This window comes from Musa acuminata, chromosome BXJ2-9 (assembly GCF_036884655.1).
Source record: "Musa acuminata AAA Group cultivar baxijiao chromosome BXJ2-9, Cavendish_Baxijiao_AAA, whole genome shotgun sequence".
NCBI lineage: Eukaryota > Viridiplantae > Streptophyta > Magnoliopsida > Zingiberales > Musaceae > Musa > Musa acuminata.
In genome coordinates this window covers 12,513,495-12,759,203 of record NC_088346.1, presented here as the reverse complement: position 1 = coordinate 12,759,203, position 245,709 = coordinate 12,513,495, and the positions used below count along the sequence as shown (strand labels likewise).

Genomic DNA, 245,709 nt, shown 5'->3' with positions numbered 1-245,709 from the left:
CTACTAGGGAGAAATACTAATATGTTTAATATCAATTGTTTCTTATTTTTGTATAAATTTAAAATTACTAATTTTAAAATAATATATTTTTGGGTTGAATATGCGGTGGATGATAACTCTTTAATTTTTTTATCAAACCTATCTAAATTTCTTTACAACTACTTAAAAGTGAGTATCATTTTTTATTTTTGTATGAATTTAGGATGATTAATTTTTAAAATAGGATATTTTGTGTTGAATATGTGATCGAATGTAACTAGTCCAAACTAATTACAAAACTACTAACACATATTCTAAGATATATAACATCATTTTTTTTCTAATTTCTTATAAATTTATGATGATTAAGCTTTTAAATATAATTTTTTTGGGTTGAATATGCAATTAAATGTAACTTGAATTAATTTCTAACAAATCAAGCCAATCTTCTCCAAAACTACTAGCATATTATTATAAGATATTTAATAATATTTTTAATAAATTTAGGATGATTAAAATTTTCAAATAGGGCATTAGCCCCTATTACTTGTTTTGCAAGTCTAGGAGGTACTATCACTCCTAAGCAATAATACATTATTGGATGCATGATAGTAAAGTTTCTTAGGCAATGTCATTATTTGTTTAAGAAATTATTTTTATTAAATCGGTGGATCGACTCAAGTTAATTTTTATCAAATCAATCCAAAATTCTCTATAACTACTAATACATATATTCTAATATATGATGAATTATAAATATTTTATATAAAATTTAATATATTTGTTTAATATGTTCATTATAAATCAAGCATAATAGCTAATCTAAGTAAATTGTAAGAAAGATGACGTGGAGGAGGAAGAAGGAATATGAGGAGTCATAAAAGAGTTCAAGAAAACGGTTGAAAAGGAAGGGGTGAAGGAGGTAGATGAGGGAGAAGGGGAGGAAGCGAGGTGGGGGAGAAGAAGGCGACGGTATAAGATGGGGAGGAGGAGGAAACAGGGGGAGGGAGAGGAAGAGGAAGTCGGTGGTATTGGGTTGGCAACTCACAAATTCAGTCCATAGTGGGCTTGGGCAACCCATAACACATACCCTCTCTTAACTTAATTCTAATTAACATTAGGAGGGATGTGGTGGCTACATTTTGGAGACAAAAAAAGGTATAAATAGGACAACAACGTGGGAGAAGAAAACAGCTACGAGATTCCAAAGAAAATGAGGAAAACAAGGCAGAAAATGAAGAGAAAGAAAGGGAAGAAAACAATGACAACACAGAGAGGCTGTTCTCAATCATCTAATAGTGTTCTCATCTCATGTTAGATCAAATCTATAGACTCTTGCTATAATTACTTAGGGAGGTTTTAGATATTGTAGGCAGTGACGTGATCCTTGTATCCCAGTTATTTTCTTGTGATTATTGTTAGGGTTTAGGGCAAGAGATTGAGATTTGTATATTCATTATTCTCATAGTGGATTATCTCTAGTTTATCCCGTGGTTTTTATCCTTCACATTGAATGGGTTTTCCACATATATCTTGGTGTTCTATTTGATTGTGGTTTCATTTAATTTCGCTACAATGGTCTTCTAGTATTTGTTCATATACAAAGGTTATTCCTGTTTATATCCCTAGACGACGAGTAAAGTCTCGAGAAGGAAAATGAGGTATTGGAGTAGGAAGAGGAAGAGAAAAAGTGAGGTAACTTGATAAAATCAAGGAATAATTAAATCTCACTTGTCTATTATATGATATCAAGGAATGTTAGCCGCTTTAATCTTAAGCTCACTCTATCGTTGGCATTGCTTCGAATCAAAATGACATATAAAGAATAAGCTATATGGTATCTCCTCACAAATGCATCGTAATTCTGTTAGACACCTTCAGCACTTGTCTCCATTTAAGATGGAGCATGATGGAGCATCCTATATATCTATACGCTCTATACGCTCTATTCGAGGAATATATTTTTTAGGTTAAGCTTAATCTCCAGTTTCATGGCATGATGGGTTATTCTTAAAATTATTTTATATATGATTGCAGCTATGGTGGACAAAAAGAGTTAGTTTATCGGCTTCATTCATTCGACTTGAATGAACAACCTATATATCTGACAGATATCTGAGATGGTTCTATTGGTTTATTTAGAATATCGATTGAATCATTATAATCGAGAGAGAAAAACTCTCTCATTATTATTTTTTTCTTTACTTTTCTTTCACCTTTCCATTGTTGTGTTGATCTTTTTTTTTATGGGTTCAATATTTTGTTTTTCTTACTTTTATTATGGTTGTGTTAATGTGTATGGATTTTGGTCATTAAGGACCAAAAGTAGTCAGCTCCATTAGAAACTCTTTTTTTTTTTGTTTTCTTATTGTTACTTATTTACTTGTTTTCTATTAATATAAATTTATCTTTGTATTTCAAATATTATATTTATTAGATTTGTTTACTATATCCGATCTAATTTAATTTATGCACTAACCATCGAAGGAAAAAGTCTATATATTATCATATCAAAACTAAGAATCTAACATGAAGCTAAAAACCTCTCAGACAAAGTTGATTGCAAATATTATCATTATGCCTTACTGATTAGCTGATTAATTAATCGGGATTAGCTTCTAATGAAAATTTTCCTTCGTTTTATAGTTATTTATTTTCTAATTAAATATATAATTATTAATATTTTGAATTACTATAATTCAAAATTGAATTATTCATATATATATATATATATATATATAAGACTGTTTCCATTGTTAAAAAAATGAAAAATTATTATTATTATTATTATTATTTATAATAATTCAATTATTATTATTATATAATGTAGATAGTTCACGTGGTGGGTCCACAAACAGTGTGGATCCTACATCACCCTAAACAATTGGGTTAGAGGACGCTTATCTAAATCCGAATCCTAATCTACCCGATATCTTTCCTCTAATCCTTCGTCAGATTTCAACCCTTTCTATAAATGGACTCCTGATCTCCTCGATTTCTCTTCTGAGTGTCCTCCTCTTCGACTCGTGTTACAATGGAGCTCGTTGGCTGGTCTTCCCGCCTTCCCTCCCACCTCCTTTCCTCCGTCTTCCGTCTCCTCGGCCTCCGCGACTGTCTGCAGGACCTAGAACTCCGTCGCCAAAGCCGCCGCCGCCGACGACGAAGACACCATCAAGCGCCTGCAGACCCAGTGGCTGATGATTCCCGGATCCCGATCCGGTGACGCTGACGAAGACGAAGACGCCTTCTCCTCCTGCAGAGTCTACGACCTCGCCCACGACATCTAGTTCACGATCTCCCTTCCGCCGGGAACCTTCCGCTGCGTGGGCTTTGACGACGGCTGGATCTTCATCATCAACGACCTCGGCGAGTTCTCCATGTTCAACCCGCTAGCCGGCGCCAGGATCCTGCTCCCCCCAGTCACCACCTTCCCGGGCGTCGACGCCGTCCTCGACCCCTCCTCCGGCCGCATCCACCACTACGTCCTCCACGATACCGACAACGACGTGGACTTCGAGGCGGAGCATTTCTTCCCCTGCTACTTCTACAAGACGGTCGTCGCCTGGACCTCTCCCTCCTCCTACACCGTGGTGGTGCTTCACACCTCCGCTCAGCAGCTAGTGGCATCCCGTGGCGACCTATCGGCTCAACTTCCTACATGCCATGCATCACAAAGGCCTTTTTTACGCCGCTACAGAAGAAGGTATCGTAGAAGCTTTCGAGTCTCCTTCTGGAGTCGACGCAGTCGTCATGGGCTTCAGCACCCAAAGATGGTTCGACAACTCGTATTTGATCCAACTTTCCGGCGATCTCATCCAAGTGCCGAGACATGCCGAATACATCAAGGATCACGAAGATTATACTTACAGGACAGTGGATCTCCGGCGGAAATGGGAGAGCATAAAGAGCATAGGGGAGCATGCATTGTTCGTCGGCAGTAATGAGAGTGTCGCTCATTCCCACCAAGGATGTGCCTTCTCTCAAGGCCAATTGCATTTATTTTACTGACGATTTCTGGGACGTGGCTTCTGAGGAAAAGAAGCACCCCTGTGATTTGGGTGTTTTTAGCTTGGAGGAACGCAGTGTTACCGCCTATTTACCGTCGGAGCTCGGAGATAACTTGGTTTGGTTTGTGCCTAAGCTATCATGAAATGTAAATGTGAGTATTATTTCATGTTAAACTACTTCAAGACAGTGATTTGTAATTTCATAAACCCCATTAGCACAATGATTTGTAATTTCTATAAGACACGTCTGATTTTGAACAAATTGTAACAGTAGCACAACAATGTTACATTCATATTTAGTGTCGGATTTCGATCGGTCTATCTATAATGTTAATTAAACAACTTGGTTTGTGGATGTGTTTTAACAATTTCGGGTTGAACGTATTTGATCCGTTATGACATACATTCTTAGGGTCTTGAGACATTATCGAAATCTGTTGTGGGTTTGGACGATCTGACGGACCCAACCCGTTACCTGCCTTCGGAAACCTAATCGCGGCGACGGCGTCTTTCTCCGAGAGGCTCTTCCCCTCTCTCTCTCTCTCTCTCCTCCTTCAGTGTCGCCCCCTCACGCAGCCTCCGGCCAGCGGCTTCCGTGCGCAAGGCAGACCTCCATGGTGTCTTCTTCTCACGGTAACTCTTATCTGTTTCTCTTTCCCCTCCCCGCTGTCCTCTCCTCCGCCGCCGCCCCTTGCCTTCTCCACGACAGCTCCCTTATCCCTCCTCCTCCTCCCGCGCCGCCCGTCGCTGTCCTCACCTTGTCCTCCTCCGTCGCCCCCCGCCGACCCCGATAGCCATCCTCGCCGTCCTCTGACTCGTCCTTCGATCTCGACAGTCCCCCTCTCCACCATCCTACTCCGACCCCGACGGGCCCCGATAGTTTCACCCCTCTTCGCCTTCTCTCTGCATCTTCCTCTCCCCTCCCAACCAACGGTCAACAGCATGCTTCCTTTTTCTCCTCCTCTCTGCTTCTTGCTCTCCTTCCCTCTGTTTCTTTCCTTTTTCTCTTTCTCTCTCTTGTTAATCATTATCAATAATAGTCTATACGGATTTGATGATCATTGTCTTTCTTGAGAGAATTTGTTGGATTTTTAATGGTAATCTTCTCTTATTTTGTCATTTTTATTATTAGATTTGGACAATATAGTACTTTGGTATTTTAAATGAATGTAATTTTAATATTTTGGTGATGATATTTGAAATATAAAGTGGTATAGAACTCATGTAATTTCTCAATTTTATTTTATTGATCATATTGCTCCTTAATCATTTATTTTTAAAAATTATAATATTTGTGAGCGGCTGGCGACTCTGTTTCGGCACCTTGGCACCTTTTAGCGCTTAGCTCCCAGCCCTACCAAGTTCATTTAGCCAACATTGCTACTTGATTAGTATTTAATTGCCCATAACGTTATGTAACTGATACAAATTAGTTGTTCGACATTGGAGTATAACCTATTTAAAATTGCTTCAGTTGATGATAATTTAATGATCATTGGAGCTTGGTTTCATGGCACACCAGATGGCTGTAGAAGTCATGTCAGTCCAAGCTTTAGGTTGATGAGATAAATAATAGTGTCTTTGTGCACCACAGTATGCTTTTGTTGCTAGATACTGAGACTCCTATCTTCCAACCAATTGAAAGAGAAGATGATCAATTTATGTTTCATGTTGCTAGAACCCCACAATTTAAGACTCCATTTACATTAGAACTCAATATGGTTCAAACACCTCATTTCATATAGCATCGGAGGCCCCAAAATATCAAATTCAGAACAGCATCGACAAAAAAAATAAATTAATAGAAATTTTATAACTTTAATTTTTTCCTCCACATCCTGTGAATCCATCCTTGGGGGAGATATGCACCCATGTATGCACTCGTACACTGGCAGCACAATGTCAATGTCTTAACACATCAAATCCTAGTGCAAAACGTTAATCTTCTAAAAATATACCAAACCGGCAACTACTGCAAGGTGATGCAGCATTACAATTCTTTTTCACTGGCTTTTTTGTTTCTCTTGGACTTTGTGCAGTGCATATTTTACTTGTCATTTAAATAATTGGGTTCACTATTGATTGAAGAGATCCAAAAATATAAAGATAGATGCCAATTAGAAGCTTGTATCGTTACTTTGTTAGTATCATCTACTTTAGAGATTGATATTTTAATTTTGTAATATATTCTTTGTATTGTAGATCAAGCCAATAGACTGGATACCCATATGGTTCTACTTGCATATGTGATACCTACCTATGCCTAGAAGCTTATGTTTTTCGATGAACATAGACAATATTTTTTTCTGGCCTTCAAATGTACCAGGTGGTGAATAGAATAAAACATCTTAAATAAGGTGTTGATTAAATGATCATGAGGCCTAAGTTTGCTAGATTTTCACTATAAAATTAAAATTGAAGGGCAATAGTCCTCCCTGCAAAGCCAATAAACTTTTGCATATAGGTCTCTGTTGAAGTTTAAAGCCTTGTAATTGTTGTAAGCTATCTATATGGCTTTCCTAGGCATCAGCTGCTTCTGGGGAGACCCAAGTTTGATCCTCTCTGTCACAAAGAATGGTCTGCAGTGTGCTAAGGGATTTCATTTTTGGAACAAACACTAGCAGTATTTTGCTGATGCCACAAATCAGTGCAGGTTGAGAAATTGGCTAACCGAAGCAAACAAGATCCTGTATACTTCATGTTGCAAAGTATAATTCAGCATCGATGCTTAGAAAACATGGTGTTGGTTCTGCCCATTTTTGGCACTACACTGAAAAAAGAAAATGTCTCCTTAGCAATTTCTCTTATATCTAGGTTGCAGGAAGAGTATGTGAGCTTCTTTCTAAATACTTTGCTTCCTCCCTCATCAGTCATCCTTCTTTTTTGTTTTCCCACATTTTATTATAATATATTAGTTCTTTAAAGTTGTCTTGTTTATTCTTCTAACATTAGCTTAAATTTTTACAGTTTCTTATTGCATTACCTTTTTACCACGAATGCAAAAAAGGTTCTTACAGGCTTCAGTTAGTTCTTACCTCTCGGTACATAATAATGGTTATTTATTTTCCTACACAGTAAACTTAAGAGCACTAAATGCTCATTGATTTTCTAGTGAGATCACTTCCAATGGGTTTATTCCAATATACCAGAAAATTATCTAGATTACTTGTCATTTTGTGTATCCAAGTACTTCTTGTTTATTCACAATTATATTATATGTTGCCACTCATTTTCATTGATGAGATGAACTATTTTGCAGATGTATGCAAGAGTCTGAGGACCTGAGATCAGCATAGGTCTTTCAATCCTTGCAGATCTGAGAATAATATATGCTCGATATTGTTGAACATTACATTTGTTTTCTATTTCAACTAAAGATACACCATATGAGACTACAGAGGAGCCTCGAGGCCTGTAAGTTTGGAATTATTAATTATTTCGATGCACTTAAGCTCCAAGAAAGGCTTGCTTCTGATAGAAAATCCGGTAAAATTCTGGATACTATCCTATCCCTTCAGCATCCACCAACATATACACTTGGAAAAAGGCGAACAGATCATAATTTATTGGTGTCTGGGGCTGATCTTAAAACCATGGGTGCTGAGCTTCACTACACAGAAAGAGGTGGTGACATCACATTTCACGGACCAAGGCAAGCTATTCTTTATCCCATTGTTTCTCTGAGAGATGTTGGATGTGGTGCAAGGAATTATGTTGAAGGGCTGGAGTCAGTGATGATAGAAGTAGCTTCTTTCTATGGTGTCAACGCCCATGCGGGGAAAACAGGTGAGACAGGGGTGTGGGTTGGTGACCGAAAAATTGGTGCAATTGGTGTTCGAATAAGTTCAGGCATCACTTCACATGGATTGGCCTTCAATATTGATCCTGATCTGAGCTACTTCAAGCATATTGTGCCTTGTGGAATTCCGGACAAAGGTGTTACATCCTTAAAAAGAGAGACAGAGATGGAATTACCTCCTGATGAAGTGATCCATGAGCAGCTGATTCACTGCTTTGCGAAGGTATTTAGATTCAGTGACATCCAATGGAAAACACAATGATGAGCTCAAGTGGCGGTTACATAATTCATGGCAATGATAACTTGAATGATGCATAAATTCATCTACTTCTAACCTGTTCATCGAAGTGCTTTTTATGTGAGCCTTCTCAATAATGGAAGTGGGTTTTATTGTGTCGGGTGGATCAATGAAAATTAGGTTGCTGAAATGTTCCATTTCCCATCCTTCGTGATCTGTGTGAAGAACAAGAAATTTTCATTTGCCTTGGAAACAGATATTTGGATGGAGTCTTCAGACTACACAGATTTTACTGAAGGATGATTACTTACAATCGAGCACTCCTGTATGTGAAAGACTGCACCTCAAATCATAGCACTAAAAGAGTTGCAGCTTTCTAACATGTACAATCTCACTAAATTTAAGGTATCAAGATTAAATCGAATTGAGTCTAAGCATACCAGGATATTAGTAGGATGGGAATATTTAATAGTGTCATAAATATATATACATAATACAATATAATATATAACAAAAAGAGACAAGTTCTCTTTCTTGATTTTTCTCTTTTTTTTATATGTCTTCTTTTTAATTGTTTTTCCTGTTTCCTTTGATCTTTTTTGCCCTGCTCACCTTCTTCCATTTCTGTTAATACAACAAAGGATACTACTCTTCAACTTATAAGGAGACAAAAATGTTATTGGATGTGCAAAGTTTTTTTTTTTTTTTGTTTACCATTATAACATTGTTTTGGGGCACTTTATATGACTAATTTTAAAGTAAAGAACCAGACCTGTTTAAATCAATTTTATAACTTAATTTGAGGTTATTTACTTTACGATCATTTTATTTTGAATGAATTTACATATAAATTTCTATCTCATCAATTTTTATATGCCAAATGTTAGTTCCTTTTACTAGTTCAATTAGACACCTTCAAGTCATTTATTAGACTATATATTAACCTAACCAATTATTAACCTCTATAACAGCAAGTATCCAACAAAATACCAACTATACATATCATGTTAGGATGATATCCAAGGTATTTCATCTTTCATAATCGATAACATTGACTCACAACTGATACAAAACACATGCCATAGAAAGGTATTTTTCTTGGAGTACATTCTCATTTTGAGCTCTTGAATCTCATTTAAAATCTCAAACATAAAAAGGATTTTATTAGGTATACCTTGTATTGTAAGTTTTACCTCCTACCAAGTCACATTATGAGTTTGGAAGAAGACTCCCTAAGGAGGGAGATATATTCCTTGGTTAATCTTCCATATCACAATTCACTTTCAAACAAATTTCTTGTCAATTCTAAATACAGTAAGATCTATTAAAAATGTTTGAGTTAATGTTGTCACATTGAGTTGATGACCAAATTGTCATTAACATCCATCAAGAAAATAGTTACCTCTAATGTAAAAGTACATATGATTATTGGAAATAAATATTTTTGTTAAATTATTTTATTCTTCTGATTTATTTGGCAAATAATGACAATATAATTTTGTCAAAAATATATAAATGGGTAAAAAAAACTAAATTTAGTTTTTAGTTACACTTCATTGTCACATGATGTCGAATTGTAAATAATGATAAATTAAAGACTAATATGTAATGAGTCCAAAATATTATGATAGATAGGTTAATAATCCTTGAATCTTAATTTGAACTTAATAATTATTTTTGATGTGATAAATATAGAAAGCACTTGTCCATTCTAACTTGTGTTAGAGGGACATGTTCCTCGGTATAATTGTATGCACTGGACTTTTCCTACCATTTTATGAGAAAATACTAGAAATGATACACTCATCTTTTTTTCTACCTCCATCTGGTCCTTTGGATAATTGACAAATGAGTCTAAGCTCTGCTTCATCAAAATCGAAAAAATTGCTTGACCCATAAAATTGTTTGATTTACTTTGTTGAGCAAAACATGCCTGATATACTACCCTCAAGCAAAAAAAAAAGAAGACCTTTTATTGGATAAAAAAAATATTATATTTATCCTTATGAGATGAAAAAAATGTTTAATTCACTCTCATATTCTTATTTGATATAAATATTGGACCCGAGTAAGTGGCAACATGATGCATACTAACAAAGGTTGCAACCTTTCGAATATAAATATCAAAATATTTAATTTAATGATGTAAAGTATCAAGGCAAAGTATTTCACTCGATGCATCATCACATTTGAATTATCCTTTGTCTAATTTTGATATTATAAAACCCCGATCAAAATTGACACTATAACTTGTCACGAAAACATATGATTATTTAAAAAATCCATGACTTTTGAGAGCAACTTTTTGCTAAATTGTTTTTTATTTTACCCATTTATTTGGTGAAAAACGATAATATAATTTGTTGTCAAAATATAAAATTGGGTGAAAAAGTAAAGAAGAATTATAAATTTAGTGTTTTGTGTAATTCATTATCTCACGATGTCAAATTGAAAATAGTGATCAGTTGAAGACTAATATTATGATTAATAATCTTTGAATCTTAATTTGAACTTAATAATTATTTTTGATGTGAGAAACGTAGAAGAAAGCACACATCCATTCTAACCATGACAATATGTGTGATGGCTGTGCTGCTAATGCCCCACCCATGCAATAGTAGCATGATTTAAGCCAAATCTGGTGGTACGCATCAAATTTGCTCGACTTGGGTTCAGCAGATTAGACGTCTATTAGCCAATTCGACCGCTAATTCGGATCCTCCCGAAACCGACACAAATGCGATTAGAGATCCAACAGTTACTAATAGACAGTCTATTCGTCTATTTGCTCTACCCGAAACGAGAGTTAACGCACTACCCGAACCCGTTCCAATTTCCGATGAAACCCGATCCGATTTAAACGGGTCGGATATACGGTTTCCAAGCGCAAAGAGGCACGACGAAGCAAGATTTGGCGAAGTGATCGACGGAGGGTCGTTTCCGGCTCCGCCCCCTCTCGGTCGCTCCGTGGGATGCGGGAAAGTTCACGCTTTCTGGTGCCCCCTTCCCTCCGCTCTTCAATCTCCAACGGTGCTCTTCGGCTCCGTCTCGTCGCTGTTGGATCGCCGAAACCCTCGCCAAGGGTTTCCGGCCTTTGATCGCACCAAGAACAACGAGTCCTTGTATACTGCCATCTTCCCGTCTGTTCCTCTCTTGGAACCGAAGTTCTGGGATCTTTTGCTCTAGACAAGCACCAGAGAGCGATGACCGAGGAGCCCAAGGCAAGTTCCTGATTTTCTAGGTTATTTTGCTACCGGCGTTTAGGGTTAAGTTATTTGGGCGTCTTTTGTCTACCTGGGTTTTGTGTACGATTTTGTACCCTGATTCTTGTTTCTTGAGTAGAAAGGCGATGATAACGCCGCTACCGACATATACAATGTCGAAGCTGCTGAAATTCTTGTGAATGAGGCCCAGGTGAGCTTTCACGTCCATTTCTATGTTAGATAATTTACCTCAGAGTTGTAACTTCTTTGCTACTATTATTATTAAGAGAGGATTTTCTTCTGTCACTCGAGTGATGCGTGAGTGAGATTTGGTTGCTTGTGTTTATCTGATTTACACTTGTTGTTTCTGAAGGCTCTTCCTATCACCGAGGCGGCTCCAATCTATGAGCAGCTCCTTTGTACATTTCCCACGGCTGTAAGTGGTTTATATTTTATTTCTATGTTGCTTTTCCTTTTCCCAGATTGACGTGCTTGAAAACAATTCCATGAAAAGGAAGAAAAGATGCATTGTGTCACTAGAGGTTAATATGGAGTTGTAAAATAATTTTTCATGGTCGGAGGAAGGCGTAATGCAGAGATTGTCGTGATTCTCAGGCTCTCGCCAACTTGAATAAACTTCTTGCCTACTGGTAGCTATTGAAATAATCACTTTAAGAGCTGTTTCCTTCTTATTTGGATTCCTCCTGCATCTGCAGGCAAAATACTGGAAGCAATATGTGGAGGCATACATGGCTATCAACAATGATGAAGTTACGAAACAAATTTTCAGTCGGTGTTTATTGAATTGTCTTCAAATATCTCTTTGGTAGGCTTTGTTTATTGTTTAATATATTTAAGGGAGTGATTCTTTTAGTAACAAATATTATAGTTTTTCTTAATCTTTTAAAGTGAGCAACGTACATTAGTTTTTTTTATTTACACTGGTTTTAATGCCATTTCAATAATTTCTTTTGATGAAAATTTAAAATCCTACGTCAGTTAAGAAGTTAGATCCTGAGTATTATTGTTGTTTCTATATATTGGACTCCAGTTTCACTTTGATAGCTTTGGCATATTATAAACTTTGCTCATTATTCTTTAAGATTTAATTTTGACCTTTTGTTGCCCCAAATGTTTAGTCATCCCTTTAACAATTCAATTTTATGAAATTGAGACCACAGAGTTGTTTGATGCTATTTCCTGCATATAACTATTGTAATTATTCATGGGCATATAGTTTCCATTTCTATTCAATATTTTGTAAACCGTTCTCATGGTTTGAAATGATATGAAATTTTTGAATATGAAGTCCTCAATAAATGGGGATGAACACACAATTTTTGAATAAACCCACAGCTGAGGTGAGGGATTGCAATATGACACAGACATATTGTGCTAATTGTCTTTTGGTGGAATTATGATTTTTTTAATTAAAATATGGACCCCAAAAATAGTGGTTCCTGCTTTTGTTTCTTGCACTCTGATTTCATCAAAATGCTAGAATATTCAGAGCATGAAAGAAAACTGATGTAGGATGAGACTTAGGGTTAATTGAGTCAAATCTGTGTTATTCAGCGTTTACTTTTTATCGTTTTTATGTTATTTTTTTAAAACTACTTTTGGTGATCGTTCTTGTGTTTTTCTTTTGTTTTGTATTGATGCTGGGAGTTCTGTGCATTTAGTTGAATGTAGTATGGCTTAGAGAAGTTACTAAGCATCAGAACTCAAGTTTGGATAACTTAAGATGTCTATATGGAACTTTGTGGGAATATGAATATTCCTAAAAAGTAGTATTGTATATTTATGTTTATTCTAGAGCGATAATTTAGATTGGTCAGGTTGGAAAAAAGTGGATTAATTTTGAGATATGGTGAATTGTGAGTTGGAAGAAACTTAATATCCTTAGTAGTTAGTACTATGACCTGCCTTCCTTGTGCTCTCCTTTGCTGCCTGCCTTTTATATTCTTTTATTTTGGCGCTCCAATTCATAGAAAGCATATCTTACATTACTCCTCCAATAACTATTCATTGAAATGAATTTTTGTTATAATTAAATTTCTTAATATCTGACATTATCTTTCATTTAATGTTTGACTACTAAAATGAATAACTTTTGTAATTTGATTGACATTGTGGAGATATATTAGATGTGCTGATTTTTCAGGTCTACAAAAGACCTTTTTTTATACTCCCATCTCTAAACTGTCTATCCAGAGGATCTGTTAAGTGCTTTCGACATGATTCCTAGGATATCTACCTCTTAAGGCATGCCTTATCATTTAGAACACATTATGGTGGTGACATCTATACTGCAAGCAGCACTTACGTGCTGAATCAATAGCAAATTGTAAAGAGAGCTGGACAAGTTATAATTAAGCAAAGTTAAGTTCTATATTTTATTTGCTCATATAGCATCAAAACTCCTAGCTCTTTACATCATCGAGATAAAGTCATGAAGCATCTGCTTTTGCTGAATCTGGCTCTTTTCTGGGGTGTTTGGATAAGGTCTTGAAGGAAATATCCAAAAGATTCATTACATTTCCTTGTATCTATATATTGTTGATGGATTTATTTTTAGTAGGATCGCCATATGTTTTTTTTTCTTTCCTTTTTGTGTATTTGAAGGTATTCCTTTTTAGGTTGTGCACTTGTAGCGTTAAATGCCTTTGTTTACTATTATGTGAAAGCCACTAACTAATGGAAGGAAAAAGGTATTTGAATCAGTAAGGTCAATTTCAAATTTTTTCAGTATGAAGGCAAAACTGATGTTAAAAATGAACAAAGATGGAAACTCAAGGATCTCATGATGACATCCTTATTTTATAGCTTTTAGCACTCTTGAATTTCCAGTATGGACCACCCAATATATACCGGTCCGTCAAAACAGTGGGTTTGCAGAATAGTGAACCATGAGTATTTCCATCTGACATTTTGCCTATATGGCCTTGACCGATATGTTCTCATTTTCCTTTGTTTTGAGGTTCCAAACTTGGTTGACAGCCAAACTTATGCTCTCTTTGGGTCTTTACTCTTGTGTATGCTAATGAAATCTAAAATGTTAATATTTTACCTGACTTACCTAGGAAGGGTAAACACTTCTTCGGGTGATTGAGTAAGACTTGGTCAGGTTTTAATTGTCAGTGCTAATACATTATTATCAATAATGTCATTTGCCATTTAGTTTATTTTAATGATTTTCACATATCCAAATTCAAAGAGAGTAAATAATTAAATTTCGAGGCATGGAATCCACAGTAGCAATGAAGACTGTTTTATTACCATCTTGAGCATTCTTGTCATCTCAAACAACTTGTAAAAGTATTTTTGTTGCTTTTTTTTCATTTTGTCGTCCCATAATTACCCTTGATCAAATAAAAAAAAGATACTCTTATAAACAGTGCTACAATTGGTAAACATATTTTCCTTTTTCAAGCTAAATTATTGGTTGTTCTAATCAAGGTTTCCCGTATCGGACTGTACCGCCCGGTACGGGCGGTACGTACCGGTCCGACAGGCCAGCGGTACGCGGACCGCCCCGTACCGTATCGAGCACTGTAGCAGTGTACAGTAGCAGTGTAGCAGTGTACAGTGCTCGGTACACGTGAGTGTACCGCTCGGTACACCTGGGTGTACCGAGCGGTATACCGTACCGTACCGGTACCGAGCCCGGGTCGAAACGCCGGTACGGTACGGTACGGCGAACCTTGGTTCTAATATGCCTGTAGAAGCACAGTAGGCTATTGACGTAACAAATCATGATAGGCTATGTGATTGCCACTGTAACATGTAGATGGTAATAGTTACATTTGGTGTAAATCTTGTTCTTCATCCTTGTATTTCTTTTGATTACAGCTTTTTGTTAAAACAATCTGAGGCACAGTTATGGGTGATAAAATGATATCAGGAAATACGAAGGGTGGTACACAAAAAATTATTGAGGTGATCGTGTATCCAAAACTTTCTGTTGGATGCACTAAATACTTTAAGCCATAATTTTGGCAGGCCTAAAGAAACAAAGATTTTGTGGTACCTTTTAATAATCGTGTATGCATTGTAGATTTTACTTTTGTATAATTTCAGCTGGAGGAATAAATCTGAACCAGGGTGAGAGGGTTTGTCTAAAACCATTAGCACTTAATATTTGTGACTTTTCAGTTGCATAAGAACTTGATTGACAGGTGGATGGATCTAGCTTCACCTCTATATTAATCCACTGTCAGCAAAATGTCTTTCTTTTGTCTTGAACCGTGGTAGACTTTTCAAAATTTAGTTGGAATATTATTGTTTAAGTCCTGTATGAAAAATTTATAAGTAGCTGGAGTTAATCTTAGTAACAATCTAATTATTTAAGTATTTTCGGATTCTCCTAATGCAACATTCATTTTTGGAAAGTTATCATTGTAGAATTCAGCTTGAGGTTTAGATACTGGCACTGATACGATAGTCTATAACACTATTGGACTGAGACATACTGATTAGTATGATATCATACTGTCTGGTACACCCAAAACATATTAAAAATATTTAATATTGATATTTGGTCAGTATATTGTGTTTCTGACATACCAATGTGTACTGTATGATATGTCAAAATACTGTGAAATCTCATAACCTGGTACTGCTTGTTAAATCTTATAGTCATGGGAAAAAATTCATATGTTAACAAGTTATTGCTTTTTATTCTTTTGGATGCTTATTGACATTGCTTATTTTCAATGTGTAGGCGGTGTTACATTAGCTTTATAAAGAAAGTAAATGAGAAGAAGGGACTTGAGGGTGTAGAGGAAACCAAGAAAGCTTTTGATTTCATGCTGAACTATGTTGGTATAGTCAAGCACCTCTGCTGTTTGGAGTTTCTTTTTAAAGTTTTTCATCTTGGAAGTCCTGTGTCGCATGTGATGTACAGTTGTTTCAAAGACCTTTTCTTTTAATTCAACAAATTAAGCTATTATACATCTCTGTAAATGTCTTATCAGGTCCATAACTATAAATGTTAACAAAAAGAAGATGAATAGAATTAAGAGTTCAATAATTATATATTTGATTTTGTGGAAATTTATTTCAAGGTGTTCAAGCAAATGCCTTTTATAAGAAGGCAACCATTATGCAAATGTTCTTAATTTCTTCCTGCAACATTTACATGCCAATATAGACTCTGGAGTTTAAAGATATTTGCATATTAGAAAAAGCTTTTTATCTCTTTTATCTTATGAACCATGTCAACATGGTTTGGTGCTCATTTTCCTCATGGCCATCACTTCCTTTTTGTCAAGACAAATAACCTCTTAACAGTTGAGGCTGTCTTAGGATACAACTTAATTAATCATAAACAGCATGTGGAGTTTTTGGTCATATCTGGCATTTTTGTTCATTTTTCCTTTCTGTTTTGTTTTAGGTGATACTTGAATTTGTCCAACTTTCATATTTGCTAATGCTAGCACAAGTTTTTGGCTTCATTGTTGAGCGTTTAGTAATCTGACTCTATTCATACTTAAACAGGATACGATATTGCTTCTGGACCTGTATGGTTGGAGTACATTGCTTTCTTGAAGTCATTGCCAGTCGGTGCAGTCCATTTCAGTCTCTATTCCTTGTGTTTTGCTAAGATTACTTATAGCATTTTGTATGAAAATGATAGCATGACTTTTACACTTGTTCAATTAGGCTAAGACAACTCAAGAAGAATCACATCACATGACTTCTGTAAGGAAAGCCTACCAAAGAGCAATTGTAACTCCAACTCATAATGTAGAACAGCTCTGGAAAGACTATGAAAACTTTGAGAACTCTGTTAGTCGCACGTTGGTAAGAACTTAAAGGTTTACGAATCTGAATATTAAATGCAATACAAGTTTGGAACTTATATGAGAGATCCTTGTGAAAAATTATTTGTTATGCAAGTTTAAATGATTTCTTTCAGGTTGTTCATTTTCTTAATGCATGATACTTTTATTTTTTTACTCAATTCTATAGGCAAAAGGGCTTTTATCTGAATATCAACCAAAGTTTAATAGTGCCAAGGCTGTATACAGAGAGCGGAAAAAGTATGTTGATGAAATTGACTGGAATATGCTTGCTGTGCCTCCAACCGGCTCTTACAAGGTTTACTTCAGTTTTTACTTTAGGTTTGATACTTCAACTTGTCTAAATATTGAAGTAACTTATGCATATCAATGTTGTTAGATGTCATTGTTACTTTATCCCAAATTTTGCTGAGAAACGTGGAGTTTTCTTCAATTAAAAGCAAAACAATGTTAGTGCCTATACTTCTGCAAGGGCAACTGCCAAGCTATATAGCAGAATAGTGTAATCATCTAGTTATTCTTACTATCTCCTTAGTTTATATGTTTATTGTTATTGGTTTATCTTATTGTTACTCAGGAACAGAAAATGATAATGATGGTAGCAAAAATAAAAATAGATAACAACTAAGTAATATAGTCCAAAAAAAATTTAAGATCAAAAGAAGGGAAAATGATGACCCCTTCATCTAGCGGTTGGAATTCTTAGAAAGAACTGCTCAATGATGGGTCAAGCATATTATGTCTTTTGCGCTCCCCTGGTCTAGCGAAACGTGCTTTAGATTCTGAAGAACCTCACCAGGAAGAAACTTATAATTATCACAATAATATAATTCTCAGATCATTTATATATCAGGTAGCTGTATTCTCTTGGTCATTACACTAATAGCCAATGAGTTAGACATGCAATTGGATACTGGATACTTCAAAAGGAAGAAATAGTAAACTAAGTTAGACATGCCCACTTGGATACTGAATACTTCAAAAAGGAAGAAATAGAAAACTACTGAAGCACATTAATATTATTGGTTCATCTTAGATGATATAGAGGTATGTTCAATTTAGTTATCATTCGAGATATCAACTTTACTAGACATTTCACTTCCAAATTGTTCTAAAGAAAAGTTATATTAAATTATTAATTGCAAAAAAATATGCTTCTAAATTGCTACTTAAGCATTTAGATATTGGCCCTTTGAACTGCTAAGTTGATCAAGTGGCTGCTAAACATTTAACTAGGTAAATGTTTAAGCTTTTGTTTGAAGCTATTTTAGCAGCATATTAGGTGCTCAATTAGCTACTATGAACCAAACTGGGATCTACACTCGTTTACTGTCTGATCCAAATTTCTCTATCATCCTTATTCTGAGAACAATCTATTTATCTTCATGTATTTAATATATATTATCAACAGTATAATTGTTGTCATTTGGTTGTTACTATCTTTGCATTGATGATCCTATGTAAAGATCTTACTTTCTCCAGATCTTGCTTTGATTTTATTTGAAAACAAGAGTCTTAAGAGGCAAATTAACTTTTACCTTTGAATTTATATTTTCCCTTATGAATTAGTATACATGATTTGAAGAAGGTAAACAAAAGGAAAGCACAGGCAGATATAAAAAACATGAAGCCATGAGTTTTCCAAATTTAGCAGCATCAACCACACTGGTGACATAGTGATATATATGTGCCCAGCTGAGATGCAAGAGTTTTATGCATAGTGACATGACATCTGTGTCAGGTTGTCAGCCCAATGTTGTGTTGTCACATCCTTATAATGGCATGTGATGGGCATTAACACTACCAGCAAAATAGGTGCCAGAATGGTGCAAGTCATTGAGACTGTAGTGTGCAATACAAGGTTGTACCTCACTACCTTGTAAGAACATATGGTAGGATTAATTTATAATCTTTTTTTTTTGTTGAGAAAACTAATATATATGTCTTCATGTTCCCAGTATTACTGAGAAGTATTACTTTTTCCATTAATTTGGACAGCTAGTAAATTTTGTAATTCCTCGACCTCCCCACTTTATCAAATGAGTTTTTCAGTTGTGCATCCAATCTCATCTTCATCCTTTTGGCTTCAGATCTCTCTCTCTCGATCTGTATCTATCTCTTCTACTTCTCTCCCCTATGTTAATTATTAACTTGTAAGAATTTCTACTTGCAGGAAGAGCAACAATGCATGGCTTGGAAAAGATTTCTGATTTTTGAGAAGTAAGCCAGTAACTTTATTTTTCTTCGTACACTAATTGTACATCTGACCTGATAGCTGTTTAGGTTAAAGTTAAATGTTAAATGAAGTCAAACTTTTCCAGCATTAGTTTCAGTTTTTTGATTCTAAATTTTAAACCAATAAACTTAACTTTGAAACTGAAACAGCCAAAAAATAAGTTGCACAGCTCCTTATTGGTAGCAGATCAGTGACATTTTTTAGGTTACACATTCTTACATGCTTTAAGATCTATGCATACGTCAAACATGGATCGAAAATTAAATTTTGATCCTATGGTCCAAATAGAGAAAAAAGTTGAGAATCCTATTACTTTATTCTCCTGAAGTTGACAGAAATGTCATTGAGATGCAATTGCATTGGTTTAGGTATCTAGGTCAAATCTTCAATATAGTTGAATGGGACATGAATCAGTTTCTAGGTTATCACGACTGCATCTTAATTTTTTTCCCCTAAAAACTTGGATCAGCTTAAGATTGGTCCAAATCGGATTCATTTACAGGCTAATATTTGGGAGTCAGCTTCATGAACAAAATAGTTTTTTTGAATGGTTTTGTGGTGGAGTTAAGAAGATGTCTGTTGTGATGTAGGACAAGTGCTCTGGTACCAAATCAGATGTTGGACAAATTGCTCTGTTATCAATATGATGTATGACAAGTGATTAATATCAAATCTGATGTAGGACAAAAGCATGAATGAGTAAAGAACTAAAATTTTATAGGTTTTGTAGTTGTAGAATAGAAAAGAACAGATATTAGATGAGATGAAAGGAAAAAAAGATCCCACTTATTCTGGCTCGAGCATTAAATCTCAGGTCACGCATGGACGATGTGATCACACGATCTAGAAAAGAATGTGACCTCACACCACAAAAACACAATATAGAAAAGACTTCATTCATTCAGTGATTTTGTAAGTATCTCAGAATATTCCTTCCTCCTTTATAAAACCCTAGGTACTAAAAGAAAAAAAGAAAAAAAATATAAACGAGGAAACAAAGTAATCAAGAAGATTACATCTCCTAAGTGAATGCACATCAATCATTTTTCTTTCCTTCTTTGCATGATATATATTTCTAGATTTGTTTTTGGCAAATAATCATCCTTTTTATAATATATTTAATTTATAGGTTTTTTCTTTATTAAGCCTTCAATTATTATCATACTAATTTTCTTGTATGGATGGAATCTTTAATCAAGAATCAAAATATCCAATCAAGCCTAAGATTTGTCTGTCTCTTTTCTCTATTTGTTTGGCTTCCCTTTTTTCCTTCTCTTTATGCAATCTTGGTAACTAATATAAAATTTAAAATATGTCATGTGATAACTTGTGGCATTTGAAAAGATCACATATACTTGCAGAATCAATACAAAACCAAAATGTTTGCTATAGCATGGTTCGTCTTATCTGTCCGTACCAGTGTATCGATCAGTTGTCGGTATGACATGGTTCGCATCATACTGGTGTATTGACCAGCTATTAGTATGGTACGTATCGAGCTGTGCTGAGCATACCAACACGGTACATTGGAGTGTATCGATATATTGCCCGTACTGGTCCTCTGTCGGATCGGTACATATCGCCTGTACCGAGCAGTATGCTTGGGTACATCAAACCTTATGGTACGATACGTATCGAGCTGTATCGAGTGTACTGACATATGGTACATGGGGGCATACTGATGTACCGCCATACTGGTTCCCTGTTGGACCAGTATGTACCATCCGTACTAAGCGGTATGTTACGGTATAACGAACCTTGTGCTATAGTATTTTCGTGTTGGAACTTCCAAAGCTACACAAATATAGATTTTGGAGAATACATTGCACAACATACTCAATCCATTGAACAGAGTTTTTTCTGATTCTCATTTGGTAATTTGGTACTTCTGTGTTTCTTTGTATTCTTTCTTAAAACATTGGACTTGGAATGAAACTTTTGAAACAATGTGAACTGAAACCAAAGCTCTATGGTTCCAACCAAAAACAAAGTGGAGCTTTGAGGTCTCGACAGGCAGTTAGATTCTGCAATATATTTACTTCTTAGAAGAGCAGGAGTTACCATATATATCACTCTTGATGTTTAAGACCTTCAAACTTGAAAATCGAAGCTGGCATTAACTTGTTAATGTTATCGTTTTACTTTGATAGGGGCATATAAGATTATATGTCAATTCATGGCTTGCATTAGGACAAATATTTCAGCTCAAGAATTGAAATATGGCCTATAGTGCTTTTTCCCAATTGGCATTACCATTGTGTTTGTGCCATTTCCTGCCAAGTTAAGCTGACATAGATCATGACATGCTAATGTTACATGTCCACATCCTTGGATTCAAAATTTGTGGTATGCCACGTATACAAACCATAAAAAACTAATAACCATGTACTAGTGGACAATATTTTATTATTTTATTATATTCAGGTGTTACCAAAAACTAATATTTTATTAATTTTAGTAAATACTGAAGTATACTTTACTAACATATCATACCAATATAAGAGGGGACTGATATGGTCCGATATCAAAGATGAATTTGTTGCCTCTGTCCACCTTTAAATGCACAAGTATAACCTGAACTTTATGTTGGTTCATATTTTGGAAGCAGTCGTACTTAGCTTTGCAGAAGAACATCTTTTGTGCTAGTATGCGGTGTTGAATCTCGGATTTTGATGATGAAATCAATTGATGGGTTAATTGATCGAATCCATATTATTGAAGTTTAGTGTGTAGGATTTACTACGTCAGTCTAAAAACATAAAGCAAGGATACCGAAGTCAAGTTCGATGGACGTTTGAGAGTCCGAAGATTCGTCGGAGATGCTGTCGGAACCAACCAAGAGAGATCGGAGACTTGTCGGAACTTTCGGAGGTCTGCCGAAGAGATCGTTGGAGGTTCGCAGAGATCACCAAGAAGTCTTGGCTACTCGTTGAACTCGTCACAAGATCGGGAGCCTGCTAGGAGTTCGCTGGAAGAAACCAGAGTGTAACGGACAAACTTCTTAACAAGATGTTGGATGTAATGCTTATGTCTGTCCGTTGTCTTTTGGCTTGTTCATGCCTTGTATAGCAGGTAGAGGGGCGGCCGAAGGCTTATAAGTCCCATTTTAGTTGGGTTGGTGGCCTCTTTAGGCTTGTAAATAAAGGTTGTGTCATGTGGACACGTTCGAGAGCTTTTCGGTCTGTAATGGACCATTTTACCCTTTGTTGTGCAACTATTCAGAGCTTGTAAAGTCTGTTTGTAATTTGCATTGTCTATGAAGTGTTTTTCGGACATGTTTGCTTGTGGATCCCGATTGAGGCGTTCTTTTTAACCCGTTCTCTCTTTTGTTGGTCCTAAGGGACAATGGGAGGCTTCGGGGAGGCTGACCTTTGCGGACGGACGCGCGAGGGTGCCGCACGCCTTAGGCAAAATCAGCTAAGGTCGTGACATTATGGTATCAGAGCGGGACAAGCACTCATAGAAACACTTGACATGCAAACGTGGGGGACCTAGCGGGGCTGCGTTGAGGGCAGGCAGCACACGCGCGACCGTTTGAGGGAAAACGGGCATGGAGATGTAGGGAAAAGAGTCGCTCAGAGGAGCGGGCATCTAACATTGGCATTCAGTGGAATGGCCAACCCTTCGCGCAAGAGGCACCACGAGAACAGGCAAGCTTGGAAGAATTCGGAGCGCACAAAGGTTGGGATGGCTGAGTTTGAGCTACGGCTCAACGTTGACAACTATACTTGATGGTGCTCTAGGCAAGCGAGGCGCTTGGCAAGAATGAGACCATCCAAGGTGGAATGAGTTGCTCAACGACCAAAAGAGTTATGCAAAGCTCACAGAGGTGAGGGGAATTGCTAACTCGAAGAATTTGGTACTCATGCATGGGCTTGTATGCGGACGATGGAATGTTCGTGGCCATCCCAAGGCGACCGAGACTCGGCGCAATGGAGCATTGAAACTTTCTCTTCGGCAGGCGAAGGATACGTCCGGAGGAGGCTGAAATGTGCAACGAGTTCAGCATGTTGCTAGGCCTTGAGGGGTGCAGCGGTGGTTGTATTGACGTGGAGGCGCAATCTAGCAAGTGCGTCTGCAGGAGGCAAAACAATGCACAGTTTGTTCAGCAGATCAGAGTAGTCCAAGGGGATGGTGGTCTCCGAAACGAAGAGAGATGTTGCTCCAACGGGACAGTTATCCAGGAGGGATAAGTCTCGGCACTCCAGAGGGAGAATCATGTGAGACAGACTTCACATGTTGAGGAGGAGTACCTCACAAACAACAACTTCACGAAGCTCGATGGACCGAGCAAGCGGCGAGGAGTTGTCGCTTGATCTCGCTCGAGAGAATGCATTGGTGGATGCATTGCGAGATCAAGTGGGGGAGCAACCTGAAGCAACTTAAATGAAGGCACACTTAGAGTCGATATGGAGATCGGACTCAAGGGAGGGCTGACCCGTGGAATGGAGGGCGCGAGGGCCACCATCGACTCAATGCAAAAACGAGGAGCGGAGCAACTTGGGTGTAACTTGGCGAAGTACCCAAGCCGCATGAAGGGAGCCAACAGAGAAGTTGGAACATGGAGCAGAAGCACAGTGCTTTCCTTAGACAGAGGTCAAAGACTTGAACTCTTGCAGAGGCAAGGGTAGGATCATGTTGTTCCATGGGTCCTTCATTCTGACGGAGCAGACTCATCTTGCATGGTGCCAAAGACGAAGGGAGCTTCTGGGCACATGCACCTTATCTCGGAGGAGCATTTGATGGAGGAACTAAGGCGACTCAATTTGCGGAGGCGAAGTTGGGTTCAGAAGGCCTTAGCACGGGGCAAGAGGACGCAGAGGCGGGTACTCTTGAAGAATATGCCACAGTGTTGCCATTTGAGTTGCTGTGAAGGAAGCAGTGCGCAGCGGAGATTGTGCTGGTAGGGGCAGAGGCCCAGGATCCAGACAATGGTGCACAGATTACAGTGAAGTCGGTGGACTTCGAGAGCTACTAGGCGACGGATTGTCCTAGAGCAGTGCTTCATCTAGGTGTGACCCAGGAGTGGGTGGATGAAGGTCGATTGCCAAAGGAGCGAACAAAATCGAAGGTGGAAGAGACCCTGCGATGCATTGGCAGAGGCCATACATGGAGGGTTCACAATTCGAGTTTATTCCGCAAGGATCAGAATGCAATGGAGATGTCACCAGGAGGCGACATGGTGCAGCGGATCGTGGTGGAACAGTTCGTGGCAATGCGATACACACGGAGTCCCGTGAGGGATGAGATCGTATGGAGGTATGATCGGGAGCTACTGGAAGCTCCACTTCGGTGAACAACACGACGGCAAGAAGGGCTATGGATTCAAGGAGTGAAGGTCATGGTACCGCAGAGGCGGGTCTTCCGGGCGTGCATCGAATTTTGCATCGGATGAAAGCCTTGGTCATCAGCATATGGGGGCTGTGTTCCACCAAGGGAAAAGTTCGAATGCAAGTACCAGTGAGTTCCATGGGAGGGACTTGATCATACAGAGGTATGATCGAAGCAGCTGGAGAGTTGGACTGCTCCAGAGCTCATATTCGCTTAAGGGAGCCCGACAAGTCAGAGGACAAGGTCGAGTAAGCGAACGTTGCTACCAAGGAAGCTAAGGAGAACAGAATCGGTGCAAACTCTACAACGTGATGGCAGAGGCCATGCATGGGAGTTGCAGTCTGTCTTTCCATCGACCAAACAGACTGCTTGGAGAACACAGAGGTGTTGAAGCAGGGGGTCGAAAGGGGCGAGGAAGCGACGACGAGTCCAGAGGGACTTAGCTACCCAAAATCAAGCATCAGTTAGAATGGAGGTGGACTCAGAGGAGTGCCACGGAGACATCTCTACTGATTGTGAAGAAAAGGGATACAGAGGCGAGGCGACGGATAGTAGGGCCATGGGCATGCCAGCGCCATGGTACCGCAGAGGCGGGACTTCCGTGCAAGTCATTGATCCCTTGCTCTCATGGAGGGAGAGCGCTTGGTCGTAAAAGGGGCCGAGGAGGTGGAGCATGCAGAGGCAATCTCCAAGTACCGAGACAAGGCTGAAGGGCAAAGGCCAAGAAACTTCGTAAGACCGGTGTCAACAAGTTTCTCATCAAGATAACCGTAAGTGAAGGACTTCGGGTCATGCAAGAGTGCACGACCAAGGAACGAAGCAGGCAGTACGCGGTGCTGTACCTTTGCTACTCGGTGGAGTAGGCGGCAGGGTTGATGGAGAAGACGGTACAATCCCAAAGGCGACCTCATCTATCAGAGAATTACTCCACGTTGGGGTGAAAACTTCCCGCATTCCAGAAGTTCGATGGCATTGAGAAGGTGAATCACAGTAGCCAACTCAACGCAAGGAGTGCAAACACTTCAAGTGCTTCAGAAGTGTGAGCAAAGAGCAGGCGAAGACTAGTAACCAGCTCGATGCATGAAGTACAACCTCGAGGAGGCGGGCGAAGTCAAAGTAACCTTTGCCTTCTCAACTCTTAAGAGAATGGGCGAAACCGAGTACCCCAATTCTCTTATCTATCCAGCAGAGGAGCTCTGCACAAGTTCAAAGACCCTTCGAAGATAATGGAAGACAATAGTTGTCAAATCCTCACCAATGGTGATCAGTGCTACTGAGAGTAGATCGTCCGCTTCATTTCCCAACGAAATGCCAATCGAAAGCGGAAGTGATGCGAACCTACTTGGATGTGACAACTAACTGAAAGAAGAGTCAATGAGCAAATTTTGTGGAGGAAGGACCCAAAACTTCAGAAGTTTGCGAGGCGATGCTCGTTAAAGCTCCAACAAGCATCCACCCAGTTCAAGCAGCATGTGGAAATTTTGAGAGACTGGCGCAGAAAAGATGGTCTTTTCCTTCATTTGGTGGATCCGCAAGAATCGACAATGATCAACACAACTCAGCCAACCCCCCCAACAGAGTCAGAGTCATTGGTGAGTTGTAGCAGCATGGCGGATTAAAGGGTCGACTACTCAAAAACAGCAGCGTAGAGCAGCTGGGAGCCAGGAGGCGCATTGCAGCTGGAGCGGAAGATTGAAGACTCAGCAAAGGCGAAGAGTTGCAGTGTTCACAAAGGCTTCGACGAGGATGTCGAAGGGATAAGTGGGGGAGAATGTAACGGACAAACTTCTTAACAAAATGTTGGATGTAATGCTTATGTCTGTCCGTTGTCTTTTGGCTTGTTCATGCCTTGTATAGCAGGTAGAGGGGCGGCCGAAGGCTTATAAGTCCCATTTTAGTTGGGTTGGTGGCCTCTTTAGGCTTGTAAATAAAGGTTGTGTCATGTGGACACGTTCGAGAGCTTTTCGGTCTGTAATGGACCATTTTACCCTTTGTTGTGCAACTATTCAGAGCTTGTAAAGTCTGTTTGTAATTTGCATTGTCTATGAAGTGTTTTTCGGACATGTTTGCTTGTGGATCCCGATTGAGGCGTTCTTTTTAACCCGTTCTCTCTTTTGTTGGTCCTAAGGGACAATGGGAGGCTTCGGGGAGGCTGACCTTTGCGGACGGACGCGCGAGGGTGCCGCACGCCTTAGGCAAAATCAGCTAAGGTCGTGACAAGAGGGCGAATCGGAAGTCCACTGGAAGAACACAGGAAAGCTCGCCGAAACAAAACTTGACGTTGGCGGTTAAATACTTGCTTAGGATTATGTTTTTAGGTATGTCGTTCACATGTAATTAAGGTTAGGATTAAGGGATAATTCTATACCTTGGTTAGGGGCCAACTGGGCCCAAAAGTATCTTAGTTTGGGTTGGACGTAAAGCCCAACCAGAAACTTAGAAGGACGGGCGGTAGCACCGCCAGACTAGGCGGTGGCACCGCCCAGCACCCGAGACCAGGCGGTGGCACAGCCACCAACAGGCGGTGGCACCGCCAGTACATCTGCCTGACAAGACTTTGACAGGCGGTGGCACCACCAGTCTCGGAAACCCAAAAGGAATTCAAAATTGGAGCCCAAATTTTGAATCCTCTTGGGGCCTATAAATACCCCTCAATTCTCAACTGAGAAAACACCTTTTTTAAAAGCAATAGTTTGGGTTAAGAGCTTTAGAATAGTCTTAGCAAGTCTTGCTTTTCATATTGCTTAAGTGTTCACCTCCTCCCATCTTGTTGAAAAGAATTGTAAGAGTGTGAACCACTTGTAAAGGTTGTAAGAGGGGTATTAGTCCTTCCCCTACAAGAGATTTGCTAGTGGAAGTTGGGAGCCTCTTCGAAGAAGGCTTCGCAAGTGGATGTAGATCATTTTGACCGAACCACTTTAAAAACTGCTGCGTTATCTGGTTTGCATCCTATTCTTGCCACTTACATACTGCAAATTTCGTTACTTAGTCATTACGCTTCTATACGTCTCTAAGTTATCAAGCTTCCAAATCGGTTCTCATTGATATTGTTTGTTATCGTGCGAAAGATTTTTCCGAAACCGAAGTTTTAATCCGCTGCACTAATTCACCCCCCCCTCTTAGTGCCGCTCCGATCCTAATATGCGGTAGCACACCAATAAACTTCCAGTATGGCATGTAGCTTGGTATCCAATATACACTAACACTTCCAGTATCTTGCCTTATCAAACTACAGTTAATTGGTACTGTAGTTCCAGATTCCTTACGTAGAGGGTTAAAGGAGCTCTTGAAATATGGTAGTTTCTTATTTAGCTTCTGAATAGTGCTCTTTTCGATTCCTGTTCTTGTCGAATTGAAAGCAAACACAATGTTTTCCTGTTACCTTAGGTTCCTGACAGAGAGCATTCTCCATGTATATTAATATAGATCTTGGGCAAGTGCATTATACTCTTCCAACTAATTCTCTGTTGGTTGTTGTCCAGAGGGAACCCACAAAGGATTGACACTGCATCTGCCAATAGACGGATTACCTTCACGTATGAGCAGGTACTCTAGAGTAAGGGTTTCATTTTTCAGTGATGGAACAGAGGTGTGCCCATAATAGTAACATTCCAAAAACCAAATAGATGGTTGGTTTTACATGCATTGTGCCTTGTGCTGGTACCCTTGTGGCATGCTGGGCACAGCTGGCTAGTTGGCTCTGTTAGCAGATGCAATACATTTGCAAGAGTTGAGTATATGTTGTTTCTCTTTTCCTTGATCATATTCGGTGTTTAAGTATATGAAATAAGATAAAGGATTCAGTTTATTGTAATGTTATTATGTAATTATGAACTCTTATTTAGCATATCAGCTTGTAATTATGATATCTTCTAAGTTATCCATTCTTAGTGTTTTTTGGATACACTTTAATATATGTTCTTCCATAGTTCTAGGAATTTTTTTTTATAGTCTCATGAATTATATCTAAATATCTTTTACTAATATCCAGAGTCTCATGTATCTCTATCATTATCCTGATCTGTGGTATGATTATGCTACATGGCATGCAAATAGTGGTTCTGTGGATTCTGCAATTAAAATTTTTCAGCGGGCTTTGAAGGCTGTTCCTGGTAATCTATTACTATCTTTCTCTGCTTAGCAGTTAGTGTGATCCAGTTGCATATTTCTGTCACCTGTCAAAACAGATACATACTTATTACTAACGCCTTTTTTTCTTTGCATTTTCCTAAGAGCTCATAGATGTGGGAAATACCAATTAATTAGTTTTTCTTCTTTGTAGATATCATTTTTAAGCCTTTGATAATTTAGTAAGCTTTTTGAGGAGGTTATCTTTCACATTTTTAGCCAAGGTTTCATATACCGATCAGATGGTACAAAGAATATACCTCAGTATCGGTTCATATTTACTACTTTTCTATTTATTAGAGGTACTGGGTGGTTCTGGTCACTACACCTTACCACACTGGCCCAAAAGGTTATTGAAACCAATACTGGGTCGATCTTTAAATCCTTCATTTTGGCATTGTGATTTTAAATATAGAATTTAGGGCACTGTATAAGCACCTAAATGCTCACAAAAGATGATAGTGCACATAGTAAATAATATAAGATATATGATACAGTGTCATTTGACAAGGGTCCATTGGGCATAGTCATGGAAACTTGTGGAGCCATATACTTCAGCAATAATAACTTTTACTAACCTAACTATTTGGAGTTAGCTACAAACCTTTTCCCTCTATTGAGCTCTTTGTGAGATGATATCTGTGGTTCGATCAGGAACAAACAAATATCTTTTATTGCTTATTAACTTGGGACATTATTGTTTGTTTATTGTTATCACTGTTGTTGTAAGGATTACATTTAATAGAAGTTCCACATTAATGTTTCTACCTCAAAATCATAAGAATAACAACTACGTTTAATTTTTGCATTCAAAGCTCAAGTGCAATAACTTTTTGGTTTTGTACATCTGAAAATGAAGCAAACCAACATGGCAGCTCTGTAGATGCATTATCTTTTGGCACCATTTGAGAGTGCACAGAACAATAACTATTTGGGTCAATATGTGCAGTAATATTGTTCTTGCAAGAAATAATGCATTAGGTATTGCAATTTGGATCCATGCAAATCTAGGTAGATTCAAATAGATTTAGGTTGATTTACATAGATCTAATTTAAATTTGCACAGATCTACTTCGGTGCATATGGATCTAGGTTGGGTCCACCCAGAGTTAGGCCAGATCTACATGGATTCGTCCTGAATTTACGAATATCTAGGCTTGATTAGTGAGGATCTAGGCTAGGTTGGTGCAAATCTAGGCCAGATCCATTAGAATTGTGTCCGAGTTCACCCTTGAACTTGACAAGAAAAAACTAAAATATATGTTTAAATCCATGTAATCATGACTTCAAAATGAAATAATTGTGAAAATACAACTTCATTCAAGAGAAAGTGATTAATTTCAAATTCGAGGTTTGGATTTACCTGTTATCAGTGAGAAATAAGAGGATTTCTTGAGAATGAACCTTCAATTGTTTGAGACTAGCTTCGGATTTGAGGGAAATCAAGTTTGGAGAGTCAGATTGAGAGTGCTTGGTGAAGAATTGGGGAAAGAATGGGTTGAAATTGAGAGAGGAGTAAATAAATTAGGGTAGGGCTTTGAAAGGGGCTTAATGCAACTTTTTTGAATCATGAAATTGGGTAGTATGCTTATTGCTGGGTAAGACGGCTGCAACGGGCAAAGAACGGTATTCTTGGTTTCAGGACATTCTGGGCAATATCACTTGGTCTGCATATCAGTTCCTTGTCAGAGCAGTAAAAACCAGACCTTATTACGTGGTACTGTTGGTTTTGGGTTCCTTGGCCATATTATCACCCCTTGACAAGGTCCATAGAACATTCTAGTAAATGTAAGTTCAATATTTAATTGGAGTTAATAATTTTTTAGATTTCATTGATTTATCTAACCTTGAATATGAGCAACTCTTCTGAGTTACATGGTTCAAGAACGTTAGGTGCCAAGCATCTATACCTTCCGAACCAAAACTAAAGAATAAGGCCAATTGCTTAATTTTGTATGTTTAGGCCTTGGTAATGGTTAAATGTTCAATTATTTTTTTAGATCATCTGTTGCTGGTAACTCTAGTAACTTGTTTATAGTAACCATTTCTGTCATGTGTATTGGTTGTACTTTATGTCATTTCTGCCTTTAGGGCTATCAAGTTATGCAGATTGATATTGATTTGAGAACTTGTTTAAGAATTTTGGATTTGCAAGTATTTTGTTTTCAAATTTGTTTATTTGCTGAAAGCTATAGCCTTTACATGAATTATACTAGAAACACTGGTTTATAAAGATGATTTTATGCTTTATATTGAGGACATACACATGGTTTAATTTATGTTTTTCTAGATTCTGAGTTACTGAAATATGCATATGCGGAAATAGAAGAATCTCGGGGTGCAATGCAGGTCAGGATATAGTCCTATTTAATTGTTTCTCACCAGTTTTACAGTTCATTGAAGACTGTATTCTTTCCATGCAGCCTGCCAAGAAAATATATGAGAGTCTTCTTGCTAGCAGTTCTAATTCAATGTCTCTAGCTCACATTCAGGTGAAGTATCCTCATTTCTCCTTTTTTTTGTTTGTATTACATAAGTCCACTAATGATATTCCATGTGCATTTTCAACTTGATTTTTCCTGTTTCTGATGCAGTTTATTCGATTCTTAAGGAGAACCGAAGGTGTTGAAGCAGCTCGGAAGTACTTCTTGGATGCTAGAAAATCACCAAGCTGTACATATCATGTCTTTGTTGCTTATGCTACGATGGTCTTTTGTGTCGACAAGGACCCAAAGGTTTATGATAGACAAATGATTTTGGTTTTCATATCATTTTGTAGTGCTTCCAAGCTGTGGATTTTACACCTTACATTAAATCATGGAGTTATTGAAACAACTGCATTTTTGTTTAGTTCAGTTATGAGCATAACTTATTAATGCTGGCCAATTGTTAGGTTACCATGTGCTATCTTGATTGATTAACGACGATTAGTTGTTATTCTATAAAAAGGAAATTTGACAGGCAAGACGTAAAAGCTTGTGTGGGTGTATTAGATAATAATATTTTTCCTAAAACTTTATAATCTTCTGGCGCAAATAGATTCAATAGATTTAGTACAAACTACATGAAACCTTTCCTCCCTTCTGCACAACAAAGAGCCACAACATCAGATTCCAACTATTTGTATGTGATAGTTCTTCTGTTATCTTAATAAGTCTGTATTTTGTAGGCTGCACACAACATCTTTGAAGCTGGATTAAAGAAATTTATGAATGAACCTGGTTACATTCTTGAGTAAGTTCTTCCATTTCTTCGTTCATGGTAAATGCAAAAGTTGTTATTTATTTATTCTTTCTCCTCCAAGGGCTTGTAAAATGTTAATAATACTTTTTGAACTGTTTATATCTGACCACCCAGTGTGTCCCTAGAAAAACCCTAGGAGAACAGTTGTTACTGGGGATCTTAGTTTCTCACTTTCTCTTGTGTTTGCTTTTCACGAGTGTTTGTTATCAATAAAGAACTTTATTTTAAGGAAACTCCAGGTTAGATATTCTCTTTGTGCTAAAAGAATTATCTTCCTTTTTTTCATTGCAAAATACTAGCAAGTAAGGCCTTTCTTGTTTCTGCTGAAACAAACATCAATATTAGTACTTTTATGTCACCATGAAATTTGATTTACATATGAAAATAGAAAGTAGTGCCTTTTTGCAGCCTTACACACTTCAGTAATTGCATTAGAGAATTCTAAAAGTGTGATGTTTTCTTGCAGATATGCGGATTTTTTATGTCGTTTAAATGATGATAGAAATGTACGTGCTCTATTTGAGCGGGCTTTGAGTTCACTTCCTCCAGAGAAGTCTGTGGAGGTATTCAGGTTTTTACTTTCAAGATTTATCAAATGAGTCTCATCTTTGTGCACTTTGATAGCACCCTGAAATGTTGTATGGCTGATTATAATTGGTGGTGTTGACGTTCTAACAGACAATATGATTGCAACTAGCATGAGAGTGTTGATGTTTGGCAGCTAGGATCTTTATTTAGTTGCCCTGTGTCTGACTGATTCCACCAGTTCAAGTAGACTTATTTTTATCCAAGCCATAAGTGTGTTCAGGGTCATGGTTTGCGCAATCTTGACCCATTAGCTGGTTGGCCTAGATTTGGATCGGTCCTGTTTTGGCATCCAACCTGAACATTCAAGCTGCATATTAGACATTCTTAATTTTCTCTCAGCAGAGCTGTGGCTGAAAATTTTTATTTGGTTTTCAAGAAAGTACACATGTGCAGTCTCATGTACTCTTTTACAATTCTCAATCCCAAAAGGGTCCTAGTTTCATCATACAAGTATCTGTCTCTATGGAGAATTCTTTTTTTTTCGCTGTTCTGTGGACTAAATTTATGTACCTGAATTATAATGCCATAAGAAACTGATCCCTGGAACAATGGTAGTAAATAGTATGTTCGCTAACCCAAGTTGTAATCAAACTTGCTTCTAAATTTTACCTTCTTCAGAAATGAAGCAACAATAACTACTTATTAGTTATCATTAATTATTTAAAATTATTATTTATCCATAAATCTTTTTCACTACAGTCTCAATGCTTGAGTTAATTCTGAAAAGGAGTCTTTTCACTGGATTGGACAACTAATTGTTCTTATCATAAAAAAAACTGAGCTGAGTAAGATTTTCCATAATAAAGTCACCAGCAATTGGACTAGACATAAACCTTTCAATCACTATGCTTTGTTAATTTCTCAGTGTTTTACTGGATCTGGTCCTCTTTATCATTTGCTTGATACAATTTATTGTACTAGTTCTCATGTAAACTCCTCGTGCAGATATGGATACGATTTTGTCAATTTGAGCAAACATATGGAGATCTGACCAGCATGTTGAAGGCATGGCTTCATTTTTTACAATTTCTTATTAAGCAATACTCGTATTCCAATATGAATTGAATTGATTGCATCGGGCATTTTGAAAATAGTCAATGCATTTTCCTGCAAGTAGAACATGATAACTGATAACTCTTTATGCACCTTAAGTTCTTTCTTGATGAAGTTTCCAGCTTTGTTCCCTAATATTGAGTGACATGACAATTATGCATAAGGTTAGGTAACAATGTATTCTCGATCCTGATACTAGAAGCTGATGGATCATAGAGCTGTGAAGAATTCCATAATTGTTTAGAGCATCTTCTTTCTGGTAAATGACTAGGGTATTGTGTTTTAAGTTGCAAGTGACAAAATGTCTAGTAAAGCTCAGTAGACCTTTGTTTTATGTATTTTCTTCAAAATATTATGTTTCACTTAGTGCACTGCATAAACAATTTAGCTCTTCTTAATTTTTGTTCTTTTGCATGCCAATGGCATGATGAAATTAACAATTGTGATTGATTATTTGTAATTAATTTTCCAAACTTAGGGTGGAAATTTTGACTCGATGCAATTGGACATGAGAATGGTCAACTGATGTTATAGCTGCAATGGCATGATGAAATTAACAATTGTGATTGATTAATTGTAATTAGTTTTTACCAAACTTAGGGTGGAAATTTTGACTTGATGCAATTGGACACGAGAATGGTCAACCGATGTTATAGCTGATTCTTGTTAATTATTAATGAGGCTGATGGAGGATTAAAGCAGTTGATTTCAGTTAGGTGGGCCCTTATTGGGTACTAAGAATATGGAATAATCATAATTTGGGCTAGCTTGGATCATGAGGGTTGGAATCCTAGAAGGCCTATTTGATGAATAAGCACCAGCCAAAATTCCAAGAGAGACACGTTTAATTGATTCCAGAAGTGTATAGTAAATTCGGAGGATGCCAAAGAGTTTCTGGATAAATGGGGCTTCTGCATCTTGATTAAGTTAGAGAAGAATAGATTGATTCTGTGATAGCATTAGGAACATTAGGGTCAGCTAGCTTGAAATTCAATCTGATTGCATTTGTAAGAGCCAATAGAAGGTTTAGGTCAAGTCTTACTGGGTCTAGTTGGGCTATATCATGGTATACTTGTCATACATGAAGCACATCAACTTTGTTTTGAGCTCCAGTGTTGGTTTTAAAGATGATGTATGAATTTTTGCAAAAATATGGAGAAGCATATAAAATAGAGCAGAAATGCATTCACTATAATGTTTCCAGTCTTATTTATAACTATTTCTTTGCGCACAGTAGGTATCCTCTGAGGACTTAAAACATAGTAAAAATTGTTGCACATTGTTACTGATAATTCTATAGCAGAAGCCGATTAGGAAATACTTTAGAGGTTTTTTAGATTACAATCATTATTTCATAAAACAATTTTATAAAAAATGTTTAATTTCTTGAAATTGAGTATGAATAATGTTGTGTTCCAACAAAATTTAGTCTAATTTGTAAAATTTTTGCTTGAGTTAAATTTATATTTAACCACACACAAAAGTCAATTTATAATATATGTATTTCCTCACATTAGTGTGTTTGTTTGGAATTTTGTGTATGTATCTACATTGGCAAGTACTCAAATTAAAGCTTTTGGTCTCTTAGTGTTAGTTATTGATGAATATAACTAGTGTCTGCTTTACTGAACCTGGGAGATGATATTCTGAAAATGCATCAAGAACTCGGGTGCTTTTTCCATTTAAGGTCAAAGACAGTTTTTTTGCTTACTGTGCTTTTGTGTCTGGTATTTTTAATTTCACTCTTGCAACATTCATAGGTTCCCTAGATGCAAGGGATCTGAATAGAAGGGAGTTTGCTAGATCTGACCCAAAGAACTTAGAATATAGAAAACATGAACCAAAAATGTCCATCTGTGAATAAATCTTGGTATATTAAACTGTATTCTTGTTATTAGATTTATTGTTTACTTAAGGGCTATAATATTTCTCTTTGATTTTTTTTCTGGTGTCTTTTTCATCTAGAAGCTCGATTCAGCTCTCATTTCATAGATCTGGAGCTTCATACATATATGAGTTAGCAGAGAGAGCAATTGCTCAACCATCACTCTATATTTGGCTTGAGTAGGATATTTTACCTTCCTGTAATTAAAATTTGTGGATTTAGGCTTTGTGACTTGTTCTGTTAATACAGGTTGAACAAAGAAAGAAGGAGGCTTTAACTAGATCAGTTGAGGAAGGTTCCACAGTATTGGAGAATACTTTATATGATGTCATCTCACGTTATAGCTTCATGGATCTTTGGCCATGTTCGCCAAAAGATCTGGATCATTTGGCAAGACAGGAGGTAATCGTTTTGTTGGTTTTACTTGTATAACAATTATGCATTATGTAGTCAGCAAGCATTGTGTTCTGCTTTAAGATTCTTAAAAATCACATCTATATACCAAAATATATCGTCATTTTTTATTGAAATTGGAATCTTTTGATTATTATCTTTTTATATTTTCAGTCACTTTATTTCCTTTTTTGCTAAATTTAGGTAGCATAATGTATAACAACAAAGCTGTAAATATTCCAATTATTTGGTGTCGGCTACATCAATATTTTACCCATGAGCTATGTAAAAAGCCACATTCTTGGTTAAACGAAGGGCATTTAAATATTTATTTATAGTCTCCAATGAAATCTTTTTATACCCTCTCCCTCTCCTTGTACCACTTTTAGTAATTGTTTCAATTCTTCTAACTACGTCATCTATTTATCTCGTTAACACTTGTGTATACCATGTTAAACCATTAGCCCACATTTTATCTTGTATCTAAGTTACACCTCTTTGTTTACAAATGAAAATACTCTATACATCCATCTCAACATTTTCATTTCATTAATGCAAACCTTTTTATGTATTTAGGTAGTAGAGTGTAACTATTCAAAATATGAAATGCATCATTATAGAGACTTGGAGCTTATTTGTATATCAAAAGGATACAGATAATAAAATCCTTTGATTAATGAACTTATCCACATGATTTACCATTGTTTATTTCCTCCAAGATCCTTGGATGCAAAACCGGTTGAGAATTAGAGAGGAAATTGTTAAAGATTTCTCAAACACCCAATTATTTAACTTCAAGTGCATTGACTAATGGGATTCAGTTCAAATTAGAGGTGTCATGATAGGGAGATGACCAAAAAGAACTTGGTGAAATACCAAGAGAAAGCTTATGTATCCATGATGATCCTAGGATTTGCCGCTAATTGAGCTAAATATCAGAAGTATCTTAGTAGATGACCTTGGTTACATAGGGCTGGAGTCTTGGTTTTGCTCGATTCCTTGAATGTAGTTTGTACAAGCAGTACAACAAGAAAGAAAAAACGATAATGTACCAAATATCTGAGATTGCCTACAGACAACCTTTCCACTGTTGACGTTAAGCAATATGCCAATGAAATCAAGGGCATTCAATTATCCTTCTGTTGTTCTTATTAAGCCTTCTTAAATCTCACGCTCTCTCCTCATGCCACTAATTATAGTCAACTTGTCTTACCACAATGTCTATTTATCTTCTTTCATTATGTTCATGATATTTTATATTATTTTTTCTCACTTTATTAGTTATAGGGTCTAAGCCTAATTCTTCACAAATGAAATTATCTTTTACTTATCTTTTTTAGTAACTGCAAACATCCATCATAGCATTCTCATTTTGGCTACAGTACTTTTGGAACATGTTATTTCTTATCTATCCAATGTTTTTGATCAATAAAGCATGATTGGTTTTACAACATGTACAATGCTATATTTTCTATTATGTAGAAGAAGTATGAAATTAAATTATTTCTTGATGTGATAATATTGTGAACTTATGACTTTCTGTTGACAGATTATTACAGAATGTAGTGAATGTTTCTACTGACAAATAATACATCCATATTCTCAATTTAGTCGATTTGATGTGAGATACATGACAGTCAAATATTTATGCATTAGTTGAGAAGCAAATTTCTTGTTTTTCCTTGCTAGGAAGAATGTGTAAGAGGTTTATTTGAGCATAGTTTTAACTTTTAAGTGCTTTTTACATAATGATTCTTTTCAAATTAATCTTAGTAGGTTTTTCTTCTATTTATTTTTGTGTGCCCTTTATCGTGCCAACAGTGTGATGTTTCTTTAACAATTTCATGTTACTTTCAGTGGCTTGTAAAAAACATCAACAGAAGGGTTGACAAGTCAAATCTACTACATGGAGCTAATATCACCGGTATCAATTATTTGTCATTCTGCAAAAAAGTTCCCATTCATAATAATTTGATAATTATAAAATTATCATTATGTTATGGTGCAGAGAAAGGTTCTGTTGGATTAACAACAAATTCCAAGGTTTTGCCGCCTTCTGCAAAGGTTGTTTATCCGGATACTGCCAGAATGGTTATATATGATCCAAGGCAAACTTTAGGTAAAAGTCTTTGATATTGACAGTTTTTTTAACAGAAAGGGTGCAAATCTATGTAGTTGAATTGGGCATCCAATGATTCCCATATAAATATGGATTTCTTTTTTCACACCTTTCTGTTACCAACTTCTTCATCTTTAAGTCCTTTGTCAATATGTTCTAACCCTCACAAAAGGCATAGCAAACTAGGGCTTATCTTTGCAAGAAGATTGGTGAGATAAATGAGTCTATGGAGTCATTGCTTGTTGGGGTTTGCCTTGAGCTTCTCTGACCACTGTTAAGCTGGATCAACCAATCTGAGTCAGTGCCCGCAGCAGCTGTCCTGATTTCTGCCTGTATCTTGGCTAAACCATGAAATCACCATTAAAATTGTCAAAAATGACCAAAAGAGCAGGAAGAGGATATGCACTGGAAGAGTTTGGAACTATTAAGTAGGCAAGGCTCAAAATGTCACTGAGTTTCTTTTATAAAAGAAATGTATAATAAGATAACATTATGTCCAAAATCTACCCGACTTTTTTGCCCAGCTCAGTCAATCATGATTCTTGTTGCTCATCCAGTCCCACACAAGCTGATGTTTGGATAAATGCTGAAGGATAAATTGGTATATAAAAAATTCACTTATGCAATATGTATAGCAATTAATTGAAGATAGTGGACCATAATATAAATTAAGAAAACAATATAACAGAAATAGTTTTATATTACTTATGTATGTCTGATTTATTGGTATCCATTATCCTAGTAAATTGTTATACAGAACTCATCTTTAGTAAATTATCAAGCATTAAATACTTATAAAAACAAGTATACGTGTTATATGTTTATTTGTATACATAAAATTATTCTTAATAAGAGATTAACTTGTTGTTGAAGGAAATATTTCCATAAATTTTATAAAACATGTAAGAATAAACCTTTTGTATAGAAACTTCCATCCCTTCTTATATTTATATTTTTTATGTATTTCTTTATGTTATAAAATAATTTTATAAAAGGGCAACTTTCATATCTTTCTTAAATTTTATTTATCTTTTGAGTCATATGGTTTTTGTTCTTAATTACTTTTCAGCCAATCCCATCTATATTCTAACTCCGCAAGCTTTGCATTAAGCACCTTCGTTTGTTTGCTTTTTGATCGTATGTATTAGTGGATACCACTCTTGAAGAGAATAACCTTTACAGGGCTTTGGCTCCCACAACTACAAGAGGCATGGAAAATATTCCTACTAAATCAACAGCCAACTATCACCTTGATTTTGTTAACTAAAGTTTAAATTTTGAATTCTTTCTGGCAATATACTTGGAATGAAAAAATTAACATTCTAGTTATACTTCACCAAGTTGTAATGAACATGCTATGTGCTAATTATACAGAAATAACAAAGTCATAAAGTCTCAATTATTTGGGGTCAACTACATAGATTTCTTGTCACCATTGAGATTTATAAAAAGACATATCTTAGTTAAATTAAGAATATTTAAATCATTATTTAAATTAAGAGTTTTTTAGGTCTTTCTCCATCTGTCCTTGTACAACTAACAATAATCATTTTACCTCTTTTAACATATATGAATTTTTTGAGTACATGTCTATGTCATCTTAAACGTTTTTTCCTCATTTTATCTTTCATCAAAGTGATACCTAATTGTTCATGGGTAAAAATAATTTTTTCCTATCTTTCCTAATAACTTTACACTCCACCTCAACATTCTCATCTCAACGATGTAGACACTTTGTATATGATTTTTTAACTGAGCGACATTTGGATTCATAAAGCATTGCTGATTTAACAATTGTCTTTGATTAATTGTTCAGCTTTCTTATCTCTTCATCTCGTTGAACAATTGATCCAACGTACTAAAGCTTTTTATTTAATGAAACTTCTTGACTATTTAACTTTAACTATATCCTGGTGACTCTTCTTAGCATTACTAAATTGCATGTCATATATGACTTAATCTATAGCCTTTAATTTATAAGAATTACCTTGATAACTCAAAGTTTAAAATTAATTCTCTTTAGACTCTCATCCACTATGACAATAGCACATGTTATGTGCTAATTATAGAACATTGCAAAAGATTATGTTTGTGTGACATCAAGGTTTAAAATCTTGGTCCGGTGCTGATATTGGTTAGCTATTGGACCAATGGTACCTTTGCAATACTGACATACAAACACTCGCTTTGGGTCAGTACAACCCAGACTAAGAGAAAAGAGAGAAGGGAGGAGGAAACAAGAGAGGAGCAGAGGATGAAGGCAGCGGGAGGAGAAGAGAGAGTTGCAGAGGGAAGTGATGTATGTCGAAGGAGGTGGTGGCAACAGCAACATGAGGAACGGGTAGTGACAGGAGCAGGCACATGATGAGGTGGATGAGGCGGATGCTGAGATAGCAGTGATGGTTGTGGATGGTGGTGGGGGGCTTCGGTGGTGGTTGTTTCTGCAGCGGAGATAAAGAGGCAAAGGTTATCTACAGTTTTCAGCAAACAGTTCTTTGCAACCAGTTCTGCTTTAAAAATTAATACATCTAGCACATATTTGAGTATCAGTCATGTTTCGATGGATACATGAATAGTGTAATGTCTAGTATGCCCTGTTTCCAACCATATTGGGGTAATCACCCAGTCCATGTGCCTTCCCCTTGTCATATCAAAATGTACCAGATACTATGCCCAGTATTTAGAACATTGTGGTATATTATAAATTTTTTTCTTAATATTGGTCCATTTTGTGTATGAATAAAGGTATTAAATGCTGGTTTTGAGAACCATGAGATTGATGAGAATTAATCTCCAATTTTGATGTTCTAAATTATGTACGATGGTGATCTAGGATGTAAAAGTATTATGAAACACCACGAGGAATCTATATATTGTTGTTGAAGTGGGGTAGGAGTGAAGGACCAAGTAACTATTCCACTACAAGTAACACTTCAGTTTTCTTTTTCTATTTGTATATCAAGTACCTTGCAGATGTAGTATGATAGTTGGATTTCCAATTCAGACAGAAGCATGTGATTTCTGTAAAGGCATGTCACGCTCCATTTTCAAATGCCACAGGATCTGAAGCTGCTTCCACATCTGCATCTGGTTCAAGTCTCGTTGGTAGTGGTCTAAAATCATTTGATGACATCCTGAAAGTAATTTCACCGACCTTAATGGCTTTCATCACAAACATGCCTGCTGTTGAAGGTACCATTACTTTATCAATTAACCAGCTTATCTAGATTATTTGTTTGTGACACATCAAGTCATTTTTTTCTTCAAGTTAGCTGTATTCTGCTTTGTTACAAACAATGAAGATCACTGTGTCATTGGTAGAGACACCACCATGGTTGAATAATCGATGACCTTCCAGCTATGGATGATTAATCTTTGGAATGGGTATTTGTCCTGTCTTCCTTGAATTATTGGATCTCCACACCAATAAATCATATATTTGATAATTACTATATGTTAAGATGTCCTGAAGCATTATGATCCTGCATATCCAGAGGAAGCAATTTCTTGTTCTAAATTGTGGGGAAATTTTTGATGTTAATGTTTTAAACTTTTTTTTTTATGTGTGCTGCATTCACTCTGTTATCCACAATATTAGTCAAATATATTATATATATTTTAGCCCTTTTCTCATGGTTGTTGATACTTGAGATGCTCAAAACATTGTTTTTGTTCTGGTCTTCTCATGCGTATGTTGACACACATGCCTACACATTCACACCCTTATCATGCCAGGCTTAAAATATATACTGTCAAAGATATGTTTGGGAATTCATATTCACAAATTATCCATCTGAAATATGATTTGATTGAATTGAAATGGATTGAATCCCTCCTACTAAAGGGTCACAATAACTTTAGGTTATCTTTTGCATTTTGGAATGTTCACGAGCACTAAGATCCCTACTATTAAGTGTCAGCTACATGGAACTTGTCAAGTCATTAAGGAATACTGAGGGTAATATTACTAGTCAAACAAAAAGTTATCAAATGTCTCTGATGCCTTGAATAAAATTTTCTTAGACCGTTTCTCCTTTTCAGCAACATTCTAAGTTACCTCAACAATAATAACCAATGCATAAATATTCTTTATATATGTTTGACCATCTTAAATGGTTTTTCCTTGTTTTGTATTCAACTGAAACTACCCTATTTTTCCTAGATGTATTTATCTCTTCTATCTGTTCTTGCTGCCCACACAACCTTTGGGGTTTTTGTATGAACACTAGCTGGCCATCTACATGGTGCTACATGCAGTATTCCTCTCCTTGATGGCCGTTGCCGCCTCCTCCCATCTTCCTCCCCATCTCTCCCACCTTTTCTTTTGGACCTAGTACATACGATCGTACCATGTTGTCACAAACGGTCGTCGTGCACTCGCAACAACTTCGTTCAACGAACCGTTTGTCGCTTTTGCGTGCTTGAACAGAGATATGGCAGTCTGTTTTGCCTTGGTTTTGTGTGTTTTTGCTTGTAAAAATACATGTTCGAATAGGTTGCAGTGCACAGTGCGATCGCTCACCGCGCCGAGCCAAAAAGCATCAAAATGGCTCTGTTTTCACATGTCACGGGTTGTTTTCTTCAGCACACTGCAGCGTACGAAATGTCAGCCATCCTAGCACCCTGGAACCCCCCGGGTGGCATAGGGTTGGATGGGGTTTCGGTATATTGTCGGGCATTGAAAAATCTTCACAAGTTCGCACGTTGACTTGACGGGAACTTGCCTTCGCGCCCGGCACCCGGTGAGCAGTTGTTTGTGGACTTGTAACTGTTCGTTCTACCTTCTAAAGTCCTTGTTTTCCTTCTCTCTCTCTTTTCTCCTGTGCACACAAGGTGCTTGCTGAATTGCTTTTAAAGCTTCCCTCTTTACGAGACGTCGGGACTTGTTCGTCACTCGTTTTCAATCTAATCAACTTTCTGTTTTACAGGTCCTTCGAGACCTGTATGAGGTTGTAACTAGGTTGAACCTTTGCCGACGCATATGTCGCAAGGACGCCTCAAGACTTAAGCAATCCCAATTAAGTCCGTGAAGTTGGCGTAAGGGTGTGTCGCGACTTAGACAACTCAAGCTAAGTTCACGTCTTGACCGCAAGGGTGCCTCACGACTTAGGCAATTTCAGCTAAGTTCGTGACAATGTGTTGGTATATCAGCAAAGGCATGCACGTGTTTGGTATCTAAAATGGCAAACCTTGATGTGAAAAGCAATGTGAATTAATTTTGTAGATCAACTTATCCAGGAGATAAAGAGTCCCAAAAATTGCTCTTCCTGAAGTAATCATGAAGATGCTGAAGTTCATGAATCCACAATCTTGCTTTTGCAACAATCAGATTCCTCTTTTGTAGAAACTATTTGAACTTGGTAGCAAATAAACTCAGTGTTTATTTTTAACAGCCTTCACGATGTATCATATGCCATTAAATTTTTTGATTGTATGACACAATTTTGTACGAATGTTATCTTTAGTATATCCGTTTCTGAAGTCTGCTAGTATCTGAACCCTTACAGTCTTACTCATGATTGCAGTTGAAAGTTACATATTTTATTTGTGGTTGCACTATGTTCCTGTATCACATTTTGCTTAATAACTTGCATATTTGTTGGTTAAAGCAATGTTTTTGAGACATTTTTTATGATTTGACAGGACCATCTCCAGATATAGATGTGGTTTTATCTATTTTGCTACAGAGCTCTATACCAACAGGACAGTCTGGAAAACCAGCCACTTCTCTTCAGCAAATGCCTGGTGGTCCAGGACCTACCACAAGTGACCATTCGGGCTCTATCAAGACACGAATGAACAATGGACCACCTCACAGGCTTCCTAGAGATGGACATTCAGGCAAAAGAAAAGATCTTGACAGTATGTACCTTCAGCACCGCTGCCTTTTCTTATATCTAGCCACCAAGAAAAATCGACATTTATGTGCATGTGTCTCTTTTGTTCCATAAGCTCCCTAACATAGGTTAATTTAATGGTTTTGAAATCTGACCAGTTGATCAATCAAATGCATCAGTTTTCCTTGTTGAAATTAAATCCACTTGTCTAATTTGTCACATTAGTGATATATTATTTAGGGGAGAGGCTTTATGTGCCACGATAAATCCACTTGTCAAATTTGTCACATTAGTGATATATTTAGAGGAGAGGCTTTATGTACAAAGGAAAATCCACTTGTCAAATATGTCACATTAGTGATATATTTAGGGGAGAGGCTTTATGTACAAAGGTGTTAAGAATTCTTCCTCTGGTTTTGAGTTATTGAGCACTTCCTAATTATAGATACAGCAGTAGCAGTCTTCTTTATCCAACTAAGAGTGTGTCCAGCTGGTGCATTTCTCTGTATTTGAACTTTTCTGCTTAGGCTGCTGCACCTGCATCTTAATCGCATGTTGAGTTCTTTGTCTGTGACTTTTGTGAGAGCTTCATATCCAGTAGCGTCCTCTACTCTGGTCAGTGCAATTATGCTCCAGTCAGTTCCAGAAGAGTGGCCTTGAGCATCCAGTGTTTCAACATCATTTGTGATCGGGACTGAAAATAACACCCAGTTACTCTTTGAACAAATTCTCGGTTAGGGTTGGAGAAATTCTCATGTTGCATTTCACTATTTCTTGACTTGGCCATATGCACACAAAGGATACATTCTTGACATTTGTCAATGTCCATGCATGAATGCATGTTTTCATTAGAATATTTGAGTTCTTGATTTCTATAACTTGAACATTTCTAAAATAAGCTAATTTGCCAGACTATCCCTCGAGCTTTGTTTTGAATTTAAGTAGCTTCTCTATCAATATGCCTGATCAAATTACAGGTTTTGTTGCATATAGAATCATGTTCAAGTGCCCTTGTGCATCTATATTCCTAACATGAATGACATACTATGCCTCCAGGGCAAGAAGATGATGAATCGACGACCGTGCAGAGTCGGCCACTTCCGAGAGATGTGTTTAGACTCAGGCAAATGCACAGAAGCAGAGGTCGGAGCACTTCGCAGACGGGTTCAGCTGCATCCGGTGGAAGTGCATTCTCGGGCGACCAATCGGTTAGCACTGACTAACAAAATTTATTGAACATGCAGACGTTATCTTGACACCCTTCAATTGAGGAATCGTAATGGTTATTCTCTTTCTATATAACCCGAATTATGTTTCTTTTCTGGACAACATTTCCTTTTGGCCTGTAAGCATCAATTCATGTATATATCGTTGTAAGGTTTGGAAATGGCTTATTTGCCATTACAATTTTTAAACCTCTACATGTAGCGCATTAAATACTTTTGCATTTTTTCTTTGGTTACATACAAAAATTAATCTTGTATTCTATTAGTTAACAGAGATATACATCACCTCTAAAAACACATGATAAAAATAAATTTTATCATACAAAAAAGTAATTGTCAATTTCTCCAGAAAAATTCACTTTATGCCCTAGGTTTTAGAAATTATTAAGTATCTGGGGCACTTTGCCTATTATATGGGTGATACTATATCTTTACCCACCTGGGGTTCATTATGGGTTTAGAAGATTTCATCCTAAATCAGATGGGTCTTTGCCTATTGCTTCTTTTCCGTTGTCATGTCATCTTTTTCACACCTTCATGATAAAGATGGGGCCAAGAATTTTATAATAAACTGGTTAAATTGTTATCACACCTTCATGTTCTCTTTGCCCTGTCTGTGTATCTTCTTCCATTGTCCGTTGTCATCCTTTCTGTGCTAAGACTAACCAATATTAATATGTGCATAATACAAAAGTTTAGATGGAAATATATTTTAAGTTCATATTTGGAGAAATAAACACTAAAAGTTTATTTATGAAAAAAAAAAAAAATCACCAGGACAGCTACTCGCTGGCTAGCCATGCCATATGTCGGTTAGGTATCATCAGTTTAGCGTTCCACTAAATCTTCCTATTAACAGAATATTAACAGGTCGACAACCATCGACAGTAGCAATATGAGTTAAATCATCTTTGGGACAGTCTTACCAATGCCCGTCTCACCTTACCTGCCTGGTAATTGGATTCCTCCATTGTGATGCCACGAACGGGCTGTGAGCTCACGGGAAAAGCTATTGTCTATCCCTCGACGCTTGGAATGATGACGATGACATTCTCAGTTGCATACTGCACAATAACAAGAATCCCCCAAAAGAATACTGATGAGAGAACAAAATACGAATGTTCCACATTGGAACATTCGTACATGCAATAAAATAGATGGCACCGTCTCAGTGTAACAGCTGCTGCTACCCGCAAGAACAGAAAGGGGTCAAAATGATCAGAAGATCCCAAGTCCATCTGTTCTCAGACAAAAGGAGCAGAGAGAAGATGTGAAGAGGATGCCCTAGAATCAGAAAATAAGGGTGGGTACAACATAAAAGATGCTCCCTCAGGGCTGCAAACCCATGGTTGCAGATGTACTGGGCTCGTGACCGTGCACCCTGAAGCGATAGATGCAGGTCAGAGCAGCGCTCCCATGGTTGGAGGTGAAGTCGAGCCGAACCATGTTGACGACGTCGCCGGAGTCCCTCGCCTCTACATCGAACGTTTGTGTGTTGCTCTTCTCGAGGTCGTAGGAGAACTCAGTTAAGGCAAAAACCTTCTTCACACCACCAGATGGGTCTTCCTCGGAGGATTCAAACCAAGCAGAGACCTGGCAATCTTTGGGGGCACTCGATCTGTCGTAAGCCACACTCTGCATACCATACACGTTCCAAGAAGGGACATCAGGAGTCAGACTCATGATGCACGTTAGTGATCCATATGTGGAGATGAGCTCCAAGGAGAAGTAGCAAAGCAAAGAACAAGATAAGGTTTCACTAGAAATAATCATACCACACAAACATGAGAGGCCAACTAAGAATTGCAACTTCTAGAAACACAAGATTTGTTGCTGCGTATAAGATAAAAAGCATGAAGCCCTCCTAAAAATCATCCTTCTTCGGATATTAGAGGAACGTATTGTAGATTTTAGAAAAAACAAACGAATGATGATATGCAGGGTTCAACAAAAAAAAAAAGGTGATTTCTTTTAAGTTTGAGAACCTGAATGATCATATGAATCCATGTTCCTTCCAGCTTCTTCATGAGTGCTTTGTTTATTGGGATCCTTGATCCGCTCAGTTTCCAAGATCCAACCATTCAGTCTCATACTTCTATTTTAGCCAAGTTTCAGAGGAACTGCTTAAAAGGCTATGCAGTCATATTATTAGAAACTGCTTAAAAAGCAACACCAACTTTCAGATTCCTCCTCGCTACTTTATTCATGTTATGTCTATGTTATCGTTCTTCCTGATTGTTACAGACAAATTCACAGCAGCTACTGTACCACTCGATGGCACAGCGATTAATGCAATTTACTGTGAGAAACTCAATTGACATAAAGATGGCATCTTTCATAGTCCTAAATCATGTGTAACAAGAAAAAGTTGTAGCTTTGATCCTCAAACAGTATTAATTTAGTTAAGGTTCCTATATAAAACAAGTAGTATCTGAAAAGATCTTAAAGATTTCCAAACAACAATATTCATCATGGAACAATGTTTAATCCACCGCTTATCATTGGACGCCTGAGACACTTCCAGAAAAGGAAAATCAAACGGTCTTCTTAATTTTACCATAAGATCACAATTTTGTAAAAGTTAGATGACTGTTATAATCAAACCTACGATTAAGCACAGCTGTCTCACATCCTAGTAAGTTTTGATTTCCATATAAAACACGGTAGCTCTTAGCTTGTGCATTTCAACAAAATAGAAGTACATGATTTGTAATTATAAGCAAAAGGAATCTGATGTAGGAACCATGTGTTGCATTTTTTCAAATCTATGTTTAATTTATATAAGCTATCTCTCTTACCTTGAAATTATTTCAAATATTTTACCTTTAAGAAAGCTGATAAGAAATTTGAATTTCAAAATAGTCCTTATGCAAAAGGTTGACAAGCAACATATAGGAAGCGACCTACTCATTAAAAGATTTCAAGGTGTCCAGGGCTCCAAGCAAGCAAATGGGTAACAAGCTGCATATAAATGGCAGTTGTAATAAGAGAAGCACAGTATAACCTCAGTCAAAGCAACATAACTGAAAATGAAAACAGTTTAAGCGTTTCATTTTCTTGCATTGCCTCATAATTGACAAAAGGAATTACAAAATCAAGGCACTAGATCCCCATTCAGGACGTATAATTATTAGTCCCAAGTAAATCGACATTAGGTGGTTCCACCTGTACCACTCATGCTGATCATTCTAGGAAAGTGTAGGTTAAACGCAACACACCGACAAATAAAAAAATAGATAGAGACGCATAATAGAGGCTCAAACATTTTATGGCTGTATGAGAATCATCATTAATGTAAATGGAAAACTAGAATGCAGCAGGAGCAGAAAAAAAATTACCTTAGAGACATGCTCCAGCGTGACAGCCTCAGGTATGATCCCTGTTCTTAGCTTAATTTCAATAAATCCACTGCTTCCTTGAAGAGGAAAACACTGGCCAGGTTCTCCAAAGCTAGGCTCCAGCATCTTGTTTGCACTAGCATGAACTCTGTTACGACCTTTAGCAGTTGTGAACCAACCGTTACCTTTGCCAAAACCATAGGGTTCTGAATGCCTAACCACCTTGGCCCCACCAGAAGCTAAAGCATAATCAACCCTTCCAAGACCATCAGCTGCATGCTTTTCTATCTCTTTCCAAACAATATCCCTGGCAAACATCCTAATGTGATCCAAATCCAAATTCATATTACTATCGTCTACACCTTTACTGTTTTTTAACTCAGTCAGAAGAGTTTCAAATTCTTCCCTTGATAGCAGATCCTTGTCCTTGAATTCGCCCAAAGACTTGTCCAAAGAATCAGTTTTAGCTGCCAACTTCTTCAACTCCTCCTCAAACAATGTTCCTTTCTTTTCGACTTTCTCCAACAATTCTTTGGTCAAAATCCCTATCTCACTTCCAATTTTCTTATCTACTACATCTAGTTGTACCTGCAACATCTTAGCAGTCTTCTTTAAAGATATCTCAACTTCAGAAATCCTGCTTTCATAATCAAAAGCAGCAAGTGAAGAGTTCGCATTGTCTCCTATGCTGAAACTCCATCTCCAAATAGTCTGCCCCAACCATACGAGGACTGCAAGAAGCAAGCAGTTCTTGGTAAGGACACTAATGACAGTTTGCCACTTGGATTTCCCAGGTTTTGGTGCTGCTTTCTTGTGCCGTGGGGATCCTGTGGATGAAGCAATCAACCGCTTCTTCAACTGTGAATAATCTTTTCTTCTCTCAATCACAGATTCTCCCCTTATCGTATGGCTTAGATCCTTTCCATTAACAATCCCATTTATCGCCCCTTCAGCAAGCCCATCGGCACTCACCCTCTTCTCCACGACCACCATCGTTCTCCTCTTTGCATTCGATTTTGTGTCTGCATCTAAACTCAGAGATGCACCATTATTGGTGGCCGGCGATGCCGCGATTGCTGCAGCAGTGGAAGCAGACATCGCCGCGCTTTGGTACTCGCACGATGATTCGAAAGGAAAACCCGCCTATAGCTTAGAAACAACCTAAAACATTCAAAAGAAGTGACCCAGTCAACCCCCGATCGTACGAAAGCCAAGCAAACAAAATCAGAAAAAAAATCAAGCAGATGATCAAATCGCAAAATCTAAAGAATCTCACGTAAGCAAAAGATACTATGAAAAAAAGAAGAATTTTTTACTAAAATCACAAGAAAACAAAACGGAAAAATATTGTTTTCCAAAAAATCAATCAAATAAAGGGTAGCACGAAGCACTAACAAGAAACCCTAATCTCCATAAAACACAGAAAGAACGAATAGGTCAAAGAACCAAACAGATTGTGCTGAAACCCAAATGACTACTGAATTCCACGAAAAGCAGACGAATCCAGAGCAAGAATATGCAACGAAGCGAGAGAGGGAGACCGCTTGAGGTTAAGGCGGATCTCCAACAGCGGAGGCCAGAAATAGAGGAGGAAGAACACGACCGGAGTCGTACAACGGATCGGAGATGGGAATGGAGAGGGATGTGGGCGGAAAATTACCTAGAAGGTTCGATCCGCGTGCGTCGTCTCGTGCACTGCGAGAGGAAGTCTCGTCGATCGGGCGGGAAAACGACACAGGAATTGGGGGCGAGAGGAGGAAGGAGATTGGAATTATCTCGGCCCTCCTTTTGGGTTTGGCAGTACCGTTATTTGGTGATCGGTCGAAAGAGGGCCGAATAGAATCCAAAGAGAGAGAGAGAGAGAGTACCGCTACTCGTGTACTTACCCGCTCCATGATTGGTGAATACGGCCGCCTTAATTGGGTTCCACGTAAAGGTCTCGTCACGTCTGACGGCAGGTAGCTTCAGTTATTAACCACGTACGAGTACGAAAATGACTCGCGTTCTTCGGTCATTAACCACGTAAACGCCAACCCGCCATGTGGTTGGACAGAAGTGGTGGCCACGCCTGTGGAGCCCACCATGTGCAACGCATGAGTCGGTCCCACATAACGACGTCATCAATGGGACGCACTTTAAATGGGCTAACCACTTTCTAAAGGAAAGTAGATACGCGAATGACTCATAAACGGGTAAAGAATGTCTTGCTCTTCTTTTGATCCGAAAGCTTGCTGTTCGTAATCGGTTTACGGGTACCTCAGAATCTACCGCTCTTGCTGTCGTTGGCCACTGGTGGCTGCATGAGTGGGTCCCAAATTCATATTGCCATCGAATTGTTAGTACTGAGTTCATATTGCCATCGAATTTACATGATTCTTAACAGGCTTCATCTCTAACCTACAAGAGAGAGAGAGAGAGAGTCATCATTATCTTTCTCTTTGTTGTCTATTTGCCTTGAATAAGCTGTGTGATGAAATTATTTCTTAGCTTACAAGATGAGGATGCAAGTGCTGCTGTCTTCTCTTCAAAGATGCGTTGCACCTTTTCACTACAAATGGCTCATGGCACAATTTTGCCAAGATATCTTAAACTAGTTGATGCATCCATTAGTTTGAGAATAAATTGTTCCACCTCTCCTTAAATTTTAATTTTATTTCTTTCATTTTGTTTTTGTTCTTCGTTTTTTTTTTATTGTTCTACATAAATGTCACAGGTAATTGTTCAAAGATTAATTTACAAATTAATTTCATAAATCTTCAATAGAGGAAGGATGAATCTTAAAAATAATTTTAAAAATTAAATTTATAAGAAAATTACATTAGCCTTTTTTTTTTCAACCTTGGATGATAATCCCTTTTTCCACTATGCTTATACTTTTTTTATTGAGGCTTATATCTCGATCTAAGTATCGATAATTATGTCGTCGATCAAGATTTCTCATGAAAAACTCCATATTTTGATCTGAATGGAGTCCCATGTTTTTATAATTTATGCAAAGGACTCTCCATATTTTCATAATAGCCATCATATTTAGGTTGAATAATAAAAATATTATAATTCTATTTAAAAATACTATAATTTATCAATGGTCTTTTTCAGTCCCATTCTTCTACAACAAGAAAGAAAACACACATCACAATTAATGGGCATAACGTCTTAAAGTTAAGTGAAGAATGATGATTTATCATATTATTATTTTGACATATGCCAAATACCAAGTTAGCTATCATCCGAAATCATCGAAAAACTTTCAAATGTATTTTACGAAACCCGAAAACCTATAATTACATTGATAATTAAGGTTGATTTGATTTAAATTGGTTAAGACTCGGCGTAATATTTTTGAATATGGTTATAATAATTTTTGTCCAATAATATAATAACTAGTTTTATCGGTTCGATCGAGTTAGTTTTGGATAGAAATATGACAAATTAAAGGTGTATGTTGTCAATTAGGGCATTTGGGTGTTGGGAAAAGCAATGAGCTCGGTGAATTTTGGGATTGGAGGCACGATCTCAAAATTAAAGGTGTATATTTTTTATTATTATTTAATGATATTGATTGATATAAATCAAAATCCTATTTTTAGGTCTTAAATATCATAATAAATGTTATTTTCCTGATAAATACATCTCAACTAAGTCTTTTTTGTTTCTCCACTTGTGGGAACAGAAAAGAGATTGGACACGTAGTTAAGCCATCTTGTTCGACAAAATAACCACAGCAGTGATCACAACCTTACATACTTGTCTTCCCTACCCGTCTGTGTTTACCCACTGTGAGCAGGGTTGGTCCACAGGTGGCTCCCGCTGTCCTTGCCTTCACCGGGTAGGTAGCATCGCTGCTGCGTCATAATCACAATAATTTCGAGTGAAGATTACGATTCCGCTCGTTTTAGTTACACCACTCTCTACCTGATCCCATGGTAAGTCTTTTGTGGACCCCGTCGTGTATCTCCCAGTCCAAAGATAGGTGGGTCGAAGTAACGTAAACCGATAGCGTTAAGAAGAATCTCACGATCTCAACGGCCGATTCTTGGAGCACTCATCTCACGACTCATTCAGTCGGACATACAGGAGAGAGGTAAAAAATAAGTCGCACTCGGAGGAGACGCCCACCACGCCAACCACGACTCCCGTCGTCCTCTTCTTGGTTTCCGGTTTGGGGATTCCTCGCTACAATCCCTCGATCCAGCACACGCCCATCTGTTGTTCCTCCTCCTCCTCCTCCTCTCCGCTGCCGCCGAAGACTTCTCTCGAGCCAGCTCCGCTGCGAGGTACTTCCCATCCCGCTTGATGACACCATTTGTTGAAATATTGCTCTCTTTCGTTATCGCAATCGGTGGGTTAGATGTGTGGGGATTGGGCCGGGGATGCAGTCGCCGTGAGGAGCCCTCATGTCGGCTGGTTGAATGCCCCTCCGTTGTCTTGGTCTTTTGCTGTTTTGCCTGTGAACTTATTTGATTTGGTTTTGAGTGTTTTGACGGAGCTGAAGTTTCAAATTGCTAGAGCAGTATCAGTTCGTTCAAGGAATCTTACTTAGGGTTCGATACCTGAGAGTGATTACATAGAAGAATTGATTATGAATGCTTCTGGACAATTCTTTAGGTTCTTTGAGCTTCTGGAATCGAATGTAAACAGACTTGCATCATAATAATGCGTCCAATTCAGGTATCCTAGGTGCTTAGGATCATATGTGACCTTAATCGAGTGCGTTGATCTTCTTAGTTCTAGCTTCTTTGATTCTGCCTGTCCTTTTCTATTAAGTTGATGGTGTCAACACTTTTTTTGGTCCTTGTTTATCCTTTTTGGTGGTGTCCGTCGCAGTGACTGGACAGATAAGTCCCAGTGGCCATGGCCTGTATAACCGGTGGCCTCACTCTCATTTTGTGGACAGCTCGAAAGTGAATTGACTTCACTTCGAGACTGTGTGACACAGATTGATTCACTTGCATCGGGTCCCTTCTCCAACTTAATACTTTGGATGGGAGCTTTGTGTGGGTGGGATGCACTTGGTATGTGTGTTTGTTGTGCATGGTATTGCTTGCCTTTTGCTCTCTCTCTTATGCATGTGAATGTGGATTGCTTAACCTTGTGATTCTGCTGTATTTTTAGGGGACGGATGGAACGTGTGTTATAAAAGGTCCCAAGGAATCTCATTATACCAATTTTGCTTGCTTGGTGCACTGGAGATCTTTGGTTGCGGCCGTTCTCTTTCTTTCCCAAAGTTAGTTTGCTTTCAAATTTAGATTGGATGTCAAATAAAAGAACAGCGAGTCCAGCTGTTGTTTGACAACAGTTATTCTTGTTTCTATTGCTACACATTTCTTGGGCCCAGCTCAAAAGGAAGAACTAAAACCATTTTTTGTTGCGAAAATTTGATGACCCTCATGTCTAAAGACACTTCTTGAGGAGTTATGCTTCTGTTCACCATGGAGAGAGGCCTTATGCTTCTGAATCACTTTCTGGTAGGAAAGATAATATTGCTAATCCTATCTGTTGAGTATGATGACCACTGACCGATGCCAGATTTGGCTGGAACTATTCAGCTATAGTTGTACTCCCCTAGTGTTGCAGATGTCTTGTTCGATAGACTGTAGTAGTTGCAATAAGTCTGCAACTAGGTTATCCTGATCAGGATTTTGGTTTGTGGAGATCTGGCTGTTCTGTTCTTCTTTAGTTCCTATGGTTTCTAAGATCATGTTCTATAACTCTTTGTCTCGCTTCCACATTTCCCTCTTGTAGGAATTCACTAACGGGGTACTTGTTTGGCTGCAGATTTTCCAGAATCTGGTTATGGCACTAAAGTTCTACAGGTATCAGGCAGAGCTACTAGTCAAGAATTACTTGCTGGCAGATCCATACATTTCATATACTTCGGTGCTAGGTGGCATTTTTCTCTGCAAGATGGTAAGTACTGCTGCATGTTCATGATAGAAGTACCTTTTGTTTTTGGTTTGATAATGATTCTTATCATGAAGATAATGTTGCAAAATTCATTGATGATTCATAATTATCCACTTGGAATCTGGAAAAGTGGAAACATGTATACTATCTAATATCTATACATGTTCCACTTGCATACCTTTAAATCTAGCTTCTTTTGCTGTATGAGCACAGTTTATAGTACAACATGTAAAAGTGTTCCAAAATGTCTGAAAAGAGTTGTCAAAATTCAAGCAAAACTTGAAATAGTTAAATTCAATTAGTACATGTTTACTACCTTGAAACATAAGCAAATCCACGAGTAAAACTTGTGGAAAATGATAGCTTTTAAAACAGGTCGTGTCATGTCAAAATACTCAAATGTGCATGATAAGGATTGGAAAAGAGAGAGAGAAAAGTCATGCTTGCTGAGCCCACTCAAATACAAAATTTGGTGGACAGCTTCTTTCTTTATTTCTACTAAGACATTAATGCTTATCGCCAGCTAGGGGGCTTTTATGTTCTTTTTCACAAACATTATAACAGAGATTAAATATGTGATTTGCTGAAACTGTCTTCATCCATTCAAGTTAGTGTCGAGTACTTTTGTTATTCACTTCTGACTTTGTTGCAAATCCATGTCTTTGTTGGCTACATGGATCTTTTCCCACTATTGAGTTCTGTGTAGGGATCTTTATATGTGCTGATAAAAATCTGGTGCTTTTTCTTCTTTTTTATTGGAATCTAGTGAAGCATACACAATTCATAATGATGTCCATTTGTTCATTTTACAGGCATATGATTTTACCCAGTTCATCAGTTCTTTTTACTTCAAGGGTTACAGTTCCCTAACAAAGATCCAACGGATTGATTGGAATAATCGGTATTTTGTAGTTGACTTCTATGCAGATCTTTTTTGTTTGTCTCACTGTGATTATGAGTATCATATCAAAATTTACATGCAGGGGTATGTCTAGCATCCATGCTATCTTTGTAACAATAATGTCAATTTACTTGGTGTTCTGCTCCGATCTTTTCTCTGATAATACAATCAACCTACCCATTACATTCCGAAGTTCATCTCTCTCTACATTTGGGTTGGGGGTAATAACTTCAAATTTCATTATTTTATAAGAATCTGTATCTATCTTTTATTTCAGTCTGAGTAATCTGCTTGTTGTGAATTTACTGTCACATGCACAGGTCTCTGTTGGGTATTTTCTTGCAGACCTTGCTATGATAGCTTGGTCATACCCTTCACTCGGTGGAATGGAGTATGTAAGTCATGTTTTAAATTTTAAAGTGACATTTTCTCATTTCACTGAACATGATCCTGTCACATTTAGTTTGATCATGATCTTTTATTTTTCAGAAATATACGCTGCTCATGTTAGAAACTTACTGCTAAATTCTTATAATTGCCCCAATTTTAACCAAATTTGTAGTGATATCTTTGACTTTTCTAGTTCTCCATAAATGATGAAAGCTTTTTCAGGTTCTCCACCATACACTTTCAGTGATTGCTGTTGCTTACACCATGCTGTCTGGGGAAGGTCAGTTTTACACATATTTGGTCCTTATCTCTGAGATAACCACCCCGGGAATTAATTTGCGATGGTAAATGTTCCAAAATCAATAAAAAATTGCCTGTAACATATTTGGAAGTCCTAATTTCTAATTCTTAAGCTTCCTGCTTTGTCAAGGTTTCTTGACACTGCAGGAATGAAGAGGTCTCAAGCCTATCTTGTGAATGGCGCCATGGTGTTCTTGGCATGGCTGGTAAGTGAGAAGTCTGACTTGATTTGCTACACTAAATCATTAACAATTTTTTTTTAAGTTTTAAACCCAAAAGCAATCCTTTCTTGATTTATAGCTAGTTTTTGTTACATGACCTAATGGCAGTACCTGTTGCTTTTTCTTAAAGCCATCTCGTCACTGATTCCAGATTATGCAGCCACTATCGGATGTGTTTTCCCATTTAATATGAAGTACCATTTAGATTAGATATTGTTACTATTAACATGCAGTGCTTATGTACTCATTCTGTAACCATGGGACCATAACTGTTATATGAATTATGAACATGCTTTAACAATTATGTGCTTCTTCTTATCACTTTCATGAAGCATCACAAATTTAGATGAAATAACAAAATTTAAACTTAAAAACACATTACAGATAGAGAGCTATCTAAGTAAAACAAGGGAAAAGATTATAGCAGAACCAAGAGGTGCAATTATGTCCCAAGGTGCATTAGATTCTGGGAACAGGTGTGAGGCAAAGCATGCACCTTAAGGAGACAAGGAGCACTTAGTGTTGCTCATTTATGAAAAAAAGATTTTGGGCTTAAATTGCTATCAGACACTGTAAATGATGTTGAACATAAACAAGGATCTAATGCCGTTGCAGTGTTGGTACTACACCATCAGGGAAACTGTTAAAATATAAATAACCATAATGACACTGACGAATTGTTTTTGTTCACCAAATGCTGCATCACCTTGTACGTACTACCTCATTCCAAAACCCAGACATCAGGAGTCTGCCAAAACAAATATTTACGCAGTTTTATTTTAGCTGCATAACACATTTCTTTTAATTTTCATGTGAATCTTTTTCTTTTCTTCATGATGTGATCTTGCATTCTCAGTCCATTAAGTCGTTATGTCATGTCTATGTAACCTTGATGACAGTTCATCTTTTCTTTGTCATAGGTTGCAAGGATTTTATTGTTCATCTACTTGTTTTACCACATTTTTCTGCATTATGATCAGGTATGTGTTCTTTTGCTTTTATTGACTTAAATTTGGTGTAGCTTGATTTTTTTTGTTTTAAACCTCTGGCAGGTCAGGCAAATGCGTAGCTTTGGCTACCTCCTAATTTTTGTGGTACCATCAGCACTGGCCATCATGAACATAATATGGTTTGGGAAAATTTTAAAAGGGCTGTGGAAAGCCTTGAGCAAGGGAAAATAGATGATGTATCAGGTGTTTTCTTTTTTCCTGTATAAATTCTTGTTTTTCTTAGTTAGTTCCTTTTTATTGAAACTAAGAGAACGTGAAACTTAAAAGAACAAATCGCCGAAGCTAATGATCAGAAAGATATGATGTCAAAAAGTCCAGTTATCCTTTTTTAAAAAAATATTTATTTTTATGTATCTATTGTATTTTCTTTTGATATGGACATAGACCTGGCTTCACGTCTCTGTTAGTAACAATCTAGTGAACATATGGATTGCTGACTCCAAAATTTATATAAGAAACGACTGATGCAATTTAATTCATTCGACTGTGACACATTAATACTATTTGAGTTTGTTGTAGTATTATGTAAAAGAGATTGATGTATTTTGCATTATGTACCCCTGCTGCGGTATGATATTTTGATGTTTTTATCCACCCCTAGCATATGGATTTGATATTTCTTCCCTTGTCATATTGAACGCATAAGCATGCCAACGCTTCTCTTGGTAAAGATTAATGGCATAAATTAGAGACTGGTGTATGTTTAGCTTCCTGAATTTTTCACAGCTGCTCATGTTGATCAGCGTTGAAATTGTCTGATTTACTCTTATCGTAAGTGTTACTTCTTGTTCTTACACTTGCCTGATGCTTTAGTCTACCACTTTATTTATCATGATGCCTTCTATCTGAGAATGTTTAATTTTAAACCCTAATGATATGAGATATATATATATATTTTCTTAAATTTTCAGATTAAAGGTTTTTCGAACTCCCAATTGTTTGTAGTTAGTGGTTACTTTTACCCCTTATTATCGTGTCTGCACATCATTTGTTAAGCGGCTTGATCAACGAGATATATATATATATATATATATATATATGAGAGAGAGAGAGAGAGAGAGAGAGAGAGAGAGAGAGAGATGATGTGGTCGACATATCGACCACTTACGTTGATGTGGCGACACCTCAGTTGAAGGACACATCAACTAGCTACCCATCGTGATTGCCACTTGGACTTGAAACGGTCGATGAGTTAATGAGGCCTGCTTAAGTACACTAGATGAGTGCCACGCGGATGAAACCCAACAATCTCGGGTTCGACACAAGATGGAGATGGTGATAATTATGGTTATACTCCACGCCGTCCATTATTGTACGATCTATGTAATTGAGCGGATGTAATGATTGCAAATGACCAAGGAGCCCCCAAGTATATTTTGACACATTGATCCTTATTATCCAACCTGTCCGATTAGAATTTTAGAGGGCCATTTGTTGGGCATCCTTTGATGCAGTTTTGTAGGGTTTGGACATTATGACTCGATAAGGTTTCCACTTGAGGTTAGCCAGGAGAAGGATCAGGTTAGATCCAATTCGACCTCTAAGTTTGATAACCAAAATCTACTCTAACAAATTAGCGCTAGGAGGGCAAATCATATCTCTGGAAACATTCACAAGACCAAGTTGGCCAAACCTCGAGGAGTTAGAATCCTCCCATACATATGATATGATGTATATGAATTTTATATATGATGTTAATGTATATGAATAAGATGATTATCATGAGATAGTTCTAAGCATATTATGTTAATGTATGCATCGTATAAGAATAGATTTATATAAATTGAATTGAAATTGATTGAAATACATAAATCTATATCATAATGTGTGGTATGAGAGTACACATATATGTTATCACATGCATATGAGAGTGCATATATATATTATAACATGGATATGATTATGTGCGGTGTGAGAATGCATGGATATGATATGATGCGTGATACACGTATATATTATGACATACGGTACGATTGTGTATGTATATATTATAATATGTGATATAAGAGTGTACGTATATATCATGACGTGCGATACGAGAATATTTATATATGTTATAAAATGTGATGCTAAAGTTCATAAACTAATTATGATTCCTCATTACTTGCACTATGAATTTACTTATATGGGAACGTTATGATTTATTTGAAAGCAAAATTTTACCTCATTCTTATGTATCTATCATATTATGATACATATGTCAAAAAGTTTTATGCATTTGTATACATGACGTATAGGAGTGCATGTATCTATGATTAAATATAGTATAAAAGTCATGTATCTATGATTAAATATAGTATAAAAGTTCATTGATGTATTATGATTTTCTATATCATATTTTATAAACTATTCTTATATATGTGTATTCTAATTTACTTTAAATCAAAAGTTCACTTTTTATTATACATCGATCATGTTATGAAATACCTTATGCATTTGTATATTAGGCATGCGGTGTGAGAATACACGTATCGATATATGATATAGAAGGTCATGGACATATAATAATTTCATATTACATGTGCTATGACCTACGCATTATGACTTATTTTAAAATAAAGTTTTACCTTTTGTTTATTCATCTTTCATGTTGCAAGGTTACTTATTGCTAAAGAGGCTATAAAGAAAGTGCGTTCATAATGAACTATTTAATGCATGTAACTTTAAAATGTTATAAATATGATACGATATATATTCATCTTAATATATTAAATTAAAAATTTATATTTATTGAGTTATCGCTGATTTTGGACCCTATTTTATAGGTAAATACACTAGTAGTTCATTATTATGGTGTCTTTGGGAGGTGGAAAGATGCATACTGGGTAGATATAAATGATGACCTATGGATATATTTGGTGTATATAAATTTTAGACTTGATATGCATATGTAATGGTTTAGGTTTATGTGTTTACAACAATATACTGCATGGAAATATAGGGGTGACATCATATGCGTAGCGAAAGAACATAAAATAAAAATATCAAATTTCTCAAAAGGTGTTCATCGTCGTGCAAAAATTGGTATTCAAAAACTCACGAAACTGAAAACCAACTGTGAGATAGTTATGTTACCTAGGGAGATCATATATCCCTGAATTCTTATAGATATGTGGGAGAAGATGAATGAGGTCAAGCGTCATCCTCTCTAGCGGTGATCTACACGACAAGGGCTGTATAGATGCTCCTCAAATCACTACCCAAATCTCCACACCTATTGGCTGAGGAGGAGAAGGGGAGAGGAGAATGAGAGGTGGTAACCAAGAAGCCTAACCTATGACCTTTTGGCTCTCTCTTATTTATAGAGGCTCATTGTCAACTTAACCTTAATGGATCCTGCCCTATTGAGTATTGGATCTCTATCCAATTATCCAAGCCTATTAGGTTAGTGAGTTTCTATCCAATAATCTCTTATTAGCTCTTATTGGATCTCATCTATATGATCCAATAATTCAGGGGCTTAATAGATATTCAATAAGATAAGGGCTCCAACAGATACCTCATATCCGAATCTCTACTCATCGCAACACCTACCATATGTGTGTGACCCTCTAGGCCCAATATCGAACTAGCCATGAGTCATATATGTTAGAACTCCTTCTAGCTTATTGAATTCTTATCTTCATAATAATTCACTCGATTCATCAACTACGGACGTGCTAGGCGATACATGTGAATCCAACCCTTTGGACATATCCGTCCTCAGTTATCATGTACCTATAGTTCCTCATCCATCTAATATCCTAGAGATTGTACACCGGGCATGGTACTGTCAGGCCCATACGGTTTTTCCTCGAGTCTCGCTTTAATCGGATTCTCTCGGAGAACTCTTTCTCTCTCAATCCGAATGATCCTGATCAGTGATTTGTTTGAGCAAGAACACATGAGATATTTCTTTCATGATACCGAGAATGAATGATCCTCTATCGACACTCAATAGCCCTCATAAGGTTAGCTACCACTCTCAATGACCGGTTGTGCTAGATCTGGAACCTCCATACCTATAAGTCTGGTATCAAAGAGTGGAGTACTCATACAGGACATCCTTGGTGTCTCAGGTCTAAGGATCAGATACACCATTGAGATTACAGAAATCGTTATTTAATAATATAACATCATCAACCATCCATCATTCCGTGGGTGGATCAATTAGTGAACTCATTCTCCAATGAGCATATGCACTGTATCCCTAGTATCCCCACACGAGCAGCTATGAGACAAGTCGTTTCCATCATATGTATGGGTATACAGTACACTAGTATGTCCGGTTATCTCGATGTCCCTCTCGAGCAACCTATGACCGGGATTATTTAGGATATTTGTTTAAAGGCAAATCGGTCTTATTATCGTGATCTTATCACGATCCAATTCTCATTGCACAGATCCATGGACATCATAATATATTCATGCAATAAGCAATATAAAGTGATAAAATATTAAATAATATAATAAGAAAAAAGAATGCATATCATGTCACATGTATCATCACTCATGTGATTGGCTTGTAGGACACCTATGACTAGCACAAGGCTCATCTTCATTTTTAACGAAGTTGTAAGATTTGATCACCTCATAAAATCTTATGTTCCAACTTCGGTAAGCTTGCTTTAGTCCATAGATGGACATAAGCAACCTATATACCTTATTTAGACTATCCTTGGACACGAATCCCTTAGGCCGTATCATATAAACCTCATCGAGGTTGCCATTGTGAAACACGATTTTCACTTCATTTGTCAAATCTCATAATCATAGTGTGCTATAATAACCAACAGAATTCAGATGGATTTTAACATGACTACAGGTGGGAATGTTTCGTTATTGTCAACACCTTGCCTTTGACGATACCCCTTAGCCACTAGCTTTACTTTATAGGTCTCTATATTTTCATTTGCTCTGATATTCTTCTTGAAGATCCATTTATAACCAATGGGTACAATACTCTCAGGTGTATGAACTAGGTTCCAAACCCTATTGGAGTACATGAAATCCATCTTAGAATTCATGGCTTTTTACCACTTTCTGGAGTCTATACTTGTAATAGTCTCCTCATAGGTCTGAGTATCAATATCTTTAACATCATCTCCTCTGATATTTATCACATATCTTTCAAGAGAGGATAGGATACTCTACCAGACCTATGTAAGTTGAAACTTATGTGCTAGGTAACTGAACAAAATCTAGCTGTGGAATGGTGCTTGAGCTAGGTTCTCCAACCTCGCTTAACTCTATCACGCTCTCATTGTCTCCACCAAGAATGTATTCCTTCTCAAGAAACACTGTTCTCTTGGCTACAAAGACATTTTGATCCTTAGGATGATATATATAATACCCACAAGTTTTCTTGAGGTATCTTACGAACTTGCACCGCTCCATCCTAGATTCCAACTTATCGGAGTTATGTCTCTTAATGTGGGTAGGGCAGCCCCAAATCTTAACAACATTAAGATCAAGCTTCTTTCCTTTTCACATCTCATATGTAGATACTACCGACTTAGTTGGAACTCTGTTCAGAAGGTAAGCTACGGACTCTAGGGCGTATTTCTAAAATGAGACGGATAGGTCAGTGAAACTCATCATGGACTGCACTATGTCTAACAATATGTGATTCCTCATTTCAGATAGACCGTTGAATTGAGGTGTATAAGGAGGTGTCCATTGGATAGAATCTCATGGTCCTTGAGAAACTGGGTGAACTATGTAATCAAGTACTCACATCTTCGATATGATCAAAGAGTCTTGATACTCTTTCCAGTTTGATTCTCAACTTCATTCTTATACTTCATAAATTTCTCGAAGGCCTTAGACTTGTACTTCATTGAGTACACATGTCCATACTTTGAGAAATCGTTAGTAAAAGTAATGAAGTAGGAGTAACCACCTATGACATGAGTTGACATGAGACCACATACATCACTATGTATGAGTTCCAACATCTTAGTGGCTCTCTTTCTAGTTTCATTAAATGGAGGGTTGGTTAGTTTTTCACGAAGGCAAGACTCACAAATTGCATATGACTCATAGTTGAATGGATTTAGATATACATCCTTTAGCAACTTTTGAATCATTCCCTCATAGTTGAATGGATCTAAGTATCCATCGATTGCGAACGTATTAGTTAACTACGTCGTAGTCCCTAGACGATACAGAGGAATCTAATCCTTTGGACCTATATGTCCTCAGTTACCATGTACCTATAGTTCCTAATTCATCTTATATCCGAGAGACCGTATACCGCGCATGGTGCTGTCAGACCCATACGATTTCTCCTCGAGTCTCGCTCTATTTAGATTCTCCCAGAGAATTCTTTCTCTCTCAATCCGAATGACCTTGGCCAAAGATTTGTCTGAACAAGAACACATTAAATATTCCTCTCATGATATTGAGAGTGGATGATTCTCTATCAACACTCAATAGCTCTTGTAAGGTTGGCTACCACTCTCGATGACCGGTTATACTAGATTTGGAACTTCCAAATCTGTAAGTCTGGTATCAAAGAGTGAAGTACTCATATAAGACATCCTTAGTGTCTCAAGTCTAAGGACCAAGTATACCATTGAGATGACGTAATTCATGTCTAACAATGAGGTATCATCAACCATCGAACATTATATGAGCGGATCAATCAATAAACTCGTTCTCTAATAAGCACATGCAATGTAACCCTAGTGTCCTCACACGAGTAACTATGAGACCAATTGCCTCCATCATATGGACGAGTATACAACATACTAGTATGTCCGATTTTCTCGATATCCCTCTCGAATAACCTATAACCAGGATTATTTAGGGTCTATGTTTAAAGTTGAATCGGTCTCAATATCGTGATCTCATCACGATCCAATTTCCATTGTATTGATATATAAATATCATAATATATTTATGAATCAAGCAATATAAAGTGAAAAAATATCATAATAATAATAAGCAAAAAGACTACGTATTATATCACATGTGCCATTACTCATATGATTGGCTTGTAGGGCACCTATGACTAGTAGATCCTCTATCGATACTTAATAGCTTTCGTAAGATTGACTGACACTCCCGATGACCGGTTGCACTAGATCTGAAACTTTCAAACTTATAAGTTCGATATCAAAGAGTGGAGTACTCATACATCATTTGTGTCTCAAGTCTAAGGACCAAATACACCATTGAGATGATGAAATCGTTATTTGACAATAAGGTATCATTAACTATCTAGCTTTCCGTAAGAGAATCAATCAATAAACTTATTCTTTAACGAGCATCTGTGCGATATTTTTAATGTCATTATATGAGTAGTTATGAGATCAACCGTCTTCATTATAGTCAAACTTTGTTTCCCATTATTACATGAACTATGTAATGTGTAATGAGACTATCGTAAAAAAAAAAAAAAGAAAAAAAAAAAGAAAAAAAAAGCACATATGTATGTTTTAGGACATTGAATTTTATTATCCTACCTGTCTAACTAGTTTTTTGGCTTGAGTTTCCAAAGGATATTTCTTAGGAGTTCCTAACACAGTTTTATAGTATATGGATGTCGAACCTGATAAAATTTTCACCCGAAGTCAGTTCGAAAAAAGTATCAGGATCCGATTCAATTTCCAAGTCAAATAATAAAAAACTACTCTAACATATACACACACACACACACACACACACATATATATATATATATATATATATATATATATATATATATATATATATATATCTATATATATATATAATTTTATCTCTATATATATATAATTTTCTCAAAATAATTGTTATAAAATAGTAAAATAGGATAATAGATCGAATGTGGGAGAGATGAGTGAAAAATGAACATAATAGTGTTTTAATCTAAAAATACTTTGATATTCTTGGAAAAAAAATTGTAAACAAAGTCCACCAAAACCCTCTGATCGGTGACGACCTGATTTCATCGACACTGACACATTGGATGTCCATTTGATGTGATGACTTCCACAAACTATACCCCGGACGCACGCCACCACCACGGATCCGGCGACTAATTCGCATCATTACGAGTATCTGTATGCCAATGGCGTCGTCGTATCATTATAGAGTGTTTGAAATGTATTAATGTTATTTGCTTTTTGAGCTGTGCGGTGGTGCATACATTGCTGGCATAAAACATGGACCAGCTAAACCAACTCGGCATTAGGGTCAAATCTATTACTATTTTTCCGTGGGTGTGCATGACAATTCATCGCACGTCTGCTACAGTCAAAGAAATGTGTTCGCAAGCAACGTTTCCTACACCCGCCGCCTACGAAACCTGGCCGTCACAGCAGTGGTGGCACGAGATAAACTCCATCCTCTCTTTTGACCTCTCGATGTCTAGAGCTCGTGGCCGGGGCCCGGGCGCATCACATGATTTGACTTACAGGGCGCAGTCAGTCAGCGAGAGACTGACCGTTGATCTTGTGTTCGACGGTTCTGATCATTGCAGATGATTGGTGTTCCTTTATATATATATATATATATATATATCTCATTAAATCACACCATCACGAAACCCGTACATAAATTATTAGATTTCGAACAATAAAAATGATAATACTAGTGATAACTATAGATATAATAATAATAATGATAATAATAATAATAATGATAATAATAATAATAAAACCGATGAAATCTGCTGGTACAAGAAAACAGCCACAAGCCCTCGTGGAATTTACGCCATTTAAAATTCCTCCCCATCCTCCGACAAGGCTGTAAGATCTCCAAGGGATCAAATCATCGCCCGACCGACCCTGAGGAGTAGTGGACGGGCGAAGGCAGAGCCGGAGCTGCGAGGCGAAAAAGACGGCGAGTATTCCATCTCCTCGAAGCCCCATCTCTCCTTGTTTCTTTGTTGGTCATCGGTCTTCCCGATTCTTGATTCCAAGATCGGCTTTACCGCTGGATCTTGGATCCATGCGTCACCTCGTCTCCTCCGTCTTTCTTGGATCCGGTATCCGCGCCATGGTTCTGAAGGATGAATCGGGTCTTGGAACATGGCATGCTTTTGGGGTGGGTTCTTGCGGTGGTAATCGCGCTGGAAATAGCTGGTGATAGGGGGTTCTTGGCTTTGAAATGGCATGCTTTTGCGGTGCGTCTTGGATTTGGGGGGGGGGGGGGTGTGGGGGTTGGATTCCGAGTTTTTCTTGCCGGGAGTTTAAAGTGTGCGCGACTTTTGGTGTTCTTTGTAATGATTACTGTGAACAAGTTAGATTCATTGTCTAGGCTGGTTACGTCCTGATCTTGTGGGGCTGGAGAATCGATTCGTGATGGGAAATATAAACAAAGGGGAAAGGGAAGAGAAAATAAATAGTTAGGTTGATTCCTGCTATTATAGGCATAGTTCATCTGTGTTGACTGTGACACGAATCGGTTATTGCCGGTAAAGATTCCTTGTGCTCAATGCCATCTTCATATTAAGAAGATTAGGAAGATATGATACTTGTCTATGAAATCAAATTCAGAGGATGAGTTATATGATGTTTCAGAAGTACTGTTGTTGCTTGCTTGATGTTGCAAACTTTATTTGAGCAACAACATGATGGTTCACTAGGTTGGCAGGGGATTCAAGCTGTAATTTAAAAAATAAAAAACATGCCAACGAAGTATTTGTATTTTTTAGGATTTTGCCAAGTCATTCCAGTTTTCCTTGTAAAATCATAAAAGGAAACAGAAACTTGTAGTATGACAATGAATACAGAAATAGTTGCAGGTAATTTAAGTTGCTTAAGAGGTATCTTGTCAAATCCAACAACTTCCTCTGAACTTAGTTTTGAAATGTATAAGGAACCACCTCCAAGATTGTTATGTATTTTGGAGACATCAGGACCTAAGCACTGTTGTATGCTAATCGTGGCACGTCTTTCCTAAAGTTGCCATAATGGTTGAAAATTTGAACACTAAAATATGTTTGCATGGAGAATTCAATCCATAAGTTTAACCAGGGCTTTGGAATACTAAGGTGGAATATGTATGTTAATGTCTTAGTGATATGCTGATGATAGTGGAATGCATCAACTGTAAATGTTTATGATGCAAGCACTGGATTTTTTTTTATCTTTGTTTCTATATTAGTAATTCTGATAATTCTAGATTTTTAAAATTATTAGAAAAAAAAAATTGCATCCAACGACACTGTTAGATGGTAACATTAGTAGGAAGCCTGTCAAACATAACCTATTGACAGTTGACTGAACCTGCTTATATTATTTTTCTTTGTTATATTTTGGGTTTTCATAGGTGACCTATTGCTATGAAATGTCTGACAAAATAATTTGCCTGATTTTCCTAGAAGTTGCTTTTTCCTAGAATCACCAGTTTTGTAGTAGTTTCAGTTTAGAAGAACAAATTCTGTTTTCCAATTTGACATCTCCACCTTTAAGCCATTGTCTTAGTCAGAGTGGTAAACACACACATATATTCATGGTAAATGCAGTTCTTTCAGCTTGATCGAGTTTCTACTTTTGAAATTATCTAGAAAATTGAGAATGAAAATGCATGTCCTACAAGTCATTTAATATCAGCCATGTTGCATCAGCATGGCTGCTGAATCTGAGACACCCTTTACTTTGGTTGTTGTTTGGGTTCTTTGAAGTTTGATCTTTTTTTTGTATCTAATATATATTTATAATCTTTTTCAGGATCCATGTTTTCCTTTGGGCTGCAAATTTGGCAACTCTGCAGATGATCTACTTCGTTGGCCTTCTCTTGTGTGTCCCCTTTAGAATTTGATTTTTCTTTTGACCATTGTGTATCGAGACATTTTTATCTGAAACATATTCCTTGTTGTACATTTGTATATATTGTGACAATCTAGTGGTATATTATATATCCATTTCTCAACTTTGTTGGTGCTATAATCTCTTGCATGTGAGTATATATATATTATCTTTGACTTGCATAATTTCTGACTGGAACTGTTACAGCATTTGATGGAACTCGTAGATGTGATTTCATTTTACGTGGAAAGGAGAACCAACTTACACCATTAACCTTGGACTCTTGATCATCTGAAAACTTGGAAATTTTGCTTGTTTTCCATCCATGGAGAGCTTGGCGCAGCTGGAAACCTTATGTGAAACGCTGTACACTTCCCAGAATTCAGCTGAACGAGCACATGCAGAGATCACCCTTAAATGCTTTTCTCTGAATCCAGACTACATTCCACAGTGCCAGTACATTTTAGACAATGCATCGACTCCTTACGCTTTGGTGTTGGCTAGTTCCAGCTTGTTGAAGCAAATAACGGAACATAAACTGTCTTTGCAGATGCGGCTTGATATCCGTAATGTTCCTTTCTAGTTATATACATTAATTGTTATACACATCTTGTTCTTTATGAGCAGAGGGGATATATTTTTTTTCCTTATAATTTTTTTGCCATTATATTCCATGCCCAATTTATTTATTTCGTTTTTGTTCTTCTAATTAGGAGCATATATGTGACATTTTTTGACATTATAAATATAAACGGCTGCTAAAGCAGGTTGTGAAGCTTTGGAAATTAACCTTATTGTTGCTTTAACTTCTGCATAGTACTGTACCATCGAATTGGAATACTTTTTCATTTTTTGTTTGCAATTTACTGTACAGATAGAATGCCTAAAATTTATCCTTTTGCTTAGTCATGCCATTATGTTCTTGGCTTATTTTTCTGTAGTCTGAGCATAATGTGGTCTGAAGCTTTAGTCTTAAAAAGCTTTCTTTGGCTTTTTGTTATATATTGATAGTCTTGTCTTGCAATTAACGTATTTGTTTGACTTATCTTGCAATGTTCTAAATTGGCATGCAATATCTTTGAAGGAAATTATGTGATAAATTACCTTGCTACCAGAGGACCTGAATTGGAGAACTTTGTAATTGGATCTTTAATTCAACTTTTATGTCGAGTGACGAAATTTGGATGGTTTGATGATGATAAATTCAGGGAAGTTGTAAAGGAAGCGACAAACTTCTTGAATCAGGTAACTAATGCTTTCTTAGATCTTAAGTTTATTCTCATATATTCTCAGAACTTTGTTAAAGCTGGGGACCATGCCTGCGGTAAGGATAGATGTCACTAGCATTTGAAGTATTTACTCTTGGATGTGCTATTGAGACCAAAATAATGTTTCTCTCTTCTCTCTCTCTCTCTCTCTCTCTATATATATATATATATATATATATATATGTATATATTCTATCTCCTTCCCTTTTCTCTGTTTCTGCATAGTGAATTTGTTATGCTCTTCACATCTTAATGATCTTTGAGATCTTTGACTTAGACTGCATGCTTCCACTAGCTACATGCCATGCTTAAATTGGATGCAGTTGGGATGAATTGGTGCCTACAGAACAAATTAATCTAACTCGAACACCAGTTTTTAAACTAAAGAATAACAAAGATGTGTAGGTTCTTCTTTTACTACGTAAAGTTCATTTTATCCTTGAGTTCCATGCATAAATCTTATATTGATTATCCACTGTAGAATTTTGTCACCTTATTATGGCTATTGTCACTGGTTAACCTTGCTATATACGTAAGTGAGCACACAACCTGAAGTGACACAGATGATAAACACAGCCTAAAGTTTTGTAAAAACTAACTTTTACTTTTCATGGAATATCCTTTTCCTTGGAGGTAGAACTCAATCTAGTATTATTTTTCTGAGGCAAGGCCAGGGCTTATTCTGTTGTGCTGAAGGTACAAGTAATTGTTAGACATGATTCTGCATCTGCCTAGCTAGGTTCTACTTATACCTTTAAGTATAAATCTCAAACTCATTAATGACCAAGCAGCTGAATCCATCGTCATTTCATATGGAAGTCTTGTGATTTTGCTAACTACCAACTACCAAGTGATAGATAGTTCCTTTACTTGTTGAGTTTATGTATTTATTCAAAATTCATGAAAAACATTGGGTTTACGTGTTTCAGATAATTGTCAGACAGATATGTTGAGTTCAAGGTAAGGACCAAACTCTCATGTCCTGGCATGTCATATGCGTATGAGTTAGTTGTTAGCTTGGTTGACATACTTATGTTGCTCTGTGGTAGATAAAATATTGTGCCTCATTTGCAAAATAGAAGAATGGTGCAAAAGATGTCTAAGTTCTGTTTTATCTTTATAGGAGTAGAGACTAACTATCTTGTGTTTTTGATTTATAATCTTGAAAAGGATGATAAAGACTCCATTTTGGCAGATATGTGACATACAACTGAACTACGTGTTTACAACCTACTGGCAAGAGATATATTTTGTGCTGTATGAATTACCTTAAACTGAGATTCAAATTATAATCGATCCATTTTTTGTCTGTCAGTATTTCTTGGGCCTTGATAAAAGCCTTCTATGGAACTTTTGGATTTGTTATATTTGAGCTGAATGTCTCATTCAAATTTACCTCTTTGATGCTTACCTCTAACCTGAATATTTCAATGGCATGTCTATGCAGTTTGGCTGCACTGTATCAAATACTTGAGTTTTTAGAGAAGCCCTAATCATTGACATATTTTCATTCTCTATTTTGTTTAAGCTAGCTGTTTTTGTTCACTCTATGGTTTAGACATTGAAATCTGTTATATTTGTCAGATTTTGTTGTTGAGATCAAGGTTCCTGATTGTGGGGCACCTGAATTAGTTATAAATGGCTAGGAAATGATGGGGAAATTTTACAGTAACCTGAATGGGGTTTAAATTTCACTGTAGATGATGGAAATACTTGAAATGCTATGTTCAGCCAATTACCGAGCCATATTTGATATAATTAAATTTGTTGTTTGCTCATGTTTGAGCATACATTTTCTGTTGTGGATGCATCTGGTTCATTGAATTTTTGTTTTAATTGTCAGCCAGTTGTTCAAAAAACACCCTATAAGAAGAAAAGATCAATAAATAATACATATGTAGTAAAATTTTCAGATTCCTTGTCTCAAATGATTTCTGCCAATCTAAGGAATCACATAATTACTATCTAGAATGAACAATGGATGCTAAAATTGTGAAATAATGTGAATAAGAGATCAGTCCATCAAGATGGGTTTGTGACAATGATGGCGCTTCCTGTTTATTGTCCTCATTATCACAAAATTATGTGGTTTGTTGCCATATGAAGGACTAGATTGTTAGAATCTGAAATTTCGTATGCAAGATGTTTGGATCAGGGAACTCTATTTTATCCAATGTACCAGGCGATATTTATTGGTGAACCAGGACACTGATTGCTCATTTTTAGACAGTCCAATTGCAGTACAGAGCTTACTGTCTAGTACTCCTCTCCTCCTCTTCTTCTTGACTGCTGCACCTCTTGTTATCCTTCTCTTCTCTTCTCCTCCTTTTCCTGCTCCTCCTCTTCATCTTCTTCTTCTCCTTCTCCTCTCCCATTCATGTGTTGGTTTTGCTGGCACAGCATGGACTGGATCTGTGCTGGTTTGGCCATGGACTAGAATGGAGTTGGTAACCAAAATGTCAAACCATGGTTCAAATTATGTTGCTTCTTTCTGTATGCAAAGTTGCAATGATGAAATTTCATAGAAGACATCCAAATACATCTTCTTTCAGGCATCATTTGTTTGCTAAATTTAGCATCTGATTCACGTGGAGTTTGTACACTAGTTTTGAAGGTTTCATTTATTGCTTATTGTAAGATCCTTGATTTCTGTGTTTCAGGCATCATCAGGTCATTATTCTATAGGCTTGAAGATGCTCAATCAGCTTGTATCTGAGATGAACCAGGTTAGTCTTACCTTTGCAATTTAAAATCTTTATTTATATCTTTCTGCAAGTAAAGCAATATTAATTAACATTAGAAAGTGAAATATGTTAATCATACTACTAGATGTTCGGAAGTCTTACCATTTAATCCTTATTGTATGTAATTTCTATCCTGCAAATTCTGTTATCTTATATTTTTTAGTGGAAATTGTATGGCCTGATAAAATCAGAAGGGTTCCTTTTATGATCATGCCTGAATTTTTTGACTACTTCAGTGGTTAGGGTTGCTAATCAGGCAATGACCTTCCTAGATCACGTTATATTAAATTTCTTTCTTTCTGTTTTGTTTTTGCTTTACTATTCTTTCTGTCATAGCTTCAAGCCATGATACCTTTTAGTGCACACATCTTTTATACTGCTCATTTACCTCACTTTTCATGGTGATCAAACTATAAAATATAGTACAGAAGCAATGTTTAAAACTGGGTGTGCCAGAGAACGCTTTGGCTCATGATAAGTTTAAAATGCGTGAATAATGGAAAATGTAAATGCATGTTTGCTATATAGTAGACAATTGCATTGGTTATGGCAACTAGAAAATTGTCTTCATTTGCCCATGATATAATGAGCACAAATTATGTTGACTACTTTAGATTTGTCAAATAGAAAATTAGAAGATAAAACCTCAAAGAAATGTTCTCATGAACATTTGCCTTTTGATCTAGCTCAAACATTAATGAACTAGATTAAAATAGTTGTAGTCCAAATGATCTTGAGGTTCACTCAATCAAAACACTAAATCTCACTCTGTACTAGTGATTTAAATGGGCACTCGGGATCTTGAGGTTCACTCAATCAAAACACTAAATCTCACTCTGTACCAGTGATTTAAATGGGCGCTCGGGATCTCGGGTGTTCGCCTAAGCGTTCGGGCAAGGCGAGGCAAGGTGAGGTGAGGTTCGAGCGTCCCAACAGTGAACCAGGTGGCGCGCTTCAATGAGGCATCGCCTAGGCGCTCACTCGAACTCAGGCATCGGGTGCCTTAAGTGAGTGCTCGGTTCAAACAGTTGAACCGAACTAGACTTTTAAATTTGGTTTGATTGAACCAACTAGCCACTTCTTACCTGCAAAAGCCACTCCCGCATGCTCACACGACCTCGAGCGATCAACCCTAGCGAGCGCTCCTGCCTCTGCCGTTGACGTTTTCTGCCGCTACCTCTACCCCAGACGCAGTGGACCGAAGCATCCTCTGTTGCTGATGGACGGGTCCGACGGCTTAGCCTTTGTTCGTAGCTTTCTTCCGTCATTGCTAGCAGTTCCTTTTACCGTTGAGCGAGAGGACCGCAGCTTCCTCCATGACTGACGTACACTTCAAAAGCTTCCTCTGTCCATGATGTCGTCATCCGGAGCTTCCGTTGCTGTCGCTGTCACTGTCCACAACTTCAGCCATTGTCACAGTTGTCGTCCGCAACTTTCTCCGCTACCGCGACTATCATCCGCAGCTTCCTCCATCGCTGTTGCTATCGTCTACAGCTTCCTCCGTCATTGTTGCCTTCTCCTTCCTCATTGTCAACCATCGGTGACACTTTTCTCTAGCTTGTTTTTTTCTCCCCCTCTGCTAGTGTTAACGATTTTTTTTTCCCCTCTAACTACTGTTAACAATAAGTAATATATTGTTAACAGTAGATTTTTAGAACTAACGACAAGTGTACAAAGTAGTTTAATTCTAATATAGGTCTTCATAAACATGTTTAGCATATTTCTATTTAGTTGTATATTATTTTAATTATAATATTCATGAGTGCCTCATTTCGCTCGGGCGGGCGTCTAGTGCCTCGGGCGTTGTGGGACTTTGGCGGCTTTTGGTGCCTAGAACTTTTTAAATTACTGCTCTGTACCAATATTATTTGCTAATTGTCTTGCTAAACTTAGTTTATAATATTTTTTATGTCAAAAATGAATTGAAATGTTTTTATGAACCATTGTAAACCATATGCAAAGAATACATTTTAAGAACTTTTAAAAATGTATCAAGTAAATACATGGTACGTATATTACAATTGAAAAACTTGTAAATATGTGAATTTATTATTAGTGTCTACTACTATCGAAAGGATCACTATGTTGTTGCTGGAGGTAGTTGGAGATCAATACTAGAATTTTGAAGAACCCATGAATGATACTACTTCCATGAAATTTGATACCGATGTATCAAACTAGACTCATTGTTGAATCAAACTAGAAAGTCTTGGCATCTTGTTCATTAAATCTAACTTGGGTAGTAGCTGTTGTGTTGGTATAGTTGGATGAGTATGATTGCTAACGACTATTCATGAATAGTACAGAGTCATGCAATGATGGCGATTGAGATTCAAGAGTAGAATTGCCATCACAATAGTGGTGTTGTGAGCCATATGAAACCTCATATTGGCAATTTGGAATCAAGTATTGACATTGTAGTGGCCTACAAGATCCATATTGGTAAGAAGGTTGTGACCGTGAAGGACTCTTGTTTGATTCAATTGTAGTGGCCTTCCTTCTTCCTCCTCCCTCCTTTTCCTCCACCACCTCTGCTTCTTCTTTCCTCTTCATTTCTCTTCGTCCATTGCTGCCTCTTCTTCCTTTCTCCTCACTATCATCTGTTCCTTTCTCTTATCCTTCTTCTTCCTCTTCGAGTCTTCGTTACACACGTATACCATATGCCAATATTGTCAGTCCAGCTAGGGACTGATACGGTAGTCGTTATGAAATGACAGTCTTTGGAATTAACGACAGATGATCTTAATTGTCAGGTCTTACTTGTAATAGAACTAGGCCCAGTTTCTGCTTGTTCAATTTTACAACAATTTCAATATATTTCTTTTGTGATTTTATTGACTATTTGGTTTTGTTGGGAGTCTTATAAAGGCCAAGCTTTTTCTTTTTTGTTTGTTTTCTTTGATGTGACAAAAGGCATGTTAAGCCATTATGCAAACATACTAAGTTTCTTTATGTCCCATACGCATGTAATCAGATTGATTTTTGAAATAAATTTTCACTGTTGTTATTTCTTTGGATAATCAAGGAAGAAAATTTTATTAAGTGTTCCTAGAAAGACATACATTGTTTCTTAATGTAGAATACCATAAATTCGTAAAGTGTATAATTACACCTGCTAATGTATCACTAGAGGCTGCTGGAAAAAGAAATTGAAGGATGTGAGGGTAGCTGACCAAGAAAATCTTGTTATCTTTATGCAAAAGAAAAAAAAATCAAAGTCTTTCTTCACAAAACAGATTGATTTTTGAAATAAAATTTCACAATTGTTATTTCTTTTGATGGTCAAGGAAGAAGATTTTATTGAGTGGACCTAGAAAGACATACGTTGTTTCTTGATCTAGAACACCACAAATTAATATAGTGTAAAATTACAGGCAGCTACTTATTGAATCACTAGAGGCAGTTGGAAAAAGAAACAACCAAGAAAATCTTGTTATCTTTTTACAAAAGAAGAAAAAATCACTGTTCTCTTCATTTATAATCAAGATTTGCAATACCGTCTGTTTCAGTATGATATGATACATGCAGTATTTACTAGTCAGGCAGGTTACCAGTGGTTCAAATAAACCAGGGTAACTAGGATGGAAGCTTGGTACCAGACCTTTACCAGTCTTACTAATAGTTGGTACATATCAAGAAAGGTTTTTTTAAAGTTTTTTAGGATTTTTTTGTACATACCAATGCTTGGTATATGCTACCGTGGTCTGAACTTTGATTGGTACAGTACCCTTACACGAAATTGCGGACCTTGTTGATAATCATCATTAGAACCCTAATCCTAGCTAAACTAGGACTATAAATAAGCAGCATCTGGGGTACAAGGCTTCATTTATAGGAAATCTTGTAATCCCATAAAATCCCAAACAAAAGTACATTAGTATCTATCAAAATTCAATTTCTAATGACACACTGACTTTTCCAATTCAATCTTTATCTAAAATAATATTATAGACAAATGTAAACTTAAAATAGAAGAGGATTTTCTAAAGATACTGTTAAAATAACCAAATCAATAAGTGAAGCCTAGTTTAACATTGAGTTTGAATCTATCCACTTATAGGGTTCAAATTCATGCCCTGTGATCCCATGGAGCCATTTGTAGACTCATCTTCATCTTGAATACGATCAGTTCTTCGATGAATTTGACTAGGATTCTTAGATCTATTTGTTCTATCAAATATCTTTTTTTATCATCAAAGACATTTACATCAACATACCTAGTCATGCTCCTAACATGTTCATGATATCTAGTTCTTGCTGCCATGTTTTATACATAGATGGATCTTAAAACATTGTCTTTTATTGCTATGCTTTCATGAGAGTATGTCTAGGTGCATTATCTTTATTGGATCTTCTATAGTTATATACATTATGATTGTAAATGTTTCCATTAGGAACCATTCTAATAAACTATTTGATTGTACATATTTGAGCTGTTAAGCTTAGCTATTGTGTTCTGAAGAGACTGTTGATTCTGCGACTCCACTTACATTTTCACTGTTATTCTTCACCCTGTCCAGCCCAATGTTGGATTGCCTCTAATACAACAACGCAAGGTTGCCTGCTCTTTCAGAGATCAATCACTTTTCCAGATATTCCAAGTATCTATAACTTCATTGCATCAACTAAAAAGTGATGGAAATTTCCAAGGTTTTTTCTTTCTTTTTTTGTCATTGTCATGCCCTGTTTAACTTTTTTGCTTGATATAATTTAATGGTATGTTTCTTAATTGTATGCTTCATCATCATACAGTCTCTGGTGTGCTGAAGGAACTTACTCTTTCACTTGCACTAAAGTGCTTATCTTTTGACTTTATTGGTACTTCAGTTGATGAAAGCTCTGAAGAGTTTGGTACTTTGCAGGTAATATCTTACATCATGAGTACACACACATATATATTTTATCTTCTTGTGAGATTCTATCGCAACTGGCAGCTGATGCCTTTGATACCTGGCAAGTAGTGATTAATATTCTTCTATTGCTGCAGATTCCATCTTCCTGGAAACCAGTAGTGCAAGATCCTTCTACCCTTCAGGTTTTCTTTGATTACTACAGAATCATGGGGCCTCCTCTCTCGAAAGAGGTATTGCTAACAGTTCCCATCCAAACTACATGAAATCTTTTAATTTGGTTTGCAGGTAACCATGCTTTATTCAACTATAACCTATATGGCCAGGCAACTTTTATTTGACATTCATCTATATCATGCCCTGCTATATATCTTTGTTTTTCTTAATTTTCTTTAAATTTTATCAATGCTAACCATGCCTTGAATTCTTGGACATAATTGTTCATTTGTGGTGTGGTACAAATCAAACATTTGCAATTGGCAATTTCATTGTTTCCTTCAACAAGTTCTTAATGGTTTTCTTTTGCTTTTTATTCCCTTCAGTTTTGCTCGAAATCCAATAATGTTTCAGTCAATGTTCAAAATTTCTTCCCTTCCCTGATGTTCCTGTTAGTTCGAGGGATGTCTACCGTTTAATAATGATGTTGTGTTTGTTTATCTTTTATTATATTGCACCATTCCTATGTTTCTATGAGGATGGAGCCTTCCACATCTACTATGTCAGGAACCTTGTGCACTAGGCTTCACTTTTCCTTCCAAAACTTCTGTATTATCTCTTGTTTTCATTTATTTTTGCTTGAAAATTTGTTTTTTAAAACTTGATCTAATTTGGTATCTATCCTTTCCAGGCTTTGGAGTGTTTAGTTAGACTTGCATCTGTAAGGCGGTCCTTGTTCACGGATGATCCTGCCCGGTTCCAGTTTCTTGGTCATTTAATGAACGAGACAAAAGAGATTATACAGACCGGCAAAGGTTCACTATCATTTTGTTTATTGAAAGTGCAGTATACAGATTATTTTGTTTTATCCTTTCAAGATGTTATGCAAATTGTAGTTTTCCTTGGCTATGTTTTAAAATCCTAACCAAGTTGTTTAGTTGCACACTAGACTTAAATCATTGACTTGTGGAATAAATCACTGACTTGTGGAATAAATCATTGACTTGCGGAAGTCCAAAAGATTATGACATCCACACGAATCCTAGTGTCAGTTATGCATCTTGACAGAGGATTGCATTTTGGATATATTGAAAAGCATGTGTGCTGTAAAGGATTATGATAGTTCTAATAGTTTTAATTATAGGAGTTAATAGGTGAAAACTGCACAGTATATATAGAAATTTGGTCAAACATGACTATTTATTGTCAAGGATTTTAACTTTGACTGGATTAGTTGGCATGGATCTATATTTACCAGTTTGATGGCCAATCAGTATGTGAAGCATGCAATTTTGCTTGGTCTGATTCTATCAAGTGCTTACCATATTGGGTGTCTAGCTAGGCAAATATACCAACACCCCTGGTAAATATACAGGTAATGTTCTCCTGTATGCACCTCTCTCACCCTCCCTCTACGCATAGACGTGCCTAGCTTTTGAAGTCCTGGTAGTAGGGTTCTACATTTCGGATATCGAGCCCATGGCCTGATCGGTCCAGTACGTGCAGGAGTATTGAGACATGGTACACCAGCACACATTGTGACGCAGGTTTTTACTGCTTTTGATTGACCACAACTCTAAAGATCCTTGATTAAGGTTTTTTCCCCCACCTTTTGTTGATAAATACAATCAAGATCCATAAAGTTGAAGTAATTTCAGTCTAGAAAACAACAAGTATTGTATAAGACATATTTAATAAAAGGATCACAGGTTATTTTCAAAGAATACATTGTATATACAAACAAGTTATGTCTTCTAAGCAATTAAGCATAATAAGATTGTATACATGCTTCTTTTTTTATTGTTAAAACAATCCTCATGGTTTCATGGGATTGGGTTGGGCATCACAGGTTGTTTCTGAAGAATACATTGTATGCACAAACAAGTTATATCTTGTAAGCAATTAAGCATAACAAATTTGAAGGATAATAAAGTCCTATACATGCTCCTATCGTCAAAATAATCGTCATGATTCCGTGAGATTAAATCGGGATCCTCGATGTGACTCCATTGTAGATTGATACAGTATGTCTGCAGGACCTATGAACTTAAAGCATCTTATACTGATAAACAGTGTGCCACTAATGCAATAATATGATACCAGTTGTTGACTCATTGTAATGAATCACTTGTGTGTCAAGAAGGACCATGACAACTACGACCAAGTATGTAGTTTACTAAAGCTGTGGCTCTTGTCAATATACCATGGTTGTATGCTACAAGCGGTATCTGAGTTTAAAAAAATGACCAACTACCTTGTATCTATCGGTCATAAAATCCAGGATAGTAAGAAGGTTAAGAATGCAAGAAACTACTATCTGGCTCTGTATCGTGTTGGTTGTCTCATGTCCTCATATGGATTAACAGTGGTAGCTTGAATTAGGTGGGACTTGGGTGGCGAGAAGGAATGAGTGAGAAGGAAAGTAGGGAAAGACGTTGAACAACCCTCTTTATGAAGTCGAGGTCCCAATTGGTCTTGACTGAAGTCCTCCAGGGTTGGCATATTGCTCGGTACAAGCCCGATGATAGGCCTGAATCAGGCGGCAAACTGAGTTTATTAGGAGGTAAGCCATACACAATGTGTAGACCGTTAGAAATTAGACAGTCCATGTTCTAATCCATGGGGAACCAGTATATACTGGGTGATACATGCTAGTCCGTGCTGTCACGAATGGTCGTCGCGTGCCCGCAACAACTCTGTTCAACGAACCGTTCGTCGTTTGTGTTTACATGTACAGTTGCTTGGCAGCATGTTTTGGCTTGGTTTTATGCCCTTTTGCTTGTAAAAATGTAAGTTCGAACAAGTTGCAGCGCTACAGTGCGATCGCTCACCGAACCGAGCAAAACAGCCCAAAACAGCTCCGTTTTCGCGTGCCACGGGCTGTTTTCTGTAGCCCGCTGCCGCACGCGAAACGTCAGCCATTTCAGCACCCTGGAACCACCTGGGTGACACCATGGGGGATGGGGCTTCAGTATAGTGTCGGGCGTTGAATAATCTTTCCTTCACACGTTACCTTGACGGGAACTTGTTGTCGTGCCCGGCACCCGGTGAGCAGCTGCTTGTGGACTTGCAGCTGTTCGTTCAACCTTCTAAAGTCATTGTTTTCCTCCTCTCCCACTTTTCTCTTGTGCGCATAAGGTGCTCGCTGAATTGCTTGTAAAGCTTCCCCTTTTTGCGAGACGTCAGGACTTGTCTGTTGCTCGTTCTTCGAACTAATCAACTTTCTCTTTTACAGGTCCTTTGGGACCTGCGAGAGGTTGCAAGTGGGCTGATCTTTGCGGACGCATATCGCAAGGGCGAGGCGCGACTTAGGCAATGCAAGCTAAGTTCGCGTCTTTGCCGCAAGGGTGTGAAGTCCATGACATTGTGGTATCAGAGCGGGCAAGCAATTCGAGCAAGCAGCGAAGGAACTTCGCATTTTCGCTATGGCAAAGCATCGTGGCGAATCAAGCAAGACGGGGCAAGCAGGACCTTTGCCCCAAGCAGCCGCAGGTGGGCTGCAAGTGCATACTTGCTCTCATGTCATTGGAGCCACTCAAGTGGAGCACGACAACGAACATGACGAGCAAGAAGTTGGCTACTCTCCGCGAGCGGAGGAGGCATTATCGGGAGCGCCAACCGGGAAGAAGAGCCATAAGGAGAGACTCATAGTGGTGGAAACCCGCTTGGATGTTCTTGAAGTGAGCTTGGAGGAACTCTACCATGGCTAACGAAGGCTTGTTGGGGTAGAGAGCTTGCAAGAAGAAGCTTAGTCCCGGATTGACAAGGTTGAGGCCCTAGTCGACCGATTGTCAGATGATACCAAAGACTCTGTGCAACACCTGCAGGATGTCGTGGCGGAACTCACTTCCAGGGTGGCTATGCTCACGAAGGCATTGAATGCGTGAGGAAGCAACACCCGCGTTGCATCGGCACAAAACTTGAGAGCACCCGAGCCGCATTGTTATGGAGGTACCCGCGATGCCAAAGAGCTCGAGAATTTCCTGTTCGACATGGAACAATACTTTCGAGCTACGAGGCCTGATTATGAAGAAACCAAAGTTTCTATAGTGACCATGTATCTGAACGGAGATGCAAAACTTTGGTGCCGAACCCGTTGGGAGAGATCCAATAAGGTCGGTGTCGAGTTGACACATGGGAGGACTTGAAGCGGGAGTTGAGAACTCAGTTCCTACTGGCGAACATAGGGTTCATCGCAAGAAGGAAGTTGAGACAACTCCGCCAAAATACTTCCATTCGAGACTACGTGAAGTAATTTTTTGCGCTAATGCTCGACATACAGGACATGTCCGAGAAGGATAAGCTGTTCAGCTTACTCGATGGTTTGAAGCTATGGGCTCAACAAGAACTACATTGAAGGAATGTCGCCGATGTGATCGGGGCAATTGCTACTGCAGAAAGGCTCACCGACTTCGTTTCCTCTAAAGACCCGGGAAAAAGGAACAATCTTCAGGCAATCGCCCTCCAAAATATTCTCGATGGAAGGAGCTCAGGGGCGAACAAAGGAAGAAGAGTTCCCACAAAGGGCCAAGCCCAAAAGGCAAGGCCCCGAAACCTGGCGGATGCTTCTTGTGCGGAGGGCCGCACATGGTGAGAGAGTGCCCACAAAAACAGGCACTCAATGCTTTAACAGCTTCCATCCACCCCCCCGGATCGGACAAGGGCAAGGCTGTCGCTCTTAGTTCGAGTAGTTCTGAATTCAGCAACGACAGTGAGGAGTCGCAAGGACCCCAGATGGGAGCAATGCGTTTGTTGAACGCCATACGAGGTCAAGTGGGGGAGAACACGAAGACAAGGCTACAAAAAGCAGGAAGTGGCGAGCTGATGTACCTAGACATAAAGCTCAATGGCCAAATGACCCATGCAATGGTGGACACGGGCGCTACCCACAACTTTATTGTTGATCGAGAAGCAAAGCGACTTGGGCTGATCTTGGAGAAGAGCCCAAGTCAAATGAAGGCGGTGAACTCGGAGGCCAAGCGAATCTCCAGGTTGGCAAAGGGAGTTCCCATCAAGATCGGAACATGGAGCAGGAGCGCAAACATGATGGCGGTGCCACTGGACGACTTCCAAGTGATTCTTGGAATGAAATTCATGCACGCGGCGAAGTTGGTGCCAATGCTGTTCCTAAACTCCCTATGTATGATGGGAGGTGACGACCCCTGTGTGGTTCCCGTCCCTCGGAGAGGAACCAGGGAACCCCAACATATATCGACATTACAATTGAAGAAAGGGGTACGAAAAGGCGAACTAACATTCGTTGCTGCTATGAAGCTAGAGCCACTCGACGAGAAGGCCATTCATGAACCTGTTGTGGTGGCGAACGTCTTGAAGGACTTCACGGATGTTATGCCACCCGAGTTGCCGAAGACTCTGTCGCCACGCAGAGGCGTGGATCACCACATCGAGCTAGAGCCAGGAGTGAAGCCTCCAGCGAGACCACCCTACCGCATGCCCCCTCCAGAGTTGGCAGAACTCAGAAAGCAGTTAGGTGAACTGCTAAGCGGTGGTCTCATCCGCAGTTCTAAAGCACCATTCGGAGCTCCAGTGCTCTTCCAAAAGAAACAAGATGGGAGCCTCCGACTGTGTGTCGATTACCGAGCCCTCAACAAAGTGACGGTGAAGAACAAGTATCCCATCTAGCTCATCGCGGACTTGTTTGACCAATTGGGCAAGGCCAAGTATTTCTCAAAACTCGACCTTCAGTCGGGGTATTGGCAGGTGCGCATTGCTGAAGGCGACGAAGCGAAGACTACTTGTGTGACCAGGTATGGAGCGTTTGAGTTCTTGGTGATGCCTTTCGGCTTAACCAACGCTCCGGCTATGTTCTACACTCTCATGAACCAGCTATTCAAAGAGTATTTGGATAAGTTCGTGGTCGTCTACTTGGATGATATCGTCGTCTACAGTCAAACACTCGAGGAGCATGTCAAGCACATTCGGACAATTTTCAAGGTTCTCAAGGAGAACACTTTGTTCGTGAAAAGGGAGAAATGCTACTTTGTTCAAACGAAGATCTTATTCTTAGGGCATCGAATCGGTGATGGCTCCATTCGGATGGACAAATCGAAGGTGCAAGCGGTTGCGGAATGGCAAACCCCAAAGAAGGTGCCAGAGTTGAGATCCTTCTTTGGTTTCGTCAACTACTATCGATGCTTCATAGCGGGGTATTCGAAGCGTGCAACTCCACTGACGGAGTTGCTGAACGAGCAGCCTTGGAGGTGGTATGATAAATGTGAAATTGCATTCCAAGATCTGAAGGCTGCTGTGTTGGAAGAACCAGTGCTCAAATTGTCGGACTATGGGGAGCCCTTCGAAGTCCATACAGATGCTTTAAACTTCGCTATTGGGGGAGAACTCATGCAGGAGGGTCATCCGGTGGCCTATGAGAGTCGCAAACTCAACGAGACCGAGCGGCGATATCTGGTGCACGAGAAGGAGATGACAGTGGTGATCCACTGTCTACGAGTTTGGCAACACTACCTTCTTGGATCGCGATTTATGTTAAGGATAGACAACATCGCTTTGAGCTATTTCCAAACTCAAAAGAAACTCTCCCCAAAGCAAGCACGATGGCAGGACTTCCTGGCTGAGTTTGATATGGCAATGGAGTACAAGCTAAGAGAGTATCACGATTCCCTTTGGGTGGGACACCCAGGCATTCACAGAACGTTGCTGGCCGAAGATGGGGATTGATGTGGAGGAATATGTTCGAACGTGCCTCACTTGGCAACAAGACAAGGTGGAGCAGTGGAAGTCAGTGGGACTTTTGGAGCCGTTGCTCGTACCAGAAAGGCCGTGGGAGATCATTTCCTTGGACTTCATATCAAGCTTGCTAGTAGTAGGGAGATTCGGATCGATACTCGTGGTGGTCGATCGATTTTCTAAGTATGCAACTTTTATTGCTGCTCCCCTACACTATTCAGTAGAGGAGGCAGCTAAGCTGATGATTAAGGATGTGGTGAAGTATTGGCGAGTCCCACACAATATCATCAGTGATCGAGACGCTCGATTTCTGGGACGATTCTGGACCGAGCTATTCAAATTGTTGGAGTCGAAGTTATACTTCTCCACAAGCCTCCACCCCCAGATGGATTGCCAGACCGAAAGGATAAACTCACTCCTAGAGCAATATCTTCGGCACTACGTGAGTGCCAACCAACGAGATTAGGTGAAGTTGTTGGATATTGCCCAATTCTCCTACAACTTGCAGCGGAGCTCTACGTCCAACAAGAGCCCCTTCGAGATCATTACAGGGCAACAACCGTCAACTCCTCACACCATGGTAATCGGGTATACTGGGAGTAGTCCGTCAGCCTACCACTTTGCAAAGGAGTGGCACCGAAATGCAGATATTGTGCGGGTTTACTTGGAGACGGCGGCAAAAAGAATGAAGAAGTGAGCAGACTTGGGAAGGCGACTGCAAGAGTTCAAGATCGGCGATTTGGTGTTGGTCAAGCTCCAACCAGCATCACTCCAATTCTTTAGGAACAAAGTACATAAAGGATTGGTGTGCAAGTATGAAGGGCCCTTCCCAATTATCAGTAGGGTGGGCAACGTCTCCTATAAGTTGCAGCTGCCGGCGTGGTTCAAAATTCACAATGTTCTTCACGCCATCAACTTGAAAGCCTACCGCTCGGATCCGCAAGATGCTTTTCGAAGTGTTTCAACTCGGCTACCCCCCACCAGAGCCTCCTATGAGAAGCGAGTTGAAACCATTTTAGCGGACCGCAAGATAAAGCTACCCACTGGAGCTGAGCAGACTGAGTACTTGGTGAAGTGGCAAAAGCTTCCTCGAACTAAAGCTAGTTGGGAGCCCGAAGATGCCCTACGACATTAAGAAACAATCATCGACAACTACCAACAAGGGTCGACGAGGGCGTCGATAGTTTGAGTGGGGGAGAATGTCACGAACGGTCGTCGTGCGCCCGCAACAACTATGTTCAACGAATCGTTCATCGTTTGTGTTTACATGTACAGCTGCTTGACAGCATGTTTTGGTTTGGTTTTATGCCCTTTTGCTTGTAAAAATGTAAGTTCGAACAAGTTGCAGCGCTACAGTGCGACCGCTCACCGAACCGAGCAAAACAGCTCAAAACAGCTCCGTTTTCGCGTGCCACGGACTGTTTTTTGCAGCCTGCTGCCGCACGCGAAACATTAGCCATCTCAGCACCCTGGAACCACCCGGGTGGCACCATGGGGGATGGGGCTTCGGTATAGTGTCGGGCGTTGAACAATCTTTCGCAAGTTCACACGTTACCTTGACGGGAACTTGTTGTCGCGCCCGGCACCCGGTGAGCAGCTGTTTGTGGACTTGCAGCTGTTCGTTCAACCTTCTAAAGTCTTTGTTTTCCTCCTCTTCCTCTTTTCTCTTGTGTACACAAGGTGCTCGCTGAATTGCTTGTAAAGCTTTCCCTTTTCGCGAGACGTCGGGACTTGTCCATCGCTCGTTCTTCGAACTAATCAACTTTCTCTTTTACAAGTCCTTCGGGACCTGCGAGAGGTTGCAAGTGGGCTGATCTTTGCGTACGCATATCGCAAGGGTGAGGCGCGACTTAGGCAACGCAAGCTAAGTTCGCGTCTTTGCCGCAAGGGTGCCTCACAACTTAGGCAATTCCAGCTAAGTCCTTGACAATATGGCTTGTAGAACCATGCTTGGAAGTGTTGTACACTGATCAACTAGGCATGGGCGTCTCAATATCTGCACACTTTATCTTTGCAGCCAAAAGAAAGGTAGCAATAGAGAAAGGTACTATTGCAGTAGTGCTCTATCCTCTCTCTCTCTTTCTCTATCTCTCTCTTCCCATATTAGGTGTCTTTGGCTTAGTTTTGAATCTTAGCTTTGTCATAGATTGATCAGTTGGACAACAAAAGAGAAGGCTGCAGTAGTAGCACACTGGTACATGCTCTCTCCATTTCAGATGTCTCTATGCCTAGGTTTTAAATCGTGGAAGTTTCAGTCTGATGGTCAGTTGGACAGTAACAGAGCAAGCTGTTGCAGTAGTAGTTCTCTCTCTCTCTCTCTGTCTTTATTCATGTCAGATGTCTCTAGGCCTAGCTTTCAAATCTTTGCATTGTCATAGAGTGATCAGTTGGACAACAAAATAGAAAGTTGCTACAGTGGCAGTACTCTATCTTCTATTTCTTCCTATCAGATGTATGCAGGCCTGGCTTTTAAACTTAACTTTATCCTTGATTATTGTTGTGTATACCTTAATCATAAGTTTCCAGTTTTAAGATGGAATGTTGGTATTGATGTTCTTTGGAAATCTTTTATACAGAGAGAAGTACAGTAAGGTAAGGTTTAGGTACCTTTGCAATGGCCATATGCAAGAGAATAAATATCTTTGTCATAAGCTCTCATATCAGCTGTTACATATCGGTCCAACCAAGTACTAATATTGAAATTTGGAGCTGGATACTAATACATATATTGTCAATTTTTATTTTTTATTATTTTTTCAGGAGTAGGTTTGTACAGGTTGGTGTATCACTTGGTATATTGATATTATACTGCTCAGTTAGGCCGAAAAAACCAGCATTTGATTGGAATATAACTTTGGTCACAACCATGAGCATTTAATCCAAAAGGTTTCTTTGTTTATTTGATTGGAACGTGATGTAGAATGCATGGCCTTATTTATGATGCTTTTGCATTTTAGAGCCAGGTGGATTTTGGCAACCCAAGGAAAGAGAGATGAGGGCTATGATGATGCATAGTGCCTGGCTTTATGTAAATATAGTGAAAGTTAGATTGGTTGTGTGGCACTGATAATAAAATGTGTTGGCATGGATCTCCAAAGGGCAACATACAATGAATGCAATTTTCAATAATAACAGTCAAGTTCACCTTTTATACTACACATGATGAGACAAGTTAGAAGATAGGTTAGTCTAAGTTGCTTCATATTTGAGACATATATGTTTTAACTTTTGTATTTGGATGAATTTTCATTCTTATTTTAGCTGCTGGCCCTGAAAAAAATTTCAATATGAATTCAACTCATGCTACTACAAATAAGCATGAATAACTTATATAAAAAAGAAAAAAAAAATATCTTTAATTTTTTTGATGAATTTGGACTAATATGTTGAATGTTCAAAGCATTTGCTAGAAATTTTGGCATCTACCTCCTTAATGTGCCTTCAATTCTTAAATTTTGACAATGTTGTCATGGAACATGCTTAAAGCTATGTGAAGGTTTGCATTTTACATGGCTATTTAGTCATTTGAAATATATGATGACTTTTTTCTTCTTTTTGACAAATTTATTGAATGTTCAAACTTCAAACCCAAGGTGTCAAATAGTGTGGATTGATATTTACTGGTTTGGAAAAGGATCTATGTCAGACCATATGATCCGATTACTGATGGTGATTAATTTATTATTACTTTTTAGGGTTTGTTCTAGACTCTATGGGTACACTGGTGCCATACCAATATGGTAGATTACTGAAATTGGTACTGGGCTGAGATTTATTACCTTGATCAAATACAATTCTGCATGAAAAAAGTGAAGCCATTTAAATCAATGTTTTTATCATTGCTTTGGCCCCTTATTAATTTTTTGTGACAGTACAGTTAATATTGTTTGCTGTATTTGAATTCTTTTCCAGGCCTTGCTGATCATGATAATTACCATGAGTTTTGTCGTCTTCTCGGACGTTTTAAAGTAAACTATCAGGTAATCTATCAATGCCTTTCTCCAGCTAACATGTCTTACAAACTTTTGGATTCTCAGTAGGGTTTGCCATTTCGAGTACCGTACCCATCTTGGAGATTTGTCAGGTTGGTATGTACCGATTTGCATCGGTGCATCGACACATGATATGCTGAGGCATGTTGATGGGAACTCTGGTAATCTATGTTTTGGTCGCCAGTCGGATCAGTTTGTACCACCCGTACCATATCAACTTGGGTGGTTTAGCAAACATTGCAATAGCTCGATGTTGTCTGACTTATGTGTAGCTGAAGATTTAGCATAGAAATCTATTTTTGGCCAAATTCTATAATTTCCTCTACTATTTCTTTGTGGTAAATGTGAATCAGTTAGGGTGATGAAGAAGTACATAGAGAAAAAGAAAAGAGGAAGAAAGGTAAAGAAATGGTAAATTATAAAAAAGATTCAAACAAATAACTTAGAAGGCTCCAAACATCATTAGATGAGCCATAGGGAATGCTTACTTTACTACTTTTATTAAATGAACTATGATTGCCATAATTGAATGCTTCCTTGTTTCTGGATTTTAAGTGCCAAGTATTACTTATTTCTTTGACAAATCTCATATGCCTTCAAACTTCATTTGGAACACTCATGTATCCTCTCTCAGTTTGTCTTTGTGAAAGTCACTTTAATAATGTTTTAGTGGAGAATTGCACAACATTTTAATCCAAAAGAAATTTTTAGTAGCTTGATGCTATTTCTATCACATGCATGGAGGGGTTTCTGCCTGGATGTACCTTCATTCCTGAAGCAAAGCCGAGTCAAAGTCTATGGATAATCAATTAACCACTATATGTTGCTTGACATTGTATAACATCTCTGTGCTTGTTCTTGGATGGCTGCTGCCATGTTAGGTGATTAGAAAATACTTATCTCTTAACTTCAGCATACTTTTGTTAACAAAGTCAAATCACTTTGTTCACAGCTAAAAATTACATTGGACAAGAGGCGGTCTTGTAATGCTAAGGATCAAACACCAGCGAGAATCACATGGTTGGGGACATCAATTATAACGCTAACATAATTGGAGAACTTACAATTTCCAGTTATTGTTTGAGTTCGGTCCTCCTAACAACAGGCGTCATAAAGATCATGTTATGGTGTTTTCTCATATAGATTCTTTCATATATTAATTTAATTTTCATGATTAACATTAAATTGGTGTGATTTTTAAACACTTCAGTTTGTTGCTGTGGGCAACTCATGTATAAATTATTAATCAAAACAAAGATGGGTGAGAACTGAGAAGTATATTCTGTTCTTTGCATCAGTTGTCAGAGCTTTTGAGTGTGGAAAGTTTTGGTGAATGGATACATTTGGTGGCTGAATTCACAACAAAATCATTGCAGTCATGGCAGGTTTACTTCTTATAACCTGCAAATATACTTCCATACTAAGGGTTGAAACTTCTCTGCAACTCTTTTTTACTGCAATGTGCTCTCATATTATAGCACTGATGTCAACTTTTGTCTTTATTTCTAGTGGGCCAGCAGTAGTGTGTACTACCTTTTAGGACTTTGGTCGAGGCTGGTAACATCTGTGCCATACTTGAAGGATGAGACACCGAGTTTGCTGGATGAAACTGTGCCTAAAATCACGGAGGGTTTTATCACCTCCAGATTCAATTCTAATCAGGTAGCATGTTGTCTACTTCAGTTTTTCAACTTTTAGATGATGGGTATCTTTGCTGAAATTTTATCCATTTCAGGCTGATTTTCCTGATGACCTCTCAGAGGATCCTTTGGATAATGTCGAACTTCTTCAGGATCACCTTGAGTTTTTTCCATACCTGTGTAGATACCAGGTAGTATTTTGTTTTTCTACCTTCATCTCTACCTTCAGATTCCCTTTGCTTTAAAAATGAATGCTTCTTCAAACTGTAGATTTGTAAAAAATTTACTTTTTTAGTCTACCCTTTAATTGTTAAGTCTAATGCATTTAGGGCACTCCACTATGGTCAAAATATAGTTTCTAATATCTTTTGTACCCATGGGTTGCAGTACGAAACCAGTAGTCTGTGTATAATGAAGATTATGGATCCTATTCTTCAGGTTTATACAGTATGTATATATCCATTTATCTTCTAAAATTGAATGAATATGATGGTTATCCCTGGAATGAGATGAAGGCTTGGACTTCGAATCTTGTAGGAAAGAGCAAGCTCACCAATGCCTGTAGATGCCAATGAACTTGCTGTAATTGAAGGACAAATATCATGGATAGTTCATATTATTGCTGCTATTCTCAAAGTCAGACAGATTACTAGCTGCAGGTCTGTAAATGTTTTCTGGTTGGTGTCTTGGTTGATTTGAGGCAAATCAGATAACATGTTTCATCTTCTCTTGTAGAACGGAATCACAAGAGTTAATAGATGCAGAACTTGCGGCACGTGTCTTGCAACTATCAAATGTCACAGACATTGGAGTTCACTCTCAGGTAAGGAATCGGATGCAAATTTTGACAGTCTGATGTTGTGCACTTTTAAATCATTAATCATCATTGGGTACTATTGTTCATCAGATTAAATTTTGGAATAAGGGGAAAGATGATGTGATAAAGTATTAATCGTTTCCAAGATTGCTAATTTTGCCTGATATTGAAATAAAAAAGGTAGAATTGTTAGGTTTAATCTGTTTCTCTGGCACACAGTCATCTGTTCTTCACTGGATGATATCCATAGGAAAAAAGGAGTGCCATTTCTTGGTTAAGATATGACTTTGATGTCAATATTTTTTTGGTTTGTAAATAGCTTGTCGTTTTGTGTATTAGGGTCATAAATACGTAGAATCTTTTTTTTTTGCATGTAGGTTCTCTCTCCATCTTGGTGTTCTTAATAAATCTGATATTACCGTGGCATACTGTATAGGTCCACTACCCCCAATATCATCTCATATGCTTCCAAGGATTGAATCTGATGATGATCTATGATCATGAAGAGTTGATTTTGATCATATTTAAACAATTCTCTGCACCATTCTGTATTGTTTTTTTAAATCTGATTGTAGTGCACTGTGTTGTTTACCTATCACCATAGTTCTCTATTTAGGACAACCATAGAAAATTAGAAACAAAGCCTAACGTTATGCATTAATCTTTGATACTTGATTGTAGTATACTGTGCATTGGCTACAATTGTTCTCTATGTAGGACAACCACAGAAACAACTAACATACCATTAGATGATGCAGGAGCAATTTAATTTATATCTTATTTAAATAAATTTGTTTAATTTAGGGATATTTTGCATATGAAAACCTCTACTCAACGAGGAGAAAAAGAAAACAAATGTAGAAAAAAATGAAAGAAATTAGATTTGTTCTTGATTGAAGATTGCAAATTTTGACCAAAGATTCATCTCTATAAAAATGAAAGTTTATCAATATCATTAAGAGAGGAAGTTATTTTTTAAATCAATTCAAAATTATTGCCTCCTTCAAAGGGGACATATTATATATTTAATTTGATATGATTGTAAACTTTTGTATTTCTGTAATTTTCTTTTTATTCTTATATTTGGGTCTATAAAAATAGGGCTAGACATTGTAATGAGGGTAATTAGAAGATGAATCATTGAATTGTGTTCTTTTCCCACCTTATGTATGAGTGGTGTGAGTTTCAATTGTTTGATGCAAACAAAATGAGGTTCACTTTGGGCCTTCATGTTTCAATTGTTTGATGCAAACAAATTGGTCCACTTTGGGCCTGCAAACTGCCTGCCAGGTTTGGTTTTTGTAACACTATGGATCTATCATGTTGCTGAAGAACTGATAGAAATAAGACATTAAATAATTGAATTTCATCTAAAGTCTCTCCACAAAATGAGGTTCTTTATTTAATTATAATGAGTTGTTTCAATTCCAAAACAATAACAATTAGACGTAACGTCCCAACTATTTGGGGTTGGTTGTATTGATCTTTTGCCTCCATTGCACTTTGAATAAGACAATATTCTTAGTTGAATTAAGAGAATTTAAATATTTATATTTTCTAGTAAAGTCCTTATGTCTCCCTCTATCTCTCATCACACCACTAATAATAATTGTCGAACCTCCTCGAACTATATCATCTATTTGTCTCCTTGCACATGTCCATCTGATTTTAATGATTCTTTCTCATTTTATCTTTTATTTTAATACATGGATGAAAATATTTCTCTATATTTTCTACTAACTTTATACATTCATCTTAACATTCCTATTTTAGCGACATTAATTCTTGTATATATTGCTAATTAACTGCCCAACATTCTGATTCGTAAACATTGTTGCCTAAATAATCATATTATGAAATTTTCTTTTTATTCTACTTGGTACTTGGTGAGCAAACAAAACTCTCGACTCTCCTTTTCAAACCACCTAGTTTATTTTTTGGAACAATATCTTCAATAATATCTTTATCGTGTTGAATAATCGAACTAACAAACCTAAAACTTTTACTTATTATATTTTATTTTCCATCCAACTTAAATATATCTTCAAATTTTCTCTTAATATATCTGAAATTATATCTCATATATTTAGTCTCAATCATACTTAATTTATAATCTTTAGTTTCTAAATTTTTTCTCCATAAATGAAGTTTAAATTTAAATTAAACTCTTATCAACAATATCATCGGTATATAAGATACACCATGGAAATCTATCACCAGTAAGTTGTTCATTACCAGTGTAAAAAGGTATCCTAGTAGGACTTACGGTTGATCCTTGTTGTAATCCTATATTGATACTCTGATAGGACCTAAAGTTAGTTCTTGACTTAAATTTGTCTCAATTCCATCAGTTGAATTCAGTTCTATGTCACTTGGTGTTCCATAACCTTTCTTCAACTCTATGGGTTCCAAAGAATCCAAACTATCTCATGTTTGTTCCAAACTGTCCATGAAACCCAAACATATCAAACTTGGAACTTGATGGGAGTTGAGAGCTTGATTTTCATTGTTCATTTTAATATCCTTCAGATGTCGTTTAGAAAATCATAATGCATCTCATTAGCTACTTTTCTTTTCTGTCTCATTTGTAGGTAGTAAATTTATTTTGTGACAAAAAATTTATGGTGATTTCTATCCTTTGATCCAAAGTCATACAAGAATTTATGTACTTCATTATTTGGTAGGTGTCAATTGGCAGATTTGGCCTTTCATCTCCCAAGGGAAATAAAAGAAAATGTGACACTCACATGATTATGAAAATGATATAACAGTAAGAATTATGATATCATGCTCGTGCATTGTAATACTTGAGTTTTGTTCTTTGACAGCGATATGGTGAAATAAGCAAGCAAAGACTTGATCGTGCCATTCTCACCTTTCTCCAGAACTTCAGAAAATCATATGTTGGTGATCATGCCATGCATTCATCTAAGGTAAAAGATGTGGGTCTAGTCCTGCATCATTATTTCCTTTGCATGTTTGATGCTTTCCTTTTTCCTGCAGCAGTTATACTCGAGGTTATCAGAGCTTCTTGGGCTCCATGATCATTTAGTACTGCTTAATTTCATCGTGGGAAAAATTGCTATGAACCTTAAGCACTACCCACAGGTGACTTTTGAATTTCAGAATTCATGTAACTATTTTCCTTGGAACTTCTACATAACTTATTTTTATTCATTTATGCAGTGTGAGGACGTTATTGAGCATACATTATCCCTTTTTTTGGAGTTAGCATCTGGGTATATTATCTTGCTTAACTTCTATTTTCCTTGCTGTTTATTTTAAGTTTGTTTGTCTGCATTCTTATAAACTGATGTTTTTAACAGTTACATGACCGGGAAGCTCCTGCTTAAGTTGGATTCGATAAAGTTCATAATTGTAAATCACACAGTAACTCCTTACTCTTAGTTTGCTCCTGTTTTTGTCCTATATTTGGGCTTGTGTAGAGGTGTTAATACTGATGTTATTACCATGCCTTACATTTCAGAAGGAAAACTTTCGATTTCTCGAAGAATATAGGTGTTTGCACAGTAGAACAACATTTTACTATACTCTTGGTTACTTAATCTTTATGGAAGACAGTCCAGTGAAATTTAAGGCTTCTATGGAGCCACTTTTGCAGGTAAGTGTTTGATGGTTTTGACATAGTACTTTGGTGCTTTCTTCTATTTATCCTTAGAACTTTTTTTTTTCAATATTTCATTTTACCTGAATATAATTTCTGTTATTGCAGGTTATGATTGGTTTGGAGTCGACTTCTGATGCTGCATTTCGTTCCAATGCTGTAAAACATGCATTTATTGGTTTGATGAGGGATCTAAGAGGAATTGCTATGGCAACAAATAGGTACATTTTGTTGCCATGTTCACAAATTTCATGCTCAGAGAATGAGATTGTGTATGTTCTTACAGTTCTTCTTTTCAGTCGTAGGACATATGGGCTCCTTTTTGATTGGTTGTATCCCTCCCATATGCCACTTCTCTTAAAAGCCATCTCACATTGGTCTGATGTGCCAGAGGTATGCATTCATGCTTCCCTAGGTGTTTACTGCTGCCTGTTCAATGAAGAACCTTTTGCGTTTCTCTTTATATATATATATATATATATATATACACACACACACACACATACATATATATATATATATATATATATATATATATATATATATATATATATATATATATTTGTATTTGATGTTATCTAAGAGATGAGCTTGATTTCCTTTTCCTACCTTTAGAGGGTTGTTCTTCCAAATCATTTTTTGATGTTATCCTGCACGTTTATGCTGTTACTTAGGTCCATTCCTGTCAACCTGGGGAACGAGTGATTCTGGTTTTGCCTAATCTAGCTGGTTGGTTGTGACCTTGCACAAGAGCCCCCTGAATCATCATTACTTTGTAGGTTCTCGAATATTGTAATAGAACATCTATTCTCTTTTATAGACATCCATGAGCATTCCTAAGTCTCCTCTCTATAATTTATTTGTTCCCTAGTCTGGGCCAGGACCAGCACCATTGGTCGGCATGAGATGTCAAACCTTGGTTCATGCAACACCTTGGTCTCCACCTTCCGCCATTTTATTGGATTATGGGCTCAAAAAGAGGGCAAGCCTTAGTGCAACTGTAAGGTTATTCCTTTTGCTACTAAAATGACCAAAATGAAACCTGTAGGAACAGCTCTTCGTTTGTAAGGGTAATGGGATGGTGAGTCTGCAAGGGCAACAACCTTTCTGTCCTAAGTAACCACAATAAGATGCATATATTTACCAGATTTTGCATTAGTGGGAATCTCATGTACTAGGCTGTCTATTTTTAATATAGTCAACATGCCTTTGCGTTGCTTACATACTGTAGGATTCATGGCATGATGTCTCAGCTGAAATAGAAATGAAACAGCCGCAGGCTTGAAACCAGATGCCAATTTTGGTTTGTTTAGACCAGAAGTGTATTCTTTTGAGTTTCAACTTTGATTGCTCGAAACTTGATTTTTGGAATCCGTTTTATTGAAAACAGTCCAAATGAAGGACTAACATGCTAATTTCCATGTGCCGGGGAAAACATAACATACTAAAATGGTCATGATGTGCTTCATGTTGGTTTATGCCAGAGGTGCCCACCTATGAATAGGTCTATATTTGGCTTGTGCTGACTGACAAAGGGCCATGTTGATTGACATGACCTAGTATTGTGCCGTGTCAACCGAGTCTAGCCACAGATCCACCAGCCTAAGGTGAGTCCTGGCCTGAATTGTTCAAGTTAACCAACCCTGGCAGTCCTGACCACTAATGTCATTTATTTAGGACATAGGTTACTGCATTGCTATCAGGCTGTCTCTTCTTCTATGTTGCTTGTCATCTTGATTTGCTCTGCTGGCAACGTCAGATGCTGCTGCTGATGTTGGAATAGTTGTGGGCTTTGAGCATGGTAATATAGTGTGCTTGGGATTTAGGGCCCATTCCAAAATGAGTAGCAACTATTTTGTGCAGCTTGGATATGATGCATATGACCTCTCTTCTATTTTCTTTTCGTTGATATCCTTATCATTTGGATGTACAGATCTGCAGAATGTGCAATCTTCTTAGTAATATTTTATAATAATAGTGTTTGGTAGCAAGGTAGGTATTAACTATTCTTTTTGGACAAATGTGTCTATATGATGCATTCCTCTCAGTACCCTCACCATAAGATGATGATATTGACAATGTCATTTGATTTATAAGAACAGTTTTTGGTAGTGAGCAAGGTACTAACTATTTTTTTGGACTAATGCTTGTATAGTTATTTATTGTTTTCTGATGCATTACTTACATATTATGGTATCTTAGAATGATTATTTATTCATTTATCATAGTTTGATTAATCGTGAAAAGCTTACAAATTGAATTAGTCTTTTGTTGGAGAAAATTAGGTAACATATATATATATATATATATATATATATATATATATATATATATATATATATATATATATATATACACACACACATATTTATAAATCATTTATTTTTTAAATTATTTTTTGACTATCTATTCCTGGAAAGAAAAGGAAATTACCAAGTACAAGAAACATATTCAGTCCACTTATTGAAACTTAATTTATGAGAATCTGTCCTTGGGACGAAATGCCTTAAAGGCTTGAGATGATCTTTTTAGTAATTTAATTTTTATGTTTAAATTTTTTTGCTTTGAAAGATGTAGGTACATGGAAGGCTTGACACTTTTATCTTTTTTGTTTCTTTTGTTGATCAATATATAAGAGCATCTTGTTTTGTTAAAAGGACAAGTCAGTCTATGTAATTGTATTTCCATGTTCATTTCATGATTACTATGCTGGGACACAGATTTGCTATGTGATGATTGATGCTGTATGTAACATGCTAGATGCCAGCCAAAACTTCTGCTGGTAGCACTTCAATTATTAGATTGATTATTGATACATGCCTGAAGAAAAAATTTCAAGTACCAACATAGTAATGCAATATTTTCTTGATGTAAGAAGCAAGGATTAAAATTTTGCTATTGGACGTTTTGTACTGGTCCATTGCTTGACTAGTATGTTGGCATATGGTAATACTGATCAGTGCTAATCAGCACGAAAAGGCAAAGGATTGACTGAAAACCTGAAAGTCTGGAGCTTCTTGATCCTCCCAACTATTTTTCTTCCTCTTCTTATCTTCCTCGTCATTATCTTTTTGTGCGTCTTCTTTTTTTATTTTTTTCTCTATTGCATTTCAGGAGTGCACCACTACTGTTTTCATAGAATGAAGCCATTTAAAACTTAAATCATGAGATAACTCGAACAGGATGTGAGCTATTTAACAAACTGGTTTGAATTAATCTATGTTTTAGTGTTTGAGCGGTTCCAAGTACGAAACAAGAGGCACAGGTTTAATTTTTTGGTTAACAGCACCGCAACTCACTATGAGGTAGCTGGTCATCCAGTTCTCACTTGGATCCTGGTATATCATGAATTGGCAACCCTTGGTAAGGGATATCAAATTTATTTCAACATTTTCATCTTCATCATCCTTGATTTTACTATCAGTTTGTCTGGTAGGAGCACAAATCTAAATAAACAAGTCTTTATGGAAGACGAGCATTATATGTATGACTCACTGTGAACATGTTGTCATTAATTAATTTGCTTCGACTACTTAGGGAAGTTGTACATCTGGTTTAATTGACATTCCCTAAGTAGAGATGATGATTGCAAGGGAACTCAGTTGGACTCGAAACTTGTAAGGGAACTCAGTTCAACCTTTTTGACTACATAGCTTATTTTCCTAGGAAATAACTTATCATCATAGCTTTTAGTTGACATTACCTAAGCAGTGGAAGCTAAATTAGTTAATAGTTGAAATTTGGGAAAGTTGACATTCTTTGGATAGGGATATGATGATTGCAATGTCAGACAAGAGAATCATGGATGCTAGCTTAGGCTATGGAGAGGAAATTGTTTCTACTTCATGGAAATGCTGGGAAATCTTGTCTTGATTGAGTACCTAGTGGGATGAACACATATGTCAAACATGTCTTTAAAACACACATGCCGGTTTAAAATATCAGGATGGAGATCAGATCAGATCAACAACCAAATTGTTGATTATTGTTTCTATAATTGATCCATTATACCAAAGAAAAATACCAGAAAATATAATTAAATAAACTCTACGGCAGGTGTAATCCTTCTTATCTGTGTTAAATAGTGTCAAAGATAGTCTGACCTGGGTATGGATTGAACCCTAGAGGTTTCCACTCCTTTTTCGGTTGATTACTTTTAACCTTCGATAAAAGTGACAAAATAGTCTAGCTCAGTCCAAAGGCATCCTCTCCTTTGGTGCAGGGTCCTTGATGTGACTTGGTTATAGATCAAGATTGTAATTCCTAATGACCCATGCGTGAAACTGTTTGCTTGATATCTGATAACAGTGTGCTATTGATGGAACAACATGATAACAGTCTTCAGTCTTATTATCATTAACAACCATGTAGTAATAGGCATCTGTGGTAAGAGTGGTTGTGGCCATTACATTGTGGCTGCTATAATGTTTCACTAATTTACATTTTGGTTGGTGAATTTTGCTTTTCCTGGTCATCTCTAAATGTTATTGCAATCAAGGTATACAGTTTCGAATGATACCGTCCGGTATGGATGGTACGTATCGGTCCGATAGGAAATTGGTACGTGGACCGCTCGCTATCGGACGGTATATATGTATATATATATATATATATACTGCTCGCTACTCGGCGACGTCGCCACGCTTGGGGAGAAGAAAGGCGACGTCGCACATTGTTTTATATATATATATATATATATATATATATATACACCGAACGGTATACCGCTCGGTATACAGTACCGTACCGTACCGACGGAAGGTCAAAACTCTGGTACGGTATGATATTTCAATCTTTGGTTGTAATGTAGTTGATGCCTGCTAGTTATATTAAACAGCATAACTGTTTAATGATTGTTCTTCTTTATTTACATAGAGTGAAAAATTTGTGATTCAACTTATCAGCAAAAACATGTTGGCCTATGGCCATATTCATAGACATAGACTATACTAAATAGGATTATGTACAAGGATATGCCATTATATTCTTTTTGTGATTTTTTGTGTGCTTGATTTTACTGGTGATGTACTTGAATCTTGGATGACTTTTCATTACTTGAGTAGCAAAACTTGTTTCCTTGTGTATCAAGTTATTTATGCTCCTTACTTTTCCTACTGTTATGCAAAATAATAGATTTTCCTTGTTCTGTTCTTTCTCAGAGTCTGAGTGGGATATTCATATTAAATATTTCAGGTCACTACACCTCTGCTAAAATTCATGGCAGAATTTGTTTTGAACAAAGCTCAACGTTTGAGCTTTGATTCATCATCTCCTAATGGGATTCTTTTATTTCGTGAAGTAAGCAAGTTAGTTGTGGCTTATGGATCAAGCATTCTGTCTCGTCCAATTAATACAGACATCTATAATAACAAATACAAAGGAATTTGGATCTCTCTAATCATTCTTTCAAGGGGTGAGTTCATTTTATGACCTTTTCATTCATATAGTTAAATTTCTGTCGGTTGCATGTTACTCTACACTACTCATTTTATTTTATTATTTGCTTGATTACTAATCAGTGATATGTATTATGTAGTGTGTTGGGAAGGCATTAATGTCCAGGATGGACATAACAAAACTTTTTAAGTGTCCATGCCACATACAAATCAACCTAATAATCCACCTTTTGTGGCTATCTAAAAATTTATGTAAAGTATTAAATAAAAGATTTTATTAACTTTGTAACAATACCAGATGAAACTAGAATATGGTCAATGGACACTATTAATTGACTAATTTTTTCTTTTAGGTTTTTGATAATATTATCATTAGTAAGAAAAATTTCATAAGTTAAATTAGGGAGGATTATACATAATTGCAATTAGACTGATTAGGGCTTCCATAACTTCCAAACCAAGCAATAGGAAATCATATATAGAACTTGTCAGGCACAAAACCTCAGGACAGTAAATAGTGATCAAGTACTATGTAATATACGTAATTATAGCAGTGGGTGGCTGCCCAAAATTATAATGGTTTAGTCGTGGTTTGTTTGATGCACTGTCAAATGCTAAAGACATGGGAGCATGAGTAGTGACAGCGATTCTCCCAAAGTATGATGAGAAATTAACATAAAAAATAGAAAGAAAAATAATACATGAGAGGAAGAGTAGAAGAGAGAAGAGGGAGGTTTGAGAAGAAACAAAGAACTGTCTGTTTGTTCCTATGGAAATTCCACATAGCTTTGCCTCCCTTTTCTAAGTAGTCACATGTTCAATTGTCTCCACATTTAAGGCGGTTTGTCATTCTGGTACAAACTGTAGTGTTATTACCAACCAGATGCTCATGGGCATGGCATTTTGTCACTCTTCACATGGATGGGTTATATCTTAATATGAATGATTTTTTAATCTTGTGAAACTGATCCTAATCCTTGTTCCTTGTTCCAATCATAATAGGTATACAGCTCAATGTGGCAACACTAGACTGTTCCATGAACATATGCTTACTATTGCTCATTTAAACTGTCCATATTTTACTGAACAGTGTGAACTTCCAAAGGTTCTTTTTAAAAAGCTAAGAGATGACCTTAGGCATTTAGGTGACAATGTTGAGATCTTTTGATTATGCTACTGATGAATATGGTTTATAGCATGGTATGCAGTACCGAATGGTACATTCTAGTACTGGCGGTATGTACCGTCCGATAGCGTACCGGTATGTAGACCGTCGGTACTGTTACAGTACTACAGTATTATACTGTAATAATACTATAGTGCTACAGTAATAAAGAAAATATATAAAATTGTTCGGTACACCAGGATGTACCGCTCGGTACGCCCTGGTGTACTGCTCAGTACGTCGGTACCGTACCATACCGAGCCAATCTCGAAACACTTGTATGGTACGGTATTGTATACCTTGGTTTACAGCACCACTTTATTTTAAGAAACAAGATGTTATAAGATTATTTCTTTTCAAAGACTGCATATTTGTGCTTATAGATGTCTAGATCTCTGATATTTACATTTTATATCTATCATGCAAATAGTATCTAAGTAATAATGCATTTCTTCGTTACTACAAGAAGGGAAGGAATAGTTATCTACAATCTAATGCCATTTTTCTTCTAGAAATTTTTGTTGTTTTATTTATTACTATGAAAATTTCATGCCTATGCCCGATTCCCACTATAGCTTGTTTGTCATGTAGATTTTTCCTAAACCTGTGTACATTTTATGTATTGATGACTTCTCTAATGCTATCAATCACAAATCACAGCACTATCTGGGAATTATGTAAATTTTGGTGTTTTTGAGTTATATGGTGATCGGGCACTCAAGGATGCCCTTGATGTGTCTCTGAAGATGATATTGTCAATTCCTCTGGCTGATATATTTGCATATCGAAAGGTAGGACATAAGCCTTTGCATGAAAATATGACTTATTTAACATCATGTTCATATGTTTCTTGTTTTCGAAACCCTGAAATATTTTTTTGTACTTTCTTTTGTTTCCTGAAATTGTCATGACTTAGTCATTTCCTCAGGTTACATTAATAGTTGATGTCTGCTGCTATGGCATCTGTATAAGGAGATGCCAAATGATTTATTTTTCTATTCTGCCATTTTGGAATCTGCTTGTCAAAAATAGTACTCTAATGTTGGAAAGGTTATGAGATCCCACTGATTTGATAATAAGCATAATAATACATGACTGAAATAAGTCAGATGGAAAGACTATGCCAAATTGTTAATGCATTCAAGAAGGTGTTGTTTTCTTTGTCGTTGGGAACGGACAGCATTTCTTTTATGAGAAATGTATGCACATTCCTCTTGGTAGGGACTTTGGGTTAGTACTTGAGGCCTTGAGGGGTGATGTAGTGCTTTAGTTTTTCTTCCTTATTAATTCATTTTCGGGCAGGTTCCTTTTTCTTTCAGTATACATTTTTGTTTCTGTTTTGGGCTCTTTTCCAATTTTGCAAGGAGAGAATAACAGAGGGGGTGTTTCTTTTGTAAGTGTTTCCTTAAAATGGGAGTTCTTGGAGTTCTGGGGATCTAATAGCTTGTACTTATTCACATTATCTTAGAGCCTTATGAGGAAATGGGCCTTCTGAGGAAACTTACATGCCTTGCATTAGTTATCAATCTGAAGCTTATGTAATTAACACATTATTCCCCATGCCAAAACTACATTATCTACTGATAAGGTCAACAAGTTAGAGATCAACAACAATTTCTCTAGAGCTCATAGGACGGATTCTTTACGTTAGTTTCTAGGAATAAAGGGTTGCAATTGCATGTTTTTAGAACTGGTGAATAGTCTTAAGATAAAGCAATATTCATTTTCCTTGTGTCTAAAAGACTGAGTACAGCCTTTCAATATTCTTCCAATTTCTCAAACATCTCTTTCCCAGAGTATATGACCAGACCCCCTAAACTTTCTTCCTATTTCCTTCCACAACTATTTGTTAGGACTCTAGCTAGAAGAGTCATAATTGAGAGGGACATTCATGTAAAACCTACCTAAGCCGACCCCTATTAACAAGGTGAAGAGGCCGGCTAGGGTTAGGAGATTGTTTCTTAGAGATGAATTAGGAGTTGTAAAGAAATAGAAGTCTTGATTAGAAGTCCTATTAGGAGTTGGTTAGAAGAAGGAGTCTTGAGTAGGAGTCCCATTAGGAGTTAGGGTTTAGAAACCCTATAAATAGCCATGTATTCCTCCTCTTTTCATAAGCAATAGATGAATCTTTTCTGCAGCCTTTGAGCAGCAACTTGGAGGGAGGAACCCCTATAGAGTTCCAAGGAGGTCGATCCCCTAAAGAGATCAACCCCAAGTTTAGAATCTGCAAGGGTTCTAACACCTGGTATCAGAGCAGCGTTCTTAGCGTCTCGCTGCCCTTCCACAGCCATCTATCAACCCTCCACAACCATCCAAAGCAATTCCCACAATTGCTTAAAAGATCATCGCCGAATTCCGCCATCATCTCCACCATCGCGGATCATCCTTTGATCTCCGCGTGAATTGCAACAGGTTCTGGTTTCCTACCTTACTGCTGCTGCAATTTAGTTATCCCTATTCGAAAATCTAAATTCATTCCCTTATTGCTGCAAATTTTCATTGTAAGTTGCTGGAATTTTTTGACGAGAATTCTGCTATCGCAACTTACACCCATTTTCTTGCTGTTACTGCCGAAATTTTCTTGATTAAATTGGACATCCTTGCTGTCATATAAATTGAGATATTGCTGTCAATTTCCTCCTCAAATCTCTCAATTTTTTGTGGAGATTTCGTCAAGAAACCGCTGTTTCTACGACGATAATTCTACTCCTACAAGACAACACAATTCTGCAGCAAACTTTCACGGATTTCTATCAAACCTATATATGCCTTTAACCCGTCAACAAAAGAGAGATCTTAATATCATAGATTTGGAGTCATATACTATGGCATCTGAGGAGGCAATCAATGCAAAATTTGAAGCCTTTGAGGCACGAATGGAGGATAAGATTCGGACTCTCCTTACCAAATTCAGTTTGGGCCGACCACCAAGCCCGAAGAAATCACATCAAGGAGAGAGCTCTAACCAATCACAACATGCCCAAAGAGATGACTTTCAAGAAAGGGGAGGCTCTGTGACCGACCCCAACTATTCGCGCATAAGAATGGACTTCCCTAGATGGGAAGAAGGAGACCCAATTGGATGGATCTCGCGCGCGGAGCGATATTTTCGGTATCATAAAACTGCGGATGCATCCATGGTGGAAATTGCAGCTATACATCTTGAAGGGAATGCCATACAATGGTTTGACTGGTTTGAACACACTTATGGAGTCCTTTCATGGCGACAATTCAAAGGACTACTGATCCGCTTCGGACCAACCTATTACGAGAATATTGACGGACAACTAGCAAAGATCCGACAAACCTCCACCATTCAGGAGTACCAGACCAGATTTGAAAGGTTATCTAATCAAACTCGTGATTGGTCTGAAAAACAGTTATTGGGGACCTTTATCGAGGGCTTAAAGCCGGAAATCCGAGGAGAAGTTAAGGCGCGACAACCTTACACGCTTATGGCAGCCATCTCTTTCGCACGACTATAAGAGGAGTGATTGAACCATGAGGCCCGGAGGACTAGGATCACTCCACGACCTACAATACTAAAGCCCTCAGCCCCCCCTACTATCAACCGAGTCCCTGCACCGAAAAGGTTAACAAGAGAAGAACTTCGAGAGCGATCTGCGAAGGGGTTATGTTGGCATTGCGACGAGCCGTGGAGCCGCGAGCATCGCTGTAAAAAAGGTAGACTTCTTATGATTGGACCAGTAGAAGAAGAGGTCATTGAACATCTAGAAGAGAGCCATGAACATGAGGAAGATATGAAAGAAGAGCCACAGCCGACCGACATTACGGTACATGCACTAGCTGGCTACTCAAATCCGCAAACGATGAAAGTTGGAGGCCTTCTCAAACAACAGCCGATCACTATTCTCATCGACATGGGTAGCACTAATAACTTCCTAAATAGTAAGGTTGCTGCTCGGATGACACTACGTATTAAAGGTTGCAGCAAGTTCTATGTAAAGGTTGCCGACGGCCGAATCCTAAAGTGCGACCAAAGATGCCCGCGGGTGAAACTATTACTGCAAGACCAAGAAATTATCACCGATTTCTTCCTCCTACCAATCGATGACTATGAGGCAGTGCTTGGTATAGAATGGCTGACTACACTGGGTGATGTCTCCTGGAACTTTTCTAAATTAATTATGAAATTCTACTGTAAGGGCAAACAAATCATCCTACGCGGGAAGTGCGGAAGCAACGTTACCACTGTTTCGACCCAACGAATGGAGAAAGTTTTACACAAGGTAAATAATGGCTTTTTGATGCATCTCCAGCCACAACAAGAAGAGAAGAAAATAGAAATTGAGAATCAAAATCTTGCCCAATTGCTTACTGAATTTGCCGACATATTTGCTGAACCGCACGGTCTTCCTCCTTCTCGGCAACATGACCACCGAATTCCAATCCTTCCGGGCAAGCCACCAGCAAACACTCGACCGTACCGGTATCCTCACCTCCAGAAAGATGAAATTGAAAAGATCGTAAAGGAGATGCTTGAAACAGGGGTGATTCGGCCAAGTTGTAGCCCCTATTCCTCACCAGTGCTACTTGTACGCAAGAAGGACGGAACTTGGCGGATGTGCATCGACTACCGAGCTTTAAATGGCATCACCGTCAAGGACAAGTACCCAATACCAGTAGTGGATGAACTTCTTGATGAATTAAAAGGAGCTCGAGTCTTCACGAAGTTGGACCTCCGATCCGGTTACCACCAAATTCGGGTATGTGACGATGACATTCCAAAAACTGCATTTCGCACACATAATGGTCATTATGAATTCTTAGTAATGCCTTTTGGACTCACTAATGCTCTTTCAACCTTTCAAAGTCTCATGAACGATATATTTCGGAGCTTTCTTCGCAAATTTGTGCTGGTATTTTTCGATGATATTCTCATTTACAGCCCTTCTCTTGAGACTCACTTTCAGCATTTACGGATTGTTCTGACGATCCTTCGGGAGAATACTCTTTTTGTAAAGCAACCAAAGTGCAGCTTTCTCCAACAAAAAGTAGAGTACCTTGGGCATATAATATCAGAAGAAGGAGTGACGGTAGACCCAGCAAAAATTGAGGCAATGCAAGGCTGGTCGAAACCTACAAACGTGAAATTACTATGGGGGTTCCTTGGACTAACAGGCTATTACCGAAAGTTTGTTAAGGACTATGGGAAGATCAGTACACCACTCACTTCTTTACTGAAAAAAGATGCTTTCCAATGGTCGGACAAAGCCTCTGCTGCCTTCGACAAACTTAAGGCAGCCATGACAACGACGCCGGTGCTTGCGCTACCAGATTTCAATAGACCCTTCATCATTGAGGCCGACGCATCTGGAGTCGGAATTGGAACCGTTCTCATGCAAAATGGTCGACCACTCGCATACACTAGCAAGGCATTATCTTCCTCCCATCAAAACATGTCAGTATATGATAAGGAGATGCTTGCCATTGTACACGCAGTAATGAGGTGGAGACCCTACCCGATCGGCCGGCGATTTCAAATTAAAACTGACCATAAAAGCCTCAAGCACTTTTTGGAGCAAAAGATATCATCCCCTGAGCAGCAAAAATGGGTAACCAAACTTCTTGGATTTGATTATGAAATTATTTACAAAAAGGGGAAAGAAAACGTTGTTGCAGATGCACTTTCACGGCTACCTGAACAAGCTAAGGTTTCAGCAATCTCCCTTCCTAGCACTAGTCTCCTCGAGGATGTTAGGGAAGAATGGAAGAAGGATCCAGAGACCAGCAACATCATAAAAAAATTGGAGGAGGATCCAAGTGCAATAGCCCACTACACCTGGGATTCGAGGGATCTACGCTACAAAGGTCGCATTGTACTTATACCTGACTCCCCTTGCATCACAATCATTTTGCATGAAATGCACTCCATACCTTCAGCAGGGCACTCTGGATTCCTAAGAACCTACAAAAGAGTGAAGCAAAATTTTTACTGGAGAGGGATGAAAAAAATTATTGCTGAATATGTGGCACAATGTGATGTATGTCAACAGCACAAGGGTGAAACTGTGACAAATCCAGGGAAGCTACAACCACTACTCATACCAGAATCAGTGTGGACTGACATCTCCATGGACTTTATTGAAGGGCTGCCATCTTCCAAAGGTAAAAGCACGATCCTCGTGGTGGTTGATCGACTTACGAAATATGCTCATTTTTGTGCTGTGAGAAATCCCTACACTACTGCTAGTATTGCCCAGATTTTCATAGAAAATATTATTAAACTACATGGGATGCCAAGGTCCATCGTAAGTGATCGTGACAGGATCTTCACTAGTAAATTTTGGACCGAGTTATTTCAGTTACAAGGCACCAAACTCAAGATGAGCACAGCGTATCATCCACAAATTGACGGCCAAACAGAGGTGGTAAATAGGTGCTTAGAGACGTACCTCCGGTGTTTCGCTAGCGACCGACCAAAAGAGTGGGCAAAATGGCTATCCTGGGCCGAATGGTGGTATAATACTACATATCATTCATCTGCAAAATGTGCCCCTTATGAAGCATTATATGGTCGACCAGCCCCTGTGATTCCAAAGTATGTAATTGACTCAGCCAAGGTAGATCAGGTTGACCAAGAATTGATTGATAGAGACAAACTCTTACAACTGTTAAAAGATAATCTCTCTACCGCTCAAGCCAGAATGAAGCAGCAAGCCGACACACGACGAAGTGAAAGAGAATTTTCAGTAGGAGATTGGGTTTATCTTCGCCTACAACCATACAAGCAACTCTCTATCAACACTCGAGCCTCCATGAAGCTATCCCCACGTTTTTATGGGCCCTATCAGATCACAGAGTGTATTGGAGCCGTGGTGTACAGACTTAAATTACCTGAGGATGCCAAAATTCACCCTGTCTTCCACGTATCATGCTTAAAGCCCAAGTTGGGTGAACACGAGTCATCCCAGATCCAACTGCCCAACACAACTGAGGATGGAGTTATTCAAGCCCAACCACAAGCCATCCTCGATCGTAGGATCGTGATGCGTCGCCGACATCCCTCTACTGAAGTACTAGTGCATTGGAATAATCTACCACTTGAAGACGCCACATGGGAACCATATGAGGAGCTGAAGACCCGGTTCCCTGAATTCATGGAATCTCAGCCTTGAGGACAAGGCTGATTTAAAGAGGGCGGGTCTGTTAGGACTCTAGCTAGAAGAGTCCTAATTGAGAGGGACATTCATGTAAAACCTACCTAAGCCGACCCCTATTAGCAAGGTGAAGAGGCCGGCTAGGGTTAGGAGATTGTTTCTTAGAGATGAATTAGGAGTTGTAAAGAAATAGGAGTCTTGATTAGAAGTCCTATTAGGAGTTGGTTAGAAGAAGGAGTCTTGAGTAGGAGTCCCATTAGGAGTTAAGGTTTAGAAACCCTATAAATAGTCATGTATTCCTTCTCTTTTCATAAGCAATAGATGAATCTTTTCTGCAGCCTTTGAGCAGCAACTTGGAGGGAGGAACCCCTATAGAGTTCCAAGGAGGCCGATCCCCTAAAGAGATCAACCCCAAGTTTAGAATCTGCAAGGGTTCTAACACTATTCTATTGCTTCTCTCCCATTATACAGCCAGAAACTGCTAATCCAGGCAATTCTTGATCAGTCTGCAATGTTGCCAAGGCTATAATCAATATGTAATGTTCCAGTACCTTGCCAGTTTCTACACCTGCAGATTTGTCACAACACACCTATTATCAATATATTGCAGATGCCTGAATCAACATTGAGACTCTTACCTGTTCAGATTGGTGTTGCTGCTTCCTTTTTCTCATCTGCAGAATTTGACTGTCTTTTCCTTCACCATGTAGCACATGCTGCAGATCCATCCTGAATGACTTATTATCCTTGAATGGCGTATTATTCTAAATGCAATCACTGGCTTTAACACCCCTTAAATTCCAGGAAGAGGAGCATGAGAGCCACATGAACTTTGCCATCCTTGATTATGCCGTCAAGGAATGCAATTTTGCTTAATTTATCAGGTCTGGACTGGGCAGTAGGATCTGCGTTGCCCACTGCACTTGGTGGTTCTCCTCTCTTCATCGTCATCTTCCTCCATCGCCACCTCCTCCCTCTCGTCTTCTGCTGCCATCTCCTCATCCTCCTCTGTTGCTGCCTCTTCATCCTCCTTCACCACTTCCTCCTCCTCGTCCTCCTCATTTGCCACTGCCTTCTCTGCTTCACCTCTTCTCCTTCTCCTCCCCCTCTTCTTTTCCTCCTCCCCCCTTATTATGATGGTATGTACTGACATATCATGTGTTGGTACATCGGTTTGTTTGACTTATACCAGTTCAACCAGAATGCAGTGTCCGAGATTGCAATCCTTGCCATCAAGGTTGACCACAGGAAGGTCAGTAAGGTGCCCTCAAAATGGCCCATCTCATTGGCATTGAGACACATCTTGATGTGCTTGCCCTGTCCACCATCACGGCATCACCTATCTGTTCTGCTTCTATACAGGTGGTGTTTACTGCCAAAAGATCTAAGTTGAGAGGGACACTGGGGAGGGACCAGGAGGAGTGGGAGAGCTAAAAGGGGAGGAAAGGCAGTTTTATGCTGATGGGATGTATTAGGTTTGAGTTCTATATATGTCAGGTTCCTGTTAAGTTGGTTCAAAGCTCAGGTTGGTTCAAGTCGATGCCTAACTGCCTTAAACTTTTCTTAATGACTCGGTTAAACCAGCCTTGATTAGTTGATTCTGGATGGTCAGGGTTTTTCTGCCACTGTTATCCTCGTGTGCTTTCTCCAGCTTTATCTTCTTGTTCTAGCATACATAAATCCAAATTCCTTTGCTATTAAGATTTCATTACAATTCATGTACTCTACATTGGTTTCAGTCTGTTCAAGCTTGCTCGACTCATTTGGGATTTCTTAGTTATACTCTTATAAGGTCTAAATCATGTTAGTTGATTCAAAACCTATGCAACCTTCTCATATCTGAGGAATAGCAAGTCCTATCAAGTTCCTGTTCTCTCAGCAAGGCCTATCCTTTGTAATTGAAGTACTGGTTAGTTTCCCTATCCAGTCATCTAGAGCTTCATGGGAACTCTAGTATGCAGGCTGCTTGATTTCTTGGTCTGGATAACGAGAAGTTGGTTTTTTTCAAGGGATATATCTACAATTTTGGCCCACATACTGGTTGACTCTTAGTTGCTGCCCAATGTTGACAAGCAGAATTGTCTTAAAGTTTGATATCCTTAGCCATTACTTTGGTACAAATAAATGCCTCCCTTAAGCAAGGGCATGTTCAAGTTTCATACTTGCTTCAGACGATACCGGATATATAAATTTGTTCCTTATATAATTTGTATTTCAATAAGATGTCAATATTGAACTAGACATTAGCTGGATTGGTCTGCTCGACTTTAGAACTGGGATGTGTTGGATGCTAGTTTAGGGGCCCAATCCAACTGAAAATTGTATTTCTTTTGATCATGCCTGAGAAAATAGTCTTACTATGAAACTGATCTGTGGATTTGATTTAAGCTAGAAAAATGAGCAAGCTCAGTGCATAAAACTCCCACCAATGCAGGATCTTGGTCTATTTATATAGTCTTACCCTTGTAAATGGAGTTGTTTCTGTACTTGAACCCTAATCTATCAGATTGCAAAGGAACAATCTTAGTCTGGCACAACGCTCACCATTTAGTCTTTCATGTTATGACATTCTAAGACATTTATTTTATTTCTTTTGCTTTTTTGTTTTCTGGAAGACAATAAAAGACTTTTTCCTTTAAACTAGCCACAAAGTACCGTTTAATTCAACTATGAAACTTGGTTTTTGATTATGTGATAAGATAAGCTGGAACTGAGATCATCTAATGCTGGCTTTGGATTTTGACACTGGTATCTGCAGTGGCCCAGAGGCAGTATGGCATGACCCATGCTTCTCATGAACATCCTTCAGCTTTTAATGGTTTTTTTTACTCTTATACGAAATCAATTTTTTTCTTTGGTGCTTGGCGCTTTATGAAAGAAGTCATGCTGAAATTCTCAAACGAGCATTTGTCTCATAATTCTTAAATCTATTGATCTCCTTATAACTTTTTGACTATGTACCTGCTTTTTGCTGTACGTGGCATGTTCTCTTTTATAATCAATGGCCACTCATCTTGAAAGTTCTGATATAATTTTGTTTCTGTTTCAGCTTTTTTTTTTTTTTTTTTGCACTTTGCATGTTATCTTTTATGATTAACGGGTACTCATCTTAAAGTTATGATATATTTTTGTTTCTGTTTCAGCTTACAAAGGCTTATTTTGCATTCATGGAGGTTTTGTTCAGCAACCATATTTCTTTCATTTTGAATCTTGGTACTAATACCTTTCTGAATATTATTGGCTCACTTGAGGCTGGTTTAAAAGGACTGGATACTGGTATTTCTTCACAGGTATATGTTGCACTAACCATGTGATATTTATGTAGTTCTGTGTCATCTGTGTCTTGTGATAAATTTTAATATTTTTTTATGATATTCTCTTTTTTCAGATACGTTTGGTTCAACATAGTAAATTTCATAATTTAGTTTATTATTCATTTTAGTGTGCTTTTGAATTACATGAAGCATAACCTCCAATTGTGTTTAACTTTTTGTCCTTGATGATGAGTTGTCTTTGTAATGATGGACTTATTTACCTTAGCAGTGTGCATCTGCTGTGGATAACTTGGCAACATTTTACTTCAACCACATTACCATTGGTGAAGTATCTGCATCACCTGCTTCAATGAATTTTACTCGGCACATAGCTGAATTCCCCAATTTGTTCACTGAGGTACATTGTGATGTTCTTTTGCATATATATATATATATATATATATACACACACACACACACACACACACACACACACACATATATATATATGTGTGTGTGTGTGTGTGTGTATGTATATAAATCCACATGATAACTTTATTTTTTATCTCCTTGTCCATTTCATAGTCGCAATTTAGATGTCATTCCATGGTTAGAGATATTATTTTCCATTATAATGGATTCATGTGCCAGTTGCTGTTGAACATTGTTCGCCTTATTCATTTGTTCTGGGACCTGCAATTGGAAAAAGATGGATTGATTCTCTTTCATAGCCATTTTGGCTTGATGAATCCGAGCCTTTACCATCAGTATGACTGATTGAATAAGCTGATGTAAATCCGAGCCTTGGTCAGACCAGTATGTACCGGTCAGTCCGTGGTCAGACCAATATGGAGCAATAGACCCAAAAAGGGCTGAAAATTCAGCCAGAATTAAATAAAACCCTATTTCAGGGGTTTTTATCCTAATTTTTTGAAATATAAATTGAATTAGGTACCTAAACATGCATTAATAAGCCTCTAATTGTTGATTAAACATGTTAGAAACTTAGAATAAGTTCGTAAATCATGCAAGAAGTCAATACATGGTTAATCTAAGTTAATTCTTCTTAAATATAATTAGGCCTTAGCTAATCATTAGTCACTAATCAATCAAAACTTACCAATACTCTTTATGCTAATTACATGACATGATAAGGAAAATATATTCCACCCAATCTCAAGTTATCCAAAACAAGAGGTTGATTTTCACTAATCGCCAATTAGAGACATGAAACAAGTTTAATAAAAGAATATGAGAGAGAAACAGTGAGAAAGAGAGTGAGGATGAGAGTGAGTGAAATAGGGGGATGGGAGGGCCTTTTATATACCCAAAACAGACCCCAATGGTCAATTTGACCATGCGGGCCTGGTGTCAATTGAAATGACATCAGTACTGGTGAAGTCCAACTTACAGACTTGTAGTAATCATTAAAATTCAAATTTTGATCGTATCGGGCCATATGTGAGACGTACCAACCAGTTTGCCTCAAGTTTCCAGCATATTGGTCGAAACGGGCTGGTCTGCATCTCAATCAGTTCTCACTGGTATCGTGCATTTTGTATAGTATCAGTCAGTATGACAGTCAATGCTATTCAATTTTCTCTTACATGGTGGATTACATTCATTATTGACATAATTAGGGCAAAACTTTAATTAGAACAGTGCAACGAAGCCATATACAATAAGCAAGTGCATAATCTTGTTAGATAAGGAGCCATGGAGCAGTTAAGCACATAAGTCTGATCTTTCCTCCAACTTTTATGCCATCAATTACTACAAAACCAATATCTAAGACCACACATGACATGTCCTATTTCTGATAATAAAATATTGATGATTAATAAGGGAGACAATGGTGGTCAACTAGACTTCTATATTGCAATGACATATGCATAGAGTTGATAAATATCAATAATGTCATGTGAATGGCTGGGAATCTTGTGAGCAGTAAAATAGTTGTGTTCATCCAGTAGGATTTTCACTCTTAGTTTAGTTTCATGTGTTCGACTTTTGATTGTTAGCTGGTAAAATAGCTAATTCACCCTTAAAACATTGAAATAGCCTTTGATTTGGATGTAAAAATTATGTTCACTGAGCTTGAGTCATGATTTACCTGCCTAAACTTTTGTCAGTTGGTCTTTCTAAGTGCTGAGCACATCTAAATTTGACTTCTGTTATCTGTTAATATACAATTTGGACAATCCTGGAGCAAGGTTTAAATTCTCAGCATAAACAGGTTCCAGCTTACTGGCATTTGTGTGGTATGCCACTATGGACTGAGATATCTACAGATTGATGTAGGGTTTATAGGATTATACAAAAAAGAAAGAATAATAAGAAAGGTACTGAATTGGAGGGGAAAATGATGATACATACTTGTTAGCTATTTCTGCAGTTCCCTTTGCCAATGGAAACCTAAGACACTAAATCATCGTTGCCCCTCTTGCTCGAAAGTCATTAATACTTTCTAGAATTATAGTAGTGGGAGTGACCAGAGCATGAGGAGAGAACATGAGAGGATAGGGAGGAGGGGAGGAGAAAAGGTAGGTGGAAAGCACAAGAGATGAGAAAGGGAGAATTGTGTGTGAGAGAGAACATTTGAGTTTTTTTTATTCAAACAATCATATTAATCACTCCAGTCAGGTCTGATTGGATGATACCTAAATGATTGCAATTTCAGGTGCTTCAAATTGCATATTTGATAGTGGTCCAACTCTCCAACAGTCCAACTTCAACCAATCTACTATAGCTGTGCTGCTTCATAAATATCTCAAGCATGTTATAATTCAACTTCATCATTGTGTTGACTTCTTGAATCACTAAACTAAAATATAAATTTTCTTTAGTTTATTACTTACCTTTATGGATTCTCTTTAATCTCATTTCTTGTAACAAAGGTTTGGGTGACTGGAGGATTTTCTTGTTCTTGAAACATAATGCAATGCTCGAAAAAGATATATTTTGATAGTTGCAATTGCATTAAGTAAATGATCTTTGGTCCTGGTGTAATTGTTCCAGTAAATTATAGGATAATACTAAAAGATATTACAAGTGTTTTCAAAATAAACAATCTAAGAGGTCTGATTTCGGCAATAGCAAAGGATGGAAGTATTTGAGAGATAACAAAGTTTGATAGTAGGGAAGGGAGGATATATGATGAATAAAGGGGAGGACTGCAATGTACCAGCACATGAGAAGATTTTTATTTTTTATCTTTTAATATGTTCCAAATAACTATTGTTTTTTATTTCTGATGGACCCATGTTTATGTAGACTAAACTACTCAAAACATTGTATTGTGATCACAGAAGCCGGTATTTATTCTTGGCTTACTGATTTTTTTTATTTACCATATCCTAGGAGCCAGAATTTCAGTACTTTAAATCTCTTGCTTTGGCTAAAAGAAGCATTCAAACATTTTGGAACATTTCAAAGTCGATAAAAGTTTTAGCATGAAGATAGTGGAAGCTAAAACAATATCAAGATTTTTGAGGATCAGTTTCAGATGGCTTAATCTAGTGCATCATGTGGCTAATGCATATGTTCTCCACAAAATTTATATTTGATACATCTAGAAAATCCTACTCATGGTGCTCCTAACCTTGCTGATCTGGGTTCCCTCAATTTTCTGTATACAGAACTTGCATGAAACCTAAAAAAAATTTACATAATTAGATTTAGATCCAATACCATCATTTGTATCTCTCTTTTCTGTTATCATAGGCCAGATAATGTGACTTTTGCTTTGGCTCGTGTTATGAATTCTCTCTCTGTGTGATAATTTAGAAACTTGTCAATGTTTGATAAGTCATAATGAGGAGAAAATAATGATTTTTATCTGACAGTTAACATGATATATGTTGCAACTTGCTCATGTGTAAGCAGGATTAGGCTTGACACATGAATTGAACCCAAGTACATAGTGCAAGTTAAATTACATAAATATTAATTAAATATTACACAAAATGAAGAGGAGTTGATACATGATTTAAACTTACGTACCATGACGAAAATTTATAATGGTAACCACTTATCCAAAAACTTAAGCTATAAGGAAAGGTCCAATGTCTTTTAGTTATAACACCTTGTCTAGCGATTAGCATCTGTAGGAACGTCAAGCTAGTAGACAATTGAGCAATACTTTTCTGTTTCTTTTCCTCTAGTATTCTTGTCTTGTTTAGTCCAATTTATATGAGCATTTTCACATAACAGTTTAGTTGACTTTCAGATACTCAGGACCTTGTTTGAGATAGTCCTATTTGAAGACTGTGGCAACCAATGGAGTCTTAGCAGACCAATGCTGAGCTTGATTTTGATAAATGAGCAGGTGACATGCTTAATTTCATGCCAAGTAACTATATCATTCCACTGTATAACTGGTCGTGGAAATATTTTTTCCATGGAAAATGAGTTATGGATTTGTTGTTGAAATGCATTTATCTCATAAAATGGAATAAAGTTTATGGTAATTGTTTTTGTTACAATTTCCCTTGATATCTAATCTAAAGGTAGACATGTAAATTATGTTATCTAGCTAAAGATACTACATAGAATTCTCAATTTCTTGCTTATTTTTGTGAGTCAGAATGCACCATCTTTGACTAAAACTGTCAAGTAGCATATCTGTTTCGTTTCGGTATTCTTTTCCTTGTTGTAATAGTATATTAATATTTACTGAGATTGAGGCATCGAATAGTTGGAGCAAAAGTGACACAAATGACTGTGCTCCTTTAAAATGAGCAGTACGTTTTGTATGGATGGTTCAAACGATCATGAAACACCAGGTTCTACTGAATTTATAGGTTTTGCCACTTCCTATGATACACTAGATCAATATGCATGAGATACAGTTTCCTGACATTCTAATACATAAAGGTTCTTATGGTAACGGTGTGCAAGTGGACTGGTAAGTGGTAAGTGGTGAGTAATCTTTGTCAAGACAGGAGTGTCCCAAGTTTTGCATTGTGTATCTTACGAGTAGGATAGATAGTTCAAGGCTTCAAGCATCATGTGGATGCTTGTGTGCATGTTCTCCAGTATTAGTTTCACATCTGGTTTATAAATAATCCGTGAAACAAATTTGTCATGATATCATCTCAAATAAAGTTTCATGTAACCTTGTATTGGATGAGATAATGGTGAACTTGAATATGAACTTTTTGTACTGGCTGAGTCGTGAGACTATAAATCTGCTGTTTGGTTGACTGGGAGCTGAGTGCAATGTACATAAGTTTTGCCAAGCACTTATGCCCTTTTGGGTTTGTCATGATCTGATTGCAAAACCCAAAGTTTAGATCTAACTCTTATTACATAGTTAGAAGCAAGGATTACGATACTTTTACCTGTACCTGTACCAGAATTCTCAGGCCATTACATATGATATAATACAATATGCCTTATTACACAGCAGAAAAAATAATTAAAATGTCCACATTTATCACTATAATTGGTAAACAAGCATACCTCTACAACATGGGACCAGTATGGTCAGTGTGTCACGATATTTGATTCCATCATTATAACTATGGACATATATTTAGATCGTGGGTGCATACTGCAATTTAGCCAGAACAGTATGTGGTGATTGGCATGGTATAGCAAAAGAGCTATGCTGGCTCATAGACCTAGAAATTGCTCTAGGTCCATTATATTAGTGAGTACGTATTTAAATATTTTTTACCCATCAAAGTATGTGTACTTTCCAGCATAGGTTGCCAGAACTAGTGTAGGTAATGCTTTGTCGGATCACTGCTAGTGAGGGGATAAGGTAATCAAACAAGAGAGTGAAAAATAGAGTAGAGGAGGCTACATTATGAGCCCTTGCAAACCATCATATATTATGTTATACCCACATATTTCAGAGCAGGTATTTTACAGTGTGCTATGATCTAAATTAACCATTGTCCATGGTAGATCATCTGTCTCATCATTCTCCAAATGTTGGTTAGGTAAAAACACATTCCAAGTTAGGATACCTAAGCAATAATAGTTGACTCCTTATTCATCAAGTTCCTAGTGTAATGTTTTGTGAGTATTTAGAATCTTAGATGGCTTCTACCATCTCTACCATATTTTGTAACAAGGATCGCTATTTCGGGTATTGGATCCATTTTGGTTTTGGTGATCTGATTGGATCGGTATGCATCGTACATTGGTAGGTACCGGTGTTTCAGAGAGGAAGAAAAAGAGGGAGAAGAGGAAGGGGCAGTGGAGGAAGGAGGGAGAAGAAGGAAGAAGGGGAAGCAGTGGAAGAGGAAGGAAGAAGATGGAGTAGTGGAGGAGAAAGAAGGAAGAAAATGGAGCGGTGGAGAAGGAAAAGGAGAAGAAGAGGAGGGCGTGCACCAGAGAGATAAACACTGGCGAACCGGCGAGCGACATCCAACAGCAATGGCAGCGGCATCATGGTTTGGGCTGGTCTGCCCAAAATGGTAGCGGTTCGTGTATCAGTCCATGCCCAACCCAGTGGATACAGCCTGTTTCATACTATTTTAGGCGGTACGGCAGTCCTTGTTTTGTAATCCTTCAGGAAGTGGATTTAGATCTTCCATAAGTGGGCCACTTCAAGGTCAATTTCTAGGATCTTTGTTCATTATTTCCTTGGCCATCAATCTTGCCAATTTATTGAAGGCATGATGTTTCATCCAGGGGAGCGCTGTTTTTGTTCCAAGGGATTTGCCAGGTCTCTGCAATTCTTGATGGTTTTATCACTGTTTCCTATTTCATCTTCCATACTATTGCTATCACAGTAACCTATTAATGAGATCCATTTTGTTTGCTGTTTCATTCTTGTTCTTTTTCTTCAACCAGCAATAGTGAAATCTTAAAAAATCAGGCATGACCTTATTTTATTTTCGCATCATACAGTCCATCGCATTTCTCATGCAGAAACTATTTTGCATCGGTTCTCTATGATATTTCATGGAAAAATAGATGTACTTATTTTTGGACAAATTAAACTCTGCACAACTCTCTGTGCTTTGTAGTAAATTTGATTCTGAAATAAACAATTCTAAGATATCTTATTATTCTGCATCTCAAAGTGCTTAGATTTGTTGTTGCATTGAGATGTTTCTCAGATTTTACATTGCTTCTATCTGCAGATGTTTACAAATTTGAGAATACAGATGTTGGCATCACAGGTTAGTGCTAACATTGAGCTTTCTTCTAATGTATGTCTTTACTCCTGTTGTCATTACTACCCCATCCTAAATAAGTGCTTAAAACATTGTCATTGACTGTTGATTTTGCCCTTGGGCTTTCTAACATGGTTGATTGTCTCTTTTCTTTCTCTGCTGTTGTCTTTTAATATGTCTAGTTTGGCATTTCAGCATTGTTCCTATAGAGATAGTGGACTTGGGACTTACCTATTCTGATAAGACATTTTGAACTATTTAGTGTGTATCTATATTCTTATTTTTCCAGCAACTATATGATCCAATACCTGTGATCCTATGATTGGATTTCCTTGCATATGCAGTCTATGGATCAACAGCAACGTCTTTCACTGTGTTTTGAGAAGTTGATGGCTGATGTGACAAGGAGTTTGGATTCGAAGAACAGGGACAAGTTCACCCAAAATCTGACGATTTTTAGACGTGAATTCCGTGTCTAGTAGCTGATAATTTTTCATAGACTTCTACTCTGAAGTAACCTTTCAACCATTGTTGTGTATATGCCCCATCATTGATTCTTTTGCAGTGATGCTCTCCAGCAAGGGAATGCAGCCATGAGAAAATAACAGTGGTGCCTACAGTTTCCAAATTCTCTTTCTTTTTATTTAGTTGGACTGCCCATGAATTTCTGATATCAAGGACAATCATTCCTGGAGATATTTGCTTTTATATCAGAGCTTTGTCCATGTAAATTCTGTGGTGCTTTGCTTGTGGTCCATTTTATACCGGGGATGATAATGTGGGGAACTTTGAAGGGTTGGTTTGTACAGTAAAATTTGACAGTTGCTGTATATGGATAGTGGATTTCCATTTGTTGTTTTACCAATATTGTTGTTCCAAATTATTATTTTTTGTTTGATATTAAAGCAAAAAATGTATGTTAAGTAATGTCCTCTGTTAAAGGTGCTCCGGTGGACATTAATTCTTTCATTGTATTTGTTGTTGACTGATATACATCCATGGTTTTATGGAGTTTTTCCTCGAGTCATCTTATGCACCTGCATCTTTTGCACCTGCTATTTAGAATATTTTATATGGTATGATATCAAGATATTCTACTTCAATATCTATCTATTTTTTCATGTACTCTATAGGAGGTAGGTTTTGTTAAATGATTGTTGTAAGAATGATGCATGGATTCTGCTACAGCTCATCTACGCCTGCCCAACTGACATTGTTTAAGCTGTCATATAGGGCGCTGTACTTTCTTTGTTATTACATGATGGTCAAAATTTTTGTTTCATGAACATTAACTTTTTGCATATTATGAAATAATGGATATATTACGTCAATTTCCTCTAGGTGTTTTCTGTAAGTTCAATTTTCTTTTCTTTTGAATGAATGTGAAACTTTATTTTTCGTGTTAGGTGTGGATCCCTGATTCTCATCATTTACTGGCCTAAATTGTCGTCACATTAGCATTGGAAAGTTGGAAGTGTCTACGATGGTGATTATAGTCTGCTGATTAACGGATTTCTTTTCCGCATTTGTTTTATTTAAGATCTAACATGCAGAATAGGGTAGCTGAGTTTTGTTTTCTGAATGGACATGATTTCTCTACATTATGTCGGGTTTTTGCTAAAATGTGGCACTCTACATTTGTATCATTTTGTGTGATGGAGAAAGTTTTCATTTTCTTGGTTCTGCTGGATCCTTGACATTTCCTAACCCTAAACCCTATGTCTTGCAGTTCCACTTTAGGGTGGTCTCATTCTGGTGCCCTTTGGAATTCTGGTGGGGTGTCTTGCAATCATGGTTATCATCCGTCTTTCACCCGAGTATCCTACCACAGAAATGGGTGGAGTTGTCATGCGCATGACGGTCTAGCATCTCTAGTATTAACAATTCATTCCAAATGACTTTATGAGGTTGATAAGGTGCTGTGAGTTCTTAAGATTTCCAACTTCCAGGAATAAAAATAAAAAACATAGAGAAAAAAAAAATCAGCAACTATTTATTATTAAAGCATCAACATTAAATTAGACAAATATGTTGATTTTACATAGTATTTGTGCTTCAACATTAAAGTATACATATCAATAACCGAAACCTTAAAATCTATACATGTACATAGTATTTATGCGTTAACCAGAAATGCTTCAGAACTAACTCCTACTGCCTGGTGGCTTTTATCCTCTCTCTCTCTCTCTCTCTCTCTCTCTCTGTCTCATTCTCATGCAGTGTGTGTGAAGGCTGCTGCTGGATTCAAGCTATGAGCACCTACTTCTCAGCTGAAAACATCAACAAGCGCTTGCCATGCTCATCATCACCACACTCATCAGCCCCACCATCATCAAGCAGGTAATCCTTGCACGCAACACTCTTCCCTGTGTTGACCCTCTTGTCGACCCACCTCCTCCAAGCTCGAACACTTTTACGGACTCCCTCGGAGACCTTGCTCCTCACAGAACCCAAGATTGGCCATGGCATCACGTCTTCCACCACCCCTTGCAGCTCCCTCACAACCTCCCCCATCAAGGGCCTCCCCTCCACCTTCTCCGAGACACACTTCTCGGCTATGCTTAGCATCCGACGGATTGGCCTCTTCATGCGGCCCGGCAACGCTACTTTCCCGTCGCATACCTCCGCAAGCCGGTTTGCTCTCAGAATCGGCAGAGCCCACGAGACGATGGAGGATGGATCGCGCTCCATGTCCATCGCCTTCCTGCAGCTGACGAGCTCCAACAACACCACCCCGAAGCTGAACACGTCGTTCCTGGGGCCTAACTCGCCCGACTCGTCGTAGCACGGATCCAAGTAACCGATGGTGCCCGCCGGAATCGGTGAGTCGAGTGGCTGCATGCGGTCGTCTCTTCGAACCGCGATGCTGAAGTCGGCCAGCTTCGCGTTCCACCTGCTGTCCAGCAACACGTTGGCGGACTTGATGTCGCGGTGGATGATCGCCGGCGCGGCCTCGTGGAGGGAGAGGACGGCGCGGGCGAGCTGGAGTGCCATGGCGAAGCGGCGAGGCCACGCGGGGGGGTTGGAAGACGAGTGGAGGAGGTCATGGAGGGAGCCGCGTTGCATGAACTCCATGATGAGCAGCGGACCGCCGGTTGGGCCTCGGCTGACGCCTACAAGATCGACGACGCCCGAGTTCTTGACGGAGGCGAGCATGTCGATCTCGTTGCTGAGTTTGTCGTCGTTCAAAAGTCGTGATGGCTTCTTCACCGCCACGATCCGTCCATCGGTAAGCCTGCCTCTGTAGACGCTTCCATGGCTTCCCTTCCCGATCAACTGCTCGGGAGCGAAGCTTTTGGTGGCAGCTTCGATGTCGGCGTAGCTGAACTCCCTCATTCTCTCTCTCTCTCTCTCTCTCTCTCGCTCTCTTCTCCGTTTCAACTTTCTGATGGTCCCCGGAGAGACCAACTATAAAGAAGGAGAAGAGTAAAAGATGTGGAAAGCAAAAGCAAATGGAACCAATCTGTGGAGCAACCAAAGGTGGAGTCGATGCCACATTTCCCTTCTTTAGGTCCTCAAGGAATGACAACATTATTTAGCATGCAACAGTACACGCTGATGGCTGCTTGCAAGCTGTCATTCCTACACAGTTTTCTTCATAGAAGCAACTTCATGGAGGTACATTTTACTCCCAAATTTGACTAAGTCTGTGTCATGACGGGACAAGTTCAAGACATACAACACTTGGAATGTCCTATCATGAGCTCTTTTGTGGCTCATCTACTGTGTAGATCTACTAGCTAAGCCAAACGTTGGGCAGATTAACGAAGGGTATGCAATACGCTAGAAATATTCTTTCAATGAATTCTCCATCATGACCACTCTGCTCCACTTTGTGACCTCTAAAGTAATGTATAATCTGTGTATATGAGACAGAGACACAACAAGTGTATGAACAAGCTCAGAGACTGTTAGTATATTGGAGGCCAACAAAGATCGAAGTGGATTTATCAGGATTCTTTATGTAACGATGGCAAACTTTTGGACCAACAAAGGCTCAAAGCTTCAAGCTTTAATTCCAAGGTGACCCATAGATCATCGTCATCGAGAAAACAAGCATGGCTGAAACATCGGAGGAGACGGAGAGCATTGAGATAGGGTTGTTAGGTTTGATGAACAATGACCTCCCAAATGTGTGCCATCACCATTAAGGATGTGAAAAATATTGGTCAAGACAAGACAGTTAGGGAGTCAGTGGATTAGGTTGGCTGAATCAATCACTCCATGAAATCATATATTTTACTTTCTTTTTTTTCTTTTCAGTGGAGGACACAGAGTTAGCTCTTCCTATCACTATCTTAATAAATTTGAATGTCTTTGATCCACCATTTCCTTTATATCCCCAAAGAAAAAGAAGGAAGAAAAAGATTAAAAAAACAGGGGGGGGGGGGGGGGGGCATGATGATTGATGTCTCATTTAATATGTGGCCAATGGATAAGAGCTAGAGATAACAGATAATGTTCCTCCTAATCCTCAATAAATAATTCTATGGGAGTCCATCCTCCCTTGAAAGTTTCTCCAGTGATTGCAGTCTTCTTTTGACCAATGTTTGCTTTTATTGCCCTTCTGCTACTTCCTTGAAGCACCAAAATTGGCAGTAGTTTGTAGCACTTGATCTTACTACTTGGTCATATTTACACACTTCTTAAACAAGAATTCTTTGCTGTGGTAACAAGTTTGCAATTTGGTTAGCTGCATATTTAGGCACATATTGTTTGCACAGATTTGTCAAGGGATTCTAGCATGGGAATACTTGGTGAGGCAGAATGAATATGATGGCCGAGCAAACACTGGGTAAAGGTTATATCTCCATCACTTTGCTCGGAGCCAAAGAATCTATTCCATTTGTAGAAAAGTCAATGCATTTGTAGAAAAGTCTTTTACCAGTACACAATACAAGAAATGCAAAGTCAATGCTTGCACCCCGTCGTATTTTTGTCGATCATACATTCTTAAGCTTCTTCATCTTTGAAGGCGGCCATCGTCCCTTCTTCCTCATCCTCCGCTTCCGCAAAAGCCTTTTCCTCCGAAGCCTAATCTTCTTGGCAAGCTTCATCCTCAGCTTCTGCTCAAGTTTTAGCTGCATCTTCGACTCGAGAGGAAGATTCTCCACCGACATAGCCTCGGCTTCACTTCCCTCGTTCCCATCGGTCTCCGAAGATGCATGAACAATCGTCAACCTCCTCTCCGCGAATGCACAAGGCAAGGAAACAGTCAGTCCATCGAAGGATCTTGGTTGAAGAATGAGGTTCCTCTGCAACCTCAAGGCTGAAAGAAAGTGCAATCAAAGCTCATCTGAACCAAATTAGTAGTCCATTGCAATGAAGAGCAAGAAACAAAAAATCAAAATGATTTGACTAGGAAGACTGAATAAAGACTAGAATTACGAAATCGTTATTTCGTATAAAGTCGCAAAATTGGAACTTGTTGGACACAGAAATTAAGGAGCTCCAAGAAAGAATACGACGCAGCAAACCAAATCAAATCACATATTTCAGCTCAACCTAGTGCAGGAAAGAACCCTCCGAGGTTAGAATCAATGCGAATCCGTACAGAGCAAAGTAAGTTATAATGACAAACGCATTACAGAACCTAATTTTTCTCACAGCTAAAGCTGTTATTTTGATACAACTCCCCATGAAATCCACGGTCAATCACACGTCAGAATCACCAAGAGGCAAGACCAGAACAGCCGAAAACATTCCCCAAAACGAAAAGATCAAGTGAAAACTCGAAATCCGCCAGGTGCTTGTAGAAATGCCCAAACGAAGAAAGAGGACAACCAAAACGAGCATAGAAGCGAATATATAGACGAAAGCGAATTCACCTCGTAGAAGGAGACCTCACTAAAGAGAGCTTGCAATGAATAGATCACAGAGACACGTGCAAAGATCACTTACAGAGACGAGCTGAAACGGGAAGGTAAAGCGTCGGAGGAGAGGAGGAGGAAGGAGGAGCGAAGGAGAGGAGGGGAGGAAGGAGAAGAGCCATGTGAGCTTCCCGACACGGTGGAGCGGCCTCGTGGATAAGCCGCTCTCGGTGCGCTATCGTCTCCTATTTCTTACCGGGCATAGAGGCCAGCCAATATGGATCCATTTAGAGCATGACCCGACTGGGACCCGATTTATTCTGGTTCGGATCTTTCTGTGATTTGCATCCCTAGTTAATACTGGCTGGTTAATTATTCTTAATAAATTCTAAACAAAATCTGCTGCAAATAAACATTTAATTATGCTATTGTGCCGTAAAAATATCAGATTAATAAACTGATTTCCCAGTTCATGATTCAGCAAGCAAATAGGTTAATTTAATGAGTAAATCAATTTTCTTAAAAAAATATAAACAAACAAAAAAGAGATTTGAAGTCACATAATGACTGCTCATGAAAAAGCAGCAAAAAAAAAAAAGAAGAAAAGTTTTCATTTTAAACTGTTATGGAGAATTCATTTTCCTCAAGAAAACTATTATTGGGAATAATAATATTATTATATCTAATTAATACTGAAGAAAGCTTCACAGTGATATAAGAGCCTAAAGTGGAGTTAAAATTGAAGGAAGATTAGTGTTGGAAGGATTTAAAGAGGTTTTGATATATGAAAATTAAAAAGGCAATCAATCTGATTAGACATTTGAAGTAATATATACTGATAATTTCAGTAAGCTTTTCTTCCCTTTGGGGGATCAATGCATAAACCTGCAATCATCCATGCTTTCATCTGATTATATTAATGTTAGAAAAGAATCATTTATTGGAAGAAACTTCATCCTAAAATGATATAGTCATTTTGCCTCACACAAACTATACAGTGTAAATGAGATCACTGGAACAGGTCATTGCTCCTACCCAAAAGTATTCATTGCCTTGGAATCAACTAAATGTGGACAGAGTTGGTCATTGCTCTTATCATGACTTTTAAGATAGATAGTATATGCAAAAACAGAAAAATGAGGGGAAAGAAAGGCTACAGGTAGAGCAATCTGCTGTGGAGTGATCTGAAAGCAAACAAATTGCACACATGAACATGAAAACTCACCAGTAGCAATCTGTTCATTCCTGCTCTCGTCTATCCTGCTAAAGAAATGCCTAATCCTTGAGAAAAATATTTCCAAACCATCAGATGCATCAATCTTTTGTACAAGCAAATAACATAGCAGAATGGTAGTATCCAACAACTATGCATGCACAAGTCATAGAATATTATTATATTACAGGAAATTTACACAAGGTTGTGAAACAAGCCAACCAAGTTCTCATCAACCTTCAAATCCTCACTGGACAGCGAGATTGAAGATTGAAGAGAAAGTATAATTAATGATAGAAGACTGTATCCACTTTTTTTTTCCACTGATTAAGCAACACCAGAATCTCAGATCAGAGCTGTCATATTGAGGAGGAACTCAATTTGCTTTCTCATCCAATGTTTACTTTTGTTGTAACCTAATGTGTTTTTCTTTTCAGAGAAATGACCCTCAATTAAAATACAAATTAAATAGGGCATACTCTTTACCTGAGATTTTTTTTTATTTGGACGAAAATATCCTCAGTAGTTTATTAAAATAATTTGATCACTTATATTATTAAAAATTAAATATTGATTATCATAATTTATAAAAAATGATATTAATCGTCTTAGAATCATTAGATCATGATTCTAAGATTATGAATATTATTTTTTATCTAAAAAATTATAATGATTAATTATTAAAACTTAAAATTTTGTAAATAATATTAAGTCATTTGAGTAAAAATATAAAAATATTTTCATTTAAGTGAAAATAAAAAGACTTCCAAGTAAAAAGGAATATGGTGGGCGTAATAAAAGTCTTTCGCATGGCTTTTTCCGATAAAATACCTAAATAAATAAAATTTTAATATATCCAACAATATTAAGATGGAAGTCGATGTCGAACGGACTGAACCGACGGGCGATGTGGTGCTTGGGGCGGCGGTGGTTGCGCGGCCGCCTCCCATTCATGGCAGAGCAGCGGGCGACCCTGGTGAACGTGAAGGTGAAGTGGGTGAAGGACCGGCCTCTCGATTGGGCCGTCTCCCGCGAGCGCCACCTCCGCCCCGCCCTCCACCTCGTCCACCTTATCTCGTCGCAGCCCCGCGGCCGGGCTGCCCTACGGGACCTCGCCCCGTGCCGCCGTCAGTTGGCCCTTCCCCACGCCAACATCGGCGCCTTCCTACGCCGCTTCCCTACCGTCTTCCGCGAGTCTGCCGACTTTGGCGGCATGGACGGCCCTTGGTTCTCCCTCTCTGACGACGCCCTCCGCCTCCGTCGGATGGAGCTCGGGGCCCTCGCGGACGCGGAGCAGGACCTCGTCGACCGCCTCCGCCGTCTCCTCATGCTGACCGCCGACAGGTCGCTCCCGCTCCACGCCGTCGACCATCTGCGGTGGGACATGGGCTTGCCCTCGGACTACCACCTCTCCTTCGTCCCACGCCATCCGGACTTCTTCGAGCTCGTCCGCCGTCCCGGCGACGAGCGGATCTGGCTCAAGCTCGTCTCTTGGGACCCTCGCCTCGCTGTCTCCGAGCTCCGGAAGAGCGCGTCCTCAGCCGACGGCGACTGCTTGGCGTTCCCGGTGAGTTTCACCAGGGGATTCGGGCTGAAGAAGAAGTGTATGGCGTGGCTGCGGGAGTGGCAGACGCTGCCCTATACTAGCCCGTACGCGGATGCCTCGGGCCTCGATTCCCGGACCGACGTCTCGGAGAAGAGAAACGTAGGGGTCTTCCACGAGCTCCTCCACCTCACCATCGCAAAGAAGACGGGGCGGAGGAACGTGAGCAACCTTCGGAAGCCGCTCGGTCTGCCATTCAAGTTCACCAAGGTGTTCGAGCGCCACCCAGGCATCTTCTACCTGTCGCAAAAGCTGGCCATACAGACAGTCGTGCTCAGGGAGGCCTACGGTGGCAGCGATCTCCTAATTAAGCATCCCCTACAGGAGATCAGAGAGAAGTATTTGGCTCTGTTGATGCCGTCTCGGCAGGAGAGGACCAAGGGAGATCTCAAGAAGGAGATTGAGGTGGCAGGGCACACAGGCTGTGAACTCTAATCCAAGGTATATGGAAGAAGATAAGGATTCAGATGGGTACATTGGGGTGTGGTCTTCGTTCTAGCATGCTTTTGGATGATGATGATGCTGGTGATGCTCTGGATGCTTCCTGACCATGGTCTTCTACCCGTGGTCGCCAATGCTCAACCTTCAAAAGGTATAGTGGAGTAGAATAGCAACATGGATTGATGATGCTGTTTGTGGCATGCCATTCATCTTGCATTTCATTGAAAACCAGATTCGTGTCTATTGTCAGTAAGTGAAAATCTTTATCTTTTATGCTTGAAGCATCTCAATTGATTTGGTAGAGATGTTTCTTGACCTTTGGCTTGTATCCACAACTACAAATGTTCAATCTTTGAGAGGTATAGTGAAGTGGAATAGCAACATGGATCGAGGATGATGTCTGTAGCATGCCATTCATTTTGCATTTCATTGTAATCTAGTAGACCCAGTAAGTGAACAGAATGTTGATCTTTTGTCTGGAAGCATCTCAATTGATTTGGTAAATGCTTCTTGACCTTTGCCCTCTGTCCATGTTTGGAAATGCTCGATCTTCAAAAGTTACCTAAGGAAGGATGGTGCTTGTGCCATGCTATCCATCTTGTGTTTCATCAAAAACTAGATTTATGTCTATTGCCAGAAAGCGACAAAATCTTGAGCTTTTGCCCTTGAAGCATCTCATTTGGTCCGATGAATGCTTCTTGAACATTGCCTTCTATTTCATGATCGGGAAAGGTATAGTGAAGTAGAATAGCAACATGGATCAAGGATAATGCTTGTAGTATGTAATCTATCTTCCATTTCGCCGAAAACTAGCTCCACATCTATTGCCAGTTAGCGAACAAAATCTGAACCTTTTGCCTTTGAAGTATCCCAATTGATTTAATGAATGCTTCTTGACTATTGCCTTCTATCCTTGGTTAAAAATGCTCAATCTTCAAAATCTATAGTGAAGTAGAATAGCATCATGGATCGAGGATGATGTTTCTAGCATGTCATTGAAAACTAGATCCATGTCTATTGCTAGTAACTGAACAAATCTTGCTTTTTTCTACCCTTGAAGCATCTCCTCAGTTGATTTGGTTGATGCTTGCTTTATCTTTGCCTTCTATCCATGGTTACAAATGCTCGATCTTTGGAAGGTACAGCGAAGTAGAATAGCATCATGGATCGAGGGTGATGTTTGTAGCATGTTGTCCATCTTGCATTTCATTGAAAACTAGATCCATGCCTATTGACAGGAGTGAACAAATTCTTGACAGTTTGCCCTTGAAGCATCTCTATTGACTTAATAGATGCTTCTTGACCTTTTCCTTTTATCCATGGTTACAAATGCTCAATCTTCGAATGTATAGCGAAGTAGAATAGCAACATGGATTGAGGGTGATCTTTGTAGCTTATCATTCATCTGGCATTTCATTGAGAGCTAGATCCAGCCTTTTCTTATCATTTTCATTGATTTCCTCTTTGATGCAGTCACTTGAAGGATGTTGTCTCCAAATCTCAAGATAATGAGCATGATGACAAGCCCAAATGGCCACACTTGAAGACTTAAAAGGTGCTGTTTGTCTAATTGACTAATATTGTTTCTCTTCTAATCTGCAAGTAAGTTACCTATTTGTTGCTATTGTTTCTCTCAGTCTTTTGTTTTATCTGCTGTATTGCATTTCCTTCGAAAATAGAATAAATCAACGCACATGAATTTTGCTTGGGATCTCCATTTATATTCTCATTCCAAAGGCAATTTTAGTTTGATATTTGTTCTATTATTATGAATTCATCCCCATTTATATTCTCATTCCAAAGGCAATTTTTTTTAATATTTGTTCTGTTATTATGAATTCCTACAGAACAGTATTGTCTTACATCTGCAATTGCCTGTTTAGTAAACATAAAAAAGATAAAAGGGTATCAAACTTTAAGCAACACTAGAAAACAGGTTTAAGATTGACAAAACAAATATATTAATAGAAATTTCGAACAATCATAAACATTGAAATATTTCTAAAATATCAAAAGATCAGAGAACAAATATAAAAGAAAAAACAAGATGGAGGGATAAACGGCGACCAAGATAAAGTATGCAGGTAATCAGAGAGGAAGGCAGAGGATAGGAGAAGGAAAGACCATCACACTCTCTCTCTCTCTCTCTCTCTCTCTCTCTCTCTCTCTCTCTCTCTCTCTATATATATATATATATAGGACTGTTTTCCTTTTTTCTTTCTCATCTGACTCTCATTAAGTTGACATAGATGTTCTTAAAGATCAAACAAAATGAAATTGAAGCTTCAGCAGAGTGATGATACATGTTTGTCCAAAGTGCACACTTATGGCTAATCTGGTTTCTTTTTGTGCAAGTCCTTATCAGACTGCACGAGAAGTAATTAGGGGTAATTCCAAGGACCAAAAGAAAAACAAATTACTGGAAAAAAAAACACTAAGTAAAGCTAGTCATTCATGTTTGGTCAAACAAAAATACAACTTAATTGTTCCAAACTAACAGAAGTTGGAAAGAAAGACCCAAGAAAACAAACGTTCCTGAATCCAATGATCCAAGCAAAAAATCATGGGGGCGGATGCACAGAAGAAACACACTCTTAACACAACCAGACCACTCAAGCCAACCAAGAGAGAGCCGGAAAGACCCAGAGTTCAACTACGGCTATTCAATAGCTACCATTTTACAACTCATCCATCCAACTCACTTGGCCATCATGACTTTAACAAATTCGTCGTAGTTGATTTGGCCATCACCATCGACATCAGCCTCACGTATCATTTCATCGACTTCCTCATCCGTAAGCTTCTCTCCGAGGTTGGTCATGACATGGCGAAGTTCAGCGGCGGATATGAAGCCGTTTTGGTCTTTGTCAAACACTCGGAAAGCCTCCTTCAGCTCCTCCTCTGAATCTGTATCCTTCATCTTGCGAGCCATCAAGTTAAGAAACTCTGGGAAGTCAATTGTACCATTTCCATCAGCATCCACCTCATTTATCATGTCTTGCAGTTCTGCTTCTGTAGGGTTCTGACCCAATGATCGCATCACCGTACCAAGCTCCTTGGTCGTGATGCAACCTGTAAAGAGTGCACTTCAAATATTTGTAACATAATACGACACTTTCTTCGCAACAGTTTGAAATTGGTAAGTAAAATCTATTTATTTAACGAGATTTCCATACTTATCCATCAAGCCAAAATTCGGTGAGAAAAATCTCTACTCAAAATGGCAGAGTTTCATTCATGACCTATTTATCTGTAAAGTTGAACTTTTCAAATCATGGACAAACCTTAAATTCTACAAAGATGTTGGTAAGGTTGAAAAAAGGCATGGACTACTTAGATACAACCCAACTATCTGTAAATATTCAAGTCCCCTTGTCTTTGCTCTGTAGTGTCTGTAGTGAATAAATATGTCACAATAGCGGAATGAATCATATACCATTTTAAATGACAGAACAATTGTTCTACAAATTCAAAATCCCAAATGAAGCATACATAGTCCGTGAATGATTTTAACAGGTAGAAAGGTCCCAAAATCAGCATTAAGTAAACTTAGGCGTCGCCATCTCTATCAAATGCTAAAAAATCCTGATGCTTAGAAATGGGGCACAATTAACGGATCATAAATTTCAATGCAGGTATTTATATGTTGTTTGCCATAAACATCAACCATTAGTGAAGCATCCGAGTATTGATTGACAGAGTTCAAACAACAAACAGAACTTTTTTGTGACATAAATAGCAAATAGGTTTAGTTGTAGGCAACTCTCATCAAAACTTCCCCCCACTTATCTACAAATCTTCCACAATGGCGAGAAATGTAGCACCTCCTTTAGACATGACAAACCACCCTAAACTTCCCTCCTGACTCCAGTATGCAGCTTTTAACTGAGTTCTCTGTATCAACTAATACAAGTACTCATCTTTTCAGTTTTTTTGCATGTGCAAGGAATTCCAATAGTAAGAACGACATGCATAAAGTGAATCAAATAGATTATATAGTGTTCAGTATTAAGAAGTAACAGAACATAAGCAAATCAACTGTGGATATCTTCAGGTTCCCTTTATACTTTGTCAGGAATCCACCTAAAATTCCGTATTCAACTCTGTTCCTTTCTTGAAGCAGTTCTTGCTACCAACGAAAAGATAACATTGCAATATTTCTATCTACTCCCATGTTTATGAATGCAAGAGAATACACCTCTAGAGTTGAATATAATGTCAATCAAATATCACAAACAACAACATGACATTACTATTATGTGAGGCAGACTTCATATTGAATTGACCTTTCTTTGACTTTGTTGACAAAATCAACATGATTAATACCCTAAGATCAGAGGCTTCCATCTAGCAAAGGATGTCATCCGCATTCTTGTTCAGCATATCACAAGTTAGACTATGATCAAGTTGGCTACTTGAGCATTTTGAAATGTTCATGCTTGTTGGATAATCAAGCACCCTCATTATGTCACCATATATGTGTATACATATGCATATATATCTTAACTATAGCTTTATATTCCGGTAGCAGATAAACTAACTTCCCCATTTGCCCTTTTCATTTTCAAATAAAAAGCTAAGTTACAAAGACCAACCATCCAGTCCTGAAGCTGCATCCAGGATTCAAGACTGTCTTGATCCAATTCTTTATAAAGCAGCCAAAAAAACAAGTTAAAAAGAACAGTAGCAGATTGTATTCCTTCAAATCATTCACATTATACCTGCAGAATAAGACAAATGGCATGATGGATTGTAAAGTAAGATCTTCAGGCTACTAAATGTCGTTTTAGATCAAGCTGAGAAGTGAAGGTTTTTGCTGACACGATCATATGGTACATTCACTTATCTACTCAAATTCGTAATCATATGGAAATTTCTTCTCCGAAATCAGGCCTTCTGCATAACTTTTTGAATACATCAATTGACTATTTTAGCATGTAAATAAAGAAAAAAACAAACAACCACCTTTTTTTGTTGTTGCAGTCTTAACTCTGTCACTAAATCCTCTTCTTAAAATAAATGAATGGCTTGGGTGATCTATAAATATCTTTGAAGCAGAGATCTAGAAAAATCAATCATGGATTCACGTAATAACATATCCAAATGCTTGTGGCGATCATCTATCTAAAAGGATAATAGATCGAGAGGGTTAAATGGGACACTATTGTCTTGATATCTGTCTAAAATTTATGAGAAAGTGAAATAACCGTACAAGCCTTTATCCATTTTATCAACCATCAAGAAAACCCCAAACTCGAGCCGTTTCTTGGTATAAACGTAACCCGTGATCGTGGGATCAAACACCAGATCCGATCGAAGAAATGTGGAAACCAAGTAAAGGAAGACCATCAAAGCACAACAGCTGCACAGATCTAGCGGTAACAAAGGATGACAACAGAATGGGATCGAGAGGATCAGACCATCGCCGTCCTTGTCGAACAAGCTAAAGGCTTCCTTGAACTCGGCGATCTGGTCGTCCGTAAGCTGCTCCGCCATGCCTCCTCCGCAATCGACCTCACAAAGACGAGAAGGAAGAGAGGAGAGAAAGAGAGATCCGTGAAGGAATGGGAAGAGGAAAAGGGAGCGTTACTTCGCCGGCGATGGCTTACTTCCCACACGCTCTTATAACCGGACGTGACATCTTCCTTCTGCCGAACGCACCACCCTCTTCGTGTTGCGAAATATGCGAAATGACGATTATAACTTCAAAGCAGCCCAAGCCTTATCCACTCGTGATATTGCACGACACGGTTCCTACCCACGAAAACTACCCGGTCCCATCTTAAGGATGACCGGACTTCGAGGCCCACACGAATCCCCAAATTGAGAGACAGGTTAGGCGGGTAAGTAGTGAAGTGGTAGAATAGGTCGTTTATATCGCAGGGAGCTCTTCGTGATGGCCACATCCCAAACAAGGGTAAAATAGTCATTAAGGACGAGAGAACAACAGGGATTATATCGTAATTTGGTGCTCCTCTTTCTTCCCACAATATTCTTACGGTCTCACTTTATCTGGGCATTTGATTGATAAAATACCCGTTCTACCCTCAACGCGGATTGAACGCGGAGAGGGTCCAGAATGGGAGTGACGGTGCCACGTCAACTGCCGTTCCACGTTCCGTTCCCCAGAGATAAGACCAAATCTGACCGTTGATCGCAGAACGAACATGGCATCCTCTCCGTCCAATGTACCTTGCCTCATATCTTAATTATCCAATCACCATAAAATAACAAACTTAAATTGTTGTTGTTATTATTATTATTATTATATTTTACTTTAAATTAACCCAATAAATATTAAGCTAATGTAATGATGAAGTTGAGATTCAACTTGAGGGCATTAATAATGTCACTCTCCGAAAGGAAAAAGGTCACTTCAACCCCTCTTTAACTTCACATTATTAAATGGTTTGGGTTCTTTGACAATTTTAAATCTTGGAAAAAAAAGAAAAAGAAAGCCACTAGATATTATAGATTGTTAAGTAGATATAGAAGCGCCTAAGTCTCCGCAAGAAATAAAAACTATTGTAATAGATTTATGTTGATCTTAATTGATTAACTTAATCAAATTTAGTTTAACAGGGAGAAATCCAATTTCTTCCATGTGCAAGCTGAATTCTACATAGAAATATGAATTTTCTTTCTTCCTATGATTTGGATTAACTAAAGTTGAAACTATGTTATGATAAAATATATTAAAGGAATAATTTGAGTAATATAAATTACATTTATTGTTTACAAGGAGAACAACTTTGTGTATAAAGTTTATAACATATATTTGTCTTCTAATTATCATAAATTACCTGAACCTTTAATTATTGGTAGGATGTATTAATAATAAATAGTAATTCATAAAAAAAGATGTTTAATTGTGACTTTTTTTTTTTCTGGTCATTGGATTACAATTTCAGTCATGAGTTTTTGAAATTGATGTCTTGATGTTCTGTCTTAATTCACATATAATAAAAAAGTATTTTTTGCATATTATGTGTAGAAATTAGAATAATCTTTGGGAGAGAAAATTTATAATTATTTTATGTTTATCGTAAGTCATATATTCTCTTTGAAAAATTCTTTTGTGTGATCTATATGTTTTCTTTTTTGTGCGTCGGATGAGGCTTTTAGCATGCTAAAATTAAAACATCGATTAAGCAAAACAATCAGGAGACATAACAATGTGGCTTGCACATCTACAATAACATAGTGCTCATCATTATTTTTCTCTATCAATAGTATATCTCTGCCTATCTGTGTATGTGAGTGCATATGATACCTCTGCAATTTTTCAGTCCAAATAAAGTGGTGCACCATTTGCAATTTGTAATAATTTAGGTAAGTTTGGTGGTGGTAATGAAAATGATGATACTTTAATCCAAAAGATTATTATTTGATATTAAGAATGGATCAAATCTATCTGTTTTACAAGTTTCAGATTTATTTTTATTCATATTTAATTAAGTTCCCTGTCACAAATTTAAAACCATCTTTTTATTTTTTCTTGTTCTATCATTCACACAGTTTTCATTATCATTTTCAATGAAGTTGGATAGGTATATAATTGAAATTGACTACCACCATGCCATTTACCATCTTACTCTCTATCATGGAAATCAAGAAAACTAGTACACCGGTGAAGCTTGTTTCTTTATGATATGAGAATCCATGATTTAAGTTTCAAAGAGTCTTCCTAAATCTAAAGATAAAATTACATACATTCATCATCTCTAAATCTCATATGGGTCATCCTTAGTAATATTCTCCAACACATCTTAATTGCCAATCTATCTACAATGAATTTGCGCCAGAAAAGTTGGCCTTTTCTTTTCCCATGTTTAGATTATGTGATTCTGTTTATTAAACATAATATATGACTGAAAGGCTGGCGAGCTTTTGGATGGTCCTCGTGAAAAGAGGGTTTTCACGTACGTTTGCTTAATTGAATAAGATATATTATAGATTTGATTTTATTTAATTGAATAAGATATATTATAAATCAAATTAGATTCTGATTATAATTATTAATAAATAGAGATAAAATCTATCTATACTCTCACCTATAAATATATAAGATATCCTAGGAACTAAATACATACCATAACACAACACAAGATAATTGATATATTTTTATTTTCCTTTAATCTTTATTCTATCATTATAGTGATCATATGAAAAATGATCATATGAAAAATGAGATGAGAAAAGAAGATGAGTCTAAAACTCTTTACATACAGATGTTGTTATATTCTATAGGAGTGTGTTTTATGAATCAAATATAAGTATTCTAAATGATATCAAAAGATACGCACGATTAATATTTGATATATGATTATTTAATTTCATGGTATTAAAGTTATCCTATATAATAGTAGTATGATTATAATTTTTATGTCTACGATTGGTATTAAAATCTATTATTTTAAAATCTAATACCTCAAATTGTAAAAGTATATAGATCAATTTTTTATCACCATTCGCTTGGGAAAGTATATTACCAATTTAGTTATTTATCATGACCACCCTAGTCATCTCTTGCGAACGTTGCAAGGTTCTTTATGTTATGCAGTAGAGTCAGGAATGTTATGTTGCTCATATTTGATTAACAGATTGCTAGTCATAGGTGCCATATAAGTCAATCACGTAAGTGATGGCACATGTGACATGATATATATATATATATATTTATTATATTATTTGACATTCTATCAATTTATCATATATGCTATATATATTATGATGTTCATGGATCGTGAATCATATCGTGATGAGATCACGATAATGAGACTGATTCACCTTTACACATAGACCCTAAATAATTCTGATCATAGGTCACTCGAGAGGGACATTGAGATGACTAGATAGATTGATGTGCTATATACCCATCCATATGATGGAGGTCGTTGGTCTCATAGCTGCTCATATAAGGACACTAAGGATATCGCATATGTGCTTATTGGAGAATGAGTTTACTGATTGATCTGCTCACTAAAAATTAGATGGTTGATGATACCTTAGTGTTAGACAACGATTCTATCATCCTAGTGGTATATCTGGTCCTTAGACTTGAGATACCAAGGATGTTTTATATGAGTACTCTACTCTTTGATACCGGACTTATAGGTCTAGAAGTTCTAGATCGAAAACAATCGATCATCGTGAGTAGTAGCCAATCTTACGAGGGCTATTGAGTGTCGATAGAGAATCATCTTCTCTTGATAATATGAGAGCAATATCCCATGTGTTCTTTTTTAGGCAAATCCATAGCCAAGGTCATTCAGATTGAGAGAGATAGAGTTTCCCGGGAGAATCCGATTAGAGCGAGACTCGAGTAGAAATCGTATGAGCATGATAGCATTATGCCCGGTATATGATCTCTAGGATATTAGATAGATGAGGGACTATAGATATATAATAACTGAGGACAGACATATCCAAAGGATTGAATTCCTCTATATCATATGGGGACTACGGCGCAGAAGCCTAGTACATCTGTAGTCGATGAGTCAAGTAAATTATTATGGAGATAATAATTTACTAAGCCAAAAGGAGTTCTGATAGGTATGACTCACGACCACCTTGATATTCGGCCTAGAGAGTCACACACATATAGTAGGTGTTGCGACGAGTAAAGGTTCGAATATGAGATATCCGTTGGAGCCTCTATCTTATTGGATATCCAATAAGCCTATGAATTATTGAATCCTATGGATAAGATCCAATAAGAGACCTATAAATCTAAGATGCTTAGGTAGTTGGATGAAGATCCAATACCCAATATGGCAAGATCCATTAGGGTTAAATTAACAATGGGCCTCTATAAATAAGAGAGAATCAAAGAGACGTGGGATAGGTTCTTTTTAGCTATCACCTCCTATTCTTCTCTCTCTCTCTCTCTCCTCCTTAACCTACAGCTCTTATTTGGGACATGTGGACAGCAAGAAGGGGCAGCTACTTCTTGATTGCGTGGTGCATGCTGTGAGGATGATTGTGTATTGATTTGAGGAGTGTCATCATAGCCCCTGCCATGTGGATCATTGCTAGAGAGGGAGGATAGTTAATCTCCTTTAATCTCTCTCACATATTTGTAGAAATTCAGGGATATATGATCTCCCTAGGTAGCACAATCTCCCTTATATGTGTAATTTTTTGGTTTTGCAGATTTTACGCATCAATCTTTGCACGATGATGAAACCTTATTTTTGTGGGAAATTCTAAGATTTTATTTTTTGTTCTTCCATTGCGCATGTGATGTCGCCCTAGAATTTTCAACGGTAGTATCAGAGCTAGGTTGCTCGTGCAAAAGATTAGCTTTTAAACTATGTATATTGTGTTCAATCATGTAGAATTATTTTTGCACAATTGATGCGATTTCTGTCATAGTTTTTGAGTTCTAAACTATACGTCTTCTTCTTGTTAAAAGGTATTTTAAATTAATATTTTATCACCAAAATTATTGTTGTAGAATAGGGGAGAAAGGGCAGCAATTATTGTTGCCCTACAATTTTGGCCAAAGGTTGCTTGCAGCCTTGGCCGAGAGCACAACTTACTGCTCTCGGCCTGGCCAAAAGTAGTAGGGTCAAGAGCAGTAAGGGTGCTTTCAACTTGCTGCATGGCAGCCCATATAGCTAGGTTTCCTAGCTGCAAGAGCATCCCTGGTAGCTAGGGTTTCCTAGTCGTAGGGGTTGCCTTAGTGGCCAGGACTCCTAGCCGCATAGGGCAATCATGCAACCAATTTTCCTAGCCACACAAGGCTATTGAATCTCGGATTTTGATGATAAAATCAATTGATGAAGTTATGATCTAATATGTACTTTGCGATAAATGATGCAGGACTAACTTTGATCAAAAAAGGTAAATCGATTAAAGCAAGAAGACTCGAACATTGGGCCAAAGTGTGTTAGGATCAAGAGCACTAAAAGGGGGGGGGTGAATTAGTGCAGTGGAAAACTTTCGACAATTAAAACTGCATTCGTACGATAAAAGTGATTTTGGTAAGAAAACCGATTCGTAAATTACTTTAACTTATGATCAAGCGAGATGCAGTTAAAGCAAAGATATAAAGGTAATTTGCAGTTATGATGGAAATCAGAATGTAAGTGCAAACTGAAATATGATGTTCGTACGATAAAATCGATTTCCGTCTTAACGTCGATTCGGAAAATACTTAACTATGAAACACGTAAATGTGCAGAAGGCAGTAAGCTACTGAGGAGGTTTGCAGTAAAGATAAGATGCTCAAAGTAAATGCAAACCGAGATTTAGAGTGGTTCGGTTAAACGTGACCTACATCCACTTTCGGCTTCCTCCTCCGACGAGGTCACCGACGTTCACTAGAGGCCTTCATTCAATAGGCGAAGGCCAACCACCCTTTTATAGTTTCACTCCTTTTGACGAGCTTAGGAGACAACCCTTATAGAATTTCTCTCCTCTCTTGAAAGCTCAAAACTTGGAAGAAAAGAGGGAGGAGAATTTGTAGCCTTTACAATACTTTTGAGCTCTAAAAATCACAGAGTAAGATTGGATTTTCAGTGCTTTTGGTTGCCCTTTCATGCAGGAAAGGGTGGGGTATATATAGGCCCTAAACTTGTTTGAATTTGGAGCTCAAAAATATCATTTCCCGGATTTCTGAGGTCCTGGCAGTACTACCTCTTGATTGGGGCGGTACAACCACCTGGCAGCTCAGAGACTGAGCCTCTAGGCGGTGCCACCACCTAACAGGAGCGGTTGCACCACCCAGTCTCGCTCGGAGACTAAGCCCAGGCAATGCCACCGCTTGACTAGGGCGGTTGCACCACTTGGCAAAGCTCGAAGACCGAGCTCAAGCAGTTCCACTGCCTGTCAAGGGCGGTTGCACCGCCCAGTCTTGCTCGGAGATTGAGCTCTGGGCGATGCCATCGACGACCTAGGCGGTGCCACCGCTGGCCAAGAAATCTGGGTCCGAATGGGCTAATCCATTCGGCCTAATTTGGGTCTGTCAAGGGCCCGATTGCCCCAAGATTAAGTTAATGGGATCACGTCCCATTTCTAACTTAATCATTATGCTAACTATGATTTATCTTAAGACATTTACTGTAACTTACTCCGGTGCGTTAATCGCTTCTTCCGGCGAGCTTCCGGCGAACTCCCGTCGATCATCCGATGAACCCTCGGTGATACTCCTCCGGACTTCCGGCAAACTCCTGGACTTGCGACGATCCACTTGGTGAGTTTCGACGAGCTTCTTTTGGCAAGCTCCTGGACTTCTCAAATTTGTTCCTGCAGAACCTCCGACGACCTTTCGGACTTCCGTCGAACTCTCGAACTCCCAACGTGAACGTGATTATAGTCTTGACTCCGACGCAACTCCTGCTACATGTTTTACTTCCATTGTAGTTAATCCTACACATGTAAAACAAAACTTCGATCGAGACAATTAATCCTAAGCAATTAACCAAGTTGTCCGGCATGTCATTGGTCCCTCGACGCTTCGTCCGATTATTCAACGCATCGTCCTCTCCTACGGCCTATTGCCCAATCGGCTAATTGACTCCGCAAGTATGATATCCTTGGCATAATACCCGCTCTTCTTGGCTCGATGCCCGAGTCCACGGTCCGAAGCCTTCTGTCGATACGTCAACCGATCCACTGGCCCGACGTCCAATCTTCTGACATGTTCCTCCGGCACAACATGATTTTTCCTACTTTAATTGTCTCATCCTGATCAAAGCATCCTACGTCACTCAAAATGCAGATTAAAACATAAACATATATCAAGTGGTTTCATCATCAAAATACGAGATTCAACAAAGTGAATATGTTAGAAGATTGGACGTCGAGCTGGAGGATCGATCGACGTGCCGACAGATGAATCTCATGTCATGAGTTCGGGCATCGGGTCAAAGGATCGAATATTGCACTAAGGAGATCAGAAGTTATGGTTGGTTAACATGCTGATTAGGCAATACATCGAAGGAGAGGACGATGTGCCGAAGGATCGGATGAAGTACCAAATGAATCAATGACATGCCAGATAACATATAATTCTAGTCTTGTAATATGTTATGTCTTAATTGGCTATAGTTAGATCATAATTGTGTTAGTTTTTGATATAACCATGCTAACTCAATTAGGGGCCCATTGGGCCTGAGTTGGGACTGTTTTGGGTAAAGTGAAAGACCCATTCGGTGACCCAAGGTTAGGTGGAGCCACGGAAAAGTCCAAAGTACACTTTTCTAGGTTGTTAAATGGTAGTACCGCCCAAACACAATCTCCAAGACTATGTTAGACGGTGATACTACCTATTGTCAGATTGGCAAGCGGTGGTACTGCCCATACTTGGAAGACATAGAAATTTAAATTTTTGGCTCTATTTTTTAAACCATTTGGGGTCTATAAATACCTTACTTGGGCAGCAAGAAAGGAGCAAGAATTTTTAAGGAAAAATTGAGAAAACTCTACCAAAACGTTGAGTTTCCACCTCCTTGAGCTTAGAAGTTAATCTAAGGAGGTGTGTGAGGGTTATCTTGTAAAAAGGGGGTGTAAAAGTTCTCTCAGCATGTCATAAGGAGAAAAGAGTTGTAAGGGTAGTTGATCCTCGTTCATTGAAAGAAGATCGGCAGTGAAAGCCGGTGGCCTTGAGTGAAGAGGAATCAAGAGTGGATATAGGTCGAGACGATTGAACCACTATAAAATCTGATTTATATTTACTTTATGCTTTACATTTACATTGCTAATGATTTCTTACTCTCGCTACGCTCATTACGCTTTTGTATATTTTTAAGTTAAACATCTTTCTGATACGGCTTTATTGAACGAAGTTTCTGAATCGGCATAAGTTTTACAAAAGCACTAATTCACCCCCCCCTTTTAGTGCCGATTTTGGTCCTAACAGTTAGTATCAGAGCCAAGATTTTTCTTATTTGGTTTAACACTCAAGAGAAATGACTTTTATTGGCAATCAAGAAGGTCTTTCCATCACTCATCCTCTTATGTTCAATAGGACGAACTACACATATTGAAAAACTCGAATGCAGATTTTTTTGCTTTCTATGAACTTTAATTTATGGAATATAATTGAAAATAGTTTTCAAAAGTCTTCTAATCTAATAAATGAATGGAATGATTTGGAGAAGAAAAATTTTTCTTTAAATGTGAAAGCTATGAATGCTTTATTTTATACTTTAGATAAAAATGAGTTTAATTGTATTTCGATTTGTGAAACTATAAATGAAATTTGGCATACTCTTGAAATTACACGTTAAGGAATAAGTAGAGTTAAAGAGTCTAAAATAAATCTTTTAATGTATGATTTTGAATTGTTTCAAATGAAGCTAAGCGAAACTATTGTTAACATGTACACCCGTTTTATTGATATTGTCAATAGTTTAAAAGCTCTTGGTAAATATTTTTTGAATCTTGAACTTATTAATAAAGTTTTACAATCTCTTTCTAAAAATTGGGATTTGAAAGTAATTACAATACAAGAAGCAAAGGATTTAAATAATTTTTCGTTGGAAGAACTCATCGGTTCATTAATGACATATGAAATTACTTGTATGTCATATGATGAACTTGAGAACAACCTTCCAAAGAACAAGAAGGATTTGACACTTAGAACAAAAGAAGAACACTTGAGCGAAAGCTTAAGTGATGATGACTTTGAACTCCTCACAAGTAAATTTAAAAGGTTCATAAAACAAGAATCAAAAAATAAAAATGAACTTAAAAATAATAAGCTGCTAAAGAAAAAGAAAGTATTCGAGGTGATTTTGGACAAATTGATTACATTCAAAAACGAGGAGCAAACTAATAAAGATAAAGTGGCAAACTACGCCTTAATGGCTTTCGACGATTAGGTAAATGACTCAATTGAAACTCCTTTACCTTACAATGAATTGCTTGATACTTTCTAAATTTATTTGATGAATTTAAATTAGTTGATAAAAATGATAAATTGTTAAAAAAGGATCATGCTTTTCTTTCTAGTGAATTTGAAAAATTTTAAAATGAGCATGATAATTGCATATTAACCTTTTGCACTCAAGAACTAGATTCATGTAAAAAGAAATTTTTTTTTCTAAAACAAACACTAGAAAAATTTGAAATTGGTAGCAAATCTTTAAATGTGATTCTTGCCAATAAGAGTTATGTTTGTAGAAAAGAAGGAATCAGATTTGTGAGTAGTAATACTCAACAAAAGCCAACTACATTTGTTAAAGAACTCACATTGCATATTACCCCTAAGGTTAAGTGTAATTTTTTTGGTAGACATGGTCATTTTGTATATAAATCTCCATTCAAAAAGTATAATCCACACAAATTAGTTTGAGTTCTTAAAGGAACCATAAATGATCTTATGCCAAAAATCAAGATAGATAGATCCAACCATAAGGAACCCAAAGTCAAATGCGTACCTAAAAGAAACTCACCTTTCTTATAGACATCTCTATAATCGAAAGCTAGGAACAAAAATAAAATTTTGATAGTGGATGCTCAAGGCTTATGACTAGAGATCCAACACACTATACAAAACTCACTAGTCGAAACAAAATGATTTTGATTAAAAATACTTTATGTTTAATGAAATAATGCCTGATGATTTGAAGTCTTAATGATTTTTGTGATGAATCTTATTTTTCAGTTTTAAACATAATGCATGGTTTTGACATAAAAAAAAAACATGGGCATGTATGAAATCATTTACATGAATTGAAACACATAAAAATCAAATGTATTTTTTTTAATAATTTATCTATCATTGTCTTATCTATTTTTTAATAAGAGATTGATAAATTTATTTATATCATTTTGAATATCTTGAAAGTGATTTTGATGATTTGATAATTTAAATTTGAATGAGTTTTATTTATATCATGATATTGAATTCTCGGAATCATAACTTGAGATTTTCTTTACATGAATCAAGATCTCTTACTTTTTATTTTCATATGATTCTTGTATTTTATTAAAGAAAATATTTATCTAAATGAATCATGATTTTTTTCTTCATTTCTCAGAATTCATGACTTATAAACTTTTTTGAAGATCTTTTACTATTTGAACTCCTAAGATTTCTTTTTGATTATTTAAAAGGAGATTTGTCAAAATAAATCATGTTTTTTTTTATTCACATGATCTTTGATATTATCTTTTATTACATAATTTTTATTATGTATAATTCCTTTATATTCATAAATTATATACCTCATCACCAAATTTATTTTTCTTGATATTTTTCATGTGATGACTTGAACATTTACACCATTGTGTTCTTCCTTTCTTCTTTTTGACAATAACAAAGTGTCATGGATAAAATTCTAAACATGATATTTACTATAATACTTATGTATGTCCATATTTTTTGGTTTGTTCTTTGAACAGCATGTAGAGAGATAGTTGAAAGCTTTACAACCTCATTTTAGTTGGGTTTGGTGGTCGTTTTAGGTTTATAAATAAAGGTTGTGTCATATGGATACTTGTGAGAGATATTCGGTCTGTAGTGGACCATTTTGACTATTTATTATGTAACCATTCAGAGCTTGTAAAGTCTATTTGTAATTTGCATTGTCTATGAAGTGTCTCCTAAAATGTTTGCTTGTGGATCCCAAGTGAGGTATTGTCTCTAACCTATTTTCTCTTTTGTAGGTCCTAAGGGACTATGGGAGGTTTTGGGGAGGCTGACATTTGCGGACGGACATGCAAGGGTGCCGCATGACTTAGGCAAAACCAGCTAAGTCCATGACAGATAGTATTAGAGCGGGACAAGCACTCATTGAAACACTTGGCATGCAAATGTGGAGGACCTAGCGGGGCTGCGTTGAGGGTAGTCAGCACATGCACGACTATTTGGGGGAAAATAGGCATGGAGATGTAGGGAAAACGAGTCGCTCGGGGGAGCAAGCATATGAGATTGGCATTCAGAGGAATGACTAACCCTTCATGCAAGAGGCACCACAAGAACAAGCAAGCTTGGAAGAATGTGTAGCGTACAAATGTTGGGATGGCTGAGTTCGAGCTACAGCTCGATGTTGACAACTATACTTGATGGTGTTCAAGGCAAGCGAGGCGCTTGGTAAAGGATGAGACCATGCAAGGTGGAATAGGTTGCTCAGCGACCGAAAGAGTTGTGAAAAGCTCATGGAGGTGAGAGGAATTACTAACTCGAAGAATTCGGTACTCATGTAAGGGTTTGTATCCGAACGATGGAATGTTCATGGCCATCCCAAGACGATCGAAACTCGCTGCCATAAAGCATTGAAACTTTCTCTTCGGCATGAGAAGGATACGTTCAGAGGATGCTGAAGTGTGCAGCGAGTTCTGCATGTTGTTAGACCTTGAGTGGTGCAGCGGGGGCTATATTGACGTGGAGTCACAATCTAGTAAGTGCATTTGTAGGAGACAAAACAATGCACAGTTTGTTCAGCAAGTCAGAGTAGTCCAAGGGGATTGGTGGTCTCTAAAACTTTCAAAGGGAAGGAAACAAAGAAAGATGTTGCTCCAATGGGATAGATATCCAAGAGGGATAAGTCCCATTTCTCTAGAGGGAGAATCTGTGCAATAGACCGCATATGTTAAGGAAGAGTACCTCAAAAACAATAACTCCACGAAGCTCAATGGACCAAGTGAGCGGCGAGGAGTCGTCGCATGATCTCGCTTGAGAGAATGCATTGGTGGATGCATTATATGATCAAGTGGGGGAGTGACTCAAAGCAACACAAATGAAGGCACACTTGGAGTTGATATGGAGATCAGATTCAAGGGAGGGCTGACTCGTGGAATGGTGGGCGCAAGGGCCACCATCAACTTAATGCAAAATGAGGAGCGGAGCAACTTGGGTGTAACTTGGCGAAGTACCCAAGGCCAACATAGAAGATGAAACATAGAACGGAGGCATAGAGCTTTCCTTGAACAGAGGTCAAGGACATGAACTCTTGCAGAAGTAAGAGCAGGATCATGTTGTTCCATGGGTCCTTCATTATGATGGAGTAGACTCATCTTGCATGGTGCCAAAAATGAAGAGAACTTCTAGGCACATGCACCTTATCTCGTAAAAGTATTTGACGGAGGAACTAAGGCGACTTAACTTGTGGAGGCGAAGTTGGGTTCAGAAGACCTTAGCATAGGGTAAAAGGACGCAGAAGTGAGTACTCTTGAAGAATATGCCACAGTGTTGCTATTCAAGTTGCCATGAAGGAAGCGGTGCATAGCGGAGATTGTGCTGGTAGGGGTAGAGGCCCAAGATCCAAACAATGGTACACAATTTTCAACAAAGTCGGTGGACTTCGAGAGCTACTAGGCGATAGACTGTCTTAGAGTTGTGTTTTATCTTAGTGTGACCCGAGAGTGGGTGGACGAATATTGATTGCCAAAGGAGCGAACAAAATTGAAGGTGGAAGAAACCCTACGATGTATTGGCTGAGGTCACAAATCTCTATCTTATTGAGTTTTCGTCATAGAGTTCCTTAATGATGAACCTATTTTTGTTTATGAATCTCTTGAAAGTGATTTTGATGATTTATCGATTTAAATTTGAATAAATTTAATCCAAATCTTTCACTTGATACTTGAGATTTTTTTTTTATGAATCAAGATCTTGGTTCTCCTATGATTCTATTTGCTATGTATCAAAGAGAAGCTTTATTAAAATCATGATCTTGATTTTTCAAAATTGTAACTTAAAACTTTTTTAGAAAAAAAATCAAGATCTTTGATATCCTAAGAACTCTTTTTGTTATTTACTAAAAAGGAGATTTGTCAAAATGAATCATGTCTTTTGGTATTCACAAATTGATCTTTCTTAATCCTTTATATTAATATCTTTCATGACTCCTTTGTATCTATGTGTGTATATCTCTTGTTAAGATTATAACATTGATATAAAAGAAAAATTTTGTACCATTATATTCTTTCCTTCTTTTTGACAATGACAAAGGGGGAGAAAGTATTGCTAGTTTGCACATTTCAAGGAGAAAAACTATTGAATCTCGAATTTTAATGATGAAACCAATTGATAGTATTTATGATTTGATCTGCATTTTAAGTGACGCAGGATGCTTCAATCAAGAGAGACATTTAAAGTAGGAAAAATCATGTTGGGCAAGAGGAAAACATGTCAGAAGATTGGACGTCGGGCAGGAGAATCGGTCGACATATCGACAAAAGGCTTCGGGCTATGGATTCGGGTATCAAGCTAAGAATAGTGGATATTGCATCAAGGATATCAGAGTTACGGAGGTCAACTGGCTGATTGGGCAATACGCCGCAAGAGAGGATGATGCGCCGTGGAATCGGACGAAGCATCGACGGACCAATGACATGCTGGATGACATGACTCATGCTTAGTAATAATTGTCTAGATCGAAGTGTGTTTTTATGTGTGCAGCATTAGCTACAATAGCAAGGTAAAAAGCAAAATGAAGTCCCGGAATCAAGAACGTAATTTCGTTGGGAGTTCAAGAGTTCATCGGAAGACCGGACATTCGTCGAAAGTTCTATCGGAATTAACCGAAAAGTCCCGAAGCTTACCAAAAAGCTCATCAGAACTTGCCAAAAAGATCATCATAAAGTCTAGGAGCTTGCCGGGAGTCCTCTAGAACATTGTCGAGAGATCGTCGGAAGTTTGTCGGAAGATCGCTGGAAGCTCGCCGGAAGAAACATAGACTTACGAACTTTATTTAGCTTAGTAAATATCTTGAAATTCACAGTTAGCACATAATAGGGATTAAAATTGGGTCAACCCAATTAGGGGATAGTTGGGCCAAGTTTGGGCAGTGTTGGGCCAAGAGAAAGGCCCAAACAATAACCAAACAAGTAAAACCGTCATGGCACAGTCTTCGAGACTGTGTTAGGCGGTGGTACCGCCAGTCTAGGTGATGGTACCACCCAAACTTAGTCTCTAAGATTTTCTAGACGGTGGTACCACCCAGTGTCAAGTTGTAGGCGGTGGTACCGCCTAGTGCAGGCGATGGTACCACTCGTACCCTGAAATTTTGAGAGTTTGAATTTGGGCCTCCAAATTTGAATCTATTTGGGGCCTATAAATAACCCAAATATTCCTATATAGATTAGCAAGAAATATTGATAAAAACCCTATGATTCTAAAGTTGCAAACCTTAGAAAGTTGAGTTCCCTCCTCTCAAAGCTTAGAGAGAGTTCTAAGGGAAGTGTAAGAGGGATACCTTGTAAAAGAGAGTTGTAAAAGGTTGTCTCCTAAACCTGTGAAAAGGAGAAGAGGGGTGTAAAAGGGTAGTTGGTCTTCACCCATTAAAAGAAGACCAATAGTGGATGCTGATAGCCTTGACGGAAGAGGAATCAGCGAAGTGGATGTAGGTCACGACGATCGAACCGCTATAAAAATATGGTTTGCATTTCTCTTGTGCAAGTTACTTTACTACAAACCACTTTATTTGCTTTACATCTATTATTCTCTTTTATATACTTTCAAATTTAATACCTTTATGAAATGGTTTTTCGTCGGAAATGGATTTAATTGCAACGAAGTTTTGAACCGACATAATTTTTACCATTGCACTAATTCACCCCCCCCCCCCCCTTTCAGTGCCGACTCTTTTCGTAATAATTGGTATCAAAGCATTGTATTTCTTATTTGGTTTAATACCTAAGAGAAATGACTCTTTTCGGCTTTCAAGAGAGTCACTCTCTCATTCGTCCTCCCTTGTTCAATGAGACAGACTACACATATTGGAAAACTCGAATGAGAGTTTTCTTGCTTTCATTGGATTTGAATTTATGGAATATTATCGAAAGCGATTTTCGAATGTCTTCTTTTCCAATGAACCACTGGAATGATTTGGAGAAGAAGACCTTTTCCTTAAATGCTAGAGCTATGAACGCTCTATTTTGCACTTTGGATAAACTGAGTTTATTCGGGTTTCTACTTGCGAAACGACTTTCGAAATATGGCACACCCTCGAAATCACACACGAAGGCATGAGTAGAGTAAAAGATTCTAAAGTCAATCTTTTAATTCATGATTTTGAACTATTTCATATAAAACCAAGCGAAACCATTGGAGACATGTACACCCGTTTTATAGATGTCGTCAATGGTTTAAAAGCACTTGGTAGAAGTTTTTTGGATTTTGAACTTGTTAATAAGATTTTACGATCACTTTCTAAAAATTAGGACTAAAAAATAACGGCAATATAAGAATCAAAGAACTTGAACCGTTTTCCAATTGAAGAACTTATAGGGTCTTTGATGACCTATGAAATAACATACAATGCACGTAAAAAACTTAAGAATCACCTTCCAAAAAATAGGAAGGATTTTTGACTTAGAATAATTGAAGACCACTTGAGCATAAGCTCAAGTGATGGTGAACTTAAACTCCTCATAAAATTTTTAAAACAAGAATAAAAAATTAAAAATGAACTTAGAAAGAAGAATAAGGTGACTTTGGATGAATTGAGCATATCCGAAGACAAGAAGAAAATCAATAAAAGCAAAGTGGTAATCTACGCCTTAACGACATTCGACAATGAGGTAAACAACTCAAACGAAACTCCTTTAATTTATTTTAAAATTACATAATACTTTCATGAGTTGTTCTTAAATTAGTTTAGAAAAATTATATTTTTTGAATTACATGTTTAATGAAAATACAAAAATAAAATTGGATCATGCTTACCTTCCTAGTGATTTTAAAAGTAATCACGAAAATTACATGTTTTATGATAAATAAATAAATTAATTTTGATTAAAAATACCTTATGAAATCATGCTTGATGTTTTAATAATATAATAGAATGTTAGATATAAATCTAATGCTTGTACACCTAACAAGATGAATAATATTGTTTCTCGATTTTGATTGAAGATGCTCTATGATTAATGAAATCATGTTTGATTTAAAGTAATGATTTGATATCATGCTTAATAAGTTTATGTTTCCAATTTATACATGATGATTCTTGAAATTTATGGATTATCGATTTTTACGATAATGAATGTGGCCTTTTGGATTTTAAACTATGCTGTATATTTTTATATGAAAAAAAAAACTTGATCATGCTTATATGAAATCAATCACTTAAAATGAAATACAAAAAAAGAAAAATATATCTTAATGAAAATATAATGATGACTTGCAAGCATGCTTAACGAGTTTATATTTCGAACTTATGCATGATAAATTTTACGATTTTTTGAAAGTTCTTTTTTGGTGTTAATGAATGATGCATGGGTTTGAAAGAAAAGAACATGCATATATGAAATCAATTAATAAGTTAAAACAAAAGGAGGAAAGCATTTTTTGAATTTTTTTTTTCTCTATCTTATCGATTTTTCACTAAAAGATCAATAAAATTATTTATGCCATTTTGAATCTCTTGAAAGAAATGTTGAGATTTGGATAATTTTGATGATCTGAATTTGAATAAGTTTTATCAAAATCATAATCTTGGTTTATTGGAATTACTTGAGATTTTTTTTTAATCAAGATCTCTTCTTTGTACTCCTACGATTTTTCTTGGTATTTTACTAAGAGGAGATTTTTTTATGTGAATCATAAGATTTCTTTTGTATGAATTGAAATCTTTTTCTCCTATGTTTCCTTATGTTTCCTTTTGTGATTTACTAAAAAGAATATCTTTTTCAAAATTCATGACTTAAAATTTTATTTGAATATCTTTTTGGAAATTCATGACTTAAAATTTCATTTGAATATCTTTTTGGAAATTCATGACTTAAAATTTCATTTGAATATATTTTATTATTTGATCTCCTAAGATTTCTCTTTGAATATTTAAGAGAAGATTTGTCAAAATGAATCATATCTTTTGGTATTCACATGATCTTATCCTTCATAATATGATTTTTTGACTTTGTATAATTCCTTGTATTCTTAAAGTATATCTCATCACCTAATTCTTCTTAATATTCTTCATGTGATGATATGAATGCATGAAATACTCATGATATTATTTTGATGCTCTAAAATGATATAAATTTACTAGCTTATGTGAGTATCATGCATGATATGATGATTGATTTATTTTTAGTATCATGCAGAGTAAGGATGATATGTAAAGTTTTAAAATTTTGTAGGTTGTAAATTGAAACTATAATGATGCACAAGCATATTGAAATAATGATTGAAACATTGATGTAATTATGAATGATGATTTGATATTATGTATGCAATACTTCAACTTATGATAATGATGCATGCAATGATAAAATATTCATGATGAAAAATTGTTTTGACATTCATGACTTGATTTTTCATCTATGTTATTTACCTTTGTCATGGTTTATAAATTGATGTAAAGGGAAAAAGATACACAAAATTATATTTTTCCCTTCTTTTTTGACAATGATAAAGGGGGAGATAGTTAGCTTGCATATTTTAAGAAGAAGCAAAAAGCTTACTCATATAAAAAAGATGTAAAAATCTTGCTAACTTTCGTGTGTAAAATTTGCTAGCTCACAAATAGTAAGGAGAAAAACTTGCTTGCTTGCTAGCACGTCTAAAGAGAAGATGCAAACGTACTTCATATAGCTTGCTTCATGTAAAACATTATATCTTGCTAGCTTGTTATCTTGTATTATTTTTCAAAAACTTGCTAGACTTCATACTTCAAGGAGAAGTAACACTTGTCAAATTGCTAACTTGTATAAAATAATATAAAATTTTGTTAGCTTGCACTTTGCAAATTAAGCAAAAATGACACTTCTCAAAAGAGAAGAAAGAGCTTGCTATCTTGAACATCACCAAAAAAATTGATAGATTGTCTCTCTTAAGAAGCAAAAATGCAAACTTGTATAAGTTACAATTTTGCACATCTTTAAAAATAATGATGATTTGGTGATTATGCATGTTATAAAGTGATGAAAAATTTACTAGCTTGCATGATGGAACACTTACTAAATTTTCTAGCTTACAAATTACATGATGATAAATATAATGTTAGACATTATATCTCAAACACTTGATAGTGACATTTCTCCTTTTTGTTGATGACAAAGGGGGAAAAGCATGATGTTATGCATAAGTTTATGATAACATATTGCTTGGATTTTTGAATCCAAGAGTTCTATCAATATGGCATATTGATTGGGGGAGTTTGGTTAAACTCCGGGAGTTAAAGTTAACTCCGTGATCAATTGGTTGTCATCATAAAAAATGGGGAGATTGTTGAATCTCATATTTTGATGATGAAATCAATTGATAGTATTTATAATTTGATCTGCATTTCAAGTGACGTAGGATGCTTCAATCAGGGAGAGACATTTAAAGCAAGAAGAATCATGTTGGGCCGGAGGAAAACATGTTAGAAGATTGGAAGTCGGACCAGAGGATCGGTTGACGTATTGACATAAGGCTTCGAGCGATGGATTCGGGCATCGAGCTAAGAAGAGCAGATATTGCGCTAAGGATATCGGAGTTACGGAGGTTAACTAGCTGATTGAGCAATAAGCCACAAGAGAGGACGATGCATTGAGGAATCAGACGAAGCGTCGATAGACCAATGATATACTGGATGACATAATTCATGCTTAGTAATAATTGTCTAGATCGAAGTATGTTTTTACATATGCAAGATTAACTATGATAGCAAGGCATAAAGTAAAATGAAGTCCCGGAATCAAGAATGTGATTTCGTTGGGAGTTCGAGAGTTTGTCGGAAGATCGGACGTTCATTAGAAGTTCTATCGGAATTGACCGAGAAGTCCCAGAGCTTGCTAAAGAAGCTCATTGGAATCACTAAGAAGATTATCATAAAGTCTAGGAGCTTGCCCGGAGTTCGCTGGAACATTGCCGAGAGATCGTCGGATGTTCGCCGGAAGATCGCTAGAAGAAACCTAGACTTATGAACTTTATTTAGCTTAGTAAATATCTTAAAATTCATAGTTAGCATATAATAGAGATTAAAATTGGGCCAACCCAATTAAGGGATAGTTGGGCCAAGTTTGGGCTGTGTTGGGCCAAGTGAAAGGCCCAAACAATAACCAAGTGAAACCATCGTGGCACAATCTCCGAAACTGTGTTAGGCAGTGGTACCACCAGTCTGGACAATGGTACCACCCAGACTCAATTCCGAGACTGTTTGGGTGGTGGTACCACCAGTCTGGGTAATGGTACAGCCCAGTGTCAGGCTGCGGGCTATGGTACCACCCGTACCTTAAAATTTCGGGGGTTTGAATTTTAGGCTCCAAATTTGAATCCATTTGGGGTCTATAAATACCCCATCTATTCCTGTATAGATTAGCAAGAAATATTAACAAAAACCCTATGATTCTAAAGTTATAAACCTTAGAAAGTTGAGTTCCCTCCTCCCAAAACTTAGAGAGAGTTCCAAGGGAAGTGTGAGAGGGATACCTTATAAAAGAGGGTTGTAAAAGGTTGTCTCCTAAACCTATGAAAAAGAAAAGAAGGGTGTAAAAGGTTAGTTGGTCTTTGCCCATTGAAAGAAGATCGATAGTGGATGCCGGTGGCCTCGACGGAAGAGGAATCGATGAAGTGGATGTAGGTCACGACGACCGAACCATCATAAAAATCTGGTTCGCGTTTCTCTTGTGCAATTTACTTTACTGCAAACTACTTTACTTGCTTTACATCCACTATACTTTTTCGTATGCTTTCAAAGTTAATACCTTTACGAAATAATTTTTTGTCAGAAACAAATTTAATCATAACGAAGTTTTAAACCGACGTAATTTTTATCGCTGCACTAATTCACCCCACCGCCCCACCCATCTTAGTGTTGACTCTTTTCCTAACAAAAACTTGCTATGAAGCAAAATTGCTAGCTTGCACTTCTCAAAAAAGAAGAAAAAACTTGCTATTTTGAACATCACCAAGAATTGCTAGCTTGCAATCTCAAGGGAAGCAAAAGTGCTATCTTGCTTATCTCGAGAAGCAAAACTTATAAATTTATATATATATAAAAAGAAGCTAAATTTGTAAACTTGTACAACTCAAAATTGTTGCTAGCTTATATGTTGTAAAACTTGCATATCTCAGAAACTTGCTAAATGCACTTCTCGTTTTTATTGATGACAAAGGAGGAGAAATAATGATGATGATTTGAATCATGTGTGGTATGATATATTTTTATATTTTGAAACATTACATAATTTTCTAAATTTAAAGATTCTATCAATATGGCATATTGATATGAAGAATTAAAGTTAACTCTGTCATCAATTGTTTGTCAACATCAAAAAGGGGGAGATTATTGAATCTCAGATTTTGATGATGAAATAATTAATAATGTTATAATCTAATCTGTGTTTTGAGTGATGTAGGACTAGCTTCGATCAGGAGAGGCAAATTGATTAAAGTAGGAAGAATAAGAAGTTAGGCCATAATTGAACATGTTAGAAGATTGGACGTCAGACTAGAGGAATGATCGACGTGTCAGCAGAAGGCTTCATTACGTGAGTTCGGGCATCGGGCCGAAGGATCAAACATTGCACTATGAAGATCGAAAGTTGTGGGTGTTAACATGTCAATTGGGCAATATGCCGAAGGAAAGGGCGATGCACCAAAGGATCGAACGAAGCGCCGGAAGAACTAATGACATGTCGGACAACATATGATTCATATTTTATAAAAATTTATCTAGATCAAGTTAGTTTAGGTCGTAATTGAGTTGGTTTCGGGTGTAAGCATTCCAGCTCTATTAGGGGCCCATTGGGCCTGAGTTGGAACTATTTTGGACCAAGTGGAAGGCTCATTCGGTCACCTAAGATTATGTGAAACTACCCATGAGTTAGAAAAGTTAAGAGCACACTTTTTCATACTGTCAGGCGGTGGTATCGCCAGACTGGGCGATGGTATCGCCCAGTGTCAGTATGTCAGGTGGTGGTACCGCTAGACTAGGTGGTGGTACTACCTAGTGTTAGACTGGTAGGCGGTGGTACCGGCTAGTGTAGACTGTAGTACCGCCCGTACCCCGAAAACTCGGGGATTTGAATTTTGGCTCCAAGTTTTGAAGTCATTTAAGACCTATAAATACCCCACAAATTCCTACTTGGAACACACATGAAGAAAAAGCAAAAACTCTATAATTCCAATGTTGCAAAACTCTTTTAAGTATAGAGTCCCACCTCCAAGAGCCTAGTGATAGTCCTGAGAGAGGTGTGTGAGGGAATATATGTAAAAGAGGGGTGTAAAGGTTCTCTCCTAAACCTATGAAAAGAAAAAAGAGTATAAGTGTAGTTGATCTTTGCCCATTGGAAAGAAGATCGATAATGAAAGCTGGTAGCCTTGAGTGAAGAGTAATCGGGAGTGGATGTAAGTCACAACAACCGAACCACTATAAATCGGTTTGCATTTCTGTTTTGATGTTTACCTTTATTGCAAACTGCTTTACTTCCTCATTACTTTAGTTACACACTCTTACAAACATTTTCAAAGTTAAACACTCCTTGATACAGTTTTATCGTACGAAGATTTCTGACTCGATGTAATATTTATATACGCACTAATTCACCTCCCCCCCCCCCTCTTAGTGTCGAATTAATTCTAACATAAACCTCTATTTGTCGTAACACCTGTTGGGAAATCTTAGGGGGCGACATCACATGCGCAGCGGAAGATCAAGAAAATAAAATCCCCAATTCCCAAAGAGATGTTCGTCGTCGTGCGAAGATTGGTACGCAAAAATCCATGAAACATGAAACTGCGTATAGAGTAGATTGTGTTACCTAGGGAGATTGTATATCCCTGTTTCCTTGCAGATCCTTAGGAGAGGGTGAAGGAGGTCAAGCATCCTCCTCTCTAGCGGTGATCCACATAGCAGGGTTGCGACGACGCTCCTAAAAACTCCAAGCCTATTTTGAGGTGGAGAGGGAGAGGAGAATAGGAAAGGCAAGCAAGAGCTCTCTGGCCTATGGGGCTCTGAATTCCTCCTATTTATAGAGGTCCCCTGTCAAACCCTAATGGGTATTGGATCTGCATCCAATAAGACAATGGCTCTATCGGATATCTCATATCCGAACCTCTACTCATCGCAATGCCTACCATATGTGTGTGACCCTTTAGGCCCAATATCGAGTTGGCCGTGAGTCATACCTGTCAGAACTCCTTCTAACTTAGTGAATTATTATCTCTGTAATAATTCACTCGACTCATCGACTATGGACGTACTAGGCCACTACGCCGTAGTCCCCAAACGATATAGGGGAATCCAATCCATTGGACCTGTCTGTCCTCAGTTACCATGTACCTATAGTCCCTCATCCATCTAATATCCCAAAGACCATATATCGAGCATGGTGTTGTCAGACATACGGTTTCTACTCGAGTCTCGCTCTAATCGGATTCTCCCGGAGAACTCTTTCTCCCTCAACCCGAATGACCCTAGCTAGGGATTTGTCTGAGCAAGAACACATGGGATATTCCTCTCATGACACCGAGAGTGGATGATCCTCTATCGACACTCAATAGCCCTCGTAAGGTCGACTACCACTCCCAATGACCAGTTGTACTAGATCTAGGATAGTCAAACCTATAAGTCTGGTATCAAAGAGTGGAGCACTCATACAGGACATCCTTGGTGTCTCAAGTCTAAGGACCAGATACACCACTAGGACTACGGAATCACTGTCTAACAATAAGGCATCATCAACCATCCAGCATTTCGTAAGCGGATCAATCAGTGAACTCATTCTCCAATGAGCACCTGTACTGTATCCCTAGTGTCCCTACACAAGCAGCTATGAGACCAGCTGCATCCATCATATGGACGGGTATACAGCACACCAGTTTGTCCGGTTATCACGATATCCCTCTCGAGTAACCTATGACCGGGATTATTTAGGATATGTGTTTAAAGGTGAATCGATCTCACTATCGTGATCTCATCACGATCCGATTCCCATTGCACAAATCCAAGGACATCATAATATATGTATGCATTTATGCAATGGTTATAAAGTGATATACGCCAAAATATAATAAGCAAAAAGATTCTGTATCAAGTCACGCGTGCCATCACTCAAGTGATTGGCTTGCTGGGCACCTATGACTAGCAATCTCCCACTTGATCTAAAGCCAATCACCTATGTGTCTGATCCCCATCAGACCCCTGTGACGCTCAAAACAAATATGAGACAACGGCTTTGTCAGTGGATCTGCAATGTTATCTTCGGATGGAACTCTTTCCACTACTACATCTCCTCGGGTTACGATCTCTCTGATAAGGTGGAACCTCCTCAGAACATGCTTAGATTTCTGATGAGACCTAGGTTCCTTTCCTTGACCTAGGATACACTTTACTGCTTTCCAATGCTCCAAGCTTGGATCTGCCTGATACCTACTCGTGACACTCAGAGCATGCACTATATCAGGCCTAGTACATAGCATGACATACATGATAGACCCTATTGCTGAAGCATAAGGTATCATATCCATGTTCGCCCTTTCTTCTGGAGTCTTTGGGGACATACTCGTAGAAAGCGATATCCCATGTCTCATCGGTATGAGACCTCTCTTGAAATTTTTCATGCCAAACCTTTTGACAATGGTTTCTATGTACCTGGACTGAGACAAGCCAAGCATCCTTTTGGATCTATCTCTATAGATTCTAATCCTCAAAATATAGGATGCTTCCCCTAAGTCCTTCATGGAGAAGTGTCTAGATAACCAAGCCTTTATTGTGGATAGCATTCCTATGTCATTCCCAATGATCAGGATGTCATCCACATATAATACCAAAAAGGTGATAGCGCTCCCACTTACCTTTCTGTATACACAAGGCTCATCTTCGTTCTTGATGAAGTCATAAGATCTGATTGCCTCATCAAATCTTATGTTCCAACTTCGGGAAGCTTGCTTTAATCCATAAATGGGTCTAAGCAACCAACACACCTTATCTGGGCAGTTCTTGGACATGAATCCCTCAGGTTGCATCATATACACCTCCTCCTCAAGGTATCCATTGAGGAATGTGATTTTCACATCCATCTGCTAGATCTCATAATCATAGTGTGCTGCAATAGCCAATAGAATTCTGATGGATTTTAGTATTGCTGCGGGTGAAAAGGTTTCGTCATAGTCAACATCTTGCCTTTGACGATACCCCTTAGCAACTAGCCTTGCTTTATAGGTCTCTACCTTTCCATCTACTCCGATCTTTTTCTTAAAGATCCACTTGCAACCGATGGGTACAATACCTTCGGGCACATCAACTAGGTTCCAAACCTTATTGGAGTACATAGAATCCATCTCAGAATTCATGGCTTCTTGCCACTTCCCGGAGTCTATACTCATAATAGCCTCCTCGTAGGTCTGGGGATCAATATCCTCTACATCCTCTCCTCTAATATGTCCCACATATCTCTCAAGAGGATGGGATACTCTATCAGACCTGCGTAAAGTTGAAACTTGTGTATTAGGTACCTGAACAGACTCGGGCTGTAGAGTGGTGCTTGAGATTGGTTCTCCAACCTCGCTCAATTCTATCATTCTCCCATTGTCTCTGCCAAGAATGTGTTCCTTCTCAAGGAACACTGTTCTCTTAGCTACAAAGACCTTTTGGTCCTCGAGATGATAGAAATAATACCCACAAGTTTCCTTGGGGTATCCCACAAATTTGCATCTCTCTGTCCTTGATTCTAACTTATCGGGGTTGTGTCTTTTAACATGGGTAGGGCAGCCCCAAATCTTAACAACCTTAAGATCAAGCTTCTTCCCTTTCCATATCTCATATGGTGTAGATGTTAGGATCGAGAGCACTAAGAGGGGGGGGTGAATTAGTGCAACGGAAATCTTTCAGCGATTAAAAACGAAAGCTGCGTTCGTTCGATAAACACGATTTCGATGGAAAAGCCTATTCTAATATTACTTAAGATTGAGCGCAGTTTACGTCTAAACACAGTTTACGTCTAGATGCAATTTGCGTCTAAATGCAGTTTACGTCTAAACGTAGTTTTACGTCTAAACGCAGTTTTACGTCTAAACGTAGTTTTACATCTAAACGCAGTTTGCATCTAAACGCAGTTTTACGTCTAAACGTAGTTTTACGTTTAAAAGTATTTCACGTCTAAAATACAGTTTTACGTCTAAACACAGTTTGCGCAGTTTACGTCTAAAACATAGTTTTACGTCTAAACACAGTTTGCGCAGTTTACGTCTAAACACAGTTTACGTCTAGATGCAATTTGCGTCTAAATGCAGTTTGCGTCTAAACGTAATTTTACGTCTAAACGCAGTTTTACGTCTAAACGTAGTTTTACATCTAAACGCAGTTTGCATCTAAACGCAGTTTTACATCTAAACGTAGTTTTACGTTTAAAAGTAGTTCACGTCTAAAACACAGTTTTACGTCTAAACACAGTTTGCGCAGTTTACGTCTAAAACACAGTTTTACGTCTAAACACAGTTTGCGCAGTTTACGTCAAAAACACAGTTTTACGTCTAAGCACAATTTGCGCAGTTTACGTCAAAAACATAGTTTTACGTCTAAACACAGTTTGGGCAGTTTACGTCTAAACGCAGTTTTACGTCTAGACGCAATTTGCGTCCAAACGTAGTTTTACGAAAAGATCTGAACTTAGAAACTCGTTCGTAAAAGCGCAGAAGACAGTTTGCAGTTATAAATAGAATCAAAACGTAAATGTAAACTGCAATGTAAAGATCGTACAAAAACATCGATTTACGTCTGAATGCAGATTCGGAAAGATCAGAGTTTAGAAACTTGTTCGTGAAAGCGCAGAGAGCAGTAGCTATGAAGGAGGTTTGCAGTAATGATAAAGTGCTCAAAATAAACGCAAACTAGAGATTTAGAGTGGTTCGGTAAGTCTTGACCTACTCCACTTTTGGCTTCCTCCACCAACGAGGTCACCGACGTCAACTAGAGGCCTTCCTTCAATAGGCGAAGGCCAACTGCCCTTTTACAATTTCACTCCTTTTGACGGGATCAGGAGACAACCCTTACAGAACCTTTCTCTCCTCTCTTTACAACTCAAGACTTTGAAGAACAGAAGGAGGAGAACTTAAAGGCTTTAAGACAATTTTGAGCTCTTAGAATCAGAGAAAAGATCAAGATTTTGGTGTTGGTCGGTATCTTTTCAGTGCTGAATGGGTAGGGTATTTATAGGCCCCAACCCAATTCAAATTTGGAGCTCAAAACGATCAAATCCCGGAATTCCAGGATCAGGCGGTTGCACTTCCTAACTGGAGAGGTTGCACCGCCTGGCAAAGCTCGAAGATTGAGCCCAGGCGATTGCACCTCTCTGTCAGGGGCGGTTGCACCGCGTGAGTCTGGCTCGGAGACTAAGCCCCAGGCGGTGCCACCTCCTGGTTGGGGCGGTTGCACCGCCCAGTCTCGCTGGAAGACTTAGCCCAGGCGGTGCCACCTCCTTGCCTAGGCGGTTGCACCTCCTGGTGCAATCAGGGTCCGAATGGTTAGCTCCATTCGGCCCAATTTCGATTTTTCAGTGGCCCAATTGCCCCAAGATTAAGCTAATGGGATCACCTCCCATTTTCTAACTTAATCAACGTGCTAACTACGATTAAATCTAAGACAATTTCTGCAGCTTTGCTTCGTTGCGTCAATCGCTTCTTCTGGCGAGTTTCCGGCGAACTTCCATCGATCATCTGATGAACCCTCGGTGATGCTCCTGCGGACTTCCGGCAAACTCCTGGACTTTGCGACGATCCACTTGGCGAGTTCTGACGAGCTTCGCTTGGCAAGCTTCTGGACTTCTCGAATCTGTTCTTGCAGAACCTCCGACGATCGTCCGAACTTCCGTCGAACTCTCGAACTCCCAACGTGATCATGAACTTGACTCCGGCGTAACTTCTGTTGCTTGTCTAACTTTCATCGTAGTTAATCCTGTACACTTATCTCAACACATAGGTTAGACAACAAATAACAATTGACTTCATCATCAAAATCCGAGATTCAACAATCTCCCCCTTTTTGATGATGACAATCAAATGATAATAGAGTTATCCTTAACTCCCCCTGTCTATATGCCATAGATAAGATAAGTCAACCTTGAATTCAAGACCTAAGAATTCAAGTGACGTATTGATAAGTTAGATCAGTTAAACTTATCAATTCCCCCATCATGATACCCATCATGATGTATCTCTTCAAGGATGATGTCAAGGCTTGACATACATCATCAAGTTTGTATGATTGTGTTTGTAACTATTCATCATGCAATTGAACATTATCATATAAAGCTGTGAAGCATTATTACATGATGCACACACTTCAAATATTCTAGCAAGTTTTGCATTTTCTTCACATGGTAAGATATCAACTTAAGGCATAATGCAAACTTTAGCACATGTTCATATATCTCTTGGTGATGTAAGGATGGCATAATCATAGCAGTGTTTATAGCATCACTCATAGACAAAGTATGACACGAACATAATAATCATGGCAGTGTTTATCAATTCATATATTTCTCCCCCTTTGTCATCAACAAAAAGCATAGTAATTATGATACCAGGAAAAAATAATAATATTGCTTTGAATACTTCTTCCCCTTTTTGTTATAATCCATTGTATACGTAAAGATTTTGCAGGATGGAATACATACACATGAATTACTTCATCAAATCTATTTCAGAAACTTATTTTTCATGAAAGTGTACGAGAAAATCTGTTTCATAGCATTCGAATAATGAGATGTACTCGGACAAGATATTATCATGAAGACAAAACATTTCAACACCTGTTGATCATTCAATAAAGTCCAAAAAATAATAATTTTAACAAGTTTATCTATTCGGACACATCAACATTCCTAATTCTCTTCGAATGAACTCAAATTGTTCTTCACTTAGAGGTTTTGTAAAAATGTCAGCTAGTTGATGTTTAGTATCAATGAACTCTATGGTTATGTCATGATTAGTGACATGATCTCGTATAAAGTGATGTCTAATATCAATATGTTTTGTTCTTGAGTGTTGTATAGGATTCTTAGTTAAGCATATTGCACTCGTGTTATCATATTTAATGGGAATATCTTTAAGATTAACTTTGTAATCTTCTAAAGTGTTTTTCATCCGTACAACTTGTGCACAGCATGCACTTGTTGCAATATATTCAGCTTCGGTTGTTGATAGAGCAACCGAGCTTTGTTTCTTAGATGACCAGGAAACAAGGGCATGTCCTAAAAATTGACATGATCCTGATGTGCTTTTTCTATCTAATCTACAGCCAGCGAAGTCCGCATCAGCATAAGCTGTTAACTCAAAATTTTCTGATTTTGGGTACCATAATCCTAGATTTGTGGTTCCATTAAGATATCTAAGTATTTTTTTAATTGCTTTGAGATGAGATATCTTAGGGTTTGATTGAAATCTAGCACAAAGTCCTACACTGAACATGATGTCTGGTCTGGTGGCAGTGAGGTAAAGTAAACTTTCTATCATACCCCTATAAGTTTTTTGATCAAAGCTTTCTTCATTTTCATCAATTTCTAACTTAGTGGAGGTGCTCATAGGAGTGTTACTAGCCTTTGAGTTGTTCATATTAAACATTTTTAATAAATTCATGGCATATTTAGTTTGACTAATAAAGATGTCATTGCTTAGTTGTTTGATTTGTAAACCTAAGAAGAATGTTAATTCTCCCATTAAGCTCATTTCGAATTCAAGACTCATAGTTTTAGCAAAAGATTCACAAAGAGATTCATTTGTAGAGCCAAAGATAATATCATCAACATAAATCTGAACAATGAGAAAATTATTTTCAAAATTCTTAATAAACAATGTAGTATCAACCTTGCCTTTTGTAAAATTATTTTTGATAAGAAAAGAACTAAGTCTCTCATACCAAGCCCTTGGGGCTTGTTTTAAACCATAGAGAGCTTTAGTTAATCTAAACACATGATTAGGGAGACTATTATTTTCAAATCCAGGAGGTTGTTCAACATAAACTTCTTCAGAAATAAAGCCATTTAGAAAAGCGCTTTTAACATCCATTTGAAATAACTTAAAATTATTACTACTAGCGTAGGCAAGGAGCATCCTTATGGCTTCCAATCGAGCCACAGGTGCGAAGGTTTCTTCGTAATCGATACCTTCTTCTTGGTTGAAACCTTTGGCCACTAATCTAGCCTTGTTTCTAACCACGATACCATTTTCATCTTGCTTGTTTCTGAAAACCCATTTGTTAGGATCGAGAGCACTAAGAGGGGGGGGGGGTGAATTAGTGCAGCGGAAATCTTATAACGATTAAAAACCAAAAGCTGCGTTTGTTCAAAAACTATTATGATGCAAAAGCAAATTCTCAGTTTGTATCTAAGTGCAGTTTGCGTCTAAGCGCAGATTGCGTCTAAGCGCAGTTTTGCGTCTAAGCGCAGATTGCGTCTAAGCGCAGTTTTGCGTCTAAGCGCAGTTTTGCGTCTAAACTCAGATTTACGTCTAAATGCAGATTTACGTCTAAACGCAGATTTACGTCTAAACGCAGTTTTACGTCTAAACGTAGTTTTACGTCTAAACGCAGATTTACGTCTAAACGCAGTTTTACGTCTAAATGCAGTTTTACGTCTAAACGCAGTTTTACGTCTAAACGCAGTTTTACGTCTAAACGCAGATTTACGTCTAAACGCAGTTAGACGCAGATTTACGTCTAAACTTTGAAACTCGTTTGTATACTCGCAGAAGGCAGTATGCAGTTGAAACTAAGACGTAAACGTGAACTGAAATCTGATGATTGAGCGAAGAAAGCCGATTTACGTCTGAATGCAGTTTTACGTCTAAATGTTGAAACTCGTTCGTAAAATCGTAGAGGACAGATTGCAGTTATTAATAGGATTAAAATGTAAGCGTAAACTGCAAGGAAGCTCGTTCGAAAAAGCACGGAAAACAGTTCTGCAGAATCAAACGTAAACGTAAACTGTAATGTATGAAAATACGAGTTTACGTCTGAATGCAGATTTGGAAGAACAGCACTTAGATCTTGTTCGTGAAAGCGCAGAGAGCAGTAGTGATGAGGGAGGTTTGCAGTAATGATAAAGTGCTCGAAAATAAACGCAAACCAGAGATTTAGAGTGGTTCGGTCAGCCTTGACCTACTCCACTTTTGGCTTCCTCCACCGATGAGGTTGCCGACGTCAACTAGGTGCCTTCCTTCAATGGGCGAAGGCCAAACTTCCCTCTTACAATTTCTCTCCTTTTGGCAGGCTTAGGAGACAACCTTTACAGACCTTTCTCTCCTCACTTTACAATTGAAAACTTGAAGAACAGAAGGAGGAGACTTAAAGGCTTTACAACACTTTTGAGCTCTTTAGAATCACAGAAAAGATCACGATTTCGGTATGGGTCTGTATCTTTTCAGTGCTGAATGGGTGGGGTATTTATAGGCCTCAACCCAATTCAAAATTCGAGCTCAAAACGATCAAATCGATCAAATCCCAGAATTCTGGGATCAGGCGGTTGCACCTCTCGACTGGAGAGGTGGCACCGCCTGGCAGAGCTCGAAGACTGAGCTCTGCCGATTGCTTCTCTCTGCCAGAGCTCGAAGACTGAGCTCGATGGTTGCATCACTTGGCAGAGCTCGAAGACTGAGCTTGGTGATTGCATCACCTGGCAGAGCTCGAAACTGAGCTCGGTGGTTGCATCACCTGGCAGAGCTCCAAGCTGAGCTCAGGCTGATCCACCTCTTTGCCAGAGCTCGAAGACTGAGCTTGGTGAATGCATCACCTGGCAGAGCTCGAGACTGAGCTCAGGCTGATGCACCTCTCTGCCAGAGCTCGAAGACTGAGCTCGGTGGTTGCATCGCTTGGCAGAGCTCGGAACTTGAGCTCTGGCGGTGCAACCTCTTGGCTGGGGCGGTTGCACCTCCCAGCCTCGCAGCCCAGGCGGTTGCACCTCCTGGCTGGGGCGGTTGCACCTCTCAACCCCACAGCCCAGGCGGTTGCACCTCCTGGCTGGGGCGGTTGCACCTCTCAACCCCACAGCCCAGGCGGTTGCACCTCTCAACCCCACAGCCCAGGCGGTTGCACCTCCTGGCTGGGGCGGTTGCACCTCCTGGTGCAATCAGGGTCCGAATGGTTCACTCCATTCGGCCCAGTTTGAATCTTTTCAGGGGCCCAATTGCCCCAAGATTAAGCTAATGGGATCACCTCCCATTTTCATGCTTAATCATCATGCTAACTATGATTAACTCTAAGACAACTTCTGCAGCTTTGCTCCGATGCGTCAATCGCTTCTTCCGGCGAGTTTCCTGCCAACTTCCGTCGATCAACCGATAACCCTCGGTGATCCTTCTGCGGACATCCGGCATACTCCTGGACTTTGCGACGATCCACTTGGCGAGTTCCGACGAGCTTCGCTTGGCAAGCTTCTGGACTTCTCGGATCTGTTCTCTCTGAACCTCCGACGACCGTCCGAACTTCCGTCGAACTCTCGAACTCCCAACGTGATCATGATCTTGACTCCGGCGCAACTCCTGCTGCTTGTCTTACTCTCATCGTAGTTAATCCTGCACACTTATCTCAACACATAGATTAGATAACAAATGACAATTGACTTCATCATCAAAATCCGAGATTCAACACCATTTAGTACCAATAACTAAATGGTCATTTAGCCTAGGAACAAGCTTCCACACCTCATTTCTCTCAAATTGATTCAATTCATCTTGCATTGCAATAATCCATGAATCATCTTTCATGGCTTTGTCAACGCATTTGGGTTCAATTTGGGAGAGAAAGGCGGCGTTTGCACAAAAAGTTTTAAGAGAAGATCGTGTTTGAACCCCCTTTGACGTGTCTCCTAAGATTAGCTCCTTGGGATGAGCATCTACATACTTCCAATCCTTGGGTAAGGATATTTCGGGAGTGGATGCATCCAAGTTGCTAGTTGGAGAAGGGGTTTCATTTAAGTTCAAGGAATCAAAATTAACATCTTCGTCAAGATCATTTTTCGTGATTTCGGAAATCTCATTGAAAACAACATGAATGGATTCTTCGATAATTAAAGTTCTTTTATTGAAGATACGAAAGGCTTTAGAAACAGTAGAATAACCAAGAAAGATTCCTTCATCGAATTTAGCATCAAATTTTCCTAAGTTGTCCTTTTCATTTAAGATAAAACACTTACACCCAAAGACTTTAAAATATGAAACATTGGGTTTTTTATTGTTCCATAACTCATAGGGAGTTTTGGTTAGTAGAGGTCTTACTAGAACTCTATTCAAAATGTAGCATGCAGTATTTACGGCTTCGGCCCAAAAATATTTGGGTAGGTTGTGTTCATTCAACATGGTTCTTGCCATTTCTTGTAAATTTCGATTTTTTCTTTCTACAACTCCATTTTGTTGAGGATTTCTAGGAGTAGAGAAATTATGGTTGTATCCATTGAGTTCACAAAATTCCTGGAAATCATGGTTTTGAAATTCACCACCATGATCACTTCTAATTGATGAAATCATAGACCCTTTCTCATTCTGAACAAGTTTGCAAAACTTGGTAAAAGATCTAAGGCATTCACTTTTCTGTTTTAAGAAGTAAGTCCTTCTTCTATGTCATATCCAAGCATCCTCATTCAAAGCAGAAAAACACATTTCATTACACAAATCATTGATGTCAATAGTGTATACGTTATTTTGTTTCAATGCAATCATAGATATATTTTTGTGTGGTTTTTCAATGATGCAAGCATTAGATTCAAATCTTATAATATATCCTTTATCACATAATTGACTAATGCTCAAGAGGTTATGTTTTAAACCATCAACTAGCAAAACATCTTCAATAGAGAAGTTGGATTTGTTACCTATGGTTCCTTTGCCAATGATTTTACCCTTGTTGTTGTCTCCGAAGGTGACATATCCTTCGTCTATGCTAGTGAGCTTAGAGAATTGAGATGGATCTCCGGTCATATGCCTTAAGCATCCACTATCAAGGTACCATCTCTTGCTCCTAGCTTGCGATGGTTTAGTTTTCTACAAGAAAGGATGATGTTTAGGTACCCATTTGGTTTTGGGTGCCTCATAAATAGATCTACATTTTCTATTATGTTGCATAGAATTTGTCATGGTTCCTTTAGGAACCCAAATCAATTTGTTTGGACTAATTTTCTTGAATGGACAATAATGCGTCCTGTGTCCAAATTTGCAACAGAAGTTACATTTGTCTTGATGTCGAACATGTAAGATGGAGCCTTTTGTGAAGGTGGTTGGATTTTGGTGAGGATTTCTCACGAATCCAATTCCACTTCTTTTGGGAATGTGACCCTTGTTTGTAAGGATCATGTTCAATGACTTGCTACCAACCTCAAATTTCTTCAAGGTGTCCTTAAGTAGCATGTTTTTCTTTTGGAAGTTTTCTAGATCATGGCATTTTATGCATGAGTTTAAACTATTATGATGTTCAGCATTTAACTTATCGAAATTACAAATAAGACTATCATGCTCCTTTTTTAGCAATTTGTATTTACTACTGATAGCCTTATACTCATCAAACAATTCATGGAAGGCATTTAATAATTCATCAAATGATAAATCTGCATCTATTGAATTTGTTACCTCATCTTCGATGGACATTAAGGCATAATGAGCAACTTGCTCGGTGTTGGACTCCTCTTCTTCGGATGCGCTCGAGTCATCCCATGTTGCTTGAAGCGCCTTCTTCTTTGATGTTCTCCTTTTGACTTGGGGACAATCACTCTTGTAGTGTCCCGGCTTTTTGCATTCATAGCAGATTACTTGGTCCTTCTTGGGTTCAAGTTTATTTTTTGCATCATTTTTAAACTTGTTTCTTTTAAAGAACTTTTTAAACTTTCTTGTTAGAAGTGCCAAGTCATCATCACAGTCCTCATCACTTGAGTTTTCTCTCAAGTGGCATTCAGAAGTTTTGAGTGTCATATCCTTCCTGTTCTTTGGAAGGATGTCTTCTTGCTCTTCATGAGCTTTACAAGTCATTTTGTAGGTCATTAATGACCCGATTAGTTCTTCAAGAGGAAAATTGCGTAGATCTTTTGCCTCTTGAATAGCAGTTACTTTTGGATCCCAACTCTTACGAAGGGATCTTAGTATCTTATTAACAAGCTCAAAATCCGAAAAGCTTTTTCTGAGTCCTTTTAGACCGTTGACGACATCCGTGAAACGGGTAAACATGTCGCCAATGGTTTCACTCGGTTTCATCCGGAAAAGTTCGAAAGAATGTAACAACAAATTGATTTTTGACTCTTTTACTCTACTTGTGCCTTCATGGGTCACTTCGAGTGTATGCCAAATATCAAATGCAGTTTCACAAGTTGAAACACGATTAAATTCGTTTTTATCAAGTGCGCAAAATAAGGCATTCATAGCCTTTGCGTTAAGAGCGAAAGCCTTCTTCTCCAATTCATTCCAATCGATCATTGGAAGAGAAGACTTTGAAAATCCGTTTTCGACAAGGTTCCACAGTTCAAAATCCATAGAAATAAGAAAGATCCTCATTCGGGTCTTCCAGTAGGTGTAGTCCGTCCCACTGAACATGGGTGGACGTGTAATAGAATGCCCCTCTTGGTTTTCGGTGTATGCCATCTCTCTTGGGTTTTAATCCGTTAGAGAGTCAACCTCGATCTGATACCAATTGTTAGGATCGAGAGCACTAAGAGGGGGGGGGGGGGGGGTGAATTAGTGCAGCGGAAATTTTTCAGCGATTAAAAACGAAAGCTGCGTTCGTTCGATAAACACGATTTCGATGTAAAAGCCAATTCTAATATTACTTAAGATTGAGCGCAGTTTACGTCTAAACACAGTTTATGTCTAGATGCAATTTGCGTCTAAATGCAGTTTGCGTCTAAACGCAGTTTTACGTCTAAACGCAGTTTTACGTCTAAACGTAGTTTTTCGTCTAAACGCAGTTTGCGTCTAAACGCAGTTTTACGTCTAAACGTAGTTTTACGTTTAAAAGTAGTTCACGTCTAAAACACAGTTTTACGTCTAAACACAGTTTGCGCAGTTTACGTCTAAAACACAGTTTTACGTATATACACAGTTTGCGCAGTTTACGTCAAAAACACAGTTTTACGTCTAAGCACAGTTTGCGCAGTTTACATCAAAAACATAGTTTTACGTCTAAAACACAGTTTGCGCAGTTTACGTCAAAAACACAGTTTTACGTCTAAACACAGTTTGGGCAGTTTACGTCTAAACACAGTTTTACGTCTAGACGCAGTTTGCGTCCAAACATAGTTTTACGAAAAGATCTGAACTTAGAAACTCGTTCGTAAAAGCGCAGAAGATAGTTTGCAGTTATAAATAGAATCAAAATGTAAACGTAAACTGCAATGTAAAGATCGTACGAAAACACCGATTTACGTCTGAATGCAGATTCGGAAAGATCAGAGTTTAGGAACTTGTTCGTGAAAGCGCAGAGAGTAGTAGCTATGAAGGAGGTTTGCAGTAATGATAAAGTGCTCAAAATAAACGCAAACCAGAGATTTAGAGTGGTTCGGTCAGTCTTGAGCTACTCCACTTTTGGCTTCCTCCACCGACGAGGTCACCGACATCAACTAGAGGCCTTCCTTCAATAGGCGAAGGCCAACTGCCCTTTTACAGTTTCACTCCATTTGATGGGATCAGGAGACAACCCTTACATAACCTTTCTCTCCTCTCTTTACAACTCAAGACTTTGAAGAACAGAAGGAGGAGAACTTAAAGGCTTTAAGACAATTTTGAGCTCTTAGAATCACAGAAAAGATCAAGATTTCGGTGTTGGTCGGTATCTTTTCAGTGCTGAATGGGTAGGGTATTTATAGGCCCCAACCCAATTCAAATTTGGAGCTCAAAACGATCAAATCCCGGAATTCCGGGATCAGGCGGTTGCACCTCCTGACTGGAGAGGTTGCACCGCCTGGCAGAGCTCGAAGACTGAGCCTAGGCGGTTGCACCTCTCTGTCAGGGGCGGTTGCACCGCTTGAGTCTGACTCGGAGACTGAGCCCCAGGCAGTGCCACCTCCTGGCTGGGGCGGTTGCACCGCCCAGTCTCGCTGGAAGACTTAGCCCAGGTGGTGCCACCTCCTGGCCTAGGCGGTTGCACCTCCTGGTGCAATCAGGGTCCGAATGGTTAGCTCCATTCGGCCTAATTTCGATTTTTCAGGGGCCCAATTGCCCCAAGATTAAGCTAATGGGATCACCTCCCATTTTCTAACTTAATCAACATGCTAACTACGATTAAATCTAAGACAATTTCTGCAGCTTTGCTTCGGTGCGTCAATCACTTCTTCCGGCGAGTTTCCGGCGAACTTCCGTCGATCATCCGATGAACCCTCGGTGATGCTCCTGCGGACTTCCGACAAACTCCTGGACTTTGCGACGATCCACTTGGCGAGTTCCGATGAGCTTCGCTTAGCAAGCTTCTGGACTTCTCGGATCTGTTCTCGCAGAACCTCCGACGACCGTCCGAACTTCCGTCGAACTCTCGAACTCCCAACGTGATCATGAACTTGACCCCAGCGCAACTTCTGCTGCTTGTGTAACTTTCATCGTAGTTAATCCTGTACACTTATCTCAACACATAGATTAGACAACAAATGACAATTGACTTCATCATCAAAATCCGAGATTCAACAGTAGACACTACCGACTTAGTTGGAACTCTGTTCAGAAGGTAAGCTGCAGTTTCTAGGGCATATCCCCAGAATGAGATGGGTAGGTCAGCGAAACTCATCATGGACCATACCATATCTAATAATGTACGATTTCTCCTTTCAGAGATACTATTGAGTTGAGGTGTATAAGGAGGTGTCCATTGGGATAATATCCCATGGTCCTTGAGGAACTGAGTGAACTCTGTACTTAAGTACTCACCTCCTCGATCTGATCGAAGAGTTTTGATACTCTTTCCAGTCTGGTTCTCCACCTCATTCTTATACTCTCTGAATTTCTCAAAGGCCTCAGACTTGTACTTCATTAAGTACACATATCTATACCTTGAGAAATCATCAGTAAATGTAATGAAGTAGGAGTAACCTCCAATGGTATGAGTTGACATAGGTCCACATACATCACTATGTATGAGTTCCAACAACTCAGTGGCTCTCTATCCAGTTCCATTAAATGGAGAGTTGGTCAGTTTTTCACGAATGCAGGGGTCACAAGTTGCATATGACACATAATCGAATGGATCTAGATATCCATCATTTAGCAACTTTTGAATCCTTCTTTCATGGATGTGACCTAGCCTACAATGCCACAGGTATGCATTGTTTAACTCATCTCGTTTCCTTTTGGACACATTTACATTCATGATATGTGGAGTGGTGTCTAACATAAATAAACCATTATGTAATGTTCCTTTCATGATGATCTTATCATCTAATAATATCGAACAACCATTGTTCTCAAAAACAAATTTATATCCACTGACTATTAAACATGAAATGGAGATAATATTTTTGATAATAGAAGGAACAAAATAACATGCATCTAATGCAATAAAAGCTCCACTAGGTAGATGTAGGGCGACCTCGCCAACAGCTACTACAGCAACTTTTGCTCCATTACCCATCTTGAGGTCCATCTCGCCTCTCTCTGGTCTCCTAGGCCTTGTCAGAACCTACAACGAATTGCATATATGATAAGCACTACCGGTATCCAATACCCATATGTTATCATAAGAGTCTGACAAATGGAGACTGATCATGAATGTACCTGAAGCTTCATCAAGCTTTTTGTTTCACCCTTTCTGCAAGGTACTCTTTGCAGTTTCTCTTCCAGTGCCCATCTTTACCACAGTGGAAGCACTGGCCTTTGTCCTTTGCTGGGTCTTTCTTAGCAACCTTTGCTTTACCTGGTTTGCCCTTGCCCTTTCCCTTCTTAAGGGACCTTTCTGCTTTCCTTTTTTTTTTTGTCTCACCAGTGTAGAGAACTGGCTTCTCTTTCTTGATAGTACTCTCTGCCTCCCTCAACATATTGAGAAGCTCTAGGAGAGTCACTTCAAGCTTGTTTATATTAAAATTCATTATGAACTATGAAAAAGAATCTGGTAGGGACTGAAGCACAATGTCCACACACAAGTTATCCTCTAGGACCATTCCTAGACCTGTGAGTTTCTCTATCCACTCAATCATCTTTAGGACATGGTTCTGAACCGGTGTCCCCTCAGTCATCCTAGCGCGGAAGAGGCTCTTAGATATCTCATATCGCTGAGTCCTTCCCTGTTCCTCAAACAATTTACGGACATGTAGGAGAATGGATCTGGCATCCATCTTTTCATGTTGTCTCTGTAACTCAGGAGTCATAGAGCCCAACATATAGCACTGAGCAAGAGTGGAGTCATCAATGTACTTCACGTAGCGAGCGATCTCATCCTCGTTTGCCCCTTCTTCGGGCGCAGGCATCACTATATCAAGGACGTACACGATTTTCTCCACTATGAGAACAATTCTCGAGTTACAGAGCCAATCCATATAATTTGGACCAGTGAGGCGGTTGACATCAAGTATGCCACGTAAGGGATTTGAAAGCGACATTTTCTGAAAATAAAGATGTAGCAGAAATGAATAACATGCAGATTTTGCAAGAAATAAACTATTAAGATATGGACTTCTATCTTAATATGCTCCCACTATTTTACTAACGAGTCACGCGACACCCTCAGCACGTGAAACGGAAGTCTCCGGTAGACTTCTAGTGGGGATCAGGATCCAATCAGCGTCTTAGTGTAACCTCGAGGGACTCGACCAATCACACTAAGCCTAAAAGGTATGCAACTCTTGTCGATCACAACTCCTTGTGATTCCTGTCCTGTTCAGCCTCCGAATCACCATGGCCTCGAGGGACTCGACCAACCATGATGCTCGGTTAAGTCAACACCTTCGTTACAAGATGAGTCTGATTTGATGATATACCCTCGAGGGACTCGACCAAATATACCATGCCCTCAGGTCACCGGTGACATCTCTATGTCGTAAGCAAGATAGCAAATCGCGATATAGGTGAGTCTCGAGGGACTCGACCAACTCAACCTACACCAGGAATCGGTTCCTACTTATAATGATGGAAGGCCTCGTGGGTCAATCTAATTGCCTCACGTTTACCGACTTAATATTATCGAGAAATGTTTCTATGATTTGGTCTCCTAATATGACATGTCACACATATACATATTAAATATATATCTACATCGCATGCAAATATATATACATATCTAGTATGTGTATAAGCAATTACACCAGATGATCATGGACCATAACCTAATATGATTAGGCCCGAGCCAGTAGGCCTAATCACTCACATCAAGATCTATGTGTGCAACGGTGCATCTCCATGCCTTGTGATCGTCCATCTCGTCCTCGTCGGTTCCGTCGACATCTTGATGCATCTTCATGCATCACGATCGTCCGTCTCGTGGGTCCCACTATCGCATCCACGCTCCCGCTGCGCCTCCTCATATGATTACAACTTAATCATAGGCACGTAGGCCCGATAATAAATGAGAAATTTAATGGAGGCTCGCAGACCTCAATAATAATAATCACAGGTACACACATCACACGGTCCATGATCATCCGTCCACACATCATACATAACATGTATAAATAATCATCATCATGTAGGACTACTAGAAAATAATAAAAAATAATAATCAACTAAACTTTTTAATTAATTAATATTTTCTGAAATCAGGGACATTATAGGGAATTTCTGAATTCATAGGGGTATTTTCATAATTTGGACAAAAGACAAAAACTGAAATTTCTCAAATTTCGAGGGGCAAAACTATCTTTTGCCCAGAAAACCCTAATGCCCTTTCCCCTTTTCGCTGCTGCCGCCACCGCCACCCTGTCGGCGGCGGCCTATGCGGCGGGGCGAGGGCACTGCCCTCACATGCAGGCGGCACGCCCGCTGGCGGCACTGCAGCTGCGGGTGGGCGCCCCCTTCGGGCGCCGCCGCCTTAGCAAGCGGTGTTGTCCCGTCGGGCGACCGCCCCTGTGGGGGGGGTTTCGCCCGTGGGAGCAGCGGCGCCTCTGCCCGTAGGCTGCCCGCCTTTGGTTACGCTGCACGCATGCAGATCAAGGGCAACAACTGTTGCTATCCTTCCTTGTTTTTGCGTCAATAATTTTGACGTTAAAATTCTTCCTAAACACAACACACGCAGTTCAAAACCAATCATTCGCACGAACAACCTGGCTCTGATACCACTGTTGAGAAATCTTTAGGGGGCGACATCACATGCGCAGCGGAAGATCAAGAAAACAAAATCCCCGTTTCCCAAAGAGATGTTCGTCGTCGTGCGAAGATTGGTACGCAAAAATCCGCGAAACATGAAACTGTATATAGAGTAGATTGTGTTACCTAGGGAGATCGTATATCCCTGTTTCCTTGTAGATCCTTAGGAGAGGGTGAAGGAGGTCAAGCGTCCTCTCTAGCGGTGATCCACACAGCAGGGTTGCGACGACGCTCCTCAAAACTCCAGGCCTATTTTGAGGTGGAGAGGGAGAGGAGAATAGGAAAGGCAAGCAAGAGCTCTCTGGCCTATGGGGCTCTGAATTCCTCATATTTATAGAGGTCCCCTGTCAAACCCTAATGGGTATTGGATCTGCATCCAATAAGACAAGGGCTCTGTCGGATTTCTTATATTCGAACCTCTACTCATCGCAATGCCTACCATATGTGTGTGACCCTCTAGGCCCAATATCGAGCTGGCTGTGAGTCATACCTATCAGAACTCCTTCTAACTTAGTGAATTATTATATCTATAATAATTCACTCGACTTATCGACTACGGACGTACTAGGCCACTACGCCATAGTCCCCAGACGATACAGGGGAATCCAATCCATTGGACCTGTCTATCCTCAGTTACCGTGTACCTATAGTCCCTCATCCATCTAATATCCCAGAGACTGTATATCGAGCATGGTGTTGTCAGACCCATACGGTTTCTACTCGAGTCTCGCTCTAATCGGATTCTCCCGGAGAACTCTTTCTCCCTCAACCCGAATGACCCTGGCCAGGGATTTGTCTGAGCAAGAACACATGGGATATTCCTCTCATGACACCGAGAGTGGATGATCCTCTATCGACACTCAATAGCCCTCGTAAGGTCGACTACCACTCCCAATGACCAGCTGTACTAGATCTGGGATAGCCAAACCTATAAGTCTGGTATCAAAGAGTGGAGCACTCATATAGGACATCCTTGGTGTCTCAAGTCTAAGGACCAGATGCACCACTAGGACTACGGAATCGCTGTCTGACAATAAGGCATCATCAACCATCCAGTATTCCGTAAGCGGATCAATCAGTGAACTCATTCTCCAATGAGCACCTGTACTGTATCCTTAGTGTCCCTACACAAGCAGCTATGAGACTAGCTGCATCCATCATATGGACGGGTATACAGCACACCAGTCTATCCGGTTATCACGATATCCCTCTTGAGTAACCTATGACCGGGATTATTTAGGATATGTGTTTAAAGGTGAATCGATCTCACTATCATGATCTCATCACGATCCGATTCCCATTGCACAAATCCAAGGACATCACAATATACGTATGCATTTATGCAATGGTTATAAAGTGATATACGCCAAAATATAATAAGCAAAAAGATTCTGTATCAAGTCACACGTGCCATCACTCATGTGATTGGCTTGTTGGGCACCTATGACTAGCAACACCTACCATATGTGTGTGACCTTCTAGGCCCAATATCGAGCTGGCCATGAGTTATACCTGTCAGAACTCCTTCTAGCTCATTGAATTATTATCTTCATAACAATTTACTTGACTCATTGACTACGGACGTACTAGGCCACTACGCCGCAATCTCAAACGATATAAGGGAATTCTGTTGAATCTCGGATTTTGATGATGAAGTCAATTGTCATTTGTTATCTAATCTATGTGTTGAGATAAGTGTGCAGGATTAACTACGATGAGAGTAAGACAAGCAGCAGGAGTTGCGCCGGAGTCAAGATCATGATCACGTTGGGAGTTCGAGAGTTCGACGGAAGTTCGGACGGTCGTCGGAGGTTCAGAGAGAACAGATCCGAGAAGTCCAGAAGCTTGCCAAGCGAAGCTCGTCGGAACTCGCCAAGTGGATCGTCGCAAAGTCCAGGAGTATGCCGGATGTCCGCAGAAGGATCACCGAGGGTTATCGGTTGATCGACAGAAGTTGGCAGGAAACTCGCCGGAAGAAGCGATTGACGCATCGGAGCAAAGCTGCAGAAGTTGTCTTAAGAGTTAATCGTAGTTAGCATGATGATTAAGCATGAAAATGGGAGGTGATCCCATTAGCTTAATCTTGGGGCAATTGGGCCCCTGAAAAGATTCAAAGTGGGCCGAATGGAGTGAACCATTCGGACCCTGATTGCACCAGGAGGTGCAACCGCCCCAGCCAGGAGGTGCAACCGCCTGGGCTGTGGGGTTGGGAGGTGCAACCGCCCCAGCCAGGAGGTGCAACCGCCTGGGCTGTGGGGTTGGGAGGTGCAACCGCCCCAGCCAGGAGGTGCAACCGCCAGGGCTGCGAGGCTGGGAGGTGCAACCGCCCCAGCCAAGAGGTTGCACCGCCAGAGCTCAAGTTCCGAGCTCTGCCAGGCGATGCAACCACCGAGCTCAGTCTTCGAGCTCTGGCAGATAGGTGCATCAGCCTGAGCTCAGTCTCGAGCTCTGCCAGGTGATGCATTCACCAAGCTCAGTCTTCGAGCTCTGGCAGAGAGGTGCATCAGCCTGAGCTCAGTTTCGAGCTCTGCCAGGTGATGCAACCACCGAGCTCAGATTTCGAGCTTTGCGAGGTGATGCAACCACCAAGCTCAGTCTTCGAGCTCTGCCAGGTGATGCAACCATCGAGCTCAGTCTTCGAGCTCTGGCAGAGAGAAGCAATCGGCAGAGCTCAGTCTTCGAGCTCTGCCAGGCGGTGCCACCTCTCCAGTCGAGAGGTGCAACCGCCTGATCCCAGAATTCTGGGATTTGATCGATTTGATCGTTTTGAGCTCGAATTTTGAATTGGTTTGGGGCCTATAAATACCCCACCCATTCAGCACTGAAAAGATACAGACCTATACCGAAATCTTGATCTTTTCTGTGATTCTAAGAGCTCAAAAGTGTTGTAAAGCCTTTAAGTCTCCTCCTTCTGTTCTTCAAGTTTTCAATTGTAAAGTGAGGAGAGAAAGGTCTGTAAAGGTTGTCTCCTAAGCCTGTCAAAAGGAGAGAAATTGTAAGAGGGAAGTTTGGCCTTCGCCCATTGAAGGAAGGCACCTAGTTGACGTCGGCAACCTCATCGGTGGAGGAAGCCAAAAGTGGAGTAGGTCAAGGCTGACCGAACCACTCTAAATCTCTGGTTTGCGTTTATTTTCGAGCACTTTATCATTACTGCAAACCTCCCTCATCACTACTGCTCTCTGCGCTTTCAAGAACAAGTTCTAAGTGCTGTTCTTCCAAATCTGCATTCAGACGTAAACTCGTATTTTCATACATTACAGTTTACGTTTTCGTTTGATTCTGCAGAACTGTTTTCCGTGCTTTTACGAACGAGCTTCTTTGCAGTTTACGCTTACATTTTAATCCTATTAATAACTGCAATCTGTCCTCTACGATTTTACGAACGAGTTTCAACATTTAGACGTAAAACTGCATTCAGACGCAAATCGGCTTTCCTCGCTCAATCATCAGATTTCAGTTCACGTTTACGTCTTGATTTCAACTGCATACTGCCTTCTGCGAGTATACAAATGAGTTTCAAAGTTTAGACGTAAATCTGCGTCTAGACGTAAAACTGCGTTTAGACGTAAATCTGCGTTTAGACGTAAAACTGCGTTTAGACGTAAAACTGCGTTTAGACGTAAATCTGCGTTTAGACGTAAAACTGCGTTTAGACGTAAATCTGCATTTAGACGTAAATTTGAGTTTAGACGCAAAACTGCGCTTAGACGCAAAACTGCGCTTAGACGCAAAACTGCGCTTAGACGCAATCTGCGCTTAGACGCAAACTGCACTTAGATACAAACTGAGAATTTGCTTTTGCATCATAATAGTTTTTGAACGAACGCAGCTTTTGGTTTTTAAATTATTATAAGATTTCCGCTGCACTAATTCACCCCCCCCCCTCTTAGTGCTCTTGATCCTAACAATTGGTATCAGAGCAAGGTTAACTCTCTAAAGGATTAAAACCCAAGAGAGATGGCATACGCCGGAAACCAAGAGGGGCATTCAATTACACGTCCACCCATGTTCAGTGGAACGGACTACACTTACTGGAAGACCCGAATGAGGATCTTTCTTATTTCTATGGATTTTGAACTGTGGAACCTTGTTGAAAATGGATTTTCAAAACCTTCTCTTCCAATGATCGATTGGAACGATTTGGAGAAGAAGGCTTTCGCTCTTAATGCAAAGGCTATGAATGCCTTATTTTGCGCACTTGATAAAAACGAGTTTAATCGTGTTTCAACTTGCGAAACTGCTTTTGATATTTGGCACACACTTGAAGTGACCCACGAGGGCACAAGTAGAGTGAAAGAGTCAAAAATCAATCTGTTGCTGCATTCTTTTGAACTTTTCCGAATGAAACCGAGTGAAACCATTGGCGACATGTTTACCCGTTTCACGGATGTCGTCAACGGTCTAAAAGGACTCGGAAAGAGCTTTTCGGATTTTGAGCTTGTTAATAAGATACTAAGATCCCTTCCTAAGAGTTGGGATCCTAAAGTCACCGCCATTCAAGAGGCAAAAGATCTGCGAAATTTCCCTCTTGAAGAACTAATCGGGTCATTAATGACCTACGAAATGACCTGCAAAGCTCATGAAGAGCAAGAAGACATCCTTCCAAAGAACAGGAAGGATATGGCACTTAAAACTTCTGAATGCCACTTGAGAGAAAACTCAAGTGATGAGGATTGTGACGATGACTTGGCACTTTTGACAAGAAAGTTTAAGAAATTCTTCAAAAGAAACAAGTTTAAAAACGATGTGAAAAATAAACTTGAACCCAAGAAGGACCAAGTAATCTGCTACGAATGTAAAAAGCCGGGACACTACAAAAGTTATTGTCCCCAAGTCAAGAAAAGAACAAAGAAGAAGGCGCTCCAAGCAACATGGGATGATTCGAGCGCATCTGAGGAAGAGGAGTCCAACACCGAGCAAGTTGCTCATTACGCCTTTATGGCCGTCGAAAAGGAGGTAACGGATTTATTAGATGCTGATTTATCTTTCGATGAATTACTAAATGCCTTCCATGATTTATTTGATGAATGCAAAGTTATAAATAGAAAATACAAGTTGCTAAAAAAGGTACATGATAATCTTACTTGTGAGTTTGATAAATTAAAAGTCGAACATCATGATAGTTTAAAGTCATGTATCAAATGTCATGATTTAGAAACTATACAAAAAGAAAACTTGCTACTTAAGGACACCTTGAAGAAATTCGAGGTTGGTAGCAAGTCATTAAACATGATCCTTACAAACAAGGGTCATGCTCCCAAAAGAAGTGGGATTGGATTTGTGAGGAGTCCTCACCGAAATCCAACTACCTTTGTAAAAGGCCCCATCTTACACGTTCAACACCAAACCAAGTGCAACTTTTGTTGCAAATCTGGACACAAGACACATTGTTGTCCATTCAAGAAAATAAGTCCAAACAAATTGATTTGGGTTCCTAAAGGAACCATGATAAACTCTATGCAACATGATAGAAAATGTAGATCTATTTATGAGGCACCCAAAAGCAAATGGGTACCTAAACGTCATCCTTTCTTGTAGAAAACTAAACAATCGCAAGCTAGGAGCAAGAAATGGTACCTTGATAGTGGATGCTCAAGGCATATGACCGGAGATCCATCTCAATTCTCTAAGCTCTCTAGCATAGACGAAGGATATGTCACCTTCGGAGACAACAACAAGGGTAAAATCATTGGCAAAGGAACCATAGGTAACAAATCCAACCTCTCTATTGAAGATGTTTTACTAGTTGATGGTTTAAAACATAACCTCTTGAGCATTAGTCAATTATGTGATAAAGGATATATTATAAGATTTGAATCTAATGCCTGCATCATTGAAAAACCACACAAAAATGTATCTATGATTGCATTAAAACAAAACAACGTATACACTATTGACATCAATGACTTATGTGATGAAATGTGCTTTGCCGTTATGAATGAGGATGCTTGGCTATGGCATAGAAGATTAGGTCATGCTAGCATGAAACTAATCAATCAAGTATCATCTAGAGAACTTGTAAGAGGAATTCCTCATATCAAGTTCATCAAAGATAATGTATGTGATGCTTGCCAATTAGGTAAGCAAATTAGGGGTAGCTTCAAAGCTAAGAATCAAATAAGCACCTCCAGGCCCTTACAATTGATCCATATGGACTTGTTCGGACCAATCTCTACATCGAGTCTAGGAGGTAGCAAATACGCCTTTGTCATTATTGATGACTACAGCAGATATACATGGACCTACTTCTTAAAACAAAAAAAATGAATGCTTTAGACATTTTACCAAGTTTTGTAAACTTGTTCAAAATGAGAAGGAATCTATGATTTCGTCAATTAGAAGTGATCACGGTGGAGAATTTCAAAACCATGACTTCCAAGAATTCTGTGAACTCAACGGATACAACCATAACTTCTCTACTCCAAGAAATCCTCAACAAAATGGGGTAGTAGAAAGAAAAAATCGAAATTTACAAGAAATGACAAGAACCATGTTGAATGAACATAGCCTACCCAAATATTTTTGGGCCGAAGCTGTAAACACTGCATGTTATATTTTAAATAGAGTCCTAGTAAGACCCTTACTCACCAAAACTCCTTATGAGTTATGGAATAACAAAAAACCCAATGTCTCATATTTTAAAGTCTTTGGGTGTAAGTGTTTTATCTTAAATTAAAAGGATAACTTAGGAAAATTCGATGCTAAATCTGATGAAGGAATCTTTCTTGGTTATTCTTCGGTTTCTAAAGCTTTTCGCATCTTCAATAAAAGAACCTTAATTATTGAAGAATCCATCCATGTTGTTTTCAATGAGATTTCAGAAATTAAGAAAAATGATCTTGATGATGATATTAATTTTGATTCCTTGAATTTAAACGAAACCCCGTCTCCAACTAGCAACTTGGTTGCATCCACTTCCAGAACATCCTTACCCAAGGAATGGAAGTATATAGATGCTCATCCTAAGGAGCTAATCCTAGGAGACACATCAAAGGGGGTTCAAACACGATCTTCTTTTAAAAACTTTTGTGCCAACGCCGCTTTTCTCTCCCAAATTGAACCCAAATGTGTTGATGAAGCCATGAAAGATGATTCATGGATTATCGCAATGCAAGATGAATTAAATCAATTTGAGAGAAATGAGGTGTGAACGCTTGTTCCTAGGCCAAATGACCATTTAGTAATTGGTACTAAATGGGTCTTTAGAAACAAGCAAGATGAAAATGGTATCGTGGTTAGAAACAAGGCTAGATTAGTGGCCAAAGGTTTCAACCAAGAAGAAGGTATCGATTACGAAGAAACCTTCGCACCTGTGGCTCGATTGGAAGCCATAAGGATGCTCCTTGCCTACGCTAGTTGCAATAATTTTAAGTTATTTCAAATGGATGTTAAAAGCGCTTTTTTAAATGGTTTCATTTCCGAAGAAGTTTATGTTGAACAACCTCCTGGATTTGAAAATAATGGCTACCCTAATCATGTGTTTAGATTAACTAAAGCTCTCTATGGTTTAAAACAAGCCCCAAGGGCTTGGTATGAGAGACTTAGCTCTTTTCTCATTGAAAATAATTTCATAAAAGGCAAGGTTGATACTACATTGTTTATCAAGAATTTTGAAAATGATTTTCTCATTGTTCAGATTTATGTTGATGACATTATCTTTGGTTCTACAAATGAATCTCTTTGTGAATCCTTTGCGAAAACTATGAGTCATGAATTCGAAATGAGTCTAATGGGAGAGTTAACATTCTTCTTAGGCCTACAAATCAAACAACTAAGCAATGGCATCTTTATTAGTCAAACCAAATATGCTATGAGTTTGCTAAAGAAGTTCAAAATGAATAAATCAAAAGCCATTGACACCCCTATGAGCACCTCCACTAAGTTAGAAATTGATGAGAATGGAGAAAGCTTCGATCAAAAAACCTATAGGGGTATGATAGGAAGTTTACTTTACCTCACTGCCACCAGACCAGACATCATGTTCAGTGTAGGACTTTGTGCTAGATTTCAATCAGACCCTAAGATATCTCATCTCAAAGCAGTCAAAAGAATACTCAGATATCTTAATGGAACTACCAATCTAGGATTATGGTACCCAAAATCAGAAAATTTTGAATTAACAGCCTATGCTGATGCGGACTTCGCTGGCTGTAAACTAGACAGAAAAAGCACATCAGGATCATGTCAATTTTTAGGACATGCCCTTGTATCCTGGTCATCTAAGAAACAAAACTCGGTTGCCCTATCAACAACCGAAGCTGAATACATTACAGCAAGTGCATGCTGTGCACAAGTTGTATGGATGAAAAACACTTTAGAAGATTACAAAGTGAATCTTAAAGATATTCCCATTAAATGTGATAACACGAGTGCAATATGCTTAACTAAAAATCCTATACAACACTCAAGAACAAAACACATTGATATTAGACATCACTTTATACGAGATCATGTCACTAATCATGATGTAACCATAGAGTTTATTGATACCAAACATCAACTAGCTGATATCTTCACAAAACCCCTATGTGAAGAACAATTTGATTACATAAGAAGAGAATTAGGAATGTTGATGTGTCCGAATACTTAAATTTATTTTTCAAATGTTATTACTATTACATGCCTTGACAACGCTTGATCAAATAACATGTTGCAAATTATGTGACAGATATTTTTAACCAAATGCATGTAAGAAGTTCAATTTTCGGGTTGTATGCTAAAAATGGGATGTTCCCGTACACTCTTATGAAAACTCTTTGGAAAATGACTTTCCTCCGTCAAGCAAAAACAATAAAGAGATATATGTGTCATGACTTCCTTTATATGCTTGATAATGCTATCATGCTTTTTGTTGATGACAAAGGGGGAGAAAAATATGAATTGATAAACACTATGTCATAGCTGAACTGCCATAATCATATCTATGTCATAGTTGCAAATACTTGAGTGATGCTATAAACAATGTTATGTCATCCTTGCATCACCAAGAGATATGTGAACATGTACTATAGTTTGCATCATATCTTGATTTGATATTGTGAAGAAAATGCAAACTTACTAGAAAATCTCAAATGTGAGCATCATGTAAAAAAGTCCTTCGTAGCTTTATATGATTACATGATGAATGGTTACAAACACTATCATACAAACTTGATGATGTATGTCATGCCTTGACATAATACATCATGATAGGCATCATGATGGGAGCATTGATAAGTTTAACTGATCTAACTTATCAATACGTCACTTGAATTCTTAGGTCTTGAATTCAAGGTTGACTTATCTCAACTATGGCATATAGATAGGGGGAGTTAAGGACAACTCCTTTATCAATTGATTGTCATCATCAAAAAGGGGGAGATTGTTGAATCTCGGATTTTGATGATGAAGTCAATTGTCATTTGTTATCTAATCTATGTGTTGAGATAAGTGTGCAGGATTAACTACGATGAGAGTAAGACAAGCAGCAGGAGTTGCGCCGGAGTCAAGATCATGATCACGTTGGGAGTTCGAGAGTTCGACGGAAGTTCGGACGGTCGTCGGAGGTTCAGAGAGAACAGATCCGAGAAGTCCAGAAGCTTGCCAAGCGAAGCTCGTCGGAACTCGCCAAGTGGATCATCGCAAAGTCCAGGAGTATGCCGGATGTCCGCAGAAGGATCACCGAGGGTTATCGGTTGATCGACGGAAGTTGGCAGGAAACTCGCCGGAAGAAGCGATTGACGCATCGGAGCAAAGCTGCAGAAGTTGTCTTAAGAGTTAATCGTAGTTAGCATGATGATTAAGCATGAAAATGGGAGGTGATCCCATTAGCTTAATCTTGGGGCAATTGGGCCCCTGAAAAGATTCAAAGTGGGCCGAATGGAGTGAACCATTCGGACCCTGATTGCACCAGGAGGTGCAACCGCCCCAGCCAGGAGGTGCAACCGCCTGGGCTGTGGGGTTGGGAGGTGCAACCGCCCCAGCCAGGAGGTGCAACCGCCAGGGCTGCGAGGCTGGGAGGTGCAACCGCCCCAGCCAAGAGGTTGCACCGCCAGAGCTCAAGTTCCGAGCTCTGCCAGGCGATGCAACCACCGAGCTCAGTCTTCGAGCTCTGGCAGATAGGTGCATCAGCCTGAGCTCAGTCTCGAGCTCTGCCAGGTGATGCATTCACCAAGCTCAGTCTTCGAGCTCTGGCAGAGAGGTGCATCAGCCTGAGCTCAGTTTCGAGCTCTGCTAGGTGATGCAACCACCGAGCTCAGATTTCGAGCTTTGCGAGGTGATGCAACCACCAAGCTCAGTCTTCGAGCTCTGCCAGGTGATGCAACCATCGAGCTCAGTCTTCGAGCTCTGGCAGAGAGAAGCAATCGGCAGAGCTCAGTCTTCGAGCTCTGCCAGGCGGTGCCACCTCTCCAGTCGAGAGGTGCAACCGCCTGATCCCAGAATTCTGGGATTTGATCGATTTGATCGTTTTGAGCTCGAATTTTGAATTGGTTTGGGGCCTATAAATACCCCACCCATTCAGCACTGAAAAGATACAGACCTATACCGAAATCTTGATCTTTTCTGTGATTCTAAGAGCTCAAAAGTGTTGTAAAGCCTTTAAGTCTCCTCCTTCTGTTCTTCAAGTTTTCAATTGTAAAGTGAGGAGAGAAAGGTCTGTAAAGGTTGTCTCCTAAGCCTATCAAAAGGAGAGAAATTGTAAGAGGGAAGTTTGGCCTTCGCCCATTGAAGGAAGGCACCTAGTTGACGTCGGCAACCTCATCGGTGGAGGAAGCCAAAAGTGGAGTAGGTCAAGGCTGACCGAACCACTCTAAATCTCTGGTTTGCATTTATTTTCGAGCACTTTATCATTACTGCAAACCTCCCTCATCACTACTGCTCTCTGCGCTTTCAAGAACAAGTTCTAAGTGCTGTTCTTCCAAATCTGCATTCAGACGTAAACTCGTATTTTCATACATTACAGTTTACGTTTTCGTTTGATTCTGCAGAACTGTTTTCCGTGCTTTTACGAACGAGCTTCTTTGCAGTTTACGCTTACATTTTAATCCTATTAATAACTGCAATCTGTCCTCTACGATTTTACGAACGAGTTTCAACATTTAGACGTAAAACTGCATTCAGACGCAAATCGGCTTTCCTCGCTCAATCATCAGATTTCAGTTCACGTTTACGTCTTGATTTCAACTGCATACTGCCTTCTGCGAGTATACAAACGAGTTTCAAAGTTTAGACGTAAATCTGCGTCTAGACGTAAAACTGCGTTTAGACGTAAATCTGCGTTTAGACGTAAAACTGCGTTTAGACGTAAAACTGCGTTTAGACGTAAATCTGCGTTTAGACGTAAAACTGCGTTTAGACGTAAAACTGCGTTTAGACGTAAATCTGCATTTAGACGTAAATCTGAGTTTAGACGCAAAACTGCGCTTAGACGCAGAACTGCGCTTAGACGCAAAACTGCGCTTAAACGCAATCTGCGCTTAGATGCAAACTGCACTTAGATACAAACTGAGAATTTGCTTTTGCATCATAATAGTTTTTGAACGAACGCAGCTTTTGGTTTTTAAATTATTATAAGATTTCCGCTGCACTAATTCACCCCCCCCCCCTCTTAGTGCTCTTGATCCTAACAAATTCAATCCTTTGGATCTATCTATCCTTAGTTATCATATACCTATAATCTCTTATCCATCTAATATCCTAGAGACTGTACATTGGGCATGGTGCTGTCAAGCCCATATGGTTTTTCTCAAGTCTTGCTCTAATCGAATTCTCCCAGAGAACTCTTTCTCTCTCAATTTCAATAAACTTGGCTAAGGATTTTCTGAGCAAGAACACATGGGATATTTCTCTCATGATACTGAGAACGGATGATCCTTTATTGACAATCAATGATAAGACCCTAAAGTCTTATCGTAGGCTTTGATACCAAATGATAAGACCTTAAAGTCTTATCGTCGCTCTAATACCAAATGATAAGACCCTAAAGTCTTATCGTAGGCTCTGATACCAAATTATAAGACCCTAAAGTCTTATCATAAAAAAGAAGAAGAGAAAGGGATGATCACTTCGAGGGGATCGGCCTCCTAGGGTTTGTCAAAAGACATAATAATATTTTTCATAGATAATTGAAAAAAAGCAGTTACATCCCTATTTATAGAGTTCCACCCAGAGTCCATCAAGACTTGAACTCTAATAATAAATAAATATTAAATAAACCTATACTTGACTCTAACTGAACCAAACTGACTCAATAAACATTATTCAAAAGCTCAGAAAAAGGGTCCTAACAGTTCCTCCCTCTTCAAATCAGCCTTGCCCTCAAGGCTGAGCAACATCAATCTTGGGGAGCTTCTTTTTCAGCACTTTAGCCATAGACTATCTGCAACGCATCACAACCCGTTGATCAAGTAAGTATGATCTGCACTTTTTGATAGTGTAAGCAACAGGTCGATCTATCAGTGTAGTAATCGTTGCATGAAACTTCTGGCCCTGTATAATCAATTTAATCTTTGAACCTTTGCTATCACAAGTGAAAATCCGACCATCAATGATCTTTACTTAGAATCTGTCATAGTCTTCAATGTGGTGGGTTAATCAGTCAATAGTCTCACTGTCCATAAAATTGTTAGTGCTACCAGTATCAATCAAAACTATAATAGGCTGATGCTCTAGAGTTCCGGCAACTTCCATAGTTTACGGGTTAGAGTAGTCGGCTAATGTATGCATTGTATGTACAGTAGGTTCAATGTCTTTATTAGAATTTATACCTTCATGATCGGAATCCAACTCTTCTGCTTTCGGTTCCTCTCCAATTGGCTCAATTATCATATGTTGTCCTTGTTTACATTGGTGCTCCATACTCCACTTTTCATCATAGTACAAACCCTTTGCTGAATTTTTCTTAAGTTCTTCTTGGGTTAGTCCTCGGGTGTTAAGGCTTTGGTTGGGAATAGATATGGTGGGTGGCTTACTGATCATCTGGTGGTTGTTACTTCTGTTTCCATGATTTTCCCTGTTGATTTTTTTCTCATGTAGATGTGCGAATGAGATCACAGCTATCATAGTGCGGGGTTGACAAGCCTTAACTTCACACCGAATCTCTGGAATAAGCCCTTCAATAAATGTATCCAGAAGTTATTGTTCCAACCAATTTCTAGCTTGATTTGACAATATTTAAAACCTACTATGATATTCCAACACTGTAAAAGTCTGACAAATTTTGGCGAGCTGTCCATCCACCTTCATGTATGAGCAGATTGTATCACAATCTTGGGGCCCTTTTCCAGTATTTCCATATCTATGCAACGTAGAACTTGAGCTCCTATCTTGTTGAAATTTACTAAGGCTCTCTAGTAGGCTCTTTTTGAAATCATTAAGTATTTCTTGCAGCCGGTTCTCAATTCTGATTTCCAATGCGTCCATTTGTGCTTTCATTGAATTATCGATGGCCATCGAAGGTCGCTGGCCGGGGAAACAGCGACAACGGTGAAGAAAGAGTTGCCTTGTAGTGGTGGTGGGGAAGAAGAGAAGCAAGGCTGCGACGGGCTGCACCAAGGATCGTTGCTCTGATACCAAATGATAAGACCCTAAAGTCTTATCGTAGGCTCTGATACCAAATGATAAGACCCTAAAGTCTTATTGTCACTCTAATTCCAAATATACCAAATGATAAGACCCTAAAGTCTTATCGTCACTCTGATACTAAATGATAAGACTTTAGGCTCTAATACCAAATGATAAGACCCTAAAGTCTTATTGTCACTCTAATACCAAATATACCAAATGATAAGACCCTAAAGTCTTATCGTCACTCTGATACTAAATGATAAGACCCTAAAGTCTTATCGTAGGTTCTGATACCAAATGATAAGACCCTAAAGTCTTATCGTAAAAAAGAAAAGAGAAAGGGATGATCACTTCGAGGGGATCGGCCTCCTTGATCGCTTCGAGGGGATCGGCCCTCTTGATCACTTCGAGGGGATCAGCCTCCTAGGATTTGTCAAAAGACAGAATAGTATTTTTTATAGATTACTAAAAAGAAGCAGTTACATCCCTATTTATAGAGTTCCACCCAAAGTCCATCAGGACTTGAACTCTAATAATAAATAAATATTAAATAAACCTCTACTTGACTCTAACTAAACCAAACCAACTCAATAAATAACTGGACTAAACAGACTCAATAAACATTATTCAAAAGCTCAAAAAAAGGTTCTTAACACTCAATAGCCCTCGTAAGGTTGGTTGCCACTCCCGATGATCAATTGTACTATATTTGAAACTTCTAAACCTATAAGTTTAGTATAAAAAAAATGGAGTACTCATACAGGACATCCTTGATATCTCACGTCTAAGGATAAAGTATACCATTGGGACGACGGAATCGTTGTCTAACAATGAGGTATCATCAATCATCCAATATTTCGTGAGTGGATCAATCAATGAACTCATTCTCTAATGATCACTTACATTATAGCCCTAGTATCCCCATATAAATAGCTATGAGACCAGTCGCCTCCATCATATAGATGGGTATATAGCTAGTTTATTCGGTTATCTCGATATCCCTCTCGAGTAACCTATGATCATGATTATTTTAGGTATGTGTTTAAAGGTGAATTAGTCTCATTGTCGTAATCTCATCACGATCCGATTCTCATTGCACAAATCCATAGACATCATAATATATTTATGTATCAAGCAATATAAAGTGAGAAAATATCATAATAATAATAATAAGCAAAATAATTATGTGTCATGTCATATATGTCATCACTCACGTGATTGGCTTGCAGGGCACTATAACTAGCAATAACGAGATATTTTCATATGTTGATTTTGTAAATTGACTCAAAAGTAATAAGTTCATTTCATGATTCATATTCATGTTAGGTGAAGTGCCAATTTCTTAAAAAAGTGTAAGGCAATCATTTATTATATCATCAATATTAGAAATTAAATTTCTGACATGCTTTAAGACCATAAATAAGGTAATCGCTTATTGAATCATTAAGACTTAGTGTGGTTGACTCAATTACTAAACCATTGAAGATATTTTATGATAATATCGTAATAATTTTTTCTCTAAAAATAATAAGTATTCTAGTAGTTTTATGCATATCAAAATAATGTACTTGGTGGTTAGAGAAAGAATCCAAAATCAATATGTCAATTGAGAACATAAGCATAATTTTGATGATTATTGATCTATTTTACTCAAGTTTTACAACCTAAAATGTTTAAAGAATATATTCATAGAACGAGACTTGTGATCAACTCAAGAAAGATAGGGTGATGTGTATAAGTGAATATTATTATTAATTTTTTTATTACTTAATTAAAATTATTTATTTATGTTATCCTACTGACATTTATGTATATGTAAATTGTAGTTGAATGTGATTATAGGATTATCTTAACAAGACAAATTACAAAGATCATTATGGGTTATAATAAGAAATATTAGAATCTAAAAATGAACTAAAAATGGATACAATCACTTGCTATGAACATAAGAAGTCGGGGCACTCCAAAGAGGAGTGTACAAAACTAAAAAAGAATTTATCAAAAAAGAAGAAAACACTCAAGGTGGCTTAGATAAATCGAGTATATCCGAAGATGAGGAGCAAACCAATATAGTCGATGTGGTGAACTACACCTTGATGGCTTTCAACGATGAGGTATGTGACTCAACGGAAGCTTCTTTACTTTACAATAAATTACTTGATGCTTTTCATGATTTGTTTGATGAATGTAAATTAATTGGTAAAAAATATAACTTATTAAAAAAGGATCATACTTCTCTTTTTAATGAGTTTGAAAATTTTAAAAATGAGTATGATAAATACTTGTTAACTCCTTGCACTAAATGTGAAGAGTTAGATTTATATAAAAAGAAAATTTTGTTATTAGAACAAGCATTAGAAAAATTTTAAATTGGTAGCAAATCATTAAATATGATTCTTGCCAACAAGGGTCATGTTCATGGAAAGGAAGGAATCAGCTTTATGAGTAACACTCAATAAAATCCAACTACATTTGTTAAAAGACCAACATTACATGTTTCCCCTAAGGTTAAGTATAATTTTTGTAATATACATGGTCATTTTGCTTATAAATGTATATTTAAAAAGTATGACTCACATAAATTAGTTCGGGTTTCTATAGGAATCACAAATAACTTTATGCTAATAGACAAAATAGATAGATCTACCCAAAGTCAAATTGGTTCCTAAAGCAAACTCATCTTTTTTATAGAAATGACTACAATCGAAAGCTATGAGCAAAATGATATTTTGATAATAGATGCTTAAGGCATATGACCGGAGATCCAACACACTTCATAATACTCACTAGATGAAATAACAATAGCATTGACATTGAAATTATTTGATTGAAGATGTTTTTTTTATGTTATACTATTGATCTTTATTATGATAAAACTTATTTTTTGGTTTTAATCGATGATGTATGGATTTAGCATAAAAGACAAGGGCATGCTTGTATGAAATCAATCGCATGAATTGAAATAACCAAAAAAGAATAATGTATTTTTCTTGAAAATTTCTCTATCCCTTAAGCTTATCGAATTTTTCAATAAGAGATTGATGAATCTAATTATAATATTTTTTAATCTCTTAAACTATAAAAGTGAGTTTGATGATTTAAATTTGAAAGATTTTTTTTCAACTGAATCATGAACTCTCTTGAATTCTTGACTTGGTATCTTTTATAGGAATCAAAATCTTTTATATCTTCTATGATTTCTTCCTTTTTACCATTTACTAAAGAGGTGAATTATGCAAACAAACCATGATCTTGATAATTATAACTTGAGATTTTTATATAAATCAAGATTGTTCACTATAATTCTCTCGTTTTATTGAAGAGAATTATTCAAATGAATCATGATTTTTCTCTTGATTCATGACTTAAAATTTTTTTTGAAGATCTTTTACTATTTGATCTACTAAGATTTCTTTTTGTTATTTAAGAGGAGATTTATCAAAATAAATCATGTCTTTTGGTGCTCACGATTTGAGATTAATATCTTTCATGTCACAATTTATTTATCTCATATGACTCACTTGTATTCATGAATTATATACCTCATCACCAAATTGATATCTTTTTTTCATGATTTAAAAATTCATGTAAAGAGAAAATAATTACACTATTGTATTATTCCCTTCTTTTTGACAATGAGAAAGGGGGAGACAAAACTGCTAGCTTGGATATTTCAAAGAAAGGTAAAGATTGTTAGCTTGCACATCTCAAAAGAGAAACAAAAATTGCTAGCTTACACATTTCAAAGAGAAGAAAAACTTGATAGCTTGCACATCTCAAAAGAGAAGCAAAGTTTGCTAGCTTGCACATTTTAAGAAGCAAAAGTGCTAGCTTTCACATCTTAAGAAAAGTAAAATTGCTAACTTTCATATCTCAAAAACTTGCAAGCTTGCATGTTCAAAAGTGAAGTAAAACATGCTAACTTACTAAATTGCATGTTTCAAAAAATTTGCTAGTTGCACTTTTCTCCTTTTTATTTACACTTTTCTCCTTTTTATTGATGACAAAAGGGGAGAAGTTATGATAATGATCATCCATGGTATACTTTGATGTTTTGAAATTATGATGAGTTGAAATTATGCTTGTGCATGCAGTGATGTGAAAGTCATTGTTTAAAAAGTTATCGTTCTTTTTGAATGAAAGTTTATTTTAATTCAATATGACATATTGATAAGATGAGTTTAGTGTAAACTCTGTCATCAATTGGATATCATTATCAAATAGGGGGAGATTATTGAATCTCATATTTTGATGATGAAATCAATTGATGAAGTTATGATCTAATATGTGTTTGAGTGATATAGGACTAAATTCGATCATGGAAAGGCAAGTTGATTGAAGCAGGAAGAATTAGACATTGGGTCGGAGTGGAACATGTCAGAAGATTGGACATTAGGTAGGAGGACTGGTCAACATGCTAGAAGGACTTCGTGTCATGAGTTCAAGCATCGGGTTGCAGGATTGAACATTATGCCAAAGGAGATCGGATGTTACAGAAGATCAATATGCTAATTAAGCAATATGCCAAAGGAGAGGATGATGCACCGAATGATCAGATAAAGCATCATATGAACCAATGGCATGATAGACAACATATGATTCACGCTTGTAATCATGTGTGTCTAGATCAAAGTAGTCTAGGTCTAATTGAGTTAATTTCGAGTGTAACTAGGCTAACTCAATTATGAGCCTATTGGGCCTAATTTGGGGTTGAGTTGAGCCCATTGGGAGGCTCATTCAGTGACCCATAAATGGGTCAAGTGGTGGCACCACCAGAATAGACGATGGTATCGCCCAAACACAATTTCCTAAACTATGTCACGTAATAGTATCGCCCAATATCAATCTAGTAGACAAAGTTATGATGATAATCATGCATGATATATTTTGATATTTTGAAATTATAATGAGTTGAAATTATGCATACAATACTCATGATTTTATGTGCATACAATGATATGAAAGTCATGGTTTTAAAGGTTATCATTCTTTTTTAAGAAAAGTTTATTTTAATTCAATATGGCATATTGATAGGGGGAGTTTAGTTTAAACTCCATCATCAATTGGTTATCATCATCAAATAGGGGGAGATTATTGAATCGCATATTTTGATAATGAAATCGATTAATAAAGTTATGATCTAATACGCGTTTGAGTGATGCAGGACTAACTTCGATCATGGAAAGGTAAATTGATTGAAGCAAGAAGAATCAAGCATTAGACTAGAGTAGAACATGTTAAAAGATTGGACATCAGGCCAGAGGACTAGTCTGTTAGGATCGAGTCGGCACTAAGAGGGAGGGTGAATTAGTGCAGTGGTAAAAACGTCATTTTTAAAATTTTGTTTCGATTAAATCTGATATCTGACAAAGCCCGTATAGGTAATATATTCAACTTAAAAGTATATGGAAGCATAGTGAAAGTAAAGTAGTTTGTAGTAAAGGTAAATTGTATAAAAGAAATGCAAACCAGATTTTTATAGTGGTTCGGTCGTCGTGACCTACATCCACTCTGTCGATCCCATGTTGTTAAGGCCATCGGCATCCACTAACGATCTTCTTTCAATGGGCGAAGATCAACTATCATTTTACACCCCTCTTCTCATTTTTATAGGTTTAGGAGATAACCTTTTACAACCTTCTTTTACAAGGTATCCATCATACACCTTTCTTAGAACTCTCTCTAAGCTTTTGGAGGAGGGAACTCAACTTTCTAATAGGGTTTACAACTTTAGAATCTTAAAGTTTTGCTCAACTTTCCTGTTACTCCTTGCAAAAATAGATGGGGTTTTTATAGACCTCAAATGGCTTCAAAACTTGGAGGCAAAATTTAAATCCTTGAGATTTCGGTGTACGGGCGGTACCACCACCTTCAACATGACACTGGGCGGTACCACCACCCAGTCTGACAATACCACCAGCTAGAAGACTGTGTTTGAGCGATACCACTACCTAAACTGGTCGTACCACTGCTTGACAATCTCTCGGAGATTGTGTTTGGGCAGTACCACTGCCTGACACGGTCTTGGAGACTGTGCCACAACAATTTTGAATTGACCCAACATAACCCAAACTTGAGCCCAATTGGTCCCTAATTGAGCTGGCCCAATTCTAACCCAGTTATGCCTAAAATCTACTTTGATCTAGACAATTATTACAAAGCTAATCAAATGTTGTCCGGCATGTCATTGGTTCATCGACGCCTCGATCGATTCTTCGGCGCATCATCCTTTCTTGCGGTCTATTGCCCAATCGGCCAGTTGACCTCTGTAACTTCGATTTCCTTAGCGCAATTTCCACTCTTCTTGGCCCGATGCTCGATCCCATGACCCGAGGCCTTTTGTCAATATGTCAATTGATCCTCTAGCTCGACGTCCAATCTTCTGACATGTTCTGCTCTGGCCCAACATAATTATTCATGCTTTAATTGTCTTTCCTAATCAAAGGTAGCCTTGCATTACTCAAAACGTAAATTAGATCATAAACACATCAATTAGTTTCATCATCAAAATCTGAGATTCAACAATCTCCCTATGATGACAACTAATTGATAACGGAGTTAACCTTAACTCCCCCTATCAATATGCCATATTGATAGCACCTTGAATTCAAATTGAATTCAAGTCAAAGCAAATTTAATCATGAATATTTGTAACACATTATATGCATATCATTGCTTTGCATGTATCATTATCTTAAGTTTTGCATGCATCATCATAAATATTTCAAATCATTATGGTATCAAAATATCAAAGTATATTACATCCTATCCCATGTATGATTCTCATATCATCATATCTTCTCCCCCTTTGTCATCAACAAAAAGGAGAAGTGCATCTAGCCAATTTTTTGAGATGTAATTTCAAATCAAAACATAATTTCAAGTTTTATCATCATGCAAGCTAGTAATTTTCTTTCTTCTTTTTTGAGAAGTGTAATTTTTGCTTCCTTTGCAAAGCGTAAGATAGCAAAATTTTACTTCATTTTACAACATGCAAGCTAGCAACTTTGGCAAGTTTTACATCATTTTCTAATATGCAGGGTAGCAAATTTTGAGATATTCATGCATCATGAGTATTGCCTCTCTTGAGATATGTAAGATAGCACTTTTGCTTCTCTTGATATTGCAAACTAGCAATTCTTGATGATGTTCAAGATAGCAAGTTCTTTCTTCTCTTTTGAGAAGTGCAAGCTAGCAATTTTGCTTCTACTTGAGATGTGCAAGCTAGTAATACTTGCTTCTCTTTTGAGATAAGTAAGCTAGCAAATTTTAGATATGCAAGTTAGCAAAATTTTATATCTTTTTAGAACATGCAAGCTAGTGAGTTCTTTCTCCCCCTTTGTCATTGTCAAAAAGAAGGGAATAATATAATTTTGTAATTCTTTTCCTTTTACATCAATTTTCACATCATAACAAAGATAAATTTAAATCAAATATGATGAGGTATACAATTTATGAATATAAGGGAGTATCATAAATAAATCATGGCATGAAAGATATAATATCAAAGATTATTTGAATACCAAAAGACATGATTCATATAGAAAATTTTCTCTTAATCAAAATGCAAGAATAATACAAGAATAAAGAAAAAAATATCTTGATTCATAAAAAAAAAAACTCAAGTTAAGAAATTAAGAGAAGGTTCATGATTCAATTGGAAAAAAAATCTCATTTAGATTCAAATCATGAAATCATCAAAATCATTTTCAAGAGATTCAAAATAACATAAATTGATTTATCAATCTCTTGAGATTTTAGTGATTTTCTTTCTCCCCTTTTTTATTATAAACAAGAAAGAAGAAGAGGGGAATTTTTTAATGGTGGAATTCATTTCCTTCTTATATTAATGCTCTAAGCATCACATAAATATAAAGGTAATCATATAAAAATCATGACATGAAAGATAAAAGATCGAGAAAGATCAATTCATAAATGATTCATCTTGACAAATATTCTTTTTAAATAATCAAAAGGAAATCTTAGGAGATCAAATAGTATAAGATCTTTAATAGAAATTGTTAGTCATGAATTCTGAAAAAGATATTCTCTTTAGTAAACAACAAGAGAATTGTAGGAGAACAAATAGTCAATTATCTCGATTTATGTATAAGAAATCTCCTGATTTATATCGAAAAGCTCCTCTTAAATATATAGCAAGTAGAATCATAGGAGAATAATAAAAAGCCTTGATTCATATTAAGAAAATCTCAACTTATCATGATTTGATAAATATTCTCTTAAAAAGTGAATCATACGTGCATCAAGAAAGATGTTTTATGTTGAATATATCACAAGTCATAAATGTGATAAATGATTTAGTTGAATATATCATCTCATTAGTAAAATGAATCATATGAAAATAGATCCAAAATCATCATTAAAATCACTTTTCAAAAAATTCAATAAAGGAGCGTGGATAGATTCCTATAAAAAAATAGCTCAAGTTCTTTTAGTTCCAAATTTTGTGATTGATTTCATGTAATCATGCTCAAGTTTTTTTCATATGAAAACCATCTATCATGTTTAAAACCGAGAAGCAATACAAAATCATCAAGATACACATAATTGTTTCTTATAACATATAAGGAATTAATCTTATTTAATGTACAAGTATTATTATAAAACATATAATTATCATGATAATATATATATATATATATATATATATATATATATAACTAATCATGAAAAACACTAAGTAATTTTATGGTAAGGAAAAAGAGATTCGATTGAGTCACTTTATTGACGAAAGCTGTCAAAGCGTAGTTCGTCACCTTGCCCTTGTTGGTTTACTTCTCATATTCGGATGAGCTCGTTTTGTCCGTAGTCACCTTGAATGTCTTCTTCTTCTTTGGCAACCTCTTCTTTTTAAGTTTATTTTTATTTTTCGATTCTTATTTTAAAATTTTCTTAAGCTTTATTGTTAAGAGTTCAAAGTCATCATCACTTGAGCTTTCGCTTGAGTGGTCTTCATTTATTCTAAGTATCAAATCTTTTCTATTCTTTGGAAGGTTCTTCTCAAGTTCATTATGTTCCACATAAGTCATTTCATAGGTCATTAAAGACCTAATAAATTCTTCAATTGGAAAATGGTTCAAGTTCTTAGATTCTTGAATAGTCATTACTTTAGGATCCCAACTCTTTAGAAGGGATCTTAATATCTTGTTAACAAGTTCAAAATTTGAAAAAACTTTTACCAAGTACTTTTAAACTATTGACGACATCCGTAAAACTGGTGTACATGTCAACAATAGTTTCACTTTGTTTTATATGAAACAACTCAAAACCATGCATCGAAAGATTGATTTTAGAGTCTTTAACTCTACCCGTGCCTTCGTGTGTGATTTCAAGTGTATGCCAAATCTTATAAGCCGTTTCGCAAATAGAAACATGATTAAATTCATTTTTGTCTAAGGCGCAAAACAAAGCATTCATTGCTTTGGCATTCAAAGAGAAAGTCTTCTTCTCCAAATTATTCTTTCAATAGGCGAAGATTAACTACCCTTTTATACCCCTCTTCTCCTTTTCACAAATTTAGGAGATAACCTTTTACAATCCTCTTTTACAAGGTATCCCTCATACACCTCTCTTTGAATTCTCTCTAAGTTTTAGAAGGAGGGAACTCAACTTTCTAATAAGGTTTACAACTTTAGAATTATAGAGTTTTGCTCACTTTCTTGCTACTCCTTATAGGAATAGCTAGGGTATTTATAAACACCAAATGGCTTCAAAACTTAGAGTCAAAATTTAAATCCCCAAGATTTAGGGGTACGAGTGGTACCACTGCCTGCACTGGGCAGAACCACCGCCTAGAAAGGTATCGCCTAGAAGATTGTATCTGGGCAGTACCACCGCCCAGACTGGTGGTACCATCATTTGATAGTCTCTCAAAGACTATGTATGGGTGGTGGTTATCGCTCAGACTAGCGATACCACCGCCTGACATAGTCTCACAGATTGTGTCATGATAGTTTCACATGTTGGGTCACTGTTTGGGCCTTTTCACTTGGCTCAACATAGCCTAAACTTGAGCTCAATTGGCCTCTAATTGAGTTGGCTCAATTCCAACCCAATTACGCCTAATACCTACTTCGATCTTGACAACTATTACAAAACTAATCAAATGTTGTTCGGCATGTCATTGATTCATTGATGCCTCATCCAATTCTTCGACGCATCATCCTCTCTTGTAGCCTATTGCCCAATCGACCAATTGACCTCTGCAACTCTGATTTCCTTGGCATAATTTTCGCTCTTCTTGGCTCGATACGCAATCTCATATCTTGAGGCCTTCTGTCGATACATCGACCGATCCTTCGGCTCGACGTACAATCTTCTGACATATTCTACTCTAGCTCAACATGATTCTTCTTGTTTTAATTATCTTTTATAATCAAAGCTAGTCCTACGTCACCCAAAACGCATATTAGATCATAAACACATCAAATTGTTTCATCATCAAAATTCGAGATTTAACATGGTCGACATGCCGGAAGGACTTCGTGACATAAGTTCGAGCATTGGGCCAAAAGATCGGACATTACACTAAAGGAGATCGGATATTATAGAACGTCAATATGCTGATTGGGTAATACGCCGAAGGTGATGACAATGCGTCGAAGGATCATATGAATCAATGATATATCGGACAACATAGGATTCATGCTTCTAATCATGTGTGTCTAGATCAAAGTAGTCTAGGTATAATTAAGTTAGTTTCGGGTGTAACTAGGCTAACTCAATTAGGGGCTTATTGGACCTGATTTGGGGTTGAGTTGGGCCCATTGGGAGGTCGATTCAGTGACCCGTAGATGGGTCAAGTGGTGGCACCGTCAGAACAGATGGTGGTACCACCAAGATACAGTTTCCCAAATTATATCAAGCAGTGATACCGCCTAATGTCAGTCTGGCAAGCAGTAGTATCACCCAGATTGGACAGTAGTACCACCAGTTGTCAATGGTGCAAGTGGTAGTGCCACCCAATACTGACGATAGGACTGCCAATACCGTTGAAACCGAGGATATGATATTTTTTTGCTCTACTTTTGAAGTCATTTGGGGGTCTATAAATACCCCACTCTTTCCTACTTGAGGCAGCAAGAAATTGAGTAGAAAGAGAAAATAATACTTGAGTGAAAAAGTATTATAATCTCTTTTAAAATTTAGAGTATCTGAGTGAGGTCTAAGTGTGAAAGAGAAGTGTAAAGGTTCTCTCCTAAGCCTGTGAAAAGGAGAAAGAGTTATAAGAGGGTTGTTGATCTTGTCGAAAGAAAATCAACAGTGAATGTCGATGGCCTTGACAGAAGAAGAATCAGGAGTGGACGTAGGTCGGGACAATCGAACCACTATAAAATCGGTTTGCATTTATATTTATACTTTTTATTCATATTGCTTACTAATTTACTTGCTCACTACTTTTATGCATGTTGTAAGTTAAACATCTTTTTGATACGGGTTTGATTGAATGATATTTTTGAATCGACATAATTTTTACGAAAATACTAATTCACCCCCCTATTAGTGTCGAAATGGTCTTAACAGAAGAGAGTATGATATTGATGACATATAACCATTATGACTTGTATTGGTAGTCAGATTTAATAAAATATTATTATATTTATTTGACTTGTTGACTTATTTTAAAATTCATGACCATGCATAAAATATTTTTTAATTTTTCTAAAATTGAATTGATAAAATTATTTTTAAATAAACTTTTGATTTATTTATTTTGATTTTAATTATTTTATATCTTATAAATTAATGAGTAAGTGAAAAAATATTAGATAAAATATATTAGAAATATGAAAAGATTTTTTATTATGGTTATTAACCAATAAAAAGAAAGTCCACATAGGATTTTTTAGGAGATGACCTCTCTTGCCTATAATATATAGGATATCCTAAAGACTTAATACACCTTATAACATAATACAACATGAGATTATATATCTATTCTCATCTCCCCCTAATTTCTATTTCATCACTCATGATGGTTCTTTAAGAGATAAAAAGAGAGGAGATTGATATTGCTATGTTTTATGGATCAAACTATGAATGATATTCTGAATAGCATTGAAAGGTAGTGACATTCGATATATGATTATTTGGCTTTAGATTTGATATTAAAATTATTCTGTATAATAACAATAATATGAATACAGTTAAATTAACACAATTAACTAGCTAAAACTATACTAAGTGTATGGACACCCATAAGAAAGTTCATGATAGCTGACTTGGCTACCTGGTTGATAAAAGAACACAATTGCCTTAACTATGATAGCTCACTTGGCTACGTGGTTGATAGCATCATCTTATCTATCTAACCTATCAAATATGAAAGCAAGTGAACTACCATAAGTGTTTTATGAATAGTGGACAGCAAAGCAAAAGAACGGAACATCAATGAGCATTAACTCAACCTTATAACACTGGTTTTAATTAAACATGTATAGATCAGGAGAAGATTAATGGAAACATAAGAAATTAGAAAAAAAAAAAGATGTTTTATTTTTTCTTAAATAAGGAGAATATCAATATTGAGAAGACTTAACATATATTAATAGATGGTGTCCCAAATACTGATAGAGAATACTAGTGTTATATGTTTTGTTACCTACAAGAATTTTATTGTATAAAAGGAATTTTTAGTTACTAGGGATGTAATCATACAAGAAAAATCACTTCCTTTTCATAAATCCCAACTTTTATTTGGAAGATATATAATTTATGTGGCCAGGATGCATAATATATGGGTAAAAGAATTGTTTATGAAGGAATTCCATGAGATGCTACTCCACTTCATTCACCACTACACATAAAATCTTGTATACATCTCCTATATTTCTATCATCCCAATGCCTTCCAATAACCCATGGCCAAGCATGTTTGATCTTTTCATAAGAAGATCACACTCAAATAAGAGTTTACTTTCAAGTGCAATGGAAAGTACAGTAATACTACCAAAGGAGGAATATATACAGAATCCTTGGGAGAACACCACCATGATGGAGTCACACTTGTTAAACTCCCAACGTCCTCTTACTTGAGGATTGGAGCTAGTACAGCGTCGGCTACATGAATCCAGAAAAGCTCTCCAGCATTCGTGCAACAAACGCCTCATCAAACGCTTCGATCGAGGCCACCAAGCTGTTCTCCTGCTCCACGTTGCAGCTGACGCCATGATTCGACGGGGTCGAGCTCGCCGCCGAGGGAGATGCAGACGCTGTCGAGGAGTCATCCGTCGTTTCGAGCACCGAGTCCCGGCCGGTGAGCCTCTGAACGAGGGAGCGGAAGGTGGCTGCGGTGGCGGTCACCATCATGGGGTCCGAGATGTACACCACCTTGATCGGGGTCTTCTTGGCCGCCTTGGACCGCTTGAGGCACATGGGGTGGATGCCCAGTCTCTCCATCGCCAGGAACTCCGAAGGATGAAGGGGAGGAGATTTTTATGGTGCAGAGCCGTGGTTTTGGGAGAGGAGGGTATGCGGTTTCTGGGAAGAGACGAAGGAGGGAGGATAAAGAAATGTTATCAGAGTAGGGCGTGGTTACTGTGCATCCAATAAAGATTCGTGCACACACCTATATATACAGAGAGAGAGAAAGAAAGAGAGAGAGAGAGAGGGAGAGAGGGAGAGGTGTAGAGGAGCAATCAATGGGGCAATAATGTTCTGGTATTTGGCTTTCGAGAAAGATATTGGTAGGACATAATGACGTAGTAGTTGGCGTTGAAGATGACGACGATTAGATCCTGAACGGAAGTTATTGTTGGATTTGATGTCGGGTGGTTCACATGGATGGCAGCGCAGTTGGCAATAGAAAGAAAGGGAACCACAAATCATACTTTGTGAATCCGAATTCAATATATGCGTCAAAATAATCCGTATCAGAAACACACACACATATATATATATATATATATATACATGAACATAATTTATCACATGATCATCTTCTATTTGCACTTCATTTGACCTACTAAGTTGAACTTTATACATGGATATATGATTAAAGTAGTATAAATTATGTTTTCACCAACTACCATGACTAAATCATAATAAATCTGATGATTATGAAACCTGAAAGGTGGCCACACTGATCCATTGTTATTTTGTATTGCATTCAATCATGTTATCATAACATTCAATAAGTTTAAACATAATAACTTTTTCAATGTGTTAGATAGTTTAGTTGGTAAAAAAATTGTTGTTTTTTTTTTAGGGTCTTGAGTTGCTTTCGTCACTTATCTTATTTAAAAAAAATGTAAACATGATAAACTTCATCTTTTAAAATTGAGAGTTTGATATTTGCATTAAAGTTAAAACTAAAGAAGATATAGTTTGTTCATATTGTTTAAGTTTTTCTTGTATTTGGAAGTATAATTGGGTTATGATCATTATTTATAAACTCCATTATGTCGGAATAGATAGAATATATATGCTTAGATTGCCGCTGAGGAGATACTTAAAACTAGTGGTTAACAAATTATATATATAGAATTTTATTATAAATATTTTATGTTCATTATTAGATAATATATATATATATCATAATAATAATAATAATAAACCTTTGACTTGGGTCAGTCCACCACTTGTTAAGTTGATTAGGGATAATTCCTTTTTTTGTAGAACTGCTTAAGATTTCAGCTAAAAAAATGAAATAATTTTTCGTTAACTCGATTGAATGGATTAATCTTCCCATATGAGAAGCTCATCAGTTCAACTGTAATGGGTTTCAATCATAAATTGGACATGGGTCATATTGAGTAATGATCAGATTAATATGATTGGACCGATCTGTTGTTTTCTTGGTCCATGCTCAATCCAATTAAATGAAGACTTAAAATAAACCCCATTCTAGTTCCCAATTTTTAGGGTTTTGGACTCAGACCAACCCACCCCATTCCAAACCCTACTCAAAAATTATAGGGAATAAAAATTAGTAGGTGCAACACCAAGAATTGTAGCCAAACACTGATGACCTTTGGATGTGATCCACTGTGCTACGTTTAAGCTGCTTCAATGAGGTCACCATCAATTTCTCTCTCTGCATCCCACCTTTGTTAGTCTCTCCAATGATTCCTCTCCTTGATAGTACTATTTCACCCGTTTTTTAATGCCAGTACATGAAGGCAAACCTCCTCCCATATGATGTTAAGATTAATTCAAATAATTAAAATTAAAAATCAAGATTTAGATTTAAATAAATAGATTATGATGAAAATATTTCTTTGAGATATGATAGATTTTTTTTATTATTTTAAAAAACTTATATTTTATCTTTTAGTCAATATAAATAGGTACCTTGGATCAATTAAAAAACACTTTTAGTTTTTTCTATTATTCTCTTCCTCTTCTTCTTGAAATTTTGTAGAAAAGCCAAAAGTATAGTATAGAGCCAACAATATGGTATCATAGCTTCGTTCAAATAAGATCAATAGTATGATATTAGAGCCAAAGAAGATCAATAGGAGTATATCGATTAAAAAAAAAATATGGCAAGCATCCGAGTTTGTTCTTAATTTACTTCTCCCTATCTTTAAAGGTAATTATCAATTTTGAACTATTAAGATGAAAACCCTATTTATTTCATAAGAATTATGAAATTTGATAGAAAATGATAATGTTAAGTATAATTTACAAGATCCCAATATTACTAAAGATCAAAAAAATCAGATGAATGAGAATATACAATAAGATATACGAGCCATTTACATTCTACAACAACCAATAGATGATTCTGTATTTTTCCGAATCATGATGGCATCAATATTAATAGAAACTTAAAAAAATATTAAAAAATATATTTAGAGGCATAGATAAAGTAAAAAATTTTAAAACTTCAAATTTTTTAATTTGAATTCGAAGCTCTTATAGTGAAAGATTATGAATCTATTATTGATTTCTTTTCCAAAGTATCTTTTCTTGTGAACCGATAAGATCTTATGATGAAAATCTAACAAATCAAACTATAGTAAAAAAAGGTTTTATGGAGTTTATCTTCAAATTTTGATATGATTTCTACCGAAGAAGTTAAAGATACAAATATATTATCTATTGATAAATTAATGGGCTCCCTTTTAGTTCATAAACAAAAGGTAAATAGATCTTCAAAAGAAACTTCGTAACATAATCAAAATAGGTCAAAAGAAGGATTAAAAGAAAAATTCAGAAATCGAATGGGAGAGATCAAAATAGCAGAGGTTATGATCGAAAATGAAGGTAATAAAGAAACTCATCAATATTTTTGTTACAAAAATATTAGACATTTAAAAAAAAATTGTTGGTACAAAAATAAAAATCCAAATGTTTCTCTCTACTCTTACTATGATCATCTTGAAAAAGATTGTTAGAATTAAAATTAAACAAAATATCATAAGAAAAATAATGATGAAAAATGAGATAAAAATATTTTTTTATAGTATCTAATAAAGAATATTCTAGATCTATTTGGTTTTTAAATAGTGAATGCAGTAATCGTATCATAGGGGATAAAAATTTATTCCAAATGCTAGGTGATTCATTCAAATCTATAGTACAAGATGGGAAATGACAATACGATTCAAGTAGAAGAAAATGAAATAATTATTGTGAACACTAAATTTGATAAAAAAATATTGATGCTGTAATATTTATTCTTAATTTAAAATAAAATCTTATCAATATAGGATAACTTATGAGAAAAGGATATTATACTATTTTTAATGATGCAAAATACTTGATTTATGATAAAAAAAAAATTTTAAAAATTAATAGCAACCGTGAGAATGACAAAAAATAAAATGTTTCCTTTATTGTTTTCGGATTTCTCTTTACATGCTAGTACAAAGGCTATGATTATCTAAATTTTTGTTGGTCTATATAAATTATCTCATATGATAAATTTTATAAAATTTAAATTGCTAGGAAGATATCTCAAAATAAGACTAAAGTTGATAAAAGTTTTGATGAGAGTGATGAGAAGTCACAATACAAGAAGCAAAAAATTTCGGATTATATTTCATCTACCACTAGTAAACATGTTATAAAGACTATAAAAAAAAGAGAGTACCAAACGAAGATAAAGATAACAACTCTAAAGAAAATTCCGATGATGAATATTCAAAATGGCAATAAGCTAAGAAGTGTAAGTATCAAAAGCTTATAAGGAATCTTCGAAGGAAAGTGAAAATAAGCAACTACTAAATATTTTAAAAAATATTAAAGATGTAAAAATAGTAGATGCAACACTGAAGACCAGCTTTGGCGCAAAAAACAAAATTATTTTGTAGATAACTTCAACTTACAACTATTTGAATTAAGAAAGTGTATTAAGATTAATTCAAATAATATAGGTTGGATAAAGAAAAAAATAAAGATTTAGATTTAAATAAATAGATTAGGATAAAAAGATTCATTTGGGATATGGTAGAATTTTTCATTGCTTTAAAAAAAAACTTATAATTTACCTATATTTTAGTCAATATAAATAGATACTATTGAATCAATCCAAAAATCCTATGGATTGGATTGGAAAGACTCCTAATTTTATCTACTATTCTCTTCCCCTTATCCTCGAAGTTGTGCAAGAAAAATCAACAGAGCGCTTTTCTTTGTGCAGTGTCAAATATAGATGAATTGAGATTGCATGCATTGCATGTCCCACTTCATTCATTGGTATGGACTTGAGCTTTTCTTGTGGGCGCTTTGTGCCTGCGGTTGGGAGACCATAAAGCATTTCTGATGTATTGAGTAGGGATTTTTTTTCTGCAAATGATTGTCGAAAAACACAAAATAAAGGGGAATTTTCTTTTAAACCTTACAATGTAGTAAAATCTTGATCCTCATTCATGTTTTACACATTTTCTCTCTATTATTTTCATTTGCATCGAACATTTTGACCTAAATTTCGATTAAAAGTGGTTTTTCTATGAATATAAACAAGATTAAAAAAGGATTGTAATTTTTAATAAAACACGACGTGTGGCTAATAATTAAGACTCTAAGCAACCAATTATGTTTATACATGGTATCCAATTGGCCATTGATAGTCCACTTAACCAAATGATTATGTGGCTTCATTTCATATGATGATACGATACTATACAAGCATGATATCTAAAAGAGAATATTTATATTTGATGAACGTATTAAGCTTTAGTCGAGATCTAATATCACGATTTGATCAAATGAGATAATTTTATTTGGTATAAATCATCAGTCAAAATATTTAAATTAAAATTAAAATTAATGCACCCATCAAATCGAGTACCTAAATTTTAGTCCACTTTTGATGAGAGAATAATTAAAATATTATAAATATATTCGAAAATACGTGATAAAAAAAAAAAACCTAAGCTCTGAAGAAGTCGTCAGCTCAAATACTTCTGAAAGATCATTTGATTTGTTAACTTAATATGTTTCAAATTAGTGATCAAGTCAATCGATTTCAAGATGTGGATTGATGTCCATTTTAACAGTAACAAATATCTAGAAGAATAATAAATTATTATTTGAGTTTCACATATATATATATATATATATATATATATAAAGAAAATGAAATAAGACAACGATTTGTTTGCAATTTAGTTGCAGGTTGATGCAGGAAGATGATCCATCACCAACCTGGGAGAAATAATCGAGAAACTTGGGTGACTGTTGCTATCTTGCATGATATTGTCGTGTTCTCGACGTCCCATGAGTGCTTTCGAGGCCAAACAAGGATGTAAACTCAGAGATGACGGCTTTGGCACGAAGCGAGACTAAGGACGGAATTGAGAGAGCAGAGTTCATATGCTGACAGGAGACTTGCCCTTGCAGCGAAGCAATCAAGAAAAATAGAAGCAAACAAATGGCGACCACAACAGTTCATGGTGAGGGTTGTGTACGAGAAAATGCTACAATAATATATTTCTGAAAGGAATACACGACGAGCAGATGAAAGAGCCAATTGTATTCCCTCTCTGATCCTTACAATTCCCACTCGGCATCTTATCCTCACGGGATGTGGACCATGGCGTCTTTCTTTCTTTTTTGCTGCTTTGTTCTCCGGGCTAATCCTCGAGATTGTGGCTTGGTCACATCTGACCTCTATCGCTGCAATAAGGGCATAAGTCACAGCTGACTCTCACACCATCTTCTTCTTCTTCTGTGATATGGAACAAAAGAGTATTTAGTTTTTGGTTCAAATCGCAGGGGAAGAAGAGACTGTTTTGCTTCTGTCGTTTAAAGAGAGGCAATTAATTGTTGGAACCATCCACTTCTATCAGAGACAGTCAGTCTCTGATCCTTTTTTATTTTGAAGTGCTGTTGCTTTTATACTTTCAAGCACTGAACACCAGTCATTCCTATATGCATCCATGTTCAAGCGGTAATATGCTGCATCTGAATTATTTTTACGGAACAAGATTTAGAGTAATTCTCCCATGTCTTGTGTTCAGTCTTTTGCATAGTGTTCATCAAACCCAACTTTTTTGGGGTTGAAAAAGTTATCTATGGATTGTTAAAGCATTTATGATCTTTAAGATAATATTAAAATATGTCATGAGTTCTCAAATCTTATATCGATCATATCAAGCCTTATTAAGTCATTTCCTAACTCCTTAAACTTGTAGGATTTGTGATCCCCAATTCAATCTTTAAAAATGATGAACAAGTCCAGTGATCCTAAAGCATCAGATTTAAGATTCAGCCGGTGGCCAACTCTGGGGCGAGACCGTCACAACTCGAATGCAGTGTTCAGGCCTCAGCCCATCTTAATCTACAGCAACAATCACCAAAGCTTGTTTAGCTACCAACGTTTGTGTCTTGTGAGATATTAATTAGGAGAGGGAGAGAATGCTCTTGTAATTAGAGAGCTTATCAGAGTATTATGATTGATTAATGAATCAGAGAGCTCAGAGTATTATGATTTATAGATATTTTGAGATTTTTTTAAATACCCTTAAACTAGTTGATATTTAGCTATTGGAAAGGATAAATTTATCTTTTCTTCATAATTTAAATTACAAAATAATCAAAATACTCTTGATTGATGTTTGATCGGGAAAATTGGTTATTTGTTACCCTCGATCCGATGATCAACGTTGGGACCAAAGGATCGGTCGATTTTAATGTTGACTATTTATTTATTTATTTATTTTTAAATTTATCAGTTTGAATTGGAATCGAAATAATCGATTATGGTCTTAATTTTAGTTTTATTTCTACCTACTTAGTGTTCATCAAAACCAATTCACTCAACTAACTCTCTCTCTCTCTCTCCCTCCCCCTTTTTGGGTTTAAGAAGTTCTCCCTCTTTCTTGAAGAATGATTGCTGAAGCATATGTTGGATTTATGATGTTTAAGATGACATTAGAATATCTATTTTGAGATCTTTATTAATATATTGTAACACAAGTGATATTTTCAATTAATTTTTTAAGAACGATGATCAAGTCGCCAGTAATCCTAATGTTCTCAAGCATGCCAAAAGCCAATGCAGCCAGTGGTCAATTCTGGGACTGAAACTGGCCAATCCTGTTCAGGCCTCAGTCCATCTTGATCTACAACAACAACAACAAGATGATTGTCATCAAAGCATGTCTAGCTGCCAACTTCTGTCGTGTAACGATGCAGGTGTATTCATTCATATTCTATGGTTCTTCAAGCCATCCCAGTCTCAGTCTTTTGATGTAGCTACACATATCGACAATAGTTTTGCCGGCAATCGTATCACAGGTAGAGAAGCTACGTTCTTGTACAGCTAGCTACCTTTCAATTTCTGAGCTGAGAGAGCGAGAGATAGATAGATAGATAGATAGAGAGGGAGGGAGATCAGGCGTAGGCCGCCGGCGACAGGCGCGGGCGCAGAAAAACTTTGAGAGGCACAGCCTTGGGAAGAGCCAGGCCAAACTTCTCGTCCATGTTGAGCTCCTCGCCGTCGGGAAGGCTCCAGTCGAAAGCGTGCACTAGCATGCCCAACAGGTACTGGACGAACACCATGCCCACCAGCTTCCCCGCGCACACCCTTCTCCCGGCCCCGAAGGGGATGAACTCGAAGTCGTTCCCCTGCGGATCGTACCTCGCGCCCTTGCCTGTGATGAAGCGGTCGGGGTCGAACACCAGCGGCTCCTCCCACACCTCCGGGTCCCGCCCGATGGCCCAGATGTTGACGAGGAGCCGGGTGTTCTTGGGGATGTAGTAGCCGTTCACCTCGCAGTCCTCGTGGGAGAAGTGGGGGAGGCTGAGAGGGGTGGACGGGTGCAGCCGCATCGCCTCCTTGCATACCGCCTGCAGGTATGCGAGCTTCGGCAGGTCGGTTTCCTCCAGCAGGCGGTCGCGGCCGACCACATCGTCCAACTCCGCCTGCGCGCGGCTGAGGATCGCCGGGTTCTTGAGCATTTCCGCCATGGCCCACTCGACGATGATGGCGGAGGTATCGGTGCCGGCCGTGAACAGGTCCTGCATCAACACAGCTTGTTATGCACACTGTTCGAGTCAGATCAACTCAGAGAAATGCATTACATGGAATGGAATCAAGAGAGCCTCAAAACAGACACCCATATGATCCAAGCTGTCAATCTTATCATATCTATCTACCCTGCCACCAACATCGTATTGAAAACTAAGTCATTGGCTAAATCACTCCCTTACTTTCTGCTCGTTTTGCTCAATCTTCCCGGGACAAGTGTACGCAGAAGAGCCTGACTTCATTAATAGGCTAAGTATTGAACAGGACAAAAGTCGTATCAAACACTTCATTACGGCGTTGACAAGCCACTACCATCTTCATTCTTGATGTGTATACGACGAGACACAGCCGATAAGTGTCCAAGAAAGCCCAAAGCACGAGCGTGGAAAGGTGAAAAAGTTGCTATCAAACGAAGATATAGGAGGCCGGAATCTGGTGGTGGTCATGTTGTTATGAACTCGACAAACAATGGATAATACCGTTGACCCTGAGAAACTGTTCATTGAAGATAACAAAGCAGTAATTTGAAGAGATGATTCCCATCGGAAAACTTACGAAGATGAGTGCTTTAACGTTGACTTCCGAGATAGTCTCCCCGTCCTCCGTCACCTTGTTGGCCATGACCTTGTCGATGAAGTCCATCCTCCCCTGCCGCTCCCCCTTGGCCGCCTCGTGCTCCTCGAACAGCTTCGTCACCATGGCGTCGAACCTCAAGTGCACGCTCAACATCTTCTTCTGTATCCCCTGCAGGTCCATCCACGCGATCGACGGGAAGAAATCGCCGATGTTGAACTGCGCGCCGCCGGTCAGCATGTCCACCAGTATGTCCTTGAACTTGTTGGACTCCTCCCCGTGGGCGTCGAACACCCGCCTGCTCACCAAGATCAACCCGACGACGTTGGCCAGCGTGCACACCAGCACGTCCATCAGCTCCACCGGCTCGCCGGCCTCGGCCAGGCCGTGCAGGGAGCGGGCCATGCGCCGGAACTCGTCCCGGCGGACGGGGGCCCAGTCGGCGAAGGCCTTGCCGCCGAGGAGGTGCAGGCTGCACATCTTGCGGAGGAGCTTCCACGTCGGGGTGTAGTCGGCCATCACCAGGTTCTGGCGCTGGTAGCTGACGTCGCGGGCGCTGATGGGGTCGGGGCGGTTGGCGAACTGGGCGTCGACGGTCTTGAGGAAGGCGCGTGCAGCGTCGGCGTTGGAGGCCACGACGCAGCCATGAGAGCCCAGCCGGAGGAACATGATGGGGCCGTAGCGCTCGGCGAGGCGGGCGAGGCTGGAGTGCGCGCTGGCCCCGACGAGGAGAAGCGAGCCGAGGATGGGGAGCCCCCGGGGGCCCGGCGGGTAGGGGAAGCGGGAAGGCGACTTGCGGAGGAAGCGGTGGAGGAGGAGGTGGACGAGGAGGCAGAGCGCGGTGGCGGCCACGAGGTAGGGATCGATCGCCATACCGCTGCCGATGGTGCAATCTATGAGAGTCTTCTCCTCGTGATGAAGCCCGGAAGTGCTACAAATAGCCGCTAAGAGAGTAAAAAAATGTGAACATCAATTTTTTACTTTTCTGCGCTCATAGCAATCTTTAACATTAAACTATACAAGAAATAAAATGTACAGAAATGAAACGAAAGCTATAAAACTTTGTTCAAAATACGATCACGTTTTCGTTGGTAGGTTTATGTTAACCGCAGGACGAAACAATCATAAAAAGGATGAAGAGGTGCCAGTCTGTTCTCTAAATCAATCCTCGATCCAGATTGCCAGTGTTAATGTATCAAAAAGCATGTAAGTTAAAATCAATTGTTATTTCTATGATTCAGTTCAACATGAAAGACAAATTTTGCTTCATCCATAAGAAATGGTCTAAAAGAAAAAGGTTTGGTCGTTTTCATTCTCTTTTTTTTTTTATTTCACATAACATGGTGGAAGTAAATGGAAAAAGGTGAAAATGATTGTGCTGAATTTGTGATGGAAACTCTCTCTCTCTCTCTCTCTCTCTCTCTCTCTCTCAATGGGATGAAAACATGGAGGAGGATAAGACGAGATGCAGTAGATAAAGGAAGTTGAAACTTTTGCTGGACAATCAAATGAATCCATTTTGCAAACCTAGTGAATGGCACCCCCTAAGAATGCACAACAGTTGTGATTTAACTGTAGGAAAGCAGAAGAGAGACGAAGAACAGCAACAAACATGGCAGATTTGGTGGGAACGGGAGCAGATTGCTGTGACTTGTTGGCATTTAGCATCTGTTCCATGTTATCTTGCTGATTCCATGTTTCAACCAGATCTGTAACACCCGAGTGAATCAACTCAACACTTCCCCACACAGCCTTCTCCTAAACAATGCTTTGACTGACATCAGGCTGGCATAAGGAATGAAACAGATGTGGCATCTGAAAGCTACAGTTCATCTACTCTCTTATGTTGCCTCTGAAAGCTACACTTTTTTTTAATGAAACTTCCAAGTTTGAATTGATCGACACCCAATACAGGAGGCTTCAGAAAAATCATGAACTACCCAAATCAAACAAACGGGTGTTACTTCTTGAGGTCCATAATTGCTGTGGGATTTGTTGAAACAGAGAGGGATGTTAAGGTCCACGAAAAGAAGTCCCGAAAAGTTCAATCGCATGTATAGCACCACTTCTTTGACTATTTCTACGTTTGATGATGTTTATGTATTCACACTGTTCTTGTTGAGATTATCTGTGCTGCTATAAGGTTAAGGCTCCATGAACTAATAATCCAAGATGAGAAACAAATATGCAGGAATCCAATTGAAAGAATCAAAACGCTCTATCATGCTATCTGACTTCACAGTGGCCTTTATTAATTTGATCAAAACCAAAAGTGATGCCCTCGAGCGAGCTATTATAATATAGTTAAAGCGAAGAGTAAGTCTTGTTATAGCTATATAATAAGATCATTTTGTCTTATATTAATTAAGGAGTAGGGGCTCATAAGTCCGTTGAATCTTCTTTATCCTTAAAATTTCTTTTTAGAGTTAATGTGCTTTAAAAAGTAAAATCGTATGGAAACACTCATATATCCAAAATGGATAATTCAACGCAAGCCCAATGACCACTAAGTGATTTATCACCATTAAGAGCCATCCTTAGTTGATTTGAATCACTTTCTCTTCCCTGACCTCTTCTAATATATGTATGAATAGTATCTGTAAGCGCTTAATGGAATTATTCTACTTTTAGTGAAGCGAGTTAACTAAAATCTAAAGATGCATTTTAATGTAATAATATTTGCCTTAAAGGACGACAATGATGCCATGACAACTTGTACTTGATTTAGAAAGGATAAAGGACATCGCTCTCTTAGAAATTGATTGATTGACATTGAAAAACTCTAGTAGATGCATTTATTCTAATTGATCTTGGAAAACTAAATGTAAATAAGTTAAACTTTTATTAGAAATTCTTATAAAAGAAATTTTAATGATTTGTATACTCTTCTACTTTTAGAGATTCAGTTGTTTTTTATTTTTCTTTCCGCTCATTATATACACTTAGTTTTCTTCTAATATACTCTTCTAGAATGAGGAGTCATGTCTCATAATTTGAGAATCAAATGTGAAATATTCATGGTATGATGCGTCATCTTCTCTATAATGATGATGTTATTGTTGTGATGCAAATCAATACTTAGCGGAGCTAAATATGCTGTAAATATGAAATTGTACCATACATAATGGAGGTTAATTTGCACCAAATATGCAATCAAAACAAGATTGGAGATAATATTAGAGAAGCAGGAAGAAGAATCAAGTAACTGTTTCAGTTGTTATATTTGAGAAAACTCTAAAATGTAATAGGGAATTAAAATGTAATCATCTGTAACATCTACAATATTCTTACACCAAAAGGTTCCCCACAGTTCATCTAACGTAAATGAATATATAAAAGAATCAGTAATACTTGACATAAACATGTTCTTTCTTTTCTTACACTCTATATACAATGTGATGTAGAGAGAGATTGCATTACGTTCCCTGTGGATTAGAAAAATCGATGTGGCTTGGACTGCATGCTATGTCATCGTTACGTAATAAAGAGGAGCTGTGTCATCATCCGTAGAAATTTCAAGAGCTTCTTGTCGACAGTCCAATCGATCACCAGCGGCTTTGCTCGTCTACCTCAATAGTCTCAAGGTTTTCTAGCTGCGGACATCACGGAGTTGAATTTCTATTGTATCTCTGAATAGTCAACTGACTTTGCATACAACTTTTCCAAGATCAGACTTTTCTACGTCAAGACTCGAGAGTTTGACTTTATGGATGTAAGCAGCATAGCGAGATCTTTAGGTTACATGAATTCAGGTAAGTCGAAGCAACTTCCAACAGCAGCCTAAAAACTGAAGAACTATATGATATTTTGCATCTGGTGCAGGTGCTGATCATAATATAGGAGCTTTGTGCATGGATCCTAGTTTTGGTTTGTATCTGCACTGCATAAACTAAAAGCTAGATGACAGTGAGGGCAGACAAGTCGAAATGACACCTCCGAGATATGTAATCTTTTCTTGACATCACTGCTTGCTTCTGTGTTCCACGATGCCTTGTTTTCTTGTCCATGGAAAGTTTTGCTAGCTCATCACGCTGTATTCATGCAATTGACGTCCTCTTTTTGATGATGAAAGCTCTTCTTCCTCCGAACTATTCGATTGTGGAGAGAAAAAGAAGAGTGGTGAGGCTTTTGTCAAAATAGATAAAAAGATAAACCCTTTTTACATGTTAGTTCGATGTTGTATGCTGTAGTCACTACAAGATTTACGACTCCAATTTCTACTCGTTATGAAACCTATTTGAATCACAAATATAAAAATTATGCGCATGTAAAAGGATCAGAACTTCGGTGTCCCTACCAATGTTTAGGGTTTGTCATGATTATTGATACAATTGTTTAAAACACTCACCAACAAGACAACATGGACGTGAATCAAAAGATCAAGATGAGAAGGTCAACCTCTTCTCGAACAACCAGGGCGACTATTGTCACCCTATTATCTTCATGCTATACATATATATATTCCAAAGACTATTACGTAGAAACCGATAAGCATAACGAATGAGATTTTCCTAACTGCATAGCATATGAGATTTCTTCAACCTTGTTGTACAGAGTCTTCGAGTCTATTTCCATGCTTCAGTGCATAATGCTGGAATGTAGTTCCTGCAATATATCAACAGTTTCACAGTAAAAGATATCTAGAAACAATTAAGCAGCCGTAACCCAAAAAGACACAGGAAGCATCAAACATTCAGAAGATTTATTACCATTTGTATGTGCAATGTCACCCTACTCCATGCTCAACATACTGATGTTATTTTTAGAATTTGAAAAAATATATTTTTTAAAAAAAAAATAGAAGTATTAAAACTTCAAAAAAATTTGTACAATCAATAAAGTGATATCATCTATGAACATGAAAACAGAATGGCACTTCATGATTGTCCCTAGACATTCATGTGACCGAATACAATGTACCAATTTAAAAATTAAAAGTATTGAATTTTGAAATAATTTCATACAACCAATGAAGTGATAGCATCTACAATCCCTTAAAAAGATTTTTTACTTTACAATTGTTAAAACCTGTTTTCGGGTAAATAATCAGTATTTAAACTAAGAATTAATGTATGCTTATCATAAAAAAAAAAAAAGATAAACTATTTTCTTAATCCAACTTTACCATCTATGAATGTGCTAGCTAGTTTGATTGGTAAATATATTGTCAAATCACTGCAAAGTCTTAAAATCAAATCCTCAAAATCTGTCTTTCTGCCTCTTACCCAAGTGTTCACTTGGATTTTATTGAACCAACTTGTCCCCTCCTCCAGACTAACTATTAGTTGAAACTTTAATTTGCATTGATATATTTTAAGAGTTATTATGATAACAATATTGTGATTAATCTCATAGGCAACTTTTGCATGCACTAAAATTTAAATGCTAATTAAAAGAGAAAGCTTTGCTACCTTCCATAATTGTTGATTCTGGAATGCGTGACACTTAGATGCCTTCCCTCCTTTTTTTTTTTCTTAATTGTTTCTCCAAGATTGGACATTTCAGAATCATTAAGGATCGGAGGCCGGAGAGATACTGCCACAAATCTTGGGGTAATGATTTAAGCTTCGGGCAAACCTCGATATGCACCCGATGAAGCATCGTGAGTTGTTGTAGATCAAGTGGCAAGGACAGTAGGTTTGGACAACCATCAAGAAATAAACTCTCGAGAGAGGTGAGCTGACCAATGTCTTCTGTTAATGAAGTTAGACCTATGCAATCAAGAATATTGAGTCTTTTGAGGGACGTGGGGCACCTAGGCATTTTTTTCAATCCCCCACATTTATAGATGCAAAGATCTTCTAGCTCCGGTGGGAGTCCAATTGGTATTGTTGTTGATGATGATGGAAGTGCAGGCGAGAAATCAATCAGGTTGCCACAATCGATAACAAATAATGATTTCAAGGACTTCAAGCCTTGAAACTCCTCAGGGAACGTCCTCAGATCTTCACAAGAATCGATTGTCAGAGTGTGAAGGGAGACGAGGCTTTTCCAAAACATGGACTGCCTTGATGAGAACAACCAGTCGCAGTCACTGGTATACAATCGTCGAAGCCCTACGCTCCATGATGCCTTCGTGTCCTCTCCCTGTAGCTCGATCTCGTTGCGTCCAACGATACGTAATTCTTCAAGGAACTGTAGATCACGAGGAAAGGTAGAACGTGTCTCGCCATCTACAGTTACACTATCAGTGTTAATACAGAGGACGGCTAATGTGCTCAGGTTCTCAATCGATCCCAACAACATTCTGTTGCCGCTCGGCATACCCAGAACTTTGAGGGAAGGCAACCGTGGCATTGATCCCAATTTCGAGCACTCTGAGATTCTTAGCTCAACAAGGTGCGGGAAGCACTTCCCCTCCTCCACTGCTCCGCCACCCTCCACCTCCCACCATTGCTCCAAGCTTGGCATCCCCTCCAGAACCAGCCTTTTCAATGCCGGGAATGTTTGTTCTCTGCAATCACCTCCACCTTCACCACGGATGATATGCTTCAGGGAATCCATATGTTTTAAACATAGCACCTCGAGCGAGGGCAGCAGCCAAAACGAAGGGAGATGCTGGCAATTTCTGCATCCACCGAGATGAATCTCCACCAGCAGATGGTACCGACTCAACAATTGCTCATCTGATGCCCACGTCGGAAACCTGACTCCTCCGTAGCCCCAGATCGATAGAGCCTTTATGCCGTCGGGTGGTGCCAGTGCTTCCAATAACACCTCGCTATTCTCAGCTCTCGTCTCAACATTCTCGGAAAGTGATTCTTTCTCAGTCCATTCGACAACTCCCCAACATAGTGCCAAAGAGTGTAGGTCTCGTTTAGAATGGAGATTAGCTTCTCTTGCATTTGCAGCATCTCTCACGTTTCCCAGGCCATATATCTCTAGTTTGCCTGAAAGGTTTAACTCCTTTAGCTGTCCTATTCCTCTCCCAGCACCAACACCCACGATGTATTTTGACAATGTGTGCAAGCAGCTTAATCTCCCCAGGCCTTCGGGCATGTCCCTCAGCTCCGTACATTCATCGAGATAGAGATGCCTGAGATTACTCATATTCTTCATCTTACTTGGCAACTTACGTAGTAGTTGACATCCAGAAAGCTTCAACGTCTGCAAGTTGAGCAGCGTGGTGATAGCTTCAGGTAACTCTGGTATTTTAGAGTAAGAAATGTCCAGGAATCTGACATGCTTGAGATGTCGTGCTAGATTTTGCAACATCGTAGCATTTAAATTATGGAATCCTAACACTCTTAATTTGGCCGGTCTTGAAATCTTGTCCACAGCTTTTCCAAAATATGCCTCTCGTACCAGTAGCGTCCGCAGGGCAGGAAATTTCCCCAGCGTCTCGTGGATTTTGTATGACGAGGAGGTTCCTGGTAAGGACAAGTGATGCACATCTTTCCTTGGTGCTGTGGCGGTGTATGGCTCTAGCAACGCGACACCTTCTTCCCCCGATATATGTTGTGCAAGGTCATGAATGACGTCGTGCATCTTGCATGTCCTCAAACTGCAATATCCTTTGACTTCTGACTCATACGCTCTCCAACCAAAATAATCACGCATGATATTACCCCAAAAGTCCAGGTATCTACGTTCTTTAACTCGGCGTACATCTTGAAAGAAGCATCTCTCGTGTAGCTCCATGAAAATTCGGTGGCCTTTAACCTCCGGTTCTGCTGTTCCTTCCGATGGAATAAACCCCTGAGCCATCCACAGTCGAATCAACATGTCAACTTCTATCTCGTAATCTTTGGGGAATATGGCACAGAAGGCGAAGCATCGCTTCAGGTGCGAAGGCAAGTCATTATAACTCAGAAGCAATGCAGGCAGGATATCAACTTCACCAACTTTGGTAGCCCAGATGTTACTTTCCTTTATAGCAGACCACTCCCTTTCATCATTCTGGTAGCTCAGCATGCTGCCCAGGGCCTTTACTGCGAGAGGCAATCCCCCACACTTTGTAACGATGGCTTTTCCAATCTCCACCAGATTTTGATGCTGCTGCTTATCATCATCTTCTCCGCTTGGAAATGCTCTTCTCCTGAACAAATCCCATGAATCTTCTTCAGATAGGAATGCCAGCTTGTGAGTGGTGAGCGTGCCCATCAAGGACGACACTCCATCACTACGCGTGGTCACGACAACTCTGCTTCCGTCTCCTCCGCAGGCTAACAGCGCTTTTAAGTCGTCCCACTTCGATGAGTCTTCATTCCACACGTCGTCTAACACAAGCAGATATCTTTTCCCGGCCAATACATCTCGAACACTGCATTGTAACATGTCCATAAATTTCAGGTCGCTCTGTCTCCCAGTGGCGGAACTGATGATCGCTTTAAGAATCTCTCCCAGATCAAAAACAGAGCCCACACAAACCCAAATACGCAATTGGAAATGCCTCTCCACCCGCTTGTCTTGGTAGATCAGTTGAGCTAAGGTAGTCTTTCCTAATCCTCCCATGCCAACTATAGGGAGGACTGCAATCTTCTCATTCTCGTCCTGTTGTTCTATTAGCAGCTTTACTAACTCATCCTTCTCCTCGCCTCTACCAATAACATCCGATTCCACAACATAAGAGTGCGTTTGTCGTACAGTTGGGGGGGTTTGCTCTTGTGTGCGAACTGCAAAATTGAACTTACGACTCTCTGCTGCAATCTCATCTATACTCTTTACTACTTCATTCAATTTCCTTGCCATTTTGAATCGAAAACAAAGTGGATTATGGGATGAAAAGAAGTCACTGACCTTGCCCATCATCTTGTTCTCGATTGCTCTGTTACTCTTCCTGAGGATTTCGAGATTAAATTCGTCGAGAACGTCCTCTGCAGCGTAGGCCGCATCCCTGAGTGCCGTCAACCACTTCTTGACGGCAGTGTCCTTAATCTGCTGCTCCTCTGCATCTCCAACGATGGATTGAATCCGCAACAACGTCCTCCCAAGCTTTTCCAGGTCCTCCTCCAGACCCCAGACAGCACCTATCTGCCGGACTACGCTCTTCTTCGTTGAGTCGATCAGAATTTCCAAGAACGACGAGAGAAGTGCCTCGACAACCATGATTATTGTTGTCAGAATACGGTGGAGCTGGAGGTTCAATGGACGATGTATCTCAGGTTGCATACGAGTCTTTTGCACCTCTCCGACCTCATTTACATTTATCTTTCTCGCTTGGATGGGATGCAATTTGTTAGCTGCGGATAGGATAGGGGCCTACCACATCGTTACGGGTGACGGAGAATTAGGATTCAGATTTCGGATAGAGAGTATGAGAAATGGCTACCACATCGTAGTAGGCGCGCAAATTATCCAATCCTAAGAGCGGGGAGGAAGTGACAATAAATAATAATATCATAATCTTTGAGTCTTGTAATTAGAATGAGTACGATCTAAATCCCTTAACGAGGATCCATTCGAGGGTAAGTATGGTGCTAGCAGTCGTCGTAATTCCAGCTCCAATAGTATATATTTAAGTTATTGTAGTTAAAAAGCTCGTAGTTGGATTTTGGGATGGGTCGGTCGGTCCGCCTTGCGGTGTGCACCGATCGTCCCATTTCTTCCGTCGGTAATGCATGACTGGTTTTAACTGGTCAGGTCGTGTTATAAAGATAAATAAACTTTTGTATATGAACAAATACTAATAGGTCATAACACACAGCAGAATTAAATGGAATCACAATAAAATAGAATATCAAGATTTACGTGGAAAACCCCTCCATCGTGAAGGGTAAAACCTATAGGACAAACTAGAGATAATCTACTATAAGAATAATTAATATATAAATTTTTATTTTTTATTCAAAACCCTAACAACAATCACAAGAGAATAACTGAGATACAAGGATTATGCTACTGTACACAATATTCAAATTCTCCTTGAGTAATTATAGTAAGAATCTAATGCGATCTAACTTGAGATGAGAACACTATTGCTGATGATTAAGAACAGTTTCTCTACGTTGTCTTTGTCTTTTTCATTTTCTTTCTCTTATTTTTCTATCATTTTTAACTGCTATTTTGGAATCAATTAGCTGCTGTAAAAATCTGTCTTATTGTTGTAGTTTTCTTCCTATCACAACCACCAGACTCTCCTATTAGATCTAGAGTTTCACTTGAAAGGGATAGACCGAGACTGTTAAAGCCCACTATAGATCTAAGTCTCCTGCTGTCTCATAAACTTTCTATTCATCGGAAGAAACTGCTTATCCATATTGACTTGGTGTCAATGGAGTGCAGACATATTACTTCAAATCTGATAATATACTCTACTTAAAGCGAAAAATGCACCATCAATCTTCTGCTTTTTCGACAATAATCCACCGTTCCAGCCTCGGCAAGTTCATCTTTTCGGCACAAGGCAAAGCAAGAACATGAAGCAAATCATTACGTACACCCAACCAAGAAGCAAAGAACTTCTCGTTCTGTGAGTCCAGGGGAAACCTGCCCTCTTCTCCATTACACAGGATCAGCATACCTTCCTTTTTCCCACACAAAAATGAGATGTTTTGGTAGCTCGAGCAAAAGACGGCAACCATTTTTGCTCTACCTCTATAGCTCTCTGCTAATATCAATTTCCCTCCTCGCTTACACCGTCTCTCTAGTTTTGGGCATCCCGAGGTTGTCGAAGCTTCAAGGCTGGTGAAATATCACCATAAACCACCATCGGCGTCGATTTTAGCTTATGGAATCTCTCGAATTCCTTATCTGAAGGCGAAGATGATATGTTTGGACAACAACTAATGGATGAACTTTGGAGAGATACGAGCTGAGTAATGCATTCCATTAACGATATTAAACATGGGGAGTTTTGAGAGAAGATGTCTTTCGAGGGATGCAGGGCAATCTGCGACAGCTCGTCATGGAGGGAGGCGAGGCTTTTCCAGAAGTTGGATTGCTCCGACGAGAACAACCAGTCGCAGTGACGGACGTGCAGTTCTGCCTAAGCTCCATGATATGCCCTCTCCTCGAACCAGCCGCAGATGGATTCCTTTGATAGACGCCTCGAGGACACCGTTTTCCCAAGGAATGGCTTGTCTCACCAACTCTACTACTTCACCTCCTCGGCTGCTCCTCCATCCTCGTCAAAAAAATAAATACCGCTGGGATCGATTGAGAAATTGGATAATTTAAAATTTTAGTGCATGCAAAATTTGCCTACATAAATCAATCATCATTGTGTTTGAATCTAACTAATATCAATTCCATCAAAAAACACTTGAGCTTCTAAGTTATAAGTCAAACCTAGTCAATATAACTCAATTCTTCTGATTAGAACATAGAAGTCAAACACAAACTTGAGTCAAAGGGTTAATCTTTTAAATTATGGGTCAAGGCTATTATATGTAATCCGATTATTTCAATCATTGTCGATATGAAAATATAATCTCTTACACATGAATATTTCCAGCAAAGACATTATGAAGATAGGAACATTTTTACCTGACAATTAATTGCTCAAATTTTTTATATTTTGATACTGTTATCATATTTCTTAATTTTGCATGAAATTACAAGTTATATCATTATGTAAATTTAAATGCACCACAACGAGATCAATTTTGAAGATATCATCTCTTTTTTTTAACTTCTGAAGCTCTCTCTCTCTCTCTCTCTCTCTCTCTCTCTCTCTCTCTCCAGATTGTGTATATCACACAGAGTCAACCTTCCATAATTGCTTGACAAACAACCACCTGGTGTCCCAACTGCTTGTTTTGTGTATGTTCAATGGCAAGAGATACTCCAATATGCCTACATTTCGATCCCGTGGGTTTGAGTTGCAGAGCCCCATCCAGCATTATGCTCTTTGGGACTGTTGAGGATTAAATAGTTAGACATTGGGCTTCTTAACCCACACTTGATCTGCATTGGAAATGGTAGCTAACTTGATGAATTCATGTGGTGGATGCACAGAATCTGTTCGATGAAATGCCTGTAAGGAGTGTTTCCTTTGCATGCTATTTTTTTCTTTTTGTCCTTTAGAGTGTTTGATTGAAATATTTCATGTGATGACAAACAAAAGGTGTTCATTTAAATTTCACTATTCTGTTCAGTTTAGGATACAAAGTTGACGGATACATTGAAACTTGAATCTGAAGATCATAGCTGTTAAATTTGTTTCGCAGAGCTCAACTCCAGAAGAAGAACAAAAGCATTTGCCAGAATAACATCTATAATAATGAATTTGTCACCAGGAGAGTATTCAAGAGAAAGTTTTGCCCAGTTTTATTGGTTAAGATGAAGGATGTCCTTTGAAGCACTTCAGATTCAATGAAAGAAATTCGAGGTCATTGAGAACTCACAAAGAAAGCAACAGTAACAGGAGGCTGAAATCTATTCATAAATTTCAATGGTGAAGCAAGCTCTTCTGTTGATCATTGGTTAAGATGGAAGACATGCATAGTTAAAGCTGTAAAAGTAGAGGTTATTGGTCATTGGTGAAGTGAGCAGAAGATTTACCTCCACTCGACACGGTTCTAATTCATTGTAAGTGTAACTTCGCCTATTAATAATTACAATACCAGTTGTTATCTAAATTGTTTGGAATTCAGAAGCATTGAAATTAAAATATCTTTTGCACAATCCATGAAGTGACAGCATATATAAACGGGAAAATAGTATATTACTTCACAATTGTTATCTGACATCCATATGATTTTGTGTAGCTGTTTGAAATTTAAAACTATTGGACTTTGATATAATTTTGCTCAATCAATGAAGTGATAGCATCTATAATTTTCACAATTTCTCTGAGAATAAAGGTTATCATTTGAATTTATCATAAACATGCTACTTGCCAAAACAAATCAATCATGAATTCTAAAATTAGTGAGTATTAAAATAAGTAAAAAAAATGATATTTTGAGTACATAAATGAAACATTTATCATAAACACAAGCTATAGTATGTTAAGAGCTTTTAAGTTTCTTAAAAATGCTTCTCCTATGTGGGAACCGCACTTTACAAACACAGCTGGGTAGCCAATGGGAGCATCGACCCAGGCTTCAAACCCTTGATTATGCCCCGGGTGATTGAAAGGCCTGGTGAAGATCTTTCCTGTCCAAATGTGTTGCCAGGAACACCCACCTGCCATAGGGAAATAGGCCTTGACCTCCTTTTTGGCTTTGTCAAGGACAGGAACTACCAGTATATCTGTCCCAACTAAGAACTGCTGGTATGTCAAGCTATGTACATGCTTGTCATCTGGATAGTGGAGGAATAGATGCCTAGCAACGGGCAAGCCTCTCTGAGCTGCCTCCTGAGAAAAATAAATCAACAAAAGAAGCACATCAGAAAAATGAAAAGAGGATTTCTTGCATATAGATATTAATTTTTTTTTAAACAAAATCTAATATCCACATACATTTATGAAAATGTACCTTTACAAGTTGGATTCGGTAGAATTTCCAAGCTTTGTATATCTTGGCACAGCGTGCAAAATGAGCTAATGTGTTTCTGTTAGAGTAAAACTGGCAATTGGACGATGGCTTGTTTCCCTGTAGATGCTACAAATGTTAGTGATGCTTCCACTTAGGGAAGTATGGAAATCAAACTTTGCTACTAGCTGAATTTTTTTGGTGCTTACTTCATGTGTCCGGAATACTACATTGAATGCATTTAATTCCATCCAGCGCATGAGAAGTTCTTCGCTTCGACGGTACCTGATGATAGGCATGTCTACTGTACAGTAGCCTCCAATATCACTATGGTTGAAGGCAAAACCTGAGAGGCCACTGCTCAGCAAACCTGTTACGCTACTCTTTATTCCATCATTAGCCTGCCAACTTACCATTTGATCACCCTCCCAAAACAACATAGACCACTTAGGGCTACCTCTGAAGCCAGCCCTCATGAAAAAGACTAAGTTTTCTTCTGGATCTTCCTTCTCCTTTCCATGACAGGTTGCTGCCCAATCATCTACAAATTCCCTGTTGACCTTAGCCCAAAGTTCAGGGTATCTGTTATGAGCTTCAAAGGGGTCTTCATCTATGTGAAAATATAAATACTATGTTAGTGTTTAAACATCATACTAATATTACAATAGAGAATTTTATTGAGTACCTGAATAGAGGTGAGCATCTAAAGGTAATCCTTCACCAAAATCGGCCATCCAACCTCTTACTCCAGTATCCACCATTTCGCGTAGAATTTTCTTGAACCAACTACTTGTTGCAGGATGTGTAAAATCCAACATTCCCACATCAAAAGCCGTGTTCGGTATCATGTATGTTCCTTGTGTTTTATCTTTTACTAAGATGCCTAAACTCTTAGCTTCTTCAAACAGATTCTTGTATTTGTTTGGCTTGTCATCAGTCTGCAATTGACAATGATCTCTTTTTCAGTTAAACTGATGACTGAATGAAATTGACCCATCTAATTAAATTGAAAAGGGCTCCAATGAGGGAAAGTTATTTACTGGAACAAGGCAGGGGTTGCAGTAGGTCATGACTCTAATATCATGAGTACGAAGATCGTTGACTAGCTCTCTCCATCCAGCATAATGGCAGGTATCAACTTCCCAGTTCCACCATAATTGTGACCCAATTACTGTTTCCCTCTTGCCAACCCAGTCCTGCAAGGTTATCACCTAGATTTTAATAAAGATTACAGAAAACATGCATGCATGTGTTGCAGGATGTTGTTACAGGTTGTCATGAATTCACACCACTAATTTTGCAAAGTGGTGGCTTCTATTTCTTCTGACTTCCCTTCTAGTTTTGAAGATCTTAGATATGTGGTTAGCCATTTGCTATTTATTATAAGGCCACGCACACTTGAACAAACACTGGTGGCAAATGACATGATTGAACTTGTTGGTAGTGGTAACTTCATTTCATATAATTATTTGATGTGACTTACCGAGCTTATCTTGTATTTATCATAATTTTTCTTCTTTGAAATATTGTTCATATCATGATATTTGCATCAGTTTCAATCACCTGCAACCAAAATGCTGAAATAGGAACATCATGATCCTGTAATTGATCCCACACTCTGCGGACAGCTTCTGTGCCTCCCTGCATCCCGACAACAGCACCAGAAATAATCCAGTTTGGAAGCACTGGAGGTCTCCCTATGGTTTCTGTATAGGTTTCAATTAGTTCAACAGGTGAATATCCGTTCAGTATTCTTCCTTGAGCATAATTTCCATATATCTGTAAGAAGAATTTGCATTAGTTGTTTGTCATGCGGCTAGAAGTTTGATATGTACCCTTTCAGAAATACAAGTTACAACATGAAGAAGAAAAGATTAAGAGTTGAAGCGACTCAAAACTGTGCAGTCGAAGACAACAGCGTCACAAGACATGAGGTTGTCGATTGTCTTAGTATAAGGTTTGTCTCTTTTTTCCTAACTATGCAATTATGGATATACAGAAAATAGCCATTTAAGTGAGCTAATGTATAGTATTTCATTTTCCCGCAACTTTATTTTGTTTTCTGATGAAGATAAAACTATTTCACTCTGTCATGGTAAGTAAGATTCAGAGTTGGAAGATCTCATAAATCTTTGATACTCTTCCATGTTAAGAAGTGAAAAGGCAATGTGTTCCACAAAGAGTCCACTCTAATCCCATTAGCAAAAATTGTAGAACTCAAATGTCACTTTCGAAAATTCAACTACAAATCAAATAAATCATAGCTTTTGTCAGATTCAAGAACCTGAATCTGTACTCTATCAGGCTTTGTGAGATCAAAAGCTGAATAATTGTATCCTTCAAGATAAAGGGATCTCATTTTGGAGGTCATGTAGAATGGTGAAGGGGCATATGTCGTACTCCAATCACCTCCTGATCTGTCAATTGCGAAGCAGGAGAATTTACAATTTTGATTCTAAAAGAACCCTAATAAATAATGATTACCTGTAACTAATCAGATTGGCTGCGAAGGTGATGGGTTGATCTCCTCTTCCAATACCTTGCTCTTGGACAATTATAGGCACCCTCTTTCCTTTGAACTCCATATGGGAGAACTGCTCCCCAAAACCATAGAACTTTTCATCTTTGTCACTCGCATATGTGATGAAAACTTTATTGAATTCTGTAACCACTTGCTCTTCTCCTTGCTCATCCTGTGATGAGAGTGCAACAAAACCTCTTTGCCTTGAGATGTATGCAATGCATTGACGCTGCATTCGGATTAGTTTCCAGCTTGAGCCCTGTAGAATTCTTCTTTTTGTTACACTTGGGCTCAATTTCTTATCATATTCACCAAACTTTACAGAAAAACCAATTTGATTGCTGCTCCTCTGTTCAAGCAAAAACCAGTATCTAGCAACAAATGAAGGTTTCCTAGCCCATCCAAATCTGATTTTTTTCTTCCCCAGGTACAAGCTTTTCTTAGGAAGTATGTTAGTCTTCTTACTGAAGAGCCTTCCTGTGATCATCAGAATCGGGGAGTAAGACTTATTGAATGATTCAGGAGTTCCTTTATTGTTTGAGTTTGAAAACCCAGATAAGAGATTATCATCTTCAGCATTCTCTTCAATGTCCGTCTCATAAAGGACCCTTATTTCTTCCACAGACTGGTGCTTGCAGATGAAAAGAACATCACCATCCTTAATAGCGAAAGAGCCTCTGCTCTCCTCCACCTGAGTCTGGACAGCTGCAGCAGATATGAAGGCCTCTCCTGGGATTGTAGACCATATGCTCCTGTTAGGCTGAGATCGGTGCGAGATCGAAAGGCAGCCACCATTTCTACAGCTCCAAGCAAGCTGGAAATCCTCCCCAATCTGATAATTCTGGTCTTGTGAAATCTTGTGTGGATTGAAGGAGAGTCCTCCATGGATGAAAGGCAGGCACTTTGGGGTGGAAGGAAAGGGATTGTTGATGTGCTTGTGGTGCTTCTTGGAGATCCTCAACTCTGGCATGGTTGGCTAATTGGGAAGTGATGCTCTCCTCCTGTAGGTTGAAAGATTCAGAGATCCAACTGCCTCTATATATACAAATAGCAAATTAATCCTGAATATTCTGGTGGAGCCCAGATCATCACTATCTTGAGCAAATTCACCATAGAGACCTTTTCTTGTGTCAGATGCATTTACAGTTGTCCTATTTCTTCTTTTCCTTAATTGTATTTCTTTTATATAAAGCATCTATTATCATTATGTATTTGACAAATTCCCAACTATTTTCATGTTCTTTGTCATGTAGAAAAGTGTTGTATTTTGTTCATTCATGTGGTTTTCTACCCTTGAAATTAAAAGTGAGAGAGACAGAGAGAGTGGAAAGAAAAGAAATCTGTCCATGGGGTCCAGGAGAGATTTCATATGCAGTGAACACAAAGATATCCTTTTTGTTTTTTTTTTTTTGGTGGTTTGACAAAGTTCAAGTTACAGATCAAGGACTTGGTCAATTGATCATTTTCATGATATAGATGGAAATAAAAACATGTATATCAGGACCATAGGTTCTGAGTGACCTTAAAGTCTGAAATTTTGAAAAGAAAAAAATGAATATGGACATCTACTTTGACATTTCTTTTACTTGAAAACTGGAACTTTGAGTATGATGCTAGAGAAGTTTGACTCTTACATCATTCATACCTAATCTTTCATATCCAAAGATTGACCAATTGTTAAATTGTTTGCCAAAATAGCAAGTTTTTTTATTTGCAAATAGTGAAAATTAATAGCTATATGTAAATTTAATGTATCAACTATATACACATACTATATATATATATATATATAGGGATTAACTATAAGAAAAAATTTGCAAGTTTATGAGTTTTGTTTAATACACTAAAATACAGAAATCACTGATGGAATACATAAGCAATTTTTATATATATCCACCTGTTGGACAGATTGGATGTATCTAGATGAGTTTCTGGCCTCCTGCATTGCCGGATGAATGCCGCCAACCCAACCTGCTTGGAACAAATTCTTCAAAACAATCTTGAATAGGAAACATTGCCATGTTTCCGGATCTATTCGTTGAGTATGTGTTGTGTATCTACCCACTTTAAGAAAGGAATTCTGGCTGGTGCACCTTCCCGTGATAGTGGGAGCATACACAACGCACATTAGTCATTTTTTGCTTTTGCATATTATGTTCGGTTTGATGGGGACTAAACATTTCGACACCGTCTCATTAAATTTAAATAAATTAATTTAACATGTAATAGATTTAATCTACTGTTAGATTTTCAACTCTTTCACAAGTTATAAATCATCATATATAATAAATTCACATCTTATTTTTAGCCTACTTAGACATAATTATAAACTAAGCCGCAGTCAGACACTACACGAGGAAAAAGCTAACAATTCTTATACGCATTGGGGAAGGCGACAGTAGTAAGTTTTCCAAAGTTAGATGGTGTTTTGGTCGATGATGTCCATCTCGTATTCATTTCCGTGCGTCCGCAACACGATAATACTACTAATGGATGTTATCTTTAATATCTTTAATATTCGATGATGTCCATCTCGTATTCATTTCCGTAAGTTATCTTTAATATCTTTTATAAGTATAAAAATCTTTATTTAAATTTTAAAATATAAAAATCAAAATATTAAATATAATTAATTACAAGAATAATTTACAATTAACCTAAAGTATCAAAGATACATATTACTTTTGAGAGAGCTTATGTCTCCAGTTTCTTACTCTCTCTTTTAGATTTTTCTTTTCCTAGCAGATTTAATTCGTATAGTTATTTTTTATTTTAAAAATAATAATAAAGATTGAAGTACGTAAAGTGAAGAAATCCTTGCCATTATTTTGGGTCCCATTTGTGGGTTTTGCTTCCACGTTTCATCAAATAACGCAGGCAAGGCAAGCAACCTATTATTTATTTATTTATTTATTTTCTTATGACGTCAATCTGGAAAGTGACAGCGGGGTCCGATGTAGACCTGGATGTTTCAATCGATGGTGTTTGGCACACCTGTATTTTGTATTTTTATCATTCCTAGATTTATCTTTGAAAATATTATATATATATATATATATAATTTTTTATTTATGTTACAACATAATTTGATGGGGTAATGTTATTTATGTTAAACATGAGAATATTTGACTCTGTCATCGATGGGGACTGCTTCAGTGGGATGTGACTTGAAGTTTGTCATCGGTGAAGTCCAAATCAGATTGATCAGCATTAATATACATCAGATTCGTTATGAGTCAAATATTGACTTTGATATCATATTCATATTGACATGGATGATGAGTCTACATATTAACATATATCTCACAATAATTTAACTTAAGAGATTTAGGTTTATTAAGTTGAGTCAAAATCAGTATATGTTCATTACTCTTTCGAAGTCAATATATGTCTGACTCTTTCGAATTTAATATAAACTATGGAATTATTTTTATCCTCTTTTCTAATTATATTTCCCACTTTAATGATCTATTAATAGATAAACCAATTTGAGAAGTTCCCAATTGGTGGATGGATGTCATGTGCGATAATAGAGATTGTTGTGTCATCAACTTTGTACGACATGGATGGTGTTGTTGTACAATGAGAGTAGACATAAAACTTGATTTTTGATTTAAATTAATTTCTCATAAATATTTGAAATTTCTCACTTAAGTATCTAAAAGAAGGATCCTACAAAACTACACTGCAACCATGTCTGATAAAAATTATTTTGATACTTAAGTGAGTAAAAGAGATAACGCTAGTCGTGGGATAAAAATCTCTTTTTATAGGTCTCAAGTTAGATATTATTTTTACCTTAATGTTGTTGATCGAGAAGTCAATACGATTTGGTTTGGTCTTAAAAGGTGTAAACTCATCGGGTTGGGGGTTGGACATAGTGGCACAAACCCGAGGTGCTGCTTGTTTATCAGGGCGAATAGCGTGTCGTCCCGAGGTGCGCTTTAGTCTCACCGAGGTACCTAAGGTACCTACACAAGCGGTTAGCGCCGAGAGGATATTCCCGACCTGACTCCTCCGATAATTAAGTTAGTTAAGTTAGTAGAGAAGTGGGAAACAGTACAACTTCCCCCTTGAGTATTGGAGGTTGGCTTTTATACTTGAGCCACCGATGACATAATGCCAATGGAGGGTTGGAGTGCCCCTTACGTTATTCTGGGGTTCATTAATATCGACAGCTGGCAGACGCATCTCTCTATGGATGGCGTCGAGGAAGGACGATAATGAGGGTGCCGTTTGTCAAGGTTGGGGCTTGTTTGGGATAAGAAGGAATAGCCCCCTACAGTAGGTGTTCGAAATTAATGCCTTATATTGTTGGTTGTGCAGACCTTCTCGAAACTATTGTTTGGTGAGGTGTGTAAGTTGCTCACAATAGATGACCCAAGAAAGGGGAAAAGAGGGGATGAGCCTTGTTGTCATGGATTAATGTGTCCTACAATAGATTCATGCAATTCTCATAGAGATCGAGTTAGGTAAGGGCCGATGGATTGTACTTCTATCAACGATTGTAAGAGAAGGGGCACATGCTCTTTTGACCATGTCATTGCTTAGGTTGTAGTCCCCGGGTGAATTGGTAATGTCATGCTAGCGTGATTATTTTCTCTATAGAATATTCTCTTTCTAAACTCAGATTGGACACATTTCATATTATTACCAAACAAGTGATCATATCATTATTATGCTAGTTAAACTCTCAGTTACATGATGTCAACACAAAGCTCATTCTAAAGTCCGTGTTTTCGATGAACATCTCCTAGCCTCTCTTTGCATCTTCGCCCCCATCAACCCCCGTCAAACCTTTTGGGCCTCGATTCTGCCTGCTTCACCTTTATTCTCCACTACTAATATTGAATGTCTACTACATTGATCTCCATTAGAGCATATTAAAACTTCTTCCATCAACTCCATTATATTTGAAGAGGAGAAACTATATTGTGGCGTTGCCGTTAGTCTTCTTGTCTTATCGGTAAATTTTTTATCATCCACCCCCTCTTGTTGTCCTTAAATTTGCTACCTCTAGGCTTTGGCTTCTTATTAATCCTCCCTCAATCATGGCCTAGAATCAAGTTTCTTCCTCTTCCATTTTCATATGGAGGTTGATGTCATTTAGGTCCTCACCGAAGGGCCCTAGCACCTCCATGATGTCGTCTTATAGCCTATCCACTGACATCCCTGTTAGAATAGTAAAGGCACTAAGAGGGAGGGGTGTGAATTAGTATTTTTGAAAAGTTGAAACGATTCTGAAATTTGTTCGATCAAACCCGTATCGGAAATACATTTAACTTGGAATGTGAGTAAAAATAGTGAGCAACCAAATCAGTAAGCAATAAGAATAAAAAGCACAAAGAAAATACACATTAGATTTATAGTGGTTCAGTCATTGCGACATACATCCACTCCTGATTCCACCTCCATTGAGGCCACCAGCTTTTACTAATGATCTTCTTTCAATAGGTAAAGATCAACTACTCTTGTTATAACTCTTTTCTCCTTTTTACAAGTTTATGAGAAAATATTTACAACTCTTTTTTACAAGTAGTCCTTATTTACAACTCTTTTTTACAAGTAGTCCTCACAACTCCCTTAGAATGACTTAAAAGGTTGAGGAGGAAGGAAGTCAAGACTTTAAATAGAGTTTGCACACTTAGAATCATAAGTTTTTCATACTCTTTTCTTGCTTTCTCAAGTAAGAATGAGTGAGGTATTTATAAGCCCCAAATTGCTTCAAAAATTAGCCAAAAAGTCTTATCCCTAGGTTTTCGGGGTACTGGTGATACTACCGCTAGTGCTGCGTGATACCACCGTATGTAGCACTGAGCACTGGCAATACCACCGCCAGTCTAGGCAGTACTATCACATGACAACCTAGAAGACTATTTCTTGAGAATGAACATATTCTTGATGGAGACAGTGATAGCGTGATAGAGCTGAGTGAGGTTGGAGAACCTAGCTCAAGCACCATTCTGTAGCCTGAGTTTGTTTAGGAGCACACAAGTTTCGATTATATGTAGGTCCAATAGAGTATCTCATCCTCCTGAAAGTTATATGGGACATATCAGAGGAGAGAATATTAAGGATATTAATCCTCAGATCTATGAGGAAGCTATTACAAGTATAGACTCTAGAAAGTAGCAAGAAGCCATAAATTCTGAGATGGATTCCATGTACTCTAACAAGATTTAGAACCTAGTTAATGCACCTAAGGGTATTGTACCATTAGTTGTAAATGGATCTTCAAGAAAAAGATAGGAGTAGATGGAAGATGGAGATCTATAAAGCAAAGCTATTGGCTAAGGGGTATCATCAAAGGCAAAGTGTTGGCTATGATAAAACCTTCTCACCCATAGTCATGCTAAAATCCATCCAAATTTTGTTATCTATTACAGCACACTATGATTATGAGATCTGGCAAATGGACGTGAAAACCGTATTCCTTAATGATAACCTTGAGGAGGATGTGTATATGATACAATCGAAGGGGTTCATGTCTAAAGAAAGTCCATATTGTTAGGATCAAAATCAGTACTAAAAGGGGGGGGGGGTGAATTAGTACTTTCATAAAAATATCATTTTAAAAAACTTTCATTTGATAAAGCCCATGTCAAAAAGATGTTTAAATGTAGAGTGCAAGAAAAAGCAATAGACAATTAAATCAATTATCAACAAAAGTAAACAACAAGGAAAAGAGCACATCGAATTTATTATGGTTCGATCGTCGTGACCTACGTTCACTCACGATTCCTCTTCCATCAAGGCCACCGGCTTCCATTAATGATATTCTTTTAATGGATAAAGATCAATTATCCTCATAAACTTTTTTCTCCTTTTGATAAGCTTAGGAGAGAACCTTTACACCCCCTTTTTACAAGGTAACTCTCACACACCTCCCTTAAATCAACTTCTAAGCTCATGGAAGAGGGAACTCAGTTTTTTGGTAGAGTTTTCTCAATTTTTTCTTTAAAAATTATTGCCTCTTTTTTGCTGCCGAAGTAGGGTATTTATAGTCCCCAAATAGTTTCCAAAATAGAGCTAAAAATTTAAATATTTGGGTCTTCCAAATATGGGTGTTAGTCATAGGTGCCTTGCAAGCCAATCATATGAGTGATGACATATGTGACATGATACACATTCTTTTTGCTCACTATATTATTTGGCATTTAGTCTTATATTACTCGAGAGAGACATTAAGATAATCGAACAAATTGGTATACTGTATACCCATACATATGATGGAGGCAGTTGGTCTCATAGCTGCTCGTGTGGGGACACTAGGGATACAGTGCAGGTGCTCATTAGAGAATGAGTTCACTGATTGATGCACTCATGGAATGTTGGATGGTTAATGATATCTCATTGTTAGAAAGCAATTTCATTGTCCTAGTGGTGTACATGGTCCTTAGACTTGAGACACCAAGGATGTCCTATATGAGTACTCCACTCTTTAATACCAAACTTATAGGTTTGGAAGTTTCAGATTTAGCACGGTCGGTCATCGAGAGTGATAGTCAATCTTACGGGGGCTATTGAGTGTCGATAGAGGATCATATGCTCTTAGTGTCATGAGAGAAATATCACATGTGTTCTTGCTCAAGCAAATCCCTGGCCAGAGTCGTTCGGATTAAGAAAGAAAGAGTTCTTTAGGAGAATCCGAGTAGAGTGAGGTTCGAGTAAAAACCATATGGGTTTGACGGCACCATACCAGATATACGGTCTCTAGAATATTAGATGGATGAGGGACTATAGGTACATGATAAATGAGGACAGATAGGTCCAATGGATTGGATTCCCCTGTATCATTTGAAGACTACGACATAGTAACCTAGTACATCCGTAGTCGATGAGTCCCCTTTAGATATGAGATATCCACTAGAGCCTCTATTTTATTGGATATTCAATAAGCCCCTGAATTATTGGATCCTATTAATAAGATCCAATAAGAGCTAATAGAAGATTATTGGGTAGAGACTCACTAATCTAATAAGCTTTGGTAATTGGATGGAGATTCAGTATCTAATATGGTAGGATCTATTATGGTTAAGCTGATAGGGGGCCTCTATAAATAGGAGAGAACCAAAGGGCCATAAGCTAGATTCTTTTTTGTTACCACCTCCTATTCTTCTCTCTCCCTCTCCACCTTAACCTGTAGCCCCTATTTAGGGCTGTGGACAACATAAAGGGGCAGCCCCTTTTTGATTGTGTGGTGGGTACAGCGAAGAGGATTGTGTAGTGATTTTAGGAGCATCTTTGTAGCGCCTACCATGTGGATCACCGCTAGAGAGGAGGACAATTGACCTCCTTCATCCTCTCTTATAGATCGGTTGATTTTCAAGGATATACGATCTCCCTAGGTAATATCAATCTCCCTTGTATGTGTAGTTTTTCAGTTTTATGAGTTTTTACGCACTAATCATTGCACAATGATGAAACCTTATTTTTCTACGGAAATTCTGAAATTTTATTTTCTATTCTTTCGCTGCGCATATGATATCGCCCCAGATTCTTCAATAATCTATTGGACCTATCTATCCTCAGTTATAGTATATTTATAATCTCTCATCCATCTAATATTTCAAAGACCGTATCCAAGTATGGTAATGTCAGACTCATACAATTTTTACTCGAGTCTTACTCTAATCGAATTCTCTCAGAGAACTCTTTCTCTCTCAATCCGAATGACCCAAGTTAAGGATTTGTTTGAGCAAGAATATATGGGATATTCCTCTCATGACATTGAGAGTGGATGATCCTTTATTGACACTCAATAGCCATTGAAAGGTTGGCTATCACTCTTGATGACTGATTATGCTAGATCTGAAACTTTTAGACTTATAAGTCTGGTATTAAAGAGTGAAGTACTCATACAGGATATCCTAGTGTCTCAAGTCTAAAGACCAGATATACTATTGGGATGACCGAATCACTATCTGATAATGAGGTATCATCAACCATCCAGTATGTCGTGAGCGGATCAATCAATGAACTCATTCTCCAATAAGCACCTATATGGTATTCCTAATGTCCTTACACTATGAAGAGTTTTGGGCAACGATTTGAGAAGCATCTTCGTAACCCTTACCGTGTAGATCACCACTAGAGAGGAGGGCAATTGACCTTCTTTATCCTCTCCCACAGATCCACATGTTTTCAGGGATATTCGATATCCCTAAATAATTCTCTTACACATTATTTTTTGGTTTCGCAGGTTTTTACACACCAACTTTTGCATGACGATGAAACCTTATTTTTCTACAGGAATTCTAGGATTTTATTTTTTTCTGTTCTTCCACTTTGCATGTGATGTCGCCCCAGATTTCCCAGCACGTATCACTTCCACTTTCGATTGGCATTTTATTGGAAAATGAAGCAAATAATCTACTCTTAGTAGCACTAATCACCATTGGTGAGAATTTGACAACTATTGTCTTCCATTTGGTTTCTTCGAAAGATCTTTGAACATATTTAGAGCTCCTCTATTGGATATATAAGAGAATTGAGGTACTCGATTTCGCTCATTCCCTTAAGAGTTGAGAAGGCAAAGGTTACTTGACTTCGCTTGCCTCCTCAAGGGTTGTACTCCATGCTTCGAGCTGGTTATTAGCCTTCGCCTGCTCTTTGCTTACACTTTTGGAGCACTCGAAGTGTTTGCACTCCTTGCATTGAGTTAGCTATTGTGATTCACCTTCTCAATGCCATCAAACTTCTAGATTGCAAGAAGTTTTCACCCTAACTTGGAGCAAGTCTTTAGTAGTTTTGGTTGTCTTCGGGATTGTACTGTCTTCTCCATCATCTTTGCCACCTACTCCTCTGAGTTGCAAAGGTACAATACCACGTATTGTCTATTTCGTTCCTTGGTCAAGCACTCTTGCATCGACCCGAAGTCCTTCACTTTCGGTTATCTTGATGAGAAGTTCATTGACATCGGTCTTACGAACCCTTCAGCCTTGTCTTAATACTTGGAGTTTGCCTATGCATTCTCTACATCCTTAGCCTATTTCATGACCAAACACTCTCCCTCCATGAGAGCAAGAGATCGATGACTTTATGGAAGTCCTGCTTTTGCGGTACCATGGCATTGCCATGCTTATGACCCTATTATCTGTTGTCTCGCATTAGTATCTCTTTCTTCGTGATTGGTAGATCTGCCTCTATGGCACTGTGACACTCCTTCGAGTCCACCTCCATTCTAATCGATGCTTGGTTTTAGATAGCTAAGTCCCTTTCGACTCATCGTCGCTTCCTTGCCCCTTTTGACCCCCTACTTCAATACTTTTGTGTTCTCCAAGCAGTTCCTCTTGGTTGATGGAAAGACATATTACAATTCCCATGCATGACCTCTGCCATCATATTATAGGGTTTACACCGATTCTATTCTACATAGCTTCCTTGGTAACAACGTTCGCTTACTCGACCTTGTCCTCTGACTTGTTGAGCTCCCTTAAGCGAATATGAGCTCTAAAGTAGTCCAACTCTCTGGCCGCTCTGATTATACCTCTGCATGATCAAGTCCCTCTCATGGGACTCATTGGTACTTGCATTCGGTATACTCCCTTGGTGGTACATAGCCCCCATATGCTGATGACAAAGGCTTTTATCTGATGCTAAATTCGATGCACGCATGGAAGACCTGCCTCTGCGATATCATGTCATTCACTCCTTGAATCCATAGTCTCACTTGCCATTATGTTGTTCACCGAAGTGGAGCTCTAAGTAGCTCCTGATCATACCTCCATATGATCTAGTTCCTCATTGGACTAGATTCGTGTGTATCGCATTGCCACAAATTATTCCACCATGATCCACTGCACCATGTGGCCTCCTGGTGACATCTTTATTGTATTTTGATCCTTGTGGGATGAACTCGGATTATGATCCCTCTATGAGTGGCCTCTGCCAACACATTGCAGGGCCTCTTCCACCTTTGATTGTGTTCACTCCTTTAATAATCAACCTTCCTCCACCCGCTATTGGGTCACACTCAAACAAAACACAGCTCTATGATAGTCTGTTGCCTAATAGCTCCCAAAGTCCACTGACTTTACTGAAATTGGTGCACCATTATTTGGATCCTGGGCCTCTGCCCCTACCAGCATAATCTTTGTTATGCATCGCTTCCTTTATGGCAACTTAAATGGTCGTACTGTGGTGTATTCTTCAAGAGTACCCGCCCCATGCCAAGGCCTTCTAAACCCAACTTCGCCTCTGCAAGTTGAGTCGCCTTAGTTCCTCTACCAAATGCTTCTCTGAGATAAGGTATATGTGCCTCGAAGTTCCCTTCATCTTTGGCATCATGTAGGATGAGTCTGTTCCATCTGAATAAGGGACCCATGGAATGATATGATTTCGCTCTTACCTTTGCAAGAGTTCATATCCTGGACCTTTTTTCAAGGAAAGCTTCGTGCCTCCGCTCAATATTTCATCTTCTATGCTAACTCTCTTTATGCGGCTTGGGTCCTTTACCAAGTTACACCCAAGTAACTCCATTCCTCGATTTGCATTGAGTTGATGGTGGCCCTCGCACCGTCTGATCTCTATTTCGGCTCCAAATATATCTTTATTTGTATTGCCTTGGGTCGCTCCCCCACTTGATCTTACAATGCATCACCCAATGCATTATCTCAAGTGAGATCATACGATGACTCTTCGCCGCTCACTCGGTCTGTTGAGCTTTGTGGAGTTGTTTTGAGATACTCCTCCTCAACATGTGCAGTCCATTGCACATGATTCTCCCTTTGGAGAACTAAGACTAATTCCTCTAAAGTATTTATCCTATTGGAGCAACTTCTCTCTTCGCATCCTTCCCTCTAGAAGTTTCGGAGACCACTATCCCCTTGGACTATTTCACCTTGCTGAACAAACTATGTATTGATTTGCCTCTCGTAAATGTACTTGCTATATTGTGACTCTACATCAATATAGCGCCTGTTGCACCCCTTAAGGCCTAGCAATATGCTGAACTCACTACACACTTGAGCCTCCTACGGACGTATCCTTCTCATGCCGAAGATAAAGTTTCAATGCTCCATAGCGCCGAGTTTCGATCGCCTTAGATGGCCACCAACATTCCATCGTCCGCATATAAGCCCTTGCATGAGTATCGAATTCTCCGAGTTAGTAATTTCCCTCACTTATGTGAGCTTTGCATAACTATTTCGGTTGCTAAATAACCTATTCCACCTTGTATGGTCTCATCCTTTACCAAGTGCCTTGCTTGCCTTGAGCACCATAAAGTATGGTTGCTAACGTCGAGCCGTAGCTCGAACTCAGCCATCCCAACCTTTGTGCGCTATGCATTCTTCCTAGCTTGTTTGTCCTCATGGTGCCTCTTGCACAAAGGGTAGGCCATTCCTCTGAATATCAATCTCAGATACTCGCTCCTCTAAGCGACTCCTTTTCCCTATATCTCCATTCTCGTTTCCCTCAAACGGTCGTGCGTGCTGGTTGCCCTTAACGCAACCCTACTAAGTCCCCCACGTTTGCATACCAAGTATTTCTATGGGCACTTATCCCACTCTAATACTATATGTTACGCACTTAGCTGGTTTTGCTTAAGTCGTGCAGCACCCTTGTGTATCTGTCCGCAAAAGTCAGCCTCCCCGAGACATCCTATGATCTCTTAGGACCTACAAAAGAGAAAATGGAGTAGAGAAAGTGTCCCACTTGGGATCTACAAGAATCATTTCAGTAAACACTTCATAGCCAATGCAAATTATAAACAGATTTTATAAACTCTAAATGGTCATACAACAAAGGGTCCAAAATAGTCCACTACGGACCGAAATCCCTATAAGTACGCACATGACACAACCTTTGTTTGCAAGCCTAGGATAGCCACCAAAACAAAGAAAATGGGGCTGCTAAGCCTACTGCTAGCCCTTTATATGTTGTTTAAAACATAAACAAAACCAAAAGATATGGACATACATAAGTATTACATCGAACACTCCATTTACAATTTTGTTCGTGATACGACGTCCAATCTTCTAACATATTCTACTCTGGCCCAATGTCTAATTCTTCCTTCTTTAATCGAATTATCTTTCCTTAATTGAGGTTAGTCCTACATCACTCAAATATATATTAGATCATAACTTTATCAATTGATTTCATTATCAAAATTCGAGATTCAACACAGATAAGGTGTGTAGATTGCTTAGGTCCATTTATGGACTGAAGCAAGCTTTTCAAACTTGGAACATAAGATTTGATGAGGCAATCAGATCTTATATATCTTGGGGATTCGGATCTATAGAGATAGATCCAATAGGATGCTTGGCTTGTCTCAATCTAGATACATAGACACTATTGTCAAAAGGTTTAGCATGAAAAATTCTAAGAAATGTCTCATACGAATGAGACATGGGATATTGCTTTCTAAGAGTATGTCCCCAAAAAATCTTGAAGAAAGGGCAAACATGGATAGAATACCCTATGCCTCAGTAATATGGTCTATCTTATATATTATGATATATATTAGGCCTGATATAACACATGCTTTGAGTGTCACAAGCAGGTATCAAGCGGATCCAGAATTTGAGCACTAGAAAGTAGTAAAATATGTCCTTAAGTACTTGAGATAGACTAAGGATCTTTTACTAGTATATGGAGGTAGTAGCCTCAGGGTTGAGGGCTATACGGACTTGAGTTTCTAATTTGATGCCGATGACAATAAGTCTAATTCAAGGTATGTGTTTACCTTGAATGGAGGAGCAATATACTTGAAGAGTTTCAAGCAAGATGCCACTACTGACTTGACCATAGAGGCAGAGTACTTTGCTACGGTAGATGTAGTAAAGGAGGGAGTCTAGATGAATAAGTTCATCATATATCTGGGAGTCATGCTGGGCAGTGATGAGTCGATTCCCTTATATTGCGATAACAAAGAGGTGATTGCTCAAGCAAAGGAATCTAGGTCTTATCAAAAGTCTAAGTACTTTCTGAGGAGGTTCCACATTATCAAATAGATCATGACCCGAGAATATATAGCAGTGGAAAAAGTTCCATCTGAAGATAGCATCACGAATCCACTGATAAAGCCATTATCTCAGATTATCTTTGAGCGTCATAGGAGTCTGATGGGGATCAGACACATGTGATTGACTTTAGGTCAAGTGGAAGATTGCTAGTCATAGGTGCCTTGTAAGCCATTCAATATAATACATATTATTTTTGCTTATTATATTATTTGGTATTTTATTACTTTATCTTGCATGCTGCATATATTGTGATATCTGTGGATTTGTATAATGGGAATTGGATCGTGATAAGATCATAATAATGAGATTGATTCGCCTTTAAACACAGACCCTAAATAATCTTAGTCATAAGTCATTTGAGAGGAACATCAAGATGACTTGATAAATTGGTATGTTCTATACCTGTCCATATGATGGAGGTGGCTAGTCTCATAACTGCTCGTGTAGGGACACTAGGGATACCACGTAGGTGCTTATTAGAAAATAAGTTCACTAATTGATCCGCTCACGAAATATTGGATAGTTGATGATACCTCATTGTCAGACAGCGATTCCATCATCTCAATAGTGTATCTAGTCCATAGATTTGAGACACTAAGGATGTTCTATATGAGTACTATACTCTTTGATATCAGACTTATAGGCTTGGAAGTTTCAGATCTAGCACAGTTAGTCATCGGGAGTAATAGCCAACCTTACGAGAGCTATTGAGTGTCGATAGAAGATCATCTTCTCTTAGTGTCATGAGAGGAATATCCCATATGTTCTTACTCAGACAAATTCTTAACCAAGGTCATTCGGATTAAGAAAGAAAGAGTTCTCCGAGAGAATTCGATTAGAGCGAGACTCGAGTAGAAACCGTATAGTCCTGATAGCACCATGCTCAATATACGATCTTTGGGATATTAGACGGATGAGGGACTATATATACATGGTAACTGAGGACATACATGTCCAATGGATTAGATTCCCTTGTATCATTTAGGGACTACGTCGTAGTGGCATAGTACATCCGCAATCGATGAGTCAAGTGAATTATTATAGAGATAATAATCCACTAAGCAAGAAGGAGTTCTAACAAGTATGACTCACAATCAACTCGATATTGGGCGTAGAGGGTCACACACATATAATAGGTGTTGTGATGAGTAGAGGTTCGATATGAGATATCCGTTGGAGTTCTTATCTTATTGGATATGTGATAAGCCCCTGAATTATTAGATCATATGGATGAGATCCAATAAGAGTCAATGAGAGATTATTGTGTAGAGAGCCACTAATCTAAAAGGCTTGCATAGTTGGATGAAGATCTAGTACCAAATATGGCAGGATCCATTAGGGTTAAGTCGATATGGGGCCTCTATAAATAGTGTTGGGAAATCTTGGGGGCGACATCACATGCGCAGCGGAAGAACAAAAAAATAAAATCCCTAATTCCCAAAGAGATGTTCATCGTCGTGCGAAGATTGGTGTGCAAAATCCGTGAAACTTAAAACTACGTATAGAGTAGATTGTGTTACCTAGGGAGATCGTATATCCCTGTTTCCTTACAGACCCTTAGGAGAGGGTGAAGGAGGTCAAGCGTCCTCCTCTCTAGCGGTGATCCACACAGTAGGGCTGTGATGACACTCCTCAAAACTCCAGGCCTGCTCTGAGGTGGAGAGGGAGAGGAGAATAGGAGAGGTAAGCAAAGGCTCTAGCCTATGAGGCTCTAAATCCCTCCTATTTATAGAGGTCTCATATCAAACCCTAATGGGCCCTCCCCTAGTGGGTATTGGATCTGCATCCAATAAGACAAGGGCTCCGTCGGATATCTCATATCTGAACCTCTACTCATCGCAATACGTACCATATGTGTGTGACCCTCTAGGCCCAATATCGAGCTGGCCGTGAGTCATACCTGTCAGAACTCCTTCTAACTCAGTGAATTATTATCTCTGTAATAATTCACTTGATTCATCGACTACGGACGTACTAGGCCACTACGCCGTAGTCCCCAGACGATATAGGGGAATCCAATCCATTGGATCTGTCTGTCCTCAATTACCATGTGCCTATAGTCCCTCATCCATCTAATATCCCAGAGACCGTATATCGAGCATGGTGCTGTCAGACCCATACGGTTTCTACTCGAGTCTCACTCTAATCAGATTCTCCCGGAGAACTCTTTCTCTCTCAACCCGAATGACCCTAGCCAGGGATTTTTCTGAGCAAAAACACATGGAATATTCCTCTCATGACGCCGAGAGTGGATGATCCTCTATCGACACTCAATAGCCCTCGTAAGGTCGACTACTACTCCCAATGACCAGCTGTACTAGATCTGGGACAACCAAACCTATAAGTCTGGTATCAAAGAGTGGAGCACTCATACAGGACATCCTTGGTGTCTCAAGTCTAAGGACCAGATATACCACTAGGACTACGGAATCACTATCTGACAATAAGGCATCATCAACCATCTAGTATTCCGTAAGCGGATCAATCAGTAAACTCATTCTCCAATGAGCACTTGTACTGTATCCCTAGTGTCCCTACGCGAGCAGCTATGAGACCAGCTGCATCCATCATATGGACGGGTATATAGCACACTAGTCTGTCCGGTTATCACGATGTCCCTCTCGAGTAACCTATGACCGGGATTATTTAGGATATGTGTTTAAAGGTGAATCGATCTCATTATCGTGATCTCATCACGATCCGATTCCCATTGCACAAATCCAAGGACATCACAATATATATGCATATATGCAATAGTTATAAAGTGATATACGCTAAAATATAATAAGCAAAAAGATTCTGTATCAAGTCACACGTGTCATCACTCACGTGATTGGCTTGCTGGGCACCTGTGACTAGCAAATAGGAGGGAAGCAAAGGGACATAGGCAAAGCTTTTTTAGATGTCACCTCCTATTCTCCTCTCCCCCTCTCCTCCTTAGCTAGTAGCCCCTATTTGGGACGTGTGAACAGCAAGAAGGGGCAGCCTCTTCTTGATTACATGGTGCGTATGAAGAGGAGGTTTGGGCAACGATTTGAGAAGTGTCTTTGCAGCCCCTACCGTGTGGATCACTACTAAAGAGGAGTACAATTGATCTCCTTTATCCTCTCCCATGGATCTATAGGAATTCAGAGTTATACGATCTCCCTATGTAATATAATCTTTCTTATATGCGTAGTTTTTTTATTTCACTGGTTTTTACGTACCAATTTGTGCATGACGATAAGAGACTAATTTTTCTGTGGAAATATGAGATTTTGTTTTCTATTCTTTCGCTGCGCATGTAATGTCACCCTAGATTTCCCAATAAATCTTACGTTGTTCAATATGTCATTGGTTCATCTGGCACTTCGTCCAAACTCCCAACACGTCATGCTTTCCTTCGACGTATTACTCAATCCATCGGCATGTTGACTCCTGCAATATCCAATCTTGGCACAATGTTTGATCCTTCTAGCCCAATCCCCAATATCTAACTTTGACTTAACGTCTGATTCTCTTGCTTCAATCGATTTGTTTTTCATGATCGAAGTTAATCCTACATCACTTTACTCAAACGCTGATTAGATCATAAACTCATCAATTAATTTTATTATCAAAATCTGGGATTCAACAATCTCCCTTTTGGATGATGATAACCAATTGATGATGAAGTTTTAACTAAACTCTCCCCTATCTATATGTCATATCAAAATAAACTTAGAATTTAGAAAATGATAACCTTCTAACCATAATATCTTTGAGTTTAAGTCGAAACAATTTTAATTATGAATCATAGTGATTATATGCAACACATCATATCAAAGTAATCATTACTTCATATGCATATCATTGCATATATCATCATCATAAGATCGTGCATAATTTTAAATCATCAAGGCATCATAACATGCATAATTCTAAAAAAAAATATTTTAAATATCATAACTTTGGGTATAACTTCAAATCATTAAGATACATCACAACATGCATAATTCTAAAATATTAAAATTTTATATCATCATAACTTCTCCCCCTTTGTCATCAACAAAAAAGGAGAAACTTTGAAGTATGCAAGTAAGCAATTTTTTTAGATGTGCAAGTTAACAATTTTTGTTTCTTTTGAGATATACAAGCTAGCAATTTTTGCTTCTCTAGAGATGTGCAAGCTAGCAAGTTTTTCGCTTCTTTTTTATATGTGCAAGCTAGTAATTTTTGCTTCTCTTGAGATGTGTAAGCTAACACTTCTCTTTCTCCTCTTTGTCATTATCAAAAAAAAAAAAAAAGGGAAGGATACAGTGGTGCAAAAATTTACATCAATATTCCAATCATCACATAAAATATATCAAAGACCATGAAAGATCAAGTTGTGAATATAAAAGATCATGATTCATCTCTTCTTTTGTAAATAGTGAAAAGAAAGAATCATAGTAAACGATCTTGATTCAAAAGAAAACTAAGTCATAAAAACTGAGAAATCAAGATAATGATCCATAAAAAATATATATATATGAGAAGAATTCATACGTTTGAAAGATTCAACATGTCTAATTCTCTTCTATTAAAATCAAATTATTCCTCATTCAATGGTTTAGTAAAAATATCTACTAATTGATATTTTGTATCAATAAAATCTAAAGATATATCATGATTATTAACATGATCCATAATAAAATAGTATCTAATATCAATATGTTTAGTTTTAGAGTGTTGAATGAGATTTTTTGTTAAACAAATAGTACTAGTATTATTATATTTTATAGGGATATTTTTTAAATAAAGTCCATAGTCTTCTAAAGTATTTTTTATCCAAATAACTTATGCACAACATGCTTCTACTGCTACATATTCAGCCTTGACTGTAGATAATGTAACATAACTTTATTTCTTGGAAGACTAAGAAATAAGTGCATGACCTATGAGTTAACATGTTCTAGATATTTTTTTTCTATCTATTCTACATTCAACAAAGTTAGCATCAGCATAAGTAATCAAATCAAAATTTTAGATTTTGGATACCATAATCCTAGATTAGGAATTTCTTTTAAATATCTAAAAATCTTTTTAACTGCTTTATAATGAGATTATTTAGGATTAAATTAAAATCTAGTACAAAGCCCAATACTAAATATTATATCAGGTCTAGTTGTTATAAGGTATAGTAAACTACCTATCATACCTCTATAGGTCTTTTGATCAAAGTATTCTCCTTCATTATCCATATCTAATTTTATAGAAGTTCTCATGGGTGTTTTAATGGCTTTAGCACTATCCATATGAAATCATTTTAATAGATCCAAAATATACTTATTTTTAACTAACAAAAGTTTCATCACTTAGTTGCTTAATTTATAATCCTAAGAAAAATATCAATTCACCCATTAAACTCATTTCAAATTCTTAGTTCATACTTTTGGCAAAAGATTCACACAAAGATTCATTTGTAGAACCAAAAATAATATCATCAACATAAATCAGAACAATAAGAAAATTATTTTTTTAATATTTAATAAATAATGTAGTATCGACCTTGTCTTTTAAAAAATTATTCTTAATAAGAAATGAGCTAAGTCTTGTTGAATCTCAAATTTTGATGATGAAACCAATTGATAGTGTTTATTTGATTTGCGTTTTGAGTGACATATGAAGCTTCGATCTGGGAGAGACAATTAAGGCAGGAAGAATCATGTTAGGCCGGAGTGGAATATGTCAAAAGATTAGACGTCAAGCCGGAGGATCGGTCGACGTATCGATAGAAGGCTTCAGGCCACGAGTTCCGGCATCGGCCAAGGAGAGCAAAAATTACGCCAAGGAAATTGGAGTTGCATAGGTCAATTGGTCGATTGGGCAATAGGCCACAAGAGAGGACGATGCGTCAAAGAATTGGACGAGGCGTCAATGAATTGGACGAGGCGTCAATGAACCAATGACATGCCAGACAACATTTGATTAGCTTTGTAATAATTGTCTAGATCGAAGTAGGTTTTAGGTGTAATTGGGTTGAAATTGAGCTAACTCAATTAGGAGCTAATTGAGCCCAAGTTTAGGCTGTGTTGGGCCAAGTGAAAGACTCAAACAGTGACCCAACAGGTGGAACTATCGTGACACAGTCTCCGAGACTATGTCAAGTGATGGTATCGCCCAAACACAATCTCCAAGAGAATGTCAGGCGATGGTACCACTAGACTGGATGGTGGTACTACCTAGTGGTAAGGAGTCAGGCGATAGTACCGTCAGATTGAGCGGTGGTACCGTCTAGTGTCAGTGTTGTAGGCGGTGGTACCGCCCAACACAAGTAGTGGCCCCGCTAGTATCCCAAAAACCAGGGATGAGATACTTTTAGGCTCCAAGTTTGAATCCACTTGAGGCCTATAAATACTCCTCTCATCCCTTGTTAACACACACAAGAATTAAGAGCAAAAACGGAAGAAAACGTTGTTGTAATCTTATGTGAACTCCTCTCAAACTCTAAGTGTTAGTGAGGTCTAAAAGAGGAGGTTGTGGGGGTGTAAAGGTTCTCTCCTGACCTTGTCAAAAAGAGAATATAGTTGTAAGAAGGTGATTGGTTTTCACATATTGAAGGAAGACCGTTAGTGGATGACGGTGGCCTCGACGGAAGAGGAATTGAGATTGGATGTAGGTCACGACGATCGAACCACTATAAAATCTAGTTTACATTTCTACTTTGCTATTTACATTTATTGCAAACTGCCATACTTCCTCATTACTTTAACTGCACACTCTTACATACGTGTTTCAAGTTAACATTTTTTCGAAATCAATTTTAATCGAACGAAAGAGTTTTGAACCAACGTAATTTTATCCACTGCACTAATTCAACCCCCCTCTTAATGCTAACTCGATCCTAACAAGTCTCTCATACTAAGCCCATTGGGAATGCTTCAATTCATAGAGAGCCTTAGATACCTTAAAAATATAGTTTAGAAAAAGAATATTCTCAAATCCAAGTGGCTGCTCAACATAAACTTCTTCGGAAATAAAGCCATTAAAAAAAACACTTTTGACATCCATTTGAAAAAAAAAAATTACAGCATATATAGGTAAGGAGTATCCTTGTGACTTTAAGTTTTGTCATAGGAGTAAAGGTTTCTTTATAATTGATACCTTCTTCTTGGTCGAAACCTTTGGCCACTAATCTAGCCTTGTTTCGAATCACAATACTAAGTTCATTTTGCTTATTCCTAGACTTATTTAGTGCCTATTACAAGATGATCACTAGGTGTAGGAACAAGCTTTCACACCTTATTTCTCTCAAATTGATTTAACTCTTTATGCATTGCAAAAACCCATGAGTCATCTTTTAGAGCATCGTCAATGCCTTTAGGTTCAATTTGGGACAAAAAGGTAGCATTAGCATAAAAAAAATTTAAATAAAGAATGAGTTTGAATATCTTTTGATGTATTTATAATGATTAGCTCCTTAGGATGAG

General features: G+C 38.0%; 13 protein-coding genes and 1 long non-coding RNA gene across 27 annotated transcripts; 6 read left to right on the top strand and 8 right to left on the bottom strand.

Annotated features, from left to right (window-relative positions):
* Positions 1-4,420: 4,420 nt before the first annotated feature.
* On the top strand, positions 4,421-8,320 carry LOC103998200 (octanoyltransferase LIP2, mitochondrial). Its single transcript, XM_009419604.3, has 2 exons — positions 4,421-4,619; positions 7,246-8,320. The coding sequence occupies exon 2, from the start codon at positions 7,316-7,318 to the stop codon at positions 8,045-8,047; it is 732 nt and encodes a 243-aa protein (XP_009417879.2). The 5' UTR covers positions 4,421-4,619; positions 7,246-7,315; the 3' UTR covers positions 8,048-8,320.
* A 2,587-nt stretch (positions 8,321-10,907) lies between these two features.
* Positions 10,908-45,290, top strand: LOC103998201 (cleavage stimulation factor subunit 77). Its single transcript, XM_009419608.3, has 23 exons — positions 10,908-11,244; positions 11,366-11,437; positions 11,600-11,662; positions 11,943-12,052; positions 15,950-16,050; positions 16,726-16,787; positions 16,891-17,031; positions 17,200-17,328; positions 19,204-19,250; positions 28,080-28,143; positions 28,589-28,709; positions 31,016-31,074; positions 31,149-31,217; positions 31,320-31,460; positions 31,895-31,959; positions 32,435-32,531; positions 33,502-33,561; positions 35,744-35,896; positions 37,745-37,811; positions 37,896-38,006; positions 41,067-41,198; positions 43,650-43,868; positions 44,900-45,290. Exons 1-23 carry the CDS (start codon positions 11,227-11,229, stop codon positions 45,064-45,066), a joined length of 2,268 nt encoding a protein of 755 aa, XP_009417883.2. The 5' UTR covers positions 10,908-11,226; the 3' UTR covers positions 45,067-45,290.
* An 876-nt stretch (positions 45,291-46,166) lies between these two features.
* On the bottom strand, positions 46,167-50,225 carry LOC135623190 (SUN domain-containing protein 1-like). Of its 3 annotated transcripts, none has more exons than XM_065125841.1 (3): positions 50,068-50,225; positions 48,408-49,568; positions 46,167-46,704 (listed from the first exon to the last, which is right to left on the bottom strand). In XM_065125841.1, the coding sequence occupies exons 2-3, from the start codon at positions 49,503-49,505 to the stop codon at positions 46,399-46,401; spliced, it is 1,404 nt and encodes a 467-aa protein (XP_064981913.1). In that variant the 5' UTR covers positions 49,506-49,568; positions 50,068-50,225; the 3' UTR covers positions 46,167-46,398. The 3 variants fall into 3 exon arrangements, with proteins under 3 accessions (XP_064981913.1, XP_064981914.1, XP_064981915.1); XM_065125842.1 differs by having other exon boundaries at positions 49,949-50,074; XM_065125843.1 differs by lacking the exon at positions 50,068-50,225 and adding an exon at positions 49,859-49,982.
* Positions 50,226-52,477: 2,252 nt separating this feature from the next.
* LOC135583969 (uncharacterized) lies at positions 52,478-57,615 on the top strand. 4 transcript variants are annotated; one of them, XM_065125838.1, is made up of 10 exons: positions 52,478-52,684; positions 53,523-53,634; positions 54,186-54,317; positions 55,127-55,215; positions 55,298-55,436; positions 55,536-55,610; positions 55,828-55,949; positions 56,036-56,111; positions 57,047-57,106; positions 57,179-57,615. In XM_065125838.1, the coding sequence occupies exons 3-10, from the start codon at positions 54,204-54,206 to the stop codon at positions 57,305-57,307; spliced, it is 804 nt and encodes a 267-aa protein (XP_064981910.1). In that variant the 5' UTR covers positions 52,478-52,684; positions 53,523-53,634; positions 54,186-54,203; the 3' UTR covers positions 57,308-57,615. The 4 variants fall into 4 exon arrangements, with proteins under 4 accessions (XP_064981910.1, XP_064981909.1, XP_064981912.1 ...); XM_065125840.1 differs by having other exon boundaries at positions 52,501-52,684; positions 53,523-53,606; positions 57,179-57,531; XM_065125836.1 differs by lacking the exon at positions 52,478-52,684 and adding an exon at positions 53,433-53,444 and having other exon boundaries at positions 53,523-53,606; positions 57,179-57,531.
* Positions 57,616-65,789: 8,174 nt separating this feature from the next.
* LOC103998204 (uncharacterized) lies at positions 65,790-118,643 on the top strand. Of its 7 annotated transcripts, none has more exons than XM_018818606.2 (30): positions 65,790-65,944; positions 67,777-67,845; positions 68,062-68,420; positions 68,939-69,099; positions 71,783-71,848; positions 76,387-76,516; positions 76,619-76,728; positions 76,854-76,949; positions 77,564-77,687; positions 87,490-87,557; positions 88,868-88,954; positions 89,079-89,231; positions 89,305-89,400; positions 89,597-89,656; positions 89,747-89,868; positions 89,945-90,032; positions 92,855-92,959; positions 93,033-93,134; positions 93,213-93,265; positions 93,353-93,416; positions 93,514-93,648; positions 93,760-93,872; positions 93,951-94,044; positions 98,845-99,064; positions 100,873-101,003; positions 110,477-110,623; positions 110,877-111,005; positions 114,816-114,914; positions 117,688-117,726; positions 118,065-118,643. In XM_018818606.2, the coding sequence occupies exons 3-30, from the start codon at positions 68,180-68,182 to the stop codon at positions 118,197-118,199; spliced, it is 3,168 nt and encodes a 1,055-aa protein (XP_018674151.2). In that variant the 5' UTR covers positions 65,790-65,944; positions 67,777-67,845; positions 68,062-68,179; the 3' UTR covers positions 118,200-118,643. The 7 variants fall into 7 exon arrangements, with proteins under 7 accessions (XP_018674151.2, XP_018674150.2, XP_018674152.2 ...); XM_018818605.2 differs by having other exon boundaries at positions 110,874-111,005; XM_018818607.2 differs by having other exon boundaries at positions 93,030-93,134; positions 93,353-93,404; positions 110,874-111,005.
* Positions 118,644-119,690: 1,047 nt separating this feature from the next.
* Positions 119,691-121,333, bottom strand: LOC135583977 (serine/threonine-protein kinase-like protein At5g23170). Its single transcript, XM_065125833.1, has one exon. The coding sequence runs from the start codon at positions 121,054-121,056 to the stop codon at positions 119,980-119,982; it is 1,077 nt and encodes a 358-aa protein (XP_064981905.1). The 5' UTR covers positions 121,057-121,333; the 3' UTR covers positions 119,691-119,979.
* A 1,232-nt stretch (positions 121,334-122,565) lies between these two features.
* Positions 122,566-123,807, bottom strand: LOC103998207 (large ribosomal subunit protein cL37 alpha). Its single transcript, XM_009419616.3, has 2 exons — positions 123,622-123,807; positions 122,566-122,989 (listed from the first exon to the last, which is right to left on the bottom strand). Exons 1-2 carry the CDS (start codon positions 123,710-123,712, stop codon positions 122,664-122,666), a joined length of 417 nt encoding a protein of 138 aa, XP_009417891.2. The 5' UTR covers positions 123,713-123,807; the 3' UTR covers positions 122,566-122,663.
* A 1,806-nt stretch (positions 123,808-125,613) lies between these two features.
* Positions 125,614-128,508, top strand: LOC135623188 (protein WHAT'S THIS FACTOR 9, mitochondrial-like). The gene is made up of 2 exons (XM_065125829.1): positions 125,614-126,938; positions 128,261-128,508. Exon 1 carries the CDS (start codon positions 125,624-125,626, stop codon positions 126,779-126,781), a length of 1,158 nt encoding a protein of 385 aa, XP_064981901.1. The 5' UTR covers positions 125,614-125,623; the 3' UTR covers positions 126,782-126,938; positions 128,261-128,508.
* A 699-nt stretch (positions 128,509-129,207) lies between these two features.
* LOC135583982 (calmodulin-3) lies at positions 129,208-132,438 on the bottom strand. 2 transcript variants are annotated; one of them, XM_065125831.1, is made up of 2 exons: positions 132,208-132,438; positions 129,208-129,859 (listed from the first exon to the last, which is right to left on the bottom strand). In XM_065125831.1, exons 1-2 carry the CDS (start codon positions 132,281-132,283, stop codon positions 129,486-129,488), a joined length of 450 nt encoding a protein of 149 aa, XP_064981903.1. In that variant the 5' UTR covers positions 132,284-132,438; the 3' UTR covers positions 129,208-129,485. The 2 variants fall into 2 exon arrangements, with proteins under 2 accessions (XP_064981903.1, XP_064981904.1); XM_065125832.1 differs by having other exon boundaries at positions 129,362-129,873; positions 132,156-132,427.
* Positions 132,439-199,489: 67,051 nt separating this feature from the next.
* Positions 199,490-199,828, bottom strand: LOC135622001 (sigma factor binding protein 1, chloroplastic-like). Its single transcript, XM_065123627.1, has one exon. The coding sequence runs from the start codon at positions 199,826-199,828 to the stop codon at positions 199,490-199,492; it is 339 nt and encodes a 112-aa protein (XP_064979699.1).
* Positions 199,829-206,995: 7,167 nt separating this feature from the next.
* Positions 206,996-209,466, bottom strand: LOC135623187 (flavonoid 3',5'-hydroxylase 1-like). Its single transcript, XM_065125828.1, has 2 exons — positions 208,407-209,466; positions 206,996-207,841 (listed from the first exon to the last, which is right to left on the bottom strand). Exons 1-2 carry the CDS (start codon positions 209,295-209,297, stop codon positions 207,215-207,217), a joined length of 1,518 nt encoding a protein of 505 aa, XP_064981900.1. The 5' UTR covers positions 209,298-209,466; the 3' UTR covers positions 206,996-207,214.
* A 3,207-nt stretch (positions 209,467-212,673) lies between these two features.
* On the bottom strand, positions 212,674-217,567 carry LOC103998259 (putative disease resistance protein RGA3). The gene is made up of 2 exons (XM_065125827.1): positions 213,836-217,567; positions 212,674-213,029 (listed from the first exon to the last, which is right to left on the bottom strand). Exon 1 carries the CDS (start codon positions 217,533-217,535, stop codon positions 213,870-213,872), a length of 3,666 nt encoding a protein of 1,221 aa, XP_064981899.1. The 5' UTR covers positions 217,536-217,567; the 3' UTR covers positions 212,674-213,029; positions 213,836-213,869.
* Positions 217,568-219,954: 2,387 nt separating this feature from the next.
* Positions 219,955-225,067, top strand: LOC135623184 (uncharacterized). 2 transcript variants are annotated; one of them, XR_010491294.1, is made up of 5 exons: positions 219,955-220,343; positions 220,535-220,895; positions 223,339-223,518; positions 223,629-223,742; positions 224,931-225,067. It is a non-coding gene; the product is annotated as an uncharacterized LOC135623184 (long non-coding RNA). The 2 variants fall into 2 exon arrangements; XR_010491293.1 differs by having other exon boundaries at positions 219,958-220,343; positions 223,372-223,518.
* LOC135623183 (uncharacterized) lies at positions 221,218-225,276 on the bottom strand. Its single transcript, XM_065125825.1, has 8 exons — positions 224,270-225,276; positions 224,070-224,202; positions 223,349-223,564; positions 222,826-222,981; positions 222,471-222,723; positions 221,995-222,395; positions 221,789-221,905; positions 221,218-221,667 (listed from the first exon to the last, which is right to left on the bottom strand). Exons 1-8 carry the CDS (start codon positions 225,274-225,276, stop codon positions 221,308-221,310), a joined length of 2,643 nt encoding a protein of 880 aa, XP_064981897.1. The 3' UTR covers positions 221,218-221,307.
* Positions 225,277-245,709: the final 20,433 nt, after the last annotated feature.

Excerpts from the sequence above, each read along its gene's own strand:
- LOC135583969 (XM_065125836.1), top strand. Across the intron at positions 55,611-55,827 it reads CACTCGGTGGAATGGAGTAT|GTTCTCCACCATACACTTTC; the intron begins GTAAGTCATGTT and ends AAGCTTTTTCAG. Across the intron at positions 55,950-56,035 it reads CCGGGAATTAATTTGCGATG|GTTTCTTGACACTGCAGGAA; the intron begins GTAAATGTTCCA and ends TGCTTTGTCAAG.
- LOC103998204 (XM_018818603.2), top strand. The coding sequence starts at position 68,180 with ATGGAGAGCTTGGCGCAGCTGGAAACCTTATGTGAAACGCTGTACACT. Across the intron at positions 76,517-76,618 it reads AAGTGATGGAAATTTCCAAG|TCTCTGGTGTGCTGAAGGAA; the intron begins GTTTTTTCTTTC and ends ATCATCATACAG. Across the intron at positions 99,065-100,872 it reads TCTAATCATTCTTTCAAGGG|CACTATCTGGGAATTATGTA; the intron begins GTGAGTTCATTT and ends CACAAATCACAG.
- LOC103998201 (XM_009419608.3), top strand. Across the intron at positions 11,663-11,942 it reads TTTGTACATTTCCCACGGCT|GCAAAATACTGGAAGCAATA; the intron begins GTAAGTGGTTTA and ends CTGCATCTGCAG. Across the intron at positions 12,053-15,949 it reads TGTCTTCAAATATCTCTTTG|GCGGTGTTACATTAGCTTTA; the intron begins GTAGGCTTTGTT and ends TTCAATGTGTAG.
- LOC103998259 (XM_065125827.1), bottom strand. The coding sequence starts at position 217,535 with ATGCAACCTGAGATACATCGTCCATTGAACCTCCAGCTCCACCGTATT.
- LOC135583977 (XM_065125833.1), bottom strand. The coding sequence starts at position 121,056 with ATGAGGGAGTTCAGCTACGCCGACATCGAAGCTGCCACCAAAAGCTTC.
- LOC135583982 (XM_065125832.1), bottom strand. The coding sequence starts at position 132,283 with ATGGCGGAGCAGCTTACGGACGACCAGATCGCCGAGTTCAAGGAAGCC. Across the intron at positions 129,874-132,155 it reads CCTTTGTTACCGCTAGATCT|TGCACTCTTTACAGGTTGCA; the intron begins GTGCAGCTGTTG and ends AAATATTTGAAG.
- LOC135623183 (XM_065125825.1), bottom strand. The coding sequence starts at position 225,276 with ATGCCAGAGTTGAGGATCTCCAAGAAGCACCACAAGCACATCAACAAT. Across the intron at positions 223,565-224,069 it reads CTGATAGAGTACAGATTCAG|ATATATGGAAATTATGCTCA; the intron begins GTTCTTGAATCT and ends TTCTTCTTACAG. Across the intron at positions 222,724-222,825 it reads GCAACCCCTGCCTTGTTCCA|ACTGATGACAAGCCAAACAA; the intron begins GTAAATAACTTT and ends TGTCAATTGCAG.
- LOC103998207 (XM_009419616.3), bottom strand. The coding sequence starts at position 123,712 with ATGGCTCTTCTCCTTCCTCCCCTCCTCTCCTTCGCTCCTCCTTCCTCC. Across the intron at positions 122,990-123,621 it reads TCCCGTTTCAGCTCGTCTCT|CCTTGAGGTTGCAGAGGAAC; the intron begins GTAAGTGATCTT and ends ACTTTCTTTCAG.
- LOC103998200 (XM_009419604.3), top strand. The coding sequence starts at position 7,316 with ATGCTCGATATTGTTGAACATTACATTTGTTTTCTATTTCAACTAAAG.
- LOC135623187 (XM_065125828.1), bottom strand. The coding sequence starts at position 209,297 with ATGGCGATCGATCCCTACCTCGTGGCCGCCACCGCGCTCTGCCTCCTC. Across the intron at positions 207,842-208,406 it reads ACGTTAAAGCACTCATCTTC|GACCTGTTCACGGCCGGCAC; the intron begins GTAAGTTTTCCG and ends GTGTTGATGCAG.
- LOC135622001 (XM_065123627.1), bottom strand. The coding sequence starts at position 199,828 with ATGGAGAGACTGGGCATCCACCCCATGTGCCTCAAGCGGTCCAAGGCG.
- LOC135623188 (XM_065125829.1), top strand. The coding sequence starts at position 125,624 with ATGTCGAACGGACTGAACCGACGGGCGATGTGGTGCTTGGGGCGGCGG.
- LOC135623190 (XM_065125841.1), bottom strand. The coding sequence starts at position 49,505 with ATGTCTGCTTCCACTGCTGCAGCAATCGCGGCATCGCCGGCCACCAAT. Across the intron at positions 46,705-48,407 it reads CGCTGGAGCATGTCTCTAAG|AGTGTGGCTTACGACAGATC; the intron begins GTAATTTTTTTT and ends TATGGTATGCAG.